We start from the raw sequence: 243,793 nt of genomic DNA on the forward strand, positions 1-243,793 counted from the left end.
TACTGCCGCACACAAACACCAGTGGTCTGCAGTGGATAGTCGTAGCTGCAAGGTGAAATATACGAACACACGCATCTATTTTTATATTTAGTTGCCCACTTACAACCCCCACATCTACTACACCAGTACAGTAACCGACACGCAACAACTATAGTGCACGATGAAAAACTCGAGGCTGCTACCACACACAAACACCAGCTATCTGGGGTGGGTAATTTTGTCTGCAAGGTTAAATATACAGACGCACGTCTATTTATACATAGACTGAAAAGGAATCTACATTTTAAGGAGATGGGTTACATATTGAAGGTTTCGAACGCTCCCCGAGAGATAGACTGCTGAGCTAGGAAGAAATAAAGATGTTAAAAGGCCATTACCTTGTTGAAGAACTGCTGTCTGAAGAACGAGGCGCTTCCCGCCCCCTGCTACATATTCACACTGAGTAAGATGTTACACGAGTGGCCCGGAGACAAGAAAATCAGCAGTTTTTATACCCACGTGGAAAATTCGAGACCTTTCAGGAGTAGACACACCCACTCAATTTTTATTGGTTGACAGCAACAACTTGAACACAAGGCAATGAAGAAACACTTTATTGGTGGGAAATTAATTACAGAAATTTAGGATTGGTTAAATTCAAAACAGGCGGAAAAAACTTAATATTGCCAACCCACCAATGACAGAACAAAATTTAGTAAAGACAAAACTTATGAATAGAAAAAGTTTTCAAGAGGGTTCAATCCATTTCACCAGAGTGTATTACCATAGTTTTTGGTAGAGACATCTGTTAGACAATGTCCTCACTTCTTGATCACTGAAAAACAAAAGCAAATCAAAAACACAGAGTGACATCTTCTGATAAACAGCCGAGTTAATTCAGTTGTCAAAGTTCCGGGTTTCTCCAGTAGAGAAGATTCCATTGGCGCAAGATTTGAACTTGCGTCGTAGAGGTGTACCGCTAGGTACATAAATAATCGAATAAAACAATCCGATGAGTTTCAAATATCATTGAGTTGCAAAGAATATTCGGATGCGTCATGAATCAATTTTTCGGTGTAAGTGTGCGGATGGATAATCGATTGAAATAAGGGTATAGATGTACTCTTATGAAAAAATCCAAATATTCAAATTAAATGAGTCTATTAATTGTCTTAATAACATCACTTTTCATTCAATTATTTCGAAAGTATTCACTATTCTATTCCCTCATTCATTCGAATGAAGCTTCGAATTAGTAATCGAAAAAATCGATGAAAAAATATTCACTATTCACTTGCCTCATTCATTCGAATGAATAATCGAAAAACAATCGAACGGGAAATATAATGGAATAAAATGAAATAATAATAATAATGAAATAATTACTTTTCTATATTCTGATAATTAAATTTCAAAATTCCTCCAACTCTTTATATAATTTATATTATATACTTTTTCTATAGTCTGAAAATTAAACTAAAATTAAATACACCCCCCGCAATCTTTTATGACGAAGACATCGTCGTTGTTTTATACAATTTTTATAGTCTACTGTTTTCTACAGTCTGCAAATTAAATTAAAATTATTTCCCGCTCATCTCTTTCGACGAAGTCATCGTCGTTGTTTTATATAATTTTTATCGTCTACTGTTTTATAATTTTGACAGTATTTAATAATCAAATTGAAAGATATATAAAAATACATTCAAAATTTAAACATAATGTTATGCACCGTAAATCGCGGAGTAAATTACACAATATAATTTTGTAACTAATTTCCTGTTGCCCTCATGCCCCGAAGATGGAACAAATAAGTGGTACAAAATTAATTTTATATAGATTCTGACTTTAAAAACGTCATTAAGTAACATAAATGCTACGGTAAGGTTCTTTTTTATTGTGAAGCGAGGTTTGTCACAAAGTAGTTTTCCATATTTTCCATTATGATGTTTTGGCGCCGATACGAAGAAATTCTCTTGCAGGCTGAGAAGGACAGTTCAACATCGTAGGAAGTCACCGGTGCAAATTTTATAAGATAAAACTAGCTGGGTGAAATATCTTCCGCAGGCTCTCTTTCTTCGTCACTAATGAACGGATAGACAACTTGAAACACATTTCGTTTCAAGGCTGCATGGAGTTTGCTAGAAACTGTGAACAATTAAAGGCACCTTGCCATCACAGATTCTAAGAAAGGATTAGTGCTACTGTATGCAATTGAGCCACTCGAACTTAGTGTATTCCACAGACAAAAGGTTAAAAATCTCAATTTTTAGACAATTTTAAAGAAAGTTTAGCAATGGAGATGTATCCTATTTGAGATAAAATTCGCCAATTATTTTTCTATAATCTGAAAATTAAAGGAGCTGCTTTTAAGAACGAAAAGTAGCTACGTATGTAAAAATGTTTACATTCTTCACACAATATGTTAAATAATATGTAATATTACCAAGCAGAAATGTGTAAAATAAAACACAGGTATATCATCTCAGAACCACAATTCATTGATAATTTTCATTTTCAGTTTTATAGTAAAGGAATGGAATATGTAGTACATTACAAATTATTTTGTAGTTTTAGAATTATTGTTATGTGTAAACATCGTCACAATAAAAAATTCAACAAAAAGCGCTTCACACATTATTAACAGGTAATACAAATTTTACAATTAAACATTCAAATTGAACAAAAGCAGTACGGGTACTACAGCTAGTAGTATTTCACAGACAAAAGTTTAGAAAAGCCAATTTTTAAACAATTTTAAAGAAAGTTCAGCAATTGAGATATATTCTATTTGAGATAAAATCCGCCAGTTTTTTCTCTATAGTCTGAAAATTAAATGACCTGACTTTAAGAAAAAATTACCTAGAGTTGCAAAATTTATCAAGGGCAAATTTGGAGCCCAGTTGTATTTATTTTGACTTTAATCAAATAAATACAAAGCGAAATAAGTGTTGTTGTTTGAGATTGGTTTGATGCAGCTATCTATGTCACCCTATCCTGTGCTGGACTTTCCATATCTACTTAACTACTTCATATGTTTGTCATATTCGTACCTGGGTCCATCCCTCCCACTTTTACTGCCTGCACTTCCTTCAAAAACTAACTGAACAAGATTTGGGTGTCTTGATATGTTCCCTATCATACTATTCCTTCTTCTAGTCCAGTTCCGCCAAATCGTTCTCCTTTCACCAGTTCGATTCACTGTCTCTTCATTTGTCATGCAATCTACCCATCTCACCTTTAGCATTCCTCTGTAACACCACATTTCAAAAGCTTCAATTGCCGAGATCGATAGCTGCAGTCGCATATGTGCGGCCAGTATCCAGTATTCGGAAGATAGTGGGTTCGACCCCCACTATCAGCAGCACTGAAGATTGATTTCCGTGGTTTCACATTTTCCCACCAGGCAAATGCTGTGGCTGTAAATTAAGTCCACGGCTGCTTCCTTCCCAGTCCTAGCCCTTTACTATCCATCTTCGCCATAAGACCTATCTGTGTCGGTGTGACGTAAAGCAACTTGTAACAAAAACCTTCAATTTTCCTTTCCTCTTAGCACCTTATCGCCCATATATATCTTCCATCTAATGTGAAGCTCAAGATGAATGTCATCAAAACCATGTTTGTAAATCCTATATCAGAGTTCTAAGTGAGCAAATTTCTGTTTTTAAAAAATGCCTCCCTGCTTGTGCTTGTCTGGATTTTATATCTTCCTTATCTCTGCCATCATTAGTTGTTCTACTACCCAAGTAACAATATTTATCTACTTTCTTTAAGAATTCGTTTCCTAACTTAATATTTCCGGTATCACCAGATTCATTCCACTGCACTCCATTACATTTGTTTAGGAATTATTTATTTTCATCTTGTACTCGTTCTTTAAGAATGTGTACTCACCATTCAGCAGTTTTCCAGATTTTCCGCAGACTCAGGTCAAATAACAATATTTCTGGTAAATTACTGAATTTTTATTACCTCTCCTTGGAATTTTAATGAAGAAACGTAAATAAAAAAACGACCAGGCATTAGTAATCAATATAGTGAACCCCATTTCCAATATGGAAATATACTGCTTTAGTTTTGCATCTAAACTATATTGGGTACAGTCTCCAAATATGCTGGCTGTCGACTTCATCAGAATAACAGTCCGCCTCCGTGGCGTAACGGCTAGCGTTATTAGTTGCCGTCCTCGAGGGCCCGGGTTCGATTCACGGTACTGCCGAAATTTAAAACCGGCACGAGGGCTTTGCGACGTTACGAATGTATTAATATAAATAATTTGTACCTGACTATATACGAGAAACCGTATATGTAAATCAAGTGTCTATGGCACAGCTAATCTTATACGTCAAAATATTTGGAGTGTTTGTCATTTCCGTGTTGCAATATGTGTGTGCATCAGACGGTACGGCGTACTCTGACGCCATCTATCCGCCAACGGTGTAACTTGTGTACTGACTCTGTTCTCCAGATCGCCTGACATTACCGCTTCGGGCGGCCTACCTTGGAAAGCGGCTGTCTACCGTTAGAACTCATTGTAGACGGACGCTGGCAGCCATGCCTCCGTTTTCGTCACTCAAAATGAGCGATAACCCTACTGAAATTGGATAAAGTTGTCATGAAAATCCCTGTTGGGGTTTAAATTAAATTTTGGTTACTTTATTTCTTAAAACTCAGAATGTAAGATAGTGTAGTGTAAATTTTCTTTGGTGATGGTAATTGCCAGCGCATGGATCAGCATTTCGTTAGGATGTTACGTATATCTCTTCACGATTATGAGTACCTTACTTTAATTTTATTTTCCTTGTGGAGTCATGTTATTCCTGATTTTTGTATCCTTGTGATTATTGGTTTGGTCATTATGGTAAGATTTGGTTTACATTCTAATCATACTTTTGTTCGTACTCCGTGTTGATAATTTTAAAGTGCTTTCCCTTTGTTTTCGCCGTTAATTTTAAATTTGCTTTGAAATTTCTTGATTGTAATTTTCCCCTATGGTAAATTTATTCTGATCGTTTGGCGAGTGTTCCTTGGTTTCCTCTTCAAGCCTGTGTTATTGATGTATCTAAATTATTTCTGGTCTATTCTATATAATACTTGCCGTGTTATGTTAAATTAATTTTTTTTCTTTCTGTTCTGGTTTAACTAATTGTCTTTCCGTACGTTTCGATTCCATAATGCCAGTGTGTTGACCTATGCGCTGCGTAATTGCTGTCACAGTTTTTTACTTAATACCATTATTACTAAGTAATTTTAGCCTAGTAAGTTATATCTCACTTTTATAATTAAAGCTTATGTTAATCAGAACTTCATATTAAGCACCCGATTTCTGTCCCTATACACATTGAAGTAAATGGTGGGACGTGCAAAATTTTAAGTTGGATTCACTTCAAGTTTTTAAACTTAAAATGTAACTAGCAAATGTACCCGTGCTTCGCTACGGTATTCTACATTGTATACGGATATTGACGTAAATACTGTTTATGCAGTAAATGAGATTGTTTTAAAATTGCATGTTTCTTAGCCTTATCCGAGAAATAGCACGGGAAGGTCCCCATACGTTGTTTCCAATGTAAAGTGAGGGTTGCGGAGTTGTGATGATAACGGCAGGCTTACTTGCCTACTGCCATTCACAATCGAGTTGGCAAGTTTACATTATAATTGCAGGCCACATTGCCTACTGCGCGGTCACAATAGATTTGGGGAGTTTTAGTTACAATGGCAGACCCATTTCCTACTTTCAGACAGATTACAGTTGGGGAGTTTTTATTATAGCAGGCAACTTACCTACCACCAGTCAAAATTGAGTTGTGCAGTTATCATTATAATGACAGGCCCTTTTTACTGCTGCCAGCCAGATTACTGCCAGTCACACAGAATTAGTGGGTTTTTATGAAAATAGCAAGCTACTATGCCTAATGCTAGTCAAATTTTAGATTGGAACATTTGTTTATAATGACAGGCACCCTGGCCTAGAGCAAAACACAATAGGGTAGGCGACTTTCGAACAAAACTGCATGATCCCTTGCCTTCTGCAAGACAAATCGTGAAGGGAATTATTAATTAAAATGGTAGGCCCTCCTTACTAATGCCAATTACACAGGAGTTAGAGAAGGACCCCATTCCTACTGCCAGCAGTCAAAGTCGGTGTAGGGAGTTCTGATTACAATAGCAGACACACCCTTTCCCGATCGCTACAAATCGACATCAATGAAGATATATAGATGGACATACGAAAGTACATGCATGTTTACAATATTGCAGACCTGCATTTACAGATTAACTGCTGGTAAACGGTACGTCATATTGACAAAGGATTGTACCGTAAGGCGCAGTATTTAGCGATCTAAATGGCTGGTCCTGTGATATTTTCTCGCATCTCATCTATTCATGGGTCAGATTGAGTCAGAAACGTTGAATAGGTTGAAATTTGTGTAAGATTATCTTACATTGCATTACTTTTCGGATAATTATGTGACATAGCATTTGGCTCATATATGGTACTTGGTGGGCCAATGTTCGTGTAGAGTTTGATTATACTATCTTTCCTGCAAGTGATGTGAAAGTATGAATTGTATAGGTAAAGAGTCCAAATTTACTTAAAATCGAGAAATAGAGAGGAATCTAACGTATAAGCGATACAGATATGACAAAAAGTCATAAGACCGAGGTTGAAGGTCACTCTTAATTCAACGAAGATTTTGCCATCCGTTATGTGATAGGACTTCCCGCTTATCCCACAAAATACCTCGAAACGTAGGTCTGTACCATCATTAAAATTGCTTCCATATTTCGATTTTTTCTTCGGGGATAAAAAGTGAAAAAATTAAAGATCTGTGAAGTTTTTCATTCGTTACAGGCTGAAGCGTATAATTTTGCCAAATTTCAATTTTCTTGCTTGTCTGGCAGATTATGCTGCAATCTGGATTTTGGGTGAGGGGTTAAAATTATGACTTTCAGGAAATTAAACCAAAAAAATATGCAGACGATCATTATTACCCCTCAAAATGGTATCTGTACGAACATTTCACCAAAATAGTCAATGTACAGGCACACACAGTCGTTACGACTTTATTTATATAGATAGATAAGGAATCTGCTCCACGTACAACACATTCTGGCTACGTCCGCTGTACTTAACCTGCAAACCCAACCGTTCATGATATCTCACTTATTAATCCTCCTGTCGAAAAACTCACATGAGAACAAGAGTTCTTGAAATGGATTTCCATTTAGGATTGTAGATTTCGATTAATTTCGGATGTGCATATTTTGAGGAAGTGCAAAATCATGGTTTCGGATAAACCCCCAGTAAATTTAGGTATTCAGAAATAATATTGGCCCTAAAACCTACACAAGGACAGGTGGATTCTATATATCAAGTTTGGTAGAATTATATTCAGTAGTTTTCAAGCTATAAAAACTCATACAATCAAACCGACAGATACCAAAGTTAAGAAATATGCCGATGGTCATTACAACTGAAACGGAAAACTGTACGGAAATTCCGCCAAAGTAGCCAATGTATAGACAGACGGTCGTTGCGATTACATTTACATAGATGACAGATAAGCATGGGCACGTTTGAAAGTGCAAACCTTCATTTCGAGATTTACTGCTCGTAAACGGTACATTAAACCAACAAACGGTTTGCACTCTCAGACGTCCCTTTTATCGCTCTATATTTATATTTATGGGTTCGACTGAGTTACGATATTTGAACGGGGTGAAATTTGGGTACATTTTCATCATTTTACATTATTTTTCACATACTTATGTGGAAGCTAGAATCATGAAATTGGGTTCGCATATAGCCATTGGTCGTGTCAATGTGCGTGCAAAATTCAATGACTCTACCTTTCCTATAAGTGTGTCAAACGAAGTAATACACATATAAAAAGCACAAAATTTACGAACACCGAGCTCGATAGCTGCAGTCGCTTAAGTGCGGAAAGTATCCAGTCCTATTCGGGAGATAGTAGGTTCGAACCCCACTGTCGGCAGCCCTGACGATGGTTTTCCGTGGTTTCCCATTTTCACACCAGCAAATGCTGGGGCTGTACCTTAATTAAGACCACGGCCGCTTCCTTCCCACTCACGAACGTTCCCTGTCCCATCATCGCTATAAGACCTATCTGTGTCGGTGCGACGTAAAGCAACTAACAAAAAAAATTACGAACCATCGAAATATACAGCCAAATCTACCCTATAAGGGAGAGAGAGAGAGATACGACAAAATATCACAGGAACAAAGTTGTAGATCACTCGAAATTGAACGGAGATCGTGCCATTCGTTTTGTGATAGGACTTACCATTTAGCTGCGAAATACCTCGAAACGAAGGTCTGCACCATCATTAAATTGCCTATATTTCGATATTATTCGGCATAAAAAGTGAAATATTTAAAGATCTTGGAAGTTTTCCGTAGGTTACCGGCTAAAACGTATAAATTTGCTTAATTTCAATTTTTCAGATCGTGTGGCATATTGTGAGGCAATCTTGATTTGGGGCGACGGGGGGAGGGGGTAAATTTTGGGACTTAGAGGAAACTATAGCTAAAAATATGCAGGTGGTCATTATTACCCCTTAAACGGAAAGCTGTACGAAAATTTCGCCAAAATATTCAATGCACAGAGACACGGTCGTTACGATATGATTTTTCTAGATAGATAAGGAATCTGCTCCACATATAACACCTTTTGGGCTATGTCCGCTAGACATAGCCTGAAATCCGACCTTTCATGTTATCTCCCTTATGATTCCTCCCGTTGAGAAATGCATATGAGAAAAAGAAATTAGAATTGGATTTCCAAACAATTTGATCGATTTCCAGTCAGGTTGGCCTTGTACTTTATATATTGTGGGAGAGTAAAAATCACCATTTCGGTCCCCTATAAAACCCTAGTCCATTCCGGGAATTTGAAATGGCATAAAACTTAAAACCTACCCTTGGAGGGGTGGATGCTAAATATAAAGTTTGGTTCAAATATCTTCAGTAGTTTTCAAGTTGTAAGAAATACGCTTTACACGCACCCGCTCTTGCGTTACGTCCGCTGGGATTTGTACCAAAAAACGGTCCGTTAATGATATCTCCCTTATTAAATCCTGTTATCGAAATGATGCACATGAGAAAGAAAGGTTTAAATATTAATTTTCATTAAGGCAGGTAGATTTCCATTAAGTTCGGTTGTGTATACTTTGAGGGAGTGCAAAATCACGGGTTCGGTTTCGTAAAAATCCCCACTCAGTTCAGATTTTTAGAAACGATATTTGCGCTAAAACCTACCCAAGGACAGGTGGATTCTAAATATGAAGTTTGGTGGAAATATATCCAGTAATTTTCAAGTTATAGAAGGACAGACAAACAGACAAACAAACAGACAAACAGACACCAGTAGTATAATAAGCGGGTTCGGCGGCCACCTCCACCTCAGGCTCCCAGAGGCCACCTCCACCTCCACCTCAGCCAGAGGCCTCCCAGATGCCTCCTCCACCTCCACCTCAGCCAGGGGCCTCCCAGAGGTCTCCTCCACCTCCCGCGGGAAATTTGAACTTGTAAACAAAGCCACGTGCTTTTTGACAGCTGTCATCGACAACAACGCATCGCTAACCTCAGTACTGCCATCTTGACGGGCCTAAACCTCAGTAGTGCCAACTTAACCTAACTAGCGCGTGGTAAACAAAGCCACGTGCTTTTTGACAGCCACGTGCTTTTTTGACAGCTGTCATCCGCCATCTTTAAACCACAAAGCACTGTGCCGCCCTCTATATCGCAGTAGCTGCAAAATTCGTCACCTGTCATCGGCAGTGCTGCCATCTTGATGGGTCTAAACCTTAGTGCTACCAACTTAACCTAACTAGCGCGAGGTAAACAAAGCCACGTGTTTTTTGACAGCTGTCATCCGCCATCTTTAATCCATAGAGCACAGTGCTGCCCTCTTTAGCTACTTACCTTTGAAATGTGGTGGCGGATAATTTGAAAAATGCTTTTTGACAGCAGCCATCTTGCATCGCAAACCTCAGTGCTGCCCTCTTTAGCTAGATACCTGTGGTAGCAGACAATTCCGCGTGACAGCAGCCATCTTTAATCAAGAGAGCACCGTGCTGCCCTCTATGTGGTGGCGGCAAATTGAAAAATTCCACGTGCTCTTGTTTGGAAACAAACTCACGTGCTTTTTTGACAGCTACCATCCACCATCTTTAATCAACAGAGCACAGTGCTGTACTCTTTAGCTAGATACCTTTGAAATGTGGTGGCGGCAATTTGAAAAATTCTATGTGCTCTTGTTGGGAAACAAAGCCACGTGCTTTTTTGACAGCTGTCATCCGCCATCTTTAATCAATAGAGCACTGTGCTGCTATCATGCGGGCAATTTCGTTAGCTGTCATCCGCCATCTTTAATCCAGAGAGAACAGTGCTGCCCTCTATGTGGTGATGGCAAATTCCACGTAGAAACAAAGCCATGTGCTTTTTTGACAGCTGTCATCCGCTATCTTTAATCACCGTGCTGCCCGGTGGCGGCAAATTCCACGTACTCTTGTTTGGAAACAAAGCCATGTGCTTTTTTGACAGCTGTCATCCGCCATCTTTAATCACCGTGCTGTCCCCTCTTTAGCTACTTACCTTTGACAGCTGTCATTTCACGTGACAGCAGCCATCTTTAATCAAGAGAGCACCGTGCTGCCCTCTATGTGGTAGCGGCAATTTGAAAAATTCTACATTCTCTTGTTTGGAAACAAACCCATGCGCTTTTTTTGACAGCTGTCATCCGCCATCTTTAATCAAGAGAGCACCGTGCTGCCCTCTTTAGCTACTTACCTTTGAAATGTGGTGGCGGCAAATTCCACGTGCTCTTGTTTGGAAACAAAGCCATGTGCTTTCTTGACAGCTGACATCCGCCATCTTTAATCTATAGAGCACAGTGCTGCCCTCTTTATCGTAGTAGATGTAAATTCGTCACAGCTGTCATCCGCAGTGCTGCCATCTTAACGGGCCTAAACCTTAGTGCTACCAACTTAACCTCACTAGCGTGAGATAAACAAATCCACATGCTTTTTTGACAGCTGTCATCCACCATCTTTAATCTATAGAGCACAGTGCTGCCCTCTTTAGCTACTTACCTTTGAAATGTGGTGGCGGATAATTTGAAAAATGCTTTTTGATAGCAGCCATCTTTGAGCACCATGCTGCCCTCTTTAGCTAGATACCTGTGGTGGCAGGCAATTCCACGTGACAGCAGCCATCTTTAATCATGAGAGCACCGTGCTGCCCTCTACGTGGTGGCGGCAATTTGAAAAATTCTACATGCTCTTGTTTGGAAACAAACACACGTGCTTTTTTCTGACAGCTGTCATCCGCCATCTTGCATCACAAACCTCTGTGCTGCGCTCTTTAGCTAGATACCTTTGAAATGTGGTGGCGGCAATTCGAAAAAAATCTGTGTGCTCTTGTTTAGTAAACAAAGCCACGTGCTTTTTTTTGACAGCTGTCATCCACCATCTTTAATCAATAGAGCACTGTGCTGCTATCATGCGGGTAATTTCATCACCTGTCATCCGCCATCTTTAATCTACAGAGCACCGTGCTGCTCTCTGTAGTAGCGGGCAATTTGAAAAGTTCTGTTAGCTGTCATCCGCCATCTTTAATCAAGAGAGCACCGTGCTGCCATCTATGTGGTGGCGGCAAATTCCACGTGCTCTTGTTTAGTAAACAAACTCACGCGCTTTTTTGTCAGCTGTCATCCGCCATCTTACGTCGCAAACCTCAGTGCTACACACTTTAGTTGAAATATGGTGGCGGATAATTTAAAAAGAAAAATTCTACAGCAGCCATCTCTCGGCGCTAATTGCACAAGATGGTGGCTATACATGACTCCTTAAAGGTGCTTATGCAAGATGGCCGCTATACATAGACTCCCTTGGGATGCTTGCGCAAGATGGCGGTTATACATGGCTCCTTATGAGACGCCCTAGAGATGCTTGCGCAAGATGGCGGTTGCTCTTATGAGGTGGCTTAAGGGTCCTTGCACAAGATGACTAGAGACGCCCTAAGGATGCTTGCGCAAGATGGCGGACACAAGATGGCGGCTATACACAACTCCTTATGAGACGCTTTAAGGGTGCTTGCGCAAGATGGCTGCTGCTCTTAGCTTAGAGGCTAACGTGTCGTGCTAGTTCGATTCATTAAATTTGGGGCTTAAATGCAAAATGTTAAATATCTCGAAAGCAGTGCATCGTAGAGCAAAACGGACAAAATTTTTCTGACCAATGATTTAACAGCTGCTGTTATGCATGCGGTGGAGGGCAATTTGAAATTCTATGTGCTTAATCAACAGAGCACCCTGCTGCCCTCTTTAGCTGAAATGTGGTGGTGGATAATTTGAAAAATTCTTTTGACAGCTATCATCCTTAAACAATGGCGACTATACATAGGCTGTTAAGGCCTTATCATGCTCCTCCTCCTCCTCCTCCTCCTCCTCCTCCTCCTCCTCCTTCTCTACCTCCTCCTCCGCCTCTTATGTCAAGGCATAGCTTTATATCGAACAAGTTTAAACCTGCATCGCGAAGGCAAGTGTGTGCAGCGATAACATTATTGTGCATGTTTAGACTTTCGAAACATAAGAAGAGTAGAATCGAACGCTGTACTCGATACGACATGTGATCAGAACATTGATTGATGCGTTCAGAAAACAAAATAAGTGATCAAGACTAGAATCGAACACTGTACTCAATACATCATGTGTTTAGAATATGTCATGGGATACCCTTGATCAGATTGAAACATAACAAGACTAGAATAGAACACTGTAATCGATGTTGTTAACTTCAACATGTGATCAGAACATTGATTGATGTGTTCAGAACACAAAATAAGTGATCATGACTAGAATCGAACACTGTACTCGATACAACATGTGATCAGAACATTGATCGATGTGTTCAGAACACAAAATAAGTGATCAAGACTAGAATCGAACACTGTACTCAATACAACATGTGTTTAGAACATGTTAGGGGGTACCACAACCTCATCGATCGCTATCAGCAAGAACGCTTGTACTTTGTTAAGTGTAGAAAATTAATCTTTATTGGTAAATGGTTTTATGTTCAGAACAAGGAATGGAACCTAGGGGTTACGTCTTACCTAATAAAATCCCTGAGGTGCGATGAGTTACGTTTTTCGAACTAGTGTTTGGAACACTGAACTTTTCAAGATGGCAAGAGTGAGGTTAGCAATGTTCTGTTGTTGGATTTTAAATTCTACGCTATAACATGCATAAGGTGGCAGCCTTGAGGTTTACCGCCGTAAAGATGGTAAGAGTGAGGTTAGCAATGTTCCGTTGTTGGATTTTAAATTCCTCCGCTCTAACATGCATAAGGTGGCAGCCTTGAGGTTTACCGCCGTAAAGATGGCAGCAGTGAGGTTAGCGACGCTCTATTGTCCTCCAAAGTGAGGTTAGGGTTCGTCAAGAAGACAGCTGTCAGAAAAAAGCACGTGGCTATGTTTACCAAACAAGAGCACGTTTCCGTGACGTCACGGTCACGTAATCAATCCTTAGCTCGACGTGGTTAAGAGCAGCATTAGGATGAGCTATGCTTAGAAGTCTTGGAAACAGAGCAGCAGTATGAATTGCCATGTTTCAAAGCGTGTACACATCACCTATCGATTTTACATGCATCGACCATCGAACTAAACTTCATCCGCTAGATCGTGCTGCTATCTTAGCATAACCTAAAAGTACAATGAATAGCCATGTTTCAAAGCGTGTACACATTACCTATCGTTTTTGCATGCATCGACTCTCGTACTAAACTTCTTCCGCTAGATTGTGCTGCTATCTTAGCATAACCTATACGCATGACCTTAAGGTACAAAGAATAGCCATGTTTCAAAGCGTGTACACATTAACTATCGACTTTGCATGCAACAAATATCGTACTAAACTTCTTCCGCTAGGTCGTGCTGCTATCTTAGCATAACTTATACACATGAACTTAAAGTACAAAGAATAGCTATGTTTCAAAGCGTGTACACATTACTTATTGATTCTGCATTCATCGAATCTCGTACTAAATTTATTCCGCTAGATTGTGCTGCTATCTTAGCATAACCTATACCAATGATCTTAAAGTACAATGAATAGTCATGTTTCAAAGCGTGTACACATCAACTATCGAATTTGCATGTATCGACTCTCGTACTAAACTTCTGCAGGTAGATTGTGCTGCTATCTTGGCATAACTAAGACGCATGAACTTAAAGTACAAAGAATAGCTATGTCTCAAAGCGTGTACACATTACCTATCGATTTTGCAAGCATTGACTCTCGTACTAAACTTCTTCCACTAGATTGTGCTGCTATCTTAGCATAACCTATACGCATGACCTTAAGGTACAAAGAATAGCCATGTTTCAAAGCGCGTACACATTACCTATCGACTTTGCATGCAACAAATATCGTACTAAACTTCTTCCGCTAGGTCGTGCTGCTATCTTAGCATAACTTATACACATGAACTTAAAGTACAAGAAATAGCCATGTTTCAAAGCGTGTACACATTACTTATTGATTTTACATTCATGGAATCTCGTACTGAACTTCTTCGCTAGATTGTGCTGGCATCTTAGCATAACTTATACACATGAACTTAAAGTACAAAGAATAGCTATGTTTCAAAGCGTGTACACATTACTTATTGATTCTGCATTCATCGAATCTCGTACTAAATTTACTCCGCTAGATTATGCTGCTATCTTAGCATAACCTATACCAATGAACTTAAAGTACAATGCATTGTCATGTTTCAAAGCGTGTACACATCAACTATCGAATTTGCATGTATCGACTCTCGTACTAAACTTCTGCAGGTAGATTGTGCTGCTATCTTAGCATAACTAAGACGCATGAAATTAAAGTACAAAGAATAGCTATGTCTCAAAGCGTGTACACATTACCTATCGATTTTGCAAGCATTGACTCTCGTACTAAACTTCTTCCACTAGATTGTGCTGCTATCTTAGCATAACCTATACGCATGACCTTAAGGTACAAAGAATAGCCATGTTTCAAAGCGCGTACACATTACCTATCGACTTTGCATGCAACAAATATCGTACTAAACTTCTTCCGCTAGGTCGTGCTGCTATCTTAGCATAACTTATACACATGAACTTAAAGTACTAAGAATAGCCATGTTTCAAAGTGTGTACACATTACTTATTGATTTTGCATGCATCAAATATCGTACTAAATTTCTTCCGCTAGATTGTGGTGCTATCTTAGCATAACCTATACCCATGAACTTAAAGTACAATGAATAGTCATGTTTCAAAGCGTGTACGCATCAACTATCGATTTTGCATGTATCGACTCTCGTACAAAACTTCTTCAGGTAAATTGTGCTGCTATCTTAGCATAACTAAGACGCATTAACTTAAAGTACAAAGAATAGCCTTGTTTCAAAGCGTGTACACATTACCTAATGATTTTGCATGAAACGACTATCATACTAAACTTTTTCCACTAGATTGTGCTAAAATCGTGTTAGTGTGCTGCTATCATAGCATAACCTATCGATTTTACATGCATCGACTATCGTACTAGACTTCTTCCGCTAGAGCATGTAGCAATCGCTTTTGTGTACCCCTAACCCATGTGCACGAACTTAATGCACAAAGAAGAGTTATGTTCTAAAGCGTGTACACATCACCTATCGATAATGTATGCATCGACTATCGTACTAAACTTCTCCTGCCAGAGCGTACGACTATCGCTTGTGTGTGCATGAACTTAAAGCTTAAAGAATAGCAATGTATAAAAATCTTGTAAACAAAGCAGCAGCATTACGTATAGTCAAGTTTAAATGCGTGCACACATCATGTATCCATGATGCACACAGTACTAAACTTATTCCATTAGAATGTACAAAGTTCGCATGTGTTTGTGCTGCTATCTTAGCATAGCCTATGTGCATGAACTTAAAGAATAAAGAATAGTTATGTGTAAAAAATCTTGTGAACATAGCAGAATGTTTACTACGTAGGTGTAGACATTGAACTTTGCATGCTGAGGCAACATACTATGTGACCGTGACGTCACGGCCACGTGCTCTTGTTTGGTAAACATAGCCACGTGCTTTTTTCTGACAGCTGTCTTCTTGACGAACCCTAACCTCACTTTGGAGGACAATAGAGCGTCGCTAACCTCACTGCTGCCATCTTTACGGCGGTAAACCTCAAGGCTGCCACCTTATGCATGTTAGAGCGGAGGAATTTAAAATCCAACAACGGAACATTGCTAACCTCACTCTTACCATCTTTACGGCGGTAAACCTCAAGGCTGCCACCTTATGCATGTTATAGCGTAGAATTTAAAATCCAACAACAGAACATTGCTAACCTCACTCTTGCCATCTTGAAAAGTTCAGTGTTCCAAACACTAGTTCGAAAAACGTAACTCATCGCACCTCAGGGATTTTATTAGGTAAGACGTAACCCCTAGGTTCCATTCCTTGTTCTGAACATAAAACCATTTACCAATAAAGATTAATTTTCTACACTTAACAAAGTACAAGCGTTCTTGCTGATAGCGATCGATGAGGTTGTGGTACCCCCTAACATGTTCTAAACACATGTTGTATTGAGTACAGTGTTCGATTCTAGTCTTGATCACTTATTTTGTGTTCTGAACACATCGATCAATGTTCTGATCACATGTTGTATCGAGTACAGTGTTCGATTCTAGTCATGATCACTTATTTTGTGTTCTGAACACATCAATCAATGTTCTGATCACATGTTGAAGTTAACAACATCGATTACAGTGTTCTATTCTAGTCTTGTTATGTTTCAATCTGATCAAGGGTATCCCATGACATATTCTAAACACATGATGTATTGAGTACAGTGTTCGATTCTAGTCTTGATCACTTATCTTGTTTTCTGAACGCATCAATCAATGTTCTGATCACATGTCGTATCGAGTACAGCGTTTGATTCTACTCTTCTTATGTTTCGAAAGTCTAAACATGCACAATAATGTTATCGCTGCACACGCTTGCCTTCGCGATGCAGGTTTAAACTTGTTCGATATAAAGCTATGCCTTGACATAAGAGGCGGAGGAGGAGGTAGAGAAGGAGGAGGAGGAGGAGGAGGAGGAGGAGGAGGAGGAGGAGGAGGAGCATGATAAGGCCTTAACAGCCTATGTATAGTCGCCATTGTTTAAGGATGATAGCTGTCAAAAGAATTTTTCAAATTATCCACCACCACATTTCAGCTAAAGAGGGCAGCAGGGTGCTCTGTTGATTAAGCACATAGAATTTCAAATTGCCCTCCACCGCATGCATAACAGCAGCAGTTAAATCATTGGTCAGAAAAATTTTGTCCGTTTTGCTCTACGATGCACTGCTTTCGAGATATTTAACATTTTGCATTTAAGCCCCAAATTTAATGAATCGAACTAGCACGTCACGTTAGCCTCTAAGCTAAGAGCAGCAGCCATCTTGCGCAAGCACCCTTAAAGCGTCTCATAAGGAGTTGTGTATAGCCGCCATCTTGTGTCCGCCATCTTGCGCAAGCATCTCTAGGGCGTCTCATAAGGAGCCATGTATAACCGCCATCTTGCGCAAGCATCCCAAGGGAGTCTATGTATAGCGGTTATCTTGCATAAGCACCTTTAAGGAGTCATGTATAGCCACCATCTTGTGCAATTAGCGTCGAGAGATAGCTGATGTAGAATTTTTCTTTTTAAATTATCCGCCACCATATTTCAAAAAGAGCCATGTATAACCGCCATCTTGCGCAAGCATCCCAAGGGAGTCTATGTATAGCGGTTATCTTGCATAAGCACCTTTAAGGAGTCATGTATAGCCACCATCTTTTGCAATTAGCGTCGAGAGATAGCTGATGTAGAATTTTTCTTTTTAAATTATCCGCCACCATATTTCAAAAGGAGCCATGTATAACCGCCATCTTGCGCAAGCATCCCAAGGGAGTCTATGTATAGCGGCCATCTTGCATAAGCACCTTTAAGGAGTCATGTATAGCCACCATCTTGTGCAATTAGCGCCGAGAGATGGCTGCTGTAGAATTTTTCTTTTTAAATTATCCGCCACCATATTTCAACTAAAGAGTGTAGCACTGAGGTTTGCGATGTAAGATGGCGGATGACAGCTGACAAAAAAGCGCGTGAGTTTGTTTACTAAACAAGAGCACGTGGAATTTGCCGCCACCACATAGATGGCAGCACGGTGCTCTCTTGATTAAAGATGGCGGATGACAGCTAACAGAACTTTTCAAATTGCCCGCTACTACAGAGAGCAGCACGGTGCTCTGTAGATTAAAGATGGCGGATGACAGGTGATGAAATTACCCGCATGATAGCAGCACAGTGCTCTATTGATTAAAGATGGTGGATGACAGCTGTCAAAAAAAAGCACGTGGCTTTGTTTACTAAACAAGAGCACATAGATTTTTTTCAAATTGCCGCCACCACATTTCAAAGGTATCTAGCTAAAGAGCGCAGCACAGAGGTTTGTGATGCAAGATGGCGGATGACAGCTGTCAGAAAAAAGCACGTGAGTTTGTTTCCAAACAAGAGCATGTAGAATTTTTCAAATTGCCGCCACCACGTAGAGGGCAGCACGGTGCTCTCATGATTAAAGATGGCTGCTGTCACGTGGAATTGCCTGCCACCACAGGTATCTAGCTAAAGAGGGCAGCATGGTGCTCAAAGATGGCTGCTCTCAAAAAGCATTTTTCAAATTATCCGCCACTACATTTCAAAGGTAAGTAGCTAAAGAGGGCAGCACTGTGCTCTATAGATTAAAGATGGTGGATGACAGCTGTCAAAAAAGCATGTGGATTTGTTTATCTCACGCTAGTGAGGTTAAGTTGGTAGCACTAAGATTTAGGCCCGTTAAGATGGCAGCACTGCGGATGACAGCTGTGACGAATTTACATCTACTACGATAAAGAGGGCAGCACTGTGCTCTATAGATTAAAGATGGCGGATGTCAGCTGTCAAGAAAGCACATGGCTTTGTTTCCAAACAAGAGCACGTGGAATTTGCCGCCACCACATTTCAAAGGTAAGTAGCTAAAGAGGGCAGCACGGTGCTCTCTGGATTAAAGATGGCGGATGACAGCTGTCAAAAAAAGCGCATGGGTTTGTTTCCAAACAAGAGAATGTAGAATTTTTCAAATTGCCGCTACCACATAGAGGGCAGCACGGTGCTCTCTTGATTAAAGATGGCTGCTGTCACGTGAAATGACTGCTGTCAAAGGTAAGTAGCTAAAGAGGGGACAGCACGGTGATTAAAGATGGCGGATGACAGCTGTCAAAAAAGCACATGGCTTTGTTTCCAAACAAGAGCACGTGGAATTTGCCGCCACCGGGCAGCACGGTGATTAAAGATAGCGGATAACAGCTGTCAAAAAAGCACATGGCTTTGTTTCTACGTGCAATTTGCCATCACCACATAGAGGGCAGCACTGTTCTCTCTGGATTAAAGATGGCGGATGACAGCTGTCAGGAAAGCACATAGGTTTGTAAAGCACATGGAATTTACCGCCAACACATAGAGTGCAGCACTGTTCTCTCTGGATTAAAGATGGCGGATGACAGCTAACGAAATCGCCCGCATGATAGCAGCACAGTGCTCTATTGATTAAAGATGGCGGATGACAGCTGTCAAAAAAGCACGTGGCTTTGTTTCCCAACAAGAGCACATAGAATTTTTCAAATTGCCGCCACCACATTTCAAAGGTATCTAGCTAAAGAGTACAGCACTGTGCTCTGTTGATTAAAGATGGTGGATGGTAGCTGTCAAAAAAGCACGTGAGTTTGTTTCCAAACAAGAGCACGTGGAATTTTTCAATTTGCCGCCACCACATAGAGGGCAGCACGGTGCTCTCTTGATTAAAGATGGCTGCTGTCACGTGGAATTGTCTGCTACCACAGGTATCTAGCTAAAGAGGGCAGCACTGAGGTTTGCGATGCAAGATGGCTGCTGTCAAAAAGCATTTTTCAAATTATCCGCCACCACATTTCAAAGGTAAGTAGCTAAAGAGGGCAGCACTGTGCTCTATGGATTAAAGATGGCGGATGACAGCTGTCAAAAAACACGTGGCTTTGTTTACCTCGCGCTAGTTAGGTTAAGTTGGTAGCACTAAGGTTTAGACCCATCAAGATGGCAGCACTGCCGATGACAGGTGACGAATTTTGCAGCTACTGCGATATAGAGGGCGGCACAGTGCTTTGTGGTTTAAAGATGGCGGATGACAGCTGTCAAAAAAGCACGTGGCTGTCAAAAAGCACGTGGCTTTGTTTACCACGCGCTAGTTAGGTTAAGTTGGCACTACTGAGGTTTAGGCCCGTCAAGATGGCAGTACTGAGGTTAGCGATGCGTTGTTGTCGATGACAGCTGTCAAAAAGCACGTGGCTTTGTTTACAAATTCAAATTTCCCGCGGGAGGTGGAGGAGACCTCTGGGAGGGCTCTGGCTGAGGTGGAGGTGGAGGAGGCATCTGGGAGGCCTCTGGCTGAGGTGGAGGTGGAGGTGGCCTCTGGGAGCCTGAGGTGGAGGCGGCCGCCGAACCCGCTTATTATACTACTGACACCGAAGCTAAAAATGATGCAGATGGTCATTATTACACCTGAAACGAATAACTGTACGGAAATTTTGCCAAAATAATCAATGTACAGAAACATGGTCGTTACGATTTTATTTATATAGAAGATTATCTCAAGAATTTATTCATTTAACCCATGTTGTTTGGTTGGGTTTCAGGCAATTCCTTCGTGGAGGGTTTTCTAACGTTCGGTATCGTTATCTTTTCGGTACCTTGTTATATTATCTCATCTTCGCCATGACCTATTTATTACTGTGCCATTGTTGCTTTATCTTATCTCTCCCTGGGATTTACATAACTGTGTCATTATTGTCTAATCTGGGGATTCTTTCTGTTCTTGCGTGGCATCGCTGATGATTATTATTGTATGGGTTCTGACGAGAGATCGTTCTTGACTCATGGTATAAACTGACGCATTGGGTTACCTAAACTGACTTGGTTGTGATTGTACAGTCTATGAATACTACTTTTTCTTGTTTTTCTTGCCTGTTGAATTTTAAAGAGCTTTTGAGTTAATTCTTTTCTCTAATTTGGGGCAAGTTTATGTGTTAGATATTTTTCGTTGGGATGTTCTATTATTTTAATTTCGTGTGAAGTGTTATTGAATTATGTTTTCCAACCGTGTTCTGGTGGAAGATTACTCCACCGGGAATTGTCCTAAGACACTCAAAGTTAACTCCTTGTTTGGTATGGGTGAAGAAAACAAATGTTTAGTTTAAGGACTTCCTTACCTAGTCGTGTCCGACTCGTTGTCTGAATGGTCAGCGTACTGGCCTTCGGTTCGGAGGGTCCCGGGTTCGATTTCCGGCCGGATCGGGGATTTTCACCTTCATTGGTTAATTCCAATGGCCCGGGGGCTGGGTGTTTTTGCTGTCCCCAACATCCCTGCAACTCACACACCACACATAACACTATCCTCTACCACAATAACACGCAGTTCCTATACATGGCAGATGTCGTCCACCCTCATCGGAGGGTCTGCCTTCAAAGGGCTGCACTCGGCTTGAAATAGCCACACGAAATTATACCTAGTCGTTAAGTAAATTGAAGATGTTTATTTTTAAAATGCTATATTTATTTTAATTTCATCGTTTCATTTTGCTTGAAAATATTTTATTTATAACGATTCAGATTTGTTCATTTATATTTATAATTTTTACTTTTACCTTTTTAGTAACTGAAAAACATTACATTTTACTCTTTTAACTAATACTAATGGTTTCAAAATTTTATGTAATGTACATATTATTCTAGGGGCTGCCTGGCCGAGGCGGCAAAGGCGTGCTCGGTTCACCCGGAAGGACGTGGGTTCGAATCCCCGTCAGGAAGTCGTAACATTTATTAAACGAGATTTCCACTTTCGTAGGTGCATATGGCCCTGAGGTTCACTCAGCCTACATCAAAAATGAGTACCAGGTTAATTCCTGGGGGCAAAGGCGGCCGGGCGTAGAGCTAACCACTCTACCCCATCACGTGCCGAGGTTAACAATGGTGGAAGCCTTTACCTTCCACTCCTCCAACGGCCTTCATGGCCTGTACGGAGGTGACTTTGCTTTTTTGCTTTACATATTATTCTAGCAATAATAATTTTTAAATTGTGTTATATTGTTTGGGGTCACTAGTTCAGTAATCCCTGTAGATCTTTGACTTTATTTGGGTAAGGGCCTTTCACCATAATATTCGTACTTCCACGCATGTTCTGGTAAGTCTTTTTCCTGTGTTGCTGTATTGTTTTATTGTTGTTTGCTTTTTCTTTCCTTGTCGTGCTACGTTGCCCTATGGCGTTTGCTAGGCTAACGTCATTATTGATAAAATTGGGGTTGCGTTGAAGCTTGTACCCGTACATGCAGCAAATCCCCATTGAGGATGTACCTAAAAAGAGCTAAGAGCTGCACCACTTCGGGACGGGGAGGAGTTTTATCCCGGCTCCACGGCTAAATGGTTAGCGGGCTGGCCTTTGGTCCAGAGGGCCCCGAATTCGATTCCCGGGCGGGTCGGGGATTTTAACATTCATTAGTTAATTCTCACGACTCGGACGCTCGGTGTTTATGTCGTCTTCAAACATTAGAATTGGTCTTTGGTAGGGCCCCATCGTCACAGATGCGCAGGTCGCCCATAAGGCATCAGCTCGAAAGACCTGCACCAGGCTTCTCCGGAGGCCACACGCTATTATTATTATTATTATTATTATTATTATTATTATTATTATTATTATTATTATTATTAAAAGAATAACACTGTTATATATTGTACCCATCTCATCGAGTCTGATTAGAATAAAACATTGCCTTAAATAAATATTAAATTGTATCGAAGCGAGTACAGCACATTTCAGTCCAAATTCAGCAGCCAAGGGCTATGCTATTCTACGAATTAATAATGCTCCGTCACAGACTGATAATTTTCCTATATACAATTTATTAACGAAATAAAACATACCTCAACAAATATGAAATCGAAACTGAGCTGGAAGATAGTTGTATTTAGTTGCAGTGTAGCAAAATTCGAAAATGCACTCATGAAGGCGACGAACTGATCGCGCCTGAGAAGAGAGTCTCCACGCGGTAAGTATTCTATTGACGCGGAGGCAAGACCCATCACCACTTACCACGAGATCTACGCCTTAGAATGGTGCAATACATATTTTTTTAACATCAGATTTAAGTCGCACCGAAATATATACGTTTTATGGTGACGATGGCATAGGAAAGTGCTTGGAATGCGAAGGAAGCGACCGATGCCTCATGGTTTGAAAACGGGGAACCATCCTTTGGGCTGCTGACAGTGGGCTTCGAACCAATTATCTCCTGAATACAGGCTGATGGCTTCGTGATCCAAACCACACAGCCGCTTGATAGGTTTACATAAACAGTAGCGGCGATTGGGATTTAATTTTGTTTTGGGGGGGGGGGAGCCAAGAATTTGAGAAACAACAAAGCGTACCCGGGTTTGTAGGTTGAAGCGGGTGGGAGGTGGTGGAGGTGTACATCAAGATTGCTACAAAATTGTTAGGTTTTGGTGCTCTCTGAGCAAATTTGGACAGAGAAGTGAATGTTCACAGTTTAGCAACTAAAGTGCGGTAGCAACCATAGCAGATGCGCAAGAAATTACTGTCAATAATGACCACTACTGCTGAATGACAAATAACTCAACAGCAGATGAAATTACATTGCGGTGGAGATGTTTTACATTGACCCGCCGCGAGTAATATAGGGTTAGAGTTTTTTAGTGTTTGACTACACAGTGACAATGTATGCGATACTAGATAGAACTGCACAGTTACATTGAATGAGTGAGACTACAAGACTGACGAATGCACGCGGCAAGCGAGAGACCTGGGAAATAAATATACCCTTGATACCTTCCTCACAGCACATGCTGTACGCTGCTGCGCGAGTCCCCATTACGTGCTATGGCGCTGTACCTGCTGTATGCATAAATATTTTCCGGTTTTTGTGGTAAAGAAGACACGTCATTTTCAATGGGAAATTAATTTTTGGTTTATTCGGAATATTGGCCATCGGCTTCTACATACTTCCTCCATCTTTCAGGCAAGATATGAATACCATGGCAGTAAAACTGCTTGTCTTTTCCAGCAAACAATTCATCGAGCCATTTTCCAAATTCCTCGGAATTTCTGAAGTAGTGTTCTGCGAGCGCGTGCCCCATTGATGGGAAGAGGTGAGGTGATAGTCAGATGGCGCCAGGTCGGGGAGTACGGCGGGTATGGAAGGATGTCCCATCAAAGCGATTTCAAGGCGTCTTTCATTGTTGTCGCTGTGTGAGACAGCGCATTGTTGAGTAAAAAAGCACTTAGCCACGTCTTCTGGTCCATTCCGGTCGTCTTTCGATCAATGTGTGATTTAAATTAATTATTTGTGGGCGATAACGGTTTCGCTGGGCTTCAAGAGTCCATGATACGCAATACCGCCCTGGTCCCACCCGATAAAAAGCATGGTCTTCTTGCCGAAGCGATTTGGCCTTGGTGTTGTCCCACATGTTCTAATCGACAGATCGTGTTTCCCATATGTTTCTCCCAGCAAACGATGCCCTTCCACAACATTTTCCTTTTGATTAAATAAGAAAAGCAATGCGTGCCACAAATGTTCCTTTTCAGACACAAACGTCTGCATCATCACTGAAAGGTACAACACAGACGCTAGTGTCTGGCGGGCTCAACTTGTGTGTGTGTGCGTAGGTTAATGGCAGACGAACAAACTGACGCATATGTCAAATTCATACGCTGTAAACAGTTTGCTGGCGCCATCTCTTAGTGAAACCGGAATGGACATACGCATACAGCTGGTACAAATCGGTTAGGCGCGACGAAAGAACGTTTGTTCTTAATAATTAAAGACGTTATTTATGGAACGAACTAGCTGATAAGATAACACGGTGTAAACATTTTTAAAAATAATTCCCATCATTTCTAGCTTCAGGCTGTTAAAATTGAATTAAAATGTAATACTTTCTACACAAAAGAGAAGGGGGTAGGTGTGGCAGTGTAACTGTCCTCTAATGCCCAATTAATCGCCACCAATGGACAATAAATATATTAGTGGAAAACTGAGGTAAGATATTAGAGAAAAAACTACAAAATTATTTGAGTGCGCTATTTAGATGAATGTATTCAAACACGTTTGCACGCAGATGTGACTGCACGAAAACGATAATATTGTGTCAATACAGCTGTCTGTTTTAATATAAGAGGAATAATAATAATAATAATAATAATAATAATAATAATAATAATAATAATAATAATGAGATTGCTAATATGAGTTACATACCTCTTAACATGGTAATGAATATATTTAGGATTATAGCAACTATGAAAATGAGAGGGAGTGTAAGTCGCGGGTAAGACCCCAATTAGAGTATGGTTCTAGTGTATTGAACTGTTACCAGGATTACTTGATTTATGAGCTGGGATAGATCTAACAGAAAATAGCATTATTTGTTCTGGGTTATTTCCGACAAAAGAATACATAAATACACACCGATAGTTAAATAACCTTGGAAATTTTACGAAAACCGCAAGCACAATACACTGATAGAAGAAATACGAAGTATTTTAAGATATCTTCAGCAAGAGAACTGGGTCGTACATTTTATCTGGTTCAAGGCTCCTGCTGGCAATTAAGGAAACGAACTTGCAGACTATCTCGCCAAACAAGCTGCAAACAACTTGGACTTAGAAGTGGTTTGCGAACGAACACCTGTCTATACAATCAAACAAGACCCGAGGGAGAAAACTATTGGATTGTGGAAAAGCGAGTGGGAAAATACTACAAATGGAAGTATAAAAAAATCATACTTTCAAAAATAAAATATACCTAAGTCATAATATAAAATTTTGCTGAAAAGTTCTTTAGGTTCAAAATAAATGATAACCCTGCATGTGAAACAAGTCATCAGACAGTTGACCAGATACTTTGGGAGTGTAAGTTACTCAAACCCGAGTGAGGTGAACTTTGTAGAAGTGTCATAAAGTCAGTGGGCCACTGGCCAGTGGAGAAATTCGAACTCGTGGACAAAAACCTAAAGGATTTATATAAATTTGTAAACAAATTAATTTTGACATCTTACAACGAGATAGCAGTTAAGTTTAATATTGACTTTTGTCAAATAACGAAACGTAACGTGACAAAAGTCTTATGCAAACAATTGTATATAGCGTACTAATTAGTAATGTCATTACGTATATACAAGCAAGTAGTATCACTTTCTGTAAAGGAGCATGCTGTTAACCCTCTCAGTTCCAGAGTCGCTGCGAACGATCTTCAAAAAATGAAAGGCACTTGCCAACGTCACTCCAGAGAAGATTGGCTTCTTTATTGTTTGATAGGATTCTGGAAGGAAAATAGTACCTAATCTTGGCATTACCATTACAAAGTGCTCAATCTACCATGTGATGACAACATTATCTTGTTTTCTATGTACCGATAATTTCGAGCGTTGTTTAAATTCCGTTGACTTGTGTACGCGCGACACATAAAAGCATGGCGTCGAAGTGTATGAAGAGTTGTGTAGGAGAAGAGAAAATTAAAGAACTAATGAGTCCAGGAAATGTTGTAGAGCCTATGCAGTATATTCCTGGTCACCCAGTCACTGTTGGTATAAACATCATCACTATCACTTGCTTGGTTATGTACAATCACATTCCGCGCAGGTAAATTCATTGTCTGAGGCTAAATCGACTCATGATTCGTCGCCAAGAGCGGAATCACAGTCCATGAAGTCCAAGAGGTCATCAATTTACTCGCCAGATATACGGCTGTTTGTTTTCACTGTCGTCATTTAATTGTCCTTACTTGTGTGATTGCCATTGTTGGTGCATTTTCCAATGTGCTAGATTATAGAATATTGGATTATTGATACCTGTGATGATATTTTTAGAACAAACGAACTCCATTCCTTGGTTCCTGTATTTTGTATCTTTGCCTTCCAGTGTTCATGTTTACTCAGTTTGTAAGCGTGTGGTAATAGGAATTACTAAAATTTCCAAGTTTTATTGTCATTAATAAATTATCTTAATTAATTAGTTAATAACATGAGTAATATATTTCATCATGATCTGAAAGTTATCCTGATTTAGGATGAATATATTTTTCTCTTCTTGATTAAATTTCGCTTTCATATATTTAAAAACAGTGGAGGTACGTGCTTTCTAACGATAGCCTAAATTTTCCATTATAACAGCCTGGAAATGTTTGACCTCATCTTTATATTTTCACCTAGCACTAAAATGGTTAATAAATGATTTTAAAAAAATACATACATCTAGTTTTATTATGGACTTTTATGCCTTTCTTCGTTCAGTCTTCAAGCCTCTGGGAATTTACTAACCGCCGTCAAAATTCTCTATTTCTAGATAGTTATTTGACATCGTTCAGTTCTATACCTTTTATATTCAAATCGGTAGAAACTGAACCTAACCAACGTCGTCTCGGTCTCCTCCTCCTCTTACCCTCCCTAACAGAGTCCATTATTCTCCTTCCCTCATTTATTCTTGTTATTCAGTTTACCGTAAACCCGCCCATACTAATAGATACCTTCATGGGTTCTCTCATCACCAGGAGGATGCATTAAACGGTAAACGTGAGTTCCTAACGGGGATATTCCTAAGCAATGGCTACTCGAGGAAATAGATTAACGAAGTGCTACATCCTAATCCAAAAGACAGATTGTCATGTGATTCTCGTCCTTTGAGTCTGGCCTTCTTGGCGTACGTACAATCTTTCACGGATGGGATTGTCAATATTCTCAGATGGCATACCATCAAGACAATATTTACGCACAATATCATCACAGGCAATTATTTGCAATCTGTCAAAGATCCTGTTGGTTAAAACTGTACTGGAATATATATGATTCCTTGCTCCTGTGGATCGATTGATATTGGCCAGACATTTAGGAAGGTAGCAACAAGTGTTAAAGAACATCGCAGGAAGTTTGATCTTTGCCAGCCAGAGAAGTCCGCTTTGGCAGAACATGCCATACGTAATGATCATCAAATCATTTTTGATGCAACTTCAGTCTTTTATAAAGAGAAACATTTTAGAACCATACGTGAAGCGACAATAATCGATAAAAACCCGAATAATGTTAACAAAGGTTACGGCTGTATAGTGAGTACTTGTCACTGAATGGAAGTGAGTCACCAGATTATTAACTTTAAGTGACCTAATATCCCCAAATTAAGTATTACTAAGCCTATTACGTTGCCACGCAGCACTGAAAGACCATACTCCTAAAAACCGTAGCACAGCGCCCGGATAGAATCTGGCATAACGGTGGCAATACAGCACAAGTGGATATTACTGGGTTAGTTATTGGAACTGCAGTGGAGAACGGGTATGAGGGCTAGGAGTTTAGTCCACTCGTTCCTAACCGAAACATTCCAGAAGAACCAGTTTTTTTCGATGCAGTGTGAGGTCTCTTATCGTTGTTCAGAAGCACAACACTGGAAATAAAGAGTCCCGTTCTTCTGACTCACTAGTCCCTTAGGGGGCTATCACAGGGCTGGCAGGTAGCAACATATATACACTCCCGAATTCTGTCTGTCATTCACAGCGATATTAAGAAAATGAGAAGGTTTTATCAGCTGGAATTGGTACCAGTTAAAGATTATTATGTCTCCCGTACTTGTACAAGAAGAATACAACCACTTTTGTATTTTAAAAGAAAAATAGGTTTCTATCGGCGAAGTTCTTGTCTCATTCCCCGAAATGCCGTAGGTACACAGCTACATCAATCGGCGTGAGGTCGAACTACGAACATCGTGACTTCTGTTGCCTTCCACAGATACTGTATATGTAGAAAACGGGAACGTTTGGGAGTTAAATTGGTACCAGATACGGGCTACAAGAATAATACAATGAAGACCATCATATTTTAACTATTAAATGAAAATGCTACCTTTCAGTGAAATGAATGAAGCATTCTTTTACATTTATCTCTATCGATAAGCACGGGATTCAGCAGCCCATGTAGTGACTATGGTCTTTTTTTTTTTTTTTTTGCTAGGGGCTTTACGTCGCACCGACACAGATAGGTCTTATGGCGACGATGGGATAGGAAAGGCCTAGGAGTAGGAAGGAAGCGGCCGTGGCTTTAATTAAGGTACAGCCCCAGCATTTGCCTGACTATGGTCTGACACCGTTCTTAGCCAGTTCGAGTCCCGCACGTTGAAAATATTTTTACCTTCAGAATGTTGGCCGGCACGGTATGGGATGTGGTGGTATACATCTTCTAATCACTAGAACGCGTATCAAGACTGGATTAAATTCCAAACCTCTACGCAGTGCTCATATGGAGGGAGACCATATGATGCTGTTGGACAGCTGTATGTAGCTTTATCGAGAGTAGGCAGATCCATAAACGTCAGAGTACAACTCCGAGCTACAACTGCTCTCAATAGGTCTTGTAAGGAAATACTATAATACCTCTTTTGATTCCATTCGAAGCCGTAAAAACTGAAATGTGTAACTTTTATTCATTAAACACATTAATACTCCATTTAAAATTACCAATTTATTTATTTATTTATTTATTTATTTATTTATTTATTTATTTATTTATTTATTTATTTATTTATTTATTTATTTATTTATTTCATGCCTTCATTTGTGGAGAAGTTAATGCTCACGGCCCTCTTTTACACTTAACCACTTTATATATATACTAGCAGAAGTAACCGTTCTTCGTACGGGTTATCAGAAACTGGCTTTAGTTACTCATACTATCAGTGTGAGCGACTTGATTTTATATCATTGGTGAATTCGCTTAAGTACGTAGAAATTATTTGTCATGTTTGGAATTATAGTGTGTCTTCTTGTTCTTTTCTTCATGGGGCCTCTAAATATTAGTTCATAATTAGCGTTGTCCTCTAAAATATTTTGCTACCATGTTTTTCCTTCATTCCCACCTAAATATACCTGCACCCTTCACAAAGCTGCAGGATTAGTCTAAGTATACTTCCGCTAAATAGTACCACAAATATAAATATAATTTAATGTATTTGTTTGATCCGACATTTCGTAACTATTACAAATGATCAAATAAATACGCGATGCATAAAAGAAACTACTATAATTATCGAGAATTATAATTCTCAGGGCTTGTCACTCATATCGCATATCATATAATGAATCTGAGTACAAATATTGATAAATTTTTTCAAGTATATAGGTTGTTTTCATGGTTACAATGATCGTAAAAGTGGACCAAATATCGGCACTAATAACATCAGTGACCCTACTACTCCATTATTTGATATAAAATAGTTTAAACTATTGGTAACAGACTCCGAAAAATGCTGAAACCTAAGCCAGTACGTAAAAACGGAGGCCCGTCGGCAACCATTGGTCGCTTTACTACGGAGATCTCCGGGGCTATTATTTTTATACTTCACTCCCTTTCCATCCCCGGCCAAAGGAGTGCAATGAACGTCTTACACAACAGTTTATTTTTTCCAGATAGTAAGTCATATTTGTATCAATTTTGGTTGGCAGCTATAACCAAACGTACATGCATAATCTAGCTGCTGCAGAATCCTGGAGCTGACGTTGCCATGGTTACGGCCGTTCGTTTCTTTATCCGATTCCTAGAGCAGGGGTAGTGTGGTTTGTGGTTCCAATATCTCAATAACGGTTGATTTTAGGACCTTAAAACATGGTTTTCGGGCCCGAAGGGTTTACCGAGTTTTGTTCTTTGCGTCAAGGGGCTTAAAAGGAGCTTTGTCTAGTCCTTGTACGACAAATTCGATTTCGCCCATATTAGCCTATTATTATAATATTTTTATATCCCCCCTCTCGAATTGTTTTGAAAATAAAATACAGCCCATATTATTCACTGGCAATGTAGCTTTCTATAGGTGAAGTAATTTTAAAAACTGGTTCAGTTGTTTTTTAGTCTATCCGTTACAAAAAAAAATTTACACATTTTTCCTCTTTAATTAGTACAGAAGTACAGAAGTACAGAATACATCCCTACACATGCGGTTGCCGTCAGGAAGGCCATCCAGCCGTTAAAAGGGTCAAATCCACATGTGCGACACAGTTCGCACCCGCAACCCCACATGTGTGGGTAAAGCGATAGAAGAAGAAGATACTCAAAAATTCACCCGCTTTTTATTCTTTTCACCCCTTAAAGGGATTTTCCAAAAAAGAGTGTGTTCTTTTTTGAAGGAGATTCCAAGTACCAATTTCAAAGCCTGTAACATCTTCATTTTTTGAGATATATGTATCCTGATATAAATAATTCAACTCCTTCCTCACTTCTTTTCACCCCCCCCCCCAACTTAAGTGGATTTTCTGAAAACGAATATTTGCGTTCTTTTATATTTAAAGGAGATTCCAAATATCAATTTTCATGTCTCTATCATGTTAGTTTTTTTTATTTATTGTAGATAATTTCGTTGCTGTTGAATCCTGGAGCTGACGTTGCCGATTCCTAGAGCAGGGGTAGAGTGATGCCAATATCTGCGTAACGGTTGGTTTTAGGGCCTTAAAACATGGTTGTTTTGAAAATAAAATACAGCCCATGTTACTCATGGCAATGTAGCTTTCTATAGGTGGAATAATTTTTGAAATCGGTTCAGTAGAGTTTGAGCCTATTCGTTACAAACAAACAAAATTTTTCTCTTTATAAACATCAGTAAACTGATATATAATACTGATAGATACTGATATACTGATATATAATATCAGTAAACATCAGAAAACAGAATAATAAGATAAAAATCCTAAGCTGATTCATTCTTCCATTCATACTGGCATTCGCACAAGCTGGTTATACATTTAATAGGTAATCTCGGCAAGGTCGCTTGAAAGAAGCTAAAGACGTGCAACTCCTAACACTGACTGGAAGGTAATTTCATGGCCTTGCACCAGACACTTGAAAAGAGCGGTTATATGATAAGCGATGCACAGGGATTGAGAGTGTTCTTAGTCGATCGGGTGTTATATGCATGAGAGGAGGAAAGTAAATTAAACTTTGAGGATAAATACTGGGGTTTAGTTTCATTCAACAGACGAAATGCAAGAGTTGAAATATGAAGATAACGCAGTTTATTGAACCATTCTGTTCATTGAAGCAATCGTATTAATTTGAGTATTGGATATTGGAATCATACTAGGCCACCCACGAAGCCGATGTCATACAGTATATGTCATAAAGGGGTCCAGAAGAAGCGTTCTTATGTGAAGTGAGCGCGAGCGTCATTATGAGAAATCTCCAGAACTCATTAAAAGAAGTTATGTCCCAAGCCAAGCCTCTTGATGAAGTTTGGGGACGCTTTCCAGTTCGCGGCTAAACTTATTCTAGGAGGGAAGAATGAAATAAATTAATATCTTTGGTTACAGAAGAGTTGCATTAGATTTGAGACAAGAATTGCAACCTGTATTATTTCCGCTTTATTTTGATAGGCATTAGGGCTGCATTAATTAATGCATTCGCTAATTTGAGCTCATGGTATAATTAATGCGGGAAATTTTCCCGGGCACGCTAAGATTGCACGCAGCCAAGCGGCTTGATGACGCGACCCGGAATTATAAATTAAGGCCGCCAGGGCATATCAGAGTCATTCTTGGACTGAGAAGCTGCGGGAACGAGTCGTCATACTGCGTGTTGGTGCTGAGAACGACGCTTTGTCTTCAAGCTACATCGACTGCCTGTACTGCTATTTCTGCAAAGATGTAAGTAATCAACTTGAATATTCAGAGGAATTGAAGATTTTACCTGTGAGATTATGCTATGGGGAGATGAGGTACTGCTTACATGAGACTAATAACTAGTAGCTCCATATTTCTGTGAGGTCAAGGCTTGCAGACGGAATGCTAGAATTATTATTGGCTCAGGTTAGGAATTCTAAAACTATATGTTGTCCATGTGATAGGGTGATAGAACAGTGACGGAGAGTAGTGAAGAAACTATTGTGTACCAGGTTAAAACTCTGAACGAGACTTGGTCAGTGTGACGTGTGAGACACGCTAACAGTGAAGACAGGCATCGAGTTTGGACAGTCTGTAATATATGAATTTATTTTCAGTTACCCCAGCAACAAGTCAGAACGAGTGTTTGACAGCATCATTGCACAGAAGCCACAACCAGGAGCTGAAGCCAACACAACAACAGGCATCGATCCAGGGACGTTGGGAGCACCTGACCAGCACAACATCGAAGAGGACACCTTCCAACTACAGAGGGAGCTGTACGAAGACGCCACACCAGCAAGAATGTATCCAAGTGGTCAACAGTCTCTGATGACAGCTCTGCAGTATATCAGAATGTGGTAGATCCAGTGGTCCACAGGGATGGCCGCTCCGCTATGTTCTCAAATTTAAGGTCAGAGCTTTCCAATTCTGTTTCAAGCATGTCATTTAAATTTAGATAGGAATATGGGGGCCGTCAGTCAACTAATTTGTGGTAATAGGAGAAGTTCCCTTGTAACATAGAGCTAGGCCTCAAACTCGAACCCAGTACTTTAAGGTAGATGTTATTTGTAAAGTCCTTGTTAGTGAAGTTATGGTTCATTGTAATTGCGTTATTTTATTGTACGTGTTTTTGTAAGGGTCTGATTGAACTCATTTGGGCATAGGAGGTTAGTCTACAGATAGGTACGTTTATTAGATCACATTCAGGCATTTGTTTCTGCAGACGTAGAAGTGTATAGTTATGACCAGATGGTGACCAAGTCGTGACCAGGAATTCACCCAGACTCACTGATAGTGTGCGCGAGTCCAATATTTAAGAGATTTGAGCCCATAAGAGGCAGAAGTAGAATTTGCAGTTGGTATGAGAGAGCCCAACCATTGAGAGTTTATTGAAGATATTTTGGAAATGCCTAGTATGGCAATGTGACGATCGCTTAATGATTAGTGTTTTGTAGCACCAGGATTTAGCCCATGAGAGGCATAAGTAAGATGAGCGAGATTGCTAAATGTATCGAGACGAGGGCAGATCGCCCAGGTATATTTAAATGATGGCTTTAACAGCTGACTACGTGAAATGTTCTTTTGAAAGGCAAGACTTTAGCCTGTCTCCTCGGTGGAGCTCATAAATTAGGGGGACTGCTGCACTTGGAGGGGTGAGAATGGAGGTCATTGAGCTTGACGTCACAGGCTGGTGTGTTGGTCGTCTGCAGTATTTCAAGTATGCTAGGAGGGGAAGAAACGACCTTCTTGTTTTGAAAGCAGAGAGAGAGATTTGTTTTATGCCCCATTTGTTTTACGTATTATTTTAACACTGGCCCGTTTTATACTGACACCCTTGTATGTGTTGATTGGATTCTTTCATATTGTTTGCATAGGTATCTTGGACACCTTACCTGTCATAGGACTAGGGTTCGTGACCAAGTCAGGTCATGGTAAATTTTGTGGTGATTTTGTTAGCACCGGGGTTCGATGGCGCGAGGCATTGTAAATTTTTATGGGAATCATTGTTTTGTGTAATTAAGCAGATATCCATCTCCAAAACCTCGTTACTTACACCATTGTTACATGCTTGTTGCAGCTCACGAGTTTTTATGAAGGCAGTGAACTGATAGTCATCGGCTCAGCGTCAATTTTCCATCTCATATTGAAATGATCTTTTATTTGTAAATAATTCAATTTTATGTAATAAATCCCTATTTGTTAAACTTGGAATGCAGCGGTGTTTTCTGTTAGATATTTTATTTTAATTTTTTTTATTTAGTCGAATTCTTACCTGAGTAGGCACATGTCCTAGTGTTTTATCTTTATGTTGCCCCGTTATACCCATGTTATCCCTGAGAAGAGCGTTCTACCGGCTGATTGAAGAGGACAGTGTTCAGGTAAGACTATGTGCACCAGCTCACGTCTGTGAGAGTTCGTTCACTACTGTACTCTAGGTTCGAGACCGGCCTTCGCCTGGATGGAACTTTATAGTGCAGTAGGGCACATTATCGACTTTTAACCAGTGTATTATTTTATAACAGTGGGAGATATATGTTGAAAATGTAAAACTATTGCATGGATATATTGCCTTCTGTAATTTCAATGTTTGTTCCACGGTGACATCTAATATTACAATATAACAGTATATAAGAATGGGAAATATGAGTGTCTATATATGTTTAATTTTCATGCTTACTGGAAGAAGTGATTGGCGAGATTTGAGAGCGAGAAGTGACGAGTGCATTTTCATACAAATGTTTGTTTTGTTCTCACTACAGCCTAGTGCGTCACTTACGATATTCGCAAGATAGTAATTCCCTACTCCCCGTTAATCAGGAGGTGACGTAACACATAATTTGCATTGATAGCCAACGAAAACCACTGAGCTGCTATCCGGACCCTTGCAGTTACTGAAGTACTTTATTCTACATAACATCATTGTCATACGGCATCCTGTGTGTACGTATAAACTGATTTATCTCTTACTTTTCAAAGTCAAAAATATTTCGAGGAAGTATAAATGCGGCTGTTATAATGTTAGATTAATTATATTTCACCAGAAATGTTGGTAAACTTAAATTGATTCCGTATTGAAACTTGAAGAAACGGAAGTTAAAAAATATAATTTTGTCACAGACGTTTTGTTTCGTTTCTCTTAAGTTTAACGTTATACTAACACATATGCACGGTGGTCAGAACCGACGTGAGAGAGTTGCTCATACCGATAAATAATTTCTAATTACTAAAGAATTTCTAAAGAATAATTACGCATTTTACGCCGTTGATATTTAATCAGCTGTTGAAATTAACGAATCATATCTCTTCGCGGATGAATTCAAATGGGCTCTGCAAGGCAGTGTTGCTGAACCTGCTCCTGGCTTAAGACCGACCTGTGAGCCATGCCGTAAAATAAGCATCAGACACAAGCACACTGTATGTTTCTGCCCGTACCACCGTACTGTCATCTTGGAGGTCCTTGTGCAAATCCCGCCCCTGGCGAAAATGTTTTCTTTCTATTGGTCCTCTCAAGCCTGTCTTAATCCACGTGAAGACACTGGCGTGGAAATCCCATTTGTATTCGTCTGCGAAGCGATCCGTTTGGCTAACTTCAGCAGATGGTTAAACAACAACGGATTGAATTATAGAATTACTTTTTACAAATTAGTTTCCAGTATGACCAACATTCTAACGCCCATATACCCGGTTCAAGGCTGTTTTTGAACACCCTGTAGGTTTTCGTCACTACTGGATATGAAAGTAACGTGTTAGGCGAAATTAACCTAACAAACAAGAAAAGTATTTACCTCTTAAGGACACAGAACACTGCTTTCGAGGATTACGTCAGTGGTATTCAAATCTGATATATCCCGCATACAAGTTTATAGACTCAAGACGTGTACCGCCGAACAAGCTTTGATGGTAAGAATAATTGTTTAATATAACAGTTAATGCAGTCTGTCCGGCTCCATGGCTAAATGGTTAGCCAGCTGGCCTTTGGCCACAGGGGTCCTGGGTTCGATTCCCGGAAGGGTCGGGAATTTTAAGCATCAATGGTTAATTTCTCTGGCACGGGGGCTGGGTGTATATGTGTTGTCTTCATCATTATTTCATCATCACGACGCGCAGGTCACCTACGGGTGTCAAATCGACAGACCTGCACCTGGCGAGCCGAACATGTCCTCGGACACTCCCGGCACTAAAACCCATACGCCATTTCATTTCAATGCACTCTCAAGAAATGTCAGTGAAATAAATTAAAACTTATAATTCAGCAGCATATTGTAACGTCAGAAGTTATTTATGATCTTATGACACACATGTTCAGTGCTTGTAAATCGTTATTGATTCATTTCCACCTCTATGAAAACCACGTATAAATATTAGCTTCCGATTTTACAGGGTCAAATTTATTAACCAGTAGTGTTACTGGAGCATATTTATGAATGAGAGAAAGTGTAGCAATTGGGGCTTAAGGTTTCAGTCCTTAAAAAGGACATGCCACTCTCTTCAGCTTTTGATAGGAACTTACAAATCGTGCTAGTAACACGATGGAGACAGCCATTCTTTCCCTGGAGTGGACAGCGGGCTTCCTGGACGGTAACGCCGTCTCTCACGCCGGTAAATTTGGCACAGTGAAGGACATGTTGGGAGAAAGTGAGGGGGGTTTGTGGTCGTGTCGTATGCTAGGAACTGCCCTGGCATTCGCCTTAGTGTAGTAGAGTGGAAAACCACGGAAAACCATTCTCAGAACATCGGAAGGTGGGGAACAGCCCCTCCCCGTCTCCCGAATACAGAGGTGGAGAGCCACGGCAAAAACGTGTCCACCCTTCTTCTGTTTGGTTGGTCAGACGGAATGCAGAGGTGTCGGACCAGCCGTGGTTACTTGTAGAAACAAACCTACTCTTCATCCTCCGACCACGATGCAGATGTCAAAAGATACCTTCAATCTATGTTATATTATGCAAACATCATAAGGTATGTGTTGCCATCTCCATTGTATGACGTTTACATAAAATAAAAAATAGGGTTATAAACACAGTCAGCAAATGTATCAATTTTTAAAACTTTATGCTATGTATTATGTAGTCGTTCTGTGGTGTTGTGGTTAGTGTGATTAGCTGCCACCCCCGGAGGTCCGGGTTCGATTCCCGGGTCTGCCACGAAATTTGAAAAGTGGTACGAGGGCTGGAACGGGGTCCACTCAGCCTCGGGAGGTAACTAAGTAGAGGTGGGTTCGATTCCCACCTCAGCCATCTTGGAAGTGGTTTTCCGTGGTTTCCTACTTCTCCTCCAGGCAAATGCCGGGATGGTACCTAACTTAAGGCCAAGGCCGCTTCCTTCCCTCTTCCTTGCCCGTCCCATCCAATCTCCCCATCCCTCCACAAGGCCCCTGTTCAGCATAGCAGGTGAGGCCGCCTGGGCGAGGTACTGGTCAATCTCCCCAGTTGTATCCCAGACCCAAAGTCTGAATCTCCAGGACACTGAACCTGAGGCGGTAGAGGTGGGATCCCTCGCTGAGTCCGAGGGAAAAACCGAGCCTGGGGGGTAAACAGATTACGAACGAACGAATTGTGTAGTCGTTGCAGTTAGAAAAACCACTATGTGATAATATTGCAGCTTAGAACTGTGACCAGAAGGGTACTACAATTTAGCGAAAAATGAAAACACTCAGCCCACTCATTCGACCGGGTATGGAATGGAATGAATGAATGAAGCCTCATCTAGCGGCGAGGATAGGAAAATATGCAGGCTTCCGAAGCCTGTCGCATTCCTCTGGGGCAATGATAAATGACTGACAGATAAAATGAATTGATATTGGAGAGTGTTTCTGTAATGTAAGATGACAGGGAAAACCGGAATACCCGGAGAAAATACGATCCCGCCTCCGCTTTGTCCAGTACAAATCTCTCATGGAGTTACCGGGATTTGAACCACGGTATCCAGCGGTGAGCGGCCGGCGCGCTGCCGCCTGAGCCACAGAGGCTTCCCTACAGTTTAGTGCTCGATGTAATATATTGTACCGGGAAATGATCAGGGATGAAGGCGTGAGATTCACACTTAAGAGTGGACGGTTCTTATGGAGTAGGAACAGGGAGAGATATATGCAGAGCGAAATAATTGACGAGTTTTAAATGATAAATTTATTCGTCTCAATGAATTTGACGTGTAAAATCTCCTATCATTTCTGGCTCGAAATATTCGATTATAGCAAACAGCTTATGAAAAGTTTATTTATCGTCTTGACAGTTGAGATTAAATCAATGGCAACGAATGGCTGTCATAATGTCAGAGTTGTTTCCTATGATCTAACATTAAAATAATATTATTTCACTTCAAAAGTAATTATTTCTTCAGTTGTAAAGTTCATGAAGTTCTTCCTAAAGTTTGTCCAAATAGAAAATATTTCGTTTCAAACAAGAATTTTTTTACTTGCAAAATTTACGCACTTCTCCTAAAGTCATTCTAAATAATTTAACACTTTGAAAACTAATCGCATATAGTGTCCTTATAGAGATCTGTCCTATAGTCTGTTTAAGGGTTAATATTTAACACTTAGAGCATATGTCAGGAGTAATATGATTTCCAATGAGCATCAGTTAATTGTTTGTAAAACTGCCAACGAAATCACTTTTTCTAATGTTCCACTGATAAGAAAGTTAGTCTGGTGGAATCTCCAGATAGCTTGAAATGCACTCATGTCACGTGTATACTCTGGAACTCAGGATAGGATTGTATGGAGATGCGGTTCAGTGAACAGCAAGTTGAAACTATAGGAAGCCGGTGTCGTGATGTCATTCCCATGGTAACACGCTCAACACTCACATTGGAACCACGTTTCAAATCCCGCGTAGAAACCACGTTCCAACTCACACGTCGACTCGAGATAACATCAGGTAGATATGATGATTTAAGTAAATAGGTACTCGGTCAGGATTTTACGCGTTACTATTAGATTTATGAAAACGAAAGAATCCAGCTGACTATTATGATTTGTGAGTATCCTCTCTAGAATGACTCACATTTAAAAATCGTGAGATGATCACAGTATTTTATTAAGTGCACTCGTCTATCAACTGCTGACAATGGAATTATTAATGCTCATTTGATTGAATCACCGTTTGTATAAAAGCACAGCTCTAATATATTTACAAGTATTTCACACGAAGACCAAAAGTTTATTCGCAATAGCGGAATGTTCTAACTCGTGAATATTTATAAGTTTCGATAGCCGTAGGGTTGTATAGCGTCGAATACGGCCAATCTTACACAATCGCGATGTAAGTTTAGCTGAATTAAAAGTTCAATAAACTGCCATTAAACACGTATTTCAAGGTACTATTATGAAATCGTTTGTTTCAATAGATTGAGTATTCAATTAGAAAATCGGATATTGTCTTAACATCCACGAGTTTATCAGCCATCTATGTTCCCTGGAGTTGCAGTTGAAATATGAAGTTCCGTAAAATGATTTAAAGTTACATGTTTTTGTAAACACTTGGAAAATTATTAAAATCTAGGTTAGTATCGTCATGATTGAAAGCTTCCAAGGTGAAAACGAATACTTGTATTATAAGTTGGTTGAAGATAGTTGCCGTAGAGTTGTACTACGCGACGACTGAGTTCGAGTCTCGGCGTATACATTCGCGTAAGTCGGCATGTTTGCACGTCGACTGCGAGTTGAGAACTGTTTTCTACTCAGAAAATCTTGGCCCTTTTATATGGTTCTGCCGGGTTCGACTTCCTTCCCTCTTGGCAGAATTGAATTTCTTTATAGTGGAATTATTCGCAAGTCTCTGGGCCGACTTTTACGAAAATTGAGTATGTTGGCCTTTAAATAACCGGATACAGGTGATGTATTTCAATAACTGATATTTCATCGGCATCAAAAGTTAGCAGAATATGTTATAGAAGTTTCCATATCACCATGTGCTGCGCACGTGATAGGTGCGTCACTTCGAGGTCAACTTCCTGCGTGGGGCTTGTGTCGATGCGGTTCCTTGCACTCATAATGCATGCCAGGGCCGTACCGTTGCAATACTTGACATTGAATAAAATAATGTTCCAGACCGTAAACGGTTCCTGGAACAATATCAAGGAAATTTCGCTTTAAGTGATACTTGTGCTGCGGGTCGGTATTTCTCCCCTGATAACGGTGTTCCGAACGCACCGACGATATATTTCATTTATATATTTATCATATGACGTTTTGCGCCAGGAGTGTCCGAGGACGTGTATGGCTCGTCCCGTCGGAAATGCATTAAAGTGGACACAGGCTCAATTGAAAAGACTAATATGAGGAAAGTATCATGCATTGATGGCAACTTAAGAACACATATAGTAAGATGTTATATTATCCCTATTGCTAAGCGTTGTATGCCAACGGCCGTAGCCGTGTTGAAACACCGGATCCCGTGAGATCTCCGAAGTTAAGCAACATTGGCGTGGTCAAGATCTGGATGTGTTGCCACGCGCTGTTGCTGCGGAGTATGGGAAGGGAGGAGCGGAAAGTAACTAGCCACCCTACCCTACGTAAACTCCGGCTCAGGCACACCTCTGCGGAGGTTCGGACCTACCTTCGGGCAGGATACACCCTTACTTTACCTTTCAGGAAAAGACTGTAATGATTGTTTTGTGTCCCAAAAAGCCCCGCTGGAGTTTGCAGGTGGCACTACTGGAAAGGTCTGACCTTGAGTGATACACTGCGAAGCACGTCACTCGCCTCAGGTTTGTCAGTTGCAGGGGAGCAGCTGAGGAAAGAAGACGTGTTCGCTGTACCCAACATTGATGTCATGTTGCGGGATGACCGCCACTAAAGAGAAACATCGCAGAAGAAGGACCAAACATTGCTCAAACTGGATGTATCCTGCACCAGGACAACGCGTCTGCGCATCGCGCCATCAAGACAAAGGACACAATAACTGAATTGGGCACTGGGGTGATGCCACATCCACCTTATTCACTGGACGTAGCACCATGCGTCATCTACCTATTTCCTGCAGCGAAAAAGGAACTTCGGTGTCATAATTTCCAAAGTGATCAAAAAGTTAAGTATGCAATTTCGGCTGTACTCAACAGACTATCAAGAAAGGGCTTCGGAGAGTGTTTGAACAGTGGACTGGACGCTGGAACGTTGCATTGAGTCTGAGGGAGAATACATTGAAGGTATGTAAGTAAATCTGAATAAAGGTAGGCAGTGTTTTGCTGTAATAAAATCAGCCTGGTTATTTACCGGGCGAGTTGTCAGTGCGCGTAGAGGCGCGCGGCTATTAGCTTGCATCCGGGAGATAGTAGGTTCGAATCCAACTATCGGCAGCCCTGAAAATGGTTTTCCGTGGTTTCCCATTTTCACACCAGGCAAATGCTGGGGCTGTACCTTAATTAAGGCCACGGCCGTTTCCTTCCAACTCCTAGGCCTTTCCTCTCCCATCGTCGCCATAAGACCTATCTGTGTCGGTGCGACGTGAAGCCCCTAGCAGCCTGGTTATATATTGACACCCCGTCGAATGTATTCATTCGTCCATAAGGTCGGACAAATAGGCATCTGTTATTCTTCTAACAAGGATTGGGCCATAGGTACAGCAATTGTTTTCCTGAATCACTCGATTTGGACGCTGGCCAAAATTGTTACGTTTTTGAGGCTTCCGACAGAATGGAAGAATATGAGGTAAATATTCGTATGTATAGTCAGTGCTCTGCGGATCACCGCCAGAGGGGGCAAGGAATCACAGATCAACATGAGGCAGCTGAACAATATATGTACATGATATGATGATAAACATTTAATAATGAAGTACGTTGCTTCAAGATTTCACCTAAGCTGTCAAAAGGGTATTACATTACTTCTCTTCCTTCCAGCAATGATCTGTATTAAATTTCGTTTAGTTTTTAACTACATGCAGAGTTGTGCTGGTAGTGATTGTTGTTTTAATACGCACTACAAATGTATACTTCGCGTCCGGAAATCGACAGCTCTACACTTAATTGGTGGGTTCCAGACCATAACTCCATTTTGCAAAATAAGAGACATGTGCAGTTTCAGAAAAAATATTATATAAAATATTTATGAACAATTTATTGTTCTGTACGTTTATGTTATTCTATACATTTGCATCTGTTTTTAAACTATTAATTATAACATTTTGAAAAATATCACACAGAATTTTGCTTTTTCCGACGATCCCTAGTCCGGATAATCGAATTGCTGCTGTATAGAACAAAATCCAATCTGACTGACTACGAAGACTCCCACCCGATGTAAATCTGTATTGCCTTACTTTTCCTCACATGAACCTGGATGGAAATTTCGATGTAGTGACAAGGTAGAACCAGGATCTTTTTCAGAGAGGGTTAGGATTGGAAGGCGGCCTTCCAAAGCAAAAAATAAAGTAATAAACACCTTTTTTTTTCAAATTCATTTTACAGAAAGGAATATTTTAAAGCAGTACCTTCTACAACTCAACGGGTGAAGTAGAAAGGCAAATTCCTAGCGGTCTGGTGGGCAGAACACGCTAAACACGTCCATGAAGTGTGACACAAAGATTAGTCATTTGTTTAAAAATGAAGGCAACATAAATTTCAACTGTAAGTATTTAAAATGTTTAGAAGTTTGATTCATTTTTAAAATCTTCTATCGACTCGGTTAGAGAAAATATTTATATTTCATTGAAAATAATTGTTATGGTGTAGAATTTATTAAGAACATAAAAATAAACAATCCGTCTGTCACACCAAAATTAAAATTTCTACTTATGTCTTCAGTAATTTTGCTGACTATATCCATACAGAAACATTTTATAGCTTAAATGCACTTGTTGATTTTGCAAATGCTGTTCAAATATGTCCAATTCACATTTATTCCGGAGGGGGCTCGAACCCCCCTAACCTTGTGTAGAGAGGTGGCTCACATCATTTTTACGTTCTCCGATCCACTTATCACCGTCTGTGATTGGTGGACAATATTGCTCCTACACCCTATGTGTAGAAAGTAAAATTCGCAAAACAATTTATTGAACATTTATGTCAGTTCCAAAGTAATGATAACCTTTTTCACAGGATATTCTGCCATGAATCTAACTGGTGAAGGAGACATCGATTCAATCCTGAGGACATTCAGCGCAGCAGACTACGTGGTGTTGTCTCTGCTTCTGCTTGTATGTGTTGCGGTTGGTATCTACCATGGTTTCTTCACTGGAAAACTGACAACCGAAGATTATCTGATGGGTGGAAGGAATATGACGATGCTGCCAACATCATTGTCTCTAATCGCCACGTGAGTACAGTTGAGAAGCAAAAGAGGTAAGGCTGTAAAATATTTGATCAACTAAAACGACGTGACATAGATAGTTCTTATAGCGAGGATGGGATAGAAAAGGGCTATGAGTAGGGAGGAAGCGACAGTGGCCTTCATTAAGTTACAAAGTTTGGATAACAATTATTTGGGGAAGAATCCGAGAAAACGGGGAGTCCTCCAGGGAAATTCTTTTATCTATGCAGGGGACTGTTACTCACCAGGTCGCCTGCTCTGCAAGCCAGCCTCCCGCCAAGTACATTGCTGTAATGCGGCCATTCCTTAATCGGCACTGAGTCATAGGGTGCTTTCGTGCAAGATTTCTTGTACTATACGATGGCAATATGTATATACACACGCTCACGTAATAAAAATGGCATTGCAACAACACATTGAGCACTAAACACGTTGAAACATGACTAAACTGCATCCTACCCTGGTAAAGCTCTCAGCAGACTGCAAAGAAGGTGAACTTGCGGCGCAGAGAAGTGCATTACGGCAAAGTGCTTGGCGGGAGCCAGGCTCGCAGCGCAGGTGACCGGGCGAATTACAATCCCCTGGGTAGATAAAATAATTCCCGTGTAAAAGCAGAAACACACAAGGTTTTGTGATACGATCATTGGTTATAGGTAATAAGTTTTGTTTGATGCGACAGATGTTGTGAGTGTTAAATACCCGGATGCTTGATAGCCTTAAGAAAGTCTAAATGATAATATGTGATTCTTATATGATTTCCCTCACCACTGTTGCTGAAATTACTCACCCAACGTAGTTAATCAACGAATAAGCTATTAGCTGGCATAGGGAGCTTTGATTTAAACAACCCAGACAGCGTATAAGCGTTCCTCAATGAATGTTTCATTTAGAGACAGGGGTGTACGTAACTTCAATTATGATTTCATGTTACTATGTCATATTGTATTCCTCTACAAACAAATAATAATAAATCATCCTCAATATTTTTTGCATCACTTGAAGTTACATTCTGAGAAGATTTTAAAAGAAGGCACCTAGTCCGACAACTAAATACTTAATATAAACACTGTATATGATGTTACTTGTTTATGTACGTGATTTTTCAATATGTATATCACGGGGTGTATAGTTAAATTCTGAAACCGTTTTAATAATTCAACCTCATATCTCCCCAACCTGCCCGCATCTCATGGCCAGAGAAATGGCATACCCCTCTAGGTGGACCGTCCCACCCCTTCAGGGTGGGGAACGAAAGCTTTTGATAGATCGATATATAGATAAATATATAGATATATAATAATTCAGTTGTTCGTAGTAGACAAAAGTAGATAGAGGACTGTCAGACCGGACCACGGCACGTACATTCTTAACATTTTTGCCTGGGTAACTAAGGATTACATTTTCACAATTTTCGTCAAGACTTCTCTGCCATAGATTCGAACTCAGAAGGTAGTTAAGTAAATTTTAAAAATTATTTTTAGACCCTAAAACTACGTCTAAATTTTACTACTGATCTCTTTAAATAGGATTCTTTCTGGAACGTTGATAATTGGAGTTCCTACTGATGCCTATCTGAACGGAATTCATTTCGCCTACGCCGGTTTCGGCATCATTATTGCGCCTATTGTTCTACCAGCGTTCTTGTCGGTCCTGCACAAGCATCAAGTCACTTCTGCTTACCAGGTACAGTATGAGGACCTATACAAAGAGATAATGTATCAAGCATGTGTGCAATACCTGATAACAGAGATGGTTTTCTTACCAGCAATAATAATATTAATTATTATTTTATTGTTATTGGATTTACGTCTGTGCTGGATGTAGTATTGGAGGATAGCTCAGCTAATGGTTTGTGGCGTAAAATAAGATTCAAATAGGCAGAATTCAGATATATTAATAACTCAGAACCATATTTTAAAATAGTGAGAAAGTAAGCAATAAAAATAAGAAGAAGAAGAAGCAACGAGCAGAGTTCGGGAAGAGTGTAAAAAGCCAAAGGATTCAAATTTAGGAATGAAAAGAATCGATAACAATATCAATAATATTTAATTTTTAATGCAATCTTTCCTCACCCTGATGGGGGGAGGCGGGCCACCAAGAGGGCAACACCCTGTATCTGGCCGGGAGATTGGGCATGTTAGAGGTGATAAATAAAAGTTGGGGGATGTAAGGGTATGGTGATATCTTAGTGGTAGTTTTAATCTGTTTGTGGGTACGGGGGCATGATATTAGGGTATATTAATAATTATATTTTGAATAAATAAATTACAAACAACAAATAATAAGACTGAGGAGCAATAAGAACGTCAATTAGCTTGAGATAAGTATGAAATATCAATAACTTGAACTGGCAACAAAACATTGATTACAATAAAGACATTTCAGATACATGAGATGCCCAAATACAAATACACAATATAAAGGACCTAGAAAGAATAAGAACCCTATCCCGGGGAAGGAAAGGGAGATCACAGGCAGGGATGGGAAACGCGATCTAGTCGAGCAAAGTAAAAAGACGGAATATGTAGTAAAGTATCACTACACTAAGGAAGAGTCTGTAATCCATTGACGGAGAATATATCACCTAATGTTCCAACAGTCAGAAATCGTGATGCTTCAATTCCAGTTTCTTTGCTAGTGGCTTTACGTCGCACCGACAGAGATTGGTCTTATGGCGACGATGGGATAGGAAAGGCCTAGGAGTTGGAAGGGAGCGGCCGTGGCCTTAATTAAGGTACAGCCCCAGCATTTGCCTGGTGTGAGAATGGGAAACCACGGAAAACCATCTTCAAGACTGCCGACAGTGGGTTCGAACCCAGAGTCTCCCGGATACAAGCTCACAGCTACGCGCTCCTAACCGCACGACCGACTCGCCAGGTATTAAAAAAAGAGTTAAAATCTTGAAGTATTTGTGAGAAGAATTACAATAGAGTGTATTTGAAAATAATGTCATTAAATAACGGGCAAGGAAAAATGGAAGTAGCATTTCAAATGATGAGGAACACCTACAACAGAATAAGTTCCATCGTATAGGGCTAAACTGAGTAATCTACACAATGTTATTAAATCTGAGTTCCTCTATGCAGCAGAAACATTGGATATAATTGGGAGAGTTGGTCTTCATATCTAAACGAGGGGAAGAATAATGCTCAGATAAACACATGGTTCAAATGTAACAAATTGGGAGAGGAGACTCAAATACAACAATGTATATTATCAAAGAGAAGGTTACGGATACAGCAAGAGGAAGAATTCTATTTGGACAAATTGTCAAGAAGTTTCCGGGAAACTGGCGAGACACTGGTGAGAAAAGTGATCCTTTAGAGAAGAAGGAAGTAGGAGAAAGGATGAAAAGATTTTGGCAGAGAATGAGGGCATAGAAGACTAGAAAGTAATGTAAGCGTGGTCCATAGATGTTCGAAACAAAAGCAAAGGTCTTCCGGGTTGACACCCAATAGGCAACCCACGCTTCTGCGAGAATTAATTCTAATGATGAAGACAGCATAACTAACAGCCCCCGAGTCAGAGGAATTAACCAATGAGAGTTCATATCCACGAACCGGCTGGAATTCGAACTCGGAACCCCTTGGACGGAAGCTCAGTATGCTAACCATTTTACCATTGACCCGGACAGTACCTTGTAAAATATTTTGAGAAAAACATCGTTTTTGTAATTACAATGAAATATGGTATTTACACTAAAAATCCCATGTGGCTGTAGTTATTACATTTCATGTTGTTGCTAAACCAGTGATGAGTTTCGATTATTTTATTTCTCCACAGGTAATGTATACAGTACATATTGGATATTGAAGAAACTCCATCCCTATTACTTGTATGAGTGTCATGTGAATAGTCCGTATAGGCTTTAGACAATACAGTCAGCTGTAATATCGTTTATCAGGATAATATATTAATCGTATTCTAAATTTTAAGCTAGAGAATTATATTGCATTATTTATGTTGCAGTACCTCGAGATGAGGTTCAACAAATCGGTGCGACATCTCGTGTCACTTCTTTTCCTCATCAGAACAGTAAGTTCTTAGTGTACATTATACATACATAGCTAATTGATAAAATGTACATCTAAATTTATGTTTACCCATCAAACAGTATATTATTCGTAAAAAATATATCAATGGCACATCAAACTCTGGCTAAATATGTGAGCCCATTCTTTTGATTCTACTTATAAGAAAGCATTAGACATTTTCTGAAAGCTTTCAATATTTTTATATACAAATGTCAAGTGCATCAGTCTGCCGAAACTAATGTTTGAATAATAAATTTTTAAACTATCTGGAGGAATACTTATTTTAACAGTATTATATTTGAAAAATAAACAACTTAATTAGAATAGAGTAATTTTCTTTTTGCTATTTGCTTTACGTCGCACCGACACAGATAGGTCTTATGGTGACGATGGGATAGGAAAGGCCTACAAATGGGAAGGAAGCAGCTGTGGCCTTCATTAAGGTGCAGCCCCAGCATTTGCCTGGTGTTAAAATGGGAAACCACGGAAAACAGTTTTAAGGGCTGCAGACTGTGGGGTTCGAACTCACTATCTCCCAATTACTGGATACTGGCCGCAGCTATCGAGCTCGGTAGTAATATGTTTCGTCCCTAAAATAACGTCGTCAGAGTCTATCAAACAGCACACAAATATTTATAAAAGATTAATCATTTATGTTTATTTCTGCTTTAAAAAATACGAAAACTCCTCTTCTGGGGTGGAAAGGGACTTAATAAAAGTAAGTTACAGATTTTAAAGTTCATAAGTATTTAAACAAAAATAAATAGAAAAGTTTATACTTTGAAAATATATGCAACATCTTCTTCTTAATCTGTTTACCCTCCAGGGTTGCATTATGCCTCGGACTCAGCGAGGATCCCACCTTTACCGCTTCAATGGCAGTGCACTTGAGCGCGAGACATTCGGTTGAGGATACAACTGAGGACAATGACCAGTACTCCACTAAGGCTGCCTCACCTTCTATACTGAACAGGGGCCTTGTGGGTGGATGGGATGATTAGAAGGGATACACAAGAAAGATGGAAGGAAGCATCCGTGGCCTTAAGGTCGGTACAATCATGGCATTTGCCTTGAGGGAAAATTGGAAACCACGGAAAACCACTTCCAGGTTGGCTGAAGTGTGAATCGAACCCACCTCTACTCATCTGACCTCCCGAGTCTGAATGGACCACATTCCCGCCCTCGTACCATTTTTAATATTTCGTGGCAGAGCCAGGAATCGAACCTGGGCCTCCAGGGGTGGCAGTTAATCACACTAACCACTACACCACAGAGGTGGACCATGCAACATCTTCCTTAGTAAATTATTCCAGTTCATAGTAAATCCTCTTCACATAAACGAATATTTGCCCCAAATCCTCCTCTTGAATTCCAACTTTATCTTCATATGGTGATCTTTACTGCTTTTAAAAGCACTACATAAACATATTCGTCTACTAATGTCATTCCACGCCATCTCCCCACTGACAACTTGGAACATACCACCTCGTCGAGCAGCTCGTCTCCTTTCTCCCAAGTCTTCCCAGCCCAAACTTTGTAACACATTCGTAACGCTACTCTTTTGCCGGCAATCACCCAGAACAAAACGAGATGATTTCCTTAGAATTGTTTTCTAGATCTACAATCAACTAATATGGGTGAGGATCCCATACACTGCAACCATTCTCTAGTTGGAGGTTTACCAGTGTCTTTACACCCTTACTACAACTCCTAAATACCCTCATATCCACGTGGAGAGATATGTACAATTATTTACAATCCCGTTCATGTGCTTGCCACAATAATGATATTTACTTTCATTAACACCTACGTACTTAAGGTGATCACACCTACAACGCAGTCATTAAAACTGAGAAGCCTTTTCCTATTAGTGAAATTCACAACCTGATGTTTAACACCGTTTGTCATCATACATTGCTTGCTGTCGATCTCACAATATTGTCGAGGTCCTTTTGCAGTTTCTCACAATTGTATAAGTTATTTATTACTCTGAAAATGAAACTGTATGACCTTTTCTCCAGTCAGTTACCGGGTCAGGGACGGAATGAATGAAGCCTCCATCTGGCGGCGAGGTTAGGAATTGGGCCGGCTGCCGAAGCCTGTCGCACTCCTCTGGGGCAATGATTAATGACTGAGAGTGTTGCTGGAATGAATGATGACAGGGAAAACCTGAGTACCCGGAGAAAACCTGTCCCGCCTCCACTTTGTCCAGCACAAATCTCACATAGAGTGACCGGGATTTGAATCGCGGAACCCAGCGGTGAGTGGCCGACGCTCTGTCGCCTGAGCCACGGAGGCTTCATTTATTACTCTATACAGTACCACATCCTCTATATATATCACCACATCATCTACATATATAAAATAAGACTTTTGTCTGTGCATTGCTCAGAATTTTAAAAAAAATGGTATTTCTGTATCAGTCGTATGCATAGTAGCAAGGAAATGCCTCTTTTAATTTTCCGTAATGTCTGTCTGTCTGTCTGTCTGTCTGTCTGTCTGTCTGTCTGTCTGTCTGTCTGTCTGTCTGTCTGTCTGTCTGTCTGTCTGTCTGTCTGTCTGTCTGTCTGTCTGTCTGTCTGTCTGTCTGTCTGTCTGTCTGTACACGCATCACGAGAAAACGGCTGAAGAGAATTTAATGAAAATCGGTATGTAGTGTCCGGGAAGAAGCCACTAGAATCTAGGCTATAAATAATTTTATTCACGCTGAGAAAAATGGTAGTTTAGGGGAAGGTCTAAAATTTAATTCTCAGATATTTATGTTATTAGTGGTCCTATCTTAATGAAAATCGGTATGCAAAGTCGGGAAATAAGTTGCTACAATCTAGGTTATGATTAATCATATTCACGGTGAAAGAAATGGTAGTTTAGGGGAAGGCCTAAATTTAAAATCTCAAATTTATGTTAATAGGAGTCCTATCTTAATGAAAATCAGTATGCAAAATCAGGAAGTAAGTCGCTATAATCTACGCCATAAATACATTTCATCACGCTGAGTGGAATGGTAGTTTAGGAGAAGGCCTAAAATTTAACTCAAATATTTGTGTTATTAGTGGTCCTGTCTATAAATACTACATTACTAAAGTTATATAGTATTAAATTTCCGGTCATTTATTTCTCATATATTTTTACCGTACGGCTATGATAACAGAGATATTCATGAATTTTGATATTTTTGCTAAGTCCATATCAGCATCAAGTCACGAAAAATGGATTAATAGAATTTAATGAAAATCGTTATGTAAAGTCTGGGAATAAGGAACTACAGTCTACGCTATACATAATTTCGTAAGACGCCCTAATATCACAGAGTCGGAAAAAACTGAATGTGAAGACCTACAATACAGAAAGCTCATAACATTGAACAACAATAACATTACATTGACCATTGTTTGTTGTGACGTGCTTTGTGTCTCCTGTTGCCAGTCATGTCCGATATATGGGATTACTGCTGTATACCAAGTATCTTTTTAAAATGTGCTTTACGTCGCACCGACACAGTTATTGTGGCGACGATGGGATAGGAAAGGGCTAGGAGTGGAAAGGAAGCGGCTCAGGCGTTAATTACGGTGCAGCCCCAGCATTTGCCTGGTGTGAAAATGGGAGACCACGGAAAACAATTTTCAGGGCTGTCGACAGTGGTTTTCGAACCCACTACCTCCCGGATGCAAACTCACAGCTACGTGCCCGTAACCGTACGGCCAGCTCGCCTGGTCTAACGAGCATAACAGCCTGCCGGAATATTGGCGGGAAGTAGCTGAGGAGTTAGATTATTTTCTTCTTAATCATACCATTCCTCTGCTTCATAAATTTCCTGATACTACTGGTACGTAATAAACTGGTTCGTCATAGCATTTGAGCTATTCAGTCCCTACTTTGAGGCACTGACTGGAATGAGCAATGTGTATATTTAACGGAACATTGATAGAGGAGTGTTCACGGCTGTCTGCGGCCTGGTCATTCCAGCACTGGAACTTTGGGCTCTTAGATCGGCATAGTAGTACTGTTCGTTAAAGGTGAGAAAATGTGCGGTTTTTCATTTCAGCCAGTATTTTATATGATAACTTTGGTTTCAATCCTTGCTCTCCTACTGACGTATTTGTAATGGCCTATGTTAACTGTATTTAGGAAAACGACAAAGGCAGTCTTCCTGAGAATCCCGTACATCAGCTAGTTTGTGTCCCTCTTCATGATTATAGGATCACGATGATTTAGTAACATGGATGACGTTTTTGGGATGGGGACTATTTAGAATTAGCGTCATGTGTTTAGCGTTCCCAACTTTGCGTTGACCGGACCAGTTGGCTATGCGGTTATGGGCGCGCAGCTGTAAGCTCGCATGCGGGAGATAGTGGGTTCGAGCCCCAATGTCGGCAGCCCTGAAGATGGTTTTCCGTGGTTTCCTATTTTCACACCACGCAAATGCTGGGGCTGTACCTTGACTAAGGCCACGGCCGCTTTCTCCTCACTCCTAGCCCATTCCTATCCCATCGTCGCCATCAGACCTAGCTGCATCGGTGCGACGTAAAACAAGTTTATAAAAAGGCTTGGACCGACCACCGACGCATTAGTAAACGGGCAGCCTTTGATATGGCATGGGAATGTTATGAGCTGGATCAGCTCTCATGTTTCCGGACGTAGATCATGATACTAAAAATTTCTTTCGAGTTGTAGAGACTCCTTATCTGGCCTGTGGGTGGAGTGAAATGATGCATATTCTGTATCCCTGGATGTCGTGGGAGGCTACTAAGAGTGGAACCAAAGAATCTGTACTCGCTCAGTCATCTTCTAAGCCAAAAATCATATCCATGATTCTATGCTTTCCCCATTAGGGGGGAAAGTTTCACAAGACATTGTTGATTCGTTTTCGGGCAAGCGAGTCTGTTATAAATTAATTCTATCATTCCAATTGATCTCTTAATTGTATAACTTTTCAAAAAGAACCATGCGGTCAGTATCGTTTTAGTAAATGACTAAATCCACATACTTTCCATTTCAGATCTTTGGCTTACCCCGGTATGTATACACACCTGCCGTCATATTTAATCAAGGTAAGTCAATATTTGATAGTTTTGAATGATGTATTCTGAATCAGATTTCTCCATAATTAAGCTTAGTGTAATTATCAGCAAGGGGTTGCCTGGCCGAGAATATGGCGTATAAGTCTCTGGTAAGGCCTAAATTAAAGTATAGTTCTGGTGTATGGGACCTACACTAGGATTACTTGATAGGAGAACTGGAAAATAATCCAACGGAAAGCATGATGAATTGTTCCGGATGATTTCTGACAAAAGAGTAATGTTACGAAAATGTTGCAAACTTCGGTCTGGGAAGACTTGGAAGTAAGGAGAAGAGATACTCAACTAAGTGGCATATTTCGAGCGGAAATACGGCTTGGAATGATATCAGCAGACAGATAAGCATTGTGTGCAGCATCAGAAGATGAGAAGGCGAAAAATTGGGATAATATTTACTTTACTTTATTTATTGGAAGAGGAATTACTGATTGGAGAAATTTTTAAAGGTGAAATGTTTCGTAAATTTCTAGCTTCTTTGAAGTCGTTTAAGAACAGACTTGGTAAACAACTGTTAGGGAACCTTACTCTTGGGCGACAATCCTAAATGAAGATCAATGTGAATTTTGATTGATTAATAGATAACTTCGTACTCATTAGATCTCCATTTAGTTGAGGAAATTTGGGCATTCTTTATTATAGTGGCAATCCATCCACATAAGCTGAATAGTCCTCAACTAAATGAAACGTTGATATGGTGATTTTAGTTTTGTTTTCCGGTTAGATGTAACGTCGCACGAAACGCGCCGGTAACGGGACGAGCACTAGTGTGTCTTCTAAGTGTTCTGAGCACTACGAAGCCAAAGACCGTTTCTTTACTCGGGGATAGCTGTCCTGATACGTACAAAAAAGCAAAGCAAGGTCATCTCCGTACAAGCCACGAAGGCCCTTGGCGGGGTGGAAGGTAAACGTTCGGCACTCGATGGGGTAGAGTGGTTAGCTCTACGCCATGGCTGCCTTTTCCCCGCAGGAATTAACGTGGTAATCATTTCTGGTGTAGGCGGAGTGAACCTCAGGGCCATGTGCACCTCCGTAAGTGGCAATCACCTTTCTTAAATTTTACGACTTCCTGACAGGGATTCGAACCAACGGTGCATTGGCACATACATGGCAGAAGTTAGGCACACATATAGGTATAGACTAATTTAAGCGAAGATGTCGGATATGAATAACATGATGGCAAGCGTTGGTGGCATTCAAGATTTCTAGCGGAAAACTGAAGGGGGATTGCAAGTACTTAAGGGCAGAAACGGGGTTCAGGAAGGGCATTCCAGGAATTATAGTATGTGAGGATTTACGGAAGGCAGAAGTATTTCGTCAGCAGTATATCAAGAGAGTTGTATATAAAGATAATGCCCGGGTACAAGATGTGACTAATTATGTTGAAGTCCAGACATTTTCCTTTGATAATATATAAGGTGGCTCCCGAACACCGTACTTTCTACTTATAAATGCTCCGTATGGCCAAGTGATGAATGGGATATCTACCAACTGATTTTCACAGGGGAACTACTGCCAGCGGACAGGTTACGTCAGAATATGAAGAGATAAGAAACGGAGTGTCACTCGCAGCATGTTACTCAGCGCTACCGATCTAATGCACCCCTTGTATTAGTAAATATCGTTTTCGACCGCATAGTTCTAGGCAGGTGTATGGTACAGCAGCGCTATATTTGCTGTCTATATATCGTCAATGGCTAGTGTGATCAGCAGCGGTGATTACATAGACATTATTTTAAACTGAACAACCTGGTCGGAGTGCAACAGAAGCTCGAAACAGACGTACGCCTGCTACACACATATTTCGCCGAACAGTATTAGTTTTTGTCCCATACAATCAACTCTTTTATCGAGTTGAATGTCTACAAATGTATAAATTAATAAGTTATTAGATTTCATTTACTGCATCTTTGGCGTGTCTACAAACAGTAGCGGCGTTTAGGAGGTGAGGTGAGGAGGGACAGTCGCTCCCACCCCCACTTTGTAGAGTAAACATTATATTTTATTCCAATTTAGCCAGCTGGAACTGGGAATTACTTTTTTTAATGCTAATTGTACAAGCCATGTTGTCTTATAATTGAGCGTGGACAAGATTTGGATGGGTTGCCACGCACTGTTGGCGGGGGGTAAGGGAATGGAGGAGCAGAAATGAACTGGCCACCCTACCGTACGTAAACTCCGGCTCAGGCCAACCTCTGCGGAAGTTCGGACCTGCCTTCGGACAGAATACACCCTTACCTTTGGTTGTCTTATATGTTAAATCTTCCTGCATTTTCTTTATTTAGCACAATTCTTCTTCTTCATCTGTTTACACTCAAGGGTTGGCTTTTCCCTCGGACTCAGCGCGGGATGCCACCTCTAACGCCTCAAGGGCATTGTCCTGGAGCATGAGACATTGTGTTGGGGATAAAACTGGGGAGAATGACCATTTTCTCGCCCAGGCGGCCTCACCTGCTATGCTGAGCAGGGGCCTTGGCGGGGGACGGGAAGATTGGAAGGGATAAACAAGAAACAGGGAAGGAAGCGGCCGAGGCCTTAAGTTAGATACCATCCAGGCATTTGCCCGGAGGAGAGGCGGGAAACCACGGAAAACCACTTCCAATGTGGCTGAGGTGCGAATCGAACCCACCTCTACTCAGCTGACCTCCCGAGTCTGAGTGGACCCCGTTCTAGCCCTCGTAACACTTTTCAAACTTCGTGGCAGAGCCGGGAATCAAACGCGGGCCTCAGGGGGTGCAGCTAATCACACTAACCACTACACCACAGAGGCGGATATTTAACATAATTATTGGCGGAAATACGCAGGAAACGCCGTCTGCCGCGGCTAACCGATTTGTATAGCGCTACGGCAAGTTGTGGAGACATTACATGTGCTGTGAGGAAGGGTAGTAGGGGTACATACTTTTTTGCCGAGGTCGTAGCCCCAGCCTGTTGTGAAGATGGGAAACCACAAAGAAACATCTTCAGGGCTGCTGACAGTGGGATTCGAAACTACTATCTCCTGAGTGAAGGCTCAGCGCTGCGCGCTCGTAACCCCACGGCGACTTCGCTGGGTGTAATTAAATAGAAGTACGGCATGATTATGCAATTTTTGCTACTTGCTTTTACGTCGCACCAACACAGATAGGACTTATGGCGACGATAGGATAGGAGTGGCTTAGGAATGGGAAGGAAGCGGACGTGGCCTTAATTAAGGTACAGCTCCAGCATTTGCCTGGCGTGATTATGCAATTAAAATCAGTTAGTATTTGAATACACACTAAGAAACTAACAGACACTGAAGAGACTGCCAGACTGATGAATGCGCGCGGCAAGTGGGTGATTTATAACTCAGTGGCCACGACCACGGCAAAAAAATATGTACCCCAACTACCCTTCCTCACAACACATGCAAAGTATTCACTACTTGCTGTAGTGCTATACAAATTGGTTAGCCGCGACGAAGGCGTTTTGTACGTATTTCCGTCAATAATTATGTTAATAATTAAAGAAAATAAACGAAGGTATTAGCAGATAAGATAACAAGGTTTGTACAAACAGCTATTTAAAAATAATTCCAATTTCCAGCTGGCTAAAGTGGAATAGAAATGTAATGTTTACTCCACAAAGTGTCCCTCCTCACCCCACCCCTTATCGCCGCTGCTGTTTGTAGACACGCCAAAGGTACGGAAAAGTAAATCTAATCACTTATTAATTTATACACGTGCAGACATTGCACTCGATGGAAGAGTTGCTTGTATGAAACAAAAAAATAGTACTGTTCGGTGAAGTACGTGTGTAGAAGGCATTCGTCTGTTTGGAGCTTTTGTTAAATTTCGACCAGATTGTCCAGATTAAAATAATGTCTGTGTATTCGTCGCTGCTGTTCACACTAGCCATTGCCGATATCCAGACAGCAAATATAGCGCGGTTGTACCATACACCAGCCTAGAACAATGCGTAGAAAACGATGTTTACTAATGCAAGGGGTGCATTACACCGGTAGCGCTGAGTAACATGCTGCGAGCGACACTCCGTTTCTTATCTCTTCATATTCTGACGTAACCTGTCCACTGGCAGTAGTTCCCCTGTGAAAATCAGTTGGTAGATATCCCATTCATCACTTGTGCATGCGGGGCATTTATAAGTAGAAAGTACGGCGTTCGAGAGCCACCTGGTATAAGAAACAGTTGAAAACTAGGAAAGCAGCTGGGATTGATAATATCCTTGGGCATATACTAAAGACAATGGTTTCGGATATAGTGCCATATCTTAAAGATTTATTTGATTACCGCTCGCATGAATGAGCTGCACGAAATGACATAAGAGTTGCAATTGTAGCCGCAGTGTACAAAGTAAAGGGTGATGGATAAAAAGCGGATAATTTTAGGCCAATCACCTTGACATGTGTTACACGTAAGCTTCGGCAAGGCTTTCATTCTGATTATATTAGACACGTTTACGAAATAACTAATTGGTTTTTTAGAAGACAGTTCTGGTTCAGGAAAGGTTATTTCTGACAAGCACAACTTGTAGGTCTACGGGAGATATAGCAGATATTTTAGATTCTGGAGGTTGATTGTACCGCTGTTGGCCTTTGACAGGGAAGACCACGGAAGATGATTAACAAGAATTGAGACCTATTGTAATAACTCACCGAATTAGAGTAGGCAAAGCGTTATCTCATCCTGTAATGATCAAGGGTGTGGGGGCCCGCAAGGTAGTGTTATTGGACCTTTGTATTTTCTTTCAAAATAATAAGGAACGAGGTTAAAAGTAGGTCACGGGATTGTGAGCGACTGCAGACAGCTGTGAAGTGGACAGCAGGAAATGGAACTATGGTTAACGAGGTGAATGACCAGGTTATATATTTCATAAAGGGGAGAAGTCATCCCAGTTCTGATTGCTATGTTAATGGTATTTTAGTAGCTAATTGGATCACTATAAGTACCTAGGTGTTAATGTATAGAATGATCTTCATTGGAGTAACCAGATAAGCGGGATTGCAAATAAGTATTACAGACCTCTTCACATGGTTATATGAGTATTAAGGGGTTGTAGTTTGTGTCTCATCTTACTATGTATGTTATGAGGCGTGTTAACTGTCTCCCAGAAATTCAGATATTCTCCTTCGTTCTTGAACAAAGTATTCCATTCCGATGCTTTCGTCTCTGTTGAGATGCATTCAACTAATGGAGATCTGTTTATAAGTAGGCAAGATTTTTTAAAATTTTGATCTAAAGGAAGTGATGAGAAAATCTCCAGGAATACTTCATCTTCATGTAAAAAGAACGAATTATTCATTGTCCGAATGATTCAAACTCTTTGAAATACAGGTATCATATAAAATGTTTGTATGTACTAACATATTTTTCAAAAATAATATCCTTAAACATACTCCAATATTTGGAACTGAAACACTATATTTGATAGAAATAATGTACACTCTTATGACGTGTTTAATATTCCAAAAAGATTAGCTATGGATAATTATATCTTAATTCAGTATTTCACCACTTTTCACAACATTACTGCACAATGGTATAAGAAATTATTTCATGATTACATACAGTGCATTATATTAAGCAAGTGTGCTCATAAAATATTTGCGACCGGGCGAGTTGGCCGTGCGCGTAGAGGCGCGCGGCTGTGAGCTTGCATCCGGGAGATAGTAGGTTCGAATCCCACTATCGGCAGCCCTGAAAATGGTTTTCCGTGGTTTCCCATTTTCACACCAGGCAAATGCTGGGGCTGTACTTTAATTAAGGCCACGGCCGCTTCCTTCCAACTCCTAGGCCTTTCCTATCCCATCGTCGCAATAAGACCTATCTGTGTCGGCGCGACGTAAAGCCCCTAGCAAAAACAAAAAAAAAATATTTGCGCACTAAGAAATCATAAAACTGAAAATTAATATTGACAAAAAAATCAAGTAGCTACCTAACATTTAAGAACAAGTTGTCGTGTTGGTTCTCATTGTCGGAATCATAATTTAACAATGGTACATGTCTACAATTTTTAGACTGAGGATGGTCAATCCAAATGAAATGACTCTTTCATTGCTCCCTGGGTCCATGGGATATTTATAATATGAGTATACCATAGAATTAGCATTTTTGCAAAATATACCACATTACACCCTTCGTAACCTATGTATAGGTCTATTGCATCAGTTCAAATGCATCGTACCATATTGAGCAGTTCATGTCAAACTATTGCATATGGTATCCACCAGTGTTCTTGCCTTTTTGATGACTTTCTGAGAGTTGTTTGCTCTCTGAATTATATTACTTATTTAAATGTACAGTAGACACTGGATGTAACTTACAGCAGTTTACTATCTTGTTAGGCGAGTACGTTGATTAATGCTACATTATGATAAATTCAAGTTTCAGTTATTCCTCAAGTCGTTACATTATTTATCCAGAATGGTGCATATCATCAAGTTCCCGAACAGCTAATCACATCCAAGGTTTAAATAGCAGTAACCCATAAATATAGAGAGGTAAAAGAAAAATGGACGAATAATATATGCCCAAGTATAGAGAATAATATGAAAATTGGGGAAGCTTTAAGAGAACACAGTCAAGTCAAATGGCTATAATTAAAGGCTAGAATGAAATCCAGCCTCATAAAAGGTAAGGAAGGAGGTAGTGCATAAATGGAAGGAATACTTGTGGAAATGTACAAACATGCAAATATTACTAACGTGGATGAGTACATAGAAAAACGAACTAGACTCAGGGGATGAACTAGGTCCTCCTATCATGAGAAGTGAATTTAACCACCACTGGAACTCAAGAAAAGTACCAGAACCTGACAAAATTCCAGCTCAACTATGGTAAAATTCGACAGTTCTAGCCCAAGCAAGCAACTTACTGTTGAAAACATCCTATGCATATGAGCTATGAATTTTAGGTTAATAAAATGTAATAAAGTAGGAGAATATGTTCTTTACATATTCCTAAAAATTACAATCCTTTTTTCTTAACCATCGTTATCGGCCGATTAGATTAGCAGTTTGCCCTTTTAACTAATACGAGCGCTAATGTGAGTCAATGCAGAATTTCAATAAGTCCTTATAAATACATTCGGTGTGGATATTTTTCAAAAAATAAAAAAAATGGTTGAGGGTACTGAAGCGAGGAACACATTACAGAAAGAATTATGTAGATAAGTTAATTTGGCTAGGATTTGAATCAGAAAGCAAATGAGTAAAGAAACAAGCGATATTAGCCTGCTTTTCCGAAACTGCATTTTGCGCAGAAGTGATTGTTGAAATTTGCGTTTCATTAGTTTTATAGATCTATCTAAAACTCACAGTTTGAAACATTCACCGGAACTTTAACCCTTTAACTATCGGTAAAATTAAGGAAAATTCTTAATTTCACGTTTTTCGTAGTTTTTCGTATTTGCAAATCGCACACTTCGTACAATTTTTAATTTTTAATAGTAATTATAGATATTTATACTTTGTTTGCTAAGAAACGTTTTCAACATTAAGATCGGGAACGGAACTCAAGAATGAAATGTTCAATATCATAGTGCAATGCTATGAAACTGGAAACTTGCACGTTTAATCCATAGATGGAAGGAGTGTTGCTACATGGAAAAGAGATGCAACAGAATGCGCGAAATATAGAATATGATGTCCTATTTTAAATGGCCCGAAAATATTCACATACGAAAAAAAAAGGAATCAAGGGAAAAATTTAGCAAAAATTTGAGGCTGACATTACAGGTGTAGGATCTACAGAAGACATCATTGCACTGAGCACCATCTTTTAGAGATTAGAGCTGAACATAAATACCCAAATAGCTTTCGTAGAAAATACACTGCTAGGATAGCCCGTTCATAACATCAATCTTGTATTCGTGGCAGAACACTGGTCAGTCGATTAAGAGTCTGAAGTGCTATAAAGATCAGTAAAATGGAAGATATTCTACCACTACCGTACATAATTCCATCTTGTTTTGAAGCGAGGAAGAGGTGAACCTCGGATGCACATGGAAAGGGTGATGGAAGATCCTTGAATGAAACTGTGACCTAGTGGTCGATACATATATCTCAATATTTGTTTGTTCTTCCGGAGAATATTTCAGCAAACAGTGTCAGTTATTACTGATGTTTTATTGAAAGTATGAGGTGGACTATCCCCTTGTTGAACTGCTGGTGAACTAAGGAATACAAAAAGCAGTACAATAATAGACAGTCTTACTTACCACTTGTTATAATGTTTGATTTTAACATTTATGATATCCACTTGAATGGAAGCAAATCCAAGTGCAGTTCGTGCCGTGCCGTGAAGCTGTCAGCTTGCATTCGGGAGATAGTGGTTTCGAATCCGACTGACAGCAGCTCTTATGATGGTTCTCCGTGCTTTTCTATTTTCAGACCAGGCAAATGCTGGGCTTGCAACTTAATTAAAGCCACGGCTGCCACCTTCCCTGTCTAGAGGATGACGAATGTTCTGGAAGTAACTTTGGTTTCACAATCATTCTTCTATTAACTGATAATTACAGCATGCTATAATGACATAAAACATGCGGAGCTAGCGGCCAAAATATGAAGTGGACAGCAAAGATGGCGCATATTTTCCTACAGCAACAGTATTTGCAAATCGCACACTTCGTACAATTTTTAAGTTTTAATATTAATTATAGATATTTATGAAATGATAAGAGAAATTAGTATCGACGAATAGCATTATCTTTCTTTTGAATGCTCATTTGTCACGATCCTGCGAAGGGGATCTATACTATTGAAATAATATATATGATTTTCCTACGTATGTGTTCTATGCGACGGTCATTTTCCGTTATTCGAACAAGGGACTTCTCGCGTTATGATAAGTTGTGAAGTAAATTATTTGATATTATACATGCCATTCTATTTTCCAGTTACTGGTGAAAGCCTGCACTACGGATCAGCCCTTGTATCCATCGTCTGTATTTTCTACACATGTGTGGTAAGTGTCTAGAGTCGGCTAAATGGGCGTAGTATAATAATTACAAAATACCTTTAGCGTTGTATTGAATTACTATTTAATCTAGATTATTACGCATATTGCAAACTATATTTATTCTACTGAGTGAGAAGTGTATGTTCTAAAGTATTTCATTCACATGCATTATAGTACATGAATACACTACTAACAAATGCTATGAACAATCCCGACCATAAACATGTAACTCCTCAAACGTTGTAGCATACCCGATCAGGAGTACTTACAATTGTGCCTTTCATTATACCCTTCTGGAGTTTTCCATAAACTTTTCATAGTGGAAATAGCGGCTTTTGAACAGACCCTCTTTAAATATTCTTTAATTTCTTCTATATGTTGTTTCGAACTGTAATGTTCGAAACGGGAGATTATAGCAGCGAATTGTCTGGTTAAATGAAGGATTTGAACCATGTGATAGTGATCCTTTATTTTCATTAAAACTTCCAAGCTACATTTTCTGGGATTTGAACCATCAACATATAAGAATGACGCCAGTGATAATATTACTCAGTCATTATCGAATCTTGGCTGCTTTCCATGTTTATCAATACTTAATAATTTACTTATCATGATCGTTTGGAGTAAGGGGATAAGCAGAACAGCGAAACAGTCGACCTTAATTATGAAAGATATATTTTGCAGTTGATGGAAGTGTGTTGCACTAGTACTTGTTCAGCGTAGATGATGTTGTATCTAGACGCAACTGATTCGGTTAATATTATGAAAATTCCACAATAAAGTATCCAAAATTGTCTTCAAGGAACTGTGTTAAATTAGGATTTTTTCACATTAATCCTGTACACTAATGAAATATTACAAATTGCTCTTATGAAGTGTTGATGTACTGTCACGGATGTTAAACATGATTTTCTTAGCGTTTGTCCTGCAATGGAGCAGGGTTCGCTGTTTTGCAAGCCAATCCGTACTCGGTTCTATTAAGCGCATCGTTTGGAACAAGATGAACATAGCGCATGTCTTCTTGAAGGCGACCATTGTCGACCACGTGGCGTAATGCGAAGTGCAATCTTTACAGTAGATGAATCTCCTCTACGCAATACGTGGCCATACCACCGATGTTGGGTCTCACAGTTCTAGTCTACAGTCGGAGCAAATCTCATGATTTTCCGGATTTCTATGTTCGTGACATGATCTAATTGGGTCAGTCAAACTGACGGGCAAATCATGCGCATCTTCTTCATATGCAGTGCTTGTTCGTGCTTTACTGTTGCTGTCCAACATTCAGAGCCATACAGAGCGACTAGGAGAACAGCAGTCCTGTAAACCTTGGGATTCAGATTGATTGGTATCCGACGATCGCAGAGAACACCATGTAGTGTGCTGCTGCTCGATCCAGGCAGTGTTTACTGTTTGACGGTCGTCCGGAACAGTGTCACACCTAAGAACCAAGATACTTAAACTACTCTGCATAATTCAGATCTTATCCATCTATCTGAATGCGCCTGCAGACCACACACCTCATACTCCGTATTCTTGGTATTCAGTCGAAGTCCGCTTCTTAAGTCCATTTCTTAAAATTATATTGAAATTGTTGACGCTCTTCAAAAGCCAGTAGGATATCGCCAGCATACAGGACAGACTATGAGGTGATAATCAAAGCGTTAAGTATATCTACAACTCCCTGCGTGGAATAATGTGGAAGATAATTCTTCGATATTTTGTGTACGGTCCTTTACTGATTACAACCGGTAATCAAAGTTGGGAAGTAACTGAGTAAAGGTGATTTAATTACTTGTAACAGTTACATTCTTTGTAATTTTTACTCAAAACTTCTTTAAATAAAATTGTAATAGTTACATTCTAGTGATCGATATATATCTCAAGGAAGCAGAAACGTGAAATTAATTTACTATTATAGGTCTACTAAAACAAAAGCAGTAGTTTTACCGGTTTTCGATCAGGTACTTTCTTACTTTACCGGTACTTACAACGACATCAGACTTACCCTACAGTATTCATCGCTGTTGGGGATATTCTTACAATTAAATAAAGGTATTCCTTCAAGTTCCCTTGTAGAGCGTCTTTGCATTAAGTGTAGAGTGTAATTTACACCAAAGAGGTCAAAAACTAGCGCTGAGAATTTTAAGAACAAATTACAGTTTTTACAGAAAGTTTAGGGATAGGTAAAAATTTCGTCGAATCCGCATTTGTCCCTAAAATTTCAGCATATCAGTCAATGTTTTACATGGTATTATTAGACATATTATTTACGGGTTTTCAGTTAAAATTTCACTGCTTTAAATCTAACACTTCTGCAGATGTAATGTTTTCAGCTTTGTAAACACGGCTAAGAAACAATATTTTTCATAATTAAAATTGTCATTTTCTCCAAAATTGACTGCCCTACATCTATGAAGTTTTATTGCAGGTTTATTATGGAATAACAGTCATAAAAATAATAATACAACCTGGGGAAAGAATTCCTACTCATGTGGTCGCCCGTCAAACAAACTATCTTTTTCTAGTAAATTCCGTGGTAAAATTGGGCAATTTTGTGCCCCGATAACTCTACAAATTGTTGCCGCGAGAAAGTGTGCTGTGCGTATTCGTCACATATAAGAATTCAAACAGCTGTGACGTAAGAATTGGTCTAACTGCAAATCGGGATTTAGCGCGGAACAGAACTGCTCCATTTTTACCACGAAATGTACTGGGAAAAAGTGTGTTTGGGAGGCAGCCAAAAGAGTACGATTTTTTCCCAGGTTATATTATTATTTTTATAACTGCTATTCCATAACAAAGCTGTAGTAACAGTTTCATATATGTAGGGCAAGCAGTTTTGGAGAAAGAAACAGTTTTAATTGAAAAAACAGAGTTTTCGGCCCTGTTGAACAAACGGAAAAATCATTCCATATCCAAACGTATTAGAGCTAAAACAGCCAAATTTTAAATGAAAACACGTAAGTAAGTTGTCTATAATATCATGAGAAATATTGGCTGAAATCCTGCAAATTTAGGGACAAATTCGAATTCACAAAATTTAGACCTGTCACTAAACTATCTGCAGACATTGTATTTTGTCAAGTAAAGGGCAAATTGTTTGATTTAGAAAAGTCACAAAATAAAAAATCTTGGAAAGATAATTTTGAAAGTACCAAGGTGTCATGTTTAGTCTCTGTTAGTGATGACAGTCACATAATATCGACGCTATAAACGTAAAAGAATACATAGTTAATCAATAACTTTTGCTTAGCAAACTTTGGTATCACTTCAGCACAGTTCAAATAATCAACGGGATCCTTCAGATTGGCGTCCTCTGAAGTAACTGTAATTTTTTTAGTTAATTGTTGAATAATTTAATTTATAATTGAGAAGAATATTTCTAAAATAACTGTAATTCAGCACATTTGCTTTTTTTCTAATACTTTTCTGAACACTGCCGTAATTATAATAATTATTAATCACTAATCGTGCTGAATGTATTTATTTATCACAGAGAACATATCATAAATAATCTCAGCTACTGGAAGTTATTGTTCTGGTTTCTCTTATGATTCATGCATAACAACATATTTTCAGGGAGGTTTCAAGGCGGTGGTGTGGACGGACGTCATCCAGACTGTATTTATCTACACATCCCTCATAATCACGCTCATCAAAGGAACCATTGATGTTGGTGGGCCAAGCATTGTGGTGCAGAGGGGTGTCGCGGGCGATCGTCTAGAAGCACCCAAGTTAGTTCCATCAAATGTTAATTTGCAAGATGTATATTAAATTAAAACAGCATACAAGTCGGAATACATGTTACATATTTTTACCTAAACAAACACAGGAAAATAATCTTACTCAATATCATTTCGTTCAATTCCCATTTAGCATTGAGATTCAGTGCTCAGTGCAACAGAACCAATCCCCAACATGAATTGGAAATTGATGAATATACTGAATATACGGCGAGTACAAAGGAAATAGTGTTTGATTGGTCAAGCTCTAACTTACCTGCACCATAGAGCAAGATATTATTTTGAACAGAGAATTGCTATTCTTAATAACATTATATATGGACGTCCATCTGTATAATATCACAATTGAATTTTCAGTGCCTGAGTCCACTGAATAACTTTATATTTTGGATAAAGTTTTCACATTAGCAAGCTACTTTGCCATGTGAAGGGGAATATTCAATCGTTCCTTACTTTTGCAAGATCCCTCATGTGTATAAAGATTTAAATCTCTTCGGAAGGGGTAAAGGAATGTATCTATCATTGACAGATTTTTGCCTAAATAAAGTGCAACAAGAATCGTGATGTAACTTCAACACTTTTGTATGATTTAACAAAGGATTATGAGAATATTTCACAATACAGTATCCTAACTGTACTTCTAATTATCTCCGCTTCTAGTTAAACCTATGAATTTCTTTCTTTCCTTGCTTATTTCTTAATCCATTTATGCTCCAAGGTAGGACTTTCCCACAGACTCAGCGATGGGTCCCACCTCTACCGCCTCTAGGACAGTGTCCTGGAATGTGAGACTTTTGGTCGGCGATACCATTTGTAAGGAGGACAAGTATCTCGCCCAGGCGGCCCCACCTGCTATGATGAACAGGGGCCTTGTGGGGGAATGGGAAGTTTGGAAGGGAAGGTTGAGGGAAGCTACCGTGGCCTTGAGTTAGGTACCATCAAGGAATTTGCCTGGAGCAGATGTGAGAAACCACGGAAAATCACTTCGAGGATGGCTGAGGTGGGAATCGAAACCTCCTCTACTCAGATGACCTCCCGAGGCTGAGTGGACCACGTTCCATTCTTCGTACTAGTTTTCAAATTTCGTGGGAGAGCCTGTAATGGAACCCAGGCCTCTGGGTGGGGCAGCTAATCACACAGACCACGATGCAACAGAATTCGGCCTTAAATATGTGAATAATGGGAACAAAATACAGTACATTGCAGTTCTGTCATGGACAACTTTTACTGTGGTAGTAGTAGTAGTAATAATGCATCCATCTTAATTAATTATTTTTAGCTCTTTCTTGCTTACTTCATTGCAGTTTTGACTTGGACCCCACGATACGATACACATTTTGGTCGCTTCTGTTTGGGGGTTTCGCCAATGAACTTATGCAGCACACCTTCTTCCAGAGCATGACTCAACGCTACCTCAGTCTTCCTAATATGCGATCAGTAAAACAGTGAGTATTTCGCATAAATTATATAATAACCGCCAACAATTTGACTCCCTTTCCTCCTACCATTCCTTTCTTCTCTACCTCCCTCTTACCATCGTTATTTTCTCCTAGAATCTTTTACATTTTAGTCATCTAAGAACCACGGAAAGTAACCCTGTGCATTCATCTTGACCCTTCTTTCCTTGACTTCCAATAGTTCTTCAAACTATCATCTTGATATTTCCTCCTCTCTTGTGTCCAGAGTTTTTTTATCTTTCGTCTATTCCTTCTCATGAATAGGTCTGAAATTTTGTTCAATTTCCTGACAGTTTGTTATTCCAATCTGTGTTAAAGCTTTTTTCACTCCTTGGATCTACTGGTTGCCATTCCTGCTCTTGTGAACATATACAGAATTGTCGGAAACACTGCGAACCGGCTATTTGAACATTATAGCGTTGGTCATACTGATGTGTAACTTGAACTAAAAATACATCGATATCTCGCGCCACTGTAATTTTATCAGCTGCCGAAATCAGCCAATCACATCCCTTCGCGGGCGAATTCAAATGGGCTGCACGAGGCGGTGTTGCTAAATCTGTACTTAACTCGGTCAGGCTTGTGATTTATGCCGAGAAATGTGCATCAAACACTAACACGCCGTGGGGTTTTGCCAGTGCCACCGTAGAGTGCTTCCTATTGGTCGAGCCTATCAACAGTGAGGTTCTTTTTCAAGTCCCTCCCCTGGAGAGTTTATTTCTTCTAAAGACGCTCTCAAGCTAGTCTTAGGCCAAGTGCAGGTCTAGAAAACCCGCCTCGCAAAGCCCATATGAAATCGCCTACAAAGCAAATTGATTAGCTGATAAAATGGCAACGTCGCGAGATATCCATTTTCTTATTTCCAATTATTTATCAGTATGGCCAACACTCTAACGATCATACACCCTCCTCACTTTGTTTCTGACCTTCCTGTATATTATAAATAAAAACCTTTAGGTTTTATGAATATTGATATATGGTTGATTGTTTATGTTTTAATTAATTTATTTCTTTAGATCTTATATTCTTAGGAACATTAGGGTCAAAACTGAGAAACAATAATAGTCCGTCCACATGTAGAATTTCACAACTGAATTTTCAGTATCTGACTCCACTATAACTTCGGTTTTTGGATAAAGTTTTCAGATGAGAAAATTTCTTAGCCACGTAAAAGGAGAATTTTTAAGAAAACTGTCCTGAGTTTCGGAGAAAATGCACTTGAATACGTATATATGGGAAATTTCCTTATTAGTTTTGCTTCAAGGCTGATGGGTCGTGTACTTAAAAATTCAGCCCTCTAACTTGTGCACCATACTCCGCCATTATTCTCTATCCAATATGTTCAGTGTGGATAATCGGAGAGAGCTCAACATTCACCATATCCTTGAACTTTGCTTTCAACAATCAAATTTTGATGATCAAATTCTTGGCACTTACTATGTTCAAATTAGGGCATAGCATAATTAATTATAAATCCTTCATTTATGCTCGTTTTTCTACAAATATATTTACTTGTCGCTTTAATTGTTATCGTACCGGGTGAGTTGGCCGTGTGCTTAGTGGCGCGCAGCTGTGAGCTCGCATCCTGGATGTACACAGTTCTATTTTCCTGTGTGTTCGAATCCCACTGTCGGCAGCCCTGAAGATGGTTTTCAGTGGTTTCCGATTTTCACACCAGGCAAATGCTGGGGCTGTACCTTAAATAAGGCCACGGCCGCTTCCTCCCCATTCCTATCGTTGCCATAAGACCTATCTGTGACGGTGTGACTTAAAGCAAATAACAAACATTTATATAGCATTTAGCGTGAGTCAAGCCAGAAAATGGTGTTTATTTTCATCCACAAATTCCTTGTGAGCGAATTCATCTTGAAGGAAGTTGGAGCTTGAAGTGTTTTAATTTTGACTAGCGTAAAACTACGGAATCAAGTAACGATCATGGTAATATAAGTCAATCAATAAATATTAAAAAAAACAAAAGCGTAGGGTACTACACAGTTATGCCAAGTTCTGGCTGTAACGTACTCAGAAAATAGAACTTTCAGCCTGGATATACAGTGTTCTATTTTCCTGTTTAAGCTCTTTGAACCACAGTCTGCCAACATGTTCACTGTCAGCTTCAGAAATGTAACAGCTTGACGTCCTGGTCACTGTTCACTCAGTCTCTGTCATGTTCTAAACCTACACAAGGATGTGGTGACATCATGCTGCAAACTTCAATTTAAAGTTTTTCGGTCTTTCAAAAATACTAATTAGAACACATTTAATACTACAATGTACCAGTAAAAGAACATACACTATTAAGGAAGCATGCATTTATCTGGCATTCACTCCTTAATACACAAACACATTACAACATGAAGAAGCAGCATACCCCTCTCCTCTCCACGGAACAGAGTTCATTCCCCACAGAATTTTCCATTCACCCCTCTGCGTAGCTACCAAGACTGGGCAAGGAGACGCCCGCAGTCCCGAAGCAGTTGCTGAAGGTGACGGACAATACATTGGCAGCTTAGGTAAGTACAGAAATATTCTTTTCACTTGGATTAATGTCGCACCGACACACATAGGTCTTATGGCTGGGTGTTCGAAAGTAAAGCTCTAGCATTTGCCTGGTGTGAAAATGGGAAACCACGGAATACCATCTTCACAGCTGCGTGACCCTAATTGCAATTCCACTTTGCTCGTTCCCGACTTGCCCTGCTTTTGTAATAGTAGTTAACTTCTTGATATGTTCTCTTGAAGAAATAGGCTTTTTAATAAGGATTGAATTACTCAAATTGAATGGGTGACGCACACAGACAAACTTCCTGTTCTTTATAATATCGGTGTAGATGGTAAACTCGTATTTCATTTCAGAGCTGCGTGGATCTCTAGCATCTGCGGAAGAATTCTTTGTAATATTTTCGCCGCCTACATTGGTTTGTTGATGTACGCAACCTTCTACGATTGCGATCCAATTACAACTAAGGTAAGGAAATCTTCAGTTCATATCCATACTATCTACAGTGTATATACAGGGTGGCCCACTTAAACATTTCACCGCAGATATATCTGGAACAACAAGAGATATTGAAAAATGACTTTCACAGGCATGAAGGCAGGGAAGGTGCTAATTAAAGTAAGTAGTATGAGCCAGTAAAAAACGTAGGAAAATAGTATTTTCTACATTAACCTACGTTTTTTAAAATGGACATCCTGTATTATTTCGTGCGCAATCGTTAACATGAAAAATTACATAAGTAATGGCGTTTGTTTCATCGCAATAGGTCAGTTACGTCCCGAGATATTGCAACGTGAAGTTGACGCTTGAGATAAACAAAACGCGCAGCAGTTGCACATCCCGAGAGTCAAGCGCGAAACTCACGGTCCTCATACTCACGATATGATTGCCGTACTAGGATGCGACAGGCACTGTACTTAATGCTATTTTCACTGTTATCAAGAGGGATGAAAATAAGGGAATGGTTTCCTGCCACAGTAAAAGGATATGTAAATAACGGTTTCTCTCTTGCGTGTTTTATTTACCTACACAGTACATTGCAGAACTCTGTACTGTACTACTTCAGAATGTACATAATTCGTACAGCAAAGTTACTGTAACGTAATTATCTTATTTTCATCCCTCTTGATAACAGTGCAAATAGCATTAAGTACAGCGCCTGTCGCATCCTAGTACGGCAATCATATCGCGAGTAAGAGGACCGTGAGTTGCGCGCTTGACTCTCGGGATGTGCAACTGCTGAGCGTTTCGTTTATTTCAAGCGTCAACTTCACGTTGCAATATCTCGGGATGTAATTGACCTATTGCGATGAAACAAACGCCATTATTTATGTGATTTTTCATATTAACGACGACTTACGAAATAATACAGGGTGTCCATTAAAAAAACGTAAGCGGATGTTGAAAGTTCTATTTTCCTACGTTTTAGACTGGCTTATAGTATTTACTTTACATAGCCCCTTACCTGCCTTCATGCCTGTGAAAGCCATTTTTTAATATCTCTTGTTGTTCCAGATACATCTGCGGTGAAATGTTTAAGTGGGCCACCTGTATATGAAATAAGAGTTTTTGTCTGTACATTGCTCAGGATTTTAAAATGAATTTATTTTTGTATCGTTCACGTCCACAGTAACAAGGAAATGCACTTTGATTTGCCGTAATGTCTGTCTGTCTGTCTGTCTGTCTGTCTGTCTGTCTGTCTGTCTGTCTGTCTGTCTGTCTGTCTGTCTGTCTGTCTGTCTGTCTGCCTGCCTGTCTGTCTGTCTGTCTGTCTGTCTGTCTGTCTGTCTGTCTGTCTGTCTGTCTGTCTGTCTGTCTGTCTGTCTGTCTGTCTGTCTGTTCGTCCGTCCGTCTGTCTGTCCGTCCGTCCGTATGTATTTATGTACGCGCATTACGAGAAAACGGCTGAAGGTAATTTAATGAAACTCGGTATGTAAAGTCTGGGAATAAGGAACTACAGTCTACGCTGTAAACAATTTCATAAGATGCTCTAATATCACGGAGTCGGAAGAAAACTAAATGTGAAGGCCTACAGTATAGAAAGTTCAAAACATTGATCAACAGAAACATTACTTTGACCATTGTTTATTGTGATGTGCACATTTAACGGAATAATGGCAGAGGATTGTTCAGGGTTGTTTGCAGGATTGTTAATCCAGTTCTGGAACTTTGGACTGTAGATCGGCAGCGTATTGCTGTTCATTAAAAATGAGAAAATGTGCGGTTTCTCATTAGATCGAGTAGTTTGTCTGATAACATTGCTTTTAATCGCTAGAATTTTACTGACGGTTTTTAATGTCCTATGTTGACTTCAGGTGGTAAAAAAAAAACAGTTTTCTGAGAATTCCGTAGCGAAGCACGGGTACATCAGCCAGTTCTACAATATTGGAAAAGTTGAGACTTTTCTAGTGACAAAGTCTTCTACCTCAGGCCTCATGACAGAACGTTGGAGTTAAAAAAATAACTGTTTAATTGCATAATAATAAGTAACAATGAATAAGCCTTCGTGCAATATAAATAAGTCACTCGCTACAAAACTCTGTCAGTGAGATTGTCGTCTGAGGACACCAATATGCATGGAATGTTTTCCGTTTTGCACATATTGTGCTGAAAACCATGCATGGGGAAGCGATTCACTGTACGACGAAGTTCATACGAATCTACCCTCCATTCGGTTGTCATCATAGCAATAGTGGTGCAAAATTCACTCCACATCAGTTTCTTCTTCTCCTTGAGTTCTTGTATCTTGGATGGTAGAATTAAACCTGATACATAGCGCTGATCTTCTAAGAAAAATGTCTCTCTGGCGTCTTCTAAGAGAAATGTCTCTGTGGCGACCTCATATATGTAAGTCGTGAAGGTGAATATCTTGAGATGATTAATATTTTTTTGACATAAACATGTCCTACGGCTGGGCGTCTTCCGAATATTTGTGTAACATGACGTGACAAAATATATGACGGAAGTGTAACCATAGCAACTGTGCAGGCAGTGAAGGAAGGTATGGACGGATGGTCAGAGAATGTTACCTAGCAACCGTGCAGGCTATGCCTTATGTCTGATAGTCATCTCAAATTGGCAACCGCTGATCGATGGCCATGACCAGGAGAAATATATTTTATCAAATGTCCTCATCTCATCATATTACTCTAGATAACTGAATATTTGTTTCGTGTTGTTCCACAGGCCCTGATTTAGATTCCCCCTTTTGATTCGCTCCAACCTCCACGTGTCGACTCCAAATTTCATATAAATGTCTCTCGAAAACGATTCCTTAGATGCAAATAAATGAGTCTTCATGAATTTGAGTTCCATTTATTGAAAGCTTTATGATCATTTAATTTCCCCAAAGGGAAGGTTGACACCATTTTCTATCATTCATATTACTAGGAGACCTCAATACTGACATCCTTAACGACAAAATGACTGAGACTAAACAACTAATCAACATATTTAAATCTTGAAACATGACGATTTTGCCACTTATCACAATCATCACACAGCCACGTCACATACATTACTGGACTTAATTGTGACGAATATCCCTGACAGGGTACTGACCCACGGGCAAATGTACGCTTGCGGACTATACAATCACGACTTAATTTATTTAGCTTATTCACTTAAATGCCCCAAGTACAGATCAAATTACATTCCGAGACCTACAAAGTATAAATAACGAAGCCCTATTAGAGGACGCTGCAAACATACCTTGGCATAACGACCATATTTTAGATAATATAGATGATAAAGTGGAGTTCTTAAACACACAACTGCTAGCTCTTCTTAATAAACACGCGCCAAAACGCACTGGTCGCGCAACACTCCCTGCGGCTCCATGGATGACTCAGGAAATACGAGACTTAATGACATAGAGAGACAATGCTTTCAGAAAATTTAAAACTAGCCAAATACCAAACTATTTTGACCTGTACTAGACCCTTCGTAACAGGACCACACAGGCCGTAACGAATGCTAAAATAAGACACTCACAGAACATTTTGCTAACCCGAAACACGACAACAATCTGGAAAACCGTTAAAAAATTGGCATAGGTGGAAATAAAATACATTCTGCTGACATTAAACTATCACTGGATGATTTAAACCAACACTTTACTACAAGGCCCGTTAACATTGACGAGACAACAAAAGAACAGACGATTATCAAAATTATACACAATGGCAATACTAACAATGGAGGAGAACAGTTACATTTTTCCCTAGTAACTCCTGCAGAATTGAGACAAATTGCACGATCTATAACGAAAACTGCGACAGGATGTGACGAGATTGTTCCACAGTTACTGTTAAAAACTCTAGACGTAATCCTACCAACTCTAACCCACATCATTAATATCTCACTGATATCCGGCATATTCCCTTCTCTTTGGAAATATGCAATTGTCGCCCAATCCCCTAGACCAACAATCCCGTGGAACCCAAACACTTTCGATCCATTTGAAGTTTATAATTTCTGTCCAAAATTTTGGAGAAAATAGTTCACAGACAAATAACCTCATATTTAAATAACAATATGCTTCTTGACGAATACCAGTCTGGTTTTAGAAGCAATCATAGCACAGCTACTGCACTGCTTAAAGTTACAAACGACATAGGAGTAGCAATGGATAAGGGAGAAGTTACTCTTTTAACTCTTCTAGAACTTAGTAAGGCCTTCGACTGCGTTGACACGGTCATACTAATAGCAAAATTACGTGCTCTTAATTACTCACAAAGCACACTATCCTGGATGTATTTCTATCTCTCCGATCGCCGGCAGTGTGTATCTACAGGTGAAAATTTCTCTTCATGGTAATCTGTAGAGACTGGAATACAACACGCGTCAGTGCTAGCGCCATTCCTTTTTTCTATTTTCATTTCGGGACTAACACAAATAATTAAACATTGTCAGTATCGTGTGTACGCATACGATATACAGATATACATACATGCACATCCTCGTGACTTACCGACTGCAATAAATAATATGAATGATGACCTAGAAAGAATATGTAGGTGGACCGATGACCATGCACTAAAAATCACTGCCCAAAAATCACAGTGTATTATTTTAGCTACCCAAAAACCCACGCACAACTTACAGACGTCCATACCCACTCAGTAACATTAAGGGGCACTCAGTTCCAATTCAAAGACACATTAAAAAACTTAGGGATATATATATATATCGTATGGTTTACAAATAATCAAATGGAAATATCCAAATTTGACAACCATTCCAGAGCACATGGTGTCACTTGGTGTAGAGTCTTCAGAACACGGTCAAATCCACGAAGTGGGCATTCTTGAACAATGTGTTGTATGGTTTGGTCCTCCACTCCACAAACACAGGCAGCAGATGTACGGAAACCCCATTTCTTTAATGTGTGACAACATCTCCCTTGACCCGTTCTAATGCGGTTCAGCTTCGACCAAGTTTGGCGTGGTAGTTGGAATCCCTCTACCTTCTTTGTAGGATCTTCAACCAGGTGAGCATTGTTGGGTGGATGTTCGTTCCAACGTTGTTGCCACTTGTACGTTATGTTGAAAGAATTGATACCTTCTAAATCAACCCAGGGTGGCTTGCGTAATTTCAAACGTGTTGTTTGTGGATCTTGCAGGGCATCATACAACGGAGAGTTCTTATGAGAAGTGATCTTCTTGGGCAAGCTTACCTTAGCTGCTTTCCTCCTTAGATCTTGCGGAGCGATATTAGCTAGGACTGGTAGCCACTGTGTGGGAGTAGATCTAACAGTACCAGTGATAACCCTCATAGTCTCATTGAGTTGCACATCAATCTTAGTGGTATGAGCGCTGTTTTCCCATACAGGGGCACAATATTCACCAGCAGAATACACAAGAGCGAGTGCAGCAGAACGTAGTGTATTAGCATCTGCACCCCAGCTGCTTCCGGGAATCTTGCGGAGTAGATTCACTCTTGAGCCAAGTTTCCTCGATAACTTGATGCACTGTTGTTTGAATGCCAAGGACCGATCCAGAGTGATTCCAAGATATATTGGATTGTAGTTATGGGGTACTTCGATTCCGTCAAAAGTCACATGTAGCTTCCTTTGGGCCTCTTTATTATTTAGATGGAATGTAGTAACCTCAGTCTTGTTTGGGTTGGGTTGAAGTCTCCATTTGTAGAAGTAATCACTCAGTTTCGCCAGATCACTAGTTAGAATATTCTCACAGTTCATGAAATCTTTACTCTGGATAATTAATGCTAGGTCGTCTGCATACTGGATTTTCATGAATTCTGTGTGAGGCATGTCATGGATATATAGGTTAAACAAAATGGGGGCCAGAACTGATCCCTGAGGTAGGCCATTGTTTAGAATCCTCCACCTGCTAGCTTGCCCATTCAGGAACACCTTAAAGCGCCTGTCAGAAAGCATGTTGTTCATTAATAGTGCCAACTTTTGACATGGGACGATTTCAATAAATTGGACATCAAGCCCTCCCTCCATACAGTGTCGTAAGCTGCTGTAAGATCCACGAAAACTGCAGCTGATTTGAGACCTCGTTGAAATCCAGCTTCTACTACAGTTGTCAATGTTAAGGCCTGGTCGCAGCAACTCCGATGTTTCCTAAAGCCACCTTGTTCGATCGGGATGATTTGATCAATGGCCTCTTGAATGCGATTTAGAATAAGCCTTTCTAGTAGCTTATAGGGCATGCAGAGTAGTAATATTGGTCGATAATGAGAAGCATCAGTTCCATCTTTTCCCTGTTTCAGGATGGCAATTGCCTGTTTGAAATGCTTCGGTAATTTTCCAGTTTTCAGAATTTCATTGAAAAATCCAATAAGCCATATTTTTGTTTTCGGTCCGATTGCTTTACGAAACTCTGGATATATTCAAGGCTTTATCAAGTTTCTCAATGCAGAATTCACGTGAGTAGACTGGGTGTGGTTTTAGATGGGACCTCTGTATGTACAGTTCATTCTTCACACTTCGTGTCTGTTCTTCGTCTATTTCAGTTTTTTGAAATATTCATAAGTCTGGATGCAACAGCATTAGCATTCACATGTGTGGCTGTACTTGACAACCTGGGATCTGTACCAAGTTTTCTAAAGAGGTTCCAGGATGTGTGAAGTTGAGTCCTGCCGTTGTTTTATGCCATTTTTCTCTTCTGTTCTTATTCATAGCTTTCAAGAGGTCATCAGCTGTCACGTCATCGTAAGATTCTTGATATTTGGCATATAACTCATCACATTCTTGGGACCATCCGGGGATGTACTCCTTCCTAAAACCCCGTGGGATACATTTCCTGGCATTTTAGGGATGATAATGGTAAAAAAATTTAGTTGGATCGATCATGTAACAGATATATGTCAGCGAGTGTTTTATTCCTTACTCTCCCAAAATGTAAGAAAACTGCTTATCCAAAGTATGGTAATGCCAATATTCGACTAATGTGACGTAGTATACAGTAACCTGAACGCCTCACTTTTCCATCAAGCTCCAAAAGGCACATAACGCATGCGTTCGATTTATTTCAGATATACCAAGGTTTAGGCATATTTCTTCCACATTTGGTAGGCTTTCATGGCTGCGCCTAATAGAGCGACAAAATTTACACAATTTTTTTCCTGTTACATCGTATACTGAACCTTAACATACCTGAATAACTTGTCACACAATTCCATTACCTAGCATCACCTTCTAGTATTCCTACCAGATCATCATGCACCGCAATACTAAGCATTCCCATTCAGCGCTCAACTGGCTACAGTAGATCATTTATAGTCGACGCCAGCCGAGATTGGAATTCCCTACCTTCTGAAATTAGGAGAGTGTCGAACCACCTCCGCTTTTAGAAACTCTGTCAAACCTGGTTAATAAATAATAATAATTTCTTATAACATAGTAGGATTAGATCATAGCTAAGTTATTAGGTTAATTTAAACATTTAATTGATGCCCTAAGATAATAAACTGTAGATAATTTAGTGTATATTTCACGCTTCATGTAGGTGTATGTATGGTCGAACATAATAGCAGGATACATAGCCTGAGTCCCGCCATATAAAACAAGACAATAAATAAAATAAAAATAAATAATAAAAATCATTTTCGTTGATGTTGAACTCTTGTGCCATTAACACTCCATCATCTGCAAAGGCAAGACTGGTATAATAATACTACTAATAATAATATTAATAACATTAATAATACTCTTTCCCTTCTCTTATGGCCTCCGAGAAGGCCTAGTGCAGGTCTTTGATTTGAGCCCGTAGGCGTAGGCCGTAGAAGAAGAAATAATAAGAAATCTGTTATAGAAGATGGTATCTTAAAAATGGAGAGAGCCTATGGACAGACCAAAAACATTTACAACAAGAAATGCATCTGATGGCATGCCAAAATAAGGCATTAAAACTCTGGAGCAAGAAACGAATGCCTGTATGCCAGCGAATGCCTCTCGATGAATTACAAATTGGGGAAGCTGGAGATCCTAGAAAGAATAATAATACGGAAAATCTTGGGCCAAGTCCTGACTGAAACCGGCTGGAAACTTCAGAACAACTAAGAAGTCGACCAAAATATTGAGAAAAATTCAGAGACTATGAAAAACGAGAAGCTTATCAATTCTCGCACATTTGTACAGAATGGACAAAGCCAGACAAACCAAATAGTTATTCGACTACCTGAGGAACAACAAGACAACGACAGCATGGATTAAGGAAGTTCACAAAGATCTAGAGAAGTCCAACATTCAGGAAGTTCAGATGTTAGACAGGAATAGAATAGAACATCTCTTTATTGCCCACCCTAGTGTACACCATCGGCTTACAGGCAATAAAGACAACAAAACACACAGAAACAGGAAAAAACAAACTTGGAACAAACAATATCTAATCTATGTTACTTAAAACTACTACCTACCTTCCCTAACTAATTTGGTGGCATCCCCCAGGCGGATCACCAGCCTTGAGCTGTGCCACCCTACACTAATCAAACAATATCTACTATTTACTCTTAAAACTACTTACTCCAAACTCTAACTTGTATGGTGGCGCTGCAGAGGTGGATTTCCGAACCATAAGCATCACCACCCTACACTAAAACTACTAATCTACTACTAGAAATAACTAACAGAAAAGAAAAAAATAATAAAAAACAACAACTGGCTGGTCGTGGTATCCCTTGCTAGAGACGGAATCCCTTCCGCCCATGACACCACTATCAGCCACACCCGTGGGTCAGATGACATCCCGACCTAAACCTCTATGGCAACGTGTTTCCCCATAAAACACATTGCCTGCTTCCATCTTGATTCTCCTGATCTCTACTCACCTAAGGATGGGTCCTTCGTAACCCATCCTTCCATTTTATATTCCCCCTCCCTCCCTTTTCCAAATCTTTTCATCTCTCATCTTCGCTTTCACCTTTATATCTATCTTATAGTAACTTATCCACTATATTGTACACCTATTCATTTACCTTATAATAACTTATCCACTATATTGTCAACACTATGTCTTAGAGTTTCTTTTAAACACCATTTAGATGTTAGACAGGAAAAATCTCGGGCCATAATTCAAAATTTGGAAGGACTTCAAGTTGAAAAACTGCAAATACGGGACAAACCTGGACGGATGAACAGAAGAAACAGCATGGCGACCATATGAAAGAGTACTGGAGGAAGAGGAAACTTCAGACAAAGAAAAAATGGAATTGTAGCCTAATCATCGGTGGCCGTTCGCACATAAAAAAGAAATAATAATAATTTTCCTTGCTTTTAGGGTCGCGTTCCCTTGCTTGCGTCGCCGAACACCTTCGATGTGTAAGTGCGACGTTGAACTACTAGCAAAAATATATATGTAGCCCTTCCTAACAGCCAGAAGTATTACCAGATGCTGAGTATTGAGATAAAGTCACTCATGAGTTCTTTGACGTTGACAACAGGTCGTTTTAGTCCAGGAACGCTTTTAGTAGTAGGGCTATGTATGTTCTAAAACAATGGGTGCTACGTCAGCACTTTCCCACGGTTTTGGCGGGAAGTTTCAATGTTTGCATTTTTGGTGCGGTCATTGACACCTAGTCAATGACGTCGGGCTAATGAAGTCATTATGATGTCAAATCTTACGTACGTGAGCCGGCCTACCTCACGTAGTAAGGTCTTGACGTCATAATTACGTCTTAAGAGCCTCCGTTGCTCAGATGGCAGCGCGTCGGCCTCTCAACGCTGGATACCGTGGTTCCAATCCAGGTCACTCCATGTGACATTTGTGCTGGACAAAGCGGAGGCGGGAGAGGTTTTTCTCCGGATACTCAGGGTTTTCCCTGTCATCTTTCATTCCAGCAACACTCTCCATTATCATTTCATAGCATTCATCACTCATTAATAAATCACCTTGGGAGTGGCGACCCCATTGAAATAACAGCCTATATATGTTTCATTCATTACATTCCTGACCCGGTGAATGACTGGAAAACAGGTTGTAGTTTTTCAATTACGTCTTAACCTAACTTGTAACCGCGGACACTAACCTATTGGGTTAGGTTAGAGGCACAGGTTTTGGTTTTCGAGTGGGTAGAGTGTGTCATTCTCCTCCCTCCGTGGGCGACACTTCCCAGACCCTACCAAAATAGGGGATGGGTGAGTGAGAGATTGCTCAATCTCTCTCTCTCTCCCTACAAAAAGTATTACCCGGCTTAGAAGCCGTTAGTCAAAGAAATCCACTAATGGTTAGAATATGTGAGCATTTTAATCAAATTAGCCTTGACTTTTAATAATATTGATATTGCAATACTAATTTTCGAATTTCTGTTTCACATTGGTTTAGACATACCTGATTTGTGAAGTTTTTTTGTGGTTAGTATTAAGCTGTCGTGACTAAATATTTCCCATATATATTCCCAAAACTGTACGTCACCCCATTCTAAGTTTTCTCTTATGAATAGAGTATCTCCTATTACTGTAGTCCTATTGCACTGATGCTATTAATTAAGGCACTCATTATAATTTTGAAAAAAATATGGTTATACACGAATCTGCTTTGTTTGTGAGCGAGACAGACTCACTTTGTTTATTTTCTTTGTTATTTTCTATTTAACTTAACTTTTTCTTCTACCTTTTTAACATTGTTAATATTTTATGTTGTTTTTAAATGTTGTATACGTAGTATTTAAATAAATAAATAAAAATGTTCATTCACTCTGCATTGTATGATTATCTCTGTTTCATTCTAATTTGTCATGATGGATGTGATTATTTCAGGTTGCTAAAGGCAGGGATCAAATCGTACCTTTATTTGTGATGAAAACCCTCGGGCAGTATCCTGGTCTGCCGGGTATTTTCGTAGCAGGAGTCTTCAGCGCAGCCCTCAGGTAGGTACTGCATTCACGAGCATATATCTACCTAGTTGTAATTTTGCTGCGTTTTGTAAATTTTGTAATTTACATCGGATATTCACCACATTTCATGAATTCATTTACGTTTCCAAAATTGAGACTATTCTGAAATTTTTAACATTTTGGTGTCATATTTCAAATTTATAACTCATTTTGTAAACATGATTTAAATAATTTCAAAATACCTCTTGTGTACCATTTTTGAGGGTTTTCTTACATTTTGCTTTATGTCGCACCGACGCAGATAGTTCTTATGGCGACGACGGGAAAGGAAATATCTAGGAGTAGCAAGGAAGCGGCCTGCCTTTAATTAAGATACAACACCAAAATTGGTCACGCGTGAAAATGTGAAACCACGGAAATCCCTCTTTCCTAATACAAGCTGTTAGCTACGTAACGCAAACCATGCAGTCACTTGCTCAGTTTTGAGTTTTGAATTTGAAACTTTTTTGGTGGTTCCTAGGTGGATGTGTATTATTTCGGGAATTATTATTTAAACAACTACATTATTGATGTTATTAAAGTACCTTTTTTCCCACCATTTTGTATTATTTTTAGTCATTCTAAAATGTTCATATTAAATTTTGACTCAAGAAATCTGTCAGATATCATTATTTTTCAAAGCGGATTGCTCCAAGGCATAAAGCTGTCAATGTCATCAGCAAGCAACGTTTACAAGAATTACCCGGTGTTCGATAAATATAGAAGTCTATCGACAAGACATGTAATATAGATGAGTCTGTCAATTACACGGCAGAGATTTTGAATAACTTGGGAGTCACCTGGAATACGTTCGATCATCTTGGAGTAGACGATTGTGGTCAATTATCCTTCTGAAAAGTAACACCACACTCAGTCAGTAAACGGTTGCCGAATATTACTGAAGCAACAATCACGACTGGACATGCCGCGAGCGAAGAGCTATTTATTCTTCGGATTCAAAACATTCCTTCAGATATACCTTTCGATTTGTACGTCTGTAGTTCCTTGTTTCGCTGTGTGCATCAACAAGGCACAAGGACAATCGCTTAAAGATTCAGGACTCGAATTTCGGAAATGTAGCTTCTACCATTGCCAACTGTACGTGAATTATTGGAGAGTTGGAAAGGAAAACACACTGTGAAATTGAGTACCAAATGGAGGACGCTTAATATAGCATATCCGAAAGCTCCATAAGGAATGATTTTCAATATAACATATGATCTTTTACATGTTTTAAATTATCATTTGTGTCATCAATCAACACGATATCTTTAGGTATGAAAATAACAATATTATTAAAAATAAAATAATGTATTCCGTGCAATTTAATACAGATGACTGTGTATGTTAATAAAATATATTTTCATTTTGTTTGTAAATGAATTATTTGAAAACATCTGAGGTTGAGTTAGTAAACGTGGACGTAGCCGCGGGTACGTGCTAGTTTGACACAAAATTGTTCTATGGTAAACCGATAAGTTAGAGCTGGCAAACCTCAAATTTAACAGACTAATATTTTACTAATATGTTTCTGCTGGTGAGGTATAGTGTTTACAGTGCACTAGGTCTCCTGGTAAGAACTAGAACATTTACTGATCTGTATCAATCTAATGTCCGGCTTTGACAGATTCAAAGTGACTGAGCAATGCTAAAAATGCAGTCTATCCCTAATTTGAATAATGTGAAAATGTCGCTCGTTGTGTCGGTTGCTGAGTGTATTTCAATGGCTTAACAGAGTGATATGCGATAGCAACTTCTGGCTCGTTCAGGAAAGCAACAGGGAACTATCTCACACCTCATTTTTCTAGTACACTCCTTCAGTGAGTCTTATGACATTTATCGCAGGTGATGACGTAGCTCTTGAGGATACAAGCAGATTATGACATGAGTGCTCAACATACACATACATGCATTCATTATTTAGATTGGCAATATTACATCACAACGGTAAGGATGTTTCGTAACTGACCTTCCTCCTCACAATCTGCAATTAGGTTGTCTAACAGATTGAACTTACCTGAAAAGAAAAAAATATATTATTAGATTATTATTCATATTGAATATATAAACATTTTTTCCAAGGTTCATTACGTCGCACTGACACAGATAGGTCTTATGGCGACGGTGGGATAGGAAAGGGCTAGGAGTGGGAAGGATGCCGCCGTGGCCCTAATTAAGATACAGACTGATCATTTGCCTGATTTTAAAGTGGAAAATGACGGAAACCATCTTCAGAGATGCCGACAGTGGGTTTCAAACCCACTATCTCTCTATTTCAAGCTTACAGCTCTGCGCCCCTAACCGCAAGGCCAACCCAACAGGTAAAATAACAGGGCAGGTTCTTATACTTAAATGTCTATAGATTTTGACCTATAACATCTGAATTGCATGAAAATATCTGCGTTTCACTACATTTTTAACAGAAATATTGTCTACTTGTAATTTTGCCTCATGAAAACATTATTAATGTCTTTCACTAAAACAAGCATCAGATGTAGTTGATTGTACTATAACACCAAGTGTTATCTAACGAGATACGTCTACGAATGCAGTAACGATATTTCTCCTCAAATATATAATTAATTTAAAGAAGAAACGACATACAGTACTGAAGAGGATACTGGACTAGAATTGTAATTTAATAACATCGGATTAGATCTTTCTATTTTTCTTCGAGAAGATATGAGAATTGTCATTTAGCCTTTTTTTATGATGATCGGTCAAGCTTAAGGTGAAACAATGGGTGTATCAGCCTCTACTTACCACACTCTGATTTTATCCATGACAAAATCTTCCATTGCCGAAACTATGACATTTCGAAGCAAATAAAGTTGCAATGACGGCTAAGTCTCACCTTAAAAGAAATATCTTACACAAGCAATTGTTCAACAAATAGTCATTCCACTATTCTTCAAGAAATACTAATTCCAATGGTAACATAACATTAAATGCATATCTAGACCAGGAAAAAACCGAGCTCGACAGCTGCAGTCGCTTAGGTGCGGCCACTGTCAGCAGCCCTGAAGACGGTTTTCCGTGGTTTCCCATCTTCACACCAGGTAAATGCTGGGGATGTAGCTTGAATAAGGCCAGGGCCGCTTCCTTCCAACTCCCAAGTCTTTCCCATGCCATGGTCGCTATAAGAAAAAAACAGGAAATTGTCCCAAATCTAAACATGTTAAACTAAATATCTTCGTTGCGTATTTGCAGAAATGTTACAAGTAACGTATTTTATAATATCGTGCATAGCCATTAATAAACCATATTAATTGTTTATTTAGCATGTAGATTTATTTATCTATTTTATAGAAAGATATTCGCTATGTTGTAAAATGTATATGACTTGTATAAGTGTGCTTTCAGCACAATCTCTTCGGCACTGAATGCAATATCTGCAGTGGTACTGGAAGATTTCTGCAAGACACTTATCACGAAACCTTTGACGGAGAGACAGAAAATCATTATAATGAAGAGTGTGGTAATTGTATTCGGCGTATTTGGAGGATCTCTTGCGATCTTCATGGACAGGCTTGGTACAGTACTTCAGGTGACTCAATGTTCTTCTAATAAATTAATTTCATATATTCCTTGTAAATATTTTAATATTTGCATAATACCGAATTCCAAAGAGCACAGTCTTAAAGGCACTCATTTCCACACAAGTGTCAGCAAGTCTGATTGTTTAGGACACTTGGTCATGTGTCGTGAATGTAGGGAGAGGAGTATAATTTGACTGGACATGTTGACGTGAGTGACATAGTGAACATAATGCTGGAACATGAGTGGTCTGCTCTTCCTGCATAGACAGTGATTCTCCAATGGAATATTCACGAACACGTGGATGTTTCAAACCAGTACACTGTGCAAGATCATGAATGGCAATGTACAAGGTTCAAAGTAAGACTATGTGATTATTGTCCTTACAATTCATCATTATAAATAATTTTGATGTGTATACTTCTATAAGGCTATCCGGATACGGGAGGGTCCCAACCCTCAGATTTTGTCTTTCATGGTCGATGACCTACCAATTTAGCTACTTTGTATTCTACAGCTCTGCTCTCATTCCCTACTAGTTTTATAGCTAGTATCTTGGAGAAGCCATTAGAAATGACTGGGCAACCATAATTTGTTTGGTAGATATCGGACACATACAAATGAAAAATTGTGGGTTGGAGTCCCAGCGCCATCGTATTGGTCTTTCTTTCTCTGCACTTACCAACCATTTTTCACGTACTACATGTACTCGATAGTATGTAAGAAATTGATTGCCTACTTGAATAATCCTCATTTTTCCAGATAACTATGACCATTGGATCGCTCACAGACGGTCCATCACTTGGAATGTTCGTTATGGGATTATTCATGCCGTGGGTTAAGATACAGGTAATTAACAGTACTAATTTACGAGTTATACTAAAATATAATTGATTACATATCATTAGGTTCTGAAATTTACTTTGGTGCGAAATGATTTATGGTAGTACAGAATAAGAAGAAGATATTTAAGGGATATTGTACCCTAGAAATTTTGGGTGGTACCGGTACGAAGCGGGACCCAAAAATAAGCGGACACCTTTTCTGAACGCAGAAAATTTATTTATTTCGAAATGCAAACGTTAGTCACAATCGAACTATTCTCCACTAGCTTTCATACATTAATTCAAACATTTTTACCACTGCGTGAAACACATTAATTATGGGAAACTCACAGGAACAGCATACCACATGAAACTATTTCTTACATGCAATCTTGTAAGAATGACCTATCCCACTAATGTTAAGTCTGCTAATTTCATTAGCCATTTTATCGATATCTACTTAATGCAACTGAATAAAACTTTTGCAGGTTACTTATACATGCTCCATATACTTACTCCTATAGTTTGACTAAAGTATATATCGTCGTAGCCGGGACAAAAACCCCCATGTAATAATATTTTTGGAGATATACTGACCTGCAGCACATATATTATGGAGAGCAAGAATGCCTTGATATTATTCACACAATATTGCACCTTGGATGACAGAAACTTACCGGCAAAATTTCTAAGCTAAAATACTTCACATAGGAGTTTTTGTCCCGGCAGCGACGATATTCTAGGAGTTAAAGTAGACATTTTTATCTGTTGTATTTGATTTTACAAATTTGTTGTTAATTATTCAAGAATTTCGTGCAAATATTGAGGATACATCTTTCATTCTAGAAGTGTAGTACCATAAACTGTGGAAAACTCAAGAGTCTATCTTTAATACTTCCTGAAACAATGGGTTATTTGTTTGAAAAGGTAATTTGGAAAAATGAATATATTCGTTCCATCTAGTCAAAACCTATAAATTTATATACAATTCATAATTATAATAACATCGTATTAGAACAACAGTGAATGTTTCTGTTCAATAAGCCCATCTTCAGCTGTTAATAATAACTTAAACTTAACATATTAAATGTTAAGAAACATGAATGAAATTTACATTCATATGATATAAATTAAAATAAGTGCATTTTGAAATATCATCAGATGAATAAATTGTTAGATGTCATGTCATGAAGTCAGAACAGTTCTACGTAATAAATGACGATGATGCAATTAAACGTTTCTTATGTACTTAAAATTCTCCTAACGTAAAGTTATTGACGGTTGATCCATTAAAATTGTTGTTCCACTTCATATAAAAACTTCTAAAATGTTACGAATTTACAAATGTATATTCATGTTATGTTATTTCTAGATAGCTGAAGATGGCCTAAAGCGGCCGAAACATGTCCTGTTTCTCTAATATGTTGTTTTTAAAACTTTGAATTGTAAATAAACACATAAGTATTGACTAGGTGCAACCATCTTATATAATTGTCAATACGGATCCAAAATAAAATTTATTTCATGGGAAAGATTAGAACACAAGATCAATATTACACTACTAAAACAGAATAACGAATAAAAAATAATACACACATTATACCAAGAATATCTTGTGCACAACGTAAACAAGAATCATAAGTGTTATGACAGTTCTACCAACTTATGCAGCAAGGTTTCCACTAAAATGTAAATAAAAACTACAGCCTTGTTAACTGACCAATGGCTTATGAGATCCTAAAAATGCCCTATGCAGCTAATTAAAATTATATTAAGTATATTTCCACTCAACCGAATTTAATACATTTTACATCTAATTACTCACCAGATAATGTTTCTACATAGAAAAATAATTTTACAAATTTTCGTACATCTGCTGTATTCAGGGAGTATTGCGTATGAATTCGCAGCCCTCCACAATACTGGCACTAAGAAAGTGAGCACCTTGTACCACGGTTCGATACACAAGAGCTTCCAAATGCACATATAAATTAAAATCCAGTGGGTTCAGGGCCGAAGAGCGTGGTGGCCAAGGAAGCGTTTGTGGATCCATGCCAAAGTAAGGCATTTTCTTATTCAACGTGTGAGGAATGTGTCCTGAATGTTTGTCCTTTAACTTATGTTTACACCCTGTCTGTGTAACAATTTTACACTCTTTCGAAACGGTCCTTTTCTTACAATTTTCATTAAGTCGCGCCGATACAGGTAGATCTTGCGCCAACGATGGGACAGGAAAGTGGGAAGGATGAGGCATTGACCTTTATTAAGGTACAGCCCCGGCATTTGTCTGATGTTAAAATGGGAAACAACGAAACTATCTTCAGGGCTGCCGACAGTGGGGTTCAAACCCACCATCTCACGATTACTAGCCCACAGCTCCTTCAAGAAACTAATTTATGATTATTAAATACTGGAAGAAACCTGAAAAATGAAACAATGCTTTAATAACAGAATAAACCTCACAAAAGATTTCGTTTAATTAAGAAAGACATACTTCATTCTTGAAAGAACATCATCAGATTCTATGAAATCACACAGTTTTCTTCTGTAATGGATGAATATTCTGATCCAGTGTAAAATCATTTGTGTTAAAATTCTCCTTCCGATGTCTTAAAAACGTGAAAAATATTGTTGAACATATCTTAAAGCTCTCCATATATTGTACCACTAAACCTCCTCTCAATCACCTGTGGGTGGGAACAGTAGAATAACACGTACTGTATCCCCTGCCTAGAGTAAAATGCGATTAAAAGTGACCGCAGAGTGTGGCTTGGCGACCAAGTAGCCCTTAGCCGAGTCCCGCATTGCTTCCATTAACTTGTGTCAGGCTCGTCGCTTTTATCCATCCTATCCGACAATCTTGGTCAACTCTTGTTGTTTTCTGACTCCGACGGTATTAGAGCATTAGAAGCCTAGGAAGGCTTTCATTTTCACGCCCTTCGTGGGCCTTGTCTTTCTTTGGCCGATACCTTCATTTTTTGAAATATCGCACTCATTCAGCTTTGTTCCTCTGATTAGTGTTAATAGAGGATTGTTAGACAGTTGTTCTTCCTCTTAAAATAATCACCACCACCATTTCTCCTCTCAGATGCCCAAAATAGACTGCGTCACGCCAGGTAGTAGGTGTTACAATGTATTTCTGATCGGGTAGAGAATTTGCTTTAAGTTACTCCGACAGGGATGGGTTTTATAGCGACAATAGAATAGGAGCAGGAAGGAAGCGGCCGTGACATTATTTTCCTGGTGTGAAAATGTGAAACTACGGAAAACGGAAAACTATTTTCAGGGATGCCACCAGTGGTATTCGAATACACAATCTGTCGAATGAAAGCTGACAGCGACGTGCCCCAGCGCAAACTCGCTCGGTGATTGGATGGAATCAGACGTTATTATTTTAAGGAAAATCGTGTCATTCTGTTATTAATTAAATAATTTATTTTCCAGGTATTTTTTAGGGAAATAAACTTTTCAATATTTACCACAAACTGGAAACATTAAAACTTATATATCACCTAAGAGGAATATGAAAATAAAATTATTCCATTTTAACAAAAAGGAAAAAAACATAAAAGCTGTGAAACACTTAGGGTGCCTATTTTATTTATCGTGTGGCTTTTATTTCCGAGAGTGTCCGAGAACATGTAAAGCAGTCCCTCCAGAAAAGGTGGATGGCATCTGTCGTGAATGGGAACTGTGTGCTTCTGTAGTGGATAATAGTGTTAGGCCTATGTGTGATGTGCGAGTTGTAGGAATGTTGCGGGCACTACAAATACCCAGTCACCCAGTCAGGAAAAAGAATCCGTCCTGGCCTAGAATCGAGCGCGAGGCTCTCATCTGAATCGAAGGCGACTATGCTGACCACTCAGCCAAGGAGCCGGGTGGGGTACAGATTAATGAGGAATAATGTTCGGAAGTTTGGCGAATATATTTCAAGTTCAGAATTACATAGTTTCTTTATGTACTAACACTATTCCCTTGATATATGTAGTTTTATCATTCAGCTTCTATTGTTTTAGGGAGTGCTGGCTGGAGGATCTGCTGGATTAGCATTCATACTCTGGACAGTGATGGGAGCGCAAGCTTCAGTTGTAACCGGTCGTTTACGCGATCAATATAAACACTTATCTGTGGAGGGCTGTCCGAGTGATCTACTTCGAAACACAACGCTGGCAACACCTACGCCCCACAACAACAGGTAAAATGCAAAAAGAGTTCGCTTCATCAAATAAATTTTTTATGGTTACCATTGCAGCTTTACGAGGAAATTTATATTTTCGCAACGTCGCTTCTTTCGCTTACAATAGCGTCACAATTGACTGGGTTTCTATTAGATATAAGACCATTCGATTTTAAGAAAAATAGAGGTTACTTTTAAGTTACTATTGAATACATCTTGTCATTTTCAATATTCTTCAATTAATTTTATATGCCTACCATTTTTCTGTTATAGCATCGCAATTAAAATTACTCATTTCAAGGAACTATGAATCTTTCATGTTCTGCAATCGGCGATCATCTGAGCTTCACATCACCCATGTTCTGTGATCTACTTACTGTAGTCCGGATACTTAGTAAACCGGGCGAGTTCGTCGTGCGGTTAGGAGCGTGCGGCTGTGATCTGGTATCTGGGAGATAGTGGGTTCCAATCCCACTGTCGGCAGCCCTAAAGATGGTTTTCCGTGGTTTCCCATTTTCTCATTAGGCAAATGCTGGGGCTGTACATTAATTAAGGCCATGGCCAATTCCTTCCAACTCCTAGGTCCTTCCTATCCCATCGTCGCCGTAAGACCTATCTGTGAAGGTGCGACTTAAAAGAAAGTACTTAGTAAACATCCTTTTGAGGGATTGAAGGGGCATGTTCATATAGGCAGTGTGGGAGGTCTGATTAGATTGCTCTCTCTATTCCCGGTTCGCTGTCTCTTAATTCGTTTGTTCACACGTTGGTTCAGCCAGCACGTACAATGCTTAGCACTAAGTGCAGACCAACACGGGCAGCGAGAGGAGGGGGAGACGCGGCAGCTCCCCTCGATTGCCGATACATATATGCGTACAATTGGAAATGTCACTAGCCCTAGTAACATCCGATTTGTCTCACGGATATCTAATGGAAGAATATGTATCTTCCTAGCAAGTCAAAAGTGTGTTGAAGAATTAATTTCAAAACATCCTAAGATTCTCATAAATAATGTCTCCTTGGAAATAAGACCTCTCCTAACTAAAAACAAACGAGTTATTCTATCCAATGTTTGCCCTGTGATTCCTAATATTGTTATTGAAGAAGAATTTCTCAAACTCGGCATTAAACCAATGTCAAAGATATCACCTATTAGAGCAGGTTTAACAATCCCCGGATTTTCTCACATTCTCAGTTTTCGGAGACAGATTTATATTCAAAATGAAGACTTTAACAAACTTCCAGACTCACTCCAAATCGAATATGAGGTTACCAATTACTGGATTTATTTATCCTCTGACACACCCACCTGCTTTCTTTGTAAAACTGAGGGGCACTTAGCTAGAAACTGTCCTGATAATGATGAGATAATAAATGAAGGCTCCTCATTAAATCAAAACAGTCATTCTCGTGGCAAGATCAATCTAACAGAATTTCCCCAACTAGTAGAGGATACACAAAAAATTGAAACAAACTGTCAAGAAAATATTACCTGTACTCCCTCACAAACTACTGTTCAGACAACTGCTACATCTACATCTCTTCAGTGTTCTCAAAATCAAAACTGTGGGCCTTTACCCTCAGGCGAAACGACTCTAACCTCTCATTTGGAATGCCCTCAAAACCCCTCATGTGTTCATCTTGCTGGATCAAAGAGACCAATATCACTATCTAGCAGTGAAACTACAGGCAGAAAAGACCTTGATTTTAAGGAACCTCCCCTAACAACTGAACCTAAGACAAGTGAACAGACAGGGAAACACAAGACAAAACAAACTTACAAGAAACCAAAGACAGAAAAAGAAAGCACAACTATTAGTGATATGCTTAAGCCAATTAAGCAAGTTCTAGAAGCCAACCCTCAGTCCTTTCCCCTCAATTACTTACAACTCCAATCCTTTTTTGAAAACAGTATTGGAGTTAATGACATTGCAGCAATAGCTTCCAATTACACCCAAGATCTAGAGTGTTTAGCCCAAGCCCTTCAAAAACTATATCCATACTACACTGAAAAATCCATTAAGAACAGGAGTACTCGAATAGTCAAGAAACTGCTTAAGGCTAGCAGTGAAAACCGAGGTGAAGCAATTAACAGTTTAGTTCCAGATTACTCCAGCGATGACTCTACTTCCCTCACATAATAATGATAAAATTCCCTCTACACTTGTTTGTCATTCTTATGACTATATCATTATTTCAATGGAACCTCAACAGTTTTCGATCACAGCGAGAGTATTTACAACTTCTACTAAATAAACATCAGCCTTCAGTTGTCTGTCTACAAGAAACTAACTTTAGAGACAACTTTGTTTCCCATTTAAGACAGTTCAACGTACATTATAAAAACCGAATTAATCCAAATCATGCAAGTGGAGGCGTAGCCACCTATGTTAAAAATAATTTACACCATCAAGAGGTTCCTTTAACTACTGATTTAGAAGCAGTCGCAGTTTTATTATACCGTCCACAAGCTATATGTGTATGTAATGTTTATTTTCCTACGAATAGTACATCTCACGCTGATGATTTAAGAAACCTAATACACCAACTCCCCAAACCCTTCATCTTGATGGGTGATTTTAATAGCCACAACAGTTTATGGGGTAGTCGCAATACTGATGCAAGGGGGAAAGAAATAGAGAAGATACTAGATGAATTTACTCTAGTATTAATGAACTCAACTGCTCCAACTCGTTTTGATATAGCACACGGAACATACAGTAGCATAGATTTAACTATATGTACGCCAGACATAGCTGCACTATTTAACTGGTCCATTTATTCAACTCTACAAGGAAGTGACCACTTCCCCATCATAATTAATGATGATCAAAGTTCTTCAGACAACGCATCAAAACTCCAATACTGTAAATGGAATTTAAATAAGGCAAATTGGCAATCATTTAGAAAGATTGTAAATAACTATTTAAATGATCTAACTCCAACAAATAAATTTTCTTCTAAGCACATCAATGATATTGTTCAAGACTTCACTGAAGTAATAATTAAATCTGCTGACCAGAGCATCCCAAAAACAGCTCCTATGCCCTTCAAGAAAACGGTTCCCTGGTGGAATGACTCCTGTAAAGAGGCTATCAAAAATAAAAACCGTGCTTACTACCTATACAAAAGAAATCCTACGCCTGAAAATAAAATCAATTTTTAAAAACACCGAGCAATAGCACGAAATAAAATAAAATTAAGTAAGAAAACCTCCTGGTTAACATTCATCTCCTCCTTAACCTGCCAAACTTCACAAAAAGTTATGTGGAATAAAATCCAAAGAATAAGTGGCAAATACAATAAATTCTGTATTACCTCTCTAAGAGATCCAGTCGCTGGGTCAATTGTAAATGAACCTCAACAAATAGCTGATCAACTGGCTAAATAATTTTCAAAAATCTCTAGCGATAACAATTATGAACCTGAATTTCTTCGCATGAAAACAACTCGAGATCCAATAGACTTAAGTGAAACTGTACCTACACCGAACTATGCTTATAATGATACTTTACAGTTACAAGAAATGGTTACAGAACTCAACAAATGCGGCAGATCTAGTCCTGGCCCAGACACCATTCCATATGAATTTTTAAAACAGCTTCCACATAGTGCACTCAATTATCTACTTGCTATTTTCAACTACATATGGAGTTCCAAACTATTTCCAGATCAATGGCGTTGTGCTATTGTAGTGCCTATACTCAAACCAGGAAAGGACATTTTGATCCCAGATAATTATCGTCCCATCGCCTTGACAAATACAATGTGTAAGCTACTGGAGAAAATTGTTAACAAGATATTACGCTGGTATTTGGAACATATACACTTTTTTAGTGATGCACAAAATGGTTTTCGTCAAGCACGTTCAACAACAGATACTCTGATATGTTTAGAATCAGAAATCCGAGAAGCTTTCCTAAATAATCAGCACCTCATAGCTGTTAGTTTAGACATTGAGAAGGCATATGACATGGTGTGGAAAGACTATCTAATTGAAACACTGATGAAACATAATATTTCAGGAAACATGCTTCACTTCATTTATAATTTCCTTAAAGATCGCCGAATTCAAGTCAGGACAAATGGAACTCTTTCACATGAAGTAACCATTGACAATGGAGTTCCCCAAGGATCAGTCATCAGTGTCACATTATTCCTCGTTGCAATAAATGGCATTGTCTCCAACATTCACCTACCAGTAAAGGCTTGCCTTTTTGCCGATGATTTGACTATACTAAGTGCAGGAAGAAATAAATTAACTACTCAACAGTTACTTCAAGAATCAATTGATAATATCCAAAAATGGGCTAAAGTTACAGGGTTCAAGTTTTCCAAAACTAAAACCAAATGCATACTCTTCTCCAAATGTAAGCATACTGTACAAGACCCTGAGCTGTACATGGACAATCACAAAATTGAAACTGTAACAACTATGAAAATCTTAGGAGTTTTATTTGACACTACGTTAAGTTGGATACCTCACCTGAAAAACCTTAAAGACGACTGCTTGCGAAGGCTGAACATAATGAAGATCCTGGCAGCAAAGAACTGGGGGGCAGACTACCAAGTGCTAATGAACACGTACAAAGCCATTATTAGGGCTAAATTAGACTATGGCAGCATTGTATACAATTCCGCAAGAATGTCTTCACTCAAAATCCTTGATTCCATCCAGTCCTCAGCTCTTCGAATTGCTCTAGGAGCCTTCCGTACCAGTCCAGTAGCCAGCATTCAAATAGAAGCAAATGAACCACCACTCACAATTAGACGTAGACAACTAAGTTTGACTTACGCGCTCAAGGTAGCAACTATGAGTGAATCAAGAATTAAGTTGTATGCTTTTCCTAACAAGCATCAAGGTACACTCATTAAATCAGGATCACAACCACAGACTTTCAATGTCAGAATAGCCAAGTTTCTTGAAGAACTAAATTTAAATATCCCTCCAATACTCCTCACAGACAACTCTGTTAATGTCCCACCATGGACTATTACCCTTCCAAAAATTAACTTTGAAATAAATTACAGTGTCAAAGATGAAACGGACAGATCTCACTACCATCAATTATTTCTTGAAATTTCTAATAAATACCCAAGGCACACTGCAATCTATACTGATGGATCAAAATGTGAGGAAAGAAATGGATGTGGGATTATATATCCTGAACGTACCATGCTATACCGATTGCCTGACTACTATACAGTCTTCTCTAATGAGCTGTACGCAATAAAGCAGGCTATGCTATATATTTTGAAAACCAGCACCTGTAATAACACCATCATTTTTTCTGATTCAAAAAGTGCATTAAACGCAATAGAAAGTCCATCATCGAAACACATCCTTGTACAAGAAATACAACTGTTGTTTAACAACATCATGAAAGAAGGCAAACAAGTCATCTTTGTGTGGATACCCTCTCATAGAGGTATTCAAGGCAATGAATCTGCTGATCAAGCAGCTAAAGACGCTACTTACCTCCCGCTAGGCGATCTAACAATAGCTACCCCTCACACTGACATTATTGCCTATGCTAAAACAAAATTATACCAACAGTGGAAGATAAAATGGCTTCAAACTTCGAACAGCAAACTCCATGAAGTAACAACGGAATCTACAGTACAACACTATCTTCACAACCTTCACAGGCAAGATCAAGTCCTAATAACTAGAATACGGATTGGCCACTCCAAGATAAGTCACAGCTACCTCCTTGAGAAGAAACTGCCTCCCATCTGTACAACATGCAATAGTGTGCTGACTGTGAAGCACATCATAACAGACTGTTCACTGTATGACAAATGGCGCCAGTACCACGGTATACCTAAGGATATTAAGGGGACACACTCATCTCCTTCACTGTGCAAACAAATTATCAAGTTTTTCAAAGACACTGGTCTGTATTCAAAAATTTAACTGTTCAGTTTTTAAATACCACTTTTATATTTTTTTTTTATTCTTCACCCTAATGTAATTTAATGTAAATTATACAGTTAGAAGTCACGATAAGACCTTAGGGTTAAAGTGACTCTAAATTATCTTAATAATATATATATATATATATATATATATATATATATATATATATGCGTAGCCGTTTCCCGCGCAAGGCGTTTACTAAGTGTTCGGACTATACTTAAGAGGCCGCCATCAAGTTCTGAGTACTGTTTGGTCTCAAATTCATGAAATGTACTTGCGTATTATTTTCGCTTTACTGCAAAGAAGGATTTATTGAAGGTACGACAAAAACGAATTGACATATTATGCAAAGTGGATTTCCTTACTTATCAGTTATTATTATTCATATTGTCCGACTCGTTGGCTGAACGGTCAGCGTATTGGCCTTCGGTTCAAAGGGTCTCGGGTTCGATTCCCGGCCGGGTCGGGGATTTTAATCTTAATTGGTTAATTTCAATGGCACGGGGGCTGGGTGTATGTGCTGTCTTCATTATCATTTCATCCTCATCACGACGCGCAGGTCGCCTACGGGAGTCAAATAGAAAGACCTGCACCTGGCGAGCCGAGCCCGTCCTGGGATATCCCGGCACTAAAAGCCATACGACATTTCATTTCATTATTCATATTAATCGAATAATGAGATTTTCTGGAATGCACTACATTCTAATTTTCATTTAAATGTTAATTATTTGAATGTTATGCACAAAATAACTGATCAGAAGCAGATTCGTTTATATTCAAATTAATATCCTGTACTATGTACTGAAGAAAAAAGCATGTATTCTTTCAAAAAATGGGGGAAATTTTCAGTAGTATTTTCAGAGATAACATAAAATTTCACATTTTTGAAGGTTAAAGAAATACTTCAAGTATAATACAGTATTAAAATGTCTGCCCTCAAACAACAGTTGAGGGGTGTGTGTTCAAAAGGGCGCTATTTTCACCATGAGAGAGATGAGGGAGACGAAAGAAGAATTTTAATAACAGGCACATGGAAAGTACCCATGATCGTGTATGGAAAACCTAAGGGAGAATGTTTTGTTTTGAAAACTTAGTTGTTTACTGACTTGAAAAGTATATTCTTGCTGTAGCCACGTAACGAAATTCTATCCCACAGGAATTATATTATGACATTTTGGAGGTAATAGTAAGTAACTTTTACGTCCCATTAACCAGTTTTCGAAGACGTCGAGGTGCCAGAATTTTGCCCCGCAGGATTGTTTTAACGTGGCGTTAAATCTACCGGCACGAGACTGATGTATTTGAGCAGCATCAAATACCATCGCACTGAGCCAGGATTTTTCTTGCCCACAGTGAAAGTCATCGACATGGAGTTGTCATATTTAGGCTTTAACACACACAACTGACCACAACCAGAGACAAACCCGTTTCTTTAGATGGTGTATTAGAATTTCGCTGGAAAAGGCTGATATTCCTCACGGATATGTTTTAGTGCTCACAAGTAAAACAGTTCATTTGTCCAAAATTCTCAAGAAATTGTTGATTTTATAAACAGTGTTTCAGAAACAAAATCATACACAGTTTAAAGTGGTAGTTGTGTTCTTGATTGTCTAAGACAGAGTCTCTCAACCGAGGCGGAGAGGTTCAGTGCACCGTGCATCGGCCGGACTCGGATCGGACCAGCGTTTTGTGTCGGAGTGACTCGGCTAATCTCGGCTCTATAATCAGACGGTGGAGCACTGAAGAGCAAGTGAGGAAGGGGGAGACATACGGAGGGAGCGAGACAGGCGTAGGAAAGAGAGAGACAGTGCAATTGATTAAAATCCAGGATTGGGATCTGCATTCTGGTCAACCTAGCGAAGTCGTCTTTTACACCTAGCGCCGTGCAATGCACCCTGAGAGGTCTTGGTCTAAGAGGAAGTACAACTAGACAACCAGTTTCTCTTAAAACTAATCAAACGAAAACATGAAGACGTCAGACACTTCGAAGCATGAAAGTATCGACAAAAGCAAGATAATTGTCACGAAGGGCAACATTCTTGGAGGTAAGAATTCGACACCATTTCAGTGAAACACTTAGAAGTCCTTGAAATGTCGATCCACCGGAGGATTCTCAGGATTACGTGGGTTCCTCGACTAACGAACGATGAAGTACTCAGAAGGTCAAGGGAGAGTTGGGTACTCATTCAAACATTAAAGTGTCGGAATATTTCTTACCTTGGCCATATCCTTGGAAATGACCGTCACCTGATCTTAGAACGGATTGTAAAAATCAAAATACAGGCATGAAGAAGTGTCGAGGAGAGGCGAACGTAATGGCATCGAAACATCGAAGAATGGACTGGAATTCACAATTTTGAAAGACTTTCTCATTTAGCAAGCGATCGCACAACATTCGCCAAAGTGATCGCCACCGTCGAGGGGACTGGATATGGTACTTTGAAGAAGAATAAAAATCAAAAGAAGATTCACCATTAGTTAATAATTCCTGAACTATAATGATAGGTTTTGGTTAGTTAGTACATTATTAATATTGTTGTTTACATTTCTTCCTGTTCTTCCTCTTCGTATTCTTGTTTCCATTATTACTTATTATATAATCCTATCAAGCTGAACCAAATTCGAATGATATAATTAAATTTGAAATAATCTAATTCATCATTTTAAATTTTTGTCAACATTCATCATCAGTGTTCTGCTTAATTCAGCCTGGTGAGGCCACAACCCACTATGAGGCAGCGATAACACAGCTGTCCTTGCACTGGAATAGCTAGGAGTTGACCCGGCAACTTGTCTATCCACGCCGTTAAGTGGCTATGCATATACAGTATTCCAGGCGTTTTTACTGGTGATACTAATTGAAGTTCGCCCACACCAGATACTGCCTCTGCTACTCCTAATAATAATAGAAACCAAAATATATGGTGAATAGCAAGCAGGGAAATCAGTGACGTCATAGACCTGGTTGGAAGAACCATTGAAAGTATATCACAGTTCAAGTACCTAGTAATTTACTTTTTTTTAACAGGTTATCTAAGAATTTTTGTCTCCTTCGTCATCTTTTTCTCCCTCCATCAATAAATGCTTCAATAAACGGATTCATCTCAAACTATATCACATCCAGATCTTCTTCCTTTTTTTCCACTGTCACTAAACTCCTCTGTTCCCCTACATGAGCTAGAAAAAATTAATATTCGGAAGAATTTCTGTTTCTGTATTTCTCTCTTCATGAAGGTGTTAGTCTCCAATCTGTATAACAGCACAATCAATCTAAGACATTGAGCCATCCGTTTTCTTAATTCTACCTTTTATCTCTCCGTGAAATCGTTGCTCATAGTTCCTGTTCTTATCCCCAGTTCTCTGTCACAGCAGTATCAAGTTATTTATACTTTCACACCTGTGTTATCATCTCATCATCTAGGAATATTTCTATTCCCTTATGATTACACATTTTTATCATTTTTATATCATTTCTCTTGATATTTAGCCTATAGGTAAATTATGTTTCCATTATCGCGTGTATGTTATGTTTTAGATAAATATTTCATTTTTTCGTGCTCTGATCTTGTATTCGGGATACAATAGGTTCAAACCCCATTCTCGACAGCCCTGAAGACTGTTTTTAGTGGTTTCCCATTTCCATATGAAGCGCATTCCGGGCTGTACCTTAATTAAGGCCACAGCCGCTATCATACTACTCCTAGCCCTTTCCTATCACATCGCCGCCACAATACCTATCTGTGCGGGTGTGACATAAAGAAAACCGTTAAATAGTCATTTAATTTAATTAGGACGTTATATCTTCCATAGAATTGACTCCCACACTGGGAATAAATACAATTATATCAGTTTCTACTATTCAACCAGAGTTCGCGGGTACAATTTGTCCGCATATGTGATCCATAAGAATGTATTATATCTGGCTTTAATATCCACTTACATGAACCAACTACTAATCACGTCTAAAATTTTCAAAGAGAGTTGATAATTTACTATTCATCTTCTTCAACAACAGCTTCTCGGTCTAATTTGTGTCTTTAGGAAGACGAGACTCGCAAATCTTCATTTAGCAATTTCCGTCTTGAAACAATTCAAGCAGTGAATGAGGATTTCCTTAATTTGTAAGCGCTAGAAAGGGCTGTGTAACAATAAGAGTAAAGCTTTTTTGGTAAGCATCGCCGTTTTGATAAGGCATGTAGCTTCTAATACGGATTGTAGAGAGCAAAGACATTGGTCTACCATCGGGCCAGTTAAAGGGCCACGAAAGTGTTACATAATGGTGTTAGTCAGAGAGATTATTGAATCAAGCTTTGAAAAAACGCCTATGAAATTTAGACGGAAAAATCGAATGCCATTTGCGTTGAGAGATTAAAATGTATTTGTCCTCGCATGTTAACATTAGGTCTTAAGAGGATATTTCAGAAATATTTATACGTTTCTTTACACATAGGCTTCGTTTTTTAATTGTTAATATACAACGTAAGATATGTTTAAACTGTAAATTCTCGTTCAGTGAGTCTCCTTCTTAGTTAGAATTCAGACGTGTGAGGTAGTTACTGCTACTTAATAAGCTCATTATTGATAACATCTTATTTCCAAACATCCATGTAATATATTTCCTTTCAGAACTAGCTGTGATATAATACTCTCTCCTTTTTTCAGCGACGTCTTCTATTTGTATCGACTTTCTTATATGTGGAACGTTCCCCTGTCCTGTGTTGTAACGGTAGTAGTGGGCTTGGTGGTCACCTACTTCACAGGGGCTAATGATATCAGAACAGTAGACCGTAAGCTTCTGAGTCCAGTCATCAGGAAGTACGTTCCCAAGAGGAACTTAAACACAGACGATATCCCAACAAATGGATACAAGGTACGAAATCATTCACTATTTATTACGTAAAGGCTGTAGAGGCTTTCATTATATAAGGAAACTTGTATTTATAAAGTCTATGACCTTCTTCCCCGACTTCAAATATTATTTGTTGTGAATGAGACATGAATATGTTTAGACAGAATGGTGTCAATGTGCCCATGTTGTTAGTTGTTCGCCTGCTTATCCTATTAATGATACTGATGGTGGTAAAATGACCGCTAATATTGTTCATTTAAGACACTAAACAACGAGATTATCATCTCGTCGTATTATCAGGGTGTCATTAACGGATGCGCAATGTACCTTTCACGGATTTTTTCATTAAGAAACACATCAACAGAGCGGTGTTTTATTGAAATAACAGTATTATAAAGTGTGATGGCCTTGCGCAAGCCTCGTGTAAAATAGTAAAAGAGTAAATGGCCGTTGTGATAAGCATAAGTCAAATAATAAAATGTATTAATCTGTTGAAAACCAGTTAAAAATATTTTTAAATATGATTGTTACACTTCACGACGCCCCTTGGTACAACAAATTTAAATGCTTAATTTATTTCATCGAATAGAAAGGTTAAGTTCATTCCTGAATTACTCTGAAAGCGGAGTTAGTATGAAACTTTCACAAAAACAGGAAATTAGCCTTTTAGGAACCGTCTGGGCACAATCGATAAAATTCCAATCGGCAAATCAAAACAAAATAAACCTTGATATTCGGATATATGATAAGGTTTAAATTTTAAGAAGTCATTTTTAAGTCTATATTTGACCGAGAATAACAGATAAGGAGGATTTTTAATTTATTATCTATATAAATATAGTTGTAGGGGTTACGCTGTCTGTAATTTCTTTTGTTTTGCCAATTTTTCAGATATTTATCCGTTTTAGGTCAACTCAAGACCGAATCGGTGGTTTCTACTTTTCGTGTCTGTTTGTCGGTTCCACCATCACGTCGAAGCGGCTGGATAGATCTCAACCAAACTTCATATTTAGAGTATACTCATCCCGGGGAAGGTTTCGGTATACATTCCATTTTAAAATCTTTGAGTAGACGGGGGTTTATAGAAAAACTAGAATGGTGTTCCTCCATTTTCTCTTACACTATTGACTTTCTGTAAACTCCGTAGACCGTACGTGAAAAGTCTTTTCATTATAAAAAGAACCTTCGTTATGTCCATAATTTACCTTACTCTTCACATGAAGGAGAAATTTACTATTTTCTGCGGGTATCATGCTCTGCATTGAGTGACCGACAGACCGACAACGAACCTACAGGTTACCATGGCAACGTCTCTGACTGCTTGCCAGCAGGGAAGTAATGTACTGCCATTTTCCTTATCATGCTTTTAATTTCGTGGTTGTTCTTTGGGTAGAAGGCAGGAGAGGCGTCACTCTGCGGGATATTGGCGGAATATCGTTGGAGGTTATAACCGCCCTCGAATAGATTAAGTAATAACACCATTAGTCATTATCTGTTTACATAAGAATCACTGCACGTATCACATAACGGATTGAACGATCTCCGTTCAATTTGGAATGATCTACAACCTTGGTCTTATGACATTTTGTCTATCTGTACCCATTTTACGTTTTAATTTTCTCTATTAAAAGATGTTAAATTTGGACTTTTCAAAAGCATAATTAATACATTCAATCACTTATAGGAAATATAGAATCATCAAACTCTTCACGATAATTGGCCAACCCAGTAGACATATATGAGCCAAATGCTATGTATGTAGCTGTCAAATAATTATCCGAAAAGTAATGCAATGTGAGATAATCTTACAAAAACGTTACCCTGTTCAACGTTTCTAATTCAGTCTCACCCAGGAATAGATGATATATCATAGGACCAGCCATTTAGGCCACTAAATCCGGCGTCTTATGGTACAATCCTTTGTCTGTATGACGTACGTTTAGCAGGAGTTAATCTGTAAATGAAGGTCTGCATTGTAAACACACATATACTTTCGTATGTCGATCTATATACTGTATATTCACTGATGTCGATTTGTAGCGATGGAGAAGGTGTGTGTCTGCTAATGTAATCAGTACTCCCCACACAGACTTTGACTGGCAGTAGGAATAGGGTTCTTCTCCAACTCCTGAGTATCTGGCATAAGTAAGGAATGCCTACCATTTTAATGAATAGTTCACTTCTCGATTTGACTTGCAGAAGGCAAAGGAATATGCAGTTTTGTTTAAAACTCCCCCATGCGATTTTGTTTGGCAGTAGGCATGTGTGGCCGCAATTATAAAGAAATGTCCTCATCTTAATGTGACTGGCATTAGGCATAGTGGCCTGCTATTTTGATGGAAACTCACCAACTTGGTGTGACTGGCAGTAAGAAGGCTGGCAGTAGGAAAAGGGGCCTGACATTATAATGATAACTGCACAACTCAATTTCGACTGATAGTAGGGTAGTTGCCTGCCATTATAATAGAAACTCCTCAACTGTTATCTGTCTGGAAGTAGGAAAGATGGGCTGCCATTGTAACTAAAACTCGCCAAATCGATTTTGACCGCGCAGTAGGCAATGGGGCCTGCAATTATAATGTAAACTTCCCAACTGAACTGTTAATGGCAGTAGGCAAGTGAGCCTGCCGTTATATCACAAATCAGTAACAAACAGTTTACATTGGAAACAGCGTATGGGGACCTCCCCATGCCGTTTCTCGGATGACGCTAAGAGACATGCAATTTTAAAACAATCTTACTTATTGCATGTACAGTGTTTACTTCGATATTCGAATACAATGTAGAATACCGTAGCGAAGCACGGGTACATTTCCTAGTCTATTATATGATACTAGCTGATGTACCCGTGCTTCGCTACGGAATTCTACATTTTATACAGGATTGTAGGTTAGGTAGTGGGCACGTTGTGAGCAAGATTGTATTAAATTTCATAGTTCTTAACGTTACCTAGAAACGCGATGGGGAAGTAACCAAACACCTTTTCTCATATGAAGACTGAGTTAGGGAATTCTCTCTGTAATGGTAGACCCGCTTGTCTACCATCAGTCACAATCAGGTTGGGAAGCTTTCATTATAATGGTAGAAACTCACTTTCACCTGCCTTTTTAAATCCTCAGAAAGACTGTCTTAGTGGTTTTCCCAACTGAAATGAACATACATTACAATAACGTCAGTAGGAATGGCGCGATTAAAAGCAATGCTTTCATATGAAATACTCGATGAAATGAGAAACCAGACATTTTCTCACTTTTAACGACCAGGACTAAGCTGCCGATCTAACAGTCCAAAGTTCCAGAGCTGGAATGACCAAGCCGCAGACTACCGTGATCCGTGAACATTCTTCGTCCCTCTTCGGCGGGGAGGGGAGGGGGTCGACAGTGGCGACTCCCAGGCCAAAAACTATGCCCCTTTACTAATCTGTTTCCTAGGAGTACCCGATGAGTCGGAAAGTATCAATTCACTGCACTGGCGGCGGAAGAATCTATCTGACTTGGAGGCAAATTTTTCCTACAAGCCAGAAGAGAAACATCCCCTTCACTGCAAATTAGGAATAACATGAATGAAGATTTTAATAAAAATGAAGAGCAAGAAGCGGCTCTTTTCAGGGTTGAGTTATGAGTTATTTCGTGAATTGTGGTGCTATAATATGGAATAACCCTAATTGTTTTTCAAGACCAGTGCATACTAGTACTGGTACTACTACTACTCTACTAAGTGAGCCTCTGCCTTAAGCGCGTCAGAGTAGGGATCGAACAGCTGGAATACTGTGATGAACCAGTGTGTCACGTACCAGCTGTATCAGAAAATGTATGAACCAAAGGAATGGCATGCTAAAGAAGAAAGTTTTCTAACTCCCCCGCTATTTCCCGCCAATATTCAGTCAGGTTGTTATACTCGGTACGCAGCAGTAATCCCATCTATCGGAGTTGAGAGGCAGCATAAGAGACAAAGAACATCACAACAAACAATGGTCAACGTAATATTACTGTTGATCAATGTTATGCCCTTTTAATATTGTAAGCCTTCATATTTAGTCTTCTTCCGACTCTGAAATACCACTCTTATCATTGTCGGTACGTTAAAACTGAATAATAAAATATATAAATGATCGGAAATTGTATTTTTTTTTGCTAGTTGCTTTACGTCGCACCGACACAGATAGGTCTTTTGGCGACGATGGGGCAGGAAAGGGCTAGGAGTGGGGAGGAAGCGGCCGTGGCCTTAATTAAGGTACAGCCCCAGCATTTGCCTGGTGTGAAAATGGGAAACCAGGGAAAACCATCTTCAGGGCTGCCGACAGTGGGGTTCGAACCCACTATCTCACGAATACTGGATACTGGCCGCACTTAAGCGACTGGAGCTATCGAGCTCGGTGAAATTGTATTCTCTATTTGTTATGTAGTACTTTTCGATAGGACCAATAACATACGTATTTAAAAATTACTTTTTAGGCGCCTTCCCCTAAACTACAGTTTCATCCAGGGTGAATAAAATTGTTTATAGCTTAGACTGTAGTTTCTTATTCCCCGATTCTATATACCGACTTTCATTAAATTCTGTTAACCCATTTTCTCGTGACTTGGCGTTGATATGGACTTAGCAACAAAAATACAAATTCATGAATGTCTGTTACCACAGCCGGTACGGTAAAAATGTATAAGACATAAATGGTCGGAAATTTAATTCTATATAAGTTTGGTTATTTAGTATTTATCGATACGACCACTAATAATATAAATATGTGATAATTTAATTTTAGGCCTCCCACTAAACTACCATCTCACTCAGCGTGAATAAAATTATTTATAGCCTATATTGTAACGACTCATTACCCAATTTTGCACACCAGTTTTTATTAATATAGGACCACTAATAACATAAATAATTGAAAATTAACTTTTCGGCCTTCCTCTGAACTACCTATTCTATCAGTGTGAATAAAATTATTTATGGTCTAGATTGTAGCGACTTATTCGCCGACTTTGCCTACCAATTTTCATTCTCTTTAACCGTTTTCTAGTGATGCGTGCACAGACAGACAGACAGACAGACAGACAGACAGACAGACAGACAGACAGACAGACAGACAGACAGACAGACAGACAGACAGACAGACAGACAGACAGACAGACAGACAGACAGACAGACAGACAGACAGACAGACAGACAGACAGACAGACATTACGGAAAAGTAAAAAATGCATTTCCTTATTACTATGGACATGACGGATACAGAAATACCACTCTTGTCAAATTCTGAGCAATGTACAGACAAAACTCGTATTTTATATATATAGATGGTATTAAGGAAATCTTTTGAATTAAAATTTTCCGTGGCCATGTTTAGATATAAAATTCCAAAATGAAGTTGAATTAAATATTGCCAGCAAAGTCAGTATGCTAGCTGTGCTGACCCACAGCAGTTCATTCTTTCAAGCAAATCACTGTAGATTAAATTCTGCAAGAAAAATTGAGAAAGAAGTTTAGTTCAGGAACTTTAACAAGTGGATAATTACACGAGACTGAATATCTCCTTTGCTTTTATTTGCTTTCAAGAAATGATTCATGTATAAACAATAGGAGATGCCTCCGTGGCTCAGACGCCTGCCTCTCAATGCTGGATTCCGTCTTTCAAATCCCGATCACTCCATGTGATATTTGTTCTTGACAAAGCGGAAGCGGGACAGGTTTTCCTCCACATTCCAGTTTTTCCAGTTATCTTTCATTCCAGAAACACTCTAAACTATTTTTTCATCTGTCAATCATGAATTATTGCCCCAGTGGAGTTCAAAATGCTTCGGCAGCTGGCAGAGTTCCTATTCTCACCGCTAGATGGGGCTTCATCCCATTCCTGACCCGATCGAGTGACTGGAAACAGGCTCATGATTTATGCACCGCAGCTGCCCATGAAATCCAAGTGCAAAATCTGCCGACGAATGATGTGATTATTGGCATCTCTTGCTGAATGCCACAGTTTCTACCGAAGCTTGCCTGTTTGACTTCACCTAATTACCAAGTCATCACTACATTGTTTTGTATGCTTTGATCGAGGTGGGAATATTATAAATCTTTTGCGTTTCCATTCTCCTACTGCTATAAAAAACTCTTGAATGGGGAGTCTGAAACTTGCCAAAGATCTCACGCATTGAATGACCAAATTGGTGGACACCGATAATCATTCTTCTTTCAGACTCACTGAGCTCTCTTCGAATATCCATTTCGACTGCGGTAGTTAGAAAACTTATATTTCAAAAACTCATGGCCTTATACATGATCATGATATGCTTGAGTGTCGCTGAGGATAAGTCTACTTTCCTTTCGGGCGGTGTCCATTCATTAGTGGTAATGTAGTGTACTGTGGCAAAGAATGTCGAGAGTGGAAGGGGTCAAGTCTGCAATGCCGGCGCAGTGAAGACGATGTACGTTGAGCCACCTTCAAACAAACCAATACCACCGGTGAATTATTGGGCCTTCCAGTAAGAAAGCATTTTAGAAGCAGCTAGAAGCTGGTTGACAGTGAAGAATATGCCAAGAATTATTCAGAAAAGGTAGCTACGAGAAAATTCCGTGAGCCTATGTGAAGAGTTCAGCTGCGCAAAGGTGGTCAGTCTTGAGTCAGCCACAAATGAGTTGCGAGGTGGCGGTGAATGTGTTAAGAGACGGTTGCGAGTGATTCACAAGATGCCGCGAGTGAGTCACGAGTTTCTTGTAAGGGGTTCAAGACGAGAAAGACGGCCTTGATTATGGGAAATACGGTGTCCTCTAGAGTGAACTGCTCTCTGAGGTATGCCGCGCTGTGATAGGACACCTGGAGAGCAGAGTGATGTGTGTTCGATTAAGTACGCAATAAGAGCTGTGTTGAGAGGAAATCTGGAACGGGAGTGAACTTCTAAATAACTGGGGAAATTAATCAAATAAATTTAGACGATATTAATGCATGCACTAATTTCATTTTTAAAAACTCAGATAACCCACCGCAGCATGTGTGCATTATAAGAGCTGAAAAAAGGGTATATATGTATTTGAATCTGGTTTTCTATTAGTTTAAATTAATTTCAATGGATATTTAAACACATTACTGTTATCACAACATTATATCAAACTGATATACTTTGCCCTTATTTCAGCCTGTGGACTTACAGATCATCCCCAAGGATATGGGAATCGACGGAAGTGCTAATCAAGTATTGCTAAACGAAGAAAAATCTCTATAGTATTATTTATTAGAGATAAAATAAAGACCAATTTAAAACCTAGAAAAAATGTCATAAAAACGTATTGTAATCAAAATATGTTCAAACACATGCAGCTTACGTTCAGAAGGAATTTTACGAATCCTTCGTTACCTACATGTTCTTTTTATCAAAGTGTATCATTTGTCATTCGTGCGTGTGTTTGTGTGTGTGTGAAAGGGATGGGAAGAGAAAGAGACGAAAAGGGCGAGATAAAAATGGATGCCGTGTTTTACTACTAATCGATTTTAGTTCTCAAATCACTTTGACTGGAATATAAAACACCTCTATGATCCAATTTAGATGAAGTGTGATTTAAAATACAGCTCTAGATGTAGACTTGGTTGTGAATAACGTTTACAGAAAATTTAAAAATCTAGCTCCTGTTCGTCTCTTCAGTCTTACCAAAATATGTACAAAATTAAATTATGTATGCGTGCATCGGATACTTTTATTATTATTATTATTATTATTATTATTATTATTATTATTATTATTATTATTATTATTATTATTATTATTATTATTATTATTATTATTGTTACCGTGTCTTTGTGGTAGTTATGCGTGAAAGAAGGTGCGGGGTGGTGAACGGGTCTCAAGCTACTAAAGTAAAATTAATTAAAATTTAATTAGGTTATTTTTTCTTTTCAAAAACAAAGAAATAACAAGCATGGCAGGTACAAAGTAGCAAGTCAAAGGGTAGTTACAATATTTACAGGATTTGGGCTTCGAGCCCTGAAAACACAATGCCTGGGCAATCAGCTCAGTTTTACCTCCAAACACAAGTTTCAACAGAGGGGCAGAAAACCCCATTCATGCCTAGGAGCCCTAGCTCCAAATTACACTGAAAAGCCTCCACGAGGCATACAACACTCAATTTTCAAAAGAGCCACTCGCTCTCAAATTTAAGCCTCTCCCAGGCCACACCAAACTCCACCTTCAAGTTGTCCTCAACGGACATAAACACAGGGGTAAAATACCCAATCTACTGAGGTCTATAAAATGAAAAGAAGGTTAATTAAATGACCTCTAAGGGAACAATTTGAGAGGAGGCGAACTTGCACTCCTAATACACTTTGATTAAGACCTACTTGGCACTAGGCCGATAATACCAGGGCTAATCCCATACTAAAGAGGTGACTTAAGAAAAGAACAATTTGTTTAACGTTAACGAGAATAGGTTGAGAAAAATAAGTTCACCTCAAAACAATATGAGTGGGAGCTCGAGAGGGTTAGCACTCTCTATCCCAGTATGTAGCTTTAAAAGAGAATATATGAAAAGAGTAGTTACATTTAGGAAAAGGTTACATGGTGGAACGCTTAGAACCCGCCCCGAGAGTTAAACTGCTGAGCAAGCAAAGAAAGAAGTTATTAATCGGCCATTACCTTGTTGTTGACCGCTGCCGAGGAAAGAGGCGCTTCCCGCCTCCTGCTATGTACTTAATACACTGAAAGATGGAACAGAAGTGGCCCGGAGACCCTAAAATCAGCAGCTTATATCCTCTCGCGGAAGGTTCTAGGTGTCAGGGGAATGAAAACACCCTCCCACAAACTTTTTATTGGGTAGGATACAGCAACATATTCAAGTTGGGGGAAGATACCTACGATTGGTCAGAAATTAATAACAGAAATTCGGGATTGGTTAAATGCAAAACAAGGGGAAAGAGAGGGGTATACAGCCAACTTAAACAATAACTGAAAAAAATTTAGCAAAGACAAACATTTGAAATAAAAATTTCTCCAACAAAATAGTTCTTTGACTTCGCACTAGGGTGCACTATTGTTGATCTTCAGTAGTGTCCTCTAGAAGAGAAAGTTCACACTTCTTACTTCAAGCAAAACAAAACACATCAAAAATGACACAGTTCAAAAACTCAAAATTTTCCACGTGGTGACATCTTTTGAGAAGGTAGCGAATTAATAGCGTATATAAAGTTCAGACTTCCTCCAGCAGAGGAGTTTCAACTGGCGCAAATTTTAAATTAGCGGCGTGGAGGTGTACCGCCCGGTACAGACCTCCCCCCCCAAAAGTACCTCCAGGGGTGACACATGAAATCTGTTTGAAACAAGGTCCAAGTTATGCTGTGGATATGAAGATTGATTGCAGAAGCATTTATAAGATTTCTTAATTTGGTTTGATTCAGTTTCAAAATTTTGTTGTTGCAGGTGAAGTAAAGTCTTTATATTTGTAGAAGTTGAATTTCTGAAGATAAACTTTTAATACTTAGAGGTGAAGAAAATTTTGCAATTGCCACCAAATATTGCTGTGTAATTCCCAAGAGTAGTCATTGCTTATCGTAACTGTCCATGTAGTTGATGTTGATTAAGTTGAATGGCCAGACCGGCCGTTGCAGCTTGCGTCCAAAGGGAGGCCGCTCGGACCCCTCAAGTACCCTGAGATACCGCTCGCCCGCACTATGAGGGGAGCAGAGTGTTGAAACACGCCGCGCCCGCGGTGAACATATACAGGCTGCGGGCAAGTAGCAGGTCGTGCGCCGCGCATCAGCCTTGGCCGGGAGGAGAGCTCCGGCTCGCCGTGCACCTGACGTCCTCGCTGGAGAAGAGGGGGCCCGTCCTCTGCCCCAGTTGCTGCACGGCGCCGCGCGGCTGCGGGGGCACTGAAACATTAAAGCTAGGCGGCAGAATTGTGTTGGACCATCATCTTTTGAGGGCACAGGCTTGGTGAAGAGGTTGAGGGGTCAGCGGCGTGCAGATGTCCATGGCATTTAATATAATCCAGCCACAGTATGTATTGGAGCAGGAGACGGGAGCGTGGTAATGGCCGAGGCAAGGACAGAATGGCAGTTTAAAGGATCGGGGAAGGTTTTACAAAAGGCTTACATATAAGACAAAATATTATAGAAGGGGCAGAAAGCCTTAAATTTGAACTCAAAAAAAAAATATAACCTTCATATTCCTTTCAAATTATATGAAGCAAGTTGACACAAAATTTACACTGGTTTCACCTGTGACAGGTGAACCCTAAATATCCTCTCGGTGGCTGGATTGCTTACTAACAACGTAACCGGCGTAAGGAAATCAAGAATAATGCATGGCCCATGAAATCTGGGGGCAAGCTTGCCCGCGGGAACAAAGTTCTTGACCATCACCTGGTCACCTACATTCAAAGTGGTGGGTCTCCGTCCACGATCATACCTTTCCCTAACCTTTTCATGAGATACCTTAAGATTGGCTTTAGCCTTCTTCCAAAGATCTTTAATATTATCCGGATCTATTGTCTCGGGTAGAATGTCACTCAGAGACCAGAGGTTAGAGAGCGGCGAGTTGGGAACAAACTTGAACATCAAAGAAGCTGGAGTAAATTTATGTGATTCATGAACCGCCGAATTCAAAGCAAAAGCTAACCAATGCAGGGACGTGTCCCACCTGGAATGATCATCATGATGATAGGCAATCAGTGCGGACCTGAGATTACGATTAACCCGTTCAGCCAGAGATGGTTGAGGGTAATAAGCAGAAGTAGTTACATGAGAGATGGATAAGTCAAAACAGAATTTACGAAATAAATTAGATGTAAAAGCCTTAGCATTATCAGATACAATATATTGGCACGGACCAAAAGAAGCAAAAATAGAATTTAGGCAAGTAATGGTGGACTGAGCGGTAGCCAGCTTAGTCGGAAATAACCACGAAAATCTGGTAAAACCATCTACAGATACAAAGATGAATTTGTTGGCATTTCCCTTCGACTGGGAGAAGGGTCCTACATAATCAATATACAGGCGTTCCATGGGGCGCGATGCTTGATGCGAAGACAAAAGGCCTACCTTGGTGGACATGGTGGGTTTACTGAGCAAACAAGATTTACAAGCTTTTACAAGTTCACGGATTTCACCGTCCATACCTTTCCAGATGAACATTTCACGAATCTTTTCACGAGTTTTAAATATTCCCAGATGCCCCCCCAATGGGGTCTCATGATAGTATTTGAAGATCATAGGCACAAGGACAGCTGGAAAGACAACCTTCATCATCTTGTCATGCCTCGAAGGGCAACATAAAACACCATTCCTCAGAACATAAGGGACGACATGTTCCCCATAAGAAAGGGTTTCCATTATCGGAGCCAGCGTCGGATCTTCATGTTGGTATTTCTCGATATCCCTAAAGAGCATGGGGGCATACGTTAAGATGGCATTAACATCAGATAGTATGGACTCGGGAGGTGATGAACTGTCGACCGGTTCTTGGGTCTCGACGTCGTTTGAAAACATACGGCTGAGTCCATCAGCGACAATATTTTCGGTACCTCTGATATGTCTAACATCAAACTGGAAGGCAGAAATACGGATGGCCCAACGGGCTATACGACCAGTACGACGCGGCCTACCTAAGACCCAGCTTAAGGCTTGATTATCTGTCTCCAGGTCGAATTTAACATGTTCCAGATAGAGACGGAACTTCTCTAAGGCGAATAAGACTGCCAAACCTTCTAGCTCATATATGGAATACTTGGCTTCTTGAGCCGACAAGGTCCTAGATGCATAGGCGATGGGTCGCCTCCCTAGTTCAGTCTCTTGAAGGACTGCCGCTACTGCTGACGACGACGCGTCGGTTTGGACGATGAATTTCTTCGAGAAATCAGGCATAGCAAGTACAGGGGCATTACAAAGAGCTAATTTAAGGTCTTCAAAAGCGGCTTGTTGAGAAGGTCCCCACTCGAATGTGATGCCTTTCCTACGAAGAAGGTTTAAGGGCGCCGCTCTATAGCGAAGTTAGGAATAAACTTCCTGAAGAAATTCACCATACCAATAAACCTGGCGATGCCTTTGATGTCCTTGGGAGGTTTAAAATCACGGATGGCCTGTGTTCTAGAATGATCGACGGCTACACCATCAGGTGACACAATATGCCATAGGAAAGACTAGAGGGCTTAGCAAAGGCAACCTTGGACAACTTAACAGTTAACCCAGCTTTACGAAGGCGATCGAGAACTTCTCGCAGATGATCTAGATGCTCTTCAAAAGTCTCTGAAAATACGACGACATCATCCAAGTAGTGATATAAGTACTCAAATTTGATGTCGGAGAAGACCCTATCTAGTAGCCTAGTGAGTACAGCTGCTCCCGTGGGGAGCCCGAAAGGCACGCGGTTGTATTCATATAAATTCCAGTCCGTGGCAAACGCTGTAAGGTGTTTAGACTCTTCGGCAAGGGGAATTTGATTATAGGCCTGATTCAAGTCCAAGATAGTAAAGAACTTGGCCTTACGAAACCATGAAAAACAAGAATGAAGGTCGGGAAGGGGCACAGATTGTAACACCACCTTCCGATTGAGAGCCCTGTAATCAATGACAGGCCTGAAGCCCCCTTGGGGTTTCGGGACTAGAAAAATAGGCGAGGAATACGCTGACTTAGAGGGCCTAATAATACCATCCTTCAACATCTGATCGATAATTTCTTTCAGAGCCTTCATTTTAGGTGGAGATAGCCTATACGGTGGAAAACGGACAGGAATCGAATCCGTGACCTCAATTTTGTATTCTATCAGGTCAGTAACACCAAGAGTATCAGAAAACACCTCTGGAAACGACTGACACAGCTTACGAATACTATCAGCCTGCTCCTCAGGTAGATGTCTAAGGTCTAACAACATCTCATCCTGGGTAGGCGAAATAGAAGAATATGATGCAGAATTACACTTTAATAAAGGGATGCTACAATTAGAGGCAAATTTGAAAGTGCAAGACCTACTCTGAAGATCGAGCACAAGACCAGTGTGAAAAATAAAGTCCGCTCCCAATATAATGGGGCAAGACAAGAGCTTGGCCACAAACAATTTAACTTTCCAAGTGAATTTAAAAATACGAATTTTGACCAATAAGGAACCTAGAATTTCTAATGGGGAAGAATTAGCCGAAACATATTGAACAGGAGATGAGACATAGTCAGGTAGTTTACAAACAGATTTCAATTTAGAATACCATTCAGCAGAAATAATCGAACAAACACTGCCTGAATCTAAGAGAGCTGTAATAGGCTCGTTATTTAACTCAATCTTAAGAAAAGGAACCGGTGCAGGGGAATCCGCCGCAATCCTAAGACACTCTTTGGGACCTTCAAAAGATAAATTTGAAAATTGCTCGTTCCCTGAATTTACAACCTGTTTACCAGGGGCTGAGTCTCGGGAAGATGGATTAGTCGACTCAGCCGAAGCCACTAGTCACTTTTTATTATTGGCATAGGTAGAATTTGCACCAGAAGTTGAGCAGGAGGGGGTGCTATTCGAGTTTGGGCAATTCTTGGCGATATGTGAGAAAGCCCCACATTTAAAACAGCCTTGTGCTGAACCAGCTCCATTATTTGCCCTACTACTTTTGACCAGTGGACATTTATTGCGAAGATGGTCAGGCGACCCGCAAGCATAACATTTACGGGGTGTGACTGGTCGGCGAGGTGGAGGCCGAGTATTACTAAACGAAGGAGGGGGTTCTTTTGCCACACGCAAAGAATCGGCGTACCTAACTCCTTCCGCTGAGACGGCCAACGCTTCAAGTTCAGAGAAAGTTTGCGGGCACGCCGCGAAACACAAGTATGACCTATAAGATGGTGAAATACCTTCCACAATAGCTTGTACAATTTGATCCTCAGGGAAGTGAAGAGCAAACACCCTGGTATAAAACTTAATGTCTTGTATGAAATCAGCCAAGTTCTCATCCAATCGCTGTACACGATAATAGTACTTCTGAATCAGAGAAGACCTCACGCGGGCGGGAATAAAATTTGCAAGCAAGTGTGCATGAAAATCTTCAATAGATGACTGTTCGGCTATGGCTCTTACTAATTTGTCAGAAAGAATACCAATTGCATAAGGATAGATAATTTGCAAAATTTGACATGGAGAAAGAGAAAACAGAAGGGCATGATCCTGAAATTCAACTAGAAATCTTAAAAATGAAATTACTTCACTGGTGGTATTAACCGAAAACTTAGAGATACCTCTGAGCAACATTGCCAATGGGTGAGGCAAGCTGCTAAACCCGGGTGACATAGTAGGTAAAGGTTTCAATGGCAAGGAAGTTAATTCAGAACGGATGTTACTCAACGATGCACGGCGTTCAGATTCGTTGTCCAATGGGGCAGAGATAGTTTGAGCGGCGATGGTTTTCCTATTAACTTCTCCCTTATGAGGCTCTTCCTCGCTACCTACATTCACTGTGGTGGGTAGATCGCTTTTGGGAGGAACCTCCCCTGTTAACAATTGAGTGACCTTGCTAGATAATTCAGACATATTTTCAAGCAGCGTACTAGCTTCCTTCTTCTGAACGTCATTCAACTTTAGAGACAACAGATCGTTAACTCTATTGGAAAAATGAAACAGCCTAGCTTGCACACGCTTAATTTGATTAGGAGAAGGATCATTTTCATCAAAAAAACTAACTACAGAAGCTAGCCCAGTAATATTCTCCGTGATCGTGGAAAGAGAGTCGTCAATTTCTTTCTCTCCCAAATTGGGGATGGAAATGGGCAAATCTAGGGACTCTCTAAGCTTGTTTGTGTCTACTGCAACCGTGCCTCCAGATTGTACATTTCTAATAGTCAATTCATAGATCAACTCCTCCTTGCGCAAATAGTTAAGATGGAGAACATCGCGAGGGCCGGGCATGGTGACAGAACAATTTTGAAAAACTCAAAAGATTTCAGCAACTGGGAAAATAGTTAGAGTTCGGAACAAAACAATGTTTAGCCGTCAAAAGGGGCTAAATTGAGACCCATTCAACCACGCTCTGCTACCACTTGTTACCGTGTCTTTGTGGTAGTTATGCGTGAAAGAAGGTGCGGGGTGGTGAACGGGTCTCAAGCTACTAAAGTAAAATTAATTAAAATTTAATTAGGTTATATTTTCTTTTCAAAAACAAAGAAATAACAAGCATGGCAGGTACAAAGTAGCAAGTCAAAGGGTAGTTACAATATTTACAGGATTTGGGCTTCGAGCCCTGAAAACACAATGCCTGGGCAATCAGCTCAGTTTTACCTCCAAACACAAGTTTCAACAGAGGGGCAGAAAACCCCATTCATGCCTAGGAGCCCTAGCTCCAAATTACACTGAAAAGCCTCCACGAGGCATACAACACTCAATTTTCAAAAGAGCCACTCGCTCTCAAATTTAAGCCTCTCCCAGGCCACACCAAACTCCACCTTCAAGTTGTCCTCAACGGACATAAACACAGGGGTAAAATACCCAATCTACTGAGGTCTATAAAATGAAAAAAAGGTTAATTAAATGACCTCTAAGGGAACAATTTGAGAGGAGGCGAACTTGCACTCCTAATACACTTTGATTAAGACCTACTTGGCACTAGGCCGATAATACCAGGGCTAATCCCATACTAAAGAGGTGACTTAAGAAAAGAACAATTTGTTTAACGTTAACGAGAATAGGTTGAGAAAAATAAGTTCACCTCAAAACAATATGAGTGGGAGCTCGAGAGGGTTAGCACTCTCTATCCCAGTATGTAGCTTTAAAAGAGAATATATGAAAAGAGTAGTTACATTTAGGAAAAGGTTACATGGTGGAACGCTTAGAACCCGCCCCGAGAGTTAAACTGCTGAGCAAGCAAAGAAAGAAGTTATTAATCGGCCATTACCTTGTTGTTGACCGCTGCCGAGGAAAGAGACGCTTCCCGCCTCCTGCTATGTACTTAATACACTGAAAGATGGAACAGAAGTGGCCCGGAGACCCTAAAATCAGCAGTTTATATCCTCTCGCGGAAGGTTCTAGGTGTCAGGGGAATGAAAACACCCTCCCACAAACTTTTTATTGGGTAGGATACAGCAACATATTCAAGTTGGGGGAAGATACCTACGATTGGTCAGAAATTAATAACAGAAATTCGGGATTGGTTAAGTGCAAAACAAGGGGAAAGAGAGGGGTATACAGCCAACTTAAACAATAACTGAAAAAAATTTAGCAAAGACAAACATTTGAAATAAAAATTTCTCCAACAAAATAGTTCTTTGACTTCGCACTAGGGTGCACTATTGTTGATCTTCAGTAGTGTCCTCTAGAAGAGAAAGTTCACACTTCTTACTTCAAGCAAAACAAAAACACATCAAAAATGACACAGTTCAAAAACTCAAAATTTTCCACGTGGTGACATCTTTTGAGAAGGTAGCGAATTAATAGCGTATATAAAGTTCAGACTTCCTCCAGCAGAGGAGTTTCAACTGGCGCAAATTTTAAATTAGCGGCGTGGAGGTGTACCGCCCGGTACAATTATTATTATTATTATTATTATTATTATTATTATTATTATTATTATTATTATTATTATTATTATTACTATTATTACTAGCTGAAGGCAACCTGATTCGCTTGGTTCTTCTTGTTTTCTTTATAAAATGCAGGAAGTCTAACAAATACCATTTTTTCCTGTTTCTTCTTTTGATTTGATTCCTTTTTTCGGGGTACATAAGTATCTTATATTCTAAGTAATACATTTTTATACGGTGCATTTGATATCTTGTTACCTGGCGCATGCACAAACAGACTTCCTGCTTGTCCGACATGGGAGAAAGCAACGTTCAGCTGACCATGTGTAGAACAGGAATTCTTCAAATTAATTCCACAATTGTGGAACTTTTGAACTTGAGCCTTATTGATAGTCATACTATAAGCTAATCTCACTGGAAATTGTAATCATTTGAAATAAAATGAAAAATTATTTTAGATCAGTGAAATTCTACGTGTGAAAACCTATCCTCCTCTTTCTATGTCGGTTGGGATTACCGCCTCAATGATATTGTTAAGGAGCTGTTTCAGTAAGTATCTGCTTTATATTCAAGGGTTACATAAATTACAGATGTACTGAGGCAGAAACATGTTATGGTTCTGAGAATATTTTATTCCTGCGAGATGAATGAAAGATGATATATAAAACCAAGGAGTACACATCAGACCCTTATAGAGTACAGTCTTACTCCGATCCTTCCAGAACATTCTCACTCATTTTAATACATTCACTGGCAAAGTTAAACAAGTTCAAGCCCAGCATCTCTAACACCACTACAGCCACCGACCCTCTATCACCTTAGTGCGCGGTGTGAGACTAGAGTTTTCTGCCGCACACAAACGCCAGTGGTCTGCAGTGGATAGTCGTAGCTGCAAGGTGCAATATACGAACACACGCATCTATTTTTATATTTAGTTGCCCACTTATAACCCCAACATCTACTACACCACTACAGTTACATAGATGCAACAACTATAGTGCACGATGAACAACTCGAGGCTACTACCACACACATACACCAGGTGTCTGGGGTAGGTAATTTTGTCTGCAAGGTGAAATATGCAGACGCACGTCTATTTATACATAGACTGAAAAGGAATTTACATTTTAAAGAGATGGGTTACATATTAAAGGTTTCGAACCCTCCCCGAGAGTCAGACTGCTGAGCTAGCAAGAAATAAAGATGTTAAAAGAACATTGCCTTGTTGAAGAACTGCTGTCTGAAGAACGAGGCGCTTCCCGCCCCCTGCTACATATTCACACACTGAGTAAGATGTTATACGAGTGGCCCGGAGACAAGAAAATCAGCAGTTTTTATACCCTCGTGGAAAATTCGAGACCTTTCAGGAATGAGTAGACACACCCACTCAATTTGTATTGGTTGAGAGCAAAAACTTGTACACAAGGCAATGAAGAAACACCTTATTGGTGGGAAATTAATTACAGAAATTTAGGATTGGTTAAATTCAAAACAGGCCGAAAGAAAACTTAATATTGCCAACCCACCAATGACAGAACAAAATTTATTAAAGACAAAACTTATGAATACAAAATTTCTTCAAGAGAGTTCATTCCATTTCACCAGAGTGTATTACCATAGTTTTCAGTAGAGACATCTGTTAGGGAATGTCCACACTTCTTGATCACTGAAAAACGAAAGCAAATCAAAAACACACAGTGACATCTTCTGATAAACAGCCGAGTTTGTCATTTCCGTGTTGGCAATATGTTTGTGCATCGGACGTAAGGCGTACTCTGGCGCCATCTATCCGCCAACGGCGTAACTTGTGTACTGACTCTGCTCTCCAGAGCATGCAACGATCGCCTGACATTACCGCTTCGGGCGGCTTACTGTGGAAAGCGGCTGTCAACCGTTAGAACTCACTGTAGACGGACGCTGGCAGCCATGTCTCCGTTTTCATCACTCAAAATGAGCGATAATAACCCTACTGAATTTGGATAAAGCTGTCAAGAAAATCCCTTTTGGGGATTAAATTAAATTTCGGTTTCTTTATTTTTTTAAACTCAGAATGTAAGATAGTGTAGTGTAAATTTTCTTTGGTGATGGTAATTGCCAGCGCATGGGTCAGCATTTCGTTAGGATGTTACGTATATCTCTTCACGATTGTAAGTACCTTACTTTAATTTTATTTTCTTTGTGGAGTCATTTTAATCCTCATTTATGTATCCTTGTGATTACTGGTGTGGGAATTATGGTAAGATTTGGTTAGCATTCTACTCATACTTTGGTCCGTACTCCGTGTTGATAATTTTAAAGTTCTTTCCCTTTTTTTTTCGCCGTTAATTTTAAATTTGCTTTGAAATTTTGATTATAATTTTCCCCTGTGGTAAATTTTATTCTGATCGTTTGGCGTGTGTTTGTTGGTTTCCTATTCAGACGTGTGTTGTTGCTATATCTAAATTATTTCTGGTCGTTTCTATGTAATACTTGCCCGTGTTGTGTTAGATTTAATTTTGTCTTCCTGTTCTGGTTTAACTGATTGTCTTTCCGTATGTTTCGACTTCATAATGCCCGTGCGTTGACCTATACGCTGCGTAATCCCTATTTGTCACAGTTCTTACTTAATATCGTAATTACTAATTAATTTTAGCCTAATACTTTTATTAATTTAGCTTATGTTAATAAGAACTTCATATTAAGCACCAGATTTCTGTCCCTATACATATTGAATTAAATTGTGGGACGTGCAAAATTTTAAGTTGGTTTCACTTCAAGTTTGTAATATTAAAATTTAATTATCTCAAGAAATTATTCATTTAACAAATATTGTTTGGTTGGGTTTTAGGCAATTCCTTCGTGGAGGGTTTTCTAACGTTCGGTATCGTTATCTTTTCGGTACATTGTTGTATTGTCTTATCTTCGCCATGACATATTCTTTACTGTGTCATTGTTGCTTTATCTCATCTCTCCCTGGGATTTACGTAACTGTTTCATTATTGTCTTATTTGGTGATTTCTTCTGTTCTTGCGTGGCATCGCTGATGGTTATTATTGTTTTGGTTCTGACGAAGGATCATATTTGACTCTTGGTATAAATTGACGCATTGGGTTACCTAAATTGACTTGGTTTTGATTGTACAGTCTATGAATACTAATGTTCTTGGTTTCCTTGTCTGTTGAATTTTAAAGAGCGTTTGAGATAATTCTTTTGTGTTAATATTGTTCTAATTTGCGGCAAGTTAACGTGTTAGATATTTTTCGTCAGGATGTTCAATTATTTTAATTTCGTGTGATGTGTTACTGAACTATGTTTTCCGACCGTGTTCTGGTGGAAGATTCCTCCACCGGGAATTGTCTTAAGACACTCAAAGTGAACTCCTTGTTTGGTATGGATGAAGAAAATAAATGTTTAGTTTAAGGACCTCCTTACCTAGTCGTTAAGTAAATTGAAGATGTTTACTTTTCAAATGCTATATTTATTTTAATTTCATCGTTTCATTTTGCTTGAAAATATTTTATTTATAACAATTCAGATCTGTTTATAATTAAAAATTTTCTTCTACCTTGCTTAGTAACTGAAAACGTTCTATTTTACTCTTTTAACTAGTACTAATGGTTTTAAAAGTTTATGTAATGTATATATTATTCTAGCAATAATAGCTTTTTAAATGGTGTTATAATTTTTGGGGTCACTAGTTCAGTAATCCCTGCAGACCTTAGACTTTATTTGGGCATAGGCCTTTCACCATAATATTCGTACTTCCACGCATGTTCTGGTAAGTCTTTTTCCTGTGTTGCTGTATTGTTTTATTGCTGTTTGTTTTTTCTCCCTTGTCGTGCTACGACGCCCTATAGCGTTTGCTAGCCTAACGTCATTATTGGTAAAATTGGGGTCGTGTTGCAGCTCGTACCCGAACATGCAGCGAACCCCCACTGGGGATGTACCTGAAAAGAGCTGCACCACTTCGGGACGAGGACGAGTTTTAGCCCGGCTCCACGGCTAAATGGTTTGGTCCAGAGGGTCCCGGTTTCGATTCCCGTTCGGATCGGGGATTTTAACTTTCATTAGTTAATTCTCACGGCTCTGGCGCTGGGTGTTTGTGTCGTCTTCAAACATTAGAATTATTCTTTGGTAGGGCCCCATCGTCACAGATGCACAGGTCGCCTATACGGCATCAGCTCGCAAGACCTGCACCAGGCCTCTCCGGAGTCCACACGCTATTATTATTATTATTATTACTATTATTATTATTATTATTATTGTACCGGGAGGTACACCTCCACGCCGCTAATTTAAAATGTGCGCCAATTGAAACTCCTCTGCTGGAGGAAGTCTGAACTTTATTGATTGTATTAATATTCAAGTTTCTCAGAAGATGTCACTACGTGGAAAATTTGGAGTTTTTGAACTATGTCATTTTCGACGTATTTTTGTTTTGCTTGTAGGAAGAAGTGTGAACTTTCTCTTCTAGAGGACACTACTGAAGATCAACAATAGTGCACCCTAGTGCGGAGTGAAAGAACTGTTTTTTCTGGAGAAATTTTCATTTCAAAAGTTTGTTTCTTGTTAAATTTCTTTCTGTTATTGTTTAAGTTGGCCGTATACCCTTCTCTTTCCCCTTGTTTTGTATGTATCCAATCCCGAATTTCTTCAATTAATTTCTGACCAATCCGAGGTATCTTCCCCCAACTTGAATATGTTGCTGTATCCTACCTAATAAAGAGTTTGTGGGAGGGTGTTTTCATTCCCCTAACGCCTCGAACCTTCCGCGAGAGGATATAAACTGCTGATTTTAGGGTCTCCGGGCCACTTCTGTTCCATCTTTCAGTGTGTAAAGTACATAGCAGGGGGCGGGAAGCGCCTCTTTCTTCGGCGACAGTCAGCAACCAGGTAATGGCCGATTAATTACTTCTTTTCTTGCTTGCTCAGCAGTTTAACTCTCGGGGCGGGTCCGAAGTTTTTCCATTATGTAACCTTCCTTAAAATGTAAAGAAACTGGTATCTATTCCATCTTTTAAACTGCATATCGGGATAGAGAGTGCTTAACCCTCTCGAGCTCCCAATCATATTGTTTTGAGGTGAACTTATTTTTCTCATCCTATTCTTCGTTAATGTAATGTAAATTGGTCTTCTCTAAGTCACCTCTGTAGTATGGGATTAGCCCTTGTATTAGCGGCCTAGAGCCCGATCAGGTTTTGAACGAATGTATTAGGAGAGCAGATCGCCTCCTCCCAAATTGTTATTTTAGAGGCCATGTAATTTTCCTTTTTTTAAATTAATAGGCCTCAGTAGGTTGGGTATTTTACCCCTGTGTCTAGGTCCGTAGAGGACAACTTGAAGGTGGAGTTTGGTGTGGCCCTTGATAGGCTTAAAGTTGAGAGCGAGTGGCTCTTTTTTTTTTTGAAAACTGAGTGTTGGATGCCTCGTGGAGGCTTTTCGGTGTAATTTGGAGCAAGTGCTCCTGAGCATGAATGGGGTTTTCTGCCCCTCTGTTAATACTCATTTTGAAGTTGGGCTGATTGCCCAAGCATTGTGAAGTCAGGGCTCGAAGCCCAAATTCTGTAAATATTGTAATTACCCTTTTGACTTGCTACTCTGTACCTGCCATGTTTGTTATTTCTTTATTTTAAAAAGAAAATATAACCTTGTTAAATTTTACATTAACTTTGATTCCGTAGTTTGAGACCCGTTCACGCCCGCACCTTCTTTCACCTCTACCTACCACGGAAACCTCCGTAACAAGTGGTAGCAGAGCGTGGTTGAATGGGTCTCATTTTAGCCCCTTTTGACGGCTAAACATTGTTTTGATCCGAACTCTAACCATTTTCTCAGTTGCTGGAATTTTTTGGGTTTTTCAAAATTGTTCTGTCATCATGCCCGGCCCTCGCGATGTTCTCCATCTTAACTATTTGCGCAAAGAGGAGTTGATCTATGAGTTAACAATCAGAAATGTGCAATCTGGAGGCACGGTTGCAGTAGACACAAACAAGCTTAGAGAGTCCCTTGAGTTGCCTATTTCCATCCCCACCTTGGGAGAGAAAGAAATTGACGACTCTCTTTCCACGATCGTCGAGAATATTACTGGGCTAGCCTCTGTAGTTAGTTTTTTTGATGAAAATGATCCTTCTCCTAATCAAATTAAGCGTGTGCAAGACAGGCTACATCACTTTTCAAATAGAGTTAACGATCTGTTGTCTCTGAAGTTGAATGACGTTCAGAGGAAGGAAGCTAGTACGCTGCTTGAAAATATTTCTGATTTGTCTAGCAAGGTCACTCAATTGTTAACGGGGGAGGTTCCTCCCAAAAGCGATCTACCCACCACAGTGAATGTAGGTAGTGAGGAAGAGCCTCCTAAGGGAGAAGCAAATAGGAAAACCATTGCTGCTCAAACTACCTCTGCCCCATTAGACAACGAGTCTGAACGCCGTAACTCATTGAATAATGTACGTTCTGAATTAACTTCTTTGCCACTTAAACCTTTACCGACTATGTCACCTGGGTTCAGTAGTTTGCCCCATCCATTGGCAATGTTCCTCAGGGGTATCTCTAAGTTTTCAGTTAATACCACCAGGGAAGTAATTTCATTTTTAAGATTTCTAGTTGAATTTCAGGATCATGCCCTTGTGTTTTCTCTTTCCCCATGTCAGATTTTGCAAATCATCTATCCCTATGCAATAGGTATTCTCTCAGACAAAATAGTTAGAGCCATAGCCGAACAGTCATCTATTGAAGATTTTCATGCACACTTGCTTGCAAATTTTATTCCTGCTCGCGCGAGGTCATCTCTGATTCAGAAGTACTATTACCGTGTACAACGCTTGGATGAAAACTTGGCTGATTTCATACAGGACATTAAGTTTTATACTAGGGTGTTTGCTCTTCACTTCCGTGAGGATCTGATTGTACAAGCCATTGTGGAAGGTATTTCACCATCTTATAGATCATATTTGTGTTTCGCGGCGTGCCCGCAAACCTTCTCTGAACTTGAGGCATTGGCCGTCTCAGCGGAAGGAGTTAGATACGCCGATTCATTGCGTGTCGTGAAAGAACCCCCGCCTTCTTTTAGTAATACTCGGCCTCCACCTCGCCGATCAGTCACACCCCGTAAATGCTATGCTTGCGGCTCGCCCGACCACCTTCGGAACAAGTGCCCATTGCTCAAATCTAGTGTGACAAGGAATGGAGCTGGTTCATCACAAGGCTGCTTTAAATGTGGGGCTTTCTCACATATCGTCAAGAATTGTCCCAATTCGAATAGCACCCCCTCCTGCTCAACTTCTGGTGCAACTTCCAACAACAATATAAAGTGACTAGTGCCTTCGGCTGAGTCGATTAACTCATCTTCCCGAGACTCAGCCCCGGGTAAACAGAGCGAAAAATTAGGGAAATTTCAATCTTCAAATCCATCCCTTGAATGCCCCAAGGAGTTAAATAACGAGCCTATTACAGCTCTCTTAGATTCAGGCAGTGTTTGTTCGATTATTTCGGCTGAATGGTATTCTAAATTGAAATCTGTTTGTAAACTACCTGACTATGTCTCATCTCCTGTTCAATATGTTTCGGCTAATTCTTCCCCATTAGAAATTCTAGGTTCCTTATTGGTCAAAATTCGTATTTTTAAATTCACTTGGAAAGTTAAATTGTTTGTGGCCAAGCTCTTGTCTTGCCCCATTATATTGGGAGCGGACTTTATTTTTCACACTGGTCTTGTGCTCGATCTTCAGAGTAGGTCTTGCACTTTCAAATTTGCCTCTAATTGTAGCATCCCTTTATTAAAGTGTAATTCTGCATCATATTCTTCTATTTCGCCTACCCAGGATGAGATGTTGTTAGACCTTAGACATCTACCTGAGGAGCAGGCTGATAGTATTCGTAAGCTGTGTCAGTCGTTTCCAGAGGTGTTTTCTGATACTCTTGGTGTTACTGACCTGATAGAATACAAAATTGAGGTCACGGATTCGATTCCTGTCCGTTTTCCACCATATAGGCTATCTCCACCTAAAATGAAGGCATTGAAAGAAATCATCGATCAAATGTTGAAGGATGGTATTTTTAGGCCCTCTAAGTCGGCGTATTCTTCGCCTATTTTTCTAGTCCCGAAACCCCAAGGAGGCTTCAGGCCTGTCATTGATTATAGGACTCTCAATCGGAAGGTGGTGTTACAATCTGTGCCACTTCCTGACCTTCATTCTTGTTTTTCATGGTTTCGTAAGGCCAAGTTCTTTACTATCTTCGACCTGAATCAGGCCTATAATCAAATTCCCCTTGCCGAAGAGTCTAAACACCTCACAGCCTTTGCCACGGACTGGAACTTATACGAATACAACCGCGTGCCTTTCGGGCTCCCCACGGGAGCAGCTGTACTCACTAGGCTACTAGATAGGGTCTTCTCCGACATCAAATTTGAGTACTTATATCACTACTTGGATGATGTCGTCGTATTTTCAGAGACTTTTGAAGAGCATCTAGATCATCTGCGAGAAGTTCTCGATCGCCTTCGTAAGGCTGGGTTAACTGTCAAGTTGTCCAAGGTTGCCTTTGCTAAACCCTCTATGTCATTCCTAGGGCATATTGTGTCACCTGATGGTGTAGCAGTCGATCATTCTAGAACACAGGCCATCCGTGATTTTAATCCTCCCAAGGACATTAAAGGTATCGCCAGGTTCATTGGTATGGTGAATTTCTTCAGGAAGTTTATTCCTAACTTTGCTAATAGAGCGGCGCCCTTGAACCTTCTTCGTAGGAAAGGCATCAAATTCGAGTGGGGACCTTCTCAACAAGCCGCTTTTGAAGATCTTAAATTAGCTCTCTGTAATGCCCCTGTACTTGCTATGCCTGATTTCTCGAAGAAATTCATCGTCCAAACCGATGCGTCGTCGTCAGCAGTAGCGGCAGTCCTTCTTCAAGATACTGAACTAGGGAGGCGACCCATCGCCTATGCATCTAGGACTCTATCGGCTCAAGAAGCCAAGTATTCTATCTATGAGCTCGAAGGTTTGGCAGTTTTATTTGCCTTAGAGAAGTTCCGTCTCTATCTGGAACATGTCAAATTCGACCTGGAGACAGATAATCAAGCCTTAAGCTGGGTCTTAGGTAGGCCGCGTCGTACTGGTCGTATAGCCCGTTGGGCCATCCGTATTTCTGCCTTCCAATTCGATGTCCGGCATATCAGAGGCACCGAAAATGTTGTCGCTGATGGACTCAGCCGTATGTTTTCAAACGACGTTGAGAACCATGAACCGGTCGACCGTTCATCACCTCCCGAGTCCACACTATTTGATGTTAATGCCATTTTAACTGATGCCCCCATGCTCTTTAGGGACATCGAGAAATACCAACATGAAGATCCGACGCTGGCTCCGATAATGGAAACCCTTTCTTCTGGGGAACATGTTGTCCCTTATGTTCTGAGGAATGGTGTTCTATGTTGCCCTTCGAGGCATGATAAGTTGATGAAGGTTATCGTTCCAGCTGTTCTTGTACCTATGATCTTCAACTATTATCATGAGACCCCATTTGGAGGGCATCTTGGAATCTTTAAAACTCGTGAAAAGATTCGTGAAAGATTCATCTGGAAGGGTATGGACGCTGAAATCCGTGAACTAGTAAAAGCTTGTAAACCTTGTTTGCTTAGTAAACCCACTATGTCCACCAAGGTAGGCCTTCTGTCTTCGCAGCAAGCGTCGCGCCCCATGGAACGCCTGTATATTGATTATGTAGGACACTTCCCCCAGTCAAAGGGAAATGCCAACAAGTTCATCTTTGTGTGCGTAGATGGTTTTACAAGATTTTCCTGGTTATTTCCGACTAAGCTGGCTACCGCTCAGTCCACCATTACTTGCCTAAATTCTATTTTTGCTTCTTTTGGTCCGTGCCAATATGTTGTGTCTGATAATGCTAAGGCGTTCACATCAAACCTTTTTCGTAAATTCTGTTTTGACTTGTCTATCTCTCATGTAACTACTTCTGCTTATTACCCTCAACCATCGCTGGCTGAACGGGTTAACCGTAATCTCAGGTCCGCGCTTATTGCCTACCATCATGAAGATCATTCCAGGTGGGACACGTCCTTGCATTGGTTAGCTTTTGCTTTGAATTCGGCGGTTCATGAATCACATAAGTTTACTCCAGCCTCTTTGATGTTCAAGTTTGTTCCCAACACGCCGCTCTCTAACCTCTGGTCTCTGAGTGACATTCTACCCGAGACAATAGATCCGGACAACATCAAAGATCTTTGGAAGAAGGCTAAAGCCAACCTTAAAGTCTCTCATGAAAAGGTTAGGGAAAGGTATGATCGTGGACGGAGACCCAGCCCTTTGAAGGTAGGTGACTAAGTTATGGTCAAGAACTTTGTTCCCGCGGGCAAGCTTGCCCCCAGATTTCATGGGCCTTGCATCATTCTCGATTTTCTTACGCCGGTTACGTTGTTATTAAATAATCCAGCCACCGAGAGGATATTTAGGGTTCACCTGTCACAGGTGAAACCAGTGTAAATTTTGTGTCAACTTGCTTCATATAATCGTGAAAGGAATATGAAGGTTATATTTTTTTTTTTGAGTTTTCACTTTTAAGGCATTCTGCCTCTTATATAATGTTTTGTTTCATATGTAAGTTTTTGTAAACCTTCCCCGCGCGGTTAAACTGCCATACTGTCCTTACCACGGCCATTACCACGCTCCCGTCTCCTGCTATACACACTGTGGCTTGCTTATATTAAATGCCATGGATATCTGCACGCCGCTGGCCCCTCAACCTCTCCACCAAGCCTGTGCCCTCAAAAATGATGATGGTCCAACAAATTCTGCCGCCTAGTTTTAATGTTTCAGTGCCCCCGCAGCCGCGCGGCGCCGTGCCGCGACTGGGCTCGAGGACGGGCCCCCTCGACCCCAGCGAAGACGACATGTGCACGGCGAGCCGGAGCTCTCCTCCCGGCCAAGGCTGATGTGCGGCGCACGACCTGCTACTTGCCCGCAGCCTGTATATGTTCACCGCGGGCGCGGCGTGCTTCAACACCACTGCTCCCCTCACAGGGCGGGCGAGCGGTATCTCAGGGTACTTGAGGGGTCCGAGCGGCCTCCTCTGGACGCAAGCTGCAACGGCCGGTCTGGCCATCCAAATTAATCAACATTATCTACATGAACTATTACTATCAGCAATAACTGCACTTGGGAATTCAACAGCAATATTTGGTGGACATTGCAAAAATTTTCTTCACTTTCAAGTATTAAAAGTTTATCTTCTGAATTCAACTTCTACAACCATAAAGACTTTACTTCACCTGCAACAACAAAATTTCCAAACTGAATCAAACCACATTAAGAAAATCTTATAAATTTTTTTTGGCAATTAATCTCCGTATCTACATCAAAACTTGGACCTTGTTTGCAAACAAACTTCATGTGTCACCCCTGGAGGAACTTTTGGGGGGGGAGGTCTGTACCGGGCGGTACACCTCCACGCCGCTATTTTAAAATGTGCGCCAATTGAAACTCCTCTGCTGGAGGAAGTCTGAACTTTATTGATGGTATTAATTTTCAAGTTTCTCAGAAGATGTCACTACGTGGAAAATTTGGAGTTTTTGAACTATGTCATTTTCGACGTATTTTTGTTTTGCTTGTAGGAAGAAGTGTGAACTTTCTCTTCTAGAGGACACTACTGAAGATCAACAATAGTGTACCCTAGTGCGGAGTGAAAGAACTGTTTTTTTCTGGAGAAATTTTCATTTCAAATGTTTGTTTCTTGTTAAATTTCTTTCTGTTATTGTTTAAGTTGGCCGTATACCCCTCTCTTTCCCCTTGTTTTGTATGTATCCAATCCCGAATTTCTTCAATTAATTTCTGACCAATCCGAGGTATCTTCCCCCAACTTGAATATGTTGCTGTATCCTACCCAATAAAGAGTTTGTGGGAGGGTGTTTTCATTCCCCTAACGCCTCGAACCTTCCGCGAGAGGATATAAACTGCTGATTTTAGGGTCTCCGGGCCACTTCTGTTCCATCTTTCAGTGTGTAAAGTACATAGCAGGGGGCGGGAAGCGCCTCTTTCTTCGGCGACAGTCAGCAACCAGGTAATGGCCGATTAATTACTTCTTTTCTTGCTTGCTCAGCAGTTTAACTCTCGGGGCGGGTCCGAAGTTTTTCCATTATGTAACCTTCCTTAAAATGTAAAGAAACTGGTATCTATTCCATCTTTTAAACTGCATATCGGGATAGAGAGTGCTTAACCCTCTCGAGCTCCCAATCATATTGTTTTGAGGTGAACTTATTTTTCTCATCCTATTCTTCGTTAATGTAATGTAAATTGGTCTTCTCTAAGTCACCTCTGTAGTATGGGATTAGCCCTTGTATTAGCGGCCTAGAGCCCGATCAGGTTTTGAACGAATGTATTAGGAGAGCAGATCGCCTCCTCCCAAATTGTTATTTTAGAGGCCATGTAATTTTCCTTTTTTTAAATTAATAGGCCTCAGTAGGTTGGGTATTTTACCCCTGTGTCTAGGTCCGTAGAGGACAACTTGAAGGTGGAGTTTGGTGTGGCCCTTGATAGGCTTAAAGTTGAGAGCGAGTGGCTCTTTTTTTTTTGAAAACTGAGTGTTGGATGCCTCGTGGAGGCTTTTCGGTGTAATTTGGAGCAAGTGCTCCTGAGCATGAATGGGGTTTTCTGCCCCTCTGTTAATACTCATTTTGAAGTTGGGCTGATTGCCCAAGCATTGTGAAGTCAGGGCTCGAAGCCCAAATTCTGTAAATATTGTAATTACCCTTTTGACTTGCTACTCTGTACCTGCCATGTTTGTTATTTCTTTATTTTAAAAAGAAAATATAACCTTGTTAAATTTTACATTAACTTTGATTCCGTAGTTTGAGACCCGTTCACGCCCGCACCTTCTTTCACCTCTACCTACCACTAAAACGCGGTAACAATTATTATTATTGATATTATTATTTAACAGAATAACACGGTTATATAATGTACCCATCTGATCGAGTCTGATTAGAATTAAACATTGGCTTGAATAAATATTAAATGGTATTGAAGCCAGTACAGCACATTTCAGTCCTAATTCGGCAGCCAAAGGCTATTCTATTCTACGAATTAATAATGCTCCGACACAGACATATAATTTTTCTATATACAATTTATTAACGAAATTAAACATACCTCACCAAATATGAAATCAAAACTGAGCTGCAAAGTAGTTGTATATAGTTTCTGTGTAGCGAAATTCGAAAATGCACTCAAGAAGGCGACGAACTATCGCTCCTGAGAAGAGAGTCTCCACGCGGTAATTATTCCATTGACGCCGAGGCAAGACCGACCACCAGGTACCACGAGCTCTACGCTTTAGAAGGTTGCAATACATATCTTTTTAACAATATGTGCTTTTAAGTCGCACCGAAATATATACGTCTTATGGTGACGATGACATAGGAAAGTGCTTGAAATGGGAAGGAAGCGACCGTGGCCTTAAGTGTGATAATAGGGAACCATCCTTAGGGCTGCCGACACTGCGCTTCGACCACATTATCTCCTGAATGCGGGCTGATTGCTTCGTGATCCAAACCACCCAGCCACTTGATCGGTTTATATAAACAGTAGCGGCGATTAGTATATAATTTTGCTTTGGTTGGGGGGGGGGGGGCAGAAAATTGAGGGACAACAAGACGTACTCAGGTTTCTAGTTTAAAGCGGGTGGGAGTGGGTGGGGGTGTACATCAACATTGCTACAAGATTTGACGTTTTTGGTGCTCTCTGAGATAATTTGGACAGAGAAGTGAATATTCAAAGTCTAGCAACTGAAGTGCGGTAATAACAATAGCAGATGCGCTAGAAATTACTGTCAACAATGGAAACTACTGCTCCATGACAAATAACAAAACAGCAGATGAAATTACATTGCGATGGCAATATTTTATATTGACCCGCAGTGAGTAATGTGGGGTTATAGTTATTTAGTATTTGACAACACAGTAACAATGTAAGAGACATTAGATAGAACTGCACAGTTACACTGAATGAGTGAGACTACACGTCTGATGAATGCACGCGGCAAACGGGTGACTTGGGCGATAAAAATACCCTCCATACCTTCCTCACAGCACATGCTATACGCGGCTGCACGAATCCCCACTACCTGCTGTGAAGCTGTACCTAGAGTAGAACGCAGCCCGGAAGGCGGTTTGAAGAGGGTTGCGCAGTAACATTCGCGCGCTTTGTAGTATGACGTGCTTTCCGCTGAGCCAGTAGAATCATTTCAGTAAGAGGTGCCTGTTTGTGCGGGTCACGAGTGAATGTTTCGAGTATTATTTGCAAATATCATAATCAACGAATTTTGGGAATTATTTGCGTGTGTATGATAGATCCAGGAAGAGCAAAAAGACAAGTATTCCGTCGACAGGCGAGGGAAACATTATTTAAAGTGTATTTGTATTTTGTAAGCATGCAGCAGCAGGCGTTCGTAGGTGGAGAAGGTGAGGAACGCCATGTTGCCACGCTTCAAAAGAAGACAGCACTCGCGTGTGGTATCGGCCTGCGAACAATACAGAGGATAAAACAAGCTTCGGAAATGACAATAATGCGGTGTTCAGGTCGCCAGAGAAAAACCCTTAGAGGAAGAAGCCAGTGACGGTCCTCGATGATTTCAATAAAAATATTCTGCGTACAACAATATTTGATATGTATAAAAACGGCGAATATCCTAAGGCATTGAAACTGGACCGTCCATTTACCTTCCTTAATATCTCGAAAATTTTCCTCAACACTTTCGCTGGTTTTGATGTTAAAAATTAATTTGGACTTTCACGAAACTTTTAAGCCCACAAAAAATATAGGTCGTCGCTTTGAAATTCAAGATATAACTGGATGAAAAAATGTTTACACATTCATGCTGTTATGCTCTCTGCACTTCGCTTTCATTTCTCTTAACTTCCATTTGACTTCTTTAATATCTCGAAAATTTCCCTCAACACTTTCTCGGGGTTTGATGTTAAAAATGGATTTGGACTTTCAGGAAACTTTTAGGCACACCAAAAATATAGGTCATCGCTTTGGAATTAAAAATATAACTGGATGAAAAAATGTTTACACATACATGCTGTTATCAGTAGGCAAATTGGCATCACCGCACCTCATACTTCAGTCTCTCTCTGCGCAACGAAACCACCTTCCGGGCTGCGTTCTACTCTAGTGTATGCATAAGTTTTTGCCGGTTTTTGTGGTAAATTTGTGGCAATTTTCAAGGGAAATTCATTCTTTTTTTAATTCAACATATTGGCCATCGGCATCTAAACAATTCGTCCATCTTTCAGGTAAGATATTAATACTATGCCAGAAGAACTGCTTGACTTTTGCAGCAAACCATTCGTCAAGCTATTTTCCAACTTCCTCGAAATTTCTGAAATGGTGTTCTGCGAGCGCGTGCTCCATTGTTGGGAAAAGGTAATAGTTAGATGGCGCCAGGTCGGGGAGTACGGCGGGTACGGAAGGATGTCCCATCCAAGCGATTTCAAGGTGTCTTTCACTGGTTTCGCTGTGTGAGGCGGCGCATTGTCGAGTAAAAAAAAACTTTGCTATGTCTTCTGACCCATTCCGGTCGTCTATCGATCAATGCGTGAAAATAATCATTTGTTGGCGACAGCATTGTGCATTAATTAACTATTTCGCCGGGCTTGCTTGTCTTCGCACTTGTTTGGTCTTCATTAAAATCACCATGCCTCACATGTTCAAATCGACAGAGCTTGTTCGCCATATGCGATGACTTTCCACAGCATTTTCCTTTTGAATAAATAAGAAAAGCAATGCGTGCCGCAAATGTTCTTTTTCAGGCACAAACATCGACATGATCACTGAACGATAAAACACAGACGGTAGTGTTTGGCGGACTCAACTTGTGTGTGTTGGCAGGCTAATGTCAGACGAACAAACTAACGTATGTGTCAAATATATACGCTGCGTGCTGCTCGCTGGCTCCAACTCTTAATGAAAACGGAATGAACTCATGCGTACACCTGGTACAAATCGGTTAGGGGCGACGAAAGGCATTTCGTGCTAAGTAGTTTTCTTAATAATTAAAGATATTTATGGAACGAACTAGCTGATAAGACAAAAGGGTTTGAAGGTTTTAAAAAATAATTCCTATCATTTCTATCCTCAGCCGGCTAAAATTGAATTAAAATTTAATGTTTCCTGCACAAAGGGGAAGGGGGCTGGTGTGGGACTGAAAGTGTCCTCCCACGACCCCTTAATCGGCACCACTGAACAATAAATGTATTAATGGAAAAACGGAGGTATTATATTAGAGAAAAAAGGCTACAAATATATATATATATATCAGTTCGTTATTTATATGAAAGTATTCAAACATGATTGCACGTCGATGTGATTGCACGAAAATGATAATACGAAAATGATAATATTGTTTCAATGAACAGCTGTTGATCGGGGTTAATATAAGAGGAATATAAGAGGAATAATAATATTATTAATAACAATAATGACAAGAATAATATTGATAATAATGTTGATATTGTTAATAAGAGTTACAGACCTCTTCACATGGTTATGAAGTATTATAGGGTGTCAGTAACGATGCAAAGGAGAGGGAATGTAAGTCAAGGGTAAGATCCCAATTAAAATATGGTTCTAGTGTGTTGTACTGTCACAGGATTACTTGATTAAAGAGCTGGGAAAGATCTCAAAGAAAACAGGACGATTTGTTCAGGGTTATTTTCGACAAAAGAATACATACATACACACCGACAGTAAAATAACCTTCGAACTTTTACGAAAACCGCAAGCACAATACACTGACAGATGAAATACGAAGTATTTTAAGATATCTTCATCAGGAGAACTGGATCTTATATTTTACATGGACCAAGGTTCATGCTGGCAATTAAAGGAACGAACTTGCAGACCATCTCGCCAAACAAGCTTCAAACACTTCTTACAATCGAACAGGACCTGAGGGAGAAAACTATTGGATTGTGGAAGATCGAGTGGGAAGATACTACAAAAGGAAGCATAACAAAGTCGTAATTTCAAAATGAAACTAAACCTAAGTCATAATATGACAGCTATGACAAAGGGCCCCTGGAAATTTTGCTGAACAGTTTTTTACGTTCAAAATAAAAGATAACCCTGCATGTGTGTGCGGTGAACCAAGTCATCAGACAGTTGACCATACTCTTTGGGATTGTAAGTTACTCAAATCCGAGAGAGGTAAATTTTGTAGAAGTGTCATAAAGTTAGTGGGATACTGGTCGGTGGAGAAATACGAACTCGTGGACAGAAACCTAAAGGATTTATATAAATTTGTTAACAAATCATTTTGAACTCTTACAACGAGATGGCAGTTAACCTTCTTAGTGCCAGAGTCGCTACGAACGATCTTCAAAAAATGAACGAAACTTGCCAACGTAACTCTGAGAGACGCTTGGCTTCTTTATTGTTCGATAGGCTTCTGTACCGAAAATAGCACCTAATATTGGCATGACCATTACAAAGAGCTCCGTCTAACATGTGAATACAACATTCTCTTGTTTTCAATGTATCGATATTCTCGAGCGGTGTTTAAAGTCCCTTGACTTGTATGCGCGTGATTCATAAAAGTATGGCGTCAAAGTGTATGAAGAGTTGTGCAAGAGAGGAGAACTAATGAATCTAGGAAATGTTGTGGAACCTGTGCAGGATTGTCCTGGTCACTGTTCCTTTCTTCCCATTCACTATTAGTATCAACATCATCACTATCACGTGCTTGGTTATGTACAGTCACATTCCGCGCAGGTAATATAATTCACTGTCTGAGGCTAAATCGGCTCTTGATTCGTCGCTATGAGCGGAATCACAGTCTACGAAGTCCAAGAGGTCATCAGTTTACTCGCCAGATATACGGCTGTTTATTTTCACTGTCGTCATTTAATTGCCCTTACTTGTGTGATTGCCATTGTTGGTGCATTTTCCAACATGTTACATTATAGAATATCGGATTTTTAATATCTCTGATGATAAATCTAGAACAAACGAATTCCACGTATTTTACGTATGTGTGCCTTCCAGTGTTCATTTTTACTCGATTTGTAAGCGTGTGGTAACAGGAATTACTGAGTTTTCCATGTTTTATTGACATTAATAAATTATTTTAATTTTATTAATTAATAACGTTAGGAATACGTTTCATCATGATCTAAAGTTATCCTGAATTAAGATAACTATAGCTTTCACTTCCTGATTAAATTTCACTTTCATATATTTAAAAAAAGAGGAGTTACGTTCTTTCTAACGATAGTCTAAATTTCCCATTTTAACAGCCTGGAACTTATTGACCTCATCCCTATATACACTGACTGACAGAGCAAATGCAACACCAAGAAGGAGTGGTTCGAAAGGGATGAAAGTTGGGGAAAAAACAGAGACGGCACGGACGAAAAATTGATGTTTATTTCAAACCGATATGCAGGTTACACAATGCGCACGGCATCGACTCAGTAGGATGTAGGACCACCGCGAGCGACGATGCACGCAGAAACACGTCGAGGTACAGAGTCAATAAGAGTGCGGATGGTGTCCTGAGGGATGGTTCTCCATTCTCTGTCAACCATTTGCCACAGTTGGTCGTCCGTACGAGGCTGGGGCAGAGTTTGCAAACGGCGTCCAATGAGATCCCACACGTGTTCGATTGGTGAGAGATCCGGAGAGTACGCTGGCCACGGAAGCATCTGTACACCTCGTAGAGCCTGTTGGGAGATGCGAGCAGTGTGTGGGCGGGCATTATCCTGCTGAAACAGAGCATAGGGTAGCCCCTGAAGGTACGGGAGTGCAACCGACCGCAGCACATGCTGCACGTAGCGGTGGGTATTTAACGTGCCTTGAATACGCACTAGAGGTGACGTGGAATCATACGCAATAGCGCCCCAAACCATGATGCCGCGTTGTCTAGCGGTAGGGCGCTCCACAGTTACTGCCGGATTTGACCTTTCTCCACGCCGACGCCACACTCGTCTGCGGTGACTATCACTGACAGAACAGAAGCGTGACTCATCGGAGAACACGACGTTCCGCCATTCCCTCATCCAAGTCGCTCTAGCCCGGCACCATGCCAGGCGTGCAGGTCTATACTGTGGAGTCAATGGTAGTCTTCTGAGCGGACGCCGGGAGTGCAGGCCTCCTTCAACCAATCGACGGGAAATTGTTCTGGTCGATATTGGAACAGCCAGGGTGTCTTGCACATGCTGAAGAATGGCGGTTGACGTGGCGTGCGGGGCTGCCACCGCTTGGCAGCGGATGCGCTGATCCTCGCGTGCTGACGTCACTCGGGCTGTGCCTGGACCCCTCGCACGTGCCACATGTCCCTGCGCCAACCATCTTCGCCACAGGCGCTGCACCGTGGACACATCCCTATGGGTATCGGCTGCGATTTGACGAAGCGACCAACCTGCCCTTCTCAGCCCGATCACCATACAACTCGTAAAGTCGTCTGTCTGCTGGAAATGCCTCCGTTGACGGCGGCCTGGCATTCTTAGCTATACACGTGTCCTGTGGCACACGACAACACGTTCTACAATGACTGTCGGCTGAGAAATCACGGTACGCAGTGGGCCATTCGCCAACGCCGTGTCCCATTTATCGTTCGCTACGTGCGCAACACAGCGGCGCATTTCACATCATGAGCATACCTCAGTGACGTCAGTCTACCCTGCAATTGGCATAAAGTTCTGACCACTCCTTCTTGGTGTTGCATTTGCTCTGTCAGACAGTGTATATTCACCTGGCGCTAAAAGGGTTAATAATGATTTTAAAAATACATACATGGATCTTTATTATAGACTGTTAAGCCTTTCAGCGTTCAGTGTTCATGCCTCTGAAAATTTACTAAACGCCATCACAATCCTCTATTTGTAGATATTTCTTTGAGCTCGTTTAGTTCTATACCTCTTATCTTCAAATCGGTAGAAACTGAACCTAACCAACGTCGTCTCGGTCTCCTCCTCTTCTTACCCTCCCTAACGGAGTCCATTATTCTCCTAGGTAACCTTCCCTCATTTATTCTTGTTACTCGGTTTACCGTAAACCCACCCATACTAACAGATATCTTCATGGGTTCTCTCGTCACCAGGAGGATGCATTAAACGGTAAACGTGTGTTCTTAACCAGAATATTCCTTATCAATGGCTACTCGAGAAAATAGTTTAACGGAGTGCTACATCCTAATCCAAAAGACAGATTGTCACGTGATTCTCGTCCTTTGAGTCTGGCCTTGCGTATGTAGAATCTTTCACGGATAGGATTGGCAATATTCTCAGATGGCAAAATATCAAGACAATATTTAAGCACAATATCATCACAGGCAATTATTTGAAATCTATCAAAGATCCTGTTGGTTTAAACTGTACTGGAATATATACGATTCCTTGCTCCTGTGGATCGGTTGATATTGGCCAGACATGTAGGAAGGTAGTAACAAGGGTTAAAGAACATCGCAGCCAGAGGAGTCTGCTTTGGCAAAAAATGCCATACATAATGACCATCAAATCATTTTTGACGTAACTTCAGTCCTTTATAAAGAGAAACATTATATACTTGGAACCATACGTGAGGCGACAATAATTGATAAGCACCCGAATAATTTTAACATAGGTTACGGCTGTATAGTGAGTACTTGTCACTGAATGGAAATGCGTCAGGGGATTATTAACTTTAAGTGACCTAATATCGCCAAATTAAGTATTATTAAGCCTATTACTTTTCCACGCAGCACTGAAAGGCCATACTCCTAAAAATCGTTGCACAACGCCCGGATAGAATCTGGGATAACGGTGGCATTACAGCACTTTCTTCAAACTGGGAACAACTGGATATTACTGGGTTAGTTATTGAAACTGCAGTGGAGAACGGGTATGAGGGCGAGGAGTTTAGTCCACTCGTTCCTAACAGAAACATTCCAGAAGAACCAGTTTTTTCGATGGAGTGTGAGGTCTCTTATTGTCGTCCAGAAGCACAACACCGGAAATAAAGAGTCCTGTTCGTCTGACTCACTAGTCCCTTAGGGGGCTATCACAGGGCTGGCAGGTAACAATATATATTTAGAGTTCCTAATTCTGTCCGGCATTGACAGCGATATTAGGAAAATGAGAAGGTTTCAACAACTGGAACTGGTACCAGTTCCAGATTATTATGTCTCCCGTACTCGCACAATAAGAATACAACCACTTTTGTATTTTATTTTAAAAGAAAAACAAGTTTCTATCAGCGAAGTTCTTGTCTCATTCGCCTAAAAGCCGTAGGTACACAGCTATATCTATCGGCATGAGGTCGAACTACGAACATCGTGACTTCTGTTGCCTTCCACAGATACTGTACATGTAGAAAACGGGAACGTTTGGGAGTTAAAGTGGTACCAGATACGGGCTACTAGAATAATGCAACGAAGGCCATCATACTTGAACTATTAAATGAAAATGCTACCTTTCAGTGAAATGAATGAAGCATTCTTTCACATTTATCTCTATCGATAAGCACGGAATTCAGCAGCCCATCTAGTGGCTATGGTCTGACACCGTTCTTAGCCAGTTCGAGATCCGTTCGTTGAAAATACTTTTACCTTCAGAATGTTGGTCGGCACGGTATAGGAGGTGGTAGTATACAACTCCTAATCACTAGAATGCGTATCAAGACTGGATTAAATTCCAAACCTCTCCGCAGTGCTCGTATGGAGGGAGACCATTTGATGCTGTTGGACAGCTGTATGTAGCTTTATCGAGAGTAGGCAGATCCAAAGACGTCAAAGTACAACTCCGAGCTACAACTGCTCTCAATGTGGCTTGTAAGGAAATACTATAATACCTCTTTTGATTCCATTCGAAGCCGTAAAAAACTGAAATATGTAACTTTTATTCATAAAACACATGAATACACCATTTAAAATTTCCAACTAATGAATTTCCTTATTTATTTATTTATTTATTTATTTATTTATTTATTTATTTATTTATTTATTTAATGCCTTCATTTGTGGCGAAGTTAATGCTCACGGCCCTGTTTTACACTTAACCACATTATATATATAGCAGAAGTACCCGTTCTTCGTACGGGTTATCAGAAACTGGCTTTAGTTACTCATACTATCAGTGTGAGCGACTTGATTTTATATCATTGGTGAATTTGCTCAAGTACGTAGAAATTATTTGCCATGTTTGGAATTATAGTGTATCTTCTTGTTCTTTTCTTCATGGGGCCTTTAAATATTAGTTCGTAATTAGCGTTGACCTCTAAAATATTTTGCTACCATGTGTTTCCTTCATTCCAACCTAGATATACCTGCACCCTTCACAAAGCTGCAGGATTAGTGTAAGTATACTTCCGCTAAATAGTACCACAAATATAAATATTATTTAATGTATTTGTTTGATCCGACATTTCGTAACTATTACATATGATCAAAGAAATACGCGATGCATAAAAGAAACTACTATAATTATTGAGAGATTATAATTCTCAGGGCTTGTCACTCAAGTCGCATATCATATAATGAATCTGAGTACAAATATTGATAATTTTTTTCAAGTCATGGGTGCACCATCTTGACAATTGTGTACAGTATATAGGTTGTTTTTATTGTTACAATGATCGTAAAAGTGGACCAAAATATCGGCACTAATAACATCAGTGATCCTACTACTCCATTATTTGATAGAAAATAGTTTAAACTATTGGTAACAGACTCCGAAAAATGCTGAAACCTAAGCTAGTGCGTAAAAACGGAGGCCCGTCGGCAACCACTGGTCGCTGTACTACGGAGATCTCCGGGGCTATTATTTTTATACTTCACTCCCTTTCCATCCTCGCCCAAAGAAGTGCTATGAGCGCCTTACACAATAGTTTATTTTTTCCAGATAGTAAGTCATGTGTGTATCAATTTTGGTTGGCAGCTATAACAAAACGTACATGCATAATCTAGCTGCTGCAGAATCCTGGAGCTGACGTTGGCATGGTTACGGCCGTTCGTTTCTTTATCCGATTCCTAGAGCAAGGGTTGTGTGGTTTGTGGTTCCAATATCTCAATAACGGTCGATTTTAGGGCCTTAAAAATGGTTTTCGGGCACGAAGGTTTTACCGAGTTTTGTTCTTTGCGTCAAGGGGCTTAAAAGGAGCTTTGTCTCGTCCTTGTACGACAACTTCGATTTAGCGCATATTAGCCTATTATTATAATATTTGATATCCCCCCTCGAATAGTTCTGAAAATAAAATACAAACCCTGTTACTCACTGGCAATGTAGCTTGCTATAGGTGAAGTAATTTTTAAAATCGGTTCAGTAGTGTTTGAACCTATTCGTTACAAACAAACAAATTTTTCCTCTTTATAATATCAGTAAACTGATATATACTGATATACTGATATACAATATCAGTAAACATCAGAAAACAGAATGATAATATTAAAATCCTAAGCTGATTCATTCTTCCATTCATACTGGCATTCGCACAAGCTGGTTATACATTTAATAGGTAATCTCGGCAAGATCGCTTGAAAGAAGCTAAAGACGTGCAACTACTAACACTGACTGGAAGGTAATTTCATAGCCTTGCACCAGACACTTGAAAAGAGCGGTTATATGATAAGCGATGCACAGGGATTGAGAGTGTTCTTAGTCGATCGAGTGTTATGTTCATGAGAGGAGGAAAGTAAGTTAAACTTTGAGGATAAATACTGGGGTTTAGTTTCATTCAACACACGAAATGCAAGAGTTGAAATATGAAGATAACGCAGTTTATCGACTTTTAACCAGTGTATTATTTTATAACAGTGGGAGATATATGTTGAAAATGTAAAACTATTGCATGGATATATTGCTTTCTGTAATTTCAATGTTTGTTCCACCGTGACATCTATCATTACAATATAATAGTATATAAGTATGGGAAATATGAATGTCTGTATAAGTTTAATTTTCATGCTTAGTGGAAGAAATGATTGTCGAGTTTTGAAAGAGAGAAGTGATGAGTGAATTTTCCTACAAATGTTAGTTTTGTTCTCACTACAGCCTAGTGCGTCACTTACGATATTCGCAAGATAGTAATTCCCTACTCCCCGTTAATCAGGAGGTGACGTAACACATAATTTGCATTGATAGCAAACGAAAACCACTGAGCTCCTATCCGGACCCTTGTAGTTACTGAAGTACTTTATTCTACATAACATCATTGTCATAGGGCATCCTGTGTGTAAGTATCAACTGATTTATCTCTCACTTTTCAAAGTCACAAATATTTCGAGGAAGTATAAAGGCTGCTGTTATAATGTTAGTTTAATTATATTTCACCAGAAATGTTGGTAAACTTGAATTAATTCCTTATTGAAACTTGAAGAAACGGAAGTTAAAAAATATAACTTTGTCACATACGTTATTTTTCGTTTCTTTTAAGCTTAACGTTATACTAACACATATGCACGGTGGTGAGAACCGACATGAGAGAGTTGCTCATACCGATAAATAATTTGTAGAGAATAATTCCACATTTCACGCCGTTGATATTTAATCAGCTGTTGAAACTAACGAATCATCTCTTCGCGCATGAATTCAAATGGGCTCTGCAAGGCGGCGTTGCTGACCGACCTGTGAGCCATGCCGTAAAATAAGTATCAGACACAAGCACACTGTATGTTTCTGCCCGTACCACCGTCCTGTCATCTCGGAGGTCCTTGTGCAAATCCCTCCCCTGGCGAAAATATTTTCTTTCAATTGGTCCTCTCAAGCCTGTCTTAATCCACGTGAAGACACTGGCGTGGAAAGCCCATTTGTATTCTCCCGCGAAGCGATCCCTTTGGCTAACTTCAGCAGCTGATGAAGCAACAACGGATTGAATTACAGAATTACATTTTTCAAATTAGTTTTCAGTATGACCAACTTTCTAACGCCCATATACCCTGTTCAAGGCCGTTTCTGAACACCCTGTAGGTTTTCGTCAACTACTGGATGTGAAAGTAACGTGTTAGGCGTAATTAACATAACATACATGCAAGGTACTTTTTTTTTCTACTTGCTTTACGTCGCACCGACACAGATATGTCTTATTGCGACGATGGGATAGTAAAGGCCTAGAAAGTGGAAGGAAGTGGCCGTTGCCTTAATTAAGGTACAGCCCCGGCATTTACCTGGTGTGAAAATGGGAAACCACGGAAAACCATCTTCAGGGCTGCAGACAGTGGGGCTCGAACACACTATCTCCCGATTACTGGATACTGGCAGCACTTAAGCGACTGCAGCTATCGAGCTCGGTAAGTAAGGTATTTATCTTTAAGGACATAGAAAACTGTTTTCGAGGATTACGTCAGTGGGGTTCAAATCTGATATCTCCCGCAAACAAGTTTATAGACTCAAGACGTGTACCGCCGAGCAAGCTTTGATGGTAAGAAACATTGATTAATCTTAAAATTAATGCACTATCAAGAAATTTCAGTGAAATAATTGAAAACTTTTAATTCAGCAACATATTGTAACGTCAGAAGATATTTATGATTCTATGACACACATTTCCAGTGCTTGTAAATCGTTATTGATTCATTTCCACCTCTATGAATACCACGTATAAATATGAGCCTCCCAATGTACAGGGTCGAATTTATTAACCTGTAGTGTTAATGGAGCATATTTATAAATGAGAGAAAGTGTAGCAATTGGGGCTTAATGTTTCAGTCCTTAAAAGGGACATGCCACTCTCTTCAGCTTTTGATAGGAACTTACAAATTGTGCTAGTAACACGATGGAGACAGCCATTCTTTCCCTGGAGTGGACAGCGGGCTTCCTAAATGGTAACGCCGTCTCTCGCGCCAGTAAATTTGGCACAGTGAAGGACATGTTGGGAGAAAGTGAGGGGTGTTTGTGGTCATGTCGTATGCTAGGAACTGCCCTGGCATTCGTCTTAGTGTAGTAGAGTGGAGAACCATTCTCAGAACATCGGACGGTGGGGAACAGCCCCTCCCCGTCTCCCGAATACAGAGGTGGAGAGCCACGGCAAAAACGTATCCACCCTTCTTCTGCTTGGTTGGTCAGACGGAATGCAGAGGTTTCGGACCAGCCGTGGTTACTTGTAGGAACAAACCTACTCTTCATCTTGCGACCACGATGCAGATGTCAAAGGATACCTTCAACCTATTTTATATTATATAAACATCATAAGGTATGTGTTGCCATTTCCGTTGTATGAAGTTTACATAATATAAAAAATAGGGTTATCCAACACAGTCAGCAAATGTATCAATTTTTAAAACTTTATGCTATGTATTATGTAGTCGTTCTGTGATGTTGTGGTCAGTGTGATAAGCTGCCACCCCCGGAGGTCTGGGTTCGATTCCCGGGTCTGCCACGAAATTTGAAAAGTGGTACGAGGGGTGGAACGGGGTCCACTCAGCCTCGGGAGGTCAACTAAATAGATGTGGGTTCGATTCCCACCTCAGCCATCTTGGAAGTGGTTTTCCGTGGTTTCCCACTTCTCCTCAAGGCAAATGCCGGGATGGTACCTAACTTAAGGCCACGGCCGCTTCCTTCCCTCTTCCTTGCCTGTCAAATCCAATCTCCCCATCCCTCCACAAGGCCCCTGTTCAGCATAGCAGGTGAGGCCGCCTGGGCGAGGTACTGGTCAATCTCCCCAGTTGTATCCACGACCCAAGGTCTGAATCTCCAGGACTGCCCATGAGGCGGTAGAGGTGGGATCCCTCGCTGAGTCCGAGGAAAAAACCAAGCCTGGAGGGTAAACAGATTACGAACGAACGAATTGTGTTGTCGTTGCAGTTAGAAAAACCACTATGTGATAATATTACAGCTTAGAACCGTGACCAGAAGGGTACTGTCGTCTACAATTTAGCGAAAAATGAAAACACTCAGCCCACTCATTCGACCGGGTATAGAATGGAATGAATGAAGCCTAATCTAGCGGCGAGGACAGGAAAATATGCAGGCTGCCGAAGCCTGTCGCACTCCTCTGGGGCAATGATAAATGACTGACAGATAAAATGAAGTGACAGTGGAGAGTGTTTCTGTAATGTAGGATGACAGGGAAAACCGGAATACCCGGAGAAAATACGGTCCCGCCTCCGCTTTGTCCAGTAAAAATCTGTCATGGAGTTATCGGGATTCGAACCACGGTGTCCAGCGGTGAGCGGCCAGCGCGCTGCCGCCTGAGCCACGGAGGCTTCCCTAAAGTTTAGTGCTGGATGTAATATATTGTACCGGGAAATGATCAGGTATGAAGGCGTGAGATTCACACTTAGGGGAGGACGGTTCTTATGGAGTAGGTACAGAGAGAGATATACGCAGACCGAAATAATTGACGAGTTTTACATGATTAATTTATTCATCTCAATGAATTTGACGTGTAAATCTCCCATCATTTCTGGCTCGAAATATTCGATTATAGCAAATATCTTATGAACAGGTTATTTATCGTCTTGCCAGATGAGATTAAATCAATGGCAATGAATGGCTGTCTTAATGTCAGAGTTGTTTCCTATAATCTAACATTAAATGAATATTATTTCACTTTAAAAGTAATTATTTCTTCAGTTGTAAAGTTCATGAAGTTCTTCCTAAAGTTTGTCCAAATAGAAAATATTTCGTTTCAAACAATTATTTTTTTCAGTTGCAAAATTTACGCACTTCTCCTAAAGTCAGTCTAAATAATTTAACACTTTGAAAACAAATCGCATAATTAATGTCCTTATAGAGTTATGTCCTATAGTCTGTTTAAGGATAAATATTTGGCACTTATGCATACGTCAAGAGTAATATGATTTCCAAAGAACATCAGTTAATTGTTTGTAAAACTGCCAACGAAGTCACTGTTTCTAATGTTCCACTGATAAGAAAGTTAGTCTGGTGAAATCTCCAGATGGTTTGAAATTCAAACATGTCTCGTGTACACTCTGGAACTCAGGATTGGATTGTATAGAGATGCAGTTCAGTGAACAGCAAGTTGAAACCATGGCAAGCCGGTGTCGTGATGTCATTCCCATAGTAACACGTTCAGCTCTCACGTAGGAGCCACGTTCCAACTCGCACGTCGACTCGAGTTAACATCAGGTAGATATGATGATTTAAGCAAATAGGTACTCGGTCAGGATTTCACGCGTTACTGTTAGATTTATGAACATGAGAGAATCCAGCTGACTATTATGATTTGTGAGTGTCCTCTCTACCATAACTCATATTTAAAAATCGTGAGATGAGCACAGTATTTTATTAAGTGCACTCGTACAGTGTCTATCAACTGGCAATGGAATTATTAATGCTCATTTGATTGGAATCACTGTTTGCATAAAAGCACAGTTCTAATATATTTACAAGTATTTCACAGGAAGACCAAAATTTTATTCGCAATGGCGAAATGTTCTAACTCGTGAATATTTATAAGTTTCGATAGCCGTAGTGTTATATAGCGTCGAATACGGCACAATCTTACACACTCGCGATGTAAGTTTAGGCGAATTAAAAGTTCAATAAACTGCCAAACACGTATTTCAAGGTACTATTATGAAATATTTTGTTTCAGTTGATTGAGTATTTAATTAGAAAATCAGAAATTGTCTTAACATGCACGCGTTTATCAACCATGAATGTTCCCAGTGGATCTAACACTTAAGGTGAGTACAAGTCTTAACCATCTATGTTCCCTCGAGTTGCAGTTGAAGTATGAAGTTCCGTAAAATGAGTTAAAGTTACATGTTTTTGTAAACACTTGGAAAATTATTAAAATCTAGGTTAGTATCGTAATGATTGAAAGCTTCCAAGGTAAAAACGAATACTTGTATTATAAGTTGGTTGAAGATAGTTGCCGTAGAGTTGTACTTCGCGACGACTCAGTTCGAGTCTCGGCGTATACATTCGCGTAAGTCAGCATATTTGCACGTCGACTGCGAGTTGAGAACTGTTTTCTACTCAGAAAATCTTTGCCCTTTTAAATGATTCTGCCGGGTTCGACTTCCTCCCCTCTTGGTAGAATTGAATTTTTTTATAGTGGAATTATTCGCAAGTCCCTGGGCCGACTTTTACGAAAATTGAGTATGTTGGCCTTTAAATAACCGGCTACAAGGTGATGTATCTCAATAATTGATATCTCATCGGCATCAAAGTTAGCAGAATATGTTAATGAAGTTTCCATATCACCATGTGCTGCGCACGTGATCGGTGCGTCACTTCGAGGTCAACTTCCTGCGTGGAGCTTGTGTCGATGCGGTTGCTTGCACTCATAATGCATGCCAGGGCCGTACCGTTTCAATACTTGACATTGAATAAAATAATGTTCCAGACCGTAAACGGTTCCTGGAACTATATCAAGGAAATTTCGCTTTAAGTGATACTTGTGCTGCGGGTCGGCATTTCTCCCCTGATAACGGTGTTTCGAACCCACCGACGATATATTTCATTTATTTATTTATTTATCATATGACGTTTAGCGCCAGTAGCGTCCGAGGACGTGTATGGCTCGTCCCGTCGGAAATGCATTAAAGTGGACACAGGCTCAATTGAAAAGACTAATATGAGGAAAGTATCATGCATTGATGGCAATTTCAGAACACATATAGTAAGATGTTATATTACCCTTATTACCAAGCGTTTTATGCCAACGGCCGTAGTCGTGTTGAAACACCGGATCCCGTGAGATCTCCGAAGTTAAGCAACATTGCGCGTGGTCAAGATCTGGATGGTTTGCCACGCGCTGTTGGTGCGGAGTATGGGAATGGAGGAGCGGAAAGTAACTGGCCACCCTACCCTACGTAAACTCCGGTTCAGGCATACATCTGCGGAGGTTCAGACCTGCCTTCGGGCAGGATACACCCTTACTTTACCTTTCAGGAAAAGACTGGAATGATTGTTTTGTGTCCCAATAAAACCCGCTGGAGTTTGAAAGTGACACTACTGGAAAGATCTGACCTTGGGTGATACAGTGCGAGGCACATCACTAGCCTCAGATTTGTCAGTTGCAGGGGAGCAGCTGAGGAAAGAGGATGTGTTCGCTGTACCCAACATTGATGTCATGTTGCGGGATGACCGCCACTGAATAGAAACATCGCAGAAGAAGGACCAAATATTGCCCAAACTGGATGTATCCTGCACCAGGAAAACGCATCTGTGCATCGCGCCATCAAGACAAAGGGCACAATAATTGAATTGGCACTGGGGTGTTGCCACATCCACCTTATTCACTGGACGTAGCACCATGCGTCATCTACCTATTTCCTGCAGCGATAAAGGAACTTCGGAGTCATAATTTTCAAAGTGATCAAAAAGTTAAGAATGCAATTTCGGCTGGACTCAACAGACTATCATGAAAGGGCTTCGGAGAGTGTTTGAACAGTGGACTGAACGCTGGAACCGTTGTATTCAGTCTGAGGGAGAATACATTGAATGTATGTAAGTAAATCTGAATAAAGGTAGGCAGTATTTTGCTGTAATGAAATCACCCTGGTTATTTATTGACACCCCCTCGAATGTATTCATTCGCCCATAAGGTCGGACATATAGGTATCTCTTATTCTTCTAACAAAGATTGGGCCATAGATACAGCAATTGTTTTTCTGAATCACTCGATTTGGACGCTGGCCAAATTTTTCATCTTATATGGCCCCTAAAGTGTTCAATGGCTGTCAAATATTTGGGCAGAATCTACGATGAAAGAATGTCGATATCACCAAGGTGTTCAAGAGAGAGGTAATATTTACGTTTCTGAGGCTTCCGACAGAATGGAAGAATATGAGGTAAATTTCTTGTATTTACCGTCAGTGCTCTGCAGATCACCGCCAGAGGGGACAGAGAATCACAGATCAACATGAGGCAGCTGAACAATAAATGTACACGATATGAGGATAAAATATTAATAATGAAGTACGTTGCTTCAAGATTTCACCTAAGCTGTGAAAACGGTATTACATTACTTCTCTTCCTTCCAGCAATGATCTGTATTAAATTGCGTTTAGTTTTTAACTACATGCAGAGTTATGTTGGTGGTGATTGTTGTTTTAATACGCACTACAAATGTGTACTTCGCGTCCGGAAATCGACAGCTCTACACTTAATGGGTGGGTTCCAGACCATAACTCCATTTTGCAAAATAAGAGACATGTGCAGTTTCAGAAAAAAGATTAAATTGTTCATAAATGTTTTATATATTGTTCCGTACGTTTATGTTATTCTATTCATTTGCATCTATTTTTAAACTATTAATTATAACATTTTTAATACCATCATCCAGAATTTTGCTTTTTCCGACGATCGCTAATCCGGATATTCGATTTGCTGCTGTATAGAACAAAATCCAATCTGACTGACTACGAAGACACCCACCCGATGTAAATCTGCATTGCCTTACCTTTCCTCACATGAACCTGCATTGAAATTTCAATGTAGAGACAACGTAGTACCAGGATATTTTTCAGAGAGGGTTAGGATTGAAAGGGGGCTTTCCAAAGCAAAAAATAGAGTAATAAACTCTTTTTTTACTTTCAAATTCATTTTACAGAAAGAACAGTTAGAAATAGTTTTAAAGCAGTACCTTTTACAACTCAACGGGTGAAGTAGAAAGGCAAATTCCTAGCGGTCTGGTTGGCAGAACACGCTAAACACGTCCATGAAGTGTGACACAAAGATTTGTCATTTTAAATGTAAGTAATTAAACTGTTTAGAAGTTTGATTCATTTTTAAAATCTTCTATCGGCTCGGTTAGAGTAAATTTTTATATTTTATTGAAAATAATTGTTATGGTGTAGAATTTATTAAGAAGATAAAAATAAACAATCCGTCTGTCACACCAAAATTAATATTTCCACTTATGTCTTCAGTAATTTTGCTGACTATATCCATACAGAAACATTTTATAGCTTAAATGCACTTGGTGATTTTCCAAATGCTGTTCAAATATGTCCAATTCACATTATTATTCCGGAGGGGGTTCGAACCCCCCTAAGCTTGTGTACAGAGGTGGCTCACATCATTTTTACGTTCTCCGATCCACTTTATCACCATCTGTGATTGGTGGACAACATTGCTCTTACACCCTATGCGTAGAAAGTAAAATTTGCAACACAATTTATTGAACATTTATGTCAGTTCCGAAGTAATGATAACATTTTCACAGAATATTCTGCCATGAATCTAACTGGTGAAGGCGACATCGATTCAATCCTGAGGACATTCAGCGCAGCAGACTACGTGGTGTTGTCTCTGCTTCTGCTTGTATGTGTTGCGGTTGGTATCTACCATGGCTTCTTCACGGGAAAACTGACAACCGAAGATTATCTGATGGGTGGAAGGAATATGACGGTGCTGCCAACGTCATTGTCTCTCATCGCCACGTGAGTACAGTTCAAAAGCAAAAGATGTAAGGCTGTAAAATATTTGATCAACTAAAACGACGTGACCGTTAATTTTGTTTCGTTACATTTTGGTTTACGTAGCAATGACATAGATAGTTCTTACAGTGAGGATGGGATAGAGAAGGGCTATGTGTAGTAAGGAAGCGACCATGGCCTTCATTAAGTTACAGAGTTTGAATAACAATTATTTGGGGAAGAATCCGAGAAAAGGGGGAGTCCTAAAAGAGATAATCCAGGGGCATTATTTTATCTATGATGGAGATTGTTACTCGCCAGGTCGCCTGTGCTGCGAGCCAGCCTCCCGCCAAGTACATTGCTGTAATGCGGCCATTCCTTAACCGGCACTGAGTCATAGAGTACTTTCGCGCAAGATTTCTTGTACTTTACGAAGGCAATATGTATATATACACGGTCACGTAATGAAAATGGCTTTGCAACAACACTGCCCCACCAGCTAGGTAACCCGGTACCAACTTAGCTGATTGGCAGTAAAACTACATTACACCGGATAAGGTCCAGTGCAAAGAAACAAACAGGAAGCGTCACATACACTACACACGCAGAATACAAAAAAGGAAAATAGTAAAAAGTGAACTTACCTCCAGGTGGTAGAAAACAAAGCGGGTGGATCAAGCTATCAACTGACAGTGTGCTAAATAAATGTTGAGTAGAAAACAAGACAAATCTTTCTTTAAAAATAAATATAATTCATGAAACTCAAAAATTAACAGTTTAAATGACAGGCCATCCTCGCAGTTTTACTGAAACAAAATAGGTACCAGAACTAAATATAAACCCCATAGACGTAGGATAAGGCTAAAGAGGTCTTTAAAATTAAATTAAATTAGATAAAATAAGGTAATCAGACCTCAACACAACCACAGGAAAACTCCAATTAATTTCAAGGAACACAAAGATAAATTAAGGGAATATTATTTAAAACCGCCGGTCGGTAAGAAATCACCTAAGGTAAATAAAATGGTATCTTCAAGTAGAACAAAATCTAAAATAACGAAACTAAATCACAAACCGTCGGTCGGCAAGGAAAGATATTAAAGAAGGAAATGTTTACAATCATCACTTCAGTTTACTTTAGTAACAACCACCAAATCTATTTCTTAAGAGAGAAAATAAGTCATTTTGGGAAATGGCACCTTATACGAAATAGAAAAGAATACCAACTTTCTTTGCTTTACAGATTTTCTTTGAGAGATGGATACTCTCTTTCCGATTCACATGACCTATAGGGTAACCAAAATACAGTGGGAGATCCAGCACAGGATGTCAAGTGCTTCACGTTAAATTTTCAAAGGGAAAAGTAAACCACCTCAACAAATCCCGAAGAGAAAGGGGAAGAGCACAAAAGAGGGGCAAAGAAACAGATAACCCGCAACACGGTTTCATTAAATTACGGAATAATCATACAACAGCGTAGTCTCCCAACATTAAAATCATCACAACCATAACTTCTTTTAAAAAAAAAACCCTCACCACCAAGGTAACCATAATTCATTGTTAAACCAGGAAGGGACCAATCCCGTTAGTGGATCAACAATGGAAAGAAAAATGGAGGAAAAGTAAGGCAACAAACTATCCCAAATTACACGTAAAAACACAAAAATGAACGATATTAAATTAAAACCAGAAGAAGGAAAGTAGAACAACCGGAATAGCACAAATAATCCTTACTGGAACTCCCATGTATTACCCCACCATTAAACCAAAATTTCAGAACAGCAGTAGCATCATTACCGGTTAATAATAATAATAAAATTTGACATTTCTACTTTTCTTTGAAATTTCCCCTAGTAATATATAAATTCCATATCGTGAAACATTACACACTAGGTGCATTAAATAAAAGATTTAAAACCATTTTCCACCCGATACGTTTGTTTTGAAAGGGTAGTACAATTTTACTTCACTATGAATGGTTCACAAAATTTTCCGGCACGTATCACTTATTTTTGTGATTGAAAGGTTTCTTCGAAGAAATCACAGGAGCAGATCACCGCCGATGAAAATAGCAAATAAATAAGAAGGTTGACTTACAGGTTGGTTGGTTGCTTCAGCAGTAGGAAAAATGTAAACACGGGCAAGCCATGTTCACCTTACCAGTTGAAGATTATACCTTCAGGTAAATTACAAGATCACACACTACGAGGATGTTTGAAAAATACACTGAGGGTGTGGAGCACAACCCTACATCCTTTAAAAATTACTATCCACAGTCCATGTTGCTACTCCAAAGCATTACTTGGAGACCGATGCACAAACGTCTTCCAGCCATGATGGAAAGACAACGAATAGCTCCTTCGCTTCCCTCTCTCTCACACGAGACAGTTTATTTCAAAATGGCCGACACCAAGCGCTGATTGGCGGAGCCATGCCAAGGAGAAACGTGACAAATAGTTCCTACCATAGCCGTAAGATAGCAGTATCAATCAGAGCTTACATGCCCTCGCAGAATTGAACATCAAAAATTGAGAGAACACCGTTTAAGCAGTAGAAAATAAGGATACAGATTTCTATGCCGTAACAGGCTATCTCAAAACGTAGATGGAGAGGAGACAAATACGAAACCTCGGTTTCAACACATTGAGCACTAAACAAGTTGAAACATGACTAAACTGCATCTTAGCCTGGTAAAGCTCTCAGCAGACTGCGAAGAAGGGGAACTTGCGGCGCAGAGAAGTGCATTACGGCAAAGTGCTTGGCGGGAGCCAGGCTCGCAGCGCAGGTGACCGGGCGAATGACAATCCCCTGGGTAGATAAAATAATTCCCGTGTAAAAGCAGAAACACACAAGATTTTGTGATACGATCATTGGTTATAGGTAATAAGTTTTGATTGATGTGATAGATGTTGTGAGTGTTAAATACCCGGATGCTTGATAGCCTTAAGAAAGTCTAAATGATAATATGTGATTCTTATATGATTTCCCTCACCATTGTTGCTGAAATTACTCACCCAACGTAGTTAATCAACGAATAAGCTATTAGTTGGCATAGGGAGCTTTGATTTAAACAACCCAGACAGCGTATAAGCGTTCAGATGATTGGTGTGAAAATGGGAAACCACGGAAAACCATCTTCAGGGCTGTCGACACTGGGGTTCGAACCACCTATTTCCAGAATGAAAACCGTGCAGCCACTTCCTCCGTCGTGGCCAGTTAACGGGAAATTTCAACATCGATTATTATATTTAGCGTACCCTATAATATAATAAGCCGACACAAATACAACTGTTTCTTCAATGAATGTTTCATTTAGAGACACGGGTGTACGTAACTTCAATTATGATTTCATGTTACTATGTCATATTGTATTCCTATACAAACAAATAATAATAAATCTTCCCCAGTATTTTTCTTCATCACTTGAAGTTACATTCTGAGAAGATTTTAAAAGAAGCCACCTAGTCCGACAACTAAATACTTAATATAAAAAATGTATATGATGTTGCTTGTTTATGTACGTGATTTTTCAATATGTATGTCACGGGGTGTATAGTTTAATTTTGAAACCGTTTAAATAGTTCAACCTCATATCTCCCCAACCTGCCCGCATCTCTTGGCCAGAGAAATGGCATACCCCTCTAGGTGGCCCGTCCCACCCCTTCAGGGTGGGGAATGAGAGCTTTTGATAGATCGATAGATAGATAAATAGATATATAATAATTCAGTTGTTCGTAGTAGACAAAAGTAGATAGAGGACTCTCAGACCGGACCATAGCACGTACATTCTTAATATATGGCCTGGGTAACTAAGGATTAAATTTTCCAATTATCGTCAAGACTTCTCTGCCATAGATTCGAGCTCAGAAAATAGTTAGGTAAATTTTAAAAATTATTTTTAGACCTTAAAACTACGTCTAAATTTTACTTCTGATCCCTTTTTTTAAATAGGATGGTTTCTGGAACTTTGATAATTGGAGTTCCTACTGATGCCTATCTGAACGGAATTCATTTCGCCTACACCAGTTTCGGCACCGTTATTGTGCCTATTGTTCTACCAGCGTTCTTGTCGGTCCTGCACAAGCATCAAGTCACTTCTGCTTACCAGGTACAGTATAAAGACCTATACAAAGAGATAATGTAACAAGCATGTGTGCAATACCTGATAACAGAGATGGTTTTCTTACCAGCAATAATAATAATGATTTTAATAATCAATGTTATTGGATTTACGTCTGTAGTGGAGGTAGTATTGGAGGATAGCTCAGCTAATTGTTTCTGACATAAAATAAGATTCAAATTGGAAGAATTCAGATATATTAATAACTCAGAACCATATTTTAAAATAGTGAGAAATTAAGCAATAAAAATAAGAAGAAGAAGCAACGAGCAGAGTTCGGGAAGAGTTTAAAAAACCAAAGGATTCAAATTTAGGAATGAAAAGAATCGATATCAATATCAATAATTTTTATTTTTTTAATGCTTTCGTTCCTCACCCTGAAGGGGTGAGGCGGGCCACCCAGAGGGCAACGCCCTGTCTCTGGCCGGGAGAGTTGACATGTTAGAGGTGAGAAATAAAAGTTGGGGTATGTAAGGATATGGTGATATCTAAGAGGTAGGGTTTTTTTTTTTTTTGCTAGGGGCTTTACGTCGCACCGACACAGATAGGTCTTATGGCGACGATGGGATAGGAAAGGCCTAGGAGTTGGAAGGAAGCGGCCGTGGCCTTAATTAAGGTACAGCCCCAGCATTTGCCTGGTGTGAAAATGGGAAACCACGGAAAACCATTTTCAGGGCTGCCGATAGTGGGATTCGAACCTACTATCTCCCGGATGCAAGCTCACAGCCGCGCGCCTCTACGCGCACGGCCAACTCGCCCGGTAGAGGTAGTTTTAATCGGTATTGTGGGTACGGGGGCATGATATATTAATAACTGTATTTTGAATAAATAAATTACAAACAACAAGTAAGAAGACCGAGGAGCAATAAGAACGCCATTAAGCTTGAGAAAAGAATAGAATATCAATAACTTGAACTGGCAACAAAACATTGATTACAATAAAGACATTTCAGATACATGAGATACCCAAGTACAATATGAAGCTCCTAGAAAGAATAAGAATAAGCATAAGAACCCTATCCCTGGGAAGGAAAGGGAGATCAAGGCAGAGATGGGAAACGCGATCTAGTTGAGCAAAGTAAAAAGACGGAATATGTAGTAAAGTATCACCACACTAAGGAAGAGTCTGTAATGCATTGACGGAGAATATATCACCTAATGTCAACAGTCAGAAATCGTGATGCTTCAGTTCCAATTTTTTTGCTAGTTGCTTTACGTCGCACCGACACAGATTGGTCTTATTGCGACGACGAGATAGGAAAGGCCTAGGAGTTGGAAGGGAGCGGCCGTGGCCTTAATTACGGTACAGCCCCAGCATTTGCCTGGTGTGTAAATGGGAAACCACGGAAAATCGTCTTCAAGACTGCCGACAGTGGGGTTCGAACCCACTGTCTTCCGGATACAAGCTCACAGCTGCGTGCTCCTAATCGCACGACCAACTCTCCCGGTATAAAAAAGAGGTATGATATTGAAGTATTTGTGAGAAGAATTACAATAGAGTGTATTTGAAAATAATGTCATTAAATAACGGGCAGGGAAAATGGAAATGGCATTTCAACTGATGAGGAACACCTACAACAAAATAAGTTCCATTGTATAGGGCTAAATTGAGTGATCTACACAACGTTATTAAATCTGAGTTCCTCTATGCAACAGAAACATTGGATATATTTGGGAGAGTTGGTCTTGAAGATATCTAAAGGAGAGGAAGAATGAAATGAAATGAAATGGCGTATGGCTTTTAGTGCCGGGAGTGTCCGAGGACATGTTCGGCTCGCCAGGTGCAGGTCTTTCGATTTGACACCCGTAGGTGACCTGCGCGTCGCGATGAGGATGAAATGATGATGAAGACGACACATACACCCAGCCCCAGTGCCAGTGAAATTAACCAATGATGGTTAAAATTCCCGACCCTGCCTGGAATCGAACCCGGGACCCCTGTGACCAAAGGCCAGCACGCTAACCATGTAGCTATGGAGCCGTAGAGGAAGAATAATGCTCAGAAAAACACATGGTCCAAAAGTAACAAATTGGGAGAGGAGACTCATATATAACATTGTATTAAAGAATAGAAAGAGTGGTTGAATTGATTAGGAAGAGAAGGTTACAGTTTAACGGACGTTTTATATCGATGGACAGTAACACACCGACCAAGAGAATTTTTGAATTCTTCAGCAAGAGGAAGTGAAGAAGGAAGTAGGGGGAAGCATGAAACGATTCTGGCAGATAATGAGGCCAGAGAAGACTAGAAAGTAATGTAAGCGTGGTCCACAGGTGACCGAAACAAAAGCAAAGGTCTTCCGAGTTGACACCCAATAGACAACCCGCGCTTTTGCGAGAATGCATTCTAATGATGAAGACAGCATAACTAACAGCCCCCGAGCCAGAGGAATTGACCAATGAGAGATCAAATCCACGCCCTGGCTGGAATTCGAACTCGGAACCCGTTTGTCATCCAACATTGCTTGCTGTCAATCTCACAATATTGTCGAGGTCCTTTTGCACTTTCTCACAATTGTATAACTTATCTATTACTTTGAAAATGAAAGCCTACAAACTTTTCTCCAGTCAGTTACCGGGTCAGGGATGGAATGAATGAAGGCTCCATCTGGCGGCGAGGTTAGGAATTGGGCCGGCTGCCGAAGCCTGTCGCGCTCCTCTGGGGCAATGATTAAAGACTGGTAGGTCTGATGGCGACGGAGATGACTTTGCTTTGCTTTTTTGTACGTATCAGCACGGCTATCCCCGAGTGAAGAAACGGTCTTCGTCTTCGTAGTGCTCAGAACATTTAGAATACACACGAGTACTCGTCCCGTTACCTGGAAGGAAGCATCCGTGGCCTTAAGGTCGGTACAATCCTGGCATTTGCCTTAAGGGGAAATTGGAAACCACGGAAGTTCCAGGTTGGCTGAGCTGTGAATTGCACCCACCTCTACTCATTTGACCTCCCGAGTCTGAGTGGACCCCGTAACAGCCCTCGTACCATTTTTAAAATTTCGTGGCAGAGCCGGTAATCGAACCTGGGCCTCCAGGGGTAGCAATTAACCACACTAACCACTGCACCACAGGGGCGGACCATGCAACATCTCCCTTTGTAAATTATTCCAGTTCATGGTAACTCCTCTTCATATAAACGGATATTTCCCCCAAATCTCAGTATGCTAACCATTTTACGTTTGAGCCAGACAGTACCTTGAAAATATTTTGAGAAAAGCATCGTGTTTGTAATAATTCAATGAAATATGGTATTTACAGTAAAAACCCCACGTGGCTGTAGTTATTACATTTCATGTTGTTGCTAAACCAGTGATGAATTTCGATTATTTTATTTCTCCGCGGATAATGTATAGAGTACATACTGGATATTGAAGTAACTCCATCACTATTACTTGTATCAGTGTCATGCGAATAGTCCGTATAGGCTATAGACAATACAGTCAGCTGTAACATCGTTTATCAGGAAAATATATTAATTGTATTCTAAATTTTAAGCTAAAGAATGATATTCCATTATTTCTGTTGCAGTATCTCGAGATGAGGTTCAACAAATCGGTGCGACATCTAGTGTCACTTCTTTTCCTCATCAAAATAGTAAGTTCTTAGTGTACTTTATACATACATAGCTAATTGATAAAATGTACTTCTAGATTTATGTTTACCCATCAAACAGCATATTATTCGTTAAAAATATTTCAATGGCACATCAAATTCTGGCTAAATATGTGAGCCCATTCTCTTGATTCTACTTATAACAAAGCATTTTCTGAAAGCTTTCAATATTTTATATATAACTGTCAGTTGCATCAGTCAGCCGAAACTGTGAATAATAAATTTTTAAACTACCTGGAGGAATACATATGTTAACAGTATTATATTTGAAAACTTAATTGGAATAGAGTAATTTTCTTTCTGCAAATTTGCTTTACGTCGCACCGACACAGATAGGTCTTATGGTGACGATGGGAGAGGAAAGGCGTGCAAATGGGAAGGAAGCGGCCGTGGCCTTCATTAAGGTACAGCCCCAGCATTTGCCTGGTGTTAAAATGGGAGACCACGGAAAATTGTCTTAAGGGCTGCAGACAGTGGGGTTCGAACCCACTATCTCCCAATTACTGGATACTGGTCGCACTTAAGCGACTGCAGCTATCGAGCTCGGTAGTAATATCAATAAATCAATCAATCAATACTAATCTGCATTTAGGGCAGTCGCCCAGGTGGCAGATTTCCTATCTGTTGCTTTCCTAGCCTTTTCCTAAAATAACGTCGTCAGATTCTATCAAACAACACTCAAATATTTATAAAAGAATAATCATTTATGTTTATTTCTGCTTTTAAAAATACGAAAACTCCACGTCTGGAGTGGAAAGGGACTTCATAAAAGTAAGTTCCAGATTTACAAGTTCATAAGTATTTAAACAAAAAGAAATAGAAAAGTTATACTTTTAAAATATATGCAACATTTCTTCTTCTTAATCTGTTTAACCTCCAGGGTTGCATTATCCCTCGGACTCAGCGAGGGATCCCACCTTTACCGCTTCAACGGCAGTGCTTTGGAGCGCGAGACATTCGGTCGAGGATTTAACTGAGGACAATGACCAGTACCCCGCTAAGGCAGCCTCACCTGCTATACTGAACAGGGGCCTTGTGTGTGGATGGGAAGATTCGAAGGGATAGACAAGGAAGAGGGAAGGAAGCATCCGTGGCCTTAAGGTCGGTACAATCATGGCATTTGCCTTGAGGGGAAATTGGAAACCAGGTTGGCTGAAGTGTGAATCGAACCCACCTCTACTCATCTGACCTCCCGAGTCTGAGTGGACCCCATTCCCGCCCTCGTGCCATTTTAAAAATTTTGTGGCAGAGCCGGGAATCGAACCTGTGCCTCCAGGGGTGGCAGTTAATCACACTAACTACTACATCACAGAGGCGGACCATGCAACATCCTTAGTAAATTATTCCAGTCCATAACTCCTCTTCATATAAACGAATATTTGCCCCAAATCCTCCGCTTGAATTCCAACTTTATCTTTATATTGTGATTTTTACTGCTTTTAAAACCAGTACACAAACTTATTCGTCTACTAATGTCATTCCACGCTATCACCCGACTGACAACTCGGAACATACCACCTCGTCGAGCAGCTCGTCTCCTTTTTCCCAAGTCTTCCCAGCCCAAACTTTGTAACACTTTCGTAACGCTACTCTTTTATCGGCCATCACGCAGAACAAATCGAGATGATTTTCTTATAATTGTTTTTCTAGAATGGACTAATACGGGTGAGGATCCCATACACTGCAACCATACTCTAGTTGGAGGCTTACCAGTGACTTTACACCCTTACTACAACTCCTAAATACCCTCATATCCACGTGGAGAGATATGTACAATTATTTACATTCCCGTTTATGTGCTTTCCACAATAATGATATTTACTTTCATTAACACCTATGTACTTACGGTGATCCCCTTCTGGAACATTCTCACCTTCAACGCAGTCATTAAACTTAGAAGACTTTTCCTATTAGTGAAACTCACAACCTGATGTTTAACACCGTTTGTCATCATACATTGCTTGCTGTCGATCTCACAATATTTTCGATGTCCTTTTGCAGTTTCTCACATTTGGATAACTTATTCATCACTCTGAAAATGAAACCCTACAACCATTTTCCCAGTCAGTTACCGGGTCAGGGATGGAATGAATGAAGCCTCCATCTGACGGCGAGGTTAGGAATTGGGCCGGCTGCCGAAGCCTGTCGAACTCCTCCGGGGCAATGATTAATGAATGACAGATGAAATGAAATGATAGTGGAGAGTGTTGCTGGAATGAATGATGACAGGGAAAACCTGAGTACCCGGAGAAAACCTGCCCCGCCTCCGCTTTGTCCAGCACAAATCTCACATAGAGTGACCGGGATTTGAATCGCGGAACCCAGCGGTGAGTTGCCGTAGCTCCTCCGCCTGAGCCACGGAGGCTTCATTTATTACTCTCCAGAGAACCACATCCCCAGCAGAAAGCCTTGATTCCAGCCCTTTACTCGCATCATTTGTGTATATAAGAAAAAACAAAAGTCCAATAATAGTGCCTTGAGGAATTCCCCTCTTCATGATTATAGGATCACGATGATTTAGTAACATGGATGATGTTTTGGGGATGGGGACTATTTAGAATTAGCGTCATATGTTTAGCGTTCCCAATTTTGCTTTGATCGGACCTGTTGGCTGTGCGGTTAGGGGCGCTCAGCTGTAAGCTCGCATCCGGGAGATAGTGGGTTCGAACCCCACTGTCGGCAGCCCTGAAGATGTTTTTCCGTGGTTTCCTATTTTCAAACCACGCAAATGTCGGGGCAGTACCTTAACTAAGACCACGGCCGCTTTCTTCGCACTCCTAGCCGTTTCCTATCCCATCGTCGCTATTAGACCTATCTGCAACGGTGCGACGTAAAAAAATTTTTAAAAAATGCTTGTACCGACCACCGACGCCGTGGTAAACGGGCAGCCTTTGATATGGCATGGGAATGTTATGAGCTGGATCAGCTCTCATGTTTCTGGACGTAGATCATGATACTACACATTTCTTTCGATTTATGGAGACTCCTTACCTGCCCTGTGGGTGGAGTGAAATGATACATTTTCTGGACCCCAGGATGTCGTGAGAGGCTACTAAGAGTGGAACCAAAGAATCTGTACTCGCTCTGTCATCTTCTAAGCCAAAAATCAATTCCATGATTCTATGCTTTCCCCATTAGGTGAGGAAAATTTCACAGGATATTTTTGATTAGTTTTCTGGCAAGCGAGTCTGTTATAAATAAATTCTATCATTCCAAATGATCTCTCAATTGTATAACTTTTCAAACAGAACCACGCGGTCAGTATCGTTTTAGTAAATGACTAAATCTACATACTTTCCATTTCAGATCTTTGGCTTACCCCGGTATGTATACACACCTGCCGTCATATTTAATCAAGGTAAGTCAATATTTGATAGTTTTGAATGATGTATTCTAAATCAGATTTCTCCATAATTAAGTTTTCTGTATTTATCAGCAATGGGCTGCCTGGCCGAGAATACTAATGGGATGGCGTATAAGTCTCTGGTAAGACCTAAATTAAAGTATAGTTATGGTGTATGGGACCTACACTAGGATTACTTGATAGGAGAACTGGAAAATTATCCATCGGAAAGCATGATGAAATGTTCTGGATGATTTCTGACAAAAGAGTAATGTTACGAAAATGTTGCAAACTTCGGTCTGGGAAGACTTGGAAGTAAGGAGAAGAGATACTCAACTAAGTGGCATATTTCGAGCGGAAAGACGGCTTGGAATGTTATCAGCAGACAAATAAGCATTGTGTGGAGCATCAGAAGATAAGAAGGCGAAAAACTGGGACAAATATTGATTTTACTTTATTTATTGGAAGTGGAATTACTGATTGGAGACATTTTTAAAGGGAAATATTTCATAAATATCCAGCTTCTTTGAAGTCGTTTAAGAACAGACTAGGTAAACAACTGTTAGGGTAACTGACACCTGGGCGACAATCCTGAATGGAGATCAATGTGAATTTTCATTGATTGATTAATAGATAACTTCGTACTCATTAGATCACCATTTAGTTGAGGAAATTCGGGCATTCTTTATTATAGTGGCAATCCATCCACATAAGGTGAATAATCTTCAACTAAATGAAACGGTGATATGGTGATTTTAATTTTGTTTTCTGGTTAGAGGTAACTTCGCACGAAACGCACCGGTAACGGGACGAGCACTAGTGTGTCTTCTAAGTGTTCTGAGCACTACGATGCCAAAGACCGTTTCTTCACTCGGGGATAGCTGTGCTGATACGTACAAAAAAGCAAAGCAAATTCATCTCCATACAGGCCACGAAGGCCCTTGGCGGGCTGGAAGGTAAACGTTCGGCACTTGATGGGGTAGAGTGGTTAGCTCTACGCCATGGCTGCATTTTCCCCCCAGGTATTAACCTGGTACTCATTTTAGGTGTAGGCGGAGTGAACCTCAGGGTCATGTGCACTTCCGGAAGTAGCAATCACCTTTCTTAAATTTTACGACTTCCTGACAGGGATTCGAACCCACGGTGCATTGGCACATACATGGCAGACGTTAGGCACACATATAGGTATAGACTAATTTAAGCGAAGAATTCGGATATGAATAACATGATGGCAAGCGTTGGTGGCAGTCATGAAAACTGAAGGGGGTTTGCAAGTACTTATGGGCAGAAACGGGGTTCAGGAAAGGCATTCCAGGAATTATAGTATATGAGGATTTACGGAAGTATTTAGTCAGCAGTATATCAAGAGACTTGGATCCTCCTCGGGCCCCGCGTAACCTATAGGTTACATAGGTTCCCAATTTTTTTATCTCGGTCGCCATGCAGTGCAGGCCACTACTAATGATTCCAATACCATCTCAGAGAATGCAGCATCGGCTGCGCTGTCTTTCAGACACTTATCTCCCCACAGTTGGTCACAATGAATATTAACAAAATGGAGTCCACTAGTTATTGGCGGAAATAGAATCACAGTGAAAGTAAGTGCACTTTTCCAGTAATATTAATAGTTCTAGTATTCTAGAAAAGAGTAGTAATGATTCTACAATTTCACTAATACGCAATTCATGAGTACTTGTATTGGAATCGGCAAAGTGTAACGAACAGTGGCTTATCCTGTATTGATGTAACTTATAGGTTACAGTGGGTCTCACTTGAAGTAATATTTTATACACTGTTTCTTTTTTACGGCCTTGATTCCAATGCGATTCTGGAAATTGTCAACGGGGACGTGTCCGATATGTCAGACCTTTCTGACGAGGAGGATGAAAGAACTTTCGTCACTTTACTTCCTGTACCCCCCGACGGGACACGTGTTCAGGAGGAGGATTAAGATGATGGCGAAGGAGAAAATGATCAAGAAATTGTCCAGTACGAGGGTATCTGGAAGAGTTATGATGTATTTGAACCATTTCCCCCAGCACTACACCAGAACCTGTACAAGAGCCACAAATACTCCCCCCCCCCTCTCCTAAGATTCTACAGATACGTTGGAAGCAACATATTTGCCACACTGACGGAGTTTACAAACCGCAGATACCTACGTGACAAAGGGATTTGTTTGGATGCCACAGAAGAAGAGATGAGGAACATTTTTGCTGCCACCATTATTATGTCATATTTTAAATAGCCCCGTATATGAATGTATTGGGCCAGGAAGACCCGGCTCCCACAGATTGCGGATAAAATATCAAGAGCAAGATATTTCAAGATAAGGAGCAACGTGAAACTTGGAGATGACACAGAAGTGGATGCAAATGAAGTGGATGCGACAAGTATTGGAAGTTGAAACCACTGATCAAAAACATTCAGCAGGCTTGCCTAGATAACCCACGAAGTGATAAACATTCCATTGATGAACAAATAGTACCATTCTGGGGGCAGGTAGTTATACGTCAGTTTGTCAGGGGAAAGCCAAATCCATGTGGCCTGAAAAATTTTGTCTGTTCTGCTCCAGATGGGCTACCAGTTGACTTTATTTTTGTATGAAGGAAAGGGAGATAGTATTCTGAATGATGCTGCATTTCAAAATCTGGATATCGGTGCGAAAGTGGTAATTCGATTATGTAGATCTCTACCACATGGGTCAGCAGTATACATGGACAGATTTTTCACTTCAGTTCATCAGTTGGATATTCTCCATTCTAAGTGTGAAGTGCAAGGCACAGGAACTTTGCAAAAAACATAGGATACCGACTGATGAGCTTCGGACTGATTCTGAAATGAGAAGGGCAGGAAGAGGAACTCATGATATGTTAGTGAGGGATGACGGTCAAGTAGCCATTGTTATATAGTATGACAACAAGCCTGCCATTTTAGCTTCCAGTGAAGTAGGGGCTCAGCCAGTGAGTCAGTGTCGTCGCTGGTACAGGAAAGCAAAAGAATATATTTTTGTAGATTATCCTCAGAGTGTCCTCTCATACAATGAAAATATGGGAGGAGTGGCTTTTTTAGATCGAGTTATAGCAATGTATCGAATTCTTGCTCGTACCAAAAAATGGACCTTACGATTGATATTCCACCTGATTGATTTTGTTCTGGCTTTTTCGTGGATAGAACATAGACGAGCTGAAACTGCAGAAAAAACACCCAAGAGGGAGAAGCTTGACATTTTGGCCTTTCGAGTAGAGGTGGCTCACTCACTAATGAACTCACAGTCACAAGTTGAGATGGAAGAGAAAGATGAAACATACAGAACCACATTTGGAATGTTCCCCTCAAAAAGGAAGGCAAAAACATCTCTACCTCACGACAGCCTCAGCAAAAATAATGCTGATCATCTGCCAGAAATCCCGGAAAATGTGAAACCTTCCCGCTGCCGTCTGCCAGGGTGTGACAGTCCTAAATGTAGGGCCATGTGTTCCACTTGTAAGGTGTTTCTGTGTGTGAATTCAAATCGGAACTGCTACAAAGTTTTCCATGAATTATCATTTGTTGTATTTGACTTGTGTACTTTTAGTGCGTTGACTCATTCAACCTAAATTTGTATGAAAGTTTATTTCTCTCCATTTATTTTGAGGTATTTTAATATAGAGAACAGATGTTAACTTTAGTGCATTATAAAGTACCCAACATTGTACAAAGAAAATATCCCATACTTTTCCATGACCAACATTAAGACCCACTGTAACCTATAGGTTACATACAGTATTGGGGCAGTAAATATTTTCAAATTCAATATCGTGACTTTTTTGTATAACTGATATTTCTAGCATCCCAAAATTCTAAAATTTGTATTCAAAACTATTTTGCTTGGACCGTGGGCCCGAGGAGGATAAAGATAATGCCTGGGTACAAGATGTTACTAATTATGGTGAAGTCCAGACATTTTCCTTTGATATTATACCAGCTGGCTCCCGAACGCCGTACTTTCCATTTATAAATGTCCCGCATGCACAAATGATGAATGGGAAACCTACCAACTGATTTTCACAGGGGAACTACTACCAGCGGACATGTTACGTCAGAATATGAAGAGATAAGAAAAGGAGTGTCGCTCGCCGCTCGTTACTCAGCGCTACCAGTCTAATGCACCCCTTGCATTAGTAAATATCGTTTTCGACCGCATAGTTCTAGGCTGGTGTATGGCACAGCCGCGCTATATTTGCTGTCTATATATCGGCAACGGCTAGTGTGATCAGCAGCGGTGAATACGCAGACATTATTTTAAACTGAACAACCTGGTCGGAGTGCAACAGAAGCTCGAGACAGACGTACGCCTCCTACACACACATATTTCGCCGAACAGTATTAGTTTTTGTTCCATACAACCAACTCTTTTATCGAGTTGAATGTCTACACGTGTATAAATTAATAAGTTATTCGATTTCATTTACTGCATCTTTGGCGTGTCTACAAACAGTAGTGGCGTTTAGGAGGTGAGGTGAGAAGGGACAGTCACTCCCACCCCCACTTTTATTCCAATTTAGCCAGCTGGAACTGGGAATTACTTTTTTTAAATGCTAATTGTACAAGCCATGTTGTCTTATAATTGGGCATGGTCAAGATTTGGATGGGTTGCCACGCGCTGTTGGTGGGGGGTTAGGGAATGGAGGAGCGGAAAGGAACTGGCCACCTTACCGTACATACACTCCGGCTCAGGCCCACCACTGCGGAGGTTCGGACCTGTCTTCGGACATAATACACCCTTATCTTTTGTTGTCTTATATGCTAAATCTTTCCTATATTTTCTTTATTTAACATAATTCTTCTTCTTCATCAACTGTTTACTCTTAAGGGTTGGCTCTTACCTCGGACTCAGCGAGGGATCCCACCTCTACCGCCTCAAGGGCAGCCCTGAAAATGGTTTTCCGTGGTTTCCCATTTTCACACCAGGCAAATGCTGGGGCTGTACCTTAATTAAGGTCACGGCCGCTTCCTTCCCACTCGTAGCCCTTCCTTGTCCCATCGTTGCCATAAGACCTATCTGTGTCGGTGAGACGTAAAGCAACTAGCAAAAATGTATTCGTCGCTGCTGTTCACACTAGCCATTGCCGATATGCAGACAGCAAATATAGCGCGGCTGTACCATACACCAGCCTAGAAATATGCGGTAGAAAATGAGGTTTACTAATGCAAGGGGTGCATTAGACCTGTAGCGCTGAGTAACATGCTGCGAGCGACACTCCGTTTCTTACCTCTTCATATTCTGACGTAAACTGTCCGCTGGCAGTAGTTCCCTGTGAAAATCAGTCGGTAGATATCCCATTCATCACTCGTGCATGCGGGACATTTACAAGTAGAAAGTACGGCGTTCGAGAACCACCTCGTATATGAAACGGTCGAAAACTAGGAGAGTAGCTGGGATTGATAAGATCCTTGGGGATATACTAAAAGCAATGGGTTCGGATATAGTGTCATATCTTAAAGATTTATTTGATTACCGCTCGCATGAAGGAGCTGCACGAAATGAAAGAAGTGTTGCAATTGTAGCCGCAGTGTATAAAGTAAAGGGTGATGGATAAAAAGCGGATAATTGTACGCCAATCACATTGACGTGTGTTACATGTAAGCTTCGGAAAAGCATTCATTCTGATTATATTAGACACGTTTGCGAAATAACTAATTGGTTTTGTAGAAGAAGGTTCGGGTTTATGAAAGGTTATTCCTGGCAAGCACAACTTGTAGGTCTACGGGAGATATAGCAGATATTTTAGATTCTGGAGGTTGATTGTACCGCTATTGGCCTTTGATAGGGAAGACCACAGAAGATGATTGACAAGAATTGAGGCCTATTGTAATAACTCACCGAATTAGATTAGGTTAAGCATTATCTGATCCTGTAATGACCAAAGGTGTGGGGGTCCCGCAAGGTAGTTTTATTGGACCTCTGTGTTTTCTTTCTTAAATAATAAGGAACGAAGTTATAAGTAGGTCACGGGATTGTGAGCGACTGCAGACAGATCTCAAAAGCTATGAGGCGGACAGCAGGAAATGGAACTATGGTTAACGAGGTGAATGGCCAGGTTATATGTTTCATAAAGTGGAGAAGTCCTCCAAGTTCTGATTGCTATGTTAATGGTATTTTAGTAGCTAATTGGATCACTATAAGTACCTAGGTGTTAATATACGGAATGATCTTCATTGGAGTAACCAGATAAACGGGATTGCAAATAAGTATTACAGACCTCTGCACATGGTTATGTGAGTATTAAGGGATTGTAGTTTGTGTCTCATCTTACTATGTATGTTATGAGGCGTGTTAACTGTCTCCCAGAAATTCAGATATTCTCCTTCTTTCTTGAACAAAGTATTCCATTCTGATGCTTTAACTGAATCCCCTTTCGTCTCTGTTCAGATGCATACAACTCATGGAGATCTGTTTATAAGTACGCAAGATTTTTCAAAAGTTTGATCTAAAAGGAGTGATGAGAAAATCTCCAGGGATACTTCATCTTCATGTAAAAAGAACGAATTATTCATTGTCCGAATGATTCAAACTCTTTGAAATACAATGTTTGTATGCACTAACATATTTTTCAAAAATAATATCCTAAAACATATTCCAATATTTGGAACTGAAACACGATATTTGATAGAAATAATGTACACTCTTATGACGTGTTTAATATTCCAAAAAGAATAGTTATGGATAATTATATCTCAGTTCAGCATATCACCACTTTTCACAACATTACTGCACAATGGTATGAGAAATTATTTCATGATTACATACAGTACATTATATTAAGCAACTGTACCCATAAAATATTTACGCACTAAGAAATTATAAAACTGAAAATTAATATAGACAAAATATCAAGTAGGTACCTTACTTTTAAGTACAAGTTGTCATGTAGGTTCTCATTGTAGTAATCTTAATTTAACAATGGTACGTGCCTACAATTTTAAAACTGAGAATGGTCAATCCAAATGAAATGACTCTTACGTTGCTCCCTGGGTCCATGGGATATTTATAATATGAGTTACCACAGAAATAGCATTTTTACAAAATATACCACTTTAGACCCTTCGTAACCTATGTGCAGGTCTACTGCTTCAGTTCAAATGTCTCGTACCATATTGTGCAGTTCATGTCAAACTATTGCATCAGGTATCCACCAGTGTTCTTGCCTTTTTGATGACTTTGTGAGAGTTGTTTGCTCTCTGAATGTACGATTTAAATGTACAGTAGACACTGGATGTAACTTACAGCACTTTACTATCTTGTTAGGCGAGTACGTTGATTAATGCTACATGATGCAACGGACTCTAGTTGCAGAGATAAATTCAAGTTTCTGTTAATCCTCAAGTCTTTACATTACTTCTCAGGAATCGTGCATATCATCAAGTTCCCGAACAGCTAATTACATCCAAGGTTTAAATAGCAGTAACCCAGAAATATAGAGAGGTAAAAGAAAAATGGATGAATGATATATGCCTAAGTATAGAGAATAATATGAAGATTGGGGAAGCTTCAAGAGAACACAGTCACGTCAAATGGCTATAATTAAATGCTAGAATGAAATCCAATCTCATAAAAGGTAAAGGAGGTAGTGCATTGTGGAAATGTACAAACGTGCAAATATTACTAACGTGGATGAGTACATAGAAAAACGAACTAGACACAGGTGATGAACTAGGCCCTCCTATCATGAGAAGTGAATTTAAGCACCACTGGAACTCAAGAAAAATACCAGAACCTGACAAAATTCCAGCTCAACTATGGTAAAATTCGACAGTTCTAGCCCAAGCAAGCAACTTACAGTTGAAACATCCTATGTATATGAGCTATGAATTTTAGGTTAATAAAATGTAATAAAGTATGAGAATATATTCTTTACATATTCCTAAAAATTACAATCCTTTTTCTTAACCATCGTTATTCGGCCGATTAGATTAGCAGTTTTCCCCTTTTAACCAATACGAGCGCTAATGTGAGTGAATGCAGAATTTCACTTAAGTTCTTATAACCACATTCGGTGTAGATATTTTTCCAGAATAAAAGCGAGGAACACATTACAGAAAGATTTATGTATGTAAGTTCGTTTGGCTACGATTTGAACCAGAAAGCAATCGTAAAGAACCAAGCGATAAAAGGTTATTAGTTTTATATATCTATCTAAAACTCACAGTTTGAAACATTTACCGGCCCTTTAACCCCTCAACTATCGGTAAAATTAAGGAAATTACTTAATTTCACGTTATTCGTAGTACGGGGACCCGTACTTTGTTTGCTAAGAAAACTTTTTAACTTTAAAATCGTGACCGGAACACAAGGATGAAATGTTCAATAACATAGTGCAATGCTATGAAACTGTAAACTTGCACGTTTAATCCATAGAAGGAAGGAGTGTTGCTACAGGAAAAACAGATGCAACAGAATGCGCGAATTACAGAATATTATGTCTTATTTTAAATGGGCCGAAAATATTCACATGCAAAATAAAAAAGGGAATCAAGGGGAAAATTTAGCAAAAATTGAGGCTGACAATACAGGTGTAGGATCTAGCGAAGACATCATTGCACTGAGCACCATCTTGGAGAGATTAGAGCTGAACTTGAATACCCAAATAGATTTCGTAGAAAATACACTGGTACGATAGCCCGTTCATAACATTAATCTTGTATTCGTGGCAGAACTCTGGTCACCCGATTAAGAATCCGAAGTGCTATGAAGATCAGTAAAATGGAAGATATTCTACCCCTACCGTACATAATTCCATCTTGTTTTGAAACTTAATTTAAGCCACGGCTGCCACCTTCCTTGTCTAGAGGATGACGAATGTTCTGGAAGTAATTTTTGGTTTCACGATCATTCTTTTATTAACTGATAATTACAGCATGCTATAATGACATAAAACATGCGGAGCCAGCGGCCAAAATATGAAGTGGACAGCAAAAATGGCGCGTATTTTCCTACAACAACAGTATTTGCAAATCGCACACTTCGTACAATTTTTAATTTTTAGTAGTAATTATAGATATTTATGAAATGATCATGCAATTCGTCGATGCTAATTTCTATTATTTTTCTTTTGAATGCTCATTTGTCACGATACCGCAAAAGGGATCTATACTACTGAAATAATACGTATGATTTCCCTACCTATGTGTTCTATGCGACGGTTATTTTCCGTTGTTCGAACAAGGGACTTCTCGCGTTGTAGTGAGTTGTGAAGTAAATTCTTTGATAATATACATGCCACTCTATTTTCCAGTTACTGGGGAAAGCCTGCACTACGGATCAGCCCTTGTATCCATCATCTGTATTTTCTACACATGTGTGGTAAGTGCCTAGAGTCGGCTAAATGGGCATAGTATAATAATTACAAATACCTTTAGCGTTGTATTGAACATTCAATTACTATTTAATCTAGATTATTACGCATATTGCACACTATATTTATTCTACTGAGTGAGAAGTGCCTGTTCTAAAGATAAAAGACAAGAATCAATTTCGACATTTCATCCATATTCATTATAGTATATGAATACACTACTATCAAATGCTTTGAACAATTCCGACCACAAACTCCTCAAAAGTTGTAGCATACCCGATCAGGAGTACTTTCCATTGTGCCTTTCATTATACCCTTCTGGAGTTTTCCATAAAATTTTCATAGTGGAAATAGCGGCTTTTGAACAGACCCTCTTTAAATAATTTTTTAATTTCTTCTATATATTGTTTCGAAGTGTAATATTCGAAACGGGAGATTATAGCAGCGAAATGTCCGGTTAAATGAAGAAATTGAACCATGTTATAGTGATCCTTTATTTTCATTAAAACTTCCAAGCTACATTGGCTGGGATTTGAAACATAAACATATTAGAATGACGCCAGTGACAATATTACTCAGTCATTATCAACTCTTGGCTGCATGTTTATCAATACGTAATAATTAACTTATCATGATCGTTTGGAGTAAGGGAATAAGCGGAACAGCGAAACAGTCGACCTTAATTATGAAAAATACATTTTGCAGTTGATCGAAGTGTGTAGCAGTAGTACTTGTTCAGCGTAGATGATATTAATTCTAGACACAACTGATTCGGTTAATATCATGCAAATTCCACAATAAATGAAACTCCTCTACGCAATACGTGGCCATACCACCGAAGTTGGGTCTCACGCATCTAGTCTACGGTCGGAGCAAATCTCATGATTTTCCGGATTCCTATGTTCGTGACATGATCTAGATGGGTCAGTCCAAATGACGAGCAAATCAGGCCCATCTCCTTCATATGCAGTGCTTGTTCGTGCTTTACTGTTGCTGTCCAACATTCAGAGCCATACAGAGCGACTAGGCGAACAGCAGTCCTGTAAACCTTGGGAGTCAGATTGATTGGTATCCGACGATCGCAGAGAACACAATGTAGTTTACTGCTGCTTGACCCAGGCAGTGTTTACTCTTTGACGGTCGTCTGGAACAGTGTCACACCTAAGAACCAAGATACTTAAAATACTCTGCATAATTCAGATCTTATCCATGTATCTGAATGCGCCTGCAGACCACACACCTCATACTCCGTATTCTTGGTATTCAGTGGAAGTCCACTTCTTAAGTCCATTTCTTAACATGATCTTGAAATTGTTGACGCTCTTCAAAATCCAGTAGGATATCGCCAGCATACAGGACTGACTATGAGGTGATAATCAAAACGTTGAAATATATTTACAACTCCCTGCGTGGAATTATGTAGAAAAGAATTCTTCAATATTTTATGTACGGTCCTTTACTGATTACAACCGGTAATCAGAGTTGGGAAGTAACTGAGTAAATTAATCCAATTACTTGTAACAGTTACATTCTTTGTAATTTTTACTCATAACGTACTTCGTTAAATAAAATTGTAATAGTTACATTCTAGTGATCGATATATATCTCAAGGAAGCAGAAACGTGAAATTAATTTACTATTCAAGTCTACTAAGGCGAAAGCAGTAGTTTTACCGGTTTTGGATGAGGTCTGTGTCTGTTAGATTATCAGCCGAGAGGCTGGTTGGATCCTCAAATAGCACCAAAAAAGGTTATGCGGTTATAAGGAAACCCCAAAAACCAATGGAAGCACCAAAATGAGGCGTACTAGGCAAGATGAGGAGTGAGGGAGTTTGCCATTGCTTCCTCACTGGGTCAGAAAGTAATATTGCAGCACAACTGACCCTATGAGCAGCTCTCTTCATAACACTCAGATGCACTAGTCATGCTATAATGTCATTACTCAGCACTATCCACAAACCAGCAACTTCCATATTGTCACGGCCATGGATGTTGACTGGGACTTCGGTGGAAGCTACACTTTACTCTGCCTGTGCCAAGAGATGGATGGAAAAGTACTGTATCCAACAAGAAATGACAGCAGGCAGTTGGATGAGGTACTTTCTTACTTTACCTGTACTAACAACGAGATCAGACTTACCCTACAGTATTAATTCCTGCTGGAGGAATTCTTACAATTAAACAAATGTATTCCTTCAAGTGCCCTTGTAGAGCGCCTTTGCATTAAGTGTAGAGTGTAATTTACCCCAAAGAGCTCAAAAGCCAGCGCTGAGAATTTTAAGAACAAATTACAGTGTTTACAGAAAGTTTAGGGATAGGTCAAAATTTCGTCGAATTCGCATTCGTCCCTAAAATTACACCATATCAGTCAATGATTTACATGGTATTATTAGACATCTTATTTATGGATTTTCAGTTAAAATTTCACTGCTTTAAATCTAACACTTCTGCAGATTGAATGTTTTCCGCTTTGTAAACATGGCTAAGAAACTATATTTTTCCCAATTAAAATTGTCATTTTCTCCAAAATTGCCTGCCCTACATCTATGAAGTTTTATTGCAGGTTTATTATGGAATAGCAGTCAAAAAATAATAATACAACCTGGGGAAAGAATTCTTACTCATGTGGTCGCCTGTCAAAAAAACGTTTTATTCCAGTAAATTCCATGATAAAATTGGGCAATTTTGTTCCCCGATAACTCAACAAATTGTTGCCGCGAGAAAGTGCGCTGTGCGTATTCGTCACAAATAAGAATGCAAACAGCTGTGACGTACGAATTGGTCTAACTGTTGCCAATCGTGATTTAGCGCGGAACAGAACTGCTCTATTTTTACCACGAAATTTACTGGGAAAAACCGTGTTTGGCAGCCAGCCAAAAGAGTACTATTTTTTCCCAGGTTATGTTATTATTTTTATAACTGTTATTCCATAACAAAGCTGTAGTAACAGTTTCATAGATGTAGGGCAAGCAGTTCTGGAGAAAGAAAGTGTTACGGAGTTATCCGTGGAAGGCAGAGCTGAAAGAAGGTGCGGACTGGAATGGGTCTAATTACAAGGCCGAAAGATTAATTAAAATTTAAATAAAGGTTATATTTTCAATGGACAACATGATTCAACAATTATCACTAGGTGAAATAACAAAGAAAAATCAGGTACAAAGTAACTTTACAAACGAAAGCACAAGTTGAGGGGTCTTTAAAAATTCTGGGCTACGAGCCCCAAAAGTTTAACAATTTCTGAGCTCTCAGCTTACAACCACAAATTACCAAAGAGCAGAAAACCCCTCATAACATGGAGCACTTGCTCCCACCTTCACATCTCAAGCATCTCTGAGGCACTTTTACCACAACAACATAAAGAGCTGACCCGCTCTCAATCTTTCAAGCCCATTAAAGGCAATACAAAGCTATACAACCACTTGCCATCGAGGCGCAGCTTAGACGAATTAAACAGGGGTATTTCGTACCCAGCCTACCGGGCCTTTAGAGAAAAATAATAGGTTAATGAAATAGCCCAAAATACCAATATGAATGGAGGCGTTGGTTGCACTCCTACATGCAACTTGTTAAAACCTAAGGGGCATTAGGCCGATTACACAGGGGCTATTCCCACACTAGGGAGGTGACTAGTATCAGAAAAATAATTTAACACATCAATGAAGAGAATAAAATCGGTTAGGAAAACGTAGTCACCTCAAATCCAAATTAAAGGGGAGCTCGAGAGGTTAAAGCACACTCTATCCCCGATTTACAGTTAAGGTAATAAGAAAATGTTTACATAAGCCGGTACTAAGTAACATTTTTAAACAGGTAGGATACTTTGAAAAGGGTTTCGAACCTACCCCGGGGGTTAAACTGCTGAGCTAGCAAGAAAATAAAGATGTTAAACGGCCATTAACTTTTTGAAGGGCTGCTGACTGATGAAAGAGGCGCTTCCCGCCTCCTGCTGTTCTTCCACACACTAAGCTAGATGTTGTACGAGTGGCGACGAGCCATGAAAATCAGCGGTTTTTAAACCCTCATGGAAGATTGGAGATCTTTCATGAATAACTAAGACACACCCACAGGCGTTGATTGGTTGACCAAAACATACACATTAAAATTGGAGAATAAGGATACTATTGGCTGAAAATTAATGACAGATATTTATGATTGGCTAACTTTAAAACTGGCGGAAAGAAAAGACTTATATTGCCAACCCACAAATGAAAGAACGAAATCTAGTGATAGGAAAACTTATGACCGGGCGAGTTGGCCGTGCGCGTAGAGGCGCGCGGCTGTGAGCTTGCATCCGGGAGATAGTAGGTTCGAATCCCACTATCGGTAGCCCTGAAGATGGCTTTCCGTGGTTTCCCATTTTCACACCAGGCAAATGCTGGGGCTGTACCTTAATTAAGGCCACGGCCGCTTCCTTCCAACTCCCAGGCCTTTCCTATCCCATCGTCGCCATAAGACCTATCTGTGTCGGTGCGGCGTAAAGCCCCTAGCAAACAAAAAAAAAGGAAAACTTATGAGTACAAAATATCTCCAAAAAAGTTCCTTCACTTCGCACCAGGGTGCATGATCATAGTTTTTGGTAGAGACATCTGTGAGAGAATGTACACACTTCTTGATAATAGGTAAACAAACACAATCGAAATTAACACAGTGACATCTTCTGATAAACGGTTGAATGAACTCAGTTGTAAAGTTCAGAGTTTCAGCTGTAGTGGAGTACTTTAAGGCGGAAAATTCAAATGTGCGGCGTAGAGGTGTACAAACCGGTACAGAAAGAATTTTAATTAGAAAAACAGAGTTTTTGGCCCTGTTGAACAAACGGAAAAATCATTCCATATCCAAAAGTATTAGAGCTAAGCCAGCCAAACTTAAAATGAAAACACGTAAGTAGGACGTCTATAATATCATGAGAAATATTGGCTGAAATCCTGCAACTTTAGGGACAAATGCGGATTAACAAAATTTAGACCTGTCACTAAACTTTCTGCAGACACTGTATTTTGTCAAGTAAAGGGAAAATTATTTGAATGAGAAAAGTCACAAAATAATTTTTTTTGGAAAGATAACTTTGAAAGTACCCAGGTGTCATATTTAGTCTCTGTTAGTGATGGCAGTCACATAATATCTACGCTGAGAACAAAAAAGAACACAAAGTGAATCAATAACTTGTCCTTAGCAAACTTCGGTATCACTTCAGCACAGTGCAAATAATCAACGGTATCCTTCAGATTGGCGTCCTGTGAAGTAATTGTAAATTGTTAGTTAATTGTTGAATAATTTAATTTATAATTGAGATGAATATTTCTAAAATAACTGTAATTCAGCACATTTGCTTTCTTCCTAATACTTTTCTGAACACTGCCAGTAATTATAATAATTATTAATCATTAATCGTGCTGAATGTATTTATTTATCTCAGAGAACAGATCTTAAATAATCTCAGATACTGGAAGTTATTGTTCTGGTTTGTCTTATGATTCATGCATAACAACATGTTTTCAGGGAGGTTTCAAGGCGGTGGTGTGGACGGACGTCATCCAGGCTGTATTTATCTACACATCCCTCATAATCACGCTCATCAAAGGAACCATTGATGTTGGTGGACCAAGCGTTGTCGTGCAGAGGGGTGTAGCTGGCGATCGTCTAGAAGCACCCAAGTTAGTTCCTTCAAATGTTAATTTGCAAAATGTATATTAAATTAAACCAGCATACAAGTCGGAATACATGTTACATATTTTTACCTAAACAAACACAGGAAAAAATATTACTCAATATTATTTCGCTCCATTCCCATTGAAAGTACCCAGGTGTCATATTTAGTCTCTGTTAGTGATGGCAGTCACATAATATCTACGCTGAGAACAAAAAAGATTGAATATACGGCGAGTACAACGGAAATAGTGTTCGATTGGTCAAGCTTAAACTTACCTGCACCACAGAGCAAGATATTTTTTGATCAGAGAATTGCTATTCTTAACAACATTATGTACAAAACTGGAAAATATGGACGTCCATCCGTATAATATCACAACTGAATTTTCAGTGCCTGGGTCCACTGAATAACTTCGGATTTGGATAAAGTTTTCACATGAAAAAACTCCTTTACCACGTGAAAGGGGAATTTTCAATCGTTCCTTAATTTAGCAAGATCCCTCATGTATATAACGATTTAAATCTATTCCGAAGGGGTAAAGGAATGTAAATCTATCATTGACAGATTTTTGCCTAAATAAAGTGCAACAAGAATCGTGATGTAACTTCAACACATTTGTATGATTTAACAAAGGATTAGGAGAATATTTCACAATAGAGTATCCTAACTGTACTTGTAATTATCTCCGCTTCTAGTTACACCTATGAATTTCTTTCTTTCTTTCTTTCTTTCATTGTTTATTTCCTTATCCATTTAAGCTCCAGGGTAGGACTTACCCGCGGACTCAGCATTGGATCCCACCTCTACCGCCTCTAGGACAGTGTCCGGGAATGTGAGACTTTTGGTCGGGGATACTGTTCGTAAGGAGGAAAATTAACTCGCCCAGGCGGCCCCCACCTACTATGCTGAACAGAGGCCTTGTGGGGGAATGGGAAGATTGTAAGGGACAGACAAGGAAGGTTGAAGGAAGCTACCGTGGCCTTGAGTTAGGTACCATCATGGAATTTGCCTGGAGGAGAAGTGAGAAACCACGGAAAATCATTTCGAGGATGGCTGAGGTGGGAATCGAAACTTCCTCTACTCAGTTGACCTCCCGAGGCTGAGTGGACGAAATACCATTCCTCGTACCACTTTTCAAATTTCGTGGGAGAGCCTGTAATGGAACCCATGCCTCTGGGTGTGGCAGCTAATCACACAAACCACGATGCAACAGAATTCGGCCTTAAATGTGTGAATAATGGGAACAAATTACAGTACATTGCAGTTCTGTCATGGATAACTTTTACTGTGGTAGTAATAGTACTAATGCATCCATCTTAATTAAAAAATTTTAGCTCTTTTTTTTTTATTACCTCATTGCAGTTTTGACTTGGACCCCACGATAAGATACACATTTTGGTCGCTTGCGTTTGGGGGTGTCGCCAATGAACTTATGTTGCACACCTTCTTCCAGAGCATGACTCAACGCTACCTCAGTCTTCCTAATATGCGATCAGTGAAACAGTGAGTATTTCACATAAATTATATAATAACAACCAACAACTTAACTCTCTTTTCTCCTCCAATTCATTTCTTATCTCCCTCCACCTTACCATCGTTATTTTCTCCTAGAATCTTTTAGATTTTAGTCATCTAAAAATCACGGAAAGTAACCCTGTGCATTCATCTTGACCCTTCTTTCCTTGACTTCCAATAGTTCTTCAGACTTTCATCCTGATATTTCCTCCTCTTTGTGTCCAGATTTTATTACCTTTCGTCTATCCCTTCTCATTAACAGGTTTGAAGTTTTGTTCAATCTCCTGACAGTCTGTTATTCCAGTCTGTGTTTAAGCTTTTCTCACTCCTTGGATCTGCTGGTTCCCTTTTCTGCTCTTGTAAATATATACAGGATTGTCGGAAGCACTATTTGAACATTACAGCGTTGGTCATACTGAAATGTTACTTGAAATAAAAGAATACGTCGAAAACTCGCGCTATTGTCATTTCATCAGCTGCCGAAATCAGCCAATCACATCATTTCGCGTGTGAATTCAAATGGGCTGTAAGAGGCGGTGTTGCTAAATCTTTACTTAATTCGGTCAGGCTTGAGAGTTATGCCGAGAAATGTGCATCAAACACTAACCCGCCGTGGGGTTTAGCCAGTGCCACCGTAGAGTGCGTCCTGTGGGTCGAGCCTATCAACAGTGATGTTTTTCTTAAAGTCCCTCCCCTGGAGAGTTATTTCTTCTAAAGGCGCTCTCAAGCTGGTCTTAAGCCAACTGCAGGTCTAGCAAAACCGCCTCGCAAAGCCCATATGAAATCGCCTACAAAGCAACCTGATTAGCTGATATAATGGCAACGTCGCGAGATATCTATTTACTTTTTTCTAATTATCTATCAGTATGGCCAACACTCTAACGATCATATACCCGGTTCACATTGTTTCCGACCATCCTGTATATTATAAATACAAACCTTTAGGTTTCATGGATAGTGATACACGGTTGAATGTTTACTTTGTAATTTATTTATTTATTTAGAACTTATATTCTTAGGAACATTACGGTCAAAACTGAGAAACAATAATAGTCCGTCCACATGTAGAATTTCACAACTGAATTTGGTTCTGAGTTACGGAGAAGATGCACTTGAATACGTATATATGGGAATTTCTCTTATTGTTTTTGCTTCAAGGCTGAGGGGTCGTAACTAAGAAATTCAGCCCTCTAACTCGTGCACCATACTCCGCCATTCTTCTCTATCCAATGATTTCAGTGTGGATAATCGGAGAGAGCTCAACATTCACCATATCCTTGAACTTTACTTTCAACAATCAAATTTTGATGATCAAATTCTTGGCACTTAATGTTCAAATTACGGCATAGAATAATTAATTATAAATCCTTCATTTATGCTCGTTTTTATACAAATCTATTTACTTGTCGCTTTAATTGTTATCGTACCGGGTGAGTTGGCCGTGTGCTTAGGGGCGTGCAGCTGTGAGCTCGCATCCTGGATGTACACTGTTCAATTTTCCTGTGTGTTCGAATCCCACTGTCGGCATCCCCGAAGATGGTTTTCCCCTGGTCTCCCATTTTCACACCAGGCAAATGCTGGGGCTGTACCTTAAATAAGGCCACGGCCGCTTCCTCCCCATTTCTATCGTTGCCATAAGAACTATCTGTGACGGTGCGACTTAAAGCAAATAACAAACATTTTTTATCACATTTAGCGTGAGTCAAGCCAGAAAATGGTGTTTATTTTCATCCATAAATTCCTTCTGAGCGAATTCATCTTGAAGAAAGTTGGAGCTTGAAGTGTTTTAATTTTGACTAGCATAAAACTACAGAATCAAGTAATGATCATGGTAATATAGGTCAATCAATAAATATTTAAAAAAAAGCGTAGGGTACTACACGGTTATGCCAAGTTCTGGCTGTAACGTACTCAGAAAATGGAACTTTCAGCCTGGATATACACTGTTCTGTTTTCCTGTTTAAGCTCTTTGAACCACAGTCTGCCAGTATGTCCACTGTCAGCTTCAGTAATGTAACAGCGTAACGTCCTGGTCACTGTACACTCAGTCTCTGTCATGTTCTAACACTACACAAGGGTGTGATGACATCATGCTGCAAACTTAAATTTAAAGTTCTTCGGTCTTTCAAAAATACTAATTAGAACACATTTAATACTATAACGTACCAGTAAAAGAACGTACACTATTAAACAAGCATGCATTTACCTGGCATTCACTCCTTAATACACAAACACATTATAACATGAAGAAGCAGCATACCCCTCTTCTCTCCACGGAACAGAGTTCATTCCCCACAGAATTTTCCACTCACCCCTCTGCTTAGCTACCAATACTGGGCAAGGAGACGCCCGCAGTCCCGAAGCAGTTGTTGAAGGTGACGGACAATTCATTGGCAGCTTAGTTAAGTACAGAAATATTCTTTTCACTTGGATTTTTGTCGCACCGACACACATAGGTGTTCGAAGGTAAAGCTCTAGCATTTACCTGGTGTGAAAGTGGGAAACCACGATATACGGTCTTCACAGCTGCGTGACCCTAATTGCAATGCCAGTTTCCTCGTTCCCGACTTGCCCTACTTTTGTAATACTAGTTACCTTCTTGATGAGTTCTCTTGAAGAAATAGGCTTTTTAATAAGGATTGTATTACTCAAATTGAATGGGTGACACGCACAGACAAACTTCCTGTTCTTTATAATATCGGTGTAGATGGTAAACTCGTATATCATTTCAGAGCTGCGTGGATCTCTAACATCTGCGGAAGAATTCTTTGTAATCTTGTCGCCGTGTACGTTGGTTTGTTGATGTACGCAACCTTCTACGATTGTGATCCAATTACAACTAAGGTAAGAAAAACTTCAGTTCATACCCATACTATCTACAGTGTATATATTTGAAATAAGAGTTTTGTCTGTACATTGCACAATATTTAAAAATTATTTTATTTCTGTATCGTTCGCGTCCACAGTAACAAGGAAATACACTTTTCATTTGCCGCAATGTCTCTCTGTCCTTCTGTCTATCCGTCTGTTCGTCTGTCTGTCCGTCCGTATGAATTTATGTACGCGCATGATGAGAAAACGGCTGAAGGTTATTTAATGAAAATCGCTATGTTTAGTCTGGGAATAAGGAACTACAGTCTACGCTATAAATAATTTCATAATATGCTTTAATATCACGGAGTCGGAAGAAAACTAACTGTGAAGGCCTACAATATATAGAGCGTTCCAACCTTAAATTGCAGTACAGCAGTAATGGGATAATTCCGTCTCTTTCCTGCTCCCATGTTTCGCGGGTAGCGCTGTCCTACTCTAATGCAGCGGGTTTGCCAAACATCCGTGAATCAGTATGTTATCGGTTAAAATGGGTGAATATCGTGTTATTTACAGACTTTCAAGGCGCATTTGATGCCGTTAACAAACAAAATGCAAAAAAATAATTTAGTGTTCAAATGCTAATATAATGGAAAGTTTCGCCAAATGCAAAATCTTCATTGCATAGAACTTATCATGCCATAACTCCTATTATATATTCATTCTTTTCCTAATTTCCTCACTGCTGGTAAAGAAACATTTCAGCTCGATGTAGATAAGTTTATTTTTAAATTTAAATGTTAACAAAATGCAGTATGTGCTATATTTTCAGTCATGTTCAGGGAATTTCATGTGTAGGCACGAAAAAGTCAGTCGCTGGCCAGCGTCTTCCCAATTGAATTTGCATGGGGGGGGGGGTCAAAGCAAGGCAAATGGTCTTCAGATATGGAAGTTATTTTTAAAACAATCCCGAAGTTTCTATCTTGCTTAGTTATTAATTTGTGACAGGAAGAATATCTCCTTGAATTTTGGTTTCGCGCGTGACTCGGCTGGCTGGCTGGCTGGCTGGCTGAAGTACCGGTAGTGATCTCCCAAACATGCGCTTTTAACATTTCCAGACAGTCGCATGCAGTGCAGTGCTCATTTCGTCAGTAGTACGTATAATAGTGATTAAATACCTATCAGTGACATATGTACAATTCTTGAGGGAAAGTGTATTTCGTTTGTGTGGTTCGTGAGTTCGTGCTCGTGCGTGGGGATCTAATTTCGAAGAAAATGTGCAGAAGGATCATGACGTGGTTAAAGCAAAGCAAACACTCTTCGAATATAGAAGTTATTTTAAAATCGTACCTCAAGTCCCTATCTCGTTATCTCTTAATTTATGACAGGGAGAACGTCTCGTTTGTTTACGTTTCACGAGTGACTCGGCTGGCTGAGCTTTTAAATATACTGGCGGCCGTGTGCAGTGGTGTTAATTTAATCAGTATTATAAGATTGATTAAATAAATATCAGTGATGTATATATATAATATTTAATGGCGTGTGGCCTCCGAAGAGGCCGAGTGCATATCTTTCCAGTGTTGACGTCGCATAGGCGACCTGCGCGTCTATAAGAATGGGGCCCCTACCTGTGATGAATTTTTAATGCTGACGACGGCACACACACACCCAGTCCCCGAGCCATTGAAATTAACCAATGAAGGTTAAAATCCCCGACCCGGCCGGGAATCGAACCCGGGGTCCTCTGGACCAAAGGCTAGTACGCTAACCTTTTAGCCATGGAGCCGGACAAGATCAGTGATAAATGTATAGTTCTTGAGGACAAGTGGATTGTGTTTGTGTAGTCTGTGTAGTTGTCAGTTCGTGCTCGTATATATAGTTCTTAGTTCGAAGAAAAAGTGCAGAAGAATGTATAATGGATCGTCAAATTAAACAGAAGTCTTTCGTAGGTAAACTCAGGGGAATAGAACGCAATATTATAATGAGTGTCCTGAATTATTTTTTAAAGACTATGAATAGGAGCAGCGCAATCAGTGAAACAGCTAAAGCTACAGGTTGTTCCGAAAGAACGATCTATGCTATAAGGAAGGAACACACACATGGTCCCTTGCGAACTCTCGAAAAAAAACAAAGGAGAAGGACGACAGAAAAATTAAGTATGATGAAATTGTTAGAAGTAGATGCGTCGGGTGGTTCACTCTCTTTTATTTGCTAACATACCACAGACATTGAACGTGATTTTGAGTCGCGTAAATGGAGAAGATTCTTTGCCACGATTTTCCAAAACTACGTTGTATCGCTTCTTACATGATATAGGCTTCCGTTATTTAAGACGGGGTAATAAAGCAGCTTACACTGAAACCGATGAAATTATTAATTGGAGGCACAGATATATCAGGGAGATAAAACGTTTGAGGGCACAAAATAAAGCTATAATTTACACAGATGAAACGTGGGTAAATATTGGGCAGACAGTGACAAAGGAATGGAAGGATACGACAGTGAAAAGTGCACGGCAGGCCGCTTTTGAAGATTTGAGTTCGGGACTTAGGCCACCGAAAAGCCGAGGACCGTGATTTGCCTTAGTCCACGCGAGTAATGAACATGGTTTTGTTCCAAATGCTGAACTAAAATTTTTATGCCATGAAAACATTAGACAAATGGGCAAATTACGTGAACGAAGCTAAGAAAAATGAAAGAGTTTTGTGGAAAGCAGACGAATTACAGGACAATGTCGACGATGAAAATTTTTAATACGACTTCCTTCATCGTCCGGATCATCCTCAAGTTCATCTCCCGAACCCGTTTCATCCAAAGCGGGAACATCAGGCTTTGCAGAAATGTTAGAAGGTGTACGTCCAATGTCTGAGAGCAACGCCAGTGATTAAGCTATGTTGTATTTATTTTATCATCCTAGAAATATTAATTTATGAATGAATCAACTTAAAATTACAAAATTACAAACGAAAAATGTGGAACTGTGACGCCCTGTTTGAGTCACACTCGAGCGTGATCTTCACGAGTCGATTTCGCAACAGCGCGCTCCATCTACGTTGTACTACAATTTAAGGTTGGAACGCTCTATAGAAAGTTCAAAAAATTGATCAACAGAAACGTTACATTGACCATTGTTTATTGTGATGTGATTTGTGTCTTCTGCTTCCACTCATCACCGATAGATACCGAGTATAACAGCCTGCCTGAATATTGGCGGAAAGTAGCTGGGGAGTTAGATCTCTCCCTTCTTTAGCGTGCCATTCCTCTGGTTCATACAATTTATCATACTACTGGTAAGTAACACATTGGTTCATCATAGCATACCAGCTATTCAATCCGTACTCTGAGGCACTGATTAGAATGAGCAGAGTGCACATTTAACGGAATAATGGCTGAGGATTGTTCAGGGTTGTTTGCAGCATGGTTATTCCAGCTCTGGAACATTCGACTGTAGATCGGCAGAGTATTGCTGTTCATTAAAAGTGAGAAAATGTGCGGTTTTTCATTAGATCGAGTAGTTTGTCTGATAACATTGCTTTTAATCGCTAACATTTTACTGACGTTTTATAATGTCCTATGTTGACTTCAGGTGGTGAAAACACAAAAAACAGTTTTCTGAGAATTCCGTTGCGAAGCACGGGTACATCACCTAGTTCTACAATATTGGAAAAGTTGAGAATTTTCTCGTGACAAAGTCTTACACCTCAGGCCTTCCTGCACAGAACGTTGAAGTTAAAAAAATTGTAACTGCGTAATAATAAGTAACAATGAATAGGCCTTCGTGCAATATAAGTAAGTCACTCGCTACAAAACTCTGTCATTAAGATTGTCGCCTGAGAACACCAATATGAATGGAATGTTTTCCGGTTTGCATATATTGTGCTGAAAACCATGCACAGGGAAGCGATTCACTGTACGACGAAGTTCATACGGTTGTCATCATAGCAGTACTGGTGCAAAATTCACTCCATATCTGTTCCTTCTTCTCCTTGAGTTCTTGTATCCTAGATGGTAGAATTAAGCCTGATACATAGCACCGATCTTCTAAGAAAAATGTCTCTCTGGCATCTTCTAAGAGAAAGGTCTCTCTGACGACCTCATATATAAGTCGTGAAGGTGAATATCGTGAGATGCATCAGGTTTTTAACATAAACATGACTTATGCCCGGGGGTCATCCGAATATTTGTGTAACATGACGCGACAAAATTTATGACGGAATTGTAACCAAAGCAACCGTGCCGGCAGTGATGAAAGTTATGGATGGATGGTCAGAGAATGTTACCTAGCAACCGTGCAGGCTATATCTTATGGCTGATGGTCAACAACCGTTGATCGAAGGCCATGACAGGGAGACATATCGTCGTTGCCGGGACAAAACCTCCTATGTGATAATTTTTTGGAGACATACTGACCCGCAGCACATATATTATGAAGAGCGAAAACGCCTTGGCAACATTCACACAGTATTGCACCTTAGATGATAGAACCTTACCAGTCAACGTTCTAAGCTAAAATATTTCACATAGGAGGTTTTGTCCCGGCAACGATGATATATTTTATCAAAGAGTCCTCGTCTCATCATATTACTCTAGATACCTGGACATTTGTTGCGTGTTGTTCCACAGGCCCTGAGTTAGATTCCCCCCTTTCGATTCGCTCCATCCTCCACGTGTCGACTCCAAATTTCATACAAATGTCTCTCGAAAACGATTCGTTAGATGCAAATAAATGAATCGTTGTGAATTTGAGTTTCATTTATTGATAACTTTACGATCATTTAATTTCCCCAAAGGGAAGATTGACACCATTTATTTCTATCATTCATATGATCATTTTGGTTGATGTTGAACTCTTGTGCCATTAACACTTCATCATCTGCAATTGCAAGACTGCTATAATAGTACTAATAATGATAATATTAATAACAATAATAATACACTTTTCTTGTGGCCTCCGAGAAGGCCTAGTGCAGGTCTTTGATTTGAGCCCATAGGCGTAAGCAGTAGAAGAAGAAATAATAAAAAAGCTGTTGTAGAAGATGGTATCTTAAAAATGGAGAGAGCTTACGGAAAGACTAGAAACATTTACAACAAGAAATGCATCTGATGGAATGCCAAAATAAGGCATTAAAACACTGTAGTAAAAACCGAATGCCTGTATGCCAGCGAATGCCTCTCGATGAATTACAATTTTGGGAACCTAGAGATCCTAGAAATAATAATAATACCGAAAATCATGGGTCAAATCCAGACTGAATCAGGCTGGAAACTTCAGAACAACAACGAAGTCGACAAAAATGTTGAGAAAAAATTCAGAGACCATGAAGAAAGAGAAGGTTATCAATTCTCGGACATTTGTACAGAATGGACAAAGCCAGACAAACTAAAAAGTTATTCGACTACCTGAGGAACAACAAGACAACGACGGCATAGATTAAGGAAGTAAGTAAAGATATAGAGAAGTCCAACATCCAGGAAGTTAAGATGTTAGACAGGAAAACATCTCGGGGCATAATTCAAAAATTGGAAGGTCTTCAAGTTGAAAAAAATGCAAATACGGAACGAACCTGGACGGATGAACAGAAGAAACAGCATGGCGGCCATATCTTTTTTTTTTTTTTTTTTGCTGGTTGCTTTACGTCGCACCGACACAGATAGGTCTTATGGCGACGATGGGACAGGGAAGGGCTAGGAGTGGGAAGGAAACGACCGTGGCCTTAATTTTAGGTACAGCCCCAGCATTTGCCTGGTGTGAAAATGGGAAACCACGGAAAACCATCTTCAGGGCTGCCGACAGTGGGGTTCGAACCCACTATCTCCCGAATACTGGATACTGGCCGCACTTAAGCGCGTGCAGCTATGGAGCTCGGTGGCGGCCATATCAAGGAATACTGGAGGAAGAGGAAACTTCAGACAAAGAAAAATGGAATTGTAGCCTAATCTTCGGTGGCCGTTCGCACATAAAAAAGAAATAATAATAACTTTCCGTGCTATTAGCGTCGCGTTCCCTTCCTTGCGTCGCCGAACACCTTCGATCTGAAAGTGCGACGTTGAACTACTAGCAAAAATATATATGTAGCCCTTCGTAACAGCCAGAAGTATTACCAGATGCTGAGTATTGAGATGTAGTCACTCATGAGATCTTTGTCGTTGACAACAGGTCGTTTTAATCCAGGAACGTTTTTCGTAGTAGAGCTATGTGTGTTCTAAAACAATGGGTGCTATGTCAGCATTTTCCCACGGTTTTGGTGGGAAGTTTGAATGTTTGCATTTTTGGTGCGGTCATTGACACCTAGTCAATGACGTCGGGCTAATGACGTCATTATGATGTCAAGTCTTACGTACGTGAGCAGGCCTACCTCACGTAGTAAGGTTTTGATGTCATAATTACGTCTTAACCTAACTTGTAACCACGGACACTAACCTAACCTTATAGGGTTAAGTTAGAGAGACAGGTTTTGGTTTTCGAGTGGGTAGAGAGTGTCCTCCTTCCTCCGTGGGGGACACCTCCCAGCCCCTACCAAAATACGGGATGGGTGAGTGAGAGATTGTTCACTCACTCTCTCTCTCTCTCCCTCCTTAGAGATCCACCTCTTTGGTGGTCTTCTACCAAAAATATTGCCCGGTTTAGAGGCCGTTAGTCAAAGAAATCCACTAATGGTTAGAATATGTGAACATTTTAATCAAATTAGCTGTGAATTTTAATAATATTGATATTGCAATGCTAATTTGCGAATTTCTGTTTCACATTGGTTTAGACATAGCTGATTTGTGAAGTTTTTTATGGTTATTATTAAGGTGTCGTTACTAAATATTCCCCATATTTATATTCCCAAAACTGTACGTCACCCCATTGTAAGTTTTCTCTTATGAATAGAATATCTCCTGTTACCGCAGTCTTATTGCACTGATGCTATTAATAAAGGCACTTATTATCATTTTAAAAAATATGGTTATACACGAATCGCTTTGTTTGTGAGCGAGACAGACTCACTTTGTTTTATTTTCTTTGTTATGTTCCCGTTAACAACTTTTCCTTCTACCTTTTTAACTTTGTTAAAATTTTATGTTGTTTTTAAATGTTGTATATGCAGTGTTTAAATAAATAAATAAATAAAAATGCTCATACACCCTGCATTGTATGATTATCTCTGTTTCCTTCTGTTTTATCATGATGGATGTGATTATTTCAGGTTGCTAAAGGCAGGGATCAAATCGTACCTTTATTTGTGATGAAAACCCTCGGGCAGTATCCTGGTCTGCCGGGTATTTTCGTAGCAGGAGTCTTCAGCGCAGCCCTCAGGTAGGTACTGCATTCACGAGCATATATCTACCTAGTTGTAATTTTGCTGCGTTTTGTAAATTTTGCAATTTACATCGGGTATTCACCACATTTCATGATTTCATTTACGTTTCCAAAATCGAGATTATTCTGAAATTTTTAACATTTTGGTGTCATAGTTTCAGATTTATAACTCATTTTATTAACATAATTTAAATAATTTCAAAATACCCCTTGTGTACCATTTTTTGAGGGTTTTCTTACATTTTGCTTTATGTCGCACCGACGCAGATAGGTCTTATGGCGACGACGGGAAAGGAAATATCTAGGAGTGGCAGGGAAGCGGCCTGGCTTTAATTAAGATACAGCCCCAAAATTTGTCACGAGTGAAAATGCGAAACCACGGAAAACCCTCTTGAAGCTGGCCTACATGGGATTCTAACCCACTATCTCCTAATACAAGCTGATAGCTACGTAACGCAAACCATGCAGTCACTTGCTCACATTTGAGTTTTGAATTTGAAACCTTTTGGTGGTTCCTAGGCGGATGTGTATTATTTCGGGAGTTATTATTTAAACAACTACATTATTGATGTTATTAAAATACCTTTTTTCTCACCATTTTGTATTATTTTTAGTCATTCTAAAATGTTCATATTTAATTTTGACTCAATACATCTGTCAGATATCATTATTTTTCAAAGCGGATTGCTCCAAGGCATGAAGCTGTCAGTGTCACCAGCAAGCAACGTTCACAAGAATTACCCGGTGTTCGATAAATATAGAAGTCTATCGACAAGACATGTAATATAGATGAGTCTGTCAATTACACGGCAGAGATTTTGTATAACTTGGGAGTCACCTGGAATACGTTCGATCATCTTGGTGCAGACGACTGTGGTACCAATGATCCTTCTGCAAAGGAACACCACACTCAGTCAGTAAACGGTTGCCGAATATTACTGAAGCAACAATCACGACTGGAGATGCCGCGAGCGAAGAAGTATTCATTCTTCGGATTCAAAACATCCCTCCAGATATACCTTTCGATTTGGACGTCTGCAGTTCCTTGTTTCGCTGTGTGCATCAACAAGGCACAAGGACAATCGCTTAAAGATTCGAATTTCGGAAATGTTGCTTCTACCATTGCCAACTGTACGTGAATTTTTGAAGAGTTGGAAAGGAAATCACACTGTGAAATTGAGTACCAAATGGAGGACGCTTAATATAGCATATCCGAAAGCTCCATAAGGAATGATTTTTAATATAACATATGATCTTTTAAATTTTTTTAATTATCATTTGTATCATCAATCAACCGGATATCTTTAGGATTGAAATTAACAATATTATTAAAAATAAAATAATGTATTCCGTGCAATTTATTACAGATGACTGTGTATGTTAATAAATATATTTTCATTTTGTTTGTAAATGAATTACTTAAAAACATGTGAGGTTGAGTTAATAAACGCAAGCGTAGCCGCGGGTACGTGCTAGTTTGACACAAAATTGTTCTATGGTAAACCGAAAAGTTAGAGCTGGCAAACCTCAAATTTAACAGACTAATATTTTACTAATATATTTCTGCTGGCGAGATATAGTGCTTACAGTGCACTAGGTCTCCTGGTAAGAACTAGAACATTTACCGATCTGTATCAATCTAATGTCCGGCTTTGACAGTATCAAAGTGACTGAGCAATGCTAAAAATGCAGTCTGTCCCTAATTTGAATAATGTGAAAACGTCGCTCGTGGTGTGGGTTGCTGCGTGTATTTCAGTTGCTTAACAGAGTGATATGCGATAGCAACTTCTGGCTCGTTGAGGAAAGCAACAGGGAACTATCTCACTCCTCATTTTCCTAGTACACTCCTTCAGTGAGTCCTATGCCATTTATTGCAGGTGATGACATAGCTCTTGAGGATTTAAGCAGATTATGATATGAGTGGTCAACATACACATACATGCATTCATTCATTTAGATTGCCAATATTACATCAAGAATGTAAGGATGATCCATAACTGACCTTCCTCCTCGCAATCTGCAATATTAGGTTGTCTATCAGATTGCACTTACCTGAAAAGAAAAAAATACATATTATTAGATTTTTTTTATTAGATTATTATTCATATTGAACAGATAAATATTTTTTCCAAGGTTCATTACGTCGCACTGACACAGATAGGTCTTATGGCGATGATGGGATAGGAAAATGCTAGGAGGGGGAAGTATGCCGCCGTGGCCCTAATTAAGATACAGACAGAGCATTTGCCTGGTTCTAAAGTGGGAAATGACGGAAAACCATCTTCAGAGATGCCGACAGTGAGGTTCAAACCCAGACTCTGGATTTCGAGCTTACAGCTCTGCGCTCATAACCGCAAGGCCAACCCAGGAGATAAAATAACATGGCAGTTTCTTATACATAAATGTGGATAGATTTTGATCTATAACATCTGAATTGCATGAAAAAATCTGGGTTTCACTACATTTTAACAGAAATATTGTCAACTTGTAATTTTGCCACATGAAAGCATTATTCATGTCTTTCACTAAAACAAGCATCAAACGTAGTTGATTGTAATATAACACCAAGTGTTATCTAACGAGGTACGCCTACGACTGCAGTAATGATATTTATCTTCAAATATATAATTAATTTAAAGAAGAAACTACATACAGTACTGCAGAGGATACTGGACGAGAATTATAATTTAATAACATCGGATTAGATATTTTCATTTTTCTTCATGAAGATGTGATAATTGTCATTTAGCGTTTTATATGATGATCGGTCGAGCTTAAGATGAAACAATGGGCGTATCAGCCTCTACTTCCCACATTCTGATTTTATCCATGACAAAACCTTCCAATGCCGAAACTGTGACATTTCGAAGCAAATAAAGTTGCAATGACGGCTAAGTCTCACCTTAAAATAAATATCTTATACAAGTGATTGTTCAACAAATATTCATTCCAATATTCTTCAAGAAATACTAATTCCAATGGTAACATAACATTAAATGCATATCTAGACCAGGAAAAACCGACCTCGACAGCTGCAGTCGCTTAGGTGCGGCCAGTATGCTGTATCTACTGTCAGCAGCCCTGAAGATGGTTTCCCGTGGTTTCCCATTTTCACACCAGGTAAATGCTGGGGCTGTGGATTGAATAAGCCCAGGGTAGCTTCCGTCCAACTCCCTAGTCTCTCTTATGCCATCGTCGCTATAAGACCTATCTGTGACGGTGCGACGTATATCAACTTGCCAGAAAAAAGACCAGGAAATTGTCCCAAATCTAAACATGTTAAACAAAATAACTTTGTCGCGTATTTGCAGAAATGTTACAAGTAACTTATTTTATAATCTAGTGCATGGCCATTAATAAAACATAATAATTGTTTATTTAGCATGTAGATTTATAATCTATTTTATAGAAAGATTTTCGCTATGCTGTAAAATGTATATGACTTATATAAGTGTGCTTTTAGCACAGTCTCTTCGGCACTGAATGCAATGTCTGCAGTGGTATTGGAAGATTTCTGCAAGACACTTATCAAGAAACCTTTGACGGAGAGACAGAAAATCATTATAATGAAGAGTGTGGTGATTATATTCGGCGTATTTGCAGGATCACTTGCGATCTTCATGGACAGGCTTGGTACAGTACTTCAGGTGACTCAATATTATTCTAATAAATTAATATATTTCATATATTCCTTGTTAATATTATAATATTTGCATAATACCGAATTCCAAAGAGCACAGTCTTAAAGGCACTCATTTCCACACAAGTGTCCGCAAGTATGAATGTAAAGGGCACTTGGTCATGTGTCGTGAATATAGGGATACTGAATCAAATTGCTGAGAGCAGTACAATTTGGCTAGACATGTTGACGTGACTAACATAGTGCACATAATTACGGAACATGAGTGGTCTGCTCTTCCTGCATAGACAGTGATTGTTCAATGGAATATTCACGAGCACGTGGATGATTCAATACAATACACTGTGCAAAATCATGAATGGCATTGTAGAAGGCTCAAAGAAAGACTATGTGATTATTGTCCTTACAATTCGTCATTATGAAAAATTTTGATATGTATGCTACTAATAGGCTATACGTGTATTTGGTCAGGTCGAACCAAAAATGGCTAATCGGATACAGGAGGGTCCCAACCCTCAGATTTTGTCTCTCATGGTCGATGACCTACCAATTTAGCTATTTTGGCGACCTGTGTATTCTACAGCTGTGCTCCCATTGCCTACTACTTTTATAGCTAGTATCTTGGAGAAGCCAGTAGAAATGACTGTGCAACAATAATTCATTTGGTAGACATCGGCCACATACAATTGGAAAATTGTGGGTTGAAGTCCCAGCGCTATCGTGTTGGTCCTTCTTGCTCTGCATTTACCAACAATTTTGCGCGTACTACATGTTCTCGATAGTATGTAATAAATTGATTGCCTACTTGAATAAACCTCATTTTTCCAGATGACCCTGACCATTGGAACGATCATCGACGGTCCATCACTTGGAATGTTCGTTATGGGATTATTCCTGCCGTGGGTTAAGATACAGGTAATTAACTGTATTAATTTACGAGTTATACTAAAATTTAATTGATTACATATCATTATGTTCTGAAATTTACTTAGGTGCGAAATAATTTATGGTAGTACAGAATAAGAAGAAGATATTTAAGGGATATTGTACCCTAGAAATTTTGGGTGGTACCGGTACGAAGCGGGACCCAAAAATAAGCGGACACCTTTTTCTGAACATAGAAAATGAATTTATTTCGAATTGCAAACGTTAGCACTATTGAACTATTATCCACTAGCTTTCATACATTAATTCAAACATTTTTACCACTTCGTGAAACACATTAATTATGGGAAAGTCACAGGAACAACATACCACATAAAACTATTTCTTACATGCAATCTTGTATGAATGACGTTTCCCACTAATGTTAAGTCTGCTAATTTTCCTGAGCCATTTTATGGAGAACTACTTAATGCAACTTAATAAAACTTTTGCAGGTTACTTATACATTCTCCATACAATTACTCCTCTAGTTTGATTAAAGTATATATCGTTATAGCCGGGACAAAACTCCCCATGTGATAATATTTTTGGAGATATACTGACCCGCAGCACATATATTATTGAGAGCGAGAATGTCTTGATAATATTCACACAATATTGCACCTTAGATGACAGGAACTTACCGGCCAAATTTCTAAGTTAAAATATTTCACATAGGAAATTTTGTCCCGGCAGCGACGATATTCTAGGAGTTGAAGTAGAAATTTGTATCTGATGTATTTGATTTTACAAATTTGTTGTTAATTTTTGACGAATTTCGTGCAAATATTCAGGATACATCTATCATTCTAGAAGTGTAGTACCATAGGGGTATTATAAATAAACTGTGGAAAACTCAAGAGTCCATCTTTAATATTTCCTGAAAAAATGGTTTATTTGTTTGAAAAAGTAAATTGGAAAAACGAATATATTGGTTCAATCTAGTCAATACCTATAAATTTATATACAATTCAGAATTATAAAAACATCGTCTTAGAACAACAGGGAATGTTTAGGTTCAATAAGCCCATCTTCAGCTGTTAATAATAACTTAATATATTAAAAGTGAAGGAACATGAATAAAATTTACATTCATCTTATAAATAAAGTTGTTCATGTCTGTTTGTTTGTTCCACCATCTCGTCGAAACGGCTGGATAGATCTCAACCAAACTTCATATATAGAGCATACTCATCGCGGGGAAGGTTTTGATATGCATATCATTTCAAAATCTTTGAAAAGACGGGGGTTTTATAGGAAAACCACAACGGTTTTATACTATTATAGGCAAAATATCGAATTTGTCGTATAAGGACGAGACAAAGCTCAATTTAATCCTCTTGACGCAAAGAACAAAACTCGATAAGCCCTACGGGCCCGAAAACCATGTCTTAAGGCCCTTAAACCAACCACACTACCCCTGCTCTAGAAATGAACTACCGTAACCATGGCAACGTCAGATCCAGGATTCTAGAGCAGTGAGATTATGTATGTACGTTTGGGCATAGCTGCTAACCAAAATTGGTACACATAAGACTTAATATCTCGAAAAAATATACTGTTGTGTAAGGCACTCACAGGACTCCTTTGGGCGGGGATGGAAAGGGAGTGAAGTACGAGTATAAAAATCTTACTATATATAGAAATGGAAGTGTGTGTGTAAATGACACATCTCCTCCTAAACCACTGGAGCAATTTCAACCAAACTTGGTACACGTATTACTTACTATCGGGAGATGATCACTGTGGGGGGTAAGCCATCCCTACCGCCCTTAAGGGAGAGGGTCCGGGGTGGGATAGTTTCAATAATAATCGAGAATAGTGTCGAATTCATAGTTTTCGGGGTCGCTGATTTGAAAAGTAATACCCTAGAATTTTTTTAATTCCAGTCCCCTTTTAGGTGGGGAGCAAAGGGGGGGGGTGATATATAGAATTAAGTGAAAACAGTTTCGAATCCATAGATTTCAGGGTCTCTGAGATGAATAGTATTACTCCGGATTTTTTGCAAGTCCAAGTGGGGAGCGGAGGGGGTGAGATATAAAATTAATCGAAAAACTACATATAAAAATATTATCTTCTTCTTCTTGCTATATATAAATTGTTGTATGCGTATGCGTGGGTGTGTGGGTGTGGGTGTGTAAATGACACATCACCTCCTAAACCACTGGAGCAATTTCACCAAACTTGGTACACTTATCAATTATTATCAGGAGACAAACCGCGTGAAGGTAAGACATCCCTAGCACCCTTATGGGCAGGGGGCGAGGGGGGTGGTATAAAACTAATCTAGAATATTATCGAATCCACAGTTATCGTGTTGGATGAAATAATTAGTGACACTCCGAATTTTTTAAAATTCATGTTCAGCCCACTTTGGGGTGTGGGTGAGGGGGAGTGAGATATAAAAGTAATCGAAAACAGTGTCGAATCTACAGTTTTCTGGGTCACTGAGATGAACGGTGACAATCCAGATTTTATACCTCTTAGTGGTGGAGGGCGGGAGGGGGACAGTCTCATTGACAGTTGAAATCCTGTACATCGTATCAATAGTGCGACGGCTAAATACATATAGTTATCACTTATTAATTTTTGACAGGATCAAATACTTCCCAGTTGATTCGAGCTTCCATAAGGACGAAGTTTTACTCGAAAATTAAATAATCTAAAACTTGAAATCAAACACATCAAAATAATTTTAAAACTACATAATAGATCATAATATATCAATCTGCAAGTCAAAAAGGAATTCTATAAAAATTCACATCACACATAACTAACTGGTAATGCAAATATTAAAGGTAAACCATCTATATATATATATATATAAAAATGAATGTTTGTATGTTTGTAAATGACACATCTCCTCCTAAACCACCGGAGCAATTTCAATCAAATTTTGAACACTTACTATTTGCTATCCGGAGACGAGCACTGTGGGGGTAAGCCAGCTCTAGCCCCCTTAGGAGTAGGGGTTAAGGGGGTCAGGTAAAAAAATAATCGGAAATAGTGTCGAATCCATAGTTTTTGGGATCGCTGAGGTGAATAGTGACACTCCCGATTTTCTAAAAGTCAAATTTCTGCTCCCATTTGGGTGGGGGGCGAGGGTGGACTGATGATGGAAGTATGTGTGTAAATGATACATCTCCTCCTAAGCCACTGGGGCAATTTCAGTCAAATTTTGAACACATATTATTTGCTATCTGAAGACGAGCACTGTGGGGGTAAGCCACCACTAGCCCCCTTAGGGGTAGGGCGTTAGGGGGTTCAGGTAAAAACGTAATCGAACATAGTGTCGAATCCGTAGTTTTTCGGATCGCTGAGGTGAACAGTGACCTCCGGATTTTTTAAAAAGTCACATTTCTGCTCCCAACTAGGTGGGGGGCAAGGGGGAACTGATGTATAAAATTAAACGAAATAGCGCCGAATCCATACTTTTCGGGGTCGCTGAGATGAATAGTGACACTCCGGGTTTTTTAAAGTCCAAGTTCAGGCCCCTTTAGGGGGGTGAGCGGGGAGTGATATATAAATATAAACGAAAATGGATGTATGTATCAATGTGTGTAAATGACACATCTCCTCCTAAACCACCGGAGCAATTTCAATCAAATTTTTAACACTTATTATTTGCTATCCGGAGACGAGCACTGCGGGCGTAAGCCACCTCTAGCCCCCTTAGGAGTGGGGGGTTAGGGGGTTCAGGTAAAATAGTAATCGAAAATAGTGTCGAATCCTTAGTTTTTGGGGTCGCTGTGGTGAATAGTGACACTTCCGATTTTTTAAAAGTCAAACTTCTGTTCCCATTTGTGTGGGGGCCGAGGGGGGGACTGATGATGGATGGATGTGTGTAAATGACACATCTCTTCCTAAACCACTGGAGCAATTTCAATCAAATTTTGAAGACGAGCAGTGTGGGGGTAAGCCACCACTAGCCCCCTTAGGGGTGGAGGGTTAGGGGGTTCAGATAAAAACATAATAGAAAATAGTGTCAAATCCATAGTTTTTGGGGTCGCTGAGGTGAATAGTGGCATTCCCGATTTTTTAAAAGTCAAATTTTTGCTCCCATTTGGGTGGAGGGCGAGGGGGGCTGATGATGGATGTGTGCGTTCAAATGACACACTTCCTCCTAAACCACTGGAGCAATTTCAATCAAATTTTGAAACTTCTTCTTTGCCATCTGGAGACGAGCACTGTGGGAGTAAGCCACTTCTAGCCCACTTAGGGGCGGGGGTTAGCGGTGTCAGGAAAGAAATTTATCGAAAATAGTGTCGAATCCATAGTTTTTGGGGTCGCTGAGGTGAATAGTGACACTCCCGATTTTTAAAAAGTCAAATTTCTGCTCCCATTTGGGTGGAGGGCGAGGGGGGACTGATAATGGATGTATTTGTTCAAATGACACACCTCCTCCTAAACCACTGGAGCAATTTCAATCAAATTTTGAAACTACTTCCTTGCTATCTGGAGACGAGCACTGTGAGAGTAAGCCACTTCTAGCCCACTTAGGGGTGGGGGTTAGGGGTGTCAGGTAAAAAAGTAATCGAAAATAGTGTAGAATCCATAGTTTTTGGGGTCGCTGAGGTGAATAGTGGCACTCTGGATTTTTTAAAATCAAATTTCTGCTCGCATTTGGGTGGGGGGGGGGGGGGGGCAAGGAGGGACTGATTTATAAAATAAAACGAAAATAGTGTCGAATACATAGTTTACGGGGTCGTCGGGGTGATTTATACACTCCGGATTTTTAGTATCAGGACACAACCCATGTGGGGATAAGACACCCCAGGAAACCTTGGGGGCGGGGGGGCAAGGTTGTCAGATATACAAATTAACGAAATTAGTGTCGAATCCATACTTTTTGGGGTCGCTGATGAATAGTGACACTCCGGGTTTTTTTAAGTCCAAGTTCAGCCCCCTTTGGCGGTGAGGGGGGGTGATATATAAAAATAAACGGAAATAGTGTCGAATACATAGTTTTCGGGGTCGCCGAGGTGAATTGTACACTTCAGATTTTTTGTATCAGGAGATAAACCACTTGGGGGTAATACAGCACAGGAACCCTTAGGGGCGGGGGGTGAGGGGTCAGATATACATATTAAAGAAAATAGTGTTGAATCCATACTTTTCGGGGTCTCTGGGATGAATAGTGACACTCGGGATTTTTAGTATCGGGAGACAAACCACGTGGGGTAATACACCTCAAGAAACATTAGGGGCAAGGGGGCTCTGATACAAAAACCATCAAAAGTAGTGTTGAATCCATACTTTTCGTGGTCGCTGAGATGAATGGTCACACTCCGGATTTTTTTTTAGTCCAAGTTCTGTCCCCTTCGTGGTAGGGAGCGATGGGAGAGTGATATATGAAAATAATCGAAAAGAGTGTCGAATCCATAGTTGTCAGGGTCACTGAGATGAATAGTGAGATTCCGGATATTTTACAAGTTCATCCCCCTTTGGGGTGGGTGGCGAGAGGGGAGCGATATATAAAATTAATAGAAAATAATGTCGAATACATAGTTTTCGGGATCGCCGATGTGAATTGTACGCTTCGGATTTTTAGTATCAGGAGACAAACCACGTGGGGGTAGGACACCCCCTGAACGCTTAGGGGCGGGGAGGGGCGAGGGGCTGAGATATAAAAATCATCGAAAGTAGTGTCAAATCCATACTTTTCGGGGTCGCTGAGATGAAAATGGCACTCCGGAATTTTTTTAAGTTCAGCCCCTTTCGTGGTGGGTGGCAATTGGAGAGTGAGATATAAAAATAAACGAAAATAATGTTGAATCCATAATTGTCGGGGTCACTGAGATGAATGGTGAGACCCAGAATAATTTACAAGACCAAGTTCATCACCCTTTCTGGTGGGGGGTGAGGGGGATTCAGATTTTAAATTAATCGAAAATAGTGTCGAAGCCATAGTTTTCGGGGTCGGCTAGATGAATAGTAACATTCCCGATTTTTTAAAAGTCAATGTTTAACCCCCTTTAGGGGGTACGGGGAGTGAGATATAGTAATAATCGAATATGCTGCCTAATCCATAGTTTTCCGGGTCGCTGAGATGAATAGTAACATTCCGGATTTTTTAAGTCCAGCTTCAGCCCCCTTTGGCATTGAGGGTGAGAAAGGGTAAACAATATATGTTCAAGAATGCCCAAGTTAATAGACGTGTGTATGTTCCAGCATGACTTTCAAGTATGGCTTACTACCTGGAAAGCATATTGTGGGAGTAAGACGCCCCTAGAACCACTTCGGAAGCGGGTGAAATATATAATCCATATTAATAAATAGAAGTCAGTTTGGCGCGATCTATATATACTGTACTATACATATATAAATTAAGGCATAAAAATGAAAACAGACGTGAATTGATGAGACCATTCTAGGCATCCTAGAAACTTAAGACTTGGTACCAGACAAGCTGATGACTTCAGGATCCCTAGAAAATCCAAAATTATCAACATTCTCTGAGAGGGACACGTTGGGAGTTTCAAATCTGCATAAGAACACAGTCAGTGATATTTAACCAGAAGGATAACCTATAGGTTTCGTGGGCTTAAAAGTTTCCTGAAAGTCCTAATTTTTAACCCTTTCCCCATATCAAGATGGCAGCACAATCACCCAGAGGAGTTAGAAAATAGAAATTAGCAAAATTATAGCTTTTTGCCAGTAACCGATGGAAAATTTACGAGATGTTTAAGAAATTAATTTTTTTACCCCCCAAAAATATCGAAATATGGAGGCAATTTTAATGACGGTGCAGACCTTACTTCGAGGTATTTGGTGGCTAAACGGTAAGTCGTATCACAAAACGGATGGCACAATCTCAGTTCAATTTGGAGTAATTTACAACTTTGGTCCTATGACTTTTTGTCGTATCTCTATTCCTTATGATAAACTTGGCTCTATTTCTGGATTTACCTAAATTCTGCACTTTGTACACGTATAATTGATGGTTTGAGTCACTTATAGGAAAGATGGGATCATCAAATTGTACACGAACATTGGCCCACCCAGCCAAATTCTATGTTTGAAGCTATCGCATAAGTATCTGAAAAGTAACTCACTGTGTGAAAACCTTTCACAAATTTTACCCTATTCAACGTTTCTAAAATAATTTTGCCTTTAAATAGATGAGATACGAGGAAATATCATAGGGCCAGCCATTTAGATGGCTAAATGAGGCCCGAGTCGTCTTTTTATACAATCCGTTATTCAATACGAATGCACCGTTTAGCAGCAGTTATTCTGTAAATGAAGGTGAACATGCATATACTTCCGTATGTCTATCTACATTTATTAATTTAAGTCGATTTGTAGTTATCTAGAGAGGGGTGTGTCTTACATTGTAATTAATACTTTACAAATCAATAGTGATTCTCAGCAGGAGGGCGCCTTTTGTTGTAATCAGTACTCCCCGCATTGACTTTAACTAGCAACGCCTGTGTACAATTGTAATGCATAATTCCCTTCTTTATTTGACTAGCAGAAGGCAAGGGAGCGTGCATTTTTTAAAACTCTTTTACCTGATTCTCTTTATCATTAGTTATAGGTGCACCCTATTATAAACAAATTTACCCATCAAAATTTGACTGACGTTACGCATAGTGAATTGCGGCAGACAAGTGGACCTGTCGTTATCATCAAACTCTGCAACTCGCACTTTACATTGAAAACAACGTCTGCGGACCTCCCTATGCTATTTATCGGATAACGCCAAGAGACATGCAATTAATTATTTTTATTCACTTCATGTACAGCAATTTACTTCGATATCTGTATACACTGTAGAATGCCGTAGCGAAGCACGGGTACATTTGCTAGTATTATATAATTGTCAATACGGATCGAAATAAAATTTATTTCATGGGAAAGATTAGAACACAAGATCAATAGTACACTACCACATTACACATATTATACCAAGAATATCTTATGCATAACGTAAACAAGAATCACAAGTGTTATGGCAGTCCTAACAAATTATGCAGCAAGGTTTCCAATAAAATGTAAATAAAAACCAATGCCCTATGAAGCTAATTAAAATCATATTAAGTATATTTCCACTCAAAAGAATTTAATATATTTTACATCTAATTACTCACCAGATAATGTTTCTACATAGTAAAACAAAATTTTATAAATTTTCGTACATCTGATGTATTCCTGGAGTATTGCGTATGAATTCGCAGCCCTCCACAATACTGGCACTAAGAAAGTGAGCACCTTGTACCACGGTTCGATACACAAGAGCTTCCAGATGCACATATAAATTAAAATCCATTGGGTTCAGGGCCGAAGAGCGTGGAGGCCAAGGAAGCGTTTGTGGATCCATGGCCAAGCAACGCATTTTCTTATTCAACGTGTGGGGAATGTGTCCTGAAAGTTTGTCCTTTAACTTATGTTTACACCCTGTCTGTGTAACAATTTTTTCACTCTTTCGAAACAGTTCTTTTCTTAAATTTGCTTTAAGTCGCACCGATACAGGTAGATCTTGCGCCAACGAAGGGACAGGAAAGTGGGAAGGATGAGGCATTGACCTTTATTAAGGTACAGCCTCCACATTTGTCTGGTGTTAAAATGGGAAACAACGAAAACTATCTTCAGGGCTGCCGACAGTGGGGTTCAAACCCACCATCTCACGAATACTAGCACACACCTCTTTCAAAAAACTAATTTTTTATTATTAAATACTGGAAGAAACCTGATAAATGGAACAATTGTTTAATAACACAATAAACCTCACAAAATATTTCGGTTAATTAAGAATGACATGCTTCATTCTTGAAAGAACATCATCAGATTCTATGAAATCACACAATTTTCTTCTGTAATGGATGAATATTCTGATCCAGTGTAAAATCATTTGTGTTAAAATTCTCCTTCCGATGTCATAAAAACGTGAAAAATATTGTTGAACTTACCGTACGTTACCACAAATAAAGACATCTATAAATAAATAAATAAATAAAGCTCTCCATATATTGTTACACTAAACCTCCTCTCAAACACCTGTGGGTGGGGACAGTAGAATAACACGTACGGTATCCCCTGCCTATCGTGAGATGCGACTAAAAGTGACCGCAGAGTGTGGCTTGGCGACCATGTAGCCCTTAGCCGAGTCCCGCATTGCTTCCATTAACTTGTGTCAGGCTCGTCGCTTTCATGCATCCTATCCGACAATCTTGGTCAACTCTTGTTGTTTTCTGACTCCGACGGTATTAGAGCATTAGAAGCCTAGGAAGGCTTTCATTTTCACGCTCTTCGTGGGCCTTGTCTTTCTTTGGCCGATACCTTCATTTTTAAAAATGTCCCACTCATTCAGTTTTGTCCCTCTGATTAGTGTTAATAGAGTACTGTTAGCCAGTTGTTCTTCCTTTTAAAACAATAATCACCACCACCATTTCTCCTCTCAGCTGCCCAAAATAGGTGGTCGGTGTTGCAATGTAATTCTGATCGGATAGAATATTTGCTTTAAGTCACTCCGACAGGGATGGGTTTTATAGTGGCAATCGGATAGGAGCGGGAAGGAAGCGGACGTGACAGCATTTTCCTTTAGCAAAAATGTGAAACTACGGAAAAAGGAAAACTATTTTCAGCGATTCCACCAGTGGTATTCGAATACACAATCTGTCGAATGAAAACTGACAGCGACGTGCCCCAGCGCAAACTCGCTCGGTGATTGGATGGAATCAGACCTTGTTATTTTAAGGAAAATCTGTTATTACTTAAATAATTTATTTACCAGGTATTTTATAGGGAAATAAACCTTTCACTAGTTACCACAAACTGGAAACATTAAAACTTATATATCACCTAAGAGGAAAATGAAAATAAAACTATTCCATTTTAACAAAGAGGAAAAAACATAAAAGGTGTGAAATACTTAGGGTGCGTATTTTATTTATCGTGTGGCTTTTGTTGCCGAGAGTGTCCGAGAACATGTAAATCAGTCCCTCCATAAAAGGTGGGGGGCATCTGTCGTGAATGGGAACTGCGTGCTTCTGTAGTGGATAATAGTGTTAGGCCTATGTGTGATGTGCGAGTTGCAGGAATGTTGCGGGCACTACAAACACCCAGTCACCCAGTCAGGTGAAAGAATCAGACCTGGCCTAAATCGAGCGCGGGGCTCTCCTCTGAATCGAAGACGACTATGCTGACCACTCAGCCAAGGAGCCGGGTGGGGTACATATTAATAAGAAATAATGTTCGGAAGTTTGGCGAATATATTTCAAGTTCAGAATTACATAGCTTCTTTATGTACTAACACTATTCCCTTGATACATGTAGTTTTATCATTCAGTTTCTATTGTTTTAGGGAGTGCTGGCTGGAGGATCTGCCGGATTAGCATTCATACTCTGGATAGTGATGGGAACGCAAGCTTCAGTTGTAACAGGTCGTTTACGCTATCAATATAAACACTTCTCTGTGGAGGGCTGCCCGAGTGATCTACTTCGAAACACAACGCTGGCAACTCCGACGCCCCACAACAACAGGTAAAATGCAAAAGAAGTTCGCTTCATCAAATACTTTTTTTATGGTTACCATTGCAGCTTTACGAGGAAATTCACTTTATATTTTGCCAACGTTGCTTCTTTCGCTTACAATCAAAATTCACTGGGTTACCATTAGTTATAAGACCATTCGAAAAAAAAATAGAGGTTGATTTTAGTTACTATTGACTATATCTTGTCATTTTCAATATTCTTTAATTAATTGTATATGCCTACAATTTTTCTGTTAAAGCATCGCAATTAAAATTACTCATTTCAAGGAACTATGAATCTTTAATGTTCTGCAATCGGCGACCATCTGAGCTTCACATCACCCATGCTCTCTGATCTACTTACTGTAGTCCTGATACTTAGTAAACCGGGCGAGTTCGTCGTGCGGATAGGACCGTGCGGCTGTAATCTGGCATCCGGGAGTTAGTGGGTTTGAACTCCACTGACGGCAGCCCTGAAGATGGTTTTCCGTGGTTTCCCATTTTCACAATAGCCAAATGCTGGGGCTGTACATTAATTAAGGCAATGGCCGATTCCTTCCAACTCCTAGGTCCTTCCTATCCCATCGTCGCCATAAGACCTATCCTTGAAGGTGCGACGTAAAAGAAAGTACTTAGTAAACATCCTTTTGAGGGATTGAAGGGGCGTGTTCATATAGGCAGTGTGGGAGGTCTGAATAGATTGCTATCTCTCTCTTCCCGGTTCGCTGTCTCTTAATTCGTTTGTTCACACATTGGTTCAGCCAGCACGTACAGTGCTTAGCACTAAGTGCAGACCAGCATGGGCAGCGAGAGGAGTGGGAGACGCGGCAGCCCCCCTCGATTGCCCCTACAGATATGCGTAGCCGTTTCCCGCGCAGGGCGTTCACTAAGTGTTTGGACTATACTTGAGAGGCCGACATCAAGTTCTGAGTACTGTTTGATCTCAAATTCATGAAATGTATTTACGTATTATTTTCGCTTTACTGCAAAGAAGGATTTATTGAACGTACGACAAAAACGTGCTGACATATTATGCAAAGTGGATTTCTTTACTTAGCAGTTATTATTATTCATATTAGTCGAATAATAAGATTTGCTGAATGCACTACGTTCTAATTTTCATTTAAATGTTCATTATTTGAATGTTATGCACAAAATAACTGATCCGAAGAATATTCGTTTATATTCAAATTAATATCCCGTACTATCTACTGAAGAAAAAAGCATGTATTCTTTCAAAAATAGGGGGAAATTTTCAGTAGTATTTTCAGAGATAACAAAAATTTCACATTTTTTGAAGGTTAAGGAAATAATGTCTTGAAGTTTAATATAGTATTAACATGGCTGCCCTCAAACAACAGTTGAGGAGTGTGTGTTCAGAGGGCGCTATTTTCACCATGAGAAAGATGAGGGATACGAAAGAAAAATTTTAATAACAAGCACATGGAAAGTACCCATGATCGTGTATGGAAAACCTAAGGGAGAATGTTCTGTTTTGAAAACTTAGTTGTTAACTGACTTGAATTGTATATTCCTGCTCTAGCCACGTAACGGAATTCCATCCCACAGGAATTATTATGACATTTTGGAAGTAAGTGTAAGTAACTTTTACGTCCCACTAACTAGTATTCGAAGAAGTCGAGGTGTTAGAATTTTGTCCCGCAGGTTTGTTTTAACGTGCCGTTAAATCTACCGGCACGAGACTGATGTGTTTGAGCACCATCAAATACCATCGCACTGAGCCAGGATCGAACTTGCCCACAGTGAAAGTCATCGACATGGAGTTGTCATATTTAGGCTTTAATACATACAACTGACCACAACCAGAGACAAACCCGTTTCTTTAGATGGTGTATTACAATTTCGCTGGAAAAGGCTTATATTCCTCACGGATATGTTTTAGTGCTCACAAGTAAAACAGTTCATTTGCCCAAACTTCTCAAGAAATAGTTGATTTTATAAACAGTGTTTCAGAAATAAAATCACACATATTTTAAAGTGGTAGTTGTGTTCTTGATTGTCTAAGACAGAGTCTCTCAACCGAGGCGGAGAGGTTCAGTGCACCGTGCATCGGCCGGACTCGGATCGCACCAGCGTTTTGTGTCGGAGTGACTCGGCTAATCTCGGCTCAACTCTGCTCAGACGGTGGAGCGCTGAAGAGCAAGTGAGGAAGCGGGAGACATAGAGAGGGAGCGAGACAGGCGTAGGAAAGAGAGAGACAGTGCAATTGATTAAAATCCAGGATTTGGATGTGCATTCTGGTCAACCTAGCGAAGTTGTCTTTTGTACCTAGCGCCGTGCAATGCACCCTGAAAGGCCCTGGTCTAAGGGGAAGTACAACTAGACAACCATTTTCTCTTAAAACTAATCAAACGAAAACGTGAAGACGACAGACACTTCGAATCATGAAATTATCGACAAAAGCAAGATAATTGTCACGAAGGGCAACATTCTTGGCGGCTAAGAATTCGACACCATTTCAGTGAAACACTTAGAAGTCCTTGAAAAGTTGATCCACCGGAGGATTCTCAGGATTACGTGGGTTCCTCGACTAACGAAAGAAGAAGTACTCAGAAGGTCAAGGGAGAGTTGGGAACTCATTCAAACAATAAAGTGCCGGAATATTTCCTACCTTGGCCATATCCTTGGAAATGACCATCACCTGATCTTAGAACGGATTGTAAAAATCAAAATACAGACATGAAGAAGTGTCGAGGAGAGGCGAACGTAATGGCATCGAAACATCGAAGAATGGACTGGAATTCACAATTTTGGAAGACTTTCTCATTTAGCAAGAGATCGCACAACATTCGCCAAAGTGATCGCCACCGTCGAGGGGACTGGATATGGTACTTTGAAGAAGAATAAAAATCAAAAGAAGATTCACCATCAGTTAACAATTATTATTATTATTATTATTATTATTATTATTATTATTGTGTGTGTTTGAGTCATCGGTCCATAGAATGGTTTGATGCAGCTCTCCGTGCCACCCTATCCTGTGCTAACCTTTTCATTTCTACGTAACTATTACATCCTACATCTGTTCTAATCTGCTTGTCATATTCATACCTTGCTCTACCCCTACCGTTCTTACCACCTACACTTCCTTCAAAAACCAACTGAACAAGTCCTGGGTGTCTTAAGATGTGTCCTATCATTCCATCTCTTCTTCTCGTCAAATTTAGACAAATCGATCTCCTTTCACCAATTCGATTCAGTATCTCTTCATTCGTGACTCGATCTATCCATCTCACCTTCAACTTTCTTCTGTAACACCACATTTCAAAAGCTTCTATTCTCTTTCTTTCTGAGCTAGTTATCGTCCATGTTTCACTTCCATACAATACCACGCTCCACACGTAAGTCTTCAAAAACATCTTTCTGATTCCGATATCAATGTTTGAAGTGAGCAAATTTCTTTTCATAAGAAAGCTCTTCCTTGCTTGTGCTAGTCTGCATTTTATATCCTCCTTACTTCTGCCATCGTTAGTTATTTTACTACCCAAGTAACAATATTCATCTACTTCCTTTAAGACTTCATTTCCTAATCTAACGTTTCCTATATCACTTGCCTTCGTTCGACTGCACTCCACTAATTTTGTCTTGGACTTACTTATTTTTATCTGGTACTCCTTACCCAAGACTTCATCCATACCATTCAGCAACTTCTCGAGATCTTCTGCAGTCTCAGATAAAATAACAATATCATCGGCAAATCTCAAGGTTTTGATTTCCTCTCCTTGGACTGTGATTCCCTTTCCAAATTTCTCTTTGATTTACTTTACGGCCTGTTCTATGTAAACATTGAAAAGGAGAGGGGACAAACTGCAGCCTTGCCTCACTCCTTTCTGGATTGCTGCTTCTTTTTCAAAGCCCTCGATTCTTATCACTGCAGACTGATTTTTATACAGATTGTAGATAATTCTTCGTTCTCGGTATCTGATCCCTATCATCTTCAAAATCATAAATAGCATGGTCAAGTCAACATTATCGAATGCCTTTTCTCGATCTACGAATGCCATGTATGTGGGCTTGTCCTTCTTGATTCGATCCTCTAAGATCAGACGTAAAGTCAGGATTGCTTCACGTGTTCCTACATTTCTTCTGAAGCCAAATTTATCTTCTCCCAACTCAGCTTCAACTTGTTTTTCCATTCTTCTGTAAATAATTTTGCAGGCATGAGATACTAAACTAATGGTGCGGTAGTTTTCACACCTGTCAGCACCGGCTTTCTTTGGAATAGGTATAACAACATTCTGCCGAAAATCGGATGGGACTTCTCCTGTCTCATACATCTTGCACACTAAATGAAATAACCTTGCCATGCTGGTTTCTCCTAAGGCAGTCAGTAATTCAGAGGAAATGTCATCAATTGCATGTGCCTTGCTCCTATTTATGTCACGTACAGCTCTGTCGAACTCTGACCTCAAAATTGGGTCTCCCATTTCATCAGTATCAATAGCCTCCTCATGTTCCAAAACCAAGTTATGTACATCTTTACCTTGATAAAACTGTTGGATATGCTCCTGCCATCTTTCTGCTTTGTCTTCTTTCCCTAGAAGTGGCTTTCCATCTGAGATCTTAATATTCATACAGCTAGATTTCCTTTCTCCAAAGGTTTCCTTGATTTTCCTGTATGCAGCATCTGTTTTTCCTAGAACCATACAACCATCGACATCCTTGCACTTCTCCTTCAGCCATTCTTCCTTAGCTACCTTGCACTTTCTATCCACTTGATTCTTTAGTCGCCTGTATTCTTTTCTGCCCTCTTCATTTCTAGCATTCTTGTATTTTCGTCGTTCATCAATCAGGTCTAGTATCTCCTGAGTTATCCGCTGATTCTTAGTTGATCTTTTCTTCCTTCCTAACATTTCTTCAGCAGCCCTACTGACTTCATTTTTCATGACTTTCCAATCTTCCTCTATAGTGTTTCCTTCAGCCTTTTCATTTAGTCCTTGTGCAACATGTTCTTTGAAACAATCCCTCACACTCTTTTCTTTCAACTTGTCTAGATCTCATCGTTTTGCATTCTTTCCTGTCTTCAATTTCTTCAACTTCAGATGGCATTTCATGACCAAAAAGTTGTGGTTAGAGTCCACGTCTGCTCATGGGAAAGTTTTGCAATCCAGCACCTGGTTTCTGAATCTCTGCCTAATCATAATGAAGTATATTTGACACCTTCCAGTGTCTCCATGTCTCGTCGACGTATACAGCCGTCGTTTGCGGTGTTTGAACCAAGTATTGGCAAGGACTAAATTATGACCAGTGCAGAATTCAACCAGCCGACTTCCTCTTTCGTTCCTTTGTCCCAGTCCAAATTCTCCTACTGTATTACCTTCTCTTCCTTGGCCTACTACTGCATTCCAGTCTCCCATCACAATTAGATTCTCGTCACCTTTTACATATTGTATTAAATCTTCTATCTCCTCATATATTCTTTCGATTTCTTGATCATCCGCTGAACTAGTATGCATATAGACCTGCACTATTGTGGTGGGCATTGGTTTGGTGTCTATCTTGACGACAATAATTCTTTCACTATGCTGGTCGTAGTAGCTTACCCGCTGCCCTATTTTCTTATTCATTATTAAACCGACTCCTGTATTTCCCCTGTTTGATTTTGTGTTGATAATTCGGTAGTCACCTGACCAAATATCTTGTTCTTTCTGCCAACGTACTTCACTTACACTAACTACATCTAATTTTAGCCTATCCATCTCCCTTTTCAGATTCTCTAACCTACCACAACCATTCAAACTTCTAACATTCCACGCACCGACTCGCATAATGTCAGTATCCATCTTCTTGATGATCGCCCCCTCTCGTGTAGTCCCCACCCGGAGATCCGAATGGGGGACTAGCTTACCTCCGAAATATTTTACCCGGGAGGAAGCCCTCATCAGTACACCATTCATACAGAGAGAGCTGCATGTCGTCGGGAGGTAGTTACGGCTGTAGTTTCCTGTTGCTTTCAGCCGTGTAGCAGTATCAACACAACTAATCCATGTTGAGTATTATTACAAGGCCGTATCAGTCAATCATCTAGACTGCCGCCCTTGCAACTACCGAAAGGCTGCTACCCCCCTTTCGATGAACCATTCGTTAGTCTGGTCTCTCAACAGATACCCATCCGATATGGTTGCACCTGCGGCTCGGCTATCTGCATCATTGGGACACGCAAGCCTCCTCACCGCGGCAAGGTCGCATGGTTCGCAGCTTATTTTATAATCCTATCAAGCTGAACCAAATTCGAATGATATAATTACCTTTGAAATAATCTAATTCATCATTTTAAATTTTTGTCAACATTCATCATCAGTGTTCTGCTTAATTCAGCCTGGGGAGGCCACAACCAACTATGCAGCAGCGATAACACAGGTGTCCTTGCACTGGAATAGCTAGGAGTTGACCCGGCAACTTGTCTATCCACGCCGTTAAGTGGCTATGCATACTTTCCAGGCGTTCTTAATGGTGATACGAATTGAAGTTTGCCCACACCAGATACTACCTCTGCTAATCCTAATAACAATAGAAACCAAAATATATGGTAAACAGCAAGCAGGGAATTCAGTGATGTTATAGACCTGGTTGGAAGAACCATTGGAAGTATATCACAGTTCAAGTACCTAGTAATTTACTTTTTTTACAGGTTATCTATGAATTTCGGTCTCCGTCATCTTCTTCTCCCTCCTTCAATAAAATTCATCTCTAATTATATCACATCCAGATCTTCTTCCTTTTTTCCACTAACCTCCTCTGTTCCCCTAAATGAGCTAAAAAAAATTAACATACGGAAGAATTCCTGTCTCTGTATTTCACTCTTCATGAAGGTGTTGGTCTCCAGTCTGTATAACAGCACAATAAATATAAGACATTGAGCCATCCGTTTCCTTAATTCTACCCTCTATGTGCAGTTAATCAGCATCTTAGCTTTCTTGTTGAAACTCTCCGTGAAATCGTTGCTCATAGTTCCTGTCCTTATCCCCAGTTCTCTGTCACAGTAGTGTCAGGTTATTTATACTTTCACACCTGTATTATCATTTGATCATCTAGGAATATTTCTATTCCCTTATGATTACACATTTTCATCATTTTTATTTTCTTTCTCTTGCTATTTAGCCTATAGGTAAATTACGTTTTCATTATCGCGTGTATGTTATGTTTTAGATAAATATATCATATTCTCGTGCTCTGAGCTTGTGTTCGGGATACAGTAGGTTCAAAACCCATTGTCGGCAGCCCTGAAGACGGTTTTTAGTGGTTTCCCATTTTCACACGAAGCACATTCCGGGATGTACCTTAATTAAGGCCACAGCCGCTATCTTCCTACTCCTAGCCCTTTTCTATCACATCGTCGACACAATACCTATCCTTGCGGGTGTGACATAAAGAAAACCGTAAAAAGTCATTTAATTTAGTTGGACGTTATATCGTCTATAGAACTGACTCCCATACTGGGAATAAATACAATTATATCACTTTCAACTATTCAACCAGAGTTCGCGGGTGCAATTTGTCCGCATATGTGATCCATAAGAATGTATTATATCTGGCTTTAATATCCACTTACATGAACCAACTACTAATCACGTCTAAAATTTCCAAAGAGAGTTGAAAATTTACTATTCATCTTCTTCAACGACAGCTTCTGGGTCTAATTTGTGTCTTTAGGAAGACGAGACTCGCAAATCTGCATTTAGCAAACAATTCAAGCAGTAAATGTGGATTTCCTTAACTTGTAAGCGCTAGAAAGGGCTGTGTAACAGTAAGAATAAAGCTTTCTTGGTAAGCATCGCCGTTTTTATAAGGCATGTAGCTTCTAATAGGGATTGTAGAGAGCATAGACATTGCTCTACCATCGGGCCAGTTACAGGGCCACGAAAGAGTTACATAGTGTTGTTAGAGAGATTATTAAATCAAGCTTTGAAAACACGACTATGAAATTTAGTCGGAAACATCGAATGGCATTTACGTTGAGAGATTCAAATATATTTGTCCTCGCATGATAACATTAGGTCATACGAGGATATTTCAGAAATATCTATACGTTTCTTTACCCTTAGGCTTCGTTTTTTAATTGTTAATATACAACGTAAGATCTGTTTAAACTGTAAATTCTCAGTCAGTGGGTCTCCTCCTTAGTTAGAATTCAGACATGTTGTAACCGTCCAGGCTTCTCCAGCCCTACTAATTTAATATAATATCATTTTACGCGATATCATTTGATATCAAGTTTATCCGCCATCGGCAATTATTCGTAATAACATATTTATTCAACGTCAATCATTTGTAATCAAGGTCTTTTGGAATCATATTGTATATATGATAACACCGTTTTATTATTGAAATTATTATATTATGTAGGATAGGAATTCATTATGTTGTAAATACGGTCAATATGTTGAGTCATAGTTGTTTTCATTTCATCTCATATTTGTGTATACGGAAAGTTAGTCTTAAAGTTGGGATTTTGCGTGACTCATGGGTTTGGCGAAGGCAGTAAACAGCGACCCGCGCGCGAGGCTTGTATACCAGCAGAGTACATCATCGCCACGCCTACTGGACTCGACAAGAAAGAAGAGAAGGGGAGATGATAATGCGATCTACGAATCAGATGTTTCGTTATATAGAGATCTGAGATTAAGCTGTTACCAAGAGTGGGGGAGCCCGGTGATATTATCAAGTGCGGAGCGAGTTACTTACGGAGACTCCATCACTACTACTTCTACTGTGAACATCTACTTTGAACGACGTTATTTGATTTTTGAAACAGTGTGTGGTCGCTCAGCGACATAGTTATTTCTGTACAATGTGTTGTCGCGTCGATACAGTACATAGGTGCGGTAATGTTATCGGATCTGCGTGAGACGAAACAACCTTACGGCTTGTGTTATTTTCAGTAAATCTTCTGGACGAAGAACTATGTTTAGTTCAAGTCTACGGAATTTGGTACAAGTCTGTACCGTATAAATAGTATAGCTCAGTTGGATTGAGATTTCTACTAATATGGAAAATTCATATCTCTGAATTTTCTCCTCATACGATCAACGCTGATCAGTTTTTACAAGTATAGGGCCAATGTCTAATTTAATGACTAGGCAAGTAGGGAGTGCTAGTCCAGACAGCCCGTACCATATCAGAGAAGGTAGGAAGGCCATGGAGCAAATTCTACACCAAGAAGAAGAGAACGAGTAACCACGGAAACCAGATGACTTCAACGGAAGCTGCAATTGGTGAGCTTCAATTAGATAAAGCAAGCAATAGTAAATTCAGTAGAGTAAATTATAAATTCCTCCACGCTTTAAGGAACTTTTCCGATTCATCTCATTTTTTTGTATAATAAATTCATTTGTATTTTATATTGCGTTAATTTTCTTTCTTAAGCGATACTTAATGGTTAATTATTTAAAATCCTACCCCTGTGATTTAAGTGTAAGTCTCTATGCTAGTAAATATAAATTTTGGTTTACAGTTTTGTTTAAAACTGTAACCCTGGCGCCCATACATCACATAGAGAAATGGGAAACCATGGAATGTTAATTGTTTCTATTTGCGTGGCAATTTTCGGGCAAGCCACAAATAGTTTATTTGATATTCATGTGTCCCAAGATAATATCTTTCATCTCCCCAAGTGTTTTGATGAGGGGTCGAACAGTTACATTTGTCGCACCAACGTGGAGCTCGAAAACCATTAAGTATTCGTGGAAGGAAAGCAGTAAAAGTAGAATCTGTGTTTGTGGGGGTTAAGTGAGTGTCCATATAATTTGTATGTGTGATTTTGGGGGAATCATGGCTGCACAAGGTGAAAGGACATGACATTTCGTAGCGGAAACTTAGTAAAGGGAGGCGAGACGCTGAATTCTAGGAATGTTGTTGATGAAAGCATTGAAGTAGATAAATCGGTAGAGAGTGGTGGGAGCATGGGAAATTGCACAGAATCTGATGTAGCTAGGATGGAGGGCGAGAAAGAAAGTAATACGAATAGTGAAATGAATATTCAACAACTGTTTGTGATGATGCAAGGGATATTAGAGCAAACGAAAGGGATAGAAAAAATTAGTAAAGGAACGAATGAAATCAGGAAGGAGATAGAACAGACGAAAACCGAAATTAGCAGAGAAGTTAATGCTAGGATGGATGCTTTAAATCATAGATTAGATGAATCACTAGAGCAGCAGAAAAGCTTTGAGAATCAGTTAGCGGAACAGGAGATGAGACGTAGCCAACATGAGAAAGTGGTAGAAAGAAAGTTAACTGAACATAGAAGCGAAGTCATGGAGTTGGTAGAGAAAGAAAGTTGTAAAGTTAGGAGCGAAGTAGACCATCAGATCACAGGAATTAATTGTAAAATTCAGGAACAAGTAGGAGAAGTTAGTAAAGTTAGAGAACAAGTAAAACAACAATACGATGATCTGTGTGGTAAGGTAGAGATTAATGCTAAAATATGTAACGAAAAGTTTAAGAAAGCAGAGGAATATGCTGTTGAAATTAAAGCCACCAAGGAAAGACAGGAACACATTGCGAATGACCTAGAAACTAGAGAGAAAAGAATAAATGAACGTATTAATAGGTCGGAGGCACAAATACGTAAAGAAATCAGAGAAAAGCAAGGTAATATAGGAAGTCAGTTCCATGGTACAAATTTCATATATGAAACTGAACTACCTAAATTCAATGGGAGGCAGACAAACCCTTTAGAATTTTTAAACACTGTTAAGAAACGGTTTTAAAAGCGAATCGAAGAAGGAATCATTGAATGGGAAGAAGCGTTAGAAATAATTGGTAAAGCTTTTATTGGGGAAACGAAATCATGTTTTGCGGTGTATAAGAGCAGCATGACCAGTATGGTGCAATTCCAGAAATAATTCACGGAAAAATTTTGGAGTGAAGCTATACAAAGCAGGGAAAGAGAACGCATTTTCTGTGGGAAATTTAGGCCACACGAGGGAGTTTCTATGACAGAGTATTTTTGGGCCCATGTTATGATTTCTAAAAACATAGATGGGATGTCAGCGAAGAGAGATATTGTGAAGTTATTACTCAGACATTTTCCCAACAAAATCCGCGAAGCAAGCTGTATGCTACAGATAGAGTATATTCAGGGAATGGAAAGATTGCTAGCAAGTTTCGATGCGTTAGGAAATAGTAGTAGTACACGAGATCACACAAACTATCAATCACCACCCAGAAGACAAGAACACAATCACCGTGGTCAGTTTCAACCGACACAACAACCTGTAGGTAATCAGTCACAACAGTAAAATAGGAATGTTCAGAGGGAACACAATGTAGAGGAAGGTACAAGCCGAAATCAGGATACAAGGAGACAAAGTAATTTAAACTGATAGTAGACGGTAATGAGAGATCAGATTATCAGTCTTCAGTACATGTTGCGAGAAATTGTGTAATGACGCACATGGATTACGATCTCGATGTTAGAGATGAGTTATTACGATAGGTGGAAGTAAATCAAGTCGAAGTTGGTATTAAAAGTGAGAACCCCGTTGTTACGATCGTTGTATGGTGGGCGCAGTATCAGGCTTTATTGGATTCAGGCAGTCAAAGATCATGTGTAAGTTCGAAGTGGTATGAGGACAGAAAGAAGGAGAATATTGAGATTGAGAAAATGCCTGTGAAATCCACATATATCGTCAATGCTGTAGGTAAAAGATCCAAGCAAATATGTAAACAAGTTGCCATACCTATTTGTATTAACGGGAAGTCGAAAATTCAGATCTGACTTGTTATTCCGAATCTTATATTTGATGTTATCTTGGGATCTGACTGGCTAAGTTTATACTCAGCTCGGTTAGATTACAATGAGGCGATAGTATATTTAAGGTGGGATAATGAGGATGTTAAAGTCACGCGGGATCCCGAAGTTCAGACGAAAGTGGAGGTTTGTAACATATGGTATGTTAATGAGGTTTCAAAAGATGAAGAAGAGAGAGCGGATTTTAAGTTGTGTGAAGTGTGGTTAGAGGAGAACCACGATGATGCTTTGAGAGAAGCGGTAGATAGTAGCAATTTGGAAGAAGGTCAGAGGGACCGATTGTTGTATGTGTTGAGAGAACTCAAGGAAGTATTTTCATCGAAACCTGGCAAAACACATGTGTATGAACATTCATTTTCAGTGCTGGATCAAAGTATATTCGCTGGACCGAGATATCCGATACCACATAAATATGCTAAAGCAGTAGACAATCAAATTGAAGCTATGTTAGAGGATGGTATTATTGAAGTTTCGAGTAGTCAGGGTGTCAATCTTTTATTGAGAAAAGCGACAGGTCTTAGTTGTAGTAAGATTATTAGTGACAAGTATGTTCAGGAATTAGGTACGCCTAGGAGGTTATTATCTGATAGCGGATCTCAATTTACCTCGAAGAAGTGGAAGGCTGTGATGACAGAGTTAGGTATCACACATGTTTTTTCCTCAATTAGGAATCCGCAAGGGAATATGTGTGAACGCACGATGAAGGAATTAGGTAGGATGTTTCGATCTTTAGTTCATGACAAGCACACTGCGTGGGTTGGTTCTTTAGCGTTGATTGAGAAATGGATTAACATAGTACAGCATGATAGTACGAAATTCACCCCATTAGAGGTTCATTTTGGCAGCAATCCAAGGAATGAGCTGACAAAAGTACTAGGTATTACACAGGAACCTCAGCGGGACTCTCAGATATATGTCAGGTTAGCGAGAGAGAATTTGATTAAAGCGGCTGAGAAGCGTAGCAGACAGCAGAAACGTCAGGTGTTAGACGAATTTCAGGTAGGAGATTCTGTTCTGTTACGTGTTCGCATGCTTTCGTCCAGTGAAGAGAAGGTGACGTAGAAATTCTTTTTGTTGTATCAGGGTCCATTCCACATTCATTGTCGGGTTGGTCCTTGTGCATACAGATTGAAAGATGGTAATCGTGTCATGTTGGGCACTTATAATATTCGCTCTCTGAGACGATATATTTCTGCGAATTAAGTGTAATGTCTCCCCGATGTTGTTTTGACAACATTAAATTTACTTGAGTTTGAAAACGTGAATTCATGTATAGGTTGTGAACCTAGACCTGACAGGAATCAGGAATGCAGCAGATGCAGCTCTGCTACAGTCCTCACTTAATGCCCTCTCGAACTGGTGCCGTACTTGGAAACTTATCCCCAATCCACAAAAATGCAGCCACATGACCATAACACTGCGTAAATATCCTCTACCGACATCATATTACCTACTCGACAAGCCCATCACCGTGGTTACGCAACAGCGTGACCTAGGTGTAATATTCGATACAAAATTACAATTTAAGACCCATATAGAAACATATACAACCAAGGCTATGAAATTACTAGGCATTCTCTATCGCTTCACAGAAATTTCTGACCCCATTGCTCTTCGTCACTTCTTCCTCACGATCGTTCAACCTCTCTTAAACTACTGCTCTCCGATTTGGACAACAGCCGCCCCCTCCAATACTAAGCAGTTAGACAGAGCAGTGTCCTTCTTAGCTGCAATTGTAAGAAACAGAAACCCCAAGCTCAGAAATCTGTCTACGCAGCAGGTATTAATGGCAATTAATGTGTCACCGCTGCACATCAGGCGACAGGTAGCTGACCTGAGTTTCCTCCACGAGATCTTAAATGGACGTTACCGCTCGGAACATCTTGTTTCTCTCTTCTCTCTCCGCGTTCCCTCCCGCTCCACCAGAACCAAAGACCTTCTCCACATTCCCCACACTCAGCACTCAATACTTCAACGATCTTTCCTAATCCGCCTCCCAACACTCTTTAACAATATTAATAGGAGACAAGAGCTTGATATAGCATCAAATAAATGTGTATTCGAGAGGTGTGTAAATAGTATCTTAAAGGTAAGTTGATGTGAAGGGATTATACCGCCATCTTGACCCACGACGACTCGGCTATGAACATGGACGTTCTCATGGTTTTCGATTTGGACAGTTATTAGTAGGCTGTGTACCTAATCTTGTTATATTTTTTATGTTTGTTATATTTTATTACGAAAGTTTACGTTTGTTAAATAGTCTGTTGACAGTGCAAGTGAAATTTGCTCAGTGTAGCTGTATCTTGTGCTTCGTGAATAAATAAATAAATAAATAAATAAATAAATAAATAAATAAATAAATAAATGCAATAATTTTCTAAGTAGTCATATTTTTTGCAATGAAAACAAGAAATTGCTTGCGGCCATCTAAGAGAGGTAAGCCACGTGTGATTACGGTGTGTGGTGTATATATATTATAACCTGGAACTGCCGAACACTTTGATGGTGAAGTGCAAAGATAGTGTTATTTACCTTATGTTGTAAATATTATGAGTGTTGCTGACAAACTTTCGCAAGAAAATCGGCAGGAATTATTACTAATGTTATCTGGTATCGTTGAAACAGACAATCTACAGTGAGATACAATATTTGATCATGTATGTTTTTATTAAGTGTTCGTAAGATGTAAAGATGTATATATCAGCCGTTTTGGTGTAGTGTGTTATTTTCATATATGTAATATCTGTAAATAACAGGAGGGCGTATGTAACCGTCCAGGCTTCTCCAGCCCTACTAATTTAATATAATATCATTTTACGCGATATCATTTGATATCAAGTTTATCCGCCATCGGCAATTATTCGTAATAACATATTTATTCAACGTCAATCATTTGTAATCAAGGCCTTTTGGAATCATATTGTATATATGATAACACCGTTTTATTATTTAAATTATTATATTATGTAGGATAGGAATTCATTATGTTGTAAATACGGTCAATATGTTGGGTCATAGTTGTTTTCATTTCATCTCATATTTGTGTATACGGAAAGTTAGTCTTAAAGTTGGGATATTGCGTGACTCATGGGTTTGGCGAAGGCAATAAACAGCGAACCGCGCGCGAGGCTTGCATACCAGCAGAGTACATCATCGCCACGCCTACTGGACTCGACAAGAAAGAAGAGAAGGGGAGATGATAATGCGATAATGAATCAGATGTTTTGTTGTATAGAGATCTGAGATTAAGCTGTTACCAAGAGTGGGGGAGCCCGGTGATATTATCAAGTGCGGAGCGAGATACTTACGGAGACTCCATCACTACTACTTCTACTGTGAACATCTACTTTGAACGACGTTATTTGATTTTTGAAACAGTGTGTGGTCGCTCAGCGACATAGTTATTTTTGTACAATGTGTTGTCGCGTCGATACAGTACATAGGTGCGGTAATGTTATCGGATCTGCGTGAGACGAAACAACCTTACGGCTTGTGTTATTTTCAGTAAATCTTCTGGACGAAGAACTATGTTTAGTTCAAGTCTACGGAATTTGGTACAAATCTGTACCGTATAAATAGTATAGCTCAGTTGGATTGAGATTTCTACTAATATGGAAAAATTCATATCTCTGAATTTTCTCCTCATACGATCAACGCTGATCAGTTTTTACAAGTATAGGGCCAATGTCTAATTTAAAGACTAGGCAAGTAGAGAGCGCTAGTCCAGATAGCTCGTACCATATCAGAGAAGGAAGGAAGGATGTTTCGCCATAAGACCTATCTGTGTCGGTGCGACGTAAAGCCCCTAGCAAAAAAAAAGGAAGGATGTCCATGGAGCAAATTCTACATCGAGAAGAAGAGAACGTGTAACCACGGAAACCAGATGACTTCAACGGAAGCTGCAATTGGTGAGCTTCAATTAGATAAAGCAAGCAATAGTAAATTCAGTAGAGTAAATTATAAATTCCTCCACGCTTTAAGGAACTTTTCCGATTCATCTAATTTTTTTTTTGTATAATAAATTCATTTGTATTTTATATTGCGTTAATTTTCTTTCTTAAGTGATACTTAATGGTTAATTATTTAAAATCCTACCCCTGTGATTTAAGTGTAAGTCTCTATGCTAGTAAATATAAATTTTGGTTTACAGTTTTGTTTAAAACTGTAACCCTGGCGCCCATACATCACATAGAGAAATGGGAAACCATGGAATGTTAATTGTTTCTATTTGCGTGGCAATTTTCGGGCAAGCCACAAATAGTTTATTTGATATTCATGTGTCCCAAGATAATAACTTTCATCTCCCCAAGTGTTTTGATGAGGGGTCGAACAGTTACATTGTGAGGTAGTAACTACTACTGAATAAGCTCATTATTGATAACATCTTATTTCCAAACATCCATGTAATGTATTTCCTTTAGAATAAGCTGTAATCTAATACTCTCTCCTTTTTTTTCAGCGACGTCTTCTATTTGTATCGACTTTCCTATTTGTGGAACGTTCCCCTGTCCCTTGTTGTAACGGTAGTAGTGGGCTTGGTGGTCACCTTCTTCACAGGGGCTAATGATATCAGAACTGTAGACCGTAAGCTTCTGAGTCCAGTCATCAGGAAGTACGTTCCCAAGAGGAACTTAAACACAGATGATATCACAACAAATGGATACAAGGTACGAAAGCACTCACTATTTCTTAAGTAAAGGCTGTAGAGGCTTTCATTATATAAGGAAACTTGTATTTATAAAGTATTTGACCTTACTCCTCGACTTAAAATATTATTTGTTAGAATGAGGCTTGAATATATTTAGAAAGAATGCTGCCAATGTTCGCCTGCTTATCCTACTAATGATACTGATGGTGGTAAAATGACCGCTAATATTGTTCATTTAAGAAACTACTTTTTTTTGCTAGGGTCTTTACGTCGCGCCGACACAGATAGGTCTTATGGCGACGATGGGATAGGAAAGGCCTAGGAGTTGGAAGGAAGCGGCCGTGGCCTTAATTAAGGTACAGTCCAGCATTTGCCTGGTGTGAAAATGGGAAACCACGGAAAACCATTTTCAGGGATGCCGATAGTGGGATTCGAACCTACTATCTCCCGGATGCAAGCTCACAGCCGCGCGCCTCTACGCGCACGGCCAACTCGCCCGGTCATTTAAGAAACTAAACAACGAGATTGTCATCTCGTCGTACTATCAAGGTGTCATTAACAAATGCGCTATGTACCTTTCACGAAGTTTTCCAATAAGAAATACATCAACAGAGCGGTGTTTTATTGAAATTACAGTGTTATAAATGTGATGGCCTTGCGCAAGCCTCATGTAAAATGGGAAAAGAGTGGATTAACTATCCGTAAATTGCTGTTATGATAAGCATAAGTTAAATAATAAAAAATGTATTAATCTGTTGGAAACCAATTTAAAATAATTTTAAGTACGTTTATTACACTTCACGACGCCCGTTGGTACAACACATTTAAATGCTTAATTTCTTTCATCGAATAGAGAGGTTAAGTTTAGTCCTATATTACTCTGAAAGCGCAGTTAGTATGCAAAGTTCACAAAAACAGGAAAATAGCCGTTCATGAACCGTCTGGGCACAATCGATAAAATTCCAATCGGCAAATCAAAACAAAATAAACCTTGATATTCGAACATATGATAAGGTTTAAATTTTAAAAAGTCATTTTTAAGTCTAAATTTAACCGAGAATAACAGATAAGGTGGATTTTTAACTCCTTATCTATATAAATAAAGTTGTAGGGGGGGGGGGTTCTGTCTGTAATTTCTTTTATTTTGCCAATTTTTCTGATATTTATCGGTTTTAGGTCAACTCAAGACCAAATCGGTGGTTTTTACTTTTCGAGTCCGTTTGTCTGTTTGTCTGTTCCACCATCACGTCGAAACGGCTGGATAGATCGCAACCAAACTTCACATTTAGAGTTTAGTCCTCCCGGGGAAGGTTTCAGTATGCATATAACTTTAAAATCTTTGAATAGACGGGGGTTTTGTAGGAAAACCAGAAAGGTATTCCTCCACTTTCTCTTATACTATTAGTTTCTGTAAACTCCGTGGACCGTACGTGAAACGTCTCTTCATTATAAAAAAAACTTTCGTTCTGTTCATAATTTCCCTTTCTCTTCACATGACGAAGAAATTTACTATTTTCTGCGGGTATCATGCTCTGCATTGAGTGTCCGACAGACCGACAACTAACCTAAAGGTTACCAAGGCAACGTCTCTGACTGCTTGCCAGCAGGGAAGTAACGTACTGACATTTTCCTCATCATGCTTTTAATTTCGTGGTTGTTCCTTGGGTAGAAGGCAGGAGAGGCGTAAATCGGCCTATTTGCGGGATATTGGCGGAATATCGTTGAAGGTTATAACCGCCGTCGAATAGATTAAGTAATAACACCATTAGTCATCTTCTTATCCGTTTAGCTAAGAATCACTGCGCCTAAATTTGTCCTCTGTTACCGCTTTATTATATCCATAACTCACACCAGCATCATTTATTGAGGGGCATTTTATTTTCCAATACATTCACTTGGCATATACATATTTGTCGTTATAAGGCTGTCCTCAGTTATAATCAATTTTCCATTAACTTCTACTTTCTTAACTGTATTATTTTCTTCCTTAATTACCTCGTATGTACGCGAGTGTTAGAATCACTGGATATATTTCCACCAAACTTCATATTAAGAATACACCTCTCCTGGGGTAGGTTTTAGGGTAAATAGAGTTTCTAAATCCCTGAAATGACTGGGAGTTTATACGAAACCGAAATCGTGATTTTGCACTCCCAAAAAATATACACAACCAAACTTAATGGAAATCTACCTGCCCTAATGGAAATTAATCTCTAAACCTTTTATCTTATGTGCATCATTTCGATACGAGGATTAATAAGGGAGATATAATTAACGGACCGTTTTTCGGTACAAGTCGCTTCGGACTTAACTCAAGAGTGGGTGCGTGTAAAGCGTATTTCTTACAACTTGAAAACTACTGAAGATATTCGAACCAAACTATATATATTTAGCATCCACTTGTCCAAAGGTAGGTTTTAAAGGTCAATAACATTTCATGTTCCCGGAATGGACTGGTGTTTTATAGGGAACCGAAATGGAGATTCTACTCTTCCACAATATACACGGTGAAGCGAAATTCGCGCACTTGGGCGTCGCAGCGCGACTCCTCACATGCCAGCAATATAAAAATGTCTCTCACAAAAGTTCGTCCTGCGAGTATATCCGGGGAAAAAAGGACGTTGAAGAGTGGCAATCTGCAGTTGGTGCAGTGGATAGAGTTTTGGGTTAGCATGCAGGAGGTCGAGGGGTTCGATCCTGGTTTGAGGCGTATGTATTTTATTTCGTAAATGTAGTCCAGGTGGTATGGCATCTGGCATTTTAATCGTCAACAGCGATTGCAGCGAGTCCTCTAGAAACCATTTGCACTTACATACTACGATCCTAGAAATGCACGAACATTCGTTTTCATTGGTCAGTTTTGAAAGACGTCCTTTCCTCGTCGTAGGCGTGAATTTATTAGCACCACTTCATCTACTAGATGCGTTACAACGTGTTCAGCGTTACTAATTTTGTAAATGTAGGATACATGTAACCTGTCCGCCTCTGTGGTGTGATGTGGTGTGGTGGTCCTGGTTCGATTCCCGGCTCTGCCACGAAATTTGAAAAGTGGTACGAGGGCTGGAACGGGGTCCACTCAGCCTCGGGAGGTCAACTGATTAGAGGAGGGTTCGATTCCCACCTCAGCCATCCTGGAAGTGGTTTTCCGTGGTTTCCCACTTCTCCTCCAGGCAAATGCCGGGATGGTACCTAACTTAAGACCACGGCCGCTTCCTTCCCTCTTCCTTGCCTGTCCCATCAAATCTTCCCATCCCTCCACAAGGCCCCTGTTCAGCATAGCAGGTGAGGCCACCTGGGCGAGGTACAGGTCATTCTCTCCAGTTGTATCCCCGACCGAAAGACAATCTCCAGGACACTGCCCTTGAGGCGGTAGAGGTGGGATCCCTCGCTGAGTCGGAGGGAAAAACCGAACCTGGAGGGTAAGCAGATTACGAACGAACATGTAACACGTAACTTAAGAAACGGTGTCTTACTGTATTACAGTATGTTATGTCCGATGGAAATTAGCAAATAAAAAAGTACGCCTCAACCCAGGATCAAACTCACGACCTCCTGCGTGCTAATCAATAACTATATCCGTCGCACCAACTGCACAGCACGACTAGTACGTGCTGATAAAGGTAGTTAACCTGCATGTGGTTACAGTGTTGCCAGATAGCCACTTTTCAACGCTCTTTTTCTGCCGGATATACACGCAGGACGAACTTTTGTATGATACATTTTTTATTGCTGGCATGTGAGGAGACGCGCTGCGACGCCCGAGTACGCGAATTTCGCTTCATCCTGTATACAGTAAAAGACCAACCTGACTGGAAATCGACCAAACGTGATGGAATTCCATCTCTAAAACTTTTTCTTCATGTGCATTTTTTCGTCAGGAGGATTAATAAGGGAGATATCATGAATGGTCAGTTTTTCAGGTTAAGTCCAGCGGACATAGCCCAAAAGTTATTGTACATGGAGCAGATACCTTATTTATCTATATAAATAAAATCGTAACGACTGTGTTCCTTTAGATTGACTATTTTGGCGACATTTTCACACAGATACCAGTTTAAGGGGTAATAATGACCATCTGCGTATTTTTTGGTTTAGTTTCCTGAAAGTCGTAATTTTTACCCTCCTCGCCCAAAATCCAGATTGCGGCATAATCTGCCAGGCGAGGAAGAAATTTGGAATTTGACAAAATTATACGTTCTAGCCTGTAACGGACGGAAAACTTCCAAGATCTTTAAATGTTTCACTTTTTATCCCCGAAGAATATCGAAATATAGAGGCAATTTTAATGATGGTGCAGACCTTAGGGAAGTCCTATCATACAACATATTGCACAATCTCCGTTCAATTTGGAATGATCTACAACCTTAGTCTTATGACTTTTTGTCGTATCTGTATCCCTTTTACGTTTGATTATTCTCTATTTATCGATGTTAAGAAAATTTGGACTTTTCACATCCATAATTCATACTTTCAATCACTTATAGGAAATATAGAATCATTAAACTCTTCATGAAAATTGGCCCACCCAGTAGTTATATATATTAGCCAAATGCTATGTATGTAGCTGTCACATAATTATCCGAAAAGTAATGCAATGTGAGGTAATCTTACAAGAACTTTACCCTGTTCAACGTTTCTAACTCAATCAGGCCCAAGAATAGATGAGATATCATAGGACCAGCCATTTATGTCACTAAATTCGGCGTCTTATGGTACAATCCTTTGTCGATATGACGTACGTATAGCAGCAGTTCATCTGTAAATGAAGGTCTGCAATATTGTAAACACGCATATACTTTCGTATGTCGATCTATATATTTTATATTCACTGATGTCGATTTGTAGCGATGGAGAAAGGGTGTGTCTGCTATTGTAATCAGTACTCCCCACACGGACTTTGACTGGCAGTAGGAATGGGGTCCTTCTGCAACTTCTGTGTATCTGGCATCAGTAAGGGAAGCCTACCATTGTAATGAATAGTTCACTTCTCGATTTGACTTGCAGAAGGCAAGGGAACATGCAGTTTTGTTTAAAAGTCCCATATCTGATTGTGTTTGGCAGTAGGCAAGGATGCCCGCCATTATAAACAAATGTACTCATCTAAAATGTGTCTGGAATTAGGCATAGTGGCCTGCTATTTTGATGGAAACTCACCAACTTGGTGTGACTGGCAGTAAGCAGGCTGGAAGTAGGAAAAGGGGCCTGACATTATAATGATAACTGCACAACTAAATTTCGTCTTATAGTAGGGTAGTTGCCTGCCATAATAATAAAAACTCCTCAACTGTTATCTGTCTGGATGTAGGAAAGGTGGGCTGCCATTGTAATGAAAACTCTCCAAATCGATTGTGACTGCGCAGTAGGCAATGGGGACTGCAATTATAATGTTAACTTCCCAACTCTACAGTTAATGGCAGTAGGCAAATGTCCCTGCTGTTATATCACAAATCGGTAAAAAACAGTTTATATTGGAAACAGCGTATTGGGACCTCCCCATGCTGTTTCTCGGATGACGCTAAGAGACATGCAATTTTAAAACAATCTTATTTACTGCATGTACAGTGTTTACTTCGATATTCGAATACAATGTAGAATACCGTAGCGAAGCACGGGTACATCTGCTAGTCTATTATATGATATGGTGTTAAGGAAATCCTTTGAATTAAAATTTTCCGTGGCCATGTTTAGATATAAAATTCCGAAATGAAGTCCACTGTTCGAAATGTGGCTGAATTAAATATTGCCAGCAAAATCAGTATGCTAGCTGAGCTGACCCACAGCAATTCATTCTTTCAAGCAAATCACTGTAGATTAAATTCTACAAGAAAAAATGAGAAGAAGTTTATTTCAGGAACGTTAACAGGGGGATATTCACACGAGACTGAATACCTCCTTTGCTTTTATTTGCTTTCAAGAAATGATTCATGTATAAACAAGAAGAGGTGCCTCCGTGGCTCAGGCGCCCTCCTCTCAAAGCTGGGTTCCGTCTTTCAAATCCCGATCACTCCATGTGCTATTTGTTCTTGACAAAGCGAAAGCGGGACAGATTTTCCTCCGCGTACTCCAGTTCTCCTGTTATCTTTCATTCCAGAAACACTCTAATCTATTATTTCATTTCAACTGTCAATCATGAATTATTGACCCAGTGGAGTTCAAAATGCTTCGGCAGCTGGCAGAGTTCCTATTCTCACCGCTTCATGGGCTTCATCCCATTCCTGACCCGATCTAATGACTGGAAACAGGTTCATGATTCATTTCCCACAGCTCGCCCATGAAATCCAAGTGCAAAATCTGCCTACGAATGGTGTGATTACTGGCAACTCTTGCTGAATGTCACAGATTTTACCGAAGCTTGCCTGTTTGACTTCACCTAATTACCAAGTCATCACTACATTGTTTTGTATGCTTTGATCGAGGTGGGAATTTTATAAATCTATTGCGTTTCCATTCTTTTACTGCTATAAAACACACTCTTGAATGAGGAGTCTGAAACTTGCCAAAGATCTCACGCATTGAATGACCAAATTGGTGGACACCGATAATCATTCCTCTTTCAGACTCACTGAGCTCTCTTCGAATATCCATTTCGACTGTGGAAGTTAGAAAATGTATCTGTCAAAAACTCATGGCTTTATACATGATCATGATATGCTTGAGTGTCGCTGAGGATCAGTCTACGTTCCATTCAGGCGGTGTCCATTCATTAGTGGTAATGTAGTGTAGTGTGGCAAAGAATTTCTGGAGTGGAAGGGGTCAACTCTGCAATGCCGGCACAGTGGAGACGATGTACGTTGAGCCAGCTTCAAACAAACTAATACCACCGGTGAATTATTGGGGCTTCCAGTAAGAAAGCATTTTAGAAGCAGCTAGAAGCTGGTTGACAGTGAAGAATACGCCAGGAATTACTCGGAAAAGGTAGCTACGAGAAACTTGCGTGAGCCTATGTGAAGAGTGCAGCTGCGCGAAGTTGGTCAATCTTGAGTCAGCCACAAATGTGTTACGAGACGGTCGCGAATCAGTTACGAGATAGTTGCGAATGAGTTAGGAGCCGATCGTGAGTGAGTTGCGAGATGGCCGTGAATGTGTTACGGGACGGTTGCGAGTGATTCACAAGATGGCCGCGAGTGAGTTACGAGTTTCTTGTAAGAGCTTCAACCGAGAAAGACGGCCTTGATTATGGGAAATACGGTGTGCTCTAGAGTGAACTGCTCTCTGAGCTATGGCGCGCTGTGATAGGACTCCTGGAGAGCAGAGTGATGTGTGTTCGATTAAGTACGCAATAAGAGTTGTGTTGAGAGGAAATCTGGAACGGGGGTGAACTTCTAAATAACTGGGGAAATTAATCAAATAAATTTAGGCGATAGTAATGCATGCCACTGTCGTGACCGCCCCCAGTTCGAGCTCACGACTCACTCTTCCGAGGATCGAACCCGTGACCGGGAACGTGGGAGGAATGGTGTCGCTGAGACATACATTGATATTATGGGAAAATTATGGGTTAGTATTTAAATTTATGTAATGGCAGTGAGGCCAAGGTATTATAATAATAATGGGAGAAAGATTTAAGGTAAAATTAGGAACCACATAGGTCTTAAGAGTTTGAAGGCACACAAATGTTGAAAGCAACATTGTGCAGTTAGAAGAATGGCTTGGTCGAGGTAGGGTGAGTCATGAAGCAGGAAGCTACACCCTGCTAAAAGTGCGTAGTATGTCCCTAGAAAAGGTGGAAAGTAAGTGAACGGAAAGAGGCGATTCCGTTTTGGTGTGTCTGTGGACAGATACCATAGGACGAGAACTTCTATTGCTTTCTAGAAGAAGGGCGTAACGTAGAGAGGGTATAAAACAGGGATACACACCCTAGTCGAGGCTTTTTTGGAACAATACTACTAGGCGTGCGGGCGGAAGCTTTAGAATATTCACGTCTGTACTTCGACCACGCCAAGTCTTCCTTATATTTTAATAATCGAGGTCGAGAAGAAGATTGTAAATACTGTATATAATTATATATATTCATCAGTCTACAATTAAAGGAAGGTTTTGGGAAGCGGAGGACTTGTCTCTTCACACGTAGCAAATCACCCAGGCCCATTGAAGTAAAACTCGCTACCGCTCGGGAAGACAATCTGATTATTCATCACTACTCGTCGTGGCAAAACCTGTGTCACGACACCACCTCCCTACGCACTAATTTCAGTTTTAAAAACTCTGATGACCCACCACAGCATGTGTGTATTATAAGAGCTGAAGAAAGGGTGTATCTGTATTTGAATCTGGTTTTCTATTAGGTTAAATTAATTTCTATGGATATTTAAACACTTTACTGTTATCACAACATTATATCAAACTGATTTACTTTGCCTGTATTTCAGCCTGTGGACTTACAGATCATCCCCAAGGATATGGGAATGGACGGAAGTGCTAATCAAGTATTGCTACACGAAGAAAATTCTCTGTAGTACTATTTATTAGAGATAAAATAAAGACCAATTTGAACACTAGAAAAAATGTCATAAAAACGTATTGTAATCAAAATATGTTCAAACACATACACATTCAGAAGGAATTTTACGAATCGTTCCTTACCTGCATGTTTTTTTTTTATCATAGTGTATCATTTTTTGTCATTCGTGCGTGTGTTTGTGTATGTGTGTGTAAAAGGGATGGGAAGAGAAAGAGACGAAAAGGGCGAGATAAAAATGGATGCCGTGTTTTACTACTAATCGATTTTAGTTCTCAAATCACTAAATCAATAAATTTCCAAAATCTTTTAAATCATTTAAGAAAAGGCTAGGAAAACAACAGATAGGAATTATGACACCTGGACGGTTGTCCTAAGTGCAGATCTGGATTGATTGATTGATTGATTGATTGATTGATTGATTGATTGATTGATTGATTGATTGATTGATTGATTGATTGATTGATTGATTGATTGATTGATTGATTGATTGATTGATTGATTGATTGATTGATTGATTGATTGATTGATTGATTGATTGATTGATTGATTGATTGATTGATTGATTGATTGATTGATTGATTGATTGATTGATTGATTGAATGATTGATTGATTGATTGATTGATTGAAAATTTAAGTTTCCCGTGCCAAAATGCATCACAATGTTATCTAGGATTTCGTGAAATCTGTGGCGAGATTGCATGAGCGTATTAGATGGTTGCGCGATGGAGCAAGGAGTTTCATGTAGGTCTGAATGTGACTGCGGATTTGCACCGCACAGGTCGGCCGTCCATTCCCCATGATCAGATTGACATCGTGAATGGCTTAATTTTCGTAGACCATGGATGGACTCGCCGGAAATTATCCCTATAGGTTGATCTGAGTCATCAAACGATGTGACACATACTGACGAATTGCCTTTACGAGAGGAAAATAGGGTCTCATTGGTTTCTACATCAACTCGCCGACGTAGAGGAATGTCATCGATATGCACTGGCTGACATTCACCCGTATAGATACCGAAATGAAGGAGACGCATTTATGGAGCGTATCTCATCCGGCCCCGTGGTGTATGAGGCAACGCGTCCGCCTGTCACCCGGCGGCCCTGCCGGCCGTGTCAGGGGGTTTTTAAATTGTAAATGATTAATATCCCTGGCCTGCGGAGTGGGTGTTTTTGTCGTTTTAACGTTCCTTTATTCACATTCAACACTCTACACTTCCTATCATATGGTGAAAGTAGTGGTAAGGGATCTGCAGCGGTCGACGCCACGAAGAAATATAATTTAAAAAAATTGTCGCCGTTGATGAGACGTGGGCACGAGGCTACGAGCCTGAATGAAAGCATCAATCGAATGAATGGCGTCATCCACGTTAGCCACGTCCACAGGAACCAAGTTGGGTGAAACATGTACCAACTGTGGCATATGAGAATCTGTGCCTGAGGGACGAAAACGTAAACAGTGACTACCAAGTGCGTCCGGCTACGCATCTCAAACGTCCATGTTCGTTGCGAGTTGATCGTCCTACCGTGTTGCGTGGCAAGGAACGTTGTCATGTCACATACAGTGTCAAGCTCCTATTAGGGAGTTCCTGGAACACCCTCCGTAACCACCACACACAAGTCCTTGTGACATCCACTTCTTTCCGAGGTTGAAGGAACTCTTCCGAGGCCGCCGATCTCCTGACGTGGCATCTGTACTCCGCTCATTAGGGCGCTCCGCCGTGTTATCAACAGAGAACGCCTTGCCAACGGTCCCTAACGGCTTCCCGACATTGGCAAAAAGTAATAGACCTCTCGTTTGACACATTGAAGGAATGTACTACAATAATTGTACTTGTTAGTTAATTAAATACCCGGTCTCGAAATCCCAGAATAACGACCGAGAGGATGCGTCGTGCTGACCACACGACTCCTCGAAATCTGCAGGCCTTCGGGCTGAGCAGCAGTCACTGGGCAGGCCAAGGCCCTTTCAAGGGCGTAAGTGCCCTGGGGTTTGGTTTGGTTAATTAAATAATTTTATCAATATTGCCACTAATTTATTTTCAGTCATCATAGTTTCAAAACCGGACCTGTACAGCTTTCAATTTCTTGAAAAATCATGGAAAAATCTTATACAGACATATGGCATACATATTCTTAACACTTACGTGTGATCCTTTAGCTAAAATAGAAGACATTAGTGGAAAATAGTTTGAACATATTCTGTCTGAAACCGGAATAATCCAGTTTAAAGCTCGTGTATTGGACCTGCCTGGTTTTTGAAAGTAGATGCCTGGATTGTCTACGGTAGATTGATGACGCTACTTACAGAAAGATCCCAGCCTAATAACAAATACCTGTTAAAATAAGTTCGTCCTGACCAAGAGTCTGAACAATCCAGTCCAATCTACAGCAATTGATTTGTGACTAGATGTTTGAGGTCCATACGCCACTTCTTAGCTTAATCTGGAGGTCTCAGGCACCTAGACCGCGCCGACGTTGGTGCGTCTGTTGAGCCGACCGAACCGCGGCACATTTGACCTCTAACCTAACTTACACCCACTCGAGAATTATGTATGTATTGTGAATCTGCAGCTCTCTGCAACCCATACGCAACAAAATAACCGGTGACTCCATTACAAATACAAGTGGTATATCACACAAGATACGTCCCCCACTCTCATCACACAATTCTTTATAGCAAAAATTAAGCATCCATTGTATACCAATTAGCAAATTGTTGCTATTTATGGACAATTATGAAAGGACAAGAGGTGTCAAGAATTCTACGAAGGCAGGATTGATGTGCTCGACGATCACACGAGTGGAAATCGTTTGTCATTTTGCGTCCAATAATATAAATTGGCTAACAACGATCGACGATAAGGCGTTGTTGTAAAACCAGATACTAATTATCCCTTTGTCTTTCAGTTAAATGTGTGACACGAAGTTGCACAGCAACCATTCAGACTGAGATGGATGGCCATGGCATATAGATCCATGGCCTGTGCAGCTTCTGAGGCACTGTTGTTAGGTAACATCACATCACACATTTTCCTGTATGACGCTGTTTCCTTACACACATTATGGGATGACTCCCAGCTAAGGCATACTTATGTCAACACCAAGATGTGGTTGAAGTGAAGAAGCCAACAGCAGAGTTGTAAGACTCTGAGAACACAAGCTGCTACCCTGAGTAATAAGTCCTAGAATGACTACGAAAACAACGCCTGAATTCCAAGTAAGTACGAATAGCTTTGTCAACTAGACATCACGTGAATGCATATTAACATTGTATCCTTAATTCCCGTATACACCTTCTTGGACATAGCACTTGATAGGAGGTTAAGTAGAAAACATTATTTAACAAATGCTGAAGACATAGAAAGTTGGGTTTTATTAGGACCTGAGATCTAGGCGATAATGAAACGACATTTCAAGTGGACGATAGAAAGACAATTAGTTTTAAGGGTAAGGGTTATTCTGCCCGAAGGCAGGTCCGAACCTCCGCGGAGGTGTTCCTGAGCCGGAGTTTACGTGCGGTAGGGTGGCCAGTTCCTTTCCGCTCCTCCATTCCCTTACCCCCCTCCAACCAACAGCGCGTGGCAAACCATCCAACTCCTGACCACGCCCAATGTTGCTTAACTTCGGAGATCTCACGGGATCCGGTGTTTCAACACGGCCACGGCCGTTGGCAATTAGTTTTAGATTCCATATAAAACATCAAATATAGTATATAAGATTAACTTTGAAGATCAAATTGAAATTAACCTACTGTAGGTACAGACAACGGTCAAATGCAAGAGTGAAATGGATATGTCTGTATTTTACACGAATAACAAATCCTTTCTTACGCTCCACTAATTGCAAAAGTAAATTTATATCATGGTAGGCAACAATTTTTTGATATAAAGTCCAACACTTTCACATTGAACCCGTTACAGATTTCTTACTTCTGAGCAGTGCAATTTTCTCCCATCTTCTCAGTATTTTTCGACGGCACAAGGAAGAATAAAATACTCACGACAAAAATATTCTACCAAATGGAATGAACAAGATTACCTTCCTATTTTGAATACATCATTGCTCAAGCATATCATTGTATGATGCAGTTCATATGCACGTGGGTAAGGTATACATAATAATATAAATTGTTTATGGCACCACGATTAATTTTTAGTGTTTTCGGAGGCGTCGAGCTGCCAGAAATTTGTTCAAAGGCGTTTCTTTACGTGTCTGTAAAGCCTCGCCTCAGCATCTCCCGAGGGTAACCACCTCATTTACGTACCACACTCAAGATTCGCTGTAGACGAACATGTTAGCACCTAAACTCACAGTATTTATAGAGGGCTGCCCGATAGTTGTAGAACAATGCTGTAATGAATTTTCCCATTGGTGGAATATAATTTCTTAAAGGAGTTTTTAATTGGCTGCTGAACCTTACAATAGTAGTTACAACTCCAAAATAACAAATTAACAATTGAAGAGAGATCAGGTTACCAAAGCAACAAGCATAAATATCCTCGATAAATAGTTCCAGTACACAACACTAGGTTAAACTAGAAGATTGCTGCTAGAGACATCTAGTTCCAATATGTAGAATTTCTTGGATATAGTACAGTTGAGAAGTTTTTAACATAACACCACAGTCCAAGATACGGCGACATTTTAAACTTAGGAAGAGGCCTAATTAATGGTACATTCATTATTATTATTATTATTATTATCGTATGGCTTGACAAGTACATATAAGCAGCCCTGAAAATGGTTTTCCGTTGTTTCCCATTTTCACACCAGGCAAATGCTGGGGCTGTACCTTAATTAAGGCCGCGGCCGCTTCCTTCCCACTCCTAGCCCTTCCCTGTCCCATTGTCGCCATAAGACCTATCTGTGTCGGTGCGACGTAAAACCACTAGAAAAAAAAAGTACATATAAACATGAAATAGAAGCAAAAAATACACATTTAAGGATTTATTACAGATTCGACAACCATTCTGTTAATTTTCTGTAACACTGGGAAGGGTCTCTAATCCATCTTCAAAAGCTCTAAGAGGGTAGTCCTCACGGTCGACTGTTACAGAGTGAGATGCGACTGGTCCGATGGCTCTGCACTACGACCGACTAACCGTGCAGAGGAGCAGTGGCTCTATATTCGCGAGACCCATACGGGCTGGTCCATACCGATGGCTGCCCTGAGAGTGGCTTTCCTTGGTTTTTCCATTCTCCTGTACTTATCATAGAGGGAAAAGTCGAAGGCCGAAGACCTAGAGGACGTGCGCCGTTACGATGGATGGACCAGATCAAGAACTTAACCAGGATGAGCTTACAGCAAGCAAGTCACCATGCCCAAAGCAGAGACTTCTGGAGGAAGATCACCAAAAGGATTGTCGCGCGATGCCACTACACCCTTACGAAGGTTTGGACTAAGAGAGAGTACTAAGACGAATTCCGGTACAGTTCCTAATATAGGCCACGGCCACCAACCCTCTCACCTTCTCCGCACATCTCCTTCACCATAACCTAAGAGACGGCGTCACCCTCTTGGAGGCCCGCCTATCCCTTCAGGGCAGGAATGAAGAACATCTTTAGTAGTTGTTCTCTACAATGTGTGTCACCGCTTGTTTTTCTTTAGTAAATACAGTTTCATTGCAGCCAAAAGCCATAAAGTGAAATTACATAAATAGTACTTACATGTTTCTTCGGGTAATGGGAATTTCTTCTTCTTAGTTCTCATTAAGCGAATACTAATTGGGTCGGACAACTGCCTACGAGAAGAGTAGGATGGAAAATTAACGCCCTCAACTTTTCTGACAGGATTCTTAACAAAGTAGGCAATATGATGTGTATATTCTTTCCGATATTTTCTCCATATGGTTTTTAATTGGCAAAGTTCATTAATGGTAGATCAGTTCATGGCACATCCGACTGTTTGTCTTAATGGTCAGCGTACTGACCTTGTGTTTAGAGGGTCTCGGGTTCGATTCCCGGCCTGGTCAGAGATTTTAACCTTCATTGGTTAATTCCAATGACCTGGGCCTGTGTGTTTGTGCTGTTCCCCAACATCCCTACAACTCACATGCCACACATAACACTCTCCTCCACAACAATAACACGCAGTTACCTACACATGGCAGATGCCGCCCACCCTCATCTGAGGGTCTTCCTTACAAGGGCTAGAAATAGCCACACGAAATTATTATAGTTCATGGCACTATACGTGATAATCATGGCATTCTTTTAGGATCCCGTGAAATACTGTACAAGAATAAATTTTTACTAGACTCAGTCGTCTTGAAAGTAAAATCCGTGGAAGCTTTCTTTCTGGTATATGGAGTAGCAATATTTGATAAAACAGATAACCAGTGGATGGGGATTGGTCTGATAATGTCTGCGATGAGTCGCCACATTAGTCACAGCTGAACAATGATTTCCCGGCAGGGAGTACGATTTCGTCTAGATGCGTGCGATAGTGGCAGAACGCTGTGCAATTTTATCTGTATCCCTATTTGCTTTTTCTAGCCTTGAATACTATTTATTCTGCAGTTGTGTTTGTTTGATATACTAGTTCTGTGCTGTTTGAAAGTCAGTCACCGATTGATATTAACTCCCAGATATTTTAGGATGCATTAATAACAGGCTTCAATAAAGCCTACCATTACCATCTCTGATATGAATGTGGAATGCAGATACTTCAATTGTATTAGGTCTAGGTTGAAGTCGTCATTGGCAGAAAGAATTACCGAGTATGGAGAGATCAATGGACAGTACTCAGAAGTATTTTTAATACTTCATTTAACGCATATCGACATAAAAACAAAACACCCTTAAATGCCAATAATTATATTTAACGTCGAAATCATTAATTTACGAACAAGAAGGCATGAATAATAATTTCACGTGATAGGCAGTGTCCTCCTGCACGCTCTAAGGCTGTGTAGGGAGTGGTGCCTAAATGGTAGGGATTATAACGAGTTGCAGGCTATCTTAAATAAGTTCTTGTGTTGACAACGGGAGAGGACAGGGCTAGGAGTGGGAAGGAATCAATTGTATTTTAAGTAAGGTAAACTGTTCGCAGACCTGAAAGTGTTTTTCCCAGTTTCTCACCAGGTAAATGCTGGGGCTGTACCTTAATATTCAGGCCACGGCCGTTTCTTTCCCACTCTTAGACCATTCCTATCCCACGAAAAAAATTAAATAAGGAAACTTGTCGAACAGTAAAATAACACTAAGTTATAAAACACCTGTAAAAACTGCAATCACAGTCTGGCGACTGAAAACGTGTAACTTCCTGAAATATAAAAGTTTTATTCTTAATTAAGAAATTAAATAAATTGCAGTTGTTTAGTAAGAAGTGTTGTAATGGTTTCGATAAAAACTTATCTTAATTCTCATGTCTGGAGGTAACATTCTGTGATATAGTGCGCGATAATGAGAAATGTTTCAACAAAAACGCCTAAAAGTAAAAAGCAGAATGGCCGGTAATCATATCGTCTCACCATAAATAACAGTAGAAGGTCATAGTAGAATATTCCTTTGTTAAACCGGTGCAGTGAATCGCTCATTTCAATCATAGAGGTGAGTGGTTGTGTTACGCTTAGTGAAAGAGGTACGTACGGTTCTTTAGATGCACGTCGTATTAACCGTAATTTAATTGTATAAAAATATGATCGTTTGGTTTCTAATATGCATAGTGTTCCAAAATATGTTATCTCTTTGTCCATTCTGTAGAGGTGACCAAAGAATCTTAATCTGAAAGAGTGACTTACTTTTTCTGATGCTTTGTATAAACCTGGTACTGGTCTCGATTGGTATATACCCTTCTACAAAATTGGTCCCAAATTTTGCTTAGGATTCTCCCTTACGTTCTTCTTATTCTTCCGTCTGAAAATATAGCCGAATACTCCGTTGCATACAAAGCTTCTGGAAGGATTACAGTTTTGTAAGCTCTCAATTTAGCATTCCTGAATTCTGATATTTTGTTGTCCACATTCAGCATTGCGGAGTGTTTTCTCTATTTTGTGAAATTGTTCATTATTCCTTGATGGAATTTGTCCATATTAGCAACACTTAAAATAGTCCAATGCATTAATGTTGATTTGTTTCCTGCTTCATTTCTTGATTTCCAATAGTTCTTATGAATTGAATTGAATTGAATTGAATTGAATTGAATTGAATTGAATTGAATTGAATTGGATGGATGGATGGATGGATGGATGGATGGATGGATGGATGGATGGATGGATGGATGGATGGATGGATGGATGGATGGATGGATGGATGGATGGATGGATGGATGGATGGATGGATGGATGGATGGATGGATGGATGGATGGATGGATGGATGGATGGATGGATGGATGGATGGATGGATGGATGGATGGATGGATGGATGGATGGATGGATGGATGGATGGATGGATGGATGGATGGATGGATGGATGGATGGATGGATGGATGGATGGATGGATGGATGGATGGATGGATGGATGGATGGATGGATGGATGGATGGATGGATGGATGGATGGATGGATGGATGGATGGATGGATGGATGGATGGATGGATGGATGGATGGATGGATGGATGGATGGATGGATGGATGGATGGATGGATGGATGGATGGATGGATGGATGGATGGATGGATGGATGGATGGATGGATGGATGGATGGATGGATGGATGGATGGATGGATGGATGGATGGATGGATGGATGGATGGATGGATGGATGGATGGATGGATGGATGGATGGATGGATGGATGGATGGATGGATGGATGGATGGATGGATGGATGGATGGATGGATGGATGGATGGATGGATGGATGGATGGATGGATGGATGGATGGATGGATGGATGGATGGATGGATGGATGGATGGATGGATGGATGGATGGATGGATGGATGGATGGATGGATGGATGGATGGATGGATGGATGGATGGATGGATGGATGGATGGATGGATGGATGGATGGATGGATGGATGGATGGATGGATGGATGGATGGATGGATGGATGGATGGATGGATGGATGGATGGATGGATGGATGGATGGATGGATGGATGGATGGATGGATGGATGGATGGATGGATGGATGGATGGATGGATGGATGGATGGATGGATGGATGGATGGATGGATGGATGGATGGATGGATGGATGGATGGATGGATGGATGGATGGATGGATGGATGGATGGATGGATGGATGGATGGATGGATGGATGGATGGATGGATGGATGGATGGATGGATGGATGGATGGATGGATGGATGGATGGATGGATGGATGGATGGATGGATGGATGGATGGATGGATGGATGGATGGATGGATGGATGGATGGATGGATGGATGGATGGATGGATGGATGGATGGATGGATGGATGGATGGATGGATGGATGGATGGATGGATGGATGGATGGATGGATGGATGGATGGATGGATGGATGGATGGATGGATGGATGGATGGATGGATGGATGGATGGATGGATGGATGGATGGATGGATGGATGGATGGATGGATGGATGGATGGATGGATGGATGGATGGATGGATGGATGGATGGATGGATGGATGGATGGATGGATGGATGGATGGATGGATGGATGGATGGATGGATGGATGGATGGATGGATGGATGGATGGATGGATGGATGGATGGATGGATGGATGGATGGATGGATGGATGGATGGATGGATGGATGGATGGATGGATGGATGGATGGATGGATGGATGGATGGATGGATGGATGGATGGATGGATGGATGGATGGATGGATGGATGGATGGATGGATGGATGGATGGATGGATGGATGGATGGATGGATGGATGGATGGATGGATGGATGGATGGATGGATGGATGGATGGATGGATGGATGGATGGATGGATGGATGGATGGATGGATGGATGGATGGATGGATGGATGGATGGATGGATGGATGGATGGATGGATGGATGGATGGATGGATAGATATCAATTGAAAACGATCGTTGGAACCGACCCACAGTGCCTCACATGCACAAAAACTGGCGTAGAACAATAGTATTACTGACCAAGGGATTGCTTCTATAGCGCAACACTGAATCGATGATACTTGTAGTCAAAAGGGATCCAAAATCCACGTCAGTGCCCCCTCACAAAGGTACTTATTGCTAGAAAATTACAACCATACTATTTGTTATGTTGCGGTACTAATCAAGAGTAGCTTAAACTCGCGGTATTCCACACATTATGGTACTACTCACAGGTAATGAAATTCGCACATTTATTACAGATCTACGCTGTTTCGCACATTGCGGAGCCATTTACAGGCAACGCAAACCTTTGGTGTTCATCACATGAGGGTACTATCCACAGGGACTCGTACTATCCCGTGGTGTTTCTCAAATAGTGGGTACTAATCAAAGGCAAGCCTGAAGCTTGGGTTCCCTCATCCCATGGTGTAGCTCATGTAGTGCTACTAATCACATGTACTGTAAAAGCCTTCGCACTCTTGTTTGTTAATAATCACAAACCTGTATGGTACCCAACATAGTGGTACTACGCGCTAGTAAAACTGACCCATGGTGTTCCCCGCGTGGGGATACTAGTCACAAGTAGTTTCATATTTCTAATTTGATCATCCCTTGGTCGCCTCTTACGAAAGGCAGGGGATACAGTGGGTGAATTCTTCGTCTGCGTCCCCACCCACAGGGGGGTTGTGCGTTTTGTCCGCGAGAGGTATTTTATTTCGCTCAAGTCTGCCGGCAAGCCGGTTAGGACCCCCCTATCCGCCACCTGCGACGCACCGCGTGGGAGTACCACCTCTCCCCCTACTGCGCCAGCGTAGTAGGTTCGTGGTTTTCCCATTCTTTCTATGGCAAACATGATATCAAATTTGTTTTGTAAGTCTGGCATTGTCCATCCTCATTATGAAACCATAGAACCTAACTCTCCTTGTTTTATTTTTATTATTATTATTATTATTATTATTATTATTATTATTATTATTATTATTATTATTATTATTATTATTATTATTATATTATTACCAGGATTTTTGTGGATGGCAGGTGTGAAAGAAGGTGCTGGGTAAAATGGGTCTAACTACAATATCAAAAATTCATTTTAAAACTTCAACATTTCTCTTATATTTCTCTTTAAATCACAAACATAACAAGTTTTCCACTCAAAGAAATAATGAGGTTACGGGTGCAATGACAATTTCAAGAATTATAAAACCCAAGATTCAGAACTTTAACAATTTTGGGCTTCAAGTCCATAGTTTACAAATTTGCAATTTCGTAAATGAAGTTTAATTTAGGCAAGGGTAGAAATCCCCAAATTCAAGAGCACTTTGCTCCAAAAGTTACAATCTCTAGCCTTCCAGAGGCACTCCTCACTATTACAGAACATAGAAAAGAGCTTGCATGCTCTCCAACATTAACCACATTTTAACAGCCCGCTTAAGGCAACATTACACAGAATTTTACTATCTCTGGCCTCTCGCGGCACAATCTACAATTTACGTTTTCTTTTACAAAGGGGTATCTAGTACCCAACCTACTGGGCCTTCGTAGAAAAAGAATAACAGGTTAAATTAATGGCCCGAACGCAAAATGAATGGAGGCGCATACTTGCACTCCTAGATAATAAAGCACTAAATCCTAACGGGACTCTCAGCCCAGTGATACAGGGGCTAATTCCAAGCTACTGAGGTAACTCGAATGAAGGTTAATTTAATACGTTACAGGAAAGAATAACAGTTACAAAATCGTAGTCACCTCAAACCAAGTTTAAGGGGAACTCGAGAGGGTAACGCACTCTCTATCCCCTATTTACAATTAAAGACTTTATGGAATTCTACATTAGCGAAACAAAAATTTACATTTTAGGAAAGTTTGGTTACATAGATAGAAATGTAAACCTTCCCCTCGGATAAGTTTTCTGAGACGGCTAGAAAGATAGAATATTGGTGGCCATTGCCTGGGTGTTGTTCTGCCTGCCGAAGAATGAGTCGCCTCGCCTTCTGTCTTAACACACACACTGAGAAAGACAACGATCAATTAGGCAAGGTAGCCGGAAAATCCTCAGCTTATATACCCGAAGGGAAGGTTCGAGAGGACTCTGGACTAATCCGGACACACCTTCTCAATTATTTTTTGCACAATAGAAAAGCGACAAGAAGCCTGTGATAGGCTGAAAAATAATTACAGTTATTTCAAATTGGCCAGATTCTAAACTGGCTGAATGAAAAATAAGTGTTGCCAACCCAAAAATAAATGAACACTAATTCAGTTATGAAAACCTAGAAACACAAAACATTAAATTATAAGTTTTTCCAACTTGCACTAGAGTGCATGACCAGAGTGTTTTGTAATGACATCTATTGAAACAAGTCCAAAGTTCTTGATGTACAGCAAAACAAAACAAAATAAATCCAATCAGTTTAGGAAACTTAGAAATGATAAACTTCTCAATTATTCATCAGTGACATCTTCTGATTAAAGTCCCAACTTCATGCAATAGCATTTTCACGTTAGTTGGATAGATAGAGTTCATTAAGGCGCTTGTTTTGAATGAGCGGAGTTAAGGTGTTCCTCACGGTACAGACCTCCCATCCCCACAAGGTCCTTCGTTGGGGTGACGCAGAAGAAACTAGACCGAAGAAGATTAGCACAGAGAAAATTTTATAGGAGAAAAAAATGTTGAAAGGTCTATTTTAGAGAATTAATTGGGAAAACCAGGTTTGAAGTCTTTTCACCACCGTATAAGTTAATTATATGTTGATTAAGTTTGACGGCCAGACCTGCCGCCGTTGCCGATCCCCAGATGAGGTCATCCGGACCCTCCAATACCCTCAGATACACCTCTCCCACTACTATGAGAGGGATAGTAGTGGTGATGGTCGCCGCAGATCAGATGTAGATGTGCAGTCCCCAGATGGGTTGGCGGTGGAAATACCGCACTTCAGCCTTGCCGGAAGATGGACTCCGGCGCGCCGTCCAGAAGGAGACATCACTAGAGTGGAGTAGGCTCATTCCCCACTCCGGTATCGCTCGCCAGATGTTGGAACACGGCCGCCGACGGCTGAGGGGGTACTGGAAAAATAACATCTGGGCGACAGAGATGTGTTGCTGGAGTTTAGGGAGTACGATCTTTATTTGTGTGAGGCAGAGCGGCGGGCGGCGTTGATGGTGGGTGTGTAAGTGAATGCAGGAGACGAGGGCATGGTAATGGCCACCAGGGAATTTACCACAGGAATAATCAAAGGGGAAGATCGTACATATCAGGTAATATACAAATGCGGGGCAAATTTTAAAATAATCCGCTAATTTAAAGAAACATAACCTTCGACTCCTGCCAAATTTTAATGGCTAATGTAACAACAATGAAATTACACAGATTTCACCTGCTAGAGGTTAACCCTAAAGATCCTCTCTGTGGCTGGGTTACTGACCAATAATGTAACTGGCGTCCGAAAATCTAGAATGAAGCATGGCCCATGGAATCTGGAGGCAAGCTTGCCCGCAGGAACAAAATTTTTAACCATGACTTGATCTCTGACTTTTAAATTGGTGGGCCTCCGTCCACGATCATATCCTTCTTTAACCTTTTCATGGGACGCTTTAAGATTGTGCTTAACCATCTTCCATAGATCTCTAATATTATCAGGATCTATTGTTTCTGGTAAATGTCGTTAAGTGACCAAAGTTTAGAGAGCGGCATGTTCGGAACAAACTTCAACATGAGAGATGCTGGTTTGAACTCCTGTGACTCATGAACCGCTGAATTTAGAGCAACAGCGAACCAATGTAGGGAAGTATCCCACCTGGAATGATCTTCATGATGAAATGCGATTAATGCAGAACGAAGATTACGATTGATCCGCTCAGCCAGAGACGGTTGAGGGTAATAAGTTGAAGTCGTTATGTGTGAGAATAAGTTAGATGTGAATGCCTTAGCATTATCAGAAACTATATATTGACAAGGACTAAAAGAAGCAAAAATAATATTCAAACAAGAAATAGTAGACTGAGCGTTAGACATCTTAGTCGGAAATAACCAGGAAAATCTAGTGAAACCATCTACACACACCAGAATAAATGTATTAGCGTTCCCATTTCATTGTGGGAAAGGTCCGACGTAGTCTATATATAGACGTTCCATGGGGCGAGACGCTTGATGAGATGACAATAGACCTAGCTGATTGGACAAGGTGGGCTTACTAAGCAAGCAAGATTTACAAGCTTTTACCATTTCTCTAATTTCACCGTCCATACTTTTCTAAATGAACATCTCTCGGATCTTTTCCCGAGTTTTGAAGATACCTAAGTGCCCTCCCCCCCTAAATGGGATCTCATGATGGTACTTGAAGATCATAGGCACAAGCACAGCTGGAACTACTACTTTCATCTTTTGTTCATGCCTCGACGGGCAACACAAAACCCCCTTTCTCAATACATAAGGGACGACATGTTCCCCAGAAGAAAGTGTTACCATAATAAGAGGAGCCAGCCCTGGATCTTCACATTGGTATTTTTCAATATCCCGAAATAACATGGGGGCATCAGTTAGAATGGCATTAACGCCCGAAGGTATGGGCGTGGGAAGAGGAGAACTATCTTCCTGTTCGGTGGTCTCCCCTTCGTTAGAAAACATGCGGCTTAGTCCATCCGCAACTACATTTTCAGATTTTCGAATATGCCTCACATCAAATTTGAAGGCAGAAATTATGATGGCCCAGCAGGCTATACGACCAGTACGACGAGGCCTAGCTAATACCCAACTTAAGGCTTGGTATCCGTCTCCAACTCCAATTTGACATGTTCCAGATAAAGGCGGAACTTTTCTAGAGCAAACAAAACTGCCAAACCCTTAAGTTCATTGATGGAATATTTGGCCTCTTGAGCCGATAATGTCCTAGAAGCATAAGCGATGGGTCGCCTTCCAAGTTCCGTTTCCTGAAGAAGGACAGCAGCAACCGCCGGTGACGAGGCGTCGGTTTCGACAATGAATTTCTCCGAAACATTTGGCATAGCTAGAACAGGGGCGTTACAAAGAGCTACTTTCAGATCGTCGAAGGCGGCTTGCTGAGACGCCCCCCATTCAAATTTGACGCCTTTCCTACTGAGTAAGTACAAGGGCGAAATGCGGGATACCATAACGCGCTTCTTACTAAATGTTCATAAAACCATTGAAAAGGGCAGGAAAAACAATATGAATACGGCAGGCGTAACAAGACGACTTATCTGACCACGGGTCTTCAACTTCTTCTTCTTCTTCTTCTTCTTCTTCTTCTTCTTCTCCTTATTATTATTATTATTATTATTATTATTATTATTATTATTATTATTATTATTATATACACATTCCGTTGTCATTTTCAATTTTTTACGTCACAACATCACAAACAGAACGTACGGTGACGATGGAATAGAACAAGCTAGTGTTGGAAAGGAAGTGACTGTGGTCGCAATTAAAGCACTTGCCTGGTGTGAAAATGGGTGATGCTGCTGGTGGTGCTGATTATAATAGGATTATAATAGGAAATACAACTAGGTAACTATTCTCAATAGTGTAAAATGGTAATGGAGGGTATGATTCAAACTCACCGCGTTCCGAATGCATGCTCGCAGATGCACGACCAAAGCGCACGGCCAGCACGCGCCATATGCTAATAATACGTGTATTTATTGATGTTACTGAGATAAGCATTAAAATATCTGTACCTGCGAGCTAAACCGACGTAAATCACATTTTACGAAACTTAGTGCCGTATAAACGTAAGCTCACTGTCATTTCACTTTTATGGCATTAGAATACACTTGCGGAGAAAATATCCAAACACCAAGAAGGGGTTGTGCTAGATTAACAAACGTTGGTAGGCTTGTTTATACGTTGAAAGATGTCGCTGTATAAATTTTCCCGCAAATCGCATTAGCGTGGCACTAGTAGCGGCCCCATGACTTTGCACATCATGTTTGATTTAAATTGGGGCAGTACTGTGCGAGAGCGTTAGTTACATTTGAAATTGGTCGGAATGATTATGAGTGGATCCGGAATGCCTTTACGACGACGAAGAGCTCACTGCGGTTGAACGAGGCTGTATAATATAGCTACGTGAAGGTGATTTTCCTTTCGCACTATTGCAGAACGACTTGGCAGGAATATATCCACTGTGCATGCATCCTGACAGCAGTGGTCACGAGAATGTACGCTCGCAAGAAGACTGGCTTCCGGACGTCCCCTTGGCACCACCGAGAGTGAGGACCGCCGTATTCGGCGAATGGCTGTGGCGCAGCGGACTGCGTCTGCAGCAACAATGCGAGCGGCTGTAGGCACCACAGTGAAGCAACGAAATGTTCGGAATCGGTTGTTTTACGGACAACTCCGAGCCAGACGCCCTGCGGCGTGCATTCCACTTACCCCAAACCACCGCCGTCTGCGACTTCAGTGGTGTCAGACGAGAGCTCTTTGGAGGTTGGACTGGAGGTCCGTTGTGTTTTCCGATGAAAGCCGGTTCTGTCTTGGTGCCAGTGATGGCCAAAGGAGTGTCTGCATTCCACCTGTCTGAGGCATCGACGCATAGGACCTACACCGTCACTTCTGGTCTGGAGCACTGTCGTGGTTATCCCACGCATCCTGTCTATAGATGTGTACGTCCGCCTGGTGATTCAACCTCTTGTACTGCCATTCATGAACAGCATTCCCGGGGGTGTTTTCTAACAGGAAAATGCATGACCCCCATCCTGCTGCTGTAACCTAACGTGCTTTACAGAGTGTCGACATATTGCCTTGGACTTCTTGAGATGCCAATCTGTCCCCAATCGAGCACGTATGGGACATCATTGGATGACAACTCCAGCGCCATCCACAACCGGCATTAACCGTTCCTGTATTGATCGACCAAGTGCAACAGACATGGAAATTCAAACCACAAGCTGATATCTGGCACCTGTACGAAACAATGCATTTACATTTTCATTCTATTGTCAACAGAGTACCCGGAGAAAACCTGTCCCTCCTCCGCTTTGTCCAGCACAAATCTCACATGGAGTGACCGGGATTGGAACCACGGAACCCAGTGGTGAGAGGCCGACGCGATGCCGTCTGGTCCACGGAGGCTTTGGATGTAATATATCAAGTACATTTCCTTCTAAATGATAATTTTGCTGGGGTGGGGGGTCATAGGTGTTTCGAGGAGCAACGATAATATATATTTTATTTATTTATTTATTTATTTATTTACTTATTTATTTATTTAT

The 243,793-nt window shown here is 40.0% G+C and overlaps 1 protein-coding gene across 1 annotated transcript; it reads left to right on the forward strand.

Moving 5' to 3' along the window:
- The first annotated feature begins 142,390 nt into the window (after nt 1-142,390).
- LOC136866867 (sodium-coupled monocarboxylate transporter 1) lies at nt 142,391-242,866 on the forward strand. The gene is made up of 16 exons (XM_068226876.1): nt 142,391-142,496; nt 148,757-148,973; nt 152,901-153,057; nt 156,595-156,660; nt 159,985-160,036; nt 169,300-169,367; nt 174,858-175,012; nt 176,371-176,511; nt 179,256-179,367; nt 186,525-186,634; nt 190,101-190,284; nt 191,106-191,192; nt 201,508-201,686; nt 217,915-218,122; nt 226,473-226,529; nt 242,681-242,866. Exons 1-16 carry the CDS (start codon nt 142,391-142,393, stop codon nt 242,864-242,866), a joined length of 2,085 nt encoding a protein of 694 aa, XP_068082977.1.
- The last annotated feature ends 927 nt before the right edge of the window (nt 242,867-243,793 follow it).

Source organism: Anabrus simplex, chromosome 3 (genome assembly GCF_040414725.1).
Source record: "Anabrus simplex isolate iqAnaSimp1 chromosome 3, ASM4041472v1, whole genome shotgun sequence".
Lineage (NCBI taxonomy): Eukaryota > Metazoa > Arthropoda > Insecta > Orthoptera > Tettigoniidae > Anabrus > Anabrus simplex.

Coding starts and splice junctions, on each gene's coding strand:
- LOC136866867 (XM_068226876.1), top strand. CDS start 142,391: ATGGAGACAGCCATTCTTTCCCTGGAGTGGACAGCGGGCTTCCTAAAT. Junction 148,974..152,900: donor TCATTGTCTCTCATCGCCAC/GTGAGTACAGTT, acceptor TTTTTTAAATAG/GATGGTTTCTGGAACTTTGA. Junction 169,368..174,857: donor GTATTTTCTACACATGTGTG/GTAAGTGCCTAG, acceptor ACATGTTTTCAG/GGAGGTTTCAAGGCGGTGGT.